Consider the following 288358-nt stretch of genomic DNA (forward strand, 5'->3'; position numbering starts at 1 on the left):
TCCCACGGGAATCTCTGAGGATTTTTTAGGGGACTCTGAAGTAATTATGGATTCATTTACTTCAACACCTTTTGAGCTCCTTGAATATATTCGCACAATATTGAAGACGTAAGACCATAAGTAAACAGCCCCTATCTGAGGAAAAACAATCAGGAACAAAAGACACTTGAAGGTCAGTTTCCCATGTTCAAGCACAATATGGCACATTTAGAGTGTTGAAGAGAAACACTTCAGTGGGTACAAAATGTCTGGTTCAATAGTTCAACAATTGCCCATACATCAGAAAACAAGATTTTATATATAAATGGTATACTTGTTTTATTATGAGCATTATATATAAGATGTAAGGAAAGATTTAAAGTTTTTCATTCAATAAACACCACAAGCATTACCAAATATGAGAAAACTAGTCAACAAAGTAATCAGTGAGGAAAAACTAAATGGTAGACACCTAAACTTTTGTTTGGTTAGTAAAACTAAATAAGAGAAGTTAGGAAGATGTAATAATTACTAAAACCGGAAAAACATCTTGCACATTATTCTAGCAGTAAGGCATCATATTACCTATATTTTATTGATTTTGATTCTTAACTGTTAGTGCCATTTCTCCAAATAATTGTTACTACATCGATATGTCCTGAGTATGAGACACGCCTTTTAAACTTTATAAGCTCATTTTACATGTTATCAAATTGGACCTCTCAAAATTTCCATGTCTGAAAAAGATGTATTTGTGCGCTAGTTGAACAGAATATGTATATTCTTTTTAGCAAAATTAGTATATTAACTTAAGAAATAGACATTCTGAACAGAAAAGAGTGAGATGTGGCCAGCTAGATAAACGAGTCACACCTGATCAACATCGACATATAACACATAATGAAAGTAATGTGTTTCCAAGAAATCATGCATTAATCCACTTTGCTTTACTATTCAATTATCAGTATATATATATATTTCGGCAAGCTATTTCAGAGAGTTTTACCGCCATAGAAAGTGAAGAATAGGCCATGCCATATTTATAGCAAACATCATTTGCTCCAAATGGACTGCCTTTCTCTCTACAGACTGCTGGAATGATGATAAGAAGCATATTTCCCAAATTCCCTGTCCACATCAACCCAAATAAAAATGCATGAGAATTGAGATGGTACATGATGCAATTGACTTTACTTCAGGACTATGTGCCTTTTCAATGTAGTGCAGCAGTACATGTCATTTATGCAATTCATACACAATTCACTGATCCATATGAAAGACATTGTACAAGGGTAAAGAAACTTTCACCTGTTGGGAAGACATTATTTGTAGCCAATCTACATGATATTGTTTACAAATTATGAGGATATACTAAGCAATATACAAGAAATTACCTGCAGAACAACAACCAAGGATAAGGCCTCTTAAATTTGAAGGAGCCTTTGTGATTTGTATAACCATCCATCCCATTGCTGAACCAATGATAAATGTGAGAAGAATATTGAATGGCATGAACCACCTAAACATATAACCAAAATTTACTCAGAATACCAAGAAAATAAATGGCAAAGCAACTAGAAGTCAATACAATATAATTTGTATGAACTGAAGTAGTAATCAGGAATAAAAATACTTTGTAATTTGTGCAAACTCAAATAGTAATCAGGATCAAAGATACTCACAACATAACCATGCTTTCAAATGTTATTGTTTTAGCTAGGTTGATAGCCACAAGTGCTGGATTGAACACAAAGAAAACAACCTGTTCGTGAGTAAAAATTTTCTTGTTAGTTTTAAAGAAGGAATGAAGAGGAACTCCATAGTAGAACTGGAAATAATGGCACGTGAATGTCTTCCCATGTGACACCTAAAATCTCAGACTAACATGCAATCACACATCCAAGAAGCCTGGATTAATTCCCCAAGCACTAACTAACAAAGTGCTATTGTCCTCTCCATAACACTTTAAGTTTAAACCAATGAAGACAAATTATAGGTATAAGATGAAGGCAACTAAAAACAACTTACACGATTCAAATGCTTCCTTGCATCTTCCCCCAAAATATCCATGCGATCTATTGCAAGAAAAGATCCTACACCAGTCACTATAAGAACTTTGAGGACTGGTATTGTTGCAACAACAAAAAGATCCAGGAGCTCCATATTTTGATTCTTTAAAGTACTCGTCCCCTCCTATACAGAGAGAAAACTAAAAAACTTCAATATAGGCTTTCTGCACAAAATATGCTTTTTATCATTATGTTAACACACATTCGAAAATGCAAGAGAAGAACAAAGGGATGTCAGTTGGCGGACTCCAAATAGTTGGGATTAAGGTTGAGATGAGTTTAGGATAAGAGAAGAGGATACCAAGGCACTGCTCTAATTTGAAGGCATTTTGAATTGAAATTAACTAAGACACTCAACTTACTCGAGAAAATCCGGTAATTTTAGGAGGAGAGATGGAGAGATTTATGCTCAGTGAAACAAAAGGTGTTTGCCACTAGAGATAGAATCAAATCTCGAGGTTAAGAACTATAGCAGTATTCCACTATTCCTTGCTCCCCTGAGCATTGAACTTCCAAACAACCTCGACCTACCTACAATCTTGGCTGAAGAAACGCAATCGCATCATTAACATAGTCCCAAAAAAATAAAAAAATAAAAAAATACAATAAAATGGTTATATTTAAAAAATGGAAACAGGGGCTACCCTTAAGTTGAACGGTTTACATTTTCTTTTCTATTTCTTTGTCTTCTTTTTTTTCCTTTTCCATTACAGGTTCCTGAAAGAAAAATATTAAGACTGTTGCAGAAGAAGGATTGGAAAATATTGATCATACCAGAAACTTAGTACAAAGATTTACCACAGAAGAAAATTAAGAAAAAAAAACATTTCCAGTAAGGCAGTGAGGTTTATTTTCATGTAAGAATTCAAAGAAGTAATATGAAGTTTTCAGCACATCAAACAGGAATTCCGCAAAAGATATCTGCTTAAAACTTACGTAGAAAGAGAAATTCACCAGTCTTAACAGAATAAGGAAAGCAAAACTCGAAGAAACAAAAGCTCTCTTCCTTGTCTCTTTGCCGTCTTTCTATATTTCTGCATTAAGAAGAATAATAAAAAAACAAGGCAACTAGAAACCCGATGCAAAACTTCAAGTGTGAACTCAAAATGAAGAAATGGATATCTACATCGATCAAGTACCAGCTAGACGTAATTTGCAGACTGAACAGAACGAAAGAGAGGAATACAAAATTGTCCACCATAAAGATAAATAATATTCTAGGACGAGCTGAAGCAACTGGGCCTCTAGGAATGAAAGTAAAATTATAAACTCAGAGTGGGTCATGGGTGAGACAAAATTTACATGAAACCGATATTGAAATACCTACCACGTCGGTGTTATTATCATCTCTGTATTTTCATCATCTCATCTCGGAAGAAAATTAAGAGAGAGAGAGAGAGAGAGAGAGAGAGAGAGAGTGAGGAGCATTGTATTGAGGAAGGAAAAGCAGAGTAGTTGCGGGTAAGATCATCCAACCAACCAGTCAACAAGACGGTGAGGCAGGCAGGTGCAGGTGCAGGTGCGAGGAGGGCAGCTTGAGTGCGAAGGTTCGCGCCTTGCGCGTATACTGAGTAACGACAGGGGACTACTATTGCATTGTCCGTCCGTCCGCCGTGGTTTATTCTAAACGGTTATCAACATCATTAACTAAAAAGCCGGTGCACACGTCACGGTGGGTCCCTTGTTTTGATAGCATGCAGCCACCTGGGGAGTGGGGACCGATTCCATGGTTTTTTACACATTTCATTGGATTAACTGAATCCTCCTATTATACTATTATGCATGTGGGAACTGGGAACTGGGGACTGTCCGACCGGCGACTGGAAGGTGGGGACAGGATAAGATGCACGTGACATCCACCTTCCTTATAGCTTAGCCTAGCCCTTGCCCCTTGGGTACTTACTGATTACTACTTACTACAGCTTAGTTAGCCTAGCACGGAGAGCCTCTGCCTCTGCCTCTGTCCACACACTTAGAAACGAACAACTTTTGACTCACCAAAAACACATGCAGACACACACTGTCTAGGAAGATTACTAGAAGAATAAGAGTTTAAAAGATGGTATGATTACTTAATTTTCTTTCTTTTTTTTTTGGGTCATGGGTGGTAAAACTCGAAAAGCTTAGGAAAAAATAAACCACATAATAATGAGCTGTCGGAGCACATGAAACAGATGAAAGCCTAGGCCTAGGCAAGTTTTTATACGGCAAGCAATCTTGCAATTTGTATGATCATCGTGGGTCCCACTGTGAGAAGCTGGAGGTTGGAGCTTCAGGGTTTTTTTCCTTTTCAGACCGTGGAATTTCCAACAGTGTTCTCTTTGAATTGATGGAGTTCGGGATGAGAGATTGAAAGACAATAAAGAGATTCAAGGGAGGTTTTTTTTTTCGAGTTTTAAATAAGGTTATTTTTGTAAAATTGTATGTTTTAAATAAGGTTTTTTGTCGAGTTTTTAAATAAGGTTATTTTTGTAAAATTGTATATTTTAAATAAGGTATTTTTTTTTTTGTAAAATTGTATATTCTAAATAAGGTTTTTTCTTTTTGTAAAATTGTATATTCTAAATAAGGTTTTTTATCGAATTTGAAATCAAAGTTTAAATAATGGGTATTTGGGAAAAAAAAACTAATGCATTAACCAAACGTTTTTCATCTGAGTCAGTGATGGAAGAGAGGTTTTTGTCAAATTTTTAAAAAATTCAAAGGAGATATTTATTAAAATAAAACTAAAATATATATTTTTATTATTGTCAGAAACTTTAGAGAATTTTTTCTTATATATTTTATTCAATAAATTAAAGAAATTTTTACTATTCAGTCCACCTCTAGGTGGAATTAGGAATTTTCCTTGGTGGATTGAATACTAAATTTGTAGGCAGGATGTGGTTTATAAGAGGAGCTGCAAAAAAAAAAAAATCTGAGGGGGTTCGACAATCCCTAAATAAAAATCGCCTGGCACCGTAACACAGGACAGTACTCAAAACCCCATGAAAGGAGGAGGATCGCTTCTCCTGGACGCAAGTAAAAGCAGATTTGCAAACTCATAATGATTAATGAAGAGCCATCATTCATACATGTTGAATTTGGATTTATTACATTCAATTCAATTGTACGTTTCTGGCTGTCATTTAGAATTCATGTAGAAAATTCCTGAATGGTCCTAGAATATTCATTCCGGCTGCGATTGGATTCGGTATAAATACAAAATTATACCAATGTAAATTAAAAACGGTCAGATATATCAGCGCAAAAAGTGTTTATTTTTAAACTATCGTATGTTTAAAAGATAAGTGTACGTAAATCATGAAAATATTTTCTAGGTGTGTTTGGAACTAACATTAGCATGGTGTAAAACTATACCCAGAATTGATAAGTTTATGTTGGGTGTGGATCCAGCCCATATGGAGGGCCCATCCCACCTTTATTTGTTTCCAAAAAGAAGGCAAATAGTGGAAGAAAAATTCCCACCTTTTAGTTTTGAATTTGGCATCAAATTTGTAACCACCGAACAAAGAAGAACAAAGAAAAAAAAACACAGAACCAAAAGGTTTTTTTGGTTCTTTGAGTTTTGTGAAGAATAAGAAAAAACTGGCTCTTGTTCCATTCAAGATCAAGTTCAGAGGTGCCTTTCAAGCCCGTTCTTGATGATATTAAGTGTTGGAGTTAAGAATCCCACTCAGTTCAGATTTGGTGATTCTTCCTCATTTTCTCTACTTCTCAGTTCAGATTTACAGCAACTTGGTGAGATCTAAACTTATGTTTGTTTTGTATCCACCTTGCATTTGGTGATATTAATGTTGTTTTTGTGAGCCAAGGATTATTTCCTTGATATTTGTAAATCTCTAGTTGCAACTAGAGAAGACTATTGTACCCATTAATTTCCAAATTAGTGGAAGACTTTTACAGACCATAGGTCCCGTGGTTTTTCCTCGATTTTGGGGTTTTTCACATAAAAATTCAAGTATGTTATTGTGTGGTGATTGTTATCTGTTTTTTTGTTACTTGCCTGAATTGTTTACTTGTTATTATTGTTGTTGGTAAACCCATTTTGACACACAAATTTGGGGGAAAGGTTCTTATTGTCCTGGGATTGGTTTTACATTCATTTATGCTACTATAGTGTAACTTGCCCAATAGTGGTATCAGAGCCAGGTTGGCTAAAATTAATTATTTTTGTAAATACAAATTGAGCAGTTCTCGGGTGTTATGATAAAATTGATTTCATCGAATTATGCCATTTGGAAACCCAGAATGGAGGACATTCTTTATTGCAATGATTTGTACCTACCCATAAGAGGTGATGGAGTAAAGCCAAGTGACAAGTCAAGTGATGAATGGGGAATCATGCATAGAAAATCTATAGGCCAAATCCAACAGTGGATCGACCACAGTATTTTTCACCATGTTGCACAAGAAACTAGGGCTGATGTTTTATAGAAAAAATTAGAGTCTATGTATGAAAGGAAAACGGGTTTAAACAAGGCTGCATTGATTAGAAAATTAGCACACTTGAGATATAAAGATGAGACTAATATGTTTGAACATTTGAGTGATTTTCAAGCTTTGATAAATCAATTAACTACTATGAGATTGAATCTGGATGATGAAGTGTAGGCCTTGTTGTTATTTAGTTCTTTGCCTAACAGTTGGGAAACCTTGGTGGTTTCAGTCAGTAATTCAGCCCCTAATGGTATAGTAACCATTAACACAGTCAAAGATGTTTTATTGAATGAAGAGTCCAGGAGGAAAGAACAAGGGACTTACTTAGAATCTCAAACTCTTGTAACAGAAGAGAAAGAAAGACAGGGAAGAAGTAAGAGCAGAAGTCCCCGTAACAAATATGATAAAACTAGAGGAAGGTCCAGGTCCAAGAAAAATATCATTTGTCATCACTGTAATAAATTGGGTCATTACAAAAATGAATGCAGAGTCTGGAAAAGAGAACAAGCCAAAGGGAAAGGTGAAAGCAAGAAAGAAGAAAAAGATATTACAACTGTTGCAGCCGAGGGTGATGTTGTTATTGTTTGTGATGATAATTATGTCAACTTTGCATGCCCAAACAGTGATTGGGTCATAGATTCGGGTGCTTCTTTTCATGTTACTCCTCATGGTGAATTTTTCACAACTTACACTATAGGTGATCTTGGACATGTTTGTATGGGGAATGCTGGTACATCCAAGATTGTTGGCATGGGAGACATTTGTCTAGATAGTAATACTGGTTGCAAATTAATTTTGAAGAATGTTAGACATGTTCCTGATATCTGCCTAAATCTGATTTCCACTGATAGGTTAGATGATGAAGGTTATGCAAATACCTTCAGTGATGGAAAATGGAAGTTCAGTCGAAGATCACTCATTGTGGCAAAGGGAAAGAAGCACAATACCCTTTATGTGATACAAGCAAGGTTGAGCAAATGAGAGGTGAATGTAGTTCATGATTCATCCATTGAGCTTTGGCACCAGAGGCTTGGACATTTGAGTGAAAATGGCTTTAAATACTTTACAGAGAAAATCTTTTTCCTAATGTGAAAGGTATGCCTCTTGAAACATGTGTACATTGCTTAGCTGGCAAACAGAGTATAATTGCATTTCATAAATTTCCTCCATCTAGAAAGCCTCATGTTTTAGATTTGGTTCACACTGGTATTTGTTACATGAAAGATAGATCTCTTGGTGGTGCATTATATTTTGTGACATTTATTGATGATCACTCTAGAAAAGTGTGGACATTTGCCTTGAAATCTAAGGATCAGGTGTTGGATGTTTTCAAGTATTTTCATGCCAAGGTTGAAAGAGAAACAGGGAATAAGTTGAAGTGCATCCGAGCTGATAATGGTGGTGAATATAAAGGTCCTTTTGAAGAATATTGTAGGATCCATGGTATCAGGCTTGAGAAAAATGATCCTAAGACTTCTCAACACAAGGGAGTAGCAGAGAAAATGAACAGAACAATTACTGGTAGAATCAGATGCATGTTCTCTCATGCTAAGTTATCTAAATCCTTTTGGAGTGAGCAGTTGACCTCACCAACCGTTCTCCTTCAATTCCTTTGAATAGAGATACTCCTGAAAGAATTTGGACAGGGAAAACCATATCATACAGTCATTTGAAAGTGTTTGGCTGTAGGGCATTTGTTCATATTCCTAAAGATGAAAGATCCAAACTTGATGACAAGGGTGAACAGTGCATCTTCTTAGGCTATGGGCACGAAGAGTTTGGTACATGTTTTGGGATCTAGTGGACAAGAAAGTGATCAAAAGCAGAGATGTTGTATTTCTTGAGTATCAATGAATTGAAAATATAGAGAAAATTGAGAAGCCAAAATTCTCTGTTGATGTTCCAATTAACTTGGATCTAGTTTTTCCACCTACAGTTGATGGTGATCACGGGGGAACTATACCAAATGAACATGATGATATAGTTAGTGATGAAACTCCTGTAAATGAAAATACAGAGGAAGTACAGAATGAACATGTATCTCCAGTTCCTTTACCACAAGTTCAGCTTAGAAGATCAACTAGAGAGAGAAGACATTCCACTAGGTGTCATCCACATGAGTATGTGATGTTGACAGATGGGGGAGAGCCAAAGACTTATCAAGAGGTTGTGTCACATGACAAGAAAGATGAGTGGCTGAAAGCAATGCAAGAGGAATTAAAATCTTTGCATGAGAATCACACCTATGATTTGGTGAAATTACCAAAGGGGAAAAGAGCACTAAAAAATAAATGGGTTTATAAATTGAAATCTGATGAGAGTGGCTCACAAGTAAAATACAAGGCAATGCTGGTTGTGAAGGGTTTCAATCAGAAAAAGGGTGTCGATTTTGAAGAAATATTCTCTCTTGTGGTGAAAATGTTTTCTATTCGAGTTGTGCTTGGACTAGTTGCAAGTCTAAATTTGGAAGTTGAACAACTTGATGTGAAGACTACATTCCTTCATGGTGATTTGGTAGAAGAAATCTATATGGAGCAACCATAGGGATTCAAATAAAAAGGAAAACAACATTTGATGTGTAGATTAAAGCAAGCTTGTATGGGTTGAAACAAGCACCAACACAGTGGTACAACAAATTTGACTCCTTCATGGTTGATCATGGGTACACTAGGACCACTTTAGATCATTGTGTATTTGTAAAGAAATTTTCTGATGGTGATTTCATTATTCTCTTGTTTTATGTTGATGATATGTTGATAGTTGGACATGATTCTAACAAGATTGACAAGTTGAAAAATGAATTTAGCAAGTCTTTTGCAATGGACTTGGGACCAGTTAGATAGATTTTTGGTATGAAGATCTCTTGGGATAGACAGAATGGGAAGTTATAATTATCTCAAGAAAAATATATTGAGAAGGCTCTTGAAAGATTCAACATGAGCAATGCAAAACCAGTGACTACTCCACTTGCAGGTCATTTCAAGCTCAACACTAAATAATGTCCTACAAGTGAGAAAGACAAGGCTGAAATGAAGTAAGTGTCTTATGCTTCGGCAGTTGGCAGTTTAATGTATGCTATGGTGTGCACGAGGCCAAATATTGTTCATGTTGTTGGTATAGTTAGTCGATTTCTCTCCAACACTGGCAAAGAACATTAGACAACAGTAAAATGGATATTTATGTATCTCAGAGGTATTTCTTAGATATGCTTATGCTTCGGGAATGGTAAAGTCATGTTGGATGGGTACACTGACGCAGACATGGCTGGTGATGTTGATTCCCGAAAGTTCACTTCGGGATATTTAATGACTTTTGCAGGGGAGCAATTTCATGGCAATCCAAACTTCAAAAATGTGTTGCATTGTCTACTATAAAGGCTGAAAACATTGTAGCTACAAAAGCTGTAAGGAGATCCTATGGTTGAAGAAGTTCTTACAAGAATTGGGCATGAAGCAAGAAAGATATGCTATCTATTGTAACAATCAAAGTGCTATCCAACTCTCTAAAAATCCAACTTTTCACTCAAGATCCAAACACATTGATGTAAGGTACCACTGGATTCGGGATGTGTTGGATATGAAGTTGTTGAACATTGAGAAGATTCATACTGATGAGAATGGTGCAGACATGTTAACAAAGTCCTTACCTAGAAACAAATTTGAATTCTACAAAGAAGTTGCGGGCTTGGTGAAGCCCCCCATATGAGCTAGAGGGGGAGAATTGTTGGGTGTGGGTCCAGCCCATATGGAGGGGCACACCCCACCTTTATTTGCTCCCAAAAAGGAGCTGGATAGTGGAAGAAAGGTTTCCACATTTCAGTTTTGAATTTGGCATCAAATTTGTAACCATCGAATAGAGAAGAATGAAGAAAAAAAAAAAACATAGAACCAAAAGATTTTTCTAGTTCTTTGAGTTTTGTGAAGAAGAAGAAAAAGCTGGCTCTTGTTCCATTCAAGATCAAGTTCGGAGGTGCCTTTCAAGCCTGTTCTTGATGATATTAAGTGCTAGAGTTAAGAATCCCACTCAGTTCAGATTTGGTGATTCTTCTTCCTTTTCTCTACTTCTCAGTTCAGATTTACAACAACTTGGTGAGATCTAAACTTATGTTTGTTTTGTATCCACCTTGCATTTGGTGATGTTAATGCTGTTTTTGTGAGCCAATGATTATTTCCTTGATATTTGTAAATCTCTAGTTGCAATTAGAGAAGACTATTGTACCCATTAATTTCTGAATTAGTGGAATACTTTTACGGACCATAAGTCCCATGGTTTTTCCCTGATTTTGGGGTTTTCCACGTAAAAATTCTAGTATGCTATTGTGTGGTGATTGTTATCTATTTTTTTGTTACTTGGCTGAATTGCTTATTATTATTGTTGTTGGCAAACTCATTTTGACACACAAATTTGGGGGAAAGGTTCTTGCTGTCATGGGATTGGTTTTACATTCATTTCTGCTAGTGGTACTGTAGTGTAACTTATCCAACACTTTATTGGTGCCAAGAAAATCAACACATCAATACCCTTATTTTTCCAAGAAATCAACACATGGGTATTGGTATTGCCTTCTCTTAAATAATAACGAGAGAATGAGAGACACATGGCAGCACTCATCTTATTCACATTCCATAGAATGTAAGTTAAAGAAAAGGGAGAATGGCCGATAACCCAGGGTGAGAATTTGTAGGTTCAAATTGGAATTGATGCTAATTTTGCAGTGAGAATAAAAAATCTGCATAAAACCTCTATGTACTTTTCCGTTAAAAAAATGCCAATAATGTAGGATTTTTTCAAGGACAATATCAATCATACACTGACCATCATTCCCATAAGTAATTCTTCGTTATTGTATTCATTATACTTGGGATGTGAAATAAGTGGATCATGCCGATGCATAAAGCATTATACATGATTTTTGTACGGTGGTTGTAATTCTAGAATTACATATATTTATGTTTATGATGGACATGCAATGATGAATTCGTATGCGATGACCATAGAGACTATTTTATGTTATAATTAATAATTACATTTGGATGACGTACAATAGTTTGTATATAATGATACACAACAACGGATTTATTTATATGTGATGGTTTGATGGACTGTTTTGTGGTCAGAAATTTGTATTTGTGGCTTGGCTGTGTGTTTTATTTTTGCTTGATATATATATATATATAAATATATTTTGGATAAACTATTAATTAATTTTAGCATAAAAAAGTGATATAATTAATAATGCATGGCATGAGGCTAAGTGTAGGTAGCATTAGAAATAGAAGCTTGGAATAGTTGTTTCATAGCATGATAATTGGTGACCAAAAGAGCATTGGCCGGTTATTATAGTCCTAATAACCAAATCTATGGAAAGCCTTGTATCAACAGTAGTTGTTGAGAAATTAATTATGTGGTTTAATGTCCTGGGGCAATATTTACAGCTTAGAAATCATAAAAGTGACTAGTTGCTTTTTATACATTATTTAAGTCAGCTTAAGTGCTAGGCGTCACGTAGACTAATAAATAAATATTATATTATAAGAAGCTTCATTTTGAGTTTTCTTTTTGCAATGATAAATTTTAGGCATTTAAAGTTCTTTTGAAACACTTGAACCAAATAAGAAAAATAAGTGGTGAATCACCACACATATCTTATCTTAGGGATGCAAATGTATCACATTACATTCTTAATTCCATTTTGAATTTCTTTTTTGAATCCATAGGGGTGATTTGAATGCGATATAATTTTGAAATGGATCCTATTTTTGCGATCCAATGGACAAAATCAGATATATGGCACTAATGTGGTACACTTATAAAAAGTAAAAACCTACGTATACCCATTGAGACAAAACAAAATGTTTTAAACACAAGACACTCCTACCTATATCCTATATTAAACCATTATAAGGTTAAGTGTCAAAACAAGAGGGCAGAAGAGGGACTTCCGCCTGAAGAAAATGGTTTTAAGGGCGCAGTGTCAAAACAAGAGGCATTGGTGACAGGCTGGCAGCAGTAGAGTATCATATTAATAAGGAGGGTTCAAACTGGTCATTTCCTGTGGACAGACAAGTGGCTGTCGGTGATGAATCGGGAACTGAGGAGGAGCAAGCTGCGTTCATGAAGGAACTTGAGAATTTCTTCAGGGAGAGGAATGTGGAGTTCAAGCCTCCAAAGTTTTATGGAGAAGGACTGAACTGCCTCAAGTTAGTTCTCATTTTTCTTTTTTTTTTTTTTCAAGTAATGCTTTTTCAATGAGCTCTTTTCAGTCTGGGTTAATTCTCTTCTGCTTGTTTCGGATTAAGATTATGGAGAGCTGTGAACAGATTGGGTGGTTACGACCAGGTATGCATGGTCTTGTAAGAACCGCTTTTATATGTTTGTGGTTCATGTCAAGTTTCTAAAACTCGATCCTGAAGTCTATCTGTCCTTGGGACTTGGTTGTTGAGCTTTTTGTAGGCAAACCCCCTCATAAACTAATACAAGTTTTTGAGGTACCCGATCAAATTTTCTAATGTACTCTACCCGGTTCTCACCACTTAACCAAGTTCGATAATGCCTGGATGAGTTCTCTGCATTACATTTTGGGCTGCTGCAAATAAGGATGCATAACCAGCATTATTTTCTTATGTACCCTATCGGGCGGGTTCTTACCACTCAATTAACTTCTTTAATTTGTGGATGGAATTTATGTATATACCTTGGGCTCCTGAAAATAAGGATGCATAACCAGCATCATTTTTGCCTGTGTAGGTTACTACATGCAAATTGTGGCGGCAAGTGGGAGAGTCCTTCAAGCCCCCTAAGTAAGGAAAATGTGACTCCTTTTGGATTGATGAGTTGCCCCTAAAGAAATGTAGATTGAGTCTTGTAGACTTGTAGTGCACCAAGTTCCTCAGACCTATGGTATTTGCCAAAGGATTGGTAATATTAACCTTCCAAATTGTACAGAGTGACAAGCTCAGGTCTATGAATTTAGAAACCCATGTTAGTTAGCTGTCTAGGTAATAAGGACCACATGAGGCTGATGAAGTCTTGTCAGATATGTTCGGGAAAATGCTTATTATAGTTGGTTGTATTTCTCATTTGTAAGTAGCAACCTCTCATACATTCTGTTGATTTCATTTGGCTCTGCAGATTGTTTACTCAAATGTATTACTCTGCAGGACATGCACTACTGTCTCTTGGTCATTTCGATTCTTTTATGAAAAGGTGATTTTGGGAGGGACCAAGGCTGAAATTTTGATTTTGACCTGATTGTAGGTTCTGTTTGCATTGAAGTGAACCTTTAGATCTCAAATGTCCCTTGCAGATATTTTTCTTCTTTCCAGATATTGAAAATTTTGAATGAGACTTGATAATTAGCAGCTAGCAAGTTTGAAATGTTGATATTTTTGAGGTGCTCAAAGTAGAAACAAATTACAGAATTCTCAAGGTTTAGTTGATATTTAAGCATTGTTAATGAACTCTCTTTTAGAGCTTTACTGTTCTGTCAGTAGGGGTGCCCTTTGTGGTTCTTCGTTATTCATCATTTTAAACAATTTGTTGGTCTGTTTGTGATAACAACCTTGGTTTGGGCAAGTTACACTAGGAGGATGCTTGGTCCTATCTGGATATCAGGCTGGTATTTATTTTGTGCTATATCATGGACAATATCATTATTTTAATAGTTGGGTTTGCCTATTTTTCTATTACTATCTGGAGACTGTTCAGTGAAATGGGTGGTTCAGCATACCCTAGTAGGGATTTTTGTGTCAGGATTGACTTCTTATGCCTTGTGTCCTAATGAGCCACTGGGGTTAATTAAACCTGAAGAAAGTAAATACTCTAGATGATGACTGGTGGAAGGTGATTATTGGTTGGATTCTCTCGGTTTCACATGGCTGTTGGAACATTCTGCACCATATAAGAGAGGAAAGATTATTGTCTTAACAAACAGCTAATTTAGATGGATCTCATGGTTGGCACTTTGAAAGGCAGAGCAAGAGAGAGTGTGGGGAGTGCTTAATCGTAATTGGGGGAGCACACGCATTTTCCTTTTCCCCCCCTCTTTTTTGGTTGTTGTGATATGCTTTCTTACTTTATGGGCTTGTGGTGTTGCACCCTTTTCCCTTTATCTGCTTATCCGGGTGAAAAGGGGTGTACTTTTTTTCTTATCTGAACATAATCTCTTTGACCATGGCTGATAAAAATGGTAATTGGACAATGAATTGCCTATCTGGGTAAGATTAGGGGCCTCTTTGATGAAAGTTGTGAAATCCAATTCATTGGCAATGGGTCAAGTTAGGCGTAGGAGATGGTGTTGGTGTAAAGTATCAAGCGGGGATGCATGTACATCACCATGTCTTTGGCAGTGGTATCTGGGCAACAATTGACTACCATGTTTGGTGCAATGTCCATTGATCCATTCTTCCATCAATGTCATTGGCCTTCTCCATATCCATTCTGAATCTATCTGCATATTTCTGCCAAAATAAGGTTTTCTGTCTTCCTATAGCTGTGTATGCGTCTGTACACACATATATGTGCATTTCTAAATGCATGATTAATTTGCACCAGACTTGTCCATGCCTTTGTTTCCTGACTTTCAATTTCTGCAGGCACTTCTTGACTATGAAAGGCATAAAATGCACGGTGGTGAGCTCCATGTTCCTGTTGTTTCAATTGAGCCTAGTGAAAATCAGGTCATAATCTTTTCTATTTTAAATTTTAATTGCTTGAGCAATATATTAATTTTTCAACATTATAAGTTATGCCTGGTATACATAGAATAAGTAATCTTTTGCAAGTTGAAGGGGCTAGAAGGGCTAGGGGCCAACCAAAAGGGACATGGGTGAGAAATGATTTAACAATAGATATGGCACTGAACAGAATGGAATGGTGAAACAGCATTCATGTAGTTGACCTAGTTGTAACAAGGCTTAGACAATGATGATGATGATATGGTATGCCTGTTATGGTTACTTGGGTGCTATGGCTTGAATTTTTGGAGAGCTGACCATTTGGGAAAAAAATGCCAAAGGTTAGGTATGAATCCAGTCCACCCCTCCCAATTACCTGAATAGCTGGGACGGTGAGACCAATAAGCCTTTATTTACATTCTTGAGCTCAGCTAGAAATGATGTCCAGTGAAAACCAAATCAGGTTTTGCCCTATAGAATTCCTTCCTCCAAGGGCCATTTCTACTATGAAAGTTACGTGCATATGTTCCTTCTTCATAACCTAACAAATAGCACATGGGGTTGATTGCTAAGACAGAATTATATCAGGAGAACTTGTGGGAGAATAGGTAGTTACTGTAAGTAGTGTTTTAAAACTCAAGTTTGGACTAGATGAATGAAAGCATTAAAACGAATTGGATGGGATATTCTGATGTTCTTAAAGGCATGCTTTAGACACACTTAGGCACATAAGCGAGACTTATTTTGTGGAGTGTGTTTTCCCTGAACCTAGATGCACCTCAACTAGATTGTTGCCGTGTTTTTTTTTTACCCCAAACTATATCTCGGATTTGGGGCGGCCACCATGGAATCTTTTTAGATCAACCAACTAGGAAGGGGGGGGGGGGGAGTATAACTTACCCCTTGAAAAAAAGCTCTACAAAGCTTGTTTTGATGTGTAACCTTGAATTTGAAGTTCGAATATGTATTCAGCATTTTGTAGGTTGTAGTCTATGTAGCACTTCATCCTACAAGGCTATAGTCTTTGTGTTAATAAAATGATGCTCTAGCCAATTGAGCTAACACGATTTTATTTCATTTAGAGCTTAGATGTGGATATGGTTGTAGAGTCAAAATGTTGGAATTTTTACATGTGTTGATTCTTATGAATTTTCTGTCTGCAGGGGGGTGATAATCAAGCACCAGGATCAGGTAGGGCACGGAGAGATGCTGCAGCTCGTGCCATACAAGGCTGGCATTCCCGGCGTCTTCTTGGTAATGGTGAAGTTGGTGACCCAATTATTAAGGTGTGTAGCCTAATTATTTATTGAAAGGCTGTTTTTGAAGTATTGAACTAATTTATGCATCCATTCTTTGTTGCGTGTGATTCTCTTTTTTTGTGATATTCATTCTCTATAGCGTTATTTTTTGGCAGGACAAGAGCTCCATTGCTATGCAAAAGCGTGAAAAACAGCTTAAAAGTGTTGGTATGATTGATTCTCAGGATTTGCCTTCTTAACAGTAGTGACCTATGTCATAACATCTCAGCCTTTTTACTGTAATTATTTACTTATTTTTAATTGACTCAGGTCTACTCAAACGTAAAAAACCATCTAGCCTGGAGCGTGTGGTCAAGGCTGTTCGAACTAAAACTACGAAGCCACAGTTATGATTCTAAACTACCTTTTTAAAAAAAAAAAATTGTTTGCCTTTTTCATTCAGAGATAATTGGTGGTACCTTGACATGAATATGTATTTGACGAATATTTTAAAAGCGCAAGGGTTGTTTTGTGCCCAAAGCGCAAGGCAAGGTGTGCACCTTTTTGAAGCAAGGTATAAAGTTAAAAAAAAATGTAAAAATTCATCAGTTGTTGCAAATTCACAATTCTTTAGTACATAATACTGACCCAATGAGTAGTTTTTGTTGGAAAGGGATGACGAGGATTATTCCTTGTGGAATCTGAGTCAGAATCTTTCCTAATTTTTTTTAGTTATTTATTTTCTTATTTAGGCTGTGATTATTTTCCTTTTTTAGGCTGTGATTTAGTTTCCTTTTTTTCTTTAGGCTAAATTAGTGGGTTAGTTTCCCAGAATAGCTCCTAGATTGATTCTTAGAAGTTGTATATATTTGTACAGATCTTCTCAATGAAATTAGAACATAAATCTTCAACCATTTGTTTCTGTTTTCATGGTATCAGAGCCTGCGACGATGTCTGGAACAAGCCATTCTTCATCAACAGTGGACTCGACATCAGTAGATTCAACCATGAATGCATCGAGATCCCTTGGAACCTCCTTCGCCACCTTTGACATAAGCCATTCTTTGTAGATTACCCAACACAAATTAAATGGGTCCAATTTTCGTGAATGGTTTCAATCCGTTTTGTTAGTGATTCGAGGAAAAGGAAAAGTGGGTTACCTTACTGGTGAAATCCCTCCTCCAGCGAGCAGTGATGCGAGTTACAAGACATGGGAAGCTGAAAATTCCATTGTCATGGTGTGGTTAATCAATTCCATGAAGCCGCAGATAGGATGCACGTATCTGTTTTACAAGAATGCTCACGAAATATGGAAGGCTGTTCAGGAGATGTACTCAGATCTTGGAAACACATCTCAGTGTTTTGAAATTCATTCTCTCCTGCGGAACATAAGGCAGGGTCAATGTTAGTAACAGAGTACTACAACAGGCTGATTGATCTATGGCAAAAAATGGATTTGTTTTATACAATTCCATGGAAGTGTACTGATGATGGAGTACTATACAATCAAGTCTTTGAGAAAGATCGAGTATTTGATTTTCTTCAAGGACTCAATAAAGACCTGGATGAAGTACGAGGTCGTATTCTTGGAATCAAACCCTTTCCTTCACTTCGTGAGGTGTTTTCTGAGGTTCGACGAGAAGAAAGCAGGAGGAAAGTCATGCTGAACCCATCCTCACATGGAATCCTAGAGGAACAATCTCAAGGATCTGCACTTACATCTACTCGGTTTCAACCTCAGAAGAAAAAAGAAAACCACCAGTGGTGTGAACACTACAAAAAGCCGTATCACTCAAAGGAGACTTGCTGGAACATTCATGGAAAACCTCCAGATTGGAAACCACGGGAATCAGAGGAAAGGCAACCCTTCAGCTCATGTAGCCGAATCTGCTGAGACAAAGAAGCCTAACACAACAACTTTCACACCGGAACAAATGGAGATTTTAAGGTCTCTTCTTCACCAGCAACAGATTTCTGAGGCATCAGGTTCTACACCTACAACAGCAGTTGCACAACGAGGTAATATCTCATCATCTCTATTATCACGAAAAGATGATCTCAATGACTGGATTGTTGACACCGGTGCATCAGATCATATGACAGGACATCATACAACTTTTTTGAATTATAAAAAAATGTGATGGTGAGATAAAAAACTCGGTGGCAAATGGGAATACAATAATTGTGGCTGGAGTTGGAGATGTTTTTTACCAAGGACTTTATTTGAAATTTGTTCTTTATGTTTCGAGTTTAAGATATAATCTCCTTTCTGTTAGTAAGTTAACTAAGGATCAAAATTGTAAAGTAACATTTCTTTGTGATCGTTGTATTTTTCAGGATCCGTCTTCGGGGAAGATGATTGGCAATGCTGAAGAACGACATGGTCTCTACTATCTCACTGATTCTTCTCCAAGGCCAAAACCACATCTATCTCTTTCTGCGTCTAGTTCGTTGAATTCAGATGTAATTCTATGGCACAAACGCTTAGGACATCCTAGTTTTCAATATTTGAAACATTTGTATCCAAACTTATTTCTCAATAAAGATCCGTCTTCTTTCCATTGTGAGTCATGTATTCTTGCAAAACAGTCCAGAAAAAATTATCCTATTCACAATTACAAACATTCGAAACCGTTCCATCTTGTTCACAGTGATATTTGGGGAGCATCATGGGTTGTGGATTTAACAGGAAAGAGATGGTTTATCACCTTCATAGATGACCATACTCGTGCTTGCTGGGTCTATCTCTTGAAGAACAAATCTGATGTTGGGTATGTGTTTCAACAGTTCCATAAAATGATAAAGAATGTGTTCCAATGCAACATTCACATACTCCGCACAAATAATGGAGGAGAGTACTTTGCATAGATTCTTGGAGATTACCTCATTCAGAATGACATATTTCATCAAAGCTCATGTACATCTACCCCACAACAAAATGGGGTTGCAGAACGAAAAAATCGTCATTGGTTGGAGGTAGCTCGATCACTCATGTTTGCTAGTGCTGTTCCACATCATTTTTGGGGAGAATCTATATTAACTGCTGCCTATTTAATCAATAGACTTCCATCAAAACCCCTCGAATTCCGTACACCAGTCAATTGTCTCCAAAAAGAATTCCCTCATATTTGTTTACTCAACTCTCCCACCAAAAATATTCGGGTGTTTTATGTTTGTTCATAATACTAGTCCTACTCGGGGAAAACTTGATCCAAAGGCCATCAAATGTATCTTCATAGGATACTCTTCCACTATAAAAGGATATAAATGTTACAATCCTATCACAAAAAAATTCTATGTATCCTATGATGTTACATTCCTGGAAGATCAATCCTTCTATTCCCATGATTCTCTTCAGGGGGAGAACTTAATTGAAGATAATCATTGGGATCCTTCGATATCTCTTCCTGTGTCTTTGCCCCAGTCTCCATCAGTGTCCACTTTACCATCCTTTGAGTATCCACCATTACCCCTACCAGATACCCACAGGTCTCAGTCAAGGGGGAGAATCATTCCAACAACAAAGTGAACTAATTGTTTACTCAAGGAGGCCCGGCGTTACTCAGCAAAACCAATCAGCGGAACCTATGGCGGATTCACCACAAGATTCACAAAGAGGTGCTGTTACAATTGATGATCTGGATGTTCCCATTGCTATAAGAAAGGGGGTAAGATCTTGTCCTCAACATTCGATTTCAAATCATTTGTCATATTGCTATTTATCTAACACTCACAGGGCATTTGTATCTCAACTTGATAATGTAACAATTCCTGCAAATATATATGATGCCTTGAGAGATTCAAAATGGAAGGCTTCTGTTTTGGAAGAGATGAAGGCACTAAATGACAATAATACATGGGAAGTTGTAAACATGCCTGAAGGGAAGAAGTTAGTGGGTTGTAAGTGGATTTTTACGGTGAAAATAGGCTTGGAAGGGAAAATAGAGGGATACAAAGCGCGTTTGGTTGCTCAAGGGTATACGCAAACATACAGGCTTGACTACGAAGAAACTTTTGCACCAGTTGCAAAATTGAACTCTATACGGGTTCTCTTGTCTATGGCAACCAACTTGGATTGGGAATTGCACCAAATGGATGTTTCAAATGCTTTCCTGAATGGAACTCTTGATGAAGAAGTCTACATGAAACTGACTCCTAGCTTCGAAGACAAAGAAAAACCAGGATCAGTGTGTAAATTGAAGAAGTCTCTATATGGGTTAAAACAATCTCCTAGGGCATGGTTCATTCGATTCGGCACAATTATGAAAAGATTTGGATACACACAAGGACAAACATATCACACCCTATTCATAAAACAGTCAATGGATGGAAAAAAATCAATCTTGATTGTGTATGTTGATGATATGGTAATCACGGGTGATGACAATGATGAGATTACGAATCTCAAGGGCCTACTACAATCTGAGTTCAAAGTTAAGGATCTTGGAAAACTTCAGTATTTCCTTGGGATGGAAATTGCTAGAAGCAAAACTGGTATTTTCATTTCTCAAAGAAAATACATCCTAGATCTGTTGAAGGAAACCGGGAAGCTTGGTTGTCGTCTAGCTAGCACTCCACTAGAGAAGAATTGGAAGCATAAGATCTCTGAGAATGATCCTCTAGCTAACAAAGAGAGATATCAACGTCTTGTGGGAAAACTAATCTATCTATCACTTACTAGGCCCGATATTGCCTATAGTGTTAGCATAGTTAGTCAGTTTATGCATGCTCCAACCGAGAGACATCAGTGTGCTGTTGATCAAATCCTTAGATATTTGAAAGGAACTCTTGGCAAGGGTATATTGTTCAAGAAAAGTGATAACCGGTTAGTTGAGGGATGCAGATGCGGATTGGGCTGGTTCGGTTGAGGACAGTAAGTCTACTATAGGATATTGTACAAAGGTTTGGGGGAATGTTGTTACATGGCGAAGTAAGAAGCAAACTGTTGTGTCCAGAAGTAGTGCAAAAGCAGAATATAGGGCAATTGCACAAGGGATTTGTGAGTTAATATGGCTTGAACGACTACTGTCAGACTTAAATGTTCCACTTGATAGTCCAATGAAACTGTATAGTGACAGTAAGTCAGCAATAGCTGAAAACAGAAACAAATGGTTGAAGATTTCTGTTCTAATTTCATTGAGAAGATCTGTACAAATATATAAAACTTCTAAGAATCAATCTAGGAGCTATTCTAGGAAACTAACCCACTAATTTAGCCTAAAGAAGAAAAAGGAAACTAAATCACAACCTAAATAAGAAAATAAATAACTAAAAAAATAGGAAAGATTCTGACTCGGATTCCACAAGGAATAATCCTTGTCATCCTTTTCCAACAATTGTACACAACCCTATTCAACATGATCGAATGAAGCATGTTCGCATTGACAGAAATTTCATCAAATCAGAGATCAAAAATGGAAAAATTTGTCTATCCTATGTGCCATCTGGATCACAGGAAGCAGACATCCTCACTAAACCATTACTTAGGGTCGGGTTTGAGACAAATGTATCCAAACTGGGAATGATTGATATACATTCACCAGCTTGAGGGGGAGTGTTGGAAAGGGATGACAGGATTATTCCTTGTGGAATACGAGTCAGAATCTTTCCTTTTTTTTAGTTATTTATTTTCTTATTTAGGCTGTGATTTAGTTTCCTTTTTTTCTTTAGGCTAAATTAGTGGGTTAGTTTCCTAGAATAGCTCGTAGATTGATTCTTAGTAGTTTTATATATTTGTACAGATCTTCTCAATGAAATTAGAACAGAAATCTTCAACCATTTGTTTCTGTTTTCAGTTTTGTGCTGATGTTGGTGTATGTTTTTGTACCTCTGGTGTGGTGCCTAGACATGGTGCAACAAGATGTTTAAAGCGCATCTTTGTTGTTTAGGTGTTACCTTGATAAACTGCTGAAAGAAAAAAAAAGCCTTTGATGCTTGAGTTCCCAGTAAATGGTTTCACTGTTCTTGAAGCTGGGATTAATTTGGGTTTTTCCTGCCAGTATGGACACAATGGTTGTCGATGTTGGACCCTCAGCTGATTGGGTGAAGATCAATGTGCGGAAAACTGTAAGCTAATCTGGCTCCCTTTACTCGATGGATTATAGCATCTGCCAACTGTAATTTTATTGATTGATGGCTAACTATGCATTTTTGCAGAAAGATTGTTTTGAGGTCTATGCTTTAGTTCCTGGGCTCTTGCGTGAGGAGGTAAGTGCAGTCCTCTCCTCTTCATCCAGATCTTATTTTTACCAGTACATTCTGCCTTGTTTGCTGCTGTGATTGGCTTCAATCTGTACTATGAGTATTATAGACTATAGAGGATAATTAGTGGCATTGTGATGGAATATCGAGGAACATGGTATCAGATCCCATGGGCAGTTACTGATTTTTTTTTTTTTTTTTTTTTTCATTTTGTTTTGATGAATGCGTGGGAAGTTACTGTATAACAAAAATAAACTACTTTTTTTTTATGCCTCTGATGTTCATATGAGACCTCAGATGGCATCCTGTGGTTTTCTGGCTGTGCATGTGCAACACAATCATGGTGGTTAAAGTTGTTGAAATTTATACTGTATTTTTAATTCCGAAAAATAAAAGAACATATAGTCTCTTGCTGCAGTCCATGCAATCAAATTCTATTTCAATTGTACAACAGTAAAATTTTGTAGAATTGTAGAGACATTATGACATGCTACTGAGATGAGTGAAGTTAGAATGGTTGTTTTTGTCGCTGTATAGTTTTTCAGTAAACATGTTTTGATCCCTTCTATCATTCTCCAACCCACAGAATCATTGAAACCATTATTGATAAAAAAGGAATCATTGAAACCATACTTTTTCATGTTTGAGTGAATAGTATGATTGTCCGATGGAAATTATCTTTTTTTTTTCTTTTTCAATTTCAACTTCGCTTTTAGTTACATACTTACATTTTAGATATTTTATGGCAGTTAACTTTGATCATCAGAATCTTAAGTTGATTGTGTTTAAAATAATGTTTTAAGTCAAATACTTATCTGTAAAAAGAGCATTAAGTGGATTCAAAATATTACCAGTCAAAAAAGTGGATTGAAAATATTAGATAACTTTGTGCTACTTCATTAATAGTTTGGTGAAGATAAAATTTATGAGATTGACCTTCGGCATCTTTAGGTACATGTTCAGTCAGATCCAGCTGGACGTTTGGTTATATCTGGTGAGTCAGAGCAGCCTTGGGGTGTCACACCATTCAAAAAGGTTTGTTTTTATCTTTTTTAAGGGTATTGAGGAAATTAAGTGTCAACAGGATATGCCAAATGATTAATGTAGATGGTAAACATCAAGTCAAAGGTGTGTTTTATGGTTTTCTTTGTTAACACCATCTGGTTCTAGGATGAGAAATCTTATTTTGTATGTTTGGCCATGTTGGTGGTGGTTTTGGGACCACCAATCATGGTTCCAGGACCAGCAGAGTACCTTAATTTTTGAACATGCTAATTTATCATGTTCAAACCCAGACAAAATGGTTTACTGCTGAAAGCATGACATGGCAGTTTAGTGGTGTATCCTGCACTCCTATAAAGCTCTTATCATGTTTCTTTTGATCAATAGTGACCATACAATCAAAAGTGGTTAGAGTACATGCACATGCAAGTCACACAATCAATACTCACTTGATAGTCCAAAAAAGAACCATAGAGACAGCAGCCTCTATTGCATTGGTTTAAAGAAACGCATTGTCATTTTCTGAACCACAGCCAATTTTTAGAACTATAAACTGAAACAGCCAAGTCATAGGTGGTTCATCTACATTGGAGTGGCATTCCATTCTTGTGTACCTTGGTCTGAGTAGGCTGATTATCACTGCCACAAAGTTCTCTTTGAAATGTATAATGTTGTGATTTATGAACTTGTTTGCTATTTACCTATCCATCCTTATCGTAAAATTGGTGAACATTGTGGGCTGTTTAGTTTTCATCGGTGATGCATCACACTAGAAATGGGATCTTGTTTTCAGGTTATAACCCTACCATCAAGAATTGATCCGCATCAAACATCTTCTGTAGTTACTCTGCATGGCCAGCTGTTTGTACGTGTGCCTTATGAGCAGTTGGATTCATAAGCTGCTGTGGAGATGTTTGTCCATTTCCGCATGACCATAGATTAGCGTTTCGTGATTAATTTAGGAGAAAGGAAACATGAAATTACGGAAGAATTCCAGAAAGAAGATCAACTGTGCATACAAGTTTTCTTGTTAATTGGCCCAGAGGCTTATAAGTGCCAAACTACACGTGCCCAAGTGGTATGACCATATCTACGTTTAAGTTCCAACTCCGGGTGATTAGTATGGCTAGACAGTGATGAAGCTTTCTTGTTTTGTTCTTTGATCATGTGAAAATGTACATGCTTTCTGGTTGGTAGCCTACTGGCTGTTGTGTGTTTGTATTTTTTTTTTTTTTAATTTTTTCAGGACTTGGTGGACTGCTAGCCCTAGGACGACTTATTGGGTCTCTATCTAACAAGTCTGACCTGTAGTAGGTTGGCTTGTTCTCAGAAACAATGACAACTTCCATTAGAAGTTTGTAACTTTGTATATAAAAGCCATGGATGGGAGACATCTTGTTTAATCAGCTTCTTTTAAGGGATTGGTTTTTAGATTAGCTATCGTAACAAATTGTATCTTTGTAGATGTGCAACCCAGGATTGAGTGTTTGCGTGCTTAAAATTTTATTCCGTCTATAATCTATTTGCTTGTAGTGGTTTCAAGTTTCAACTGTATTTTTATTTTGAACTGCACATCTTCTTACCATCCCCACCCGAAACACCCAAAAAAAAAAAAAAAGCAACTGATATATCATATATTTACAAAGAAATAGCTTTTGCTCGAGAGGCAGAGAGCAATGAAAATGGTTTGGGTGGCTGATGGGGTAACTTTGAAAATTTATTAATCTTGTAGGACTTGAAAGTCGAGTTTTTCTAGGGCGGAAGTAAAATGAAACAAAAAGCACAAATAGTATCTTTTATATGATACCCAACCTTTGATCTGGGCCAATATTGTGACAAACCTAAGCAAAACCCAACTTTCGAAGTTTTTAACCGACATTTTAATCCAAACTCAGAATTTTACCTTTAACTTCAGCTTTCTGAGCAAGCAAAAGGATGTAAATGGATCTCTTTTATTGGTAAATCGTAAATGTAAATGAATTTCTAAGCTAAAAAAAAGGCAGTAATGATTTATGGTGCCTGAAACTGAATAACTGAATTGAGAGGCCAATCTAGGCTTCAAGGTTGGGGCGATGGAGGTGGAAGTGGAAATTAGGTCATCAATCTCTTCTTGACTTCACGTTTCGTATGGTTATGGTATCTATGTGGCTATTCCTGTGCCTCTCCTCTCATCTGTCATGTTGTCACTTTGGACTTTTGGAGCCTACCCACCTCCAAGTGGTGCTCCAAAGTCCTAAGTCAGTAAGTCCTCTGCCATCACCATTTTGACCTTAATACCAATACAACATATGCGTGGTTAGAGTGTTGAATCGGACCCATAATCAACGGGCCATGTCTCTACAATTTATGTTTTAATCCTGTAGGTGTGGGATGGTGAAAGCGTAGGAGTCACTTGTATCATCATGAGTCCCAATTGCCAAATGACAAACCATAATAAACCAGAAACGCAGGAGGACAATGTTGGATGGACGATGATAAGGCATAGGCCTATTAGGCCATATCATAATTCATATGCGTGGGCGTGGCAACACTCAACAGTACACCATGAACAAATGAAACATACGAGTTCCACTCCACGAGCGATCCACTAAACGCTACTTACTTTCCCAGTAGCAACTGTCACCTTTTATTTATGATTTATCTAATCTAATCTAATTAATAATAAAAATGGCAAACAAGACAACACAGGGACAAGGGGGCTTAGACGATGGACAACCTAGCTGACTTTAGAGCATTTATTTTTCGTTATTTGTGGGCCCGCCTATGATCCTTTGTATCTGTGGACAACATTCAAACCACTCGATTGGGTCACCTACACTTACATTAGTACATTAGTCGTAACTCATAAAATAGGGTGTGTGGGGGTTGGGGACACTATTTTCAATCTAACTAATAGGAAAACTTAATATAATGCCAAGATACTAGTCAGCTTTGTTTAACTAAATGGTATTAGGTCCGTAATGTCCCTATCCTGTTTCATGAACAACTCTTGTTAACGTGTTCCCCCACCTTTCGCATAGAACTCGGAACTCGGAAGGAACTAACCAATTAATCTGTTTTTGTTTGTATTCCTGAAAATATCCCTATCTATTGCTTACAAAATAAAAAGCCTTTTGGGTGCAGGCCCCAACGCTTTATATGATTTTCTCTCGCGCCCTCTCTCTCTCTCTCTCTCTCTCTATATATATATATATATAAATATATTATATCAATAAATACTGAAACAGGAAGTCAGGAAGTCTGGAAGCTGGCCCTTGACCAACCATATCGAACCCGTCTGATTTGACCACCCACTACACTAGTACAATATTTAGAATCGCCTAGGCCTAAGGGGTACTTTAGTCTTCACACTTCACATGGAATTGGAATGGAACTGCCAAAAAGAGAAATACCTATTTTATGTTTTTCTGTACTACAAAACTCTTTTTTGCTTTACTCCTTTCCTTTGTCGTCTATTTTATTTGTTTTCTCGAGTAACTTCAAGACAAATTAGGCTCAATCCATTTCTTTAATAATAATCCGGTCATATCCACGTTGTAAAATTCCTTTAATCTTTCTGCGGCATAATAATTAATAATTTTTAATGCAGGCCAAGGCCCCTCCTCAGTCCTCCCCCCATCTTCCATGTTCCTTCCACGGTTCCACCCCTAGAAAAAATAAAAATAAATAAATAATCTGACCTTTCCCTAAAAAGTCCTTCTTCACTCGCCCTTATTTATATACACCTCCAAGGCTCCAATCCAATAATCCATTTCCATTACAGAGCTCGCTCGCTTGCGGCTTGGCGTTTGGCATTGTCTGTCTATCGCTCTCTTGCTAGCTCGTTGATTGATCGAAAGGAACAATAATAATATATGGGGCACCTCATGAGCTACAACAGGGTTGGCAGGAGATGGCATCACCGGATGAAAGGTTTCCGATTAAACGCTCGACGGTTTTCTGTATGCCGACTGCGCACAAGGCTCTGGTATTTGTTTGGGGTGTTAAGTAGGTGGAAGTCTTCATATGGGCAAGCTCTAGAATCACTGAAGAAAGGTATCAGTACTAGTAGTAGTAGTAGTAGAAGAGGGCTAGCAATGGGGGGAGAGAACCTTATTAGTCGTCATCGGGACTGTAAATTGAGATCATTTGGACGTTCGAATTCCTTCTATTCCGAAGCTATCGCGGATTGCTTGGAGTTTATCAAGAGGACATCCATTTCGGTGGATGAGAAACCAGTTCCAGTTGGCCGGAGATAGGAATAGGACGACCGGGGGATTCATGTTTATGGAATACATGCTTAAAGCTTAATTGCGGTAGGTGTTGACTGTTGACGGTTGATGGCCTTCTTTCTGTTTCTGTTTGTGTTTGTGATTATTGACTGCTTCTCCTTCCTTGCTGTTTAGTTTAAACTTGAGAATAGAGATATAAAGCATAATTAAAGCTGCATGAGGTTGCATTGAAGCCTCACCACCCCTGATATCAAGGTTGCGACCGGCTGCTGGAGTTACCAACTTCTGTCCACCTTATTTTTCTTGCTTCTGTTTATAGGGGGAAATGCAATGAATGAATCGATTTGTCCATCGGTGTTTGTATTTTGTTTGCCTGTGCGGTGTTTCTTATCTCCTTCCTTCCTCTTCCTCTTCCTCTGTCTATTTTTTTTTTTTTTTTCATTGGAATCAAAATGGATCTTCTGTATATTGAGTGAAACATTATAAATTATGACATTTTATTAGAAGGTAATGTTCTTCCAGATCTAAAGTCCAAACATAAATATATAAATAAATAAATAAAATGATGATAGGAATTGAATATGTGGATGGATCTTGCGAAGGTTCCAGTACCGTGTAATTGAATTTTATATTCAAAACCAAAACCGTGTTTACTAAATAAAATTAAGGGCATTAATCTCCCCTGGTTTTCCTTCTTTTTGCCGTTACACGAAATGAATTTGACATTTTGACTGAAAAAAAAGGGTAAAATAATTAAACTTCCCCTGAGTTTTCTTGTAAATACTGAAACATCCCCTCTTTTTTTAAATTGAAGTAAGACCTCCCCTATGAGAATTATATCTAACGGAATCATTAAAAAGTCTTTTTTATCCTTACTACTTCTTCACATTTTCATTTTCAAGACGGGAATCTCTCTTGCTGTTTCTTTTTTGTCTTGTCTTGACCCGGCCAAGAACTTTTCCAACCAATATTTCAAAGAGCTTGAGCTTGGAATAAAAAAAAATATATATATATATATATATATATATATATATATATATATATATATTAAAATAAAGGATTCGTACAGAACAAAAAGAAAAATTGTTCAACTTTAAAACCAATAAATGCGATCAAGTATGGGATTTTCCTTGGGGAGGTTTGAAAATGGAACAATATTTCTCGGGGCGTTGTTTTTGCTTAGTATCGATCCAGAAGAAGCCATTTTGCAACTGAAAATAGGGGAGTTAAGAAAACAGAAGTTTAAATTAGAAAGATAGAAGGGATTGGTTTATTTACATAGAATTTATTATACACATCTCCACAACGTTAGGGGGTGCTCATTTTCTAATGCTTAATCCTTGCTCAAATAACATAAATAATTATTCAAAACAAAACCAAAAACCTGAACCGATTCAAACCCATCATCTCATTGAACCTAAGCACATCGTAGTCCCTTTTATCAAACCTGATATCATTGAGACCTCCAAAAGACGTCAATTCCCCGCCTATTCTTCTCACCTAGCACAACCAACTTTCCCTTGCCTTTGCATGCTTATAACTTAAAACCATTTGTCAAATCGAACCCAAATACTAACAATTTTAAGGCCCTGATCTCAATTGGTTCCTCCATTACTATCCCAACTATGAAAATAAGCCCAGAGGCCAGAACCTTGAATTCAATCTTGCAAAGAACGGCTTTGAGCAAGGTGCCCTTATTATTTGTGATGAAAGCAGAGAAACAGACCCAAAGTCATTGTACAAGTCTTGGAGATGAAACTTGTGCTTGTTGTGGAGTTAAACAACATCATAGAAAGTGATGAGAGAGAGAGAGATTTGAATTGATAAAAGGGAACATAAAGGGCAAAATTGGGTTTTTATTTCAAAAAGTTAACTCACATGTAACGTCACATTTTAGCAGCCAATTTGAAAAAGGATGAGATATTTCAGTATTTATGATAAAATTTAGGGGAGTTTAAGTATTGGTATTTTCGAAAAGCCAAGTGGTGCCATCATGAGCCGGAACTTGCGCTGTATGCACTCCAAAAGTTGGAGCAGGGGAAAAGAGTAAAGGGTTAATTTTGTATTTTGAAAAGATCGTTGTTGGAACTTGGAAGGTGTCATTCTTTCATTTAGCCACGTAGAGGCATGACGCCACATTTGAGAGTGAGTATGAAGGTGCTGGGCGGAACTTTTGTGAGCCCCCTTCCCCTTGCAATTGCATTTCCATTTACGTACATAGACGATGCAAGAATTCAGATTGGTGAGTGGTGGCAACTGGCAAGGCACCCGTAGCCGTAATTTGAAAAGTTAACAACCCATGATCCATCAGTCGGGGCCTCCGTGGACCGTGGATTGTGGTGGGTGTCACCACTCACCTCACCAGGAGACTTCCATGTATATATATACATGTGATAATACATGCATACAAAAAGAAAAGGGGAGGTTTTTAATTTCAGAGCATGTTTGGCCCATAGACGGTTACAAAGTCTAATGACATCCCAATTCCCAAGAGGGTTTTTAATTTAAGTGTACCAGTTGTTAGAACTTAAAAAGAAATGTTGATTTGCCCAATCTTACTTCGTATCTTCTATCTGAAATTGTCTTTTTAATTTTCACATTTATATTTGAACAAGTTGAACAATCAAATGGTCAGAGGTCAGACACTTTTAATTGGTTTCACAAATACAATCATCCATCCATCGGCTCGTATGATTTTATGGTTTAACATAAATAAATAAATATATATGGACCCGTGGGTTTCCAAAGCTAGATGGAATGTAGGTTGAGTAAGGTGACATGAAGAAAAAGAACATATATTCTTCTTCTATCCCTACAATCCAGCTTTTACTTGATTCGTTATGCTCACATTAAAAACACATTAACCTCCATGACTGGATCAAGTAAAGAATTAAACCTTACTTGTTTGCAACCACGCTCATTCAAGCATATATAGTTGGCATTTAATTTTCTCATTTATTATTCTATATAAATTTTATTTTCTTTGTAATTAATCCTTTTTTCTCTTCATATAAAACCCAAATTTCTTTAAATGTAATTAATCCTTACATGTCATCATCATCATCATCAAACAAATCCCATTAATCGTCCTGCTCAAACAAATAAAACAGATATACACAGAAGCAAAAGCTGTATGTATTGACCTTGTCTACTTGTCTTCTACCATTTATTAGTTATTACAATGGGCTATATATGTTCTATTGGTATTTGACCCATGCATGTATGTTATATATATATATATAACTCCTTTTTTTTATGGGATTTGGACTTTTGAGATTGATCTTAATAAATTGAAAGCCCATAATCTATTCCCTTTATTTTTTGGGAATGCAAGTGAAAAATATCATACCAAATGACGTGGATAAGAGTATTACCTTATATTTGTATGGACGTGACGTGGCTAAATTAAACAAAGAGTTCAAATCAGCCCCTCACTATGGGGCGCCCCACAACATCTGTTTGTCACATATGGGCGTCTCACGACACATTCATCATGTATTTTATTAGGAATATCTCTCATGAATAATAACTTATAAATATGGTTGATGTTTCCATGCATGATAGGATATGCGTGTAAGGTCAGTATGCCCCACAACATCTGCTCTCTCTCATTCCCGCCTCGGGAGGAGATGTTCCCGATACACGGCACGGCATGAATGTGCAGTGAGACGTTGTGGGGTGTTGATCTCACTCTCTTCTCCAAACCAAGATCCATTTATTTATAGTAATAAGACGAAACGTCCGCTGGAAGCGTCATAGTGATAGGCATAAATCCAGAGTCCAGAGTCCAGACCAGACAACAGAGCCAGAGATCCAACAAAGTCCAGGCTCTCTTTCTCAAGAGTCAAGTCTCAACTCAATCAAACTGCTCAAACAAACGGAACCGAACCTCAGTCAAAGTGACTCAACTCTCGCATTTTTGGCGCCCATAGAGCGCAAACTGCAAAGCTATCAAGTATTACAATTAGCCGAGAATGTGCCCTCCCTCAAACAAGTGCTCAAAGTTCTTGACGCTTCTCAGAGCATTTCGAAACTTTGCCGGAACCACGCCCAAATCCGCCGATTCTCTCTCTTCTACTCCGGATAAAGTCTCCTGCCCCATGGATAATCTCGAAACCCTTAGAACCCGCGTTTGCATCATCGGCAGTGGTCCCGCGGCTCACACTGCCGCCATCTACGCCTCTCGGGCCGAGCTCAAACCCATCCTCTTCGAAGGATGGATGGCCAACGGCATTGCACCAGGAGGTCAGCTCACTACCACCTCCGATGTCGAGAACTTCCCCGGTTTCCCTCAAGGGATTCTTGGAATGGAGCTCATGGATCGCTGTCGAAACCAATCCCTCCGATTCGGCACCGAAATCTTCACCGAAACTGTCAACAAGGTTGATTTCTCTACTACTCCTTTCAAGGTTTTCACTGACGCCAAGGCCGTCTTGGCTGATTCCGTTATCGTCGCCACCGGTGCAGTCGCTAAGCGATTGAAGTTTCCCGGTTCCGGTGATGGAGAAGGAGGGTTTTGGAATCGTGGGATATCAGCTTGTGCGGTTTGCGATGGTGCCGCGCCGATTTTTAGGAACAAGCCGTTGGCGGTCATTGGAGGTGGAGATTCGGCTATGGAGGAGGCAAATTTCTTGACCAAGTACGGTTCTAAGGTTCACATCATTCATAGGAGGGATGCGTTCAGAGCTTCCAAAATTATGCAGAACCGGGCATTAAGCAACCCCAAAATTGAGGTTTTGTGGAATTCTGTGGTCGTTGAAGCCTATGGGGACGGGGAGAGAGGTGTCTTGGGAGGGCTCAAGGTAAAGAATGTGGTAACCGGGGAGGTTTCGGACTTGAAGGTATCAGGCTTGTTCTTTGCTATTGGCCATGAACCGGCTACAAAGTTCCTAGATGGGCAACTGGAGCTTGATTCCGATGGGTATATTTTGACGAATCCAGGAACAACAAAAACGAGCGTACGAGGTGTTTTTGCGGCTGGTGATGTGCAGGACAATAAGTATCGACAAGCCGTTACGGCCTCTGGTACAGGTAAGTCGAATCTCCTTTCTTTCTGTTGCCTGTTATCTCCTTTCCTTTCTGTTCTGTTGAGTGCCATTGGCTACATGAATCCTATTTCTATTTCTTGCTACTTTCATGGTCTTCTATGCACTTGACTAGACCTTCTCAATCAAATTCTTCTTATTTTATCACTTATGGGAGCTACTCCTAGCTTCCTTTGTACTACTTCATTTCTTGCCCGGTCCTTTTTAGTTTTACCACTCGTCCATTTAAGCGCTCATGTTTCATATTTCTGTCATGCTCTTTTTTTTTTTTTTCACATGTTGTTTCTTAACTGCCCAACACTCTCCACCATATAACATAGCTAGCCTTACAATTGTTATATAGAATTTTCCTTTTAGATAGAATTGGTATTCACCTATTACATAAAGACTCAGGGATGCATCTTTTCATTTTTCCCATTCTACTCTAAGTCTATGGGTGGCATCCTCCTTAACCTATCCTTCGTTATGAATTATTGAACCAAGGCAACGAATGAGATCAAATTGAGTGATTGAATTCAAGGTTCAAAGTATGGACACGTATCAGTCCGTATCAACCGATATGTATAGTGCTGATGGCTTCCCGATATGCCCCTCCAGGGGTTGTATCAGGTCAGACCATGGTTCAGAGCGTAGCTGGGACTTAAACCGACCCTTATGAACCGGTTTTGAAAAAAATAAATAAAACTTAAGAAAAAGCACCGATTACGTAATTGCCTGTGTCGATACTTTGAACCTTGATTGAATTATATCCTAGTCTCCAATCTGAAGTGTACCTTGATATGCACTCCTCATAGTTTTCAAGGCGCCAAGGTGAGGCTAGGCAACCATGGGGCGCCCAGGTGCCTAGGCCTCGCCTAGGTGATGAAATTAGAAAATAGGAAGCCTACATGTTTCTACCCCTCACGAGCTAGTTACTTGGTTTTATACATTAACCTACAAACCTCTAAGCTAAATTTTCTGTTTATGATTCTTGCAGTCATGCTTAAAGTATGCAACACATAATATTAGAAATAGAAATTTGGACCTAAAACAAGAACTGAAGGGGGCGTAACCCCTGTGTGCGACCAAGAAAAGAAAAAGAATTTAAGGAGAAAACAAGGAAGCGAAGGTCCTGTTTTAGACCAAAAAAAGAAAAAAAAAAAAAAACAAGGGGTTCCACTGCTGTTTTAGACCAAGAAACTAGGGAAACACATAAAAAAAGGAAATGAAAAGAAGGGGGCAGAGTCCCTGTTTCAGACCACCAATGAAGAGGGAAAAATGATGAAAAAGCTCAGAGAAATGAAGAAGAAAAGGGGGCAGAACCCCTGTTCCAGATCACCTTCGAGGAGGAAAAAAGTGCAGATAAATGAATAAGATCAAAAGGGTGAAAAGATTGCAGGAAAATGAAGAAGAAAACAAGGGGGCGGAGTTGCTGTTTTATACCAAAAAAATCATGCAAAAAATGCAGGGAAAAGACAAAAAAAAGAAAAGAAAAGGAAAAAACCAACAAAAAGGAAGAAAAAAGGCTGAAAGCGAAGAGGGTAAGAAGAAAAATAAGTGGTCCAAGGCGAACTGAAAAATGAGAAGAAGAACGTACTTGGCATATTTGAAATGGTTTAGATTTCCTTTTTGGTTATGCAGCATTGCAGCAACAATATAAAAATATTAAATAATCAATGTATTAAGGGATGTATTAATGTGTCTTGCAGTTGCATCTGGGTGCCCGCCTAGTCGCCTAGGCGTGTGCCTAATTGACTGGGCGTGCGCCTTATTCAAATTTACATGGCATTTGCATGAGGAAAAGTTTGAAAACCGCCTAGGCGTCGCCTTGACAATTGTGGCACTCTTATTATTTTTAAATTTACATTGCATATATTCTGTTTAGTCCTACTTATTTTAAAACCCCTTGTTTTTAATTCGGTTGTCTATAAACCTAATTTTGCATTTAATCTTTTGTTAGTTTCATCAATTAATACTGTCATTAGCAAACATAATGTACCATTGGACCTCCTCTTTAATATGTTTAGTCAATTGATTTATGATTAGTGCAAATAAATAAGGATTAAGTGCTGAATCTTGGTGAAGACCCATAATAATTGTAAAATCTGTTGTATTTCCCACAGGTTTTCTTACGTTAGTTTTTGAACCCTTTTACGTATCCTTAATTAGGTTCATGTACCTATCTGGGAATCCTTTTTTTCCAAAACTTATCACATTACCTTGTTAGGGACTCTATCATATGCTTTCTATAGATCAATGAAAACCATATGTAGATCTCTCTCGGTCTCTCCTTCTTTGAACTTTTCTATCAATCATCTTAAGAAAAAGATGGCTTCCATGGTTGATCTCCCTGGCATAAACCAAAATTGGTTTTCTATGATATTTGTTTCATGTTGTAATCTTTGCTCAATTATTCTCTCCAAATGTCCCAGAATGTGGCTCATTATTTTAATTCCATGATAATTATTATGACTGTGTATCACCCTTGTTTTAAACATAGGGACCATAATGCTCTTTCTCTATTTGTCTGGCTTTTTCTTTGTTTTCATTATCATATTAAATAATTTAGTTAGCAATAATTAGCCTACCTCTCCCATACTTTTTAAACTTTTATCGGGATGCCATCAGGTCCTAATGATTTTTTTCTTCTTCATCTTGTCTAGTCTCTCTCACTTAGGTAATTCCAATTTTAGGAAGGTATATTTTACTTTCAGTACTATTAGAGCCACTAATCCCTCCTCCACTAGCACCCTCTACATGTTCTTCATTTAATATATTTTCAAAATAATTTTTCAATTTTTGTTTAATTTCTTGATCTTTTGTCAAGAATCTTTGATCTTCCTCTTTAATGCATTTAACTTGCATCTAACTTCGTTCACTTTTAACTTCCTTTCTTGTGGTTTTATATTGTTGTGACTTTTCTACATTTTCAGTCTTTTTCCAATCTTTATAGCATGCTTGTTTTAACGAGGCAATTAGGTTTAAATGCATGGATAGGAGAAAGTTCAAGATATATGTGGCAGAGAAAATAGGGAATGTTCTGACAATTAATTTGTTTATGGATAATAATAATTCAACAACTATGGTCCCACAAATACCTAATATGCACAGGCGGGTCCCAGTGGTGCATTATGGGCTCTACCAGTGACATCTCCAGAATCCAAATCATGCAAATCTCCCTTTTGGCCTTATACAACTCATTTTAGTTCCACTTTTCAGTTGTTCATTCATGCCTTTTTCATCCATGCCTTTATGTCTTTACTTGGTTTAGCGGTAAAAATACAATTTCAGGATGGCAAGAGTGAGAATGCAGGTTCAAGTTTGAGAGTTGCCACTTTGCACGAAAAAGAAATACCAAAGGTTAGAACTGTATCCAGTCTACCCCTCCCAAACCCTTGGTACCTGGGACCGACATTGGATAATGGCCTTTAACCTATATATGCCTTTAGTCATGAAAGAGAAACTTGAAAATATTTGAAACATAAGATCCTTCTTCATGATGTCCCTTGAAAATATTTGAAACTCCTGCATTGGAGCTGCAAAGCCCTACCGGCCAAACCTTTTATTAGTATATTCCCCAAGTAACATCAACCATGACCATTTGGCAAGGGTTTTTGGGCTAAAATTTGCTCAATTAATAGGGATAGCAAAGGAACTTGTTGAGCAATTTTGGACCTCAAACTAAATTGCCTCATGGAAGATTCCTTGATACCAATTATTTTCGTAAGTCAATAAAAAAAGACTCCTTGGTCATTCAACCTTCTTTGTTGAAGGACTTGACTAGCAAATTTGAGCCCCAAAATCAGAGTCCCTGTAATTGCATGTTCACTATCCATTATTTTGCTTTCTCTATAGGGTTCTATTCCTGCTTTACGGATTTAATTTACTGAATATGATGCAGGTTGCATGGCAGCATTAGAAGCAGAGCATTACCTGCAAGAGATTGAATCTCAGCCTCAGGAGAGAAAGGGTGATTGACTATTTGTAAGCACTAGAGAAAGGAACGAAAAGACTCATCACAAAAGGTCAAGTCCTATCTATAAATGAAGAAACTGGATTTTTCTTCACAAAATACTTGTGTACAACAATCTAATATTTTATTCCTTCCCTTATTGTCATTGTTAATGTCATTTGTATTACACATCAATTTATACCTTCTCTTGCATTACACATCAATTTGTCCACTTTTAACAGAATGGTAAAACAGGATTCATGTAGTTGACCCAACACAGTTTGGACAAGGCTTAGATGATGATGATGATGATAATGAAGTGGTTGCCCACTTTTACGTGTCTTGCTACTTTTGACGAGTGTATGTATTAAGGAATCATGGGTTATTTCCTTCCTGCGAAGAAAAAAAAAAGAAATTATGGGTTGAAGGGAACTATAAATAACGGTTCACCTTGATGATTCCTTGGTGATTGAATTCACCAAGCCAAGACAGGCAACTGTCCATCCTCTTAAGCATATTACAATAAACTTGAGCTTGGTTGGGGACCATTAGTGATAAGAGGATAAGAGAAATGCCAAAATTGAAAAATATTCTATGATTTGTATCTATCATTTAAATAAAAAAAACTCAATTTAGTATAATACAAGTGAATGTTGTATCAACTAATGATACCATACTATTATTGTGTAGCTTGTGATTTCAGTACAATTTGTTTATACTACAGGGGCCATATCCTTTCTGACATAAAAATGCTCTAATTAATGATTAAATAATTTCACTGTGTGGGGTGTGATTTGGGTATACTTTCTTTATACCCTTTGTGACAAAAACTCTTATTTTTGAAATTTAAAAACAGTGTTAAGTTATACTTATCTTTAGAGAGCTTTTAGCTGATGCTTAGGAGGTAGCTCAAATCACTACCTTTATTATAGTATTCATCATATTAATGTAGTTAAAAGTAATAGTCCTCAAAAGGCAGAAAGAAGTGAGGCTTTATTATAGTATTCATCATATTAATGTAGTTAAAAGTAATAGCAAGGTTCAAAATATTGATATGCCGATAGGGGCGTATCGGGCCATATTGGTACTTTATTTTATTTTAATTTTCAAAAAAAGGTTCAGGGGGGGCCTGTTTAAGGCTCCTCCACCCCTTGAATCGGTCAGAACCCTGATACACCCTCTGTAGGGGCATATTAGGGAGCTCCCGAAACAATACATCGGCCAATACGTGTCAATACTTTGAACCTTGATCTATAATACAGACCAAGATCCATCTTTATCACCTTTATTTTTTTGGTGACGGGTGGGGTGGGGAGCCAAATTTGGACTGACCCTTTTAAGGGGGCACTTTGTCCGTAGTTTATAGTCTGTGAGGATCTGTAGGAAAAGTTATTGCAGTGGTGTGCAGAAAGGCCAACTGCAGCCACCATTGGGGGCTTTTGGAATGAGATTTGTGCTACCTGAAGCTCTCTCTCTGTGCAGTAACGAAAATTTGGAAAGTTAAATCAGACTCTTTAGTGATTTGGGCTAGCTGAGGCTCCCCCACTGAAGTTCCAATTCTTGGGCCTGCAAACTAATAACACGGGTTCAAGTCTGAAAGCAGCCACTTTATATGTAAGAAAAAGTGCCGAAGGTTAGGTGTATCCAGTCCACCCCTTCCAAGACCCCAGATGGTTGGTCCAACATTGGGTGATGGCTTTTTTATAGACTACAGGCAGACTCTTCCAAGCTCATTGCTGGGATTTGGAACCTTAACAATGATGGCCTATCAGAGATTTCTGTAATTTGATGGGTTTGGAACTTCAACAAGGACAACCTATCATTTATATCTATTGTTTGTGATATAGTGAACTTGGCTTCCAAGGTTCCATAAGCTATCAGGCGTTCAGCAAAGGTGAGTGGCTCATGGTATGGCTTATAAAATGATTAGAGTGGTTTAACTGTATTAGAAATTTATAGAATGAATGGAATACTTCCATAGTTTGGTTGACACTTGAAAATCTTGGCAAATCCATACATTTATACCGTGTCAAAAGTGATATAAAAAAAAATGAATACTGGTTCTTATCTTCCTTTATTTGGTTTGTTAAACTTAAACCAATATAAAACAAAACCCCTTCTTCCTAACTTCGACCCCTTCTCATTTGAGCCACTTCTTTCCTCATTCTGGCCTCTATTGACCAACCCAACCAAAGTTCTACTCTTGTTTCTTGGGATGTACCAGTAAACGAGATCCAACATGCCCTGCAGTTGATAGGGTAAACAAACCTGTAGGAACAAAATACTTAAAACCCAATTGGCAATGAAAGATCTCTGTTTTTAAGAATAGGGTTAAATGGTTAGTTCCTCTGTTATAATGTTCTCGGAATGTTGACAGGCGTAAGTATCAAGAACTGCTGTTTTACAGGTTTGTTTATTACATACTTGTCAGCTCATAGTTTCTTCTTTGATTAAATATTATTTCAAATTAGAATTGAGGAATGCTTTGCCTTCCTTTTACATGTTTTCTTTCTTGTTATCAAGTTCATTCTTCTCTTCCTTGCTCCATGTGTTGGTGCTAATTTAGTTAAGTTTAGGAGATGGTGGGAAATTCTCTGTTATTGTTTTCTTTGTAATGACTTATGTTTCTTTCTGAAAAACGGTTTGCATTTCTCTGTCCTATATTACAGGAATGTACGAAGTTTTATTTCCTTTCTCTCATTCATTTCTTGAGCTTTGACGAGAACTTTGTTTGCCTTACTTATGTTTATTTGTTTTTATTGGTTTAACAAATAAAAGGAAAGAAGTAATACAATGTTTTAAAAACCAACTTGGAGGCCAAACTGTTTTTGCCTCTGGGTTGCAGGTCATTGGTTTGACCATCCGGGTTGAATGGGTCAGACCGTGTTATTGTCATCTCTCTCTCTCTCTCCAGGGGTGTCAATTGGACTGGATTTGGTCCAATCCGGTCCAGTCCAATGTAAGTCCATTACAAATGGACCAGGTCCAATCCAATCCAATCAATATTTTGGACCAGTCCAATTCAATGCCTGGACCATCCAATCTATTCAAATTTGTTTTAATTTAGATTGATTTCAACCCAAAACTGGTCCATTGACACCCTTATCACTCTCTATGTATGTATGTATGTGTGTATCAGTGTATGTGTGCTATAAACACATTTTATCAATAAATAATGCATAACTATATTCTATATATAATGTGTGTATTATTTTATATTAATTAATATTTTTTAATTCAATTTTTATTTTTTTTATTTGTAAAAATATTAACAATTATGATTTTTAGTCCGAAAAAAGGGTTTTATGCAAAAATAACTGAGCATTAAGGTTATAGCCTTTGAAAGTTTTAGTGTATAACCTGTGACCTGATCACCGGGTTGAACAGGTCAACCTCCCATTGACCCGAATGTCAATGCAAAACCCAGTCTCACCCTGTCCCATTGACATTCCTGGGTGCAAGGAGTTTTCTGTATTATCCTTAATCCTTAATTGGCATAGGGTATATCACGGCTTTTTGGGATTTTTTTTAAATAAATTTGATATATCATGGTGAAATCTAATAAGAACATCCCCCTCGGAAGAAGTATAATATCGTATAGATTGACGTCGTCTAATGGTATGCATTTGCTGATTAGATCCGGTGGAAATGTCAACAATTTCGATTTGTTTGCCAGGGATCTGGAATTGCTACAAACATTGAATGGCGATGAGCTAATATGTCTACCAACGTTACAAATTGTGTGCAACCTGCTTTTTGTGCTGCTACTTAATGCACTTAATTGTACTTTGCGAGTTTCATTGATTCTTTGAATGAAGATGTTTGCATAAAGTGCAATCTGTAGCATGTATTGAAAAATGGCACATAGGGCTATAAATGGACCAATACCGCTCCAATCCAATTCGAATCCAATCTAATTAAAGTGTTTTTGATAACTGAAGCAACATAATGGACTGTTTGATAACTGAAGTTGAATTGAGAAGGACTTACTGTCTTTGTCTTTTTAAGGTCTGTTTGGTTCATAGTCGGAATGAGAATCAGAACCCTTCGGAGTTGAAATGGTCTATTCTCTTCATCTGTTTGATTCAATCTAGAATTAGAACAGATTAAAGTGGATTTTCATTCTCAAGGGAGGAGGGAATGTAATTCTGGTTCCACCCAACCAAATGGTTGGAATTGGAATGAGAATGGATGAACCCTTATTCCTGCAAACCAAATGGACCCTTAATTGATAAAATTGTTAAATAATAAAATTTTCAAGGGTTTAGTGATCTATCCAGTTTCATTTTTAGATGTTCACAAATAAGTTTATTTATTAAAAGACAAAATAATAAACTTTTCAACTCAGCATCTTCAGCTGTTATCAAATGGCCCCTAAGTTAATTGGACTGAATTTGGATTTAAATTTTAATCCATATTAATTATTGGATTGGATTGGATATCCACCATAGATTCAATACCGATCAATCACTTTGAATAATTCATTCTCCCTACAACGTGCGATCAAAATTAGTCTTCCATTAATTGATGGTAAGTTGCCTGAATGGTTCAGATCGAACTGCAAGCAGTACAAGCACTATCTATCTATATATTGTTCATCAGCTAAGGTTTGTGGGTTCTACCACAATAGAATTAAAAGTGTTTTCACCATGTAACAATTTCCATTCATCACTTTTAGCCAGCAGTTGCTACTAGCTACAGCAGGACTATCTACCTAGATTGGCGAACAATAAAGTAAATATTTATGTAGCAATTCCAAATTTCCAATGGGGTAACTCGGAGGTACGGTAAGTCAATGTTATAGGAATTCACATCTGCACTCCACAAGGGGGCACCCCACAATGTCCCACAGCATATCCCTGTCATGTATTGGGAACATCTCCCGGAGATTTTTCCAATACAAGGCGGGGATGTTGTGGGACATTGTGGGGCGCAAATTTGAACTCATGTTATAGCTACTTAAAGCTGAGAATTGAGAAGCTGCTCTAACTAAGTTGAAACATATATTTCTGATGTGTAACTTTAACATGCATGTAACGTTGAGGTAGAAATATAGATAACATTAGGGTTTTCTGATGTGTAACTTTAACATGCATGTAACGTTGAGGTAGAAATATAGATAACATTAGGGTTTTCTAATGGGTATTCTTAGCGTGTTGGAATAGGTAGAAGTTGATGAAGTAATAAAATGCATGCCTTTGCATTCACTTAATTTCTTATTAGCATGAGTTAGGCTTGTACTATCCCCCACACTAGGACCTGTTCATTTAATCAGGTTATTTTGAATTTTTGATGTTGTATGAAGATGAAAATCATATGATGCATTCCAAGCTTTGTTCTCTTTTTCTTTTCCTGACGATAAGATAAATGGTTTATTCTTGGTTTCCTTCTTCCTTTTTCCTCTAAAAATCCTAGCTCACATGAAATAATAGACTTTTGAATGCTTGTGCAATATATACTCTGTCTGTCTGTAGATCTGTCAAGGCAGGCATGCCTTAAGATTTCAAGCAAATAGGAGCATGCAAGCGAATAAAGCTGCCCAACATTCATTCTTAAACAAGAAAAAAAGCTTACTCAACATGTGATCTCATCATAGAGGCTTGAAACCACAGGATACAATGCCTAGAACCTACCCACCGAAAAACAGTATGCCCAACTGGCAATTTAATTTGGAGCTTAGTTTTAACTGAAACCTTCAGAAGCAAATGTTCTCCATCTTACAGGTTGAAAAGAATCGAAAGGTTTCTTGGAGTATGGGATTTTAGATAAAGGTAAATTAAGTAGGGTGCAATTTAGAGGAGCTTATATCGTACATTCATGTATGTATCTTCCAAAAAGAAAAACAAAGGACTGAACTCAAGGAACTAATTAAGTAACGCACCAAGTTGAAGCTCCCATATGTACTTTATTCCCCAAATTTCAATGTTTGGGGAATTGGATTTTCTTCTTTTCTTTTTCTACCAAGTGTACACAGAAGCACTTCAAAGAAATAAATTCCATTTTTGTCTAGTTATTAAGTGATGAAACAGGTGGTCTAATCTATTAATCTTGGAGGGTGTTTTAATAATATTTATCCATATGATGTTTTATTTGCAGCTGACAAGACAACTTCCCTTTTCTATTTCTGTAACGCTTGGTCAGAAAAGTTTGGAGTGTGCCTGTCGATAGAGAAAGACTTGGTGTAGTTCTCCAGTTATCAGAAGTAACAAATTAAGGTTTTTGCACCGGTGAAGATAACAAGAGGCTTTATTTTTATTTTTTTATTTTTATGGAAAAGAGGCTTTTTTTAGTTGGGTAACCAGAAATATGAATTAAAGGAAAAAGAATTGGAACCCCACCAAATAGTTAAAGGGATTGTGAGTGAATGCACCTTAATATTTGAACCAGTACAAGGTTTTCGTAGATCTTTTCCTTTGTAGGTTATTCACTTCTTTTTCAGTAAAACAATCTGGACCTCAACCTTGGAAAAGAAGCAAGCAACCCTTAAAAATATTATTATTATTATTTTTTTTTTCATATTTTTTTGTTTCTGTGTAATGTGGAAAGATTCACAAGCTGCAAACATGTTGTCATATTAATTTTATGGGAAGAAAAGGTACACAAGATGGAACAATTTAGAAGGAGACCCAAGGAGTGTGTGCATATAAACAATTATATATAGAAATCAGTAAACCAGGAGGAGAACAAAAAGGAGAAATCCCAAAGGAAAAAAAGAATCTAATGTCTACTAATTGTACATGAATTTGCATTTACGGACCTTAAGAAGTCTCTTTTGCTTCACCGGTTCTTACACACTACTGGATCTTATCTGTCAGCTCCTGGATAGGCTTCATCTCTTTCTGCCCTCCTGCAAATACAAGCCTTTTCTTTATTCTACTGCTACCATCTCTTGTATGGCTCTTAATTTGCATTGCTAAATATGAAATGAAATGGGTGAGGCAGGCTGTACGTGGTTTTTGCCTTTATCAATGTCTCTTGTCGTGTGTCATTGTTGAATTCAAAGCATAATCAACCCAAAAGAAATAAAACTTAGGGAATTACCTGCCACCCAGAAAACGATCGAGACTTGAAATATCTAACCATGTCAGAATCATCACCACTACTATAATGTACGCCTTGAAGCATTACCAGTACTCCAACCAAAACCATCTCCTGGAAACTGATAATTCACCATGTTCACTCCCAAATTATACGAACCACCACCACCACCTGCAGGAGCAGGGCCACAGCCAGTTGTAACACCGGATGATTGCGATGCTGTAGGCTTGACCTGCACCGGTGACTCCTCTTCCCCCAAGGGTAATCTTTCAAACATGGCATTTGCGAATGATGTAGCCATTAGCATCACTGGACCTGAAGCGATCAAAGACCCCACAACGCTGCCCCCAACTACCTGTCCCTGCCCTCCTGCTAAAAATATTGTCAATCCACCGGCTCCAGGTTCTGCCGGCGGTGGAAGCACTGTTCCCGACAGCGAAAGTATCTCGAATCGACCGTGCATCGTCACTACACTCCCTGGTGGCGCTGCAGGCTGACGCAACGTCACATTGGCGACTGCTCCTCCGCCGCTAAGGATGCAAACACCTCGACCTCGCCGCCTTGCGTAATCTGATAGACACTCGACCACATCAGCGCCAGTCGAGACTTCAAGTACATGTGACCGGAGTGCGCTGGGGCTGTCACGTGTGACGATAATCGGTGGCGTCGGCTTATTTTTGGAGCCCGGAGGTCGGCCCCGAGGCCGACGGGTGGGAATGGCTGCTGCACCAGAACTTGTTGTGGCTGCGCTTGGGTCGGCTTTTTTATCCTTCTCTGGTGAGTGCTTCAAAACCGATATTTGGCTTGTCTGTTGTTGAGACTGCGATGTTCTTTGTGTGTGCATATCCGGTCGGAGTAGACGGTGGACATAGCCAGAACCTGGGCCTGGTTCCAATCCCTCCATCGCCACATCAATTCTCTCCCACCACTTACTTGCCAGCTTTTACCGGTGTCTTCGATCTGGTCTTCTCTTTCTATATATGTCACCGATCGAATAAATGCTATTTAGATCTTAAAAACTATTTCTAATAAGTTCCAATCCTCTTATTGTTCTCTACCCTTACAACTAGGAACTAGCTAGTCGTCAAGCTAAGACTCAAGAACAGCCATATCATCTCTTGACCAATTCAACTGAATACCATACAAGCACGGAATCATCAACCTTAAGTTTGAAATCCAAACATACAAGATATATAGGACTCAGGGGCTCTTATTACATTAAAAAATTCCTTCATTTTTATTTTTCCTTCTCTCTCTAATTTTTCAATGAACAGCATGAATTCTTATTCTCAACCCAGTTTCGAGTGCTGTTTCAATTATCAAAAAAAAAAAAAAAAAAAGTGATATCTCAAACAAATACAAACTCTCAAATCGGAACCCGGAAATTAGAATAACAGAAGGAAAAGCTGACAAGAAGCTCCAAGTGTGTAATACCAACTTGATGCAGTGATTCACTCAGTCCATAAAATTCAAAACCCCAAAATTAAAACAAAGCCACAACTCCAAAGCCCATCATGGTGTTTACCTGTTGCTCAAACCAGCAGTAATTCTTCCCTACCTAGATGGATCTTTTGGCTGCAGCAAATTATCAATATACGTTCAACTCAACTCATATAAGCAACAATTCTGTCTGATCGATCATCTGAAAAAGAAAATAGAAAGAAAGGAAAAATAATTTTTATGTGTGAAATCGATGGGTTTTGAGTGTGTGGAGTGGAGCTCTGAATGAAAGAGAAAGAGGTAAGTTAGGTTTTTGCGGAAGGAATAGTTCAGTGGAAGGCGTGTGTGGAGTGGGAGGAGAGGAGGGGGTAAAAGCAGAAGCAATTACAAGGGCAGAGAGGCCTTAATCTTAAGCACATGGGAATTGGGATTTGGGAAGGATAAAAAGCAAGCCAACTACATAAAATAAAATAATATTGTATTAGTTAGTACTTAATTACTTTTGAGCTAGTAAATTAATAATATATAAAAATTAAACAATAGTAAATGTTCATGAAAACTATACTAAAATTAAAAGACATTAAAGTGGAACTTTGGTCAGTAACATTTTTGAGGAGTGGTGATGCTTAAAGCTTAATTATTAGTTATTGCATTTTCATGTGTCGTCCATTTATGTGCAAGTGCCAAGTGCAACGCCAACCCTACGCTGGTTGGTTGAGCTAACCCTAACCCTAACCCGGCCGAGAGTTAAATACTTAAATTACAAAGGTCATTTGGTCAAGGATATCTTTGTCATTGACCAAAGAGATGGAAGGTCATTTAGGGCATTTTCTAAGATACGGTAGGCGCTAGCAGCTATATTGCTAAAATTAAAGAAATTTCCCTGCCCACAGCTGCAGAAGCGAATGAGTGATTGCTTGCTCGGTTGCTCCAACTCCAAGTTTATATCGTCTAATAATTAAACCCACCCACCCCCAAGTCGTATTAATAAAGAAAACATGCAAAGTGCAAACCAAAGTTCTACCTACTACACTCTGCACTCTGCACTTGCAACCCGGATCCAAATTAAATATATAGGATCAGGAGGTGATGGTGATCGCTGATCACTGATCAGAAAGAAAGAAATTAGCTAGATTAGATGTAATCAATCAAACATGAGATGAGGCAAGGCGTCTGCTCCGGTGCTCCCTCCCAGTCCCAGGAAGATTAATTTTGGATTCTGACATTGTAGCCACGTGGAGGCTGGAGAGTTTCTTCCCGGTGGGGGTTGGGGTGGTATCACAATTTTTGTAAAGGAATGCACGTGCAAATGCTAAAAAACTTTGTGGAGGTCCATCTGGCATCTGTCGTCACCGAGTGTGGGATAAGCCCAGCTGTCAGACACGTGGAACGTGTCGTGTCGGAACATCGGTACTTGCTCGAGTCAGCCTTATCCCCCTTCCTCCTCCTCCCACCCCTCTCTCCTTTATTAGATCGATGCATCTTCTGATGCTGGTGGTAGTGGTGGCCTGTGCAAATTAAACAGCCGGGGGCCCACATGTCAGCATGATTGTTTATGTCACCTTCGTCAATTGTCATTGCGATAGGTTCGACGTCTATTCCTCGAGCTAAGGGATCCATGGCCATGGGGGCCATCGGGCCATGGCAGCCCCGGCCCCAGGACCTTGCTACCTCATCTTCATCACACATGTACATGACATCCTCTTAACCCTAAAGTTTGCCAACGTGTCCATCATCTGTTGATTTCAGAATGGCGTACGTATGCCACCAGTTCCTTTTCTCAGGATGCATATGTGATAGGTCACATCGACGGGGTGGTGGTAATGGTAACGCACCTGCTCTAGCTGTTTGTCTGTAATGTGTGCTTAGGTGGCAAACTTGTTTCGCCTTGGCTAGCTTGCAGTAATCTATGACTGTGAGGAGCAGATCCCAGCAATTCAGTTTGGAGAGTCTCGACCTTAGTCTGGCCTGGCGGCCAATTTGATTTGATGATGTATATACTTGTGGGATGCCACATCACCACTTGCATTTCATGGGTCATACTCACACACAAGTTAGGTGAGTTAAGTGGTGATCCAACGAGTGGTGTGAGCTCGTCCTGATGATGAGTCGTGACTCCTGCCCATAAGATGGAAGTTCCTGCCAACCCTAACTTTGTTTTCTTTTCAATTTCAGCACCATCCTAGATCCTATTGCATAGCCTTTGTTGGTACGTAGCAAAATTTGTTTTACTTGTTGATCTAGAATGCATATTATGTTATAATATATACCTCGGGGCTTGGGTTCCTACTTCTTACTACCCATGTCATCTAGAAATTTAGAATTAATTATTAGTTGGTTAGGATAGGGTCAGTCATACAATAGCTAACTTTGCCACATCATCAGCAAACTGCCAGGTTGGAGGAAACACTCTCATCTCATTCATTAAGCTATGCCTATGACTATGAGAACTGAGAAGTGAGAGCACCTTCCACAGATTTATACACCATTTCCATTTGACTTGACTTCTGAGCCCCACCTTAAGTGTAGCAAGCAATTAAAGGCTCTTTCACGTGGTGAAGGTATGGCAGCAGGTGACGATATGGATCATACACATACAAACCCTGCAGTAGTAGTCTTGTCTCTCTCTTTCAAATAATTTAGAACAATGCATGATGGGACATCAAGTTAAGATTCAAGAACCGAGGTTATTATAGGTTATTAGTTATTACTTATTAGTACGGCAAGAGGCTTATGCCTCAAGTTGACGACAATTCTATGCCTTTATTTATGCAAACCAAGCATTAAAATTAAAAATATATCAATGTGTAAAACCTTCCAAAATTGAAAAAGAAAAAAAAAAAGCACTTGCTTAATTAATTATTTGATTGGCTACCAATAAAATAAAATAATTTATAATAAAACATCTTTTAAAAAACATATCATTAATTACCTCCTGCTAAGTATAATAATCATTATTTGCTATTTTATGTTTTAATGCAATACATATGAAAACATCATGTGATAGTATGACCCACCAACCTTAGAACTAAAATTGAATTATTACCAAAAACAAAATAAAAAGAAAACTGAAAACGATGGTAATGATTTTTTTTAAATAATAAATAAAATATAAATGATGAATTAATTTAATAAAAATTTTGAATAAATTAAAGTATACACGGTGTGGCAGCAGGAGGTAAAAAGACATACAACTAGTGGGTAATCTGGCTAGAAGGAGCTTTTCTTTTGATGTCCGAAATTAAACCTGAATCCATTAGACCAAGAGAGAAGCAAAAAGCCTTTAATTTCCACTCAGGACATAGGATGAGGCATCTACAAACTTATATTTCCTCTACAAATTAATCCAAAAGGTTAAAATTTAGGGGTATTCTTTATTTGGATTTTGAGAGGAGTGAAAGTTGGTCAATGGGATTTTGATTTTTATCGACCAAAAATCATATATATATATATATATATATATTTAGATTTATGTATGGTCAGAAAAAGTCTATTTTTTTAGGTATCACTTATCTATATCCTAAATAGGTAAATAGCTTTCCCACCTTAAAAAAAAGTTGTCAACACTTGAAATGAACAAAAATGTCCCATATAATAATAAATTTTTATGATTAAAATGATCATTACCTTACTTACATGAAAAATAAAAAAACATGAATAAATACACTTATCCAAATACATCTTTCCTTAAAAAACAATTACCTGAATAAATGAATTTACTCATATAAATAACTAATCGAAATACAAACGAGACCTTAAAATAAAAATATTTAAACTTGGCAATGCCTTTACGTGACTTAATCACAGTCATGAACCTACTGACAATCGACTTTATAAAAACAAATAGAGAGAGAGAGAGCATGCACATTGGTCAGCAGCTGCGAAAGCCGTATATGATGGATCACACCAACTTTGGTATTGAGCCGGACAAGATACCTCTAAATTCTAAAATCTAAATGGATGCATGAAAAGAAAGTAACAGATGTCGCTAGCTTGCACACTCCAGCTGTACGTGTATGCTTACCATGATACCATCTAAAATAGTAAAATGCTTTCACCATAGCCATAAACCCCCAATAATATTATATATTAATCTTTATTTATTCTATAATCATTATATGCTTTTTCATATATAGAATAAATAATCATTATATGATTCTCCTTTCTCTTCTCCCTCTTTATGCTTTTCTCTTAACTTTTTCACTTTCCTTCATTCTTCCTTCCTATCCCTCTTATTAAGTTAAGTTGGTACCCTTTTTTTCCTCCTTCACTACTACTACAGCCCTACCCATTTAAGAATGATAATGGGGCGGAGACCATACTCCCTGTCCCCTCCCTTCACTTTTAAATTAATCTCCATCCTGGACCCTCAATAGACATGGAATCCCCATTGAAGACTCAAATCTCCAAATTTTTAATTAAACATACATTTACACTCTTAGGTCATGTTTGAGAGTGTTTATGCTAAAAATAAGTGTTTAAAAATAAGTATTTATTTCAATAAGCACTTATTTGTATTTGGCACCCAACTTCTTTAAGTGTTTATTTTTTATTTTATTTTGGGCATTTAGTAATCTTTTTCTCCAATAAGCATTTGTGATCATATTGTCCTTTATTTGCTTTCAAATTTTCAAAATATACCCTTATGTAAGTACTTTTATTAAAATACTTACGAAAACACTTTTATAAAAGTAATTTTATGAAAAATACTTTTACACAAAAGCACTTTTATGAAAGTAATTTTATAAAAGTATTTTTGTGAAAGCACCTTTATGACGATAATTTTATGAAAAGTATTTTTACACGAAAGCACTTTTATGAAAGTAGTTTTACTAAATCACTTTTATGAAAGCACTTTTACAGAATTACTTTTATAAAATTCAACTAGGAATAATTTTATAAGTCATATTTTAAAATTCAACTATGGATAATTTTGGAAGGAAAAATTGAATAAATGCTTATTGTATAAGCACTTAAAAAAGCTAGAAATTTGGGCTTAAAAAATAAGCCATTATTATTTTTAAATAAGCACCTATTTTGGGCTTATTTCCCAAACACCAATAAGTGCTTAATAGTGTGATCTTGGCCCAAATAAGCACTCCCAAACATGGCCATAATTTTGAAACTTTTAATTTATCTCCGACTCTAGTCCTTTGTTCTCTCCCCAACTTCCCATAAAAATCAGGCTATTTTTTGCTTTTTTAATTGTAAAAAAAAAAAAAAAACTCCTCCCTAGCTTCTAAATAAGGCATACAGACTAAGATGGAGACAGCTACATACTCTAGAACTTGACAAGATGAAGAAAGAGATTAATCGATCTCGCTCCGAGTTCAGATCTACTCCTCACAGAGCATGCCTCACACTGATCTCACAACATGTTTCAGCAGTGCACCTAGAACATTTTATACTTGTAAATTTTTAATTCATGAGGAGATATTCCATATGCACAGCTGAAATATACTGTGAGGTCGGTGTGAGGCACACTCTGTAAGGATGTGATCCGATCTCTCTAGAGCAATGGCAACTGACAAGGTGTGGTAGACTATATATGCTTAGGCCCCGTTTGGCATCACTTCCCAAGAGTGATTCTATCAATTCTGATGTTTTTCAGGATGAGGTTGAAACCAATTGACGATCCTCAATGGGGATGAAAAAAATCTCTCCAGAAACGCAATTCGGCGGAGTGAAAAAAAGTCACTATACAGAAATGCGATTCTGGCACCAGTCCAATTCTTGCCACGTTCTTTCAAATTAACCAACACGTGAACGGGTATCACACATGAAAGTCAGGGTAGTTCAGTAATTTTCCCATTCTTCTAATACCAACCGAAAAACTCTACCCCATCTTCCTCCTTCCTTCGACATTTCTACGTTCAATAGATAAGGAATAGGTATACAATAACCCATACAGGGGTAAAATAGGTCTTTTGAAAAAAAATTATCATCGGTTTTATGTTTTCCGTCTTAGATATTGATAGAAGGGAGGTTTTTGTATTTTACCTTAATATTAAGAGAGCATATCCCAATTTCATTTAGCTAGCCCCTTTGCCACGTAGGATAGACCTATTAAGGATAACAATTCTATTTTAAAATTTAATTAAGGTTTAGGAGAAAAAAAAGAAAGAAAAAACGAAGGAAAGAATTCTATATACGGATTAATGAATTTTCCATCACAAATAATGCTCAGCCGGTAGAGCGCGTGGCTTTTAATCACGTGGTCGTGGGTTCGATTCCCACAGACGGCGTTTGTTTCTTGTGAAAAATAGCTTTTAGCCTCAAATGGGTTCGCGTATGCACGGGCCACGCCATCGCCAATTCGCCATGGATGTTTATTTCATGCATACTTAATTTTTCAATGGCATTCATTTCATGCATGCTTAATTTTTTCGAAATAAGCTTCTTTTTTTTTTTATCTCCAAATGACTTTAAAACTCTAAACTTCATTTTTAGAGTGCTAGATTTATAAAACTTTGCAATAAATAAATATGAATTGTTAATAATTTTTTAAAGATTTTTCAATTTTTGAAAACATATGGCAAAAATATATAAAATTTTACATTTTTTTATAATATCTTATGATTTCTTTTTTTTTTTCTTGGATTTTAAATTTATGTTGATCTACATTTCTTACATTCAAAATCATAATTTTTTTTTTTGTTTTATTAGTAGATTTATGAAAAATTCATGAAGATATTTGGGGAAAACATAAATTAACAAGAAATTTTAAAACGTAATTTTTTATCCGCCTATAAAGGCTAAATATGTTTTAGATCTATGAATTTATTTATCATATCCATAAAGTAATTGAAATTTCTTTTTTAATATTTTTTTTTATTTTTTATATTTTTAGAATTAAAAAAATAAATAATGATTAATTATATTTTATCATTTGATCACAAAAATTGAATATATTATAATTCTATGGATGATCTATCAAAACTACAAACCAATTGAAATTTCTTCTTTAATAATTATTTTTTATTTTTTTATTTTTAGAATTAAAAAGTAAATAAATAAATAATTATATTTTATTATTTGATTGCAACGATTGAATATATTATAATTCTATGATGATCTATTATATCCACAAAGCAATTGAAATTTATTCTTTAATAACTATTTTTGAATATATTATATAATGTTTATTTATTTTTTATAATTTTTAAAATAATACATAATAATTATTTAAATAACAAAAAATTATTAATTATATTTTCACATAGAAGTTGTGCTAATGCATGTTTTATGATTGGATAGGAGAGTTGGATTTTTCCCATCCCATAAAACATTAAAACTTAAGAATTATTATTTATAAATTATAGCTAATCATAGGATTTTTAATGAAGTTATAATTGGCTACAATATATTTATTCATAAAACCATTAAAATATATTAATTTAATGCATATGCACCTCATTGAGGTCTTATATTTAATGTTGTTAATGTCTTTTTATGATTTAGTAAAGAATTTATAGTGTTTCCAAGCATATCTTAATTTTTCTCCAATACGCATGTACATTCAAAGTGTATCTCAATACATCTATTAAAACTGCCTTTTCAATACACTTAGCGTTTCTGATACTTTGAACCTTGATTTCATGAATTCATAGCCTCATACTATAATATAGTCAGTCTCTTATCTCTTAGGAGACATCCGATAGCCGAACAGGCAAACGCAAAAAAGATTCATTACAAAAGTCGGCATCATATGACTAGTCTCGATGGGATGGGGACGTGCCTGAAACTGCAGGCATTATTAGATAAAAACAGATTTTGAAATGGCTTTTGCTTCACGTACTGACTGACCTGGCCTGAGGGGGTTGGGTTGGGCACTTGGGCTGGACTGGACCGGAGTGGAGGGCATCTGTTTTTATCTAGTTTCTACTTTCTCTACTTTCTTGCATCCGAGTAGTGTTACTGTTGGTGTTGGAGAGTGCATTGCCTGCGCCTCGCAACCCGGCTCCGTCTAGGATGGGGAAACCAAACCATGGCAATATATAATACGATTCCGCTCTTACTCTGTAGCAAATCTACATGAAATTTGAAAACCATGGCAACACTCATCCACTACATTTTTTAACAATTCATTAATAAAAACCTTTACTCACCACCTATACAATAATCCATAATATGAATTAAGAATTAAAATCAAACAAACAAACAACCAAAAACATAATTGGGATTTTAGAATAGATGAGAAATTGGATTTTCCGATGCTTCACACCAACCTCACAACACATCACAGCCATGCATTGAAAACATATAAGACGTTCCCAAATCCCAATGTATGACAGAAAACACTGTGAGGTTGATGAGAGACATGTTTTGTGAAGAGTAAATCCAGATTTGATGGATGAGACTAAGTCATTCAATGGTTACAATTAGACCAAGTCATGGATCAGCCTTGGGCTTGATTTTTACCAAAATTTGAAAGGGCCCGGCCCAGAGACTGAGCACAAAATGGTATGAAGTTGGGCCCAAAGCCTGGTCCATGAACAACACTAGTCACACCTGTAAACCAAAGAATACCATGTGATGGGCTACTGGTCCCAGCTGAGCATTTAGATCATTGATCATTGGCTCGCATGAGACCGGATCTGTTCCTCACACCTAGCGCTTCACAAGTACCTTACATGCACATCGTACCATGCATTGGGAACATCTCCCGTGAGAGATGTTTCCAATGCACTGTGAATGTGCATGTGAGGCACCTATTTGTGAAAAGCAGATCCCGTCTCGGCTCGCATGGCCCACTTTTGCAGGCTGCCTGTACTTAACTGATCGCGCCAGGCTGGAATGTGAGTCTAGGTGGGTCGTGCCTGTCTGGCCCATAACCCCTCAAAAGAGAACCCTGGAATGGGCCCTCTCTTGCCACGTCAGGTCATGGGTGACATGATTTTTTAGAAAATTTGAAAAAAATGAAAAGGTTAAAATAAATTAATAAGATAAACAAGAAAATAAAAAATCTTAAAATTTTGTCTTATATGAATTTTAATGTATATAATTGTTTATATATAAAATAATAAAATGAAATTGAAAAAATTATAAGAAATTTGAAATAAAATAGATAGATAAATAGATAGAGTGACGTGCAATGTCGGCCCACAAACAGCATCACCCACTTAACAGCTCTAATCAGAGGAGGGTTTGTACAATGACCAATACATTGCCCTATGTACATTAGGTGCCCATTTGGGAGGGCTGAAGGGCAGCGGCTTTTATATAAGGGTGTCAATGGACCGATTTTGGATAGACCCTGTCCAGTTCAAAATCAATTTGAATGGATTGGACGGACCAGCAATACATATTGGATTGAATCAATCCAGTCCAAAATATTTATTAGATTGGATTGGACCTGGTCCGTCCGTAACAAATTTATATTGGGTTAGGTTGGATTAAGCCAATATCTGGTCCATTGATACAATATAAGAATATATGTGTTAATGGGCCAGGTTTGGGCTAAAACCAATCCAAATCAAAATGAATTCGAACAGATTGGATGGTCCAAATATTGAATTGGACCAATCCAAATTAATCCAAAACATTCATTGGATTGGATTGGACCTGATCCATTTATAATGGACTCACAGTCGACCAAATCGGACTGGACCAAATCCAGTCCAATTGACACCCCTACTTCTATAGATAGCCTTCAAGTTGTATTTGGTGATATATCTGCAGACCCCAAATCGGGCACTAGGATACTTGTAGGCTGCTCATTTTACAACCTCCTTCATTAACCTTGAGTGCAGCCCTAAGCTCCGGCAGGGATGCAAGTCCAACTAAATTTCCCTCCGTTCAACCTATATCAAGTCTGGACTTGTCCCTCAGCATAATGGATACATCCCGAACAGAGAGAGAAAAAGTAGAGTTTTTATTTGTTTACATCTTTTGATAAATTTCTGAAACCTCACCTTAAATTTCTAACTGAAACCTCCCCTCCATTTCGTTAATGGCGATTAATTTTCTGACAGTTGCCGAAACCTTGCTTTTTGCTAATGGCAGTCAATTCGCGCAAAGTTTTTGAATGACACCGTTGCATCTGCATCGCTTTTATTAAATAGACAATAAAAACATTGTTGATATCATGTTCTTAACATTTTTAAATGTCAAATTTACCCTTACAAATGGCCCCAGACACATTATTGACAAGAAAGACGTCTTCTTTGAGGGTGAAAGCGTCCAGCGTAAGTCCATTTAGGGGTGTCAATTGGACTGGATCGGATATCCAGTCCAATGTGAGTCCATTGCAAATGGACCAGCTCCAATGCAATCCAATAAATATTTTGGACCATTTTGGGCCGGTCCAATTCAATGTTTAGACTGTCCGATCTGTTCAAATTTGTTTTAATTTAGATTTATTCTAACCTGAACCTAGACAATTGATACCTATATTCCTATCTTTTATCAATGGACCAGATATTGGCTCAAATCAACCCAATCCAATATAAATTCATTACGGATGGACCAGGTCCAATCCAATCCAATAAATACTTTGGACCATTAAGTCTGGACTAATCCAATTCAATATGCCTTGTTAGTCCATCCAACTTGTCCAAATTGATTTTGATTTAGATGGGGCCCAATCTAAAACCGGTCCATTGACACCCCTCTGTCCACCATCATCACCACTTGTTTTCTCATCATTTTTGTTCTTCTTCACTTCTCAGTTTGGAATGAGTATAAATACAAGTATTTAGAGTGCAAAACCTTGTATTTTGTATTATTTTATATGTATTTGTACGGTACATATTTGTATTTATACTCTTTCCAAACTAAGCCTTAGTATTTTGAAAGTTTGCGTTTAATATTATTCCCACGAGAAAACTTCCAATATTGGGAATAAAATACTTCTAAACGGATTCTATCTGTAGGTCCAATTCGATAATTTTTAGGTTTTCAGTTTTTTTGTTATTTCATTTCTGCTGCATTCTACCAACAATTAGGGCGTTTAGTGAATCAGATATTGGTCCAACCCAATCTGGTCCAATATGAATCCATTACAGGTGGACCATGTGCATTCCAATCCAATCAATATTTTGGATTGGACAATTGATGTCTTATTGGAATGTCCAACCTGTTCACATTGGTTTTAAATCAGAATGCATCCAAGTCCATTGATACCACTACTCTTTATCTTCTGTCAATGGACCGGATATTGATTCAACCTAATCCAATCCAATATAAATCCACTATAAATGGACTAGATTCAATTCAATCCAATAAAATCTTTTGGCCATTAGGCCTGGACTGATCCAATTCAATGTCTTATTGGACCACCCAACCCATTCAAATTAGTTTTGATTCGGACAGGATTGATACAACCCAAGCTCAGTCCATTGACACCCCTACCAACAATCGAGTAACTTTAATCAATCCAAAAGGAATATAAATTAGATGCCCCAATTGAGAAGTAATGTGTATAATTAATTATTCATCATCTGAGCAGATTGTGCTGCAGAGGGCTTGGATATTCTTGATACCTTGTAAAAAATATAATGTAACCAGGGAGAAAGAAAAGATAGTTACCGCCAATGCCCCACTTTAGTTCAAAGGTGGGAAACTATGAATAGTGTCTTGGAGCCATTTACAATGGCGTTTGTCATTTAAAGATGTTAAGAGCATGACATCATTGTTTTATATTCTGTTTTATAGAAAGGGCAGCATGACATCAGTGCTTTATATTGTCTGTTTTATAGAAAGGGTGTAGCAAAAAGTAGTGGAGGTTTCAGCAACTGTCAGAAACTTCATGGGAGATTTTAGCAATTTACCTTTTTTTTTTTGGGTTATAGTAGCCTATAAAAGTCATAGGGTATAAAAAACCTCACCCTCTCTTTTCATGAAAGTTGAGATCATAGGTGGGACCCGTGGTCATAAAGTGGCATGATAACTAAAAAGCTATCATAATGTGGTTTACAATACATTCTCATAGCATCAAATCTACAGCCTCTTTTGATACAGAAGATCAAGTATTTTATTAGAATACATACTTTCATAGTGTAATGTATACTTACAAGATCATTAGATGATAATCATAGTAGTAGTATAATCAGTTATGATCAAAAGAACGAATTCCCAATCATCATACCGGCAGTCCCATGGACTGTAAAAATACCTACAGCTGCAGCAAACCATAATTATGTTCCATGCAGTAACCGGAAATTTTAAAAATTGCATAAAAGAATCAGATGGTATACCGCCTGATAACTAAAAAGCTGAATAGGAAAGTGCCATATAAACAATGAGTTGGCTTGCTTTTGATTTTAAGGGGGCAAGCTATTAGCGCTATACAAAAAATTCCTATCCACCCCAGATTTAGCCAAAAGATCCACAATTGAGTTCAGCTCCATTGGAATCCATCTAAAGCCGCAATGCAGAAAAGAGGTTATTTCTCAGATCTTGTTGAGGAAATGACCCAACCTCAAAGGGCCCTTTTTTGGGTGGGAGGCCCAATTAATAACATTTCTGGAGTCCCCCTCAATGAGAACAGAATTCAACTACAGAGATCTAACAGTTCTCAGAGTCTCAGACCCATCACCAAAGCTCTGATTTCAGCTACTGAAGCATCTATAGCACCAACTGGGCAATTGTAAGCGCAAACCACAGAACCCTCTCTGTTTAAAATAACTCCCCCGATGCCAGCCACCAGTGGTTGGTTGGGAGATGATCTACAGCTTCCATCAAACCTCAGTAAGAAATCCAGATCTGGTCTTGGAGTGCTGGAGTGTCCAGGCTGATTGTCAAAGTGGAAGGAATGCACAATCTCTAATAAATTTCTTTCAAGATTAGAATAGCTGAAACCTTTGAACTAATCAGAAGAGAAAAGTCGGGAGAAAATGGAAGAAAAGATTCTTTCTCTAATGACCTCCATCCTAGCAAACTTGATGTCAAAAATGTTCTTGTTACGTTCATCCCAGATACACCACATAATAGAATGAGTTAAGGCTCTCCAAAAGGTTTTACCTTTTGAACCCATATTTCAAGAAGGCCACTGATTAAAGAAGCTTGCCACGCTATTGGGAGGAGCCCAATAGTATCATATCAAGGAAGTATTGCCAAAGAGAACGAGCCACCTCACAATTAATTAGTAAGTGACTACTGACTAGTCGACTCACCATCCTTCATGCACATGACACAAATGTGGGGAGAGAGGTACTGAGATCCTAATATTCTTCTTTGTATCATGTCACAAGTGTTGATATGCTCCCAGACCACCTCCCAAATAAAAAAAAAAAAAAGAGACTTTGAGAGGTACTACACGAGGCCAAATTCTGTTGACAAAGAAGGCTCCGGGTCCCAGAAGTAAGGTGGGTGAGAAAGGATTTAGTGGAGAAAATGCTGTTGGGCGATAAAGACCAGGTATGTTTATCAGGGAGGTAAGAAGAGAGAAAGACTCCATTAATGAGAGAAGGGACAAGACTTCTTGGGCTTCAATGTCCGTCAGGGCTCTACGAAAGTTGAAATTACAGGACAAACCTTCGCTATCTCTAACTAGGACATCAGAAGCTAGAGTGTCTTTATCCAAGGTTAGGCTGAAAAGATTAGGATAGGTTACCAACAGAGATTGAGGACCCCACCAAGTATCAGCCCAAAATCTGATACATTTTCCAGTTCCAATCCTAAGTCTTGCTAAGGGGAAAAAAAGAGGAAAGACCTGCATAATACCTTTCCAAGGATTGGCTAGAGAAAATCTGTTTGTCACATTGTTTCTGTCCCACCTGTTATTATTCCTTCCGTATTTACTTCTTATTACTGAAGCCCAGAGACTATCTTGCTCCAAGGGGAATCACCATAGCCATTTCCCTAGAAGGGTGGCATTTCTTTCTACCAAATGACCAAGACCCAAACCTCCAACCCTCTTCGATTTGCATACAACCTTTTTTTTTTTTTTTTGAGAAAATTTAACCAGAATTTATTAAGAAAAAGAGGGGGAACAAGGGGAGATATACAAAGCAGGGGGAGAACCCCTACAAGTTACGAAGGAGGATGCTTGCCACTATACAAATGCTCCAAGTACACACCAAATTTAGCTAGGCCATCTGCAGTATGATTGTGTTCCCTAGGAATCAAAACTAAATTAACATTGAAACAATCCAAAGAATCCCAAGCTTCAGTCAGATAATGATTCAGTCTCCAAGGGCCCCCCTCTTTGTCCCTTAACCATTTTATCGTATTTGCTGAATCACCTGCAATGATCACATTCTGAATTCCCAAATTTTTATTATCCTGATTCCGGTGAAGCCATCACTTCAGCCTTTGTGGAGTCAGCCCAGCCGATTGGACCACTATAAGTCCAGCATAAATTGCCCCTTTCGTCCCTTACTGTACCTCCAATACCAGCAAGGCCAAGGTTACCTAAGGCACACCCGTCAAAATTAAGGGTTATCACTCCTTTACTGATGGGTACGGGATGCCTCAAGGATGTTTGCTGGGGATGAGGGAGAAACAGAAAGGGGTGAACATCTCTGATAAGATCATTGACTGAAAGTCCTTTGAACAGAGCTAAATTCACTGTCCAAAGGATGCAAAGGTAGGTAATATCTGAGATTAATTCCTCCAAGGTTCTGCTTTTATTGTCAAAGAGGTGGTTGTTTCTTTCATCCCAAACACCCCACAACACTGCATGTAGCACTGATTGCCAAAATACTTTACCCCTTTTGCTTAGCCCTGTTCCTTGCCATTGATTCAATATATGCTCCTCCTTTTCTCCCCCTCCCTCTCAAAGGAAATCACGCTGCAGCTTTTCAAGACTAGATCTCACTTTAGCTGGCATCTTAAAAACAGAAAGAAAATAACTGGCAAGCTGAGGAAAGAGGATTTGATGAGAATGAGTCTGCCTCCTTTTGAGAGGTAGTTCCTTATCCAAGAATTCAATCTTTTTTCGCAATTTTCAATTACAGGATCCCAGAAAGCAAGAAAAGAGGGGTTTCCCCCCAAAGGCAAGCCAAGATAGTGTAAAGGCCACTTCTCAACCTTGCACCCCAGAATTTCTTTAAAAGTAGTCATCTTTCTTAGGGTAACATGAATGCCTACAATGCTACTCTTAGCTAAGTTGGCTCTTAAGCCCGTAACAGCCTCAAAACAATTGAGAAATTTCTTCAAATTTCTGAAATACCTCACCTTCTAGAAAAAGAATTATGTCATTGGCATAGAATAAGTGGGAAATCTGAATCCTCTCTACCTACTGTTAAACCTTTTATTAAGTTGCTATTTGTGGCAAATTTACGCAGAAAATTTAGTAAATTTGCTACCAAAGTAAACAGAAGTAGGGAAAGAGGGCAACCTTGTCTCAGCCCTCTAGAAGTCTTAAATAAGCCTTGGGCCATTGATGAGGATTGAGAGCCAGGTAGATTGAACACAGCATTTCATCCATCTAATCCATTTATCCCCAAACCCTTGAAGTCTTAAGATATTCCAAAGACATTGCCAATTCACTCTGCCATATCCTTTTCTAGATCAACTTTGCAAACCACCCCCTCTTTTCTTTTTTGTTTTCTATCTGCTACTACTTCATTGGCAACCAGGATCCCATCCACAATTTGTCTACCTTTAATGAAAGCACTTTGAGAGAAGTCCACTACATCTCCAATTACTATATTCAGACGATTAGCGAAGGCTTTAGCCAGAATTTTATATAAGCTGCTGAGAAGGCTGATTGGTCTATAATCTTTAATCTCAATTGCACCAGCTTTTTTAGGAATCAGCTTAATGAAAGTGGAGTTATTGCTTCAATTTATCTTGGCAGATCTATGAAAGTCAGCAAATACCTCCACCGAATCAGACTTGATGATATCCCAGTACTCCTGATAAAAGATCGAAGAAAATCCATCAGGGCCAGGGGCCTTATCTTCATCAAGGCTAAAAACTGCCTCTTTAATCTCCTCTTCACTAAAGTCTCTCTCAAGCCAAGACTTTTTAGCTTCCGAGATCTTTGGATCAGTCCCTTCTGATAACGAAGGTCTCCATATTTTGTCCGATGAATAAAGCTTTTCAAAGAAATCTACCATTTCTTCCTTAATAATTTGGGGTTCCTCTGTCTCCCAGTCGTCCACCATCAGCTTAGAGATGAAATTCTTTCTGTTCCTACCATTAGCAAAGTTGTGAAAGAATCGGGTGTTACAATCTCCATCTTTTAACCAGTTCACACTGGCTCTTTGTCTCCATTTAACCTCCTCCCTCCACACTAATTGTTCTAGAACAGCTCGAATCTCATTTCTTCTATTCAAATCCTCTCTCTCTCTCTCTCTCTCTCTCTAATTGCCCATTACCCTCTTTGGCATCCAGATTTGTAATACCCGCTAACAACTTGTCTTTTTCTTCTGAAATCTTTTTGAATTTCAGCTTACTCCATTCCTTCAATTTCTTCTTGATATATTTTAACTTTTCCCCAAACCTCAAGCCTGCCCAACCTTCAGAATTACATTCTTCCCACCATCTGGTCACTTCATCTTTGAAGTCAGGATGAAAAATCCAAAATTTTTCAAACCTGAAAGGACTCTTAGCCACTTATAATTTTTCTGTATCCAAAATTACTGGCCAATGGTCTGAAGTACAGCGGTGTCTGGTTGTCTGAACCATCTTGGGGAAGTGATTCTCCCAATCAGAAGAGTAAAGAAATCTGTCCAACCTACTACAAATTGCTTCAGCTTGCAAATTCGACCAAGTATACCTGGCATTAGACAGGGAGGGGTCCACTAAAAAAAGATCTCTGATAAAATGGGAGAACCTTCGCATACTTGAAGTCAGCCGTCCTCCATTGGATTTCTCTAGGACAGATCTGCTGACATTAAAGTCACCTCCTACACACCAGGGGAGCTGACAATAAGATCCAACACTTTCCAGCTCATCCAATAAGTTCTCTATTAACCTAGGGGAGTTTGGAGCATAGAAACCTGTGAAGATCCAGGTGAAATCATCAGACTTATTAGTGAAGAGGATGGAAAGAGATTGATTGCCTCTGTCAACTTCCTGTACAGAAACTTGATTCTCATCCCAAATAATCACTAACCCACCCAATGCCCTGGAGGAGGCAATCGAAGCCCAACGTTTACCATTAACATTCCAAAAAGCCTTAATTAGCCTCCTATCAACAGACTCTTTTTTAGTTTCTTGCAGAACTACTATATACGGGTTTAGCTTCTTAAGAGTGCCTTTCACTAAAGCTCTTTTTTTTATTGGAAACAGTAACTTTCACTAAAGCTCTTTTACCATCTCCACCTAGTCCTCGCACATTCCAAGAGACAACCCTCATGGTTATCTGCCATAAAAATCCCTGCTGCCTTCTTTCTACCAGCCATACACTGAAATCCATTCTTCCATTTCAAATTGCTCTGAAGCTTCTTCAATTCTCTAACTGATCTAGGTTTTTAGAGAGTTGACATCCTCTACCAAAGAAATTCCCAAAACCTTTGCTACCTTATCTGTATCCATTTCTGAACCATCCTTGCCATTAACTTTATCACCCTCCAAAGTCTGCACTCTGGACTTCCTATAATGGCATCAATGTAGAAGAGGGAGGAACAATACCAGGAGGGCCAGAACATGTGACAAGATTGGGGAGACTGCCAGAAGACAAGTCACAAGGCATGCATTCAAGAGGAGAAAATAAAGCAAAGTGACTAGGGGGACAGGGGAGATGGTACCTGGGTGTTGAGATTGGAGGTTCAGAGAAGAACTGGGTTCTTGGGGGACAGTTCCTGCCTTGACGGTCAAAGAAGGTGGCTCATTCATCTTACTTCTGGTGCTTGCTGAAACATCTGAGTACAGCTCTTTGATTCTGTAGCTTCCGGAAAGGTTGGCTTCAACTTCCATTCTGTAAGGCTCTGATGAGTCATTGGAGTCGGATGACAAAGAACCTTGTGGTGCTCATCATACTCTAAAGGGGGTGCTTCAGCCGAAACACCTAGGGGGTACAGAGGGGTAGTGGGAGAATCTTCACTCCCCGGGTATGTCCCCCCAACTGTTCCAGGCTAGCAAATCTGTTGTGAGAGACTCTATTCCCGATCTTCCAAGTAGCCGCTTGAGTAGAACCAGAGAGCTGTAGGATTTGAGGTAGCATGGGTTTTTGAGTAGAAGGAATCTTTGAATAACTTGTCTTCTCCTTCTCATTTAACCTCTTTCCACCAAAGGGCTAGAATTCAAACTGGGGTGTTCTTCAGCATCTTTGAGAGTGCCAATTGCCTGGGCCAAAGAAGGCCGAGTTCCTGAGCTTTGGTGACTTTTGCGTTCGATTCTGAGTTGACTCAGTCGTCTTCCCCACTGAAATTGTTATGTGCCTTAGGAGGCATAGTGTAGGCTCTAATACCATCTGTTATGTGCCTTAGGAGAACTCACCCCTAAAAGCTAGCTGTTAGAGGGAGGGAACCCAGACATATATACACCCCACAATGGCATCCCATACTACCGATGTGGAACTAATGAATCGTAACAGAAATTCTAATGCTAAACCAGATATTTCTCTCATGAATAGGGATCAATCTAGGCACTAAGCAGGCTTTTCATGCTCTGACTCGAATCCTCACACAAGACAAATCCTTCAAGGACCTAGTATTTCTATGAATAAGTTTGAGTCCCACAGAGGTTACTGATAAGTTCAAAGATTGGCCAAGACCACAAGTGGAATGGAAGACTCCAGATTTCTAACCAGCCATCAAAGTTTGGGTCTTCTTCTTGGGTATTCACCAATGGCTACCATCTTGAGATAAGACCTTCTTACTACAAATAATTAGGGATCCAAGGTGGAGCCACTCCGGAAGCTGGGAATCAGAGTTTGCAAAGCCAACAGCAAAGTTTTCTGCAAAGGGTTTGAGAGGAAGGTTGGAGACATGGATTGTTGATACTTGGTATTTGGCTGAAATTTTAAAACTTTTTGGCTGAAATTCACTTGATTGTTAAGAAAGTTGATCTCCCCTTCCTTGTAATTAATTTTGTTTCATTTTAATGAAAAGCTGTTGTTATTGATAAAAAAAAAAAAAAAATCACTTGATTGTTGATACTTGGTATTTGGTGATTATGCAATGGTGTATTGGATGTGTACATGAATTTTCTCTCCTCATCTTTGTGTTGCTCATACAATGAAAGTCTAAAGCAAATTTTTGAGCATTTGGTTACGTGAGATCAAGTAATGTCAATTCAGAACTTGGTTACATTATTCCTAATCAACATATAGGAAGGTTGACTTTAATTAATGGTTAAGAAGGATCTGGTTTTAGTTGGCAGTTGTGCTTTGGTGATTTAACCAAACTCAAAGGATGTCTAGCATGCCACCTTGGTTAGACAATGGATTTGAAGGGGTCAAGTAGGTGGTTTGTTGTAAATTGGAATTCCATGCCATTACATATTGTGCATATGTCATGTAGCCAATCTCAGCCTTGAAATGTTCACTAACTTTTCTGTCCTTTTGTATTGGCAGTTTTATGCCCATTCATACATGGGATATGTGTTCTCTAAATTTGTGAATCACTTAATTGGAGTGTCAATAGAGTTTAGTGATGTTTCAAGTACCATAAGTTGTATATTGACTATATAACTGGAGTGGTGGCTTTATCTTAGTTCCTAGTTCATAATTTCATTATAACAGTATACACTGTAGAATTGCCAAATTTTATCTATATTTATATGTTTTCTCTACTAACTTGCAGAATTTTTCTGGCCTGAAATGCAGTGCACAGAAAAAAGTGAGGGGGGATAAACTATTGAACTTTTTTCATTTTTTTCCTTGTTTATTTATTCTGTATAAGATTTCGTATACCATATATATAAGCAAAAGAAGTTGATACAAATTTCTACAATAATGTATGAAGGCATTCAATTATAATCATATATAATATAAGATTCTGTATACCATATGTATGAAGGCATTCGGCCAATATACATGGTTCAGAGATTCAGAGGTCTAGAAAACTTGAGGAATTTGGAAAAATTAAAAATCATTAGTTATAGGTTAGTGTTGATTGATCAACTTAGAAGTGAGCAAATGGTATTTACTAGGTTTACAATTTATTTTCACTATCTTTTATCATTAGGATTTCATTTGTGATCCTATTGGTGCTTGAGATATTTGGGCCTCTCTTATGACCAAAACATTTGATATCTGGTCCCTTAGTTGCATATCCGATGAACTATGCTCTGGTAATATAAAATATTATTTTTTATTTTTATATTGCACTTGTCCTGTATTAAGGGATTATTTGTTTTGTTTTTTACTTCATATCCAGAATCCACAGAGTTTTTGAATTTTCTATTGTAATTTCTTTCTTTGGCTTTCTGATTGTCAATTCCCCATTTATCTTGTGAATACAAATCCACTCAATTATTCTTCATTCTGTACTATCCCCTGCAATCTCTCCTAAATCTTGTCAAAGTCACTTTCTTTATTCTGTACATCCATCATAACAATACCATGAAACTTTCAGGAAAAAATATGTTCAAGTTATGTTTTTCATACAACCAATCCTCCTAAATTTTCTGAATAGGAATGTAATAACAAAAAAAAAAAAAAAAAAGAAACAAATCCCAACTCACTGTGCAATTTTGGTAACTAATCCTCCAATTTCTTCGTCGTGTTCTTCTTCCCATATATCAAACCAGTTTCCTGGCAAAAACCATCTAAATTTCACTTAATTTTAAAAAAAAAGAAAAGGTAAAACAAAGAAAACCTAATGTTTTCACATAAGAACCAACCTTTTTTATCAAAGAAAACAATGAAATTACCTGGGGATCAGGGATAGGTTTTCTTTTCTCTACGTAACGATAACGATCCGAAGCTGCAGCTAGAGCTGCCCTTTCCTGAAGTCCAAAGGAAGATGCGAAAATTGTAAAGGCCACATGGAACACAAGAAGAAGAAGAAGAAGAAGAAGAAGAAGAAGAAGAAGAAGAAGAACCTCTTGTTCTCTCTTAAGGTCTTGCGAGGGTTTGACCCAGAGAAAATATGCTAACGTTCCCGCGACAACCCATGCAGCAAGATTACTTCCTCCTGTCAGACCTCCCATCGAGTTCCCAACGAAGGATCTCACATTTCCCACCGTTCTTCTCCAACCGCTCCCCATTGCGGCGAAACTCACTCAGAACGGAATTCTTTCTACGATTTTGTTCTATGACTATTCTCACCGAGTAAAGTCTGTAATTTTGTGTTTACTTTTTATCTTTTGTCAGTTCGAATTTGGGAAGAGATTGGTGGGGAGAGTTTAACGAATATAATCTAATCTGAAGTCTTAAACTGGCGGTGTGTGCGAGTCTGGGAGTTGGGAGCAAGAGCCAAACATAGGGGCCGTTTGACAAGTCTATTTTTAAAGATTAAAATGAGTTTTTGCATAAAAATCTTAATAGTTTAAAGATTGTTTGATTAAGATTTTGTTTGTATGTATTTTCACATGAAAATGATTAAAAAAAAAGGTAAAAAGCTTCATTTAGAGTTTCTTGAAAATAGTCAGAAATGGATTTTTCGTGTCTTTTCAGGGCTATGCCTTTTGACGATTAGATCTTTTCTCAACCAAACGGGAAAATACCAAAACGCGAGTTGTCAAGCTTCTAAAAAGTTGATAGCCTGTGCAAAAAGATGCACCAAATGGGGCCTATAGTCTAACTGTGTTGTAATTGGGTATAGGGGTGCAACTTGGGTGGGCCTAGCTTGAGCCCAAACCAACCCAGCCTGAAATTTTATATGGATTGGGCTTGGATTTTCGGTCCCCGAGTTGGGTTTGGGGCAAAGAAGTTGTTTTTTTCTAGGGGGGGGGGGTCAATTCTGGGCCTAGCCCATAATAGCTCGAACGACTCAGGTTCATTAACCAACCTGAATTCGGCCCATGCTTGAGACCAACCTAAGTGCATCAAATTATAGAGCAGGTTGGGCTCGAACTTAGAAGACCGAGTTTGACCTCAAACTTAAGCCTTAAGTCCAAATTTTAGGATCGGGCCTGAGTTCACCATAACCCCGACCCAACCTACCCAACTTGCACCCCTAGATGGGTGAACTTGGAAAGAGTTGGACAATGACACATGATATCCATCAAAATTCATGGGAATTGTTATTCGTCAAACCTTCATAATTCGTGGGAATTGTTATTTATCAAACCTCATGGCCAAATAGTACGCCAAGCATTTAAACATTTCAGTCGATTGACACATGTTATTATTAGTACATGTAAACTACCTAATTTAAGGGAAAATTCATTATTAGTACCTTGTACTTTGGGCCTAGTGTCATTTTGTTCCCTTGAACTAAGTGATATTTCAATGGTTTACCATTAACCAGCCATTAAGTGACATTTGAAAAGATATAAATGCCCTTGGAATGCTATCTAATTTTCTTTATCAATCATCTAAACATTGACAAAAAATGAATAGTCTAAAATCATTTTGTCTTCTATTCAAGAAAATTGAAGTCACCACATGATTAATAAAAAAAAATTAGATAACACTCGAAGGGCATTTATGTCTTTTCAAATACCACTTAACGTTTAATTAACAACAAGTATTGGATTGGTAGATTTTGAAAGTTTGAATGCTGAATTATCACGTTTTAAAATTTGAGAAATAAAATGAAACTAGGCCCGAAGTACAGGAGACTAATCGAGAATTTCCCCTAATTTAATTAATTAGCAAATTAACCAATTTACTAATATATCAGCAACTGCAAATAATTAAGTAGCCTGACAATCCATTGACATATATGTGGGTGTTTTGCACCAATCCGGTTCGTGAGATTTCTTGAATAGAACTTAGAAGATCATATTCCTTTGTAATGGAAGGATCCAAAAAAACAACCATATATTCCTCGCATTGGTAATAATGATTTATCATGTCATTTATTCATGCAAAAGTAAAGAAAATTTGTATTATTTAAGAAAAATAATGTCAAAATTGCCTTGTTAATGAGTTACTTTTACACTTCCAACAACAATTGTGGCAATTTTTTTTGTTCTCATCTTCTCAAATCTGCAAATGAATACTGGCTATAAAATAAGTAAATTTCTATAACATATTTATTATAATTAAAAAGCTTCAATATTCTTAATAGTATGTATAATAACAATGAGATGTACATCTACTTGATAATAATCGACCAAGTTTAGAAGTCAAGTCTAGCCAAATAAATTAGAAGTTGCATGGCCGAACCCCCTTTTGTCAAGTGGCATTTGTCTTTAAATGGGAGGGGAATAAATTCAATTCCTTTTTTAATAATCCTTTAAATCAGATCATAAATTGATTATTAAAATCTTATGGGTCCCCCAAATTAAATGCTTGATTCCCAATCAGATCTGAATTGGCCAAGCTTCTTCACTATAAAAGGGGATGGGAGTCTTCTTGTTCGGAGGGTCTTTCTCCCATTCGGCTCCCCCTTCTTCAACCATTAATTTTGTCTCCAATCGCTTCCATTCGTCTCCCAACACTTCCATTGCTTTTGAAAAAGGAGAGGAAACAGGTTACATTAAGATCAAGGAAGAAAGAAGAAAGACTCCAATTCTTCAACTGCTGAAGTATCGAAATTGTTACAACTTCATACCACATCAACCCGTGAAATCCCGATCTTCAAATTCCTGTGATCCAAAAGACTTTTGTCAATTCTACAAGCGATGACATTGCTTTCAACTGTTCGCGTTTTAATCATTGTTTGAGCGTGAGTAAATTTTTGTTCACACAAGGTTGGGTGTTTCTTGCTTTTCATAATTGCAAGCTCTAGTTGTGGTTTCGGATTTCATCCAAGACAAGAGAATCAGAGAATTTTTTTTGCCAAGAAAAAGAAAAAGAGAGTTTGTATCCCACTTAAATTTCTGTAAAAAAAATCCTTTAAATTTATTCGCATTAATTTTTGTGCTCCAACAATACCCTTTTGCAAGGGTAGTAGAAAGAGTTGTTGAGTGAAGATGGAGGAAGATGAAAAACGATGGTTAGGGCTTTTTTTCAAACTGGGCTTATGTTTTGTGGAGAAACGATTGAAAAATCCGTACTCTCACCGTCTCACGTGTTAATATAGCACACATGTTTGTAACTTTAATAGAGGCGTAGCAAGAATCATCTCCACCAAGAATCCATCCATGTTAGAAGTGAATTTTTTCATGGCCAAAAAAAACTTATGATTCTATTATGGATAGAATCTATTTTGGAGAACTAACTCAATCAAATGGCATTCCCATCCGAAGAATTGTCAGAATCGATTCTCCGAATGGATACTGGTGTGGTTTAACTTGGCCCAGTCCACTAACATCTGCTAACGTCAGTGACAGTAGGAGAAAATCCTGTTGCCTTTTACGAAGCCAATTACATAATTATCTGGCGTACTGCTAGGGTCTATAGCTTGACCTCGTACGGCTCTCATCTGAGGCGTTCATCTTCACCTACCACCAGTATGCTCAAGTATAAATAAAGAGGTAATTGCCCCTTAAAAGGGGCGAGAATGGAGTAACTCACACATCATGCACTCATTTACTTATTGCACCTACGTTATCTACCTAGCATTAATTCAGGGAGATCTGGTGCATCTGAGGACTCTCTTCAGGAGCACTTTTGTACTGCCCCCTGCTTCACACCTCATATTAACTTGAGCGTCGGAGCCTCCGCCTCGGATATCCACCCCGAGGTCTCTGACACTCCTTGTCTTGCAGCGCCTCAGGTCACCAGGGACCTTGCCTCAACTAGCAATCCTTGCCTACCATAGTCCTTGGAAGGAGTACTTTGCCTCATTTTGTTGTCTTTAACTTCAGTCAACCTTTCCTTAGGCTTCGAGGTCTTCGGCTAATGCACGGAAATTGAAGTGAATTTACCTTGTTGCTCTAACATGCACGGCAACAGATACCAAATAGGGCTTCATAGTCTAAATTCTCCTAATTTCTTTTTTTTTTTGGTAAAAATTCCCCTCATTTCTTAAGATACCATCAAAACAAGTTTTTACACGAGAATGGCATTGTAACACAATGTGTGTTAGAAGCAATTTTTGTTATGGGCCTTCGTTTGGAGATTTTCATAGAGGTTATTAAATTAAAACATATTTTTCTACATGTATGTATTTATATATAATAAGAAGTATATTTTTCTTATTTCCAATTTAATTATTCTCTGACCTCATGGGGTAACCAAAAGCCCTCAATATTTTTGTCCTCTTGGTTTAAGGTTTGAATTTCATTTCGCCCTTTCTAATGTGCAGTTTGCTATCGTAGCTTACAACCGAAGTAAATTGAAAGGACTTCAACCAAAAAAAAATTAAGTGGGGAGAGAGGGAGAGAACCAGTTATACAATAAGTTGGGATCACCGGCCTCCTGTGTGTGATCTCGTCTTTGCCAATTTGTTTCTCATAAGAAAAAACTCCTAGTTTCTATCTAAAAAAAGAAAGAAAAAACTTATAGGTTGATATCAAATAGTCTTGGCATTTATTATTTTAACGACTTATCTATTAAAAACTCAGTATTCATATGTGCATTTTAATTTTAATTTTTAAGCACAAAAAAGGAAAAAAAGCCCTTAAAATAAGGAATGCCGAATGCTACATTAATCCCATAATTAAAATTAAAAAAAAAAAAAAAAAAGCAGAAACAACATAAACGTCAGATCACATGAAAACTTGAAACATTCATTTAAATCTCATTTGAGATGGTTTTTTCCCGACTTGCTAATTTCCAGAGTTGATAGTTCATACAGGGTAAACAAAATACTAAAAGTGATAACAGAAGATAAGAGTCATAAAAAACAGAGATGGGCCACAACAAGATACACAAGTGAGTCAGACCAAAGGTTACATGCTCTTCACGCTGACTAGTGGCAGAGGAGGTTGGGAAAAACTAACCTAACCTAAATACACAGCCATCTACATAGTTAACCGCCGCCCCCCCCACCCCACCCACCCACCCACCCACCCAAAGGCTCAAACTCTCTTTGCATAATTGCAAACTTTCCAGCCATGAAGAAGTGCAATTTCACATGGTTTGAGAGTTACAGTTCAATAAAAGAGTACAAAACATGTTTGCTGGCTCCTCACTCTATCTCTCTCGTTTTCTTCTTCTTACCCCACCTTCACCTTGTCATTTTTCTCTCTCTCAGCTTCATTGAAGTTTTATTTCTAATTTTTATTTTGTTTTAAAGTTGTTGCTGGGGGTTCTGTTATCTGAAGGAAGGCCCTCTCTATCTTTTGCCTGGCTTTAAGAAACAACTTTGGAGACATCCTTGCTCGATCTATTGTATTTCATGTGGCTCTTCACAAGCTGCCCTGCTGCAAGGGCAGACATGAGTGAAAGCTCCCCTGCAAGTACGGAGCCAGCTACAATGGTGGCCAAGAGCCTTGAATTTGATCCTGGTGATTCTTTGCTCGCGCCCTTTACGCCAAGTAGGTTCAGACAAGCTGACTGAGACGCAAGCTGGGTTCCCCCACCAACCGTACCCACCTGCAACAATACACCAAAATATTCATTCATTCTAGAAGTCCCAAGGATAACGACACCAGGGGAGCGGGTCTGCAAAAATGAATTGCATCAGGGGCACCGACTCATTCACCGTAAATGCTTCGTTTGTGAAAGTAAACTGGCCAGAAAAAATTTCCAGGATGAAAAATATCCATTAACTATACTTTTCTGTCAAAGAAGCGGAAACACAACAAACACAGCCTAGGTTGAGATCAAGTTGTTACAATTGAGAAAGCTTCAAAAAAACTTTCATCTCCTATCTTATGGTTGTTGTGAAGCCGTCAATCAAGATTGAAATAGTTACAGTAGAGGAGAATCAATAGAGGGGTTAATTAGTTACCTCAATGGATGGCATGGACACAGAGATGTGCAGGTCCTTTCCATCATTAACAGCTTCCATCATGGTGATGCAGTGAGAACTCTCCACATTCTGCGCGGGATCTTGGCCAGTCGCTATGAAGATGGCAGAAACGATGTTGCTTGCGTGGGCGTTAAAACCACCAAGTGCACCGGCCACTGCCGACCCAGTAAGATTTTTGAGCATGTTAAGCTCAACAAGCGCAGAGACACTGGTCTTCAGCACCTTCCTCACCACTTCGTCCTTAATGATAGCCTCACATACTACAGACTTGCCTCTCCCTTCAATCCAGTTCACAGCAGCTGGCTTTTTGTCTGAGCAGAAATTTCCTGTTAAATTGCCAGACATGGAACAAACAAAAATCAATTCAAATTGCCAAACAAACTAGAATAGAAAAAGATCATCAACTCAGAAATCACAACCAGAAATATGTTCTTTTTGACAACGAAATTAACTGACATAATTCAAAAGATCTACTGAAAAGGGTTTTAACTGATATGTTTAAGTGGAGGAAAAAGAGAAACAAAACGAGGAAGTTGTTAAGAAAAAACATGCAATAAGATCACGAAGGAAAACAAAAATTATAGTGGATACTAAATTACTAATGCAGAACGACAAGTGGTGGGGCAAGGCAGGAATAAGGAACTAACCAGAGATGCCGATGATGTCCATGTCGGGGAAATCGTTCTGGAGGAAATCCAGGACGTTCTGTACACCTTTGGAGACCATGTTCATCCCCATAGCGTCGCCAGTACTGCAACTAAATCTCATATAGAGATTCTTTCCGGCTATTGCACATTGGATGCCTTGCAGCCTCGCAAATCTACTCGATCTGCAACCAAAATAATATATATATATATATATATATATATACCAGATATAATACACGCTGAGCATAAGAATCGTTTCTAACTAGATATAATATACACACGCTGAACATGATAATCTCCAAGTTACAAGTTGAAACGCATGACAACGTAAACACCAAGTTGGTTAGCGGAAATCTGACGTAAAGCACCCCATCAACATCCAAACAATGTAAAAAAGAAAATGACAGCATAGTCAAAATACAAGAAAAATAATGACAATTCTTGAAAAATCACATTTTTTACAAAAATGAAGAGTAAAGATCGACGAAATGCACCAAACTTCCGAATGGAAAAATGGAAATTGAAAAGGTATTGGGGAAAAAATGGAACTTACTTGTTAAAGACAAGCGCCAATGTATCGAAATTGGTCGGATCCTCCACGAAGAACTTCAATTCTGCAGCTCTCTTGGCCGTATCAAACCTCACGACCGGCGCCCTAGTCATCACGTCTCTCATTAACACACTCGTCGCCCCACCAGAGGCATAAATCGCCTTACAACCCCTGTTGGTACTTGCCACCAAGCACCCTTCGGTGGTGGCCATCGGCACAACGAACTCCCTTCCATCAAGCAACAATGGCCCAGCAATTCCCACTGGAATCTGGACGTACCCAACAGGCATCTCACAGCATTGGCCCAAAATAGAATCGTAGTCGAAACCCTCCAAAGGTAAACCAGCAAGAGAACTCCCCGTCATTCTTTGCAGGGCCTCACGGCGGATTGCCGCGGCACGCTTGCAATCTCCTAACTTGGATTCGAGCGAGTACGAGGGAATGGTACCGGCGACAACGGATTTGATGATGTCCTCATCTTCTTCCGCCGAAGGGGTGACGAGGGGGACGGTATGCACCATCTTGGGAGGAAGAACAGCAGGGGGAGACGGAGGAAGTGGGGATTTGTGAGGAGGGATGGGAGGACATTGACCAACGACGCCGGAAGCGCATGGACCACATCGACGGTCATCTTCGATGAGGAACTGTTCATGTTCGTTCTCATCGTCGACGTCCCAGGCATCGTGGGACGCACGGGTGATGAAGGATTGGACAAAATCGATGCCGAAGAAGCCGAGGAGGTAAATGAAGGAAGCAATGAGAGAGACAATAGCGGCGATCTCGGATAGAGTCACGACGTGGAGAGGGGTAGACGTCCGGATCTTGTCACGCCAACGGTGGAGGAGGAAGTAGGCGACGGAGAAGAAGAGAGTGAAGAAGATGCCGTTGGTGAGGTAAAGAGGGAGAGGGAGGGCATCTGAGGCCTGTGGGTGTGGGGTCGGGGGAGCAGCATGATCAACGGCCTTCGAATGCTTGTGATGCTGCTGCTGCTGCTGTCGATGGGGCCCGCTGGGTGCAGTGATGGCCGGACGTGGGGGTTTAGTATGCCTCCGGCGAACGTCCATTTGAATTCCAACAGAGAGAGAGAGAGAGAGAGAGGAAGACGGGAGTATTGTTGTATAGGAGTGCTTTACTCCTATCCTTCTATAGAGGGGTTATAAGGGCGCGCGAGATGAGAGGGCCACACGTACAGCGTGCATCAAGGCTTAGGAAAACCCATACAAGAAGGCTCTATCTATCGCATCAAGACACGAACTTCTACTAAACTTAAACGTTCTCTTCTCACGTGCGTAAGTAGAAGTATAAAACTGTGGTCAGTCTGTGGAGGTTTTTTGTTTTAGAAGAGAAAGCATGTGTTTGATTCCGTTTATATGCATTGAATAAGCGTTTGTATTTTATTTGTTTGTAAAATCGAGAAATGCAATAATTATAATTTTTATTATAATTATGTGCCATTAAATTTTACGTGAAAAAATGCTTAACCGTTTATAAAAATTTTAAAAAAGAAATTCCACGTGCAGTTAGTATGCACATAAACCAAATAAATTCTATACATATAAAGGAATAAGAGAGAGAGAAAATGCTGAAGTAATGCCTATTTGACACCTTCAATAAACGTTTATTGAATAAATATAAACAGAATCAAACATCCTAAAAGAGACGAGATCCATGACAAAATCTATGATTTACTTCCTAAAGAGAAAATCTATGATACAGAAAAGGATGATTGATCAATTGTTTTTTTCTTTAATATGGTATCTTTTTTCTACTTTCTCGTCGTGGTTGGTTGGCTGAAATCCTACAATATCTTACAAATCATAATTGATTAAATAGCAGATAATTTACAATAAATAGTAAATGCAACGTGTCTGGTTAATGGAAAATTAGATTGTATATCTTATCACTATCTCATGTACTCTTTTCACCTCTTTCTTCTTTGTTTTTTTAATAACAGGGCCCCATGCGATGTACCGGTCCTGTTAGGCAAATTTGATGTAGAAATATCCTCATTACATTTTTAATGGAGCCATTCAATCCAAGTCATGCATTATATTTTGGGAGAATGGCCGTTCAGCCCAAGTTCAGAATTTGTACGTTCAAAATACTGTTGGGTAGGTGTCAGCTCGGGATTTATGTTAATGTATGGATGGGCGTTGGTGCATAAAGTAAGGGTATTTGAGATTTTAAATGTTTATAAATCTGCACTAGGATTTAGAAATATGCATTAGGTTTGTTTGTACTTTTCTATTATATTTTTGAGTTATATTTAATTTTCTATTTATAATATAAATTATATTTTTAGTGAAAGTGATTAATCTCGAATAAAGATGTAAATGAATCAAGTTAAATGATAAATTCGATTTTAATTCACTCCTAAATGGTTAGGGTCTGGCTTATGGCTTATTAACGATGTAGGGCCAAGTTAGAGTTTTGATTATTTGACCCAAATTAGGTATAGATCTGACTAATTAACTTAGCCCATCAGGGCATAATACCCCTGCATATATAAAGGGTATATTCTTTTAGTTTGGTCTGGACTTATAACCTCTAACCTTTTAAAGCTTATGATTTCTTTCAATATTTGCTTTAACCCAAATAGGGTGTAGGGTTAAGTTAGAGTTTCGATTATTTAATTCAAATCAAATTTATGTTTGGCTAACCCTAGCCATTATGTCATAATACCCCTACATATATAAAGGGTACTCTTTTATTTATTTTTCTTTAACTTTAAATTAATGGCTCTTGAGTTTTCAAAATGTATCACAAAAAATACAATTAAAAGTCTAGAGGATAGGAGGGCTGGGTTAGGGTTGAGTAAAACCCATTTTGTAGTCTTTTAATATACATGGTGTTTGGCACCAAAGCATTTCACAAGTGGGCCCCAATTCACAAGTGTTTTGTTTTCATCTATTTATTTATTTTTGAAAAACACAAAAAATGAGATATAAGTTTACTAAGCATTTTAAGTTATTTGGTTTAATATTATAATATATTTATAATGATAACTATGTGACATCTTAAAAAATATAGTCAGCCATGTCACTAAGACTATTTAGGATCATCAAGACAATTCAAGAAATGTCAAATTGATATTTCAAGAAACCCCTCCTTTCCTGAATCCTGAAGCTACTCATTGCAAAATTATTTCTTTTTTCTTGAGAAACAACATTGCCAAATGCGATTTTCTTGTCGATTCCGTGTAATTTATGGTGTGGTGCATATGATACATCAATAGAAACGGTATGTCGGTATACTTGTGAAATGCTCTAGTGTCAAAAACACACTTAGTGTTATTGATTCAAAAGTTTGTCAAAATTCTACTTAATGATGGTTTCGTAGATACACCTTAATTGATAAGTCCAATTTTCTTTTTTTCTTTTACTTTTCTAACCTAGCTTGTCGTAGTGGTCTTCTACTTTATTTTTACAATTAAATTATTTTTCTCTAAAATTTCACTTGATTTCTTATAATCAAATTATTCTCTCTTAAATTTTAAATTTTCATCCTCATTTGTTATTAGTAGTATGTACACTTCCAACGACTTTTAATTTTATTATTTAATTAATTATAACATCACATGTTGACACTTTTAACTTACCACCCACAACCCAACCCATTTAAGTTGATATAATGGGCAACCAAACCCGCTAGGCAAATTGATCAAGCCTGGGTGGGTTGAATGGGTTCAACGGTTTTGAACCCCAGCCCTCAACATGGAGGAACAATAATTTAGGGGCCAGTCCTATCTCACCCTCGTGAAAGGGTATTCTTCATCTGTCCACGGGCACACCCACTTCATAAAGGGATAAATAGATTGCACTCCACCTCAGAAAAACTGAAATTATACTCCCCTCTTAGTCTACTAGTAGCCCCCCCCCCCTATAAAATGCATCTTATCCATAGATTTGGCATTGATCCACAGTCAGTATTCACCACACTTGTAGAATGGAGCTAAGATTTCTAGAGGTGGACTGAACAGTAAAGACCCCCTTCATAAATGGGTATCCAAAATTACCACCCCTAACCAGGTTAATATGGCCAACCCAAATTTTTAGTGAAGTTGTAAAGAGGTTATTCCCTCCCCAATGATCTTATTTGCTAGGCTCTTGCCGGTAAGATCACTTTATTACATACTAGTCATGACTTATGTGATGTACAAGGTTTATTAAAGTTAGTTTGTTTGGGGTGGAAAATAGAACTGGGGTAAATTTTACATAAGATATCGGTGTAAAATTCCATTTTAAATTTTATTTACATCGATAATTAATGTAATAAATACATCTAAATTATCAATGTAAAAGATAACCACTCTTTCTTCTTCTCTCTCTCTCTTCTCCTTCTCTCTTCTTCTTCCTCCTTTTTTCTCTTTCCGTCACTGCTGCTACAACCAGTTGCAGCGGTAGATCTGAACCCACCTCCCATCTGTCTCTCTTTCGTTCTCTCTCTCTCTTTTCCTCCTCATTTTTCTTCTTCTTCTTCCTCTGCTTCCCTCCTCCTCTGTTGGGATTTTTCATCCGGTTTTCGCCCTTTGTTTTGGTGTCTCATCAAATCCAACGTTGCTGGGTACATCTGGTGAGCCAGCAATTCCAAAACGGATGCTCAAATCCGGAGATGTCAATGAAAATCCCAATAGTAAGCAACCTGGAAAACAAAGGTCCAAATAAACAAATGTTTAGAAAGAAAACACAGATAGAAATGTAAGTTCTGATCGTTTCTCACAAGAAGACTGGAAAGATCGCAATCGAATCGAGTGCAAAGAAATGAGACTGGATGTAAGAGAATATGAGCATAGTGTTCGCTTTTTCTGCTTTATTTGTCGAAGACTGGATGTAAGAGAACAAGTTTCGGAAGTTGAATCAAGTCCAGAAAAACACTTTTTCTACAACTCAGGTTTTCCCTCTTTTTTCTAACCTAGGAACAAAAGAAACACTTTTGTCGACTTCTCAAAGTTCAGACTTCTGAGTTCTGAGTCGTCTCATCTTTGAGAGGAGAGAGAGTTGGGACTTAGAGGGGTGGAGATTTACATTATGGGTATTCTCCAAACACAGACAAAAGTCTAACGTTACTTTACTTTTACACGGATCATCCAAATGTAGTAGTGTAAATGGGTATAAAAGTCGGTTCAAGTTCTACACTCAAAAAATTTGACAGTTGTTAAACTCCTCGGTGCAATTTTATATTTACACCACAAACAAACACAACCTAAGTGAAATTGAAGCAAAATGACTTTTATGACATTCTCAATTGAGCTAAGCAAGTCTAAATCCAATTCAATCATTTTTTTTATGTCTAACTGGTCTTATGACATTACTAATTAGTCAATAAACAAAATAAATAAATTATAATTATAGTATAATTTAATGAATATTTAAATTTAAAAATAAAAGGCAAGATGAACCAATAGGGATGAGCATGGGTTGATTCGACTCTGATTTTAAGTTTTTGGAACCAGAACCTACCTTGTCAAAATTGGATCCTGTGGCCCGTAGGGTCTGTTCTAGGGTTTACCTATAAAATCTTTTCTTTCTTTACATTCTCCAAAAAAATGGAATATGTTTTTTAAAATTTTGATTTTCAATAATAATAATAATAATAATAAATTATATCAATTTTATTAATTAAATTGAATAATTTAATTTATAAATTATCATTATATATGTATATATATATATATATTTCAGGAAGCACTTACATTTGGGTAATCTTCGGCCCAAGTCAGAACGAGTCTGATGATCTCCTAAAGTAAGGGTTTTGAGCTGCACACTAATAATCAATGAGAATTCATGGAGATTCAGAGGGAGTGGTTATGACATTTGATTGGACGTACTAGGCTTTTCATTTGGCGAGCACAGCCAATGAACCAATTACTTCTCCATGCATGCATACATCGCCCATTTATTTAGACCGATGACCACCTTGGAGTCTTATACATCAAACCTCTTTGGCTATTAAACTCTAGTATGCATCTTTAACACCTTACTTTGTAAAACCTTCCTCGATCATGGGGCTAATCTCTTTTTGTTCTTACAATTATGAAATCAGATTGAGTCGCATGCAAGTATGGATCGACTGAGTGGTAAGGAATGACCCACAACCACAACCTATATATATATATATATATATATATATATATATATATATATATATATATGGATCGAGCGAATCAATTGTTCTGAAACAAAAGGAGTACTACTGTAACGTAGCTATCCAAGTTTGGTAATTAACTGGGAAACAACCACACAACACAAATTTTGGTTTAGAATTGAATGTCATAGATCCGGGATTTTTGTTCCAAGTCAGCATTCTTCTCCTTTTCCCTTATTTCCTTAAACCTTTCTCCTTTCTTCCTTACCCCTTCCCAGCCCTTCTATGTAGCCACGTGGCAACTCTTTCTTCTTTACTAGAAGATTGGCTTCCATCAGGGCAAACCTATGCCCACACCATTCTAACAGTCTTTCCCAATCTTGTATTGGGGATATCTCCCCATGAAATAAAGCATATAAGTACGAAGATATTCTCAATACAAGGTAGTAAAGGCTGCTCGAATAGGCTTTGCCCTAATTGAAGCCGAACTCCTTTACAAGAGTCCCACTCTCTCTCTCTCTCTCTCTCTCTTATGTTTCTAAACACTTAGCAAATCCCTCCTAAAATTTCTCCTAAGATATCTCTCCCACCTAAAATTCCTCCTAATAACATACCTCTTAATCGAGAACGAATCAGCCCCCCACAACGTCCCACACCACATCCCCGTTATGTATTGAGAACATCTCCCGATGATGACATCATCATTCTTGGTATTATCATTGGGAGATGTTCCCAATACATGGCGGGGATGTGGTGTGGGACGTTATGGGGGGCTGATTTGAACTCCTCTTAATCTATTCTATATACCCAATCTAGCCAAGTGGCACCACTATCCCTTATTTTCTCCAAAATTATCTCTAATTCCTATTTATCCTCTCCCCCACTTTTCATCTATGTATATTTAAAGAAAGTTTGAATTAAAATGTTTAGTAATTATTTAAATATTATAACAAAATTATGTAATAACTTTAATATATTTATTAAAAACAAAAAATAATTATAATAGATTTAATAATGTTTAGATTATTAACAATATACATTATAATTTTATGGATTAAAAATTTAATAACTTTCAAATAAATAAAATTTAAGTAATAAAAAAGTTTGAATATTTTATTGTATTTATTTTTCAATTATTGTATTTTTTGTAATTTTATTATTTATTATATTTTTGTTATAAATTTGTATTCAATAATTGTGTATTTTTGCTATAAACTATCAATAGTTATCGGAGATTAAAGTATTGTTATGTATTTGAGATTTAACTATTAATTTAGTTGAAATTATTAATGTTCACAAGTCAGTTCGGTTGTATATCGTTTGGCCAACTAAATTGACTTGGTCGGGTTGGGGAGTTGGTAACCCAAAACCGATCGACCATTAGTGAAAACTAGCCAATTCGAGTTGTATCAATTTAGGTTGGTTTTCGGTTTGGTTGGTCAATTCAAAAGATTTAAACTAAAAAAAAAATTAAATTTAAAAAATTGTAGTAGTACTATTCAAAAAATAAATTAAAAAAATAAAATTACAATATAAAATATTTTAGACTAAAAAATATGGGAATTTCTCACTTTCCCATATTAGAAAAATTATATTTAAAATATAAAATATTTATATATCTATGGTCTGGTCGGTTCGGTTTTGGTCAATTTACAAATGGCCAAATCAAAATTGATCCAAGCTAATCGAGTTAGAAAATTACTAAACCAAAGCCGATTGGAAATATTAGAAAGCTAACCAACTCGGGTCGAGTTGGATCAAGTTGGCCAATTTCATCGATTTGATGAACAACCCTATCTGAAATTAATTATCATTATTTTTGTATTGAAAAAAAATATTAAAATTACTATATAAAATATAAATAAGTATTAATTCTTTAAAAAATTACAATATAAAACAATTGTGTGCTCTTATATGTTTCTATTGCTTAATTTTTGCTTAACAAAGCCCATGCATCACACGAGTCCCCGCTAGTAGATGCATTGTTTTAGATGCATTCTTCACCTAAACTATCTATGTAGCTAATTTTAAATGGACCACCCATGCAACATTATAATTAAACAAGAACTAGGAATGACCCCATACTAAGTCGAGCCACTAATCTGAACTATTTCAAAATTTTAAATTATTTATATTAGACAATTATGTTAGGTTTTTTATTTGATTTAAGAGACTTACCATGTTTTATCTAGATGATGACCCATACTAAGTAAGGGGCAACTACACTATCATTTAGTTTGAAATTTGCTATTTAACTATAAAAAATTAAATTAGAAAAAATAATATGGGTCTTACATCTTTGTAATTGACAATCTATTCTGACATATTTTGTTTGAAAATCACTATTAATTTATGTTGTTTTTAATACGATTTAAGAGATTAAATTAGGTCTTATTTGTAAACAGTAACCCCGCTTTAATTGGTATTTACTATTTATCTTTAAAAGCTAAATTAAGTTATGCTTCCAAAAAAGGTTAAATCAAGTTTGCAATTAATAAACTATCTAAAAGAATGGAACTCACACCATTAGAAGTCTTTATAATTAATAATTTTTTATTTGAATTAAGAATGGGATCCACTTCATTTTGTCTGAGACTGACTGTTTATCTGCTATATCTGATTTGGGTTCCTTAGTTAATTTTAAAGAAATTAAATCACGTTTGTTTTGTAATTGATTTATAACATACTACATTAAATTTGTTAGTGAATTAAGCTTCTCTAGCCAAAAAATAGCTATGTTAATTAAACTGAAAATGTTACAAAGCTAATTGGATTTAATTAATGTTCATTAAGTAAACTTAATTAAATAAGTTTAGTCGTTGAATTTAACTAATTATAAGCTAAGTTATCTTATTGATCTAAATTATTTATTATAATTTAATAATTTTAGTATTTTAGTAACTATTTAATCATTTTATATTGTTGAATTAATTTTTGCCCTTTAAATCCATTTTAATTGTTATTTCTCATTAGCATTTTTTATTTTAACAATTTTTATTCAATTAACTTTTACTTTTAAATATTTTATGTTTTTTATTATTTAAACATTTTGCTATTTATTTAATCACCTAGTATTTAATTAATCATTTTGAAATTTGTAAACCCATTCATTTAACTAGTTTTTAATCATTCTATGTTTTTCTAATAATTTCCTATTATTTAATGAAATAACAATTTTTAGATTAGTTAATTAATAATATAATAATTATCTTTCCTAGTACATATTTAGAATAAAAAAATAAAAATGAAATTCAAAGAAATTATTTACAAAAAAAAAAAAGAGAAAAAAAGGCAAATGTATAGGAGAGGTCGAACAGAGTTATTTCGTAGGATGCTGAGTCAAAAAGGAAAAGTAAATGAGGTAGAGGTCGCTTGCTTTCTCTCTCTCCCTCTCTCTTCATGAATAGAGGAGAATGAGATGGAAGCCATTTCATAACAGTTCCTTCGATATATATAGAAACTGACATAATCGTTAGAAATATTTACTTGAAATAATAGAAAGTTAATCTAAATGAAATCCATAGTGGCCATAAGAGTTGCGAGGCTCATATGCAGGTTTGTTGATTGAGAAAATGATTGATGGATAACAAAATGACAAAGCTCAATGAAGAACCTATACCTACAGTTAATGAGAAGAATAAACAAACAATACAAGGAGAATGGCCACTATGGAGGAAGAATAAACAAACAATGGAAAATAAAACAAAATGACAATCCTTATGAGTTATGAGAATGGCCATGCCGAGTGTATATGGAGGAAGAAGAAAACAGAAAGTTGTAACGATGCATGAAAAATAAAATCTTCCGAATCGAGATGTATTGGATGAGTTAACGAAAAAATTGGAATGTTGATGTACACGTTTAGACATGTATTCTCAAAAATAAAAAATAAAAAAAACCAAACAATTTGACAAATTAGAATAACTACCAAGAAGCCAGTGTATGTGGCTGGCTATGAGACATTTGTAAACCAGCTCACTTTTATGTATGAAAATTTGATTCCCAACATTTGTTTTAATTGTTTAGTCATTTTTATGAATTTTATTTTTATATACTTAATATTTTAAATCATTTTTAAGTTAAATTAATTGTTTAATCATTTCTTTTGAAATGATTGTTTTTGAATAAAATTTAGTAGGGGTGTTCAAATTCGGTTGATAAATCAAAAACCGAATCAAACCAAACCATATAAGCTAATTTGGTTCGGTTAATTAGGGTATTGGTTCAGTTCGTTTTTTATTTTCTAAAAAAAAAAAATCAGTTTTCAGTTTTGGTTCGGTTTGACTGAGATTTTCAACCAAACCGAATTAGTTGTTGTATTTAATTAAGTATATTAAATATATAATATTCTATTCAATACTTTATACTCATTAATTAATAATTATTATATTTTCTAATAGGCAATGGTCAATTCACATCTCTCAACTGTGCCTTGGGCGGTTGGGTCTATTTCAACTTTTAATTAATAATAGTTAATTAAATAGTCTAGAGACTCTAAACAACTATAGTATTAAAATCTGGACTAATTATTAATTATTCATTGTTTGTGAAGAATGAGTGTAGTTGATTTAATAATTAGTCATTTAACTGTTAATTAAATGACTGTAGTTGTGTTAATTGTTAATTAAAACCTAAACTAAAGATTAATAGCTAATCGTTCATTAATTCTTAAAACCGAACAAAAAACGAAATCAAACTGAACTGAATTCGATTATGATCAATTTGGTTCTAAATTGTATTCTGGTTCAATTTGGTTCGGTCGGGAGAGATGATCAAACTGAATAGTCGGATAGGTTTAGTTGGGAAGGAGTAGAAATACAAATTTGTAATGCAAAACCTTATATTTTGTGTTATTTTATATGTATTTGTACTCTGCATATTTGTATTTGTATTCCTTCCACACTGAGTCTTAGGTCTTTGTTTCTAATCAAATCGACCAATTGTACACTCCTATTTGAGAGTGGAGTTTGTCACTTTTTTATGAGTGGATAGACCTTTTTTAAGAGTGAGATATTAACCTCTTATAAGATTTTATCTACTAAAATTTTACAATGCCATGTGTATGAAGGGTGGGGGGGTGGGGGGGTGGGGGGGCTGTTGCCTGACCATGTTCCTTTAATATATTATATTAGATATTAGATAGTGGCAACCCCAACCTAGTTCAACGAAGGTGACGTGTGTGCCAACATCGTCTATAGAGTTAATCAAATTGAGTTGGTCGTGGTGGCCAGGTGAAACCAGACACAAAATAGTAGTTGTAAATTATGATATGCATATATTCCAAATTGAAGGTGATGATGTGCTATGTGGTGCTCCCTATTGGCGGACAACTTGGACGTTGGACTGAGTAGGTCGCCCGGTCGAGCTACAAGAGAAAGAGTGGGCATTCCGATGCTTAAATTAGTAAACTGGAGATGTGATTGCAAAAGTGCAAGAGAGCTAGAGTGCTTGAGAGCTAAATTGTGCGCACCTTCTGAGGTTGGAGGTGAATCCCTTATATAGGCAAGCTGCCATAAGTCTCACGAAATATGTCCGAAATCTTTGGCCCGTCTGGTTCGGAGGTGGTTTCACGCCTAGAGGTGGACTCCATGTAAGCCGGTAGTGCTTATCTAGTCGAGCCCAAAGCGGGTGGGGTGATAACTGACTCTTCTGACATGACATCGTGATCCCGAGGAAATCGAAGATGATAACCCACTTAAGGAGGAGGTCGCCTGACAAGTAGCTATCTGAACTCAAATCAGGTCAGCAAAAGCGGATCGCCTCTCATGCCGGGATGATGTCTTGTTGGGGCCATGGCAGTTTGATGAAAACAGGTCACCTCTTACACCGACCTGAGGTCCCACCTAATTGTTCGCAATTCAGTTTATTGGGGTGGTGTTGAGGTTGCTGATGCAATTGTGAAGTGTTCGAAGACTAAATTAGCTACCATCATAAGGGAAAATACATGAAACCAGACAAATAATTAGTGAAGCTTTGAATTGATAGATATATAATCCGATGAAGAAAGGAGTTTTGGGAACATCGGGACTTGAAGGATGCAACTAACAAGAAGCTAACAACGAGGGATCGATCAACGATCATATCCTTGATGGCTTGATAATGGAGAAAAGATGTTATAAGCCTGAAGTCGTAGCGTCGCTGTATTACAGTGATTCATCGATCCTCTTTTCTTCCCTTGCTAGTAGTTAGTAAGTCATTCGTCAAAACAGAACATTTCCTTAGTTGTTGGTTTTCTATTTTCATGTATGCATATTCCTGGCATACTTCAAATATCAGTCGATTCTATGACATATGGGCCAGGACCGTGGGTATGACATTTTCGCTACTAGACATGCAATTGGAATCAAATTAGGGTCCAACAAATCAATTCAACCAGTTAGACATATTGAACCAAGCAACTCTATAAATAAAATAAAACGTGTCTTGTTTTGTGAGTTGCATTGCAGTGTATATACGCTGGGTTTAAGATATTATTACTCCTCTTGTCTCTTGTCATTTCATTTCACGGTGGATTTTCAATTTTGTAGTGTTACCGACCCAATCCCACCACATTGGCCATGGCCGCGTTCATTTTTTGACCTTAAACAAATATTTTCCTACTAACTAACATGAGTCTACGCCAAGTAATTAATATCAAATGTATCGTTCCTCTTATTTCAATATGAATGTTTCAGCGGGATGGGATGGATATTGGTACTTGTTTAATTAAATTCAATCTCTCACAATTCACAAAAAATAGACAAATTTAACCTTCAAAAAGTTCGAATTATGAAAAGCAGGTTTGGATCTGAATTTGACAATTTCTATCCATGAGACATTATAGCCGTGCATAGGGAATATATCTCACTTGTCTGTCATTCATCATTCATAGGAGATATTCCCAGTACACGGTCCCGAGTGGTGGGATGCTAATCTATTAATTCACCAACCCAGTACATCCTACAATCCAGATTCCAAATGACAACCAGTCAGTCACCAGCGGCAGCGGGGGTGTGGATGTGAAATTAGGAAGCCAGAGTGCACTACAGCCGGTACGTCTCAATCCAATGTTCCATCCAACGACTTTTCTACCCAGATATTCTCATGTATCACCATCAATTAATTAAGGTAAGTAGATGTTGCTCTTCCGAGTTCCGACGGGGGCGCCCGGAGCCACTTTCTTTTACCCTAATTAATTGTGATATTGTGAGTTTCTTAGTAAATTAAGACCTAAATACATGGTCGACCTATATACTCTTACTATATAAGTGATAGTATAATTTCAGTCTTGACATTTCAACTTTGATCTGATGTATGCACGTACTGAGTAATTTCATTTATTGCAGATATATATAGCTAGGTAACGGTCTTCTACAGCCACCCAACGTTATTACATCATGTATATGTATATGTTTTCTTCTCTTTCAATTCCAACTTCAGTCCTCCTCTTGCTCCTGCTGCAGCATGAATAGCTAGGATTAAGTTTTTGGTATATATATCCATCCAAATATCCCAATAACTTTGATGAGGGCAGATTTGGCCCTCCAGTGAAATTGTGACATGTGGTACCTCGTGACAATTAGGTAAACATCCAGCCAACAAACTATGAAGTTGGTGACCCACCCGGGCACCAGTCTGGCCAGCCTAGTGTGACTTGCGCGACTGCGCGTGGCCTGGCCGACCTGGACCAGCCTAGCACATGATCCGGCCAAGCTGCCCATAAGACACCCACCGACAAACTCGGCGGCGTACATCCCCCCGAGCTCGGTAGCTCGCCAAAGAGCCAGGCAGCTCGGCAGAGCTCGCCATAAACAGTTCGACATAGCTCGCCATAGGCAGCTCGCCACTTGTAGAGAAGTTCGGTACAGGAGTAGTTTGGCGTATCGCATAAAGATCTCCTGTCTGACGACCTGGCCTAGACACTGACCCGCCGACTGACACAGGCGCCAACCTGACGACCTGGCCAAGACACTGACCCGTCGACTGACGCAGGCGCCCCCTGACAACTCGACCCAGGCGCCGACCCGGTTCTGACAGGATGTGATGAGTCTTACTGTTTGGAGGCTTTTCACCCACCTAACTCGCAAGGACTCTGGTATATAAAGACCTCACCCCCCAAAGGGGAGGAGGATGAAAAAAGGGAAGTAACCCCCGCTCTCTAGCTCTCTCATATTATCTTCAAAGCTCTCTACAATAAGAGTGCTAACTTAAGCGTCGGAGAGCCCCCGCCGGGAAAATACCCCTGGGACCTCTGATTTAGTTCTCGCAGGTCCCTCAGCTCCTACCGCTTACAAAGAGGAGGAAAAGATGGAGTTCTCACAGGTCCCTCAGCTCCCGCCACCTACAAAGAGGAGGAAAAGATGGAGTTCTCGCAGGTCCCTCAGCTCCCACTACCTACAAAGGAAAGAAGACCACATCATGCTGAGAGCAGTCGAATTGCGCCGCACCAGGGAGCTCCACCATTCTTTAAGTCATCGGCCACCTAGTAGGGAGTTCGCCACCAGGCAGTTCGCCACCGAGCAGTTCGCCACCGGGCAGTTCGCCACCGAGCAGTTCGCCACCAGGCAGTTCACCACCGGGTAGTTCGCCACCAGGCAGTTCGCCACCGAGCAGCTTGCCACCGGGCAGTTCGCCACCAGGCAGTTCGCCACCAGGCAGTTCGCCACTAGGCAGTTCGCCACCGGGCAGTTCGCCACCAGGCAGTTTGCCACCAAGCAGTTCGCCACCAGGCAGTTCGCCACTAGGGAGCTCGTCACCAGACAGTTCGCCACCGGGCAGTTTGCCACCAGGCAGTTCGCCCCAGACAGTTCTCCACCAAGCAGTTCGCCAGTAGGCAGTTCACCACCAAGTAGCTCATCACTAAGGCACGCCACCACCGGGTCAAATGACGAGGTACTTAGCCAAAAAATTTTACATCACAAGACATTGGTACATGACTGAAAACGGTTACACCAAACTTCATGATATATCCCAAGATAAAATCCAAGTGCACCAAGGTCGTTGCGGCTGCAGTGTTAATTATTCACAATTTTATTTGACCGACCTACTTATATCAAACTGTTGACAAGTTAGCTGGCTTCAAATCCAATCCAATCCCTTTAATTTTGGTGATCAAAGGTTGATCAATATTGATATATTTTTGTATATCTTGACTTTGAAGTTTGAAAATCAAACACTATTAAACACAATAATTCATTGAATGATCACTTGTTCTAACCGGAGTGAAGAAGAGTGTGGTACCTCTGTAACTGGAGATGGTAGTGGCAGGCGGCGGTGGTAGGTGGCCGTTGGAGTGCGGCTATCAAGCATCAGGTCCCAAGTCAGTCAGGTGCGCCGCCTCTAGATATGGACTCCTTCGGTGTCAGGTAGGGTGCGGTTGTTCAGTTCGGCGTCCCGGAGATGAAGTGCTGGAGTGGTGTGCGAGGTGAAGTCTTGAGTTCGGATAGAGATGTGGCTCGAACTGCCAAGGGGCGGGCCAGTTCAGGTTGTTGCCTTTTGTGCTTGTAAGGCTCGAGGTCCAAGGGAGAGCTCGGGTTCCTTGTGGGGAGTTCGAACCGCGGGTTCCTCTTTTCGGAGCTCGCGCCTTGGGCGTACTATTGTGTCGAGCTGCTACCTTTCCACGTGTTGAGTGGTTACGAGGTCGGGCCAAATCTTCCTTCATCAATTGCCCCCCATTCCTCGCGCAAAGGGACTTGCCCTGGCACGGGGAGTTTGCGAGGTGGCGGGTGGATTTGACTCATACTTCGGACTGGTTTGACTGATGGCGCGGAGTACGCATTCGTAGGGTTCTTCGAGGTTTCTTGAGCGCCAAAAAGTTGGGAAACGCGTCGATCCGTCTATAAATGCTGACAGACGTGACAACGCACGTTTATTTCAAAATTTAAAAAATGCGCCACTGGAAGACGTGACAACGGGCGTTATTTCAAAATTTAAAAAACATGTCGCTGCTATCTTTAACACGGGGAGACATGTGCCGGTGTTCTTTCAGTTTTGAATGACGTGCGGCCAATCACGTCTCAGTCTCAGGAGACGTGCAGTCAGCGCGACTACGGGCTGTTGGATTGGCCTTGATCAGAGCCGTTGATTTTCGGCTACTGTGGGTATAAATAGTGGGGGACCCCAGTCGCTTTTCATTGCCATTCTCCCATGTTTTGCTTCTTGAGCTCGCGTCCAAGTTTTTTAGCTCACGTCCAAGTTTCCGTAGTTCGTTTGCCTTTTCCAGGTGAGTCTTCTTTCTTCCTAGTATCCTTTTTCCTCCTAATGTCTAACTCGAATAGCTCAGACGATTCTTCGAGGGGTTCAGATGCAAGTTCTACGAATCGAGCTGCACCCCCCGACAACCTTAGTGAACCCGAGGTAGAGCTCGAGGAGGAGCTTGAACCTGTAGGCCAAGTCGCCTCTGGTAGTTTGGCGTCCTCCTCCCGTCGAGGTTGGACGTTAGACAAGTTTGGGCCCTCGACCATGACGCCTGAGGGGCTTCAGTCCCTTATTACCCAGTTCAACTTGCCTAGGTAGTACACCTACTTCATACCCTCGGGTTGTTTCCCTTGGGAACATGGTCCTGATGAGATCGTTATATTCTGGGAGCAGCTCGTTGCTGGGTTGCGCTTGCCTTTCCACCCCCTCGTTGTCGAGGTTATGAACCACTTCGGCGTTACTGTCGGCCAGCTTCACCCGAATTCTATTCGTAACTTGGTGGGGACAATCTCCCTATTTTGGAGCAGGTCTTGCCTTTAGACCTAGAGATCTTTTCTTCCATTCTGATGCTTAAGAAGCAAGCGGGTCCCCTTCCCGGGCGTAGGCGGGCGTATTACCTGTCTCCTCGCCCAGGGTTTAAGCTTTTACAAGATCTTCCCAACAAGGTCCCGGCGTGGAAATGGGACTACTTCGGGGTGCGAAGTGCATTGGGGTGGCCGTTCCAAACCGGGTGGAGGATGGCTGCCTCTGATGCCGATGTTACGCTTGATAGGAGACGGCAAAGGGCCTCCGGGAATGGGCACGGTTTGGGCTAAAATGCCACCATTATTCAACGGAGGCCAAGCTCATCGAGGCCAGTTTGAGTTCAGGTAGGTTCCTTACCCAGAGGCTTGCCTTTTGTTATGCTCTGTTCTTTCGTTTTCCTGATGCCGAGCTCTTTTTGTAGGTGTGATGGACTCAGAGAAAACTCGTGGTGGGAACTTGTTTCACGCCATGAAGAGGAGGAAGCGAGTCGCCAAACGAACTCGTTCCGAACTGCCCCGAGATGTGAAGCCCGAGGTACCAGACTAACCGTTAGTGGATCTGCCCAGGGAGCCCGAGACCGCCCCTCCAGTGCAAGAAGCGGCAGGGGTCCCTTATGCTGAGGCTACTTACACGGGGGCTCCCGCTTACTTTGAGTTTGCTTATACGCGAGCTAGGCCTTCAGGATCAGGAGCCCAAGGCGAGTTCAGGAGCGTGCTGTCGCCGAACCACGCTCTTCAGAAGAGTAGGGAGGCCATTTATCCTGAGGAGGTTGCAGCATGGACCGAGCTCCCTTTGAACCAGGTAGCTTGTCGTGTTGCCACTCATGCCATGGTGGTAAGTCAGCGATTTCTTGTCGAGCTCTTTGCTTTTATCTTTCTTGCTATCGTTCTTATGATCATTTGTTATTTTTCCCTTTGGTAGGTGAATTCTTCTATCCATGCATTGGCGGCCCAAGTGGAAAGGAGCTCGAAGCAGGCGCGAGCTGCCAAAGAGGCTTCCCACGTTGTCAAGGCGGCTTCCCGAGCTGCTGAGGCGGCTTCTCGCGCTGCACAGGCTAGGCTGGCAAGGTCTTGGAGAGATACCGAGGCCATGGGAGTTGTGGTGAAGCACATGGTGGACCCGAGGCTGGACTTGTAGCATCAGGTTGAATACCTTCAAGAGGATATTAGGGAGAGGACGGAGATCTTTTCTCAGGGCATCAAGGATGCCAAGAAGAAGGTCGTCGATGAATATATCGCCTCGCCGCGCTTTGACGACCTGATGGTGGGCTCGTACAAAAGGGACTTTAAACTGAGCTGGTGAATTATCCGGATTACGTACCCCGAGCTCGATATTAGCGCCATAACCACTTCACGCATTACTCAAGAGATGGCCAATGCTGTTGACGATGAGCTGGATTCTGAGGACGAGGCAGGACCTTCGGGTGTCGTTGAAGTGCCTTCTGATGGTGAAGAAGTACCTCCAGGCCTGTTAGCTCGCCTTTTTTTTTCTTTTTTGGAATGTAAACAAAGTATCTTGCAATGGAATGTTCTTCTTTTGGTTAAGTGTTGTCACTCTTTCTTCCGAACTGACCATATGCCGATGCCCCTATTAGTTCATTGTTGGCACTTTGCCTAAGCTTTTAGTTGGCATTTTTTGCTTTTGCTTGCCCATGCCGAGGTCATTGTTAGCTCGGCATCCTAGCCCTTAGGCTCTGGTAGCGACTTGGTCTACTTCGCTTGGTGATCTATAGGTAGTATCGTCTCAAGTTAACGACGTTCCAAGCTCAGGGTACTTGTTTGCCCTCTAAGGTTTTGAGCTCGTATGCCCCCACGAGCGCTCTCTTTACTCGGTAAAGCCCTTCCCAATTTGATCCAATTTGCCCATGCCAGGCTCGGGTGCCATGATCTTACGGAGGACCAGGTCGCCGACGCGGAAGTTTCACTTTTTACTCTGGCGTTATAGTACCGAGCTACTCTTTGCTGGTAAGTTGTGGTCCGGATGTATGCAAGGTCTCTTACCTCGTCCAGTAGGTCGAGGTTGGTATGCAACTCATCTCCGTTTGACTGATCGTCGTATGCTTCTAGTCGCAGTATAGGTATTTCGATCTCCGCCGGGTTTACCACTTCGGTGCCGTAGGTGAGGTTAAATGGGGTTTCTCCCGTGGCGGTTTTTTTCATAGTTTGGTGAGCCCATAGAATACTTGGTAGATCGTCCGCCCACAACCCTTTAGCTCGGTCTAGTCGCGCTTTCAGCCCGCGGAGGATAGCTCTGTTCATAACTTCTGTTTGACCGTTTGCCTGCGGGTGCGCAACCGATGTGAAGTTCTGTCGAATCCCCATATCTTGGCACCATTCCTAAAACTTGATATCTTCCTACTGCTTGCCATTGTCGGAGATCAGTACCCGAGGTAACCTGAAGCGACATACTATGTTCTTCCAAAAGAAGTTCTGTATATTTCGAGCTGTAACTATTGCGAGAGGTTCAACTTCTACCCACTTTGTGAAGTAATCTACTGCCACCACTAGGAACTTCCTCCCACCTATTGCTGGTGGGAATGGCCCCAGGAGGTCGATGCCCCATTGCGTAAAGGGCCATGGACTGGTGAGGTACTTGAGGTTGGCGGTAGGCTGATGGTGGATATTGGCATGCTTCTGACACTTATCGCATTTTTTGACGAGCTCGACAGCCTCTGCCTTCATCGTTGGCCAGTAGTATCCTTGTCAAAGTGCCTTTTGGGCGAGGACCCTGCCTCCCAAGTGTCCGCCGCACAAACCTTCATGAGTGTCACGGAGTACGAGCTTGACCTCGGCAGGTCGCAAGCAACGTAGGTAGGGGAGCGTGTAGGACCGTTGGTACAGCCGTTCGTTTATTATGACGTATTTGGCTGCCTGGCACTGCACCCTTCTGGCTGCATTGAGATCTGTAGGGAGGGCCCCGTCAAGCAAGAAGCTCACAAGTGGGTCGATCCAGCTCGGCTCTGCTTCAAGGACGGGAGCGACCTCCTCTGCCCCCCCTGAGAATGCTAGGCCGATGTAAGTCCTCTATGTACACGGTTCTCATGGCATTGTGACTCATGTTGGCTAACCGGGACAGGGCATCGGCCTCAGTGTTCTCTGACCTCGGGATTTGCATGATGAAGTGTGACTGGAAGTTGAGCAGAGCCTCCTTTACTTTTGCTAGGTAGGCGATCATAGTTAGCTCGCGTGCTTCGTATTCGCCCGTAACCTGGTTGACCACAAGTTGGGAATCGCTACAGATGACTATGTGTTTTGCTCCTACCTTTTGCGCTAGGTTCAGCCCGGCTATCAATGCCTCATACTCTGCCTCGTTGTTGGATGCCGCAAACTCAAAGCGTAGTGCGTATTCCAATTTCGTTTCACCCGGGCCATGTAGCACTATTCCAGCCCCGCTGCCCTACTGGTTCGAGGAGCCATCTATGTGAATGATCTAGGGCTCCTCATCCCAGTTCGCGTTTGGCCTAACTAGGAGAGATGCCACCCTGGCTACTACTTCATAGGGTTCAGACTCTATTGACTTGGGATCTCTGGGCTCACCTGAACTAGGGATCTCGGGCTCAACCGGCCTAGGGACTTTAAGGCTGAACGTGCACTCGGCGATAAAATCTGCCAAGGCTTGGGCCTTAATAGCAGTTCGTGGCTTATACTAGAGGTCGTACTCACTGAGCTCGATGGCCCACTTCGCCAGCCGACCGGAAACCTCGGGCTTGAGTAAGACATGCCTCAGAGGTTTGTCCGTCAAGACGATGATAGTGTGAGCCTAAAAATATGGGCAGAGTTTCCGAGCTGCAATTATCAATGCGTATGCCAGCTTTTCTATCTGCGGGTATCTCGTCTCTACTCCCTGCAGAATTTTACTAACATAATAGATGGGTCGTTGGACCCGATCTACTTCTTTTATTAGTTCTGAACTGACCACCTCGTCGCTTATCAAGAGGTACAGTTCTAAGACCTCGCCCTACTCGGGCCTGGTTAAGATTGGCACACTAGCGAGGTAGTTTTTTAGCTTGTCGAACGCGAGCTGGCAGTCTCAGGTCCATTCGAACCCTTTGCCTTTGATTGCTTTACAGAAAGGCAGACAGCGGTCTGCCGATTTGGACATGAAGCGGCTCAGAGCGGTTATGCGGCCGTTTAGCCTCTGAACCTCTTTTACTTTTCGGGGTGGTCTCATATCTAGGATGGCCTTTATCTTGTCCGGGTTGGCCTCAATGCCACGCTGGTTGACAATGTACCCTAGAAACTTACTCGAGGTGACACCGAAGACATATTTGTTTGGGTTCAGTTTCATGCTAAATTGACGTAGAATTTGGAAGACAGAATCTAAGTCTTGTATTAATTCCTGTGAAAACTGTGTTTTGACGATCACGTCGTCTACATTACATTCTATTTTCGTGCCAATTAAGGGCCAAAACAGCTTATTCACAAGTCTTTGGAAGGTTGCCCCAGCATTATTCAGTCCAAAGGGCATGACCTTGTAGTAGTACAGGCCAAACTCAGTTATGAAGGTGGTATTTTCTTCATCAAACTGGTTCATCCTGATTTGGTTGTAGCCCGAGTAGGCATCCAAGAAGCTTAGCAACTCATGTCCCGAGGTCGCGTCTACTAGGCGGTCAATTCTGGGGAGGGGGAAGCAATCTTTCGAGCAGGCTCAGTTCAGGTTGGTGTAGTCGATGCACATGCGCCACTTGCCGTTTGCCTTTTTTACCAGCACTGGGTTGGCTACCCAGCTCGGGTAGTGAACTTCCCTTATGAAGTATGCTGCGAGTAGCTTTTCGACCTCCTTGTCTACCGCCCTCCAACGTTCTGGGGCTAAGTTGCATTTCTTTTGTCTAATGGGTCTGACTACAGGGTAAGTATTAAGTTTGTGAGTTATAAGGCTAGGGTCAATGCCGGACATATCGGAAGCAGACCATGCAAAAATATCTAAATTTTGAAGTAAGAAACTCACTAGTTCGGTTCGTAGAGGTTCTTGGACGGAAGCACCGATCTATAGCGTCCGAGCTAGGTCCACAGCTAAAGTTGGGATTGCGACCATTTCTTCTATGGGTGCAGCTCGTTCCTCACCTATCTCCGTAGGTTGCTCCAGTTCGAGGTCGTCAACCACCTTGGTTTTTCCCTTCAGGGCGGCAACATAGCACTTGTGGGGCTCGAGCTGGTTGCCCCGCGCTACCCCCACACCGAAGTCTGTAGGAAACTTCATTGCCAAGTAATAGGTGGAGACCACTGCCCATAGAACATGAGTGATTGGCCGCCCTATTATGGCATTGTATGGGGAGGGGGTCGCAACCACCAAGAAATCGTGGTTGAGTCTGACCACACAAGGCCATGTGCCGACTTCCACCGGTACTGTTATTTTCCCGAGGGGCCTGACTTCCTCTCCGCTGAAACCCACCAGAGGAGTGTTTGCGGGTTTCAGCTCGCTTATCTGCAACTGAAGCAAGTCAAATGCTGACTTGAAGAGAATGTTCGCCGAGCTGCCTGAATCAACAAGCACGCGCCTGACTTCGAAGTTACTGATCCTTAGTTTGATGACAAGCGCATCATCGTGGGGGTAGTGGACCCCTCGCGCATCATCTTCCGTGAAGAAAATTGGTTCCTCCGTCTTTGGCCTCTTTGGAGGGTTCCGCTCTTCTTGGGCAGCTTCACGAACTGATGCCCAAGCTGCTGCTGAAGTGCAACCCGCGACTATCGAACCTCCCACTATTACGTGGATGGTTCCCCGAATTGGCCTCTCCTCCGGAGGCTGTTTTTGTGGCGGTTCAGCCGGCCTGCCGTTGGACTCGGTAGCATCCTTATGTTGTGAAAAATTTCTCAAGTAACCGCGAAGGATGAGTCCCTCTATCTCGTCCCGGAGATTATTACACTGTTCGGTACTATGACCGTGATCTCTATGGAAACTGCAATACAAGTTTTTATTTCTCTCGTTTGGGTTCCCTTTTTGGCGAGGTGGCCATTTCACGTATGGGGCGTCTTTCATCGTCATCAAGATCTCAGTCCGCCTCGCGTTTAAGGGTGTGTAGTCCATCCGAGCTGCTAAGGGAGCTCGGAACGGCTGGCTCGGCTTCATCTCTCGGGCCGGGTTTTTTCTTCTGTCAACTGGGTTGGAGGGCTCGCCTTCCCTCTTCCTTTTCTCGATCTCGCTTTTGGTTCTTTGGTTGATCTCTTCCTTTGTTCTCGTGAACTTATCCGTGAGCTTGAGGAATTCGGCTACGGTCGCGGGCTGGTTAGCTACCATGTGCCATTTGAACTCCTTGTGCGTTACTCCTCTCTTGACCGTCGCAAGCTGCACCGTGGGGTCCAGTCGCAATATTTGCAAGCACACGTCATTGAACCGCTTGATGTAGCTCCGGATGGATTCTCCTTCCCTCTGGACAACTCCGTAGATGCTTTCCTCGGTTCTAGGGCACCGCTTGCTAGTAACGAAGTGTGCGGTGAAGACCTGCATGAACTGGGTCCAGCTTCTTATCGACCCGGGGGCCAGGTTCCTGTACCAAGTGCGGGCCACCCTACTAAAGGTGGTGGTGAAGGCCACACACATGCACGATTCACTGGCCCTTGCTAGGTGCATCTAGGACTGGAAGGCGTCGACGTGGTCGTTGGGGTCGAAGGACCCATACTTGTCTAAAGGGGGGAGTTTGAAGTCTCTGGGCATGGGGACTGCAAGGAGTTCTAATGAGAGAGGGAAAGGAACTGAGAGAATAGGGGCAGCTTTTACCTCGTCCGAGCTTGTCTCTTCTTTACCTCTGAGCTCAAGCAGGACACGGGTGGCAGTTCGGCGACTTCGTCGACGTCTTCGTTGCTGAGTGGGCCTAATACTGGCACTGCTGGCCTCTGTGTTGCCGAGCTCGATGGGCCTGGAATGTTGGTAGTCTGCCGCTAGGACGCTGAATCGATTCTCTGTGGGCGGGAGCTCAGGCTTGGAGTGCCGAGGTGCTGACTTGGCGGGCGAGGTTCTCGATCCACCGGTGAGCTGCGAAGCGGAGGAGATCCTTCTTTCCCTCTGGCCCAGGGATGAGGCCTGGCTCTTGGAGGGGTTCTGAAGTTGGGAGGCTTCTCCTCGGTGAAGGCGTCCGCCCTGAGGAGACGGCTTAACCGGCTTTGGAGCAGGGTGTCGAGGTGGAAGTTGGGGTTGGTTCAGAGGAGGCAGTTGGGGGAACTGCTGCTGATAGTGAAATTGAGAGAGGTGGTGCAGTACTTGGTGCTGCTGGAGCTGATGTTGCTGGAACTGCTGCATTTTGGCTTGCATTGCCCACATGCACTTCATTAGGTTGTCAAACAGGCTCTGGCTAGTCGCCAGGGGGACAACAGTTGGTTCGGTAGAGGTTGTCTAGACAGAGAGAGAAAGGGGGACGTTCACGGCGGGTAGGTTCACTGGTGCCACTGTTCATGGCGCATTCAGGCTGGGGATCCCATCCACCGGGTGGGGGATGGTAAATTGTCCGATGCACACCACGGGGACTTGAAGTTGTTCCCCGGGGGCATTCATCTCCGTGCTACATCCGGTATTGCTAGAAGAAGCCAGTGTTTGGGTTTCTTGGAAAAATGAGGTTATAAGGGTTTTAGAGGGAGGCTTTTGGAAGCGTATCCCATAGATGGCGCCAATTGATGGTGTGCAATCCAGCCAGTCCTATCTGTCAACGATCTTGCCTCTGGGTGGAGCAGAAAGTGCCTGAAATGGGGAAGAAAGCGAGTATCTCCGGGGAGGGATCCGGTGAGAGTGCTCGAAGCTCAAGTTAGTATCATCAAAGGCAAGATGAGCGCAAAGTTCACATACCTCGTTCTTGGGGGGTAGAGAGCCTTTTATAACCACTTCGTGCACTCACTCCTAAGCTTCTGTCAGGTCGGGTATGATTACCTGCGCTTCTGCCAGTTTGGGTGTCCTCACCTTTACTAGGGAAAAATCACCACTGCTCTCTTTGTCGGTGCCATCTCTGTAACTGGAGATGGCGGTGGCAGGTGACGGTGGTAGGTGGCCATTGGAGTGCGGCTGTCAAGCGTCAGGTCCCAAGTCAATCAGGTGCACTGCCTCTAGATACAGACTCCTTCGGTGTCAAGTACGGTGCGGTTGTTCAGTTCGACGTCCTGGAGGCGAACTGGAGTGGTGTGCGAGGTGAAGTCTTGAGTTCGGATAGAGATGTGGCCCGAACTGCCATAGAGCAGGCTAGTTCGGGTTGTTGCCTTTTGTGCTTGTAAGGCTCGGGGTCCAAGGGAGAGCTCAGGTTCCTTGTGGGGAGTTCAAACCACGGGTTCCTCTTTTCGGAGCTCGCGACTTGTACGTACTGTTTTGCCGAGCTGCTGCCTTTCCACATGTTGAATGATTACGAGGTCGGGCCAAATCTTCCTTCATCACCTACAAATTACAGACATGCACATGAATGGGCTCTACCCGTACTCTACGCACTTTAATTTCATCAGGCTCCGCAGGTTGGGGTCGATCTTAAACATCCCTTACGTACTTTGGGCAAAAGCTCTCTCTCTCTCTATCTCTCTCTCCCTCCTTTTGATGATCACTGATGTGTTTGCAACTTTTACACATCTGTTTTATTAAAATGGGGATGGGATCCAACTCTACCCATAAAAATATAAAATAATAGTACTGACTTACTCCTACAGATACAGATCTGTACTTGTAATTAATTTCTTTTCCTCTTAAACGTGGCAAGTGGCAACTGCTAGTCTGGCATATTTCTAGAAATTACATATATATACTTGATGATAATTCTGTATTACCTTTCAACTAATTCCATAAGTTGGAATATGATGTGGTGGGTTTTCTCTTCTCCAAAGTCTGCTCTACTTTACATGTTCTTCACCAACTTCAATTCAGGCCTGATCGACCTTGCAGGATTAAAGTGACATGCGCTAGCTGCCACTGGTTGTCAAAATTCCTTATATATGCATGCTTCCATATCCTTTTCTAAATTAAATCCCTTGAATCTTCCAAACTCGACATGTCATTTGCATTCCAATGAGCGTATTGTTATTCTTGATGAGGCCCATTCGTGTATTAATCTAATCTCGAACCATCACGTCTCGGGTCAAACCCGATAGTTGTCTCCCAAGTCCCAATTGAATTACAACTCCTTGATGAGTGTGGCACCTCACTTCCTCTATAAATAGGTAAAACATTTATAAAAAAACTATGCTCACTACAACACTCTCTCAGCTTCTACCTCGTCCTTTTGCTTTCCTTGTTGATTTGGCCTGATGCCTCTTCGTTCATTTACTAACTTGAGTATCGAAGAATTCTCCTTAGAGCTAGAGCTAGAGACACAACTCGGGGCTCCCTGCCTTTATCGTATCTCAATTCATCCATCCTCTCTCTATGGCAGCTTCCTTTTCTATCTCATCATCTGTTGCATGATTTTGGATTACAACAGACTGACACCGTCTATAGGAACCAAACAAAAAAATCCTAACAACCAATGCATCCCAAGACTCACACCATGCAACAAGGATTCACAAAACCTATGACACTCATAACATGTCTCCACAGTTTGTAAAACCAACGACAACTTAAAACCCACAATAAGAGAACCGTCCCGTCATGTAGGAACTATTCTAGAACCTCTAGCTTTAGGCCAAAGGTTTCTTTGCCCTATTAACTTGTGGTGGTAGAGCGCTCCAATAGCAAGGTTGGAACCTAGAGCCCATGACTAATAGAACAGTCACCTTAGCGGTCGAGCCGCCCCAAAAAAAACAGCATCTTCGGTCTTCAAGGGAAGGGACCAAGCCCATCGTCCAGATGCCCAAAACAAGCAACAACACCAGTAGCCACAAGGCGATGCTCAGGGCCCATTCAATTGGAGACCAACCAATAAGAACCCCTTTGTGATGACCTTCAAGACCAAGACCAACTTGGTGGTGGCAGACGAGCATAGCCACTTCCAAAATTGGGTTGGAAATCAAACCTCGACCAGGAGCTCAAGAACATGTAAGCTCAGTTTTCAATTTCAACGACTGAGGAAGGAAGTTAGTTGTAGCTCAACCTCGAACAACAGTTATTGAAGGGCCCTCCTCTCGATCCTGTCCAATTTCAAGATGATACTGCATACGGTGGTACAGGAGACCCCATGGATCATTTGGAAAATTTTAGGGCCCTCATGCTCCTCCACGGCTACAATGAGTTGATCTCATCACCTGTATGTTCTTTCAAATAACATTCATAGACACACCTCAACAATGGTTTTATGAATTACTAGGACTAGTTTGCCAATATACTCATGAACCAGTACTTTCAGCAGTAATAAGAAGTTTACAAGGACCTCAGCGTTGTTGATGCATGGCAGTTTGGTACAAGTGAGATGACCTCAATCATATGGAAGTCCAAAGGTCCTAGGTGATAACCACCACACCCCCTAAAAGTCCAATCGCAGCAAACCCTTCCTCAGGTGGTTAGACAAACAAAACAACTACTTTAGGTTCCACTGAGGTCATGGACATGACACTAAGGATTATTGAGATTTCAAGAACGAGATTGAATACTTCACTTGACGAGGTTGGAGGCTAAGGGTGTCAATGCACCGTTTTTGGAGTGGATCCCATACAGTCCAAGATTAATTTGGACAGACCAACAAGATATATTGGATTGGACCAATCTGGTCCACAATATGTATTAGATTGGATTGGACTTGGTCCGTCCATAACAAAATTATATTGGATTGGGTTGGATTAAGTCAATATCTGATCCATTGATATAAGATAAGAATATATGTGTCAATGGGCCGGATTTGGATTGGAACCAATCTAAATCAAAATGAATTTGAACAAATTGAATGGTCCAGACATTAAATTGGACCTGATCCATTTATGATGGACTCACATTGGACTGGATCGGATTGGACTAAATCCAATCCAATTGACACCGCGGTTGGAGGCTACATCTCGCATGAGCGATATAAAGGAGACAAACATTAGGAGTGGGAACCTAAGTCGGATAACCAGCCGATAGTGATAGTCATAGTCGTCATGTCGAGGGGTAGACCTTAGAAGCCTCAACTAGCAAAAGTAAGAAATGAGGTGTTCTTGCCCAAGTTTCAGTTCTAGCATGGTTGGCCACATTAATTGATAGGTCATTAGCGTACTTTGATACGTTCATTATAGCCTTAACCTACCAGGTAAGTCTAATTAGCTTTACCCTAAGTGGCCCTAACAATAATTCCATAAATTATATATCACTAGCCATTATTTTATAATGTTGAATTAATTTTGCATAGATGGTTATTTTTTACAAGTGTCCTTTGCATCCCTAGGTCCGGTTTGGACCTCCATGAGACTTTTAGGTTTTCTCATTTCACCCCATTCACCAATATAGTTAGTATAATCTGATTGATAAATATGTGATTTATATGATATTTTAAGTTGGATGACTATAGCATTCTAGCTATTTTATTTTGGTTTGTGATGGAGGGAGGAAACTATACGCTCTTCTATAAGGACTTCACCTCGCAATTGGTTAAGTAGGCAGTAGACTTATTACCTTGGCTCGGTTTGGAAGGAGTATAAAGAGTGTAAAACGTTGTATAGATAGTGATGAATTAATGATGGGGTATTTTTATGGCAAGCACAGCGAAGGTGCATTTCTCTTATTTTGAAGATCTAGCAATAAAATAAATCCAACTAATAGATGACCGACAAATCTGAAGTGGTAGAAAGAGAGAGAGGGGGGGTGGGGAATGACCGATCACAACTGCTCTAGTTTTGTTTTTGAATGGGAAAGATGGTGAATAATAACTCTCTGAAAGTCTTGTTTGAGAGTTGACACATGCAACATATTTGCTCATTAATGGGATAAGTGGTGTGCTGGGGTTTTGTTGGGACAATTGTTGGGAGTAGGACTCAAATTAAGAAACCAACCTTTTACGGAAGGACTCATCTTTGGTAGTTAAGCTTTGCTTTGAGACAAGACCACCCCCTTGAACTTCATGGAATATTCCATTAGCATTTTTTAGAACCCCGAACTTATGTTTTTGCCCTTTCACCAACTTAACTTTGCTAAAATCCTAACTTTCATGTGTTTCTCTCAACATTCTTTCCTATAAAGTTAACGTATCTTGAGAATGATTACTTATTCATTTTGGTATTTGTTGCTATGAATGCATAGAATCTTAAATAGACAATTTATTAGTTTTACTTTCATTGCCAATCCTTGTAATAGGTCAGGGATAGGGGCAAAGTGTTTGAATCTAGAAGCTGGAGGGGTCTTTACCCTAAGAAGGCCCTATTTAATTTTACTTCTTTTAAGTACTTATTTCAAGAAGTGTTTAAGCTTAAAAGAAGTGCTGGGACCACACATTAAATGGAAAATAAACACTTATTCTTGTTTGGCAAATAAGTCAAGAATAAGTGCTTATTTTAAAAAGAAGCACTAAAAAAAAAAGTAACTTGGGAATAGTTTTTTTAAGCACTTGCTCTCCATTCATATCCAACAAGTGCTTATTCGAAATTTGTGGGACGGTTCAGTGCCTGAATATTTTTTATAATACTCAAAATGCCCCCACGATGGAGAAAACCCTTCTTCTCCATTCGCACAAACCTAGACAAGCGGCATTGACACCTAGCTTCAGCACAACCGACGACCACCAAAATGGCAAAAAATTGATCAACGATCAATTCATTTTCCACTTTCAATAATTCTTCTTGGTTCTAGACTCGATTATTTTTTGTTTTTGGAGGGATTTAATGCTTGGAATTTTTTTGGCAGTTTTTTATCAAATTTGGTTTTAAGGACCAAGAACTCACCATAGAGTTGCCCATGACCAAAGGTAAGGCATGCCAATCGTATAACTTCAACCATTTTTGGTATATTATTATTCATCATATTTGGTATATTATTAATATTATTTATTATTATTATTACATTATTATTGTTGTTGTTGTTATTATTATTGTTGTTGTTGTTGTTATTATTAACTTTTTCTATTAATGCCACGTGTGAGTCTACGTGGCACTTAATGTGTGTTACACATGGATTCTCATGTGTCTCAACGTGGTGATGTGGCAAGTTTATTTCAAATATATAATATAATATGTGAAAACCATTGTTTATATGTCTGTGTGAAATAAGGACTAAAAATGTCATTTATGCTAAAATAAATACTTATTGGGAAAGTGGTTCACCAAACATCCCCACCCTAATAAGTAATTAAAATAATTACAAGCGGTTTAGTTTTGGCAAATGGGCCACCAAACAACATTAAATACTTGTTCAATTAAATATTTAGAATAAGCACTTGTTGTACAAGTACTTATTTCTCAAACCACTTAATCACCAAACATAGCCTAAATTGTAAATATCATAGTTTGTGGTCTCATGAATAAACATATCATAATTAACATATGAGAACACATGAATATTTTTTAACAATGTTACAACTACAAGGCTAATAATTTTTTTTTTATCAAACTTGTATCTTAAGTTTTCAAACTGATAAATCTTTTAATATTAAAATAATTATAAACCATAAATTATTCAAAAATATTAAGTTTTTAACATAAATTTTTGATGGATTTATGGAAATGATAGATCATCCATAGATCCACGCTATAATTATTCTCCATCATCACATTATGTTAAAAATATAATTTTTCTTTTTATGTAATTTTATTTATTTTCCAAATTTTCATTAAAATAATCTTATAGCTAATTATAACTTCTAAGGGAGAAGATTCCAATTATCTTATCCAACCATCTGTGATGCATTGATAAATAGAACTTTTAAGTGAATATGTAATTAATAATTTTTTTGTTATTAAAATAATTATTTTTATATTTTTATTCAAAAAATACAAAATTTCAAAAAATAATTTTAACTTTTAATGGGTCTATGGATATTATATATTATATGATATATTATCCATAGATACACAATAAAATCACTTTTTATTATTAGACCATAACAAAAATATAATTTTTATTGTTTTATATTTTCTCGAAGACCATACCATACATGTATTTACTTATAGCACCAAAATACATTGGATTTTCAACACAAAAAAGAAAATAATATATCAATGTATATTCAATTGTTCAAGTAAAAAAAGCCACAAAAGAATATAAATAATATGAAGAAATTGAAAAATTGAAAAAACCATAAATATTTTGCATCTTTTGCCCGAGGCATGTTTAGGTTTAAAATTGTTGAATTTGATCAATTTTTTTCTTTATTTCTTTCTTTTTTTTTTTTTTTTGCAAATTTAATGATCTAGAGTGAATTTGAAACATTGGGAGTGAAAGAAAAAGGGTCAGAAACCTTCTTTAGTTGTTTTCTGTGCTCCTATTTTTCTTGTACCTATCAATTGATACAACCCGATACAACCAACCTATACAACATATTGATACACATCTAATATGTATTGGATGATATGTGGGCTGTACATACGAAATTTCAACAGAGAAGTAGGGACATGTCCAATGCAAATTTTTGATTTCCACTGCAAAGCTATAAACATTTAAAATATCAAAAATCCCCACTCTAGATAGCAATGCGCATCGGTGAAATGGCATCAATTCCAAACTGGCACCCATCCCAACTATACTTTGAACCTAAAACCATTGACCCTGGGCTGAACCGTCATTCTCCCAAATTTTAAACCTTTGTGACAGGCAGTATTCAACAAGCGTGGCCTCAACGCCAGGTATAGTAGGACCTAATTGGATTGAAACCCTAACCAATGGCCAGAAAATGACTCAACAGTATTACCGCTTACGTACTGAGTTTGACTCTTTTGTATTCTTTAATTTAAGAATTAAGATGGCTAAAATAAACACACAACTTTTGAGAGGAAGAAAACAGCAATTCTCATATCACAACGCACAACTTCCATCATCCTTCACGAAGGTCCCTTTCTAGACAAAGAGTGTTTAGAAAGTGAGCGAGTTCAAGTAAGTTGTCTTTTTACTTTAGTGCCCTCATTCAGGGCCTTTATTCAATTAACTCTCTCATCATCCCTAAGTATATTACGCTTACGTGATAATGATGCTTACCCCTTTGGTCATGGATGGGATTTGTCAAACCTTAAATCTTACCAAAAAGTGTCTGAATCTGTTACTGGTACAGTATGTCCTGGCTGTATATTTAGAATATTTGTTGTATATATTTATTAGTTATTAGAAGATATTCTAAATACACGAGAAAGATATAATTATAAGGTTGATGTGAAAAAGTGTAATTCCCGGTTCTTTCAAAAGAAAAAAAAAAAAGAAAAAAACAAGAGCTTTAGGTTATGTTTGGTTTGAAGGAAAAAGTAAGGTAAGAAAACAAAGGATAAGAAAACCTTTACAAACTTTGTATAGATTTTTTTACCTTTTCCTTCAAACCAAATTAACCTTAATGTCATGTCAAACTTGTACCATTACTCAATCTTTTACTGCCTTGGTGCCAATAATTTCTTTTGTTTTTACGTTCAATTACTCACATCCATCTCATCATACTTCTCAAATCTGGATTTATCCAAATACATACCTGATGAAGGAAGATTTGGCCCGACCTCACAGTTATGCGACACGTGGCAAAAGCAACAGCTCGACACAAAAGCAAGTCTAAGGCGCAAGCACCAAGGGGAGAAACCAGCGGTCCGAACTCCCTACTAGGGGCCCGAACTCACCTTTGCCCCAAACCAGAAAGTAATCCGAACTGGCCTGCCTTGTAACAGCTCGGGATACCCCTCGCCGAACTGGCCTGCCTTGTAACAGCTCGGGATGCACCTCGCCGAACTGGCCTGCCTTGTAACAGTTTGGGATGCACCTCGCCGAACTGACCTGCCCTATACATACCTCCAAACTCAAGACTTCACCTCGCTCACCACTCCACCACATCACCTTCAGGGCACCAAAACCAAACAAACCGTACTATGTCTGACACGGAGGAAGTCTTTACCCGAGGACGCCGCACCTGACTAACTTGGGATCTGACGCCTGACGGCCGCACTCTAAACGGCCACCTGCCACCGCCTCCTGACACCGCCATTTCCAATTGGAGAGACGGTTAGGCAGTGGCGGTTCCGTCCCAACAGAAAGGACGACGACCGAATTGACAGACGCAAAGATAACTATACCCGACCTGACAAGGGCCTCGGAGCAAGTGCGCAAAGTGATTATAAAAGCCCCCTGCCCCCAACAAACAAGGTATGTGAACTTTGCGCTATCTGGTCTACACTTCGCCTTTGAGAGATTACTAACTTGAGCTTCGGATATATCCCACCGGGTTCCCTCCAGAGTTTTCCCATCTTTCCCGTTTCAGGCTCCCCGACGCTGCAGCCCAGAGGCGAGTTCGTTGACAGCTAAGACCAGCCGGATTGCGCTCCATCAATTGGCGCCGTCTGTGGGAAAGCTTCCAAAAGCCTCCCTCTTCTTTCAAAAACTCCAACACCCACTCCAACACCAAAATGGCCTCCTCCAGCAGTGCCAGACGTGGAACCGAAACAATTGCCAACTCGCGTTCGACGAGCTAAAAACTTACCTCGCCACCTTTGATTGCCTTGAAGAAAGGCAGGCAACGGTCTGCCGACTTGGACATGAAGCGGCTCAGAGCGGCTATGCGGCCGTTTAGCCTTTGAATTTCTTTTACTTTCCGAGGTGGTCTCATATCAAGGATGGCCTTTATTTTGTCCGGGTTGGCCTCGATATCGTGCCGGTTGACAATGTATCCTAGAAACTTACCCGAGGTGACACCGAAGACACACTTGTTTGGGTTTAGTCTCATGTTATATTGACGCAGGATTTGGAAGACAGAATCCAAGTCTTTTATTAATTCTTGCGAAAACTGTTTTTTGACGACCATGTCGTCTACATAACATTTGATTTTCGTGCCAATCAAAGGCTGAAAAAGTTTATTTACAAGTCTTTGAAAGGTCGCACCAGCATTCTTTAGCCCGAAGGGCATGACCTTGTAACAGTACAGGCCGAACTCAGTAATGAAGCTGGTTTTTTCTTGGTCGGACTGGTCCATCTTGATCTGGTTGTAGCCTGAGTAGGCATCCAGGAAGCTTAGCAGCTCGTGCCCCGAGGTTGCGTCCACCAGGCGGTCAATTCGGGGCAGGGGGAAGCAGTCTTTTGGGCAAGCTCGGTTCAGGTCGGTGTAGTCGACGCACATGTGCCACTTGCCGTTGGCTTTTTTCACCAGCACTGGGTTGGCTACCCAGCTTGGGTAATGAACTTCCCTTATGAAGTCCACTGCGAGGAGCTTTTCGACTTCTTCGTCGACCGCCCTCCAGTGCTCCGGGGCTAAGTTGCGTTTCTTCTGTCTAATGGGTCTGACTACAGGGTCAGTGTTAAACTTGTGAGTTATAAGGCCATGGTCAATACCGGGCATATCTGCCACGGACCATGCAAAATTATCTATATTTTGGAGTAAGAAACTCACTAGTTCAGTTCGCAAAGGCTCGTTAACGGAGGCACCGATCTGTAGTGTTCGGGTCAGATCTGTAGCCGAGGCCGGGACTGCGACTGTTTCCTCAGTGGGTGAAGCTCGTTCCTCGCCCTGCTCCGCAGGTCGCTCTTGTTCGAGATCGTCGGCTGCCTTGGTTTTTCCCTTTAGGGCGGCAACATAGCACTTGCGGGACTCAAGTTGGTCGCCCCGCGCTACCCCCACACCGAAGTCCGTGGGGAACTTCATTGCCAGGTAATAGGTGGAGACCACCGCACGCAGAATATGCGTAATTGGTCACCATATTATGGCGTTGTATGGGGAAGGGGTCGCGACCACCAGGAAATCATGGTTGAGTCTTACCGCGCACGGCCATGTGCCGACTTCCACAGGTACTGTTATTTTTCCCAAGGGCCTGACTTCCTCTCCGCTGAAGCCTACAAGAGGAGTGTGAGCGGGTTTCAAATCGCTATTTTGCAACTGCAATTAGTCGAACGCCAATTTGAATAGGATGTCTGCCGAACTGCCTGAGTCCACCAGTACGCGCCGGACTTCGAAGTCGCTGATCCTTAGCTTTATGACGAGCGCGTCGTCGTGGGGGTAGTGGACACCTCGCACGTCGTCTTCTATAAAAAAGATCAGTTCTTCCTTCTTCGGCCTCTTGGGAGGGTTCTGCTCCTCTCGGGCTGCTTCGCGAACTAACGTCCTTGCTGCTGCCGAAGTGCATCCTGCCACCACCGAACCGCCCACTATCACGTGGATGGTACCCCGGACTGGCCTTTCTGGGGGAGGTCGCTGCAAGGCTTCGGCCGGTCTGTTGCTCGGCTCGGGGACATCCTTCCCATGTTCCCCTTGCCGACCTGCTTTATTACTATTGTCATAATGTACAAAATTTCTTAAGTACCCGCGACGGATGAATCATTCTATCTCGTCACGGAGACTATTACATTGCTCGGTGCTATGACTGTGATCTTTATGAAAACTACAATATAAATTTTGGTTCCTCTCATTGGGGTTGCTCTTTAGGCGAGGAGGCCACTTTACATAAGGGGCGTCCTTGATCGTAATCAGGATCTCTGTCCGCCTTGCGTTCAATGGCGTGTAATCCGTCCGAACTGCTAAGGGAGCTCGGGACGGTTGGCTTGGCTTCGCCTCTCGGTTCTGGCCTCTTCTGTCGGTGGGGTTGGAGGGCTCGCCTTCTCTTTTTCTTTTTTCAACCCCGCCTTCATTTCTCTGGTTTATCTCTTCCTCTGTTCTCATAAACTTGTCTGCAAGCTTGAGGAAGTAGGCCACGGTTGCTGGCTGGCTGGCCACCATGTGCCACTTGAACTCTTTGTGCGTCACCCCTCTTTTGGCCGCGGCGAGCTGTACCGCGGGGTCTAACCGAGGGATCTGCAAACATGCCTCATTGAACCATTTGATGTAGCTCCGGATGGGTTCTCCCTCTCTTCGGATTACCCCGAAGATACTTTCCTTGGTTCTGGAACACCTTTTGTTGGTAATAAAGTGCGCAGTGAAGATCTGCACGAACTGGGGCCAGCTTCTTATTGACCCGGAAACTAGGTTCCAGTACCAGGTGCGGACCACCCCTCTGAAGGTGGTGGTGAAGGCCACGCACATGCACGACTCGCTTGCCCTAGCAAGGTGCATTTGCGACTGAAACGCGTCGACGTGGTCGTTGGGGTCAAAGGACCCATCATACTTGTCCAGAGAAGGGAGTTTGAAATCTCTAGGCAAGGGGATTGTCAAAAGTTCTGCTGAAAGGGGAGAAGGAACTGAGAGAATGGGGACGGTTTTTACCTCGCCCGAGCTCGTTTCTTCCTTGCCTCTGAGCTCGGGTAGCACGCGGGTAGCAGTTCGGCGACTTTATCGACGCCTTCTTTGAGTGGGTCTGGTGCTGGCGTTGCTTGCCTTCGTGTTGCCGAGCTCGATGGGCCCGGAATGCTGGCCTGCTGCTAAGGCGCTGAAGCAGTTCTCTGTGAGTGGGAACTTGAGCTTAGAGGGCCGAGGTGAATTTGTTGGCGAGGTTCTTGACCCACCCGCGAGCTGCGAGGCGGGGGTGATCTTTCTTTGCTTTCGGCCCGGGGATGAGGCCTGACTATTAGCGGAGTTCTGTGGTCGGGAAGCCTCTCATTGGTGAGGTCGTCCACTTTGAGGGGAGGCCTTGACCGGCTTTGAAACGGGGTGCCGGGGTGGAAGTAGTGGTTGGTTCAAGGGTAGCTGAGGGAATTGTTGTTGATAATGGTGTTGGGAGAGGTGGTGCAACACCTGGTGTTGGTGCTGCTGGAATTGCTGCATTTGGGCCTGCATTGCCCGCATGCATTGCATGAGGTCATCTAGCTGGTTTTGGCGGGCTGCTAGTGGGACAACAGTTGGTTCCGCGAAGTTCGTTTCGATGGGGGGTGGAAGGGGAATGTTTAGCGAGGGAGTGTTCAGAGGTGTCACCGCCTGTGGCACATTCAGACTTGGGATCCCATCCACTGAAAGGGGGATGGTGAACTACCCAATGCACACCGCCGGAACATGAAGTTGTTCTCCGGTGCGAGGTCTTAGAATTGTACCTCTCGGCGAGCGACAAAGTGATCAGTTTGGTATTAGTAAAACAAGTAGATCGGGTCCAGCGGCCTGTCTATTATGTTAGTAAAATTCTGCAAGGAGTAGAAACAAGGCACCCGCAGATAGAAAAAATTGTCTACGCACTGGTGATATCAGCTCGGAAACTCCGCCCGTACTTCCAAGCTCACACTGTCGTCGTCTTAACCGACAAACGCCTAAGACAAGTCTTGCTGAAGCCCGAGGTCTCCGGTAGGCTGACAAAGTGGGCCATCGAACTCAGCGAGTACGATCTCCAGTACAAACCACGGACCGCAATTAAGGCCCAAGCTTTGGCAGATTTTATCGTCGAGTGCACTTTCAACCACGAAGCCCTGCAGGTTGAGCCCGAGGTCCCCAGTTCGGGCGAACCTGGAGCTCCCGAGCCAAAGGAGTCTAAACCCCGTGAAGTAGCAGCCAGTGTAGCATCTCTCCTGGTCAGGCGAAACGCGAACTGGGATGAGGAGCCCTGGATCCTTCACGTGGATGGTTCCTCGAACAAGCAAGGCAGCGAGGCTGGAATAGTCTTATGCGGCCCGGGCGGCACAAAATTAGAATACGCACTACGCTTCGAGTTCGTGGCATCCAACAACAAGGCAGAGTACGAAGCACTGATAGTCGGGTTGAACCTAGCGCAAAAGGTAAAGGCAAAGCACTTAGTCACACTTTGGCGAAAGTAAAAGAGGCCCTGCTCAACTTCCAGTCACACTTCATCAGGCAAATCCCGAGGTCAGAGAACACTGAGGCCGACACTCTATCCCGGTTAGCCAGCACAAGTCACAACAACATGAGAACCGTGTACATAGAGCATTTACCTCGGCCTAGTATTCTCGGGGGGGCAGAGGAGGTCTCTCCCATCCTCGAAGCAGCTGAGCTGGATCGACCCACTCGCGAGCTTCTTGATAGACGGAACCCTCCCTACAGAATGCAATGTGGCCAAGAGGGTGCAGCGCCAGGCAGCCAAATACGTCATAATAGACGAACGGTTATACCGACAGTCCTACACGCTCCCCTAATTACGTTGCCTGCGACCTGCCGAAGCCGAGTTCATACTCTACGACACTCATGAAGGCCTGTGTGGTGGACACTTGGGGGGCAGAGCACTCGCCCAAAAAGCACTTCGACAAGGATATTACTGGCCAACGATGAGGGCAGAAGCTGTCAAGCTCGTCAGAAAATGCGACAAGTGTCAGAAGCACGCCAATATCCACTATCAGCCTGCTTCCGACCTCAAATACCTCGCCAGCCCGTAGCCCTTTGCACAATGGGGCATCGACTTCCTGGGGTCATTCCCGCCAGCAACAGGTGGAAGAAAATTCCTAGTTGTTGCAGTAGATTACTTCACAAAGTGGATAGAAGTCGAACCCCTAGCAACTGTTACGGCCCAAAACATACAAAACTTCTTTTGGAAGAACATAGTATGTCATTTCGGGTTACCTCGGGTATTAATTTTTTACAACGACAAGCAGTTCGAGGATATCAAGTTCCAAGAATGGTGCTAGGACATGGGGATTCGGCAAAACTTCACATCAGTCGCGTACTCGCAGGCAAATGGTCAAACGGAAGTAATGAACAGAGCTATCCTGCGCGGACTGAAAGCACGTCTAGATCGAGCTAAGGGATTGTGGGCCGAAGAGCTACCAAGTGTCTTATGGGCTCACCGAACTACAAAAAAAACCACCACGGGAGAAACCCCCTTCAACCTCACCTACGGCACTGAAGTAGTGATCCCGACGGAAATCGAAGTACCAACATTGCGACTTGAAACATACAACGATCGAACAAACGGAGAGGAGTTATGTACCAACCTTGACCTACTTGACGAGGTAAGGGACCTCGCGCACATCCGGACAGCGGCCTACCAGCAGCAGGTAGCTCGCTACTACAATGTCAGAGTAAAGCAACGAAGCTTCCGAGTTGGCAACCTGGTCCTTCGTAAGATTATGGTGCCCGAACCCAGCGTAGGCAAACTTGGACCAAACTGGGAAGGGCCCTACAAAGTAAAGAGAACGCTCAGGGGAGCATACGAGCTCGAAACCTTAGAAGACAAACAAGTACCTCGAGCATGGAACATCATGAATTTAAGGTGATACTACCTATAAACCGCCAAGCGAAGTGGACGAAATCGCTATAACGTCCTATGGGCCACGATGCAAAGCCAAGAGGAACCTCGGCGTAAACAAGCAAAGAAAAGTCGGGCATATTATCAGCTCGGCAAAAAATCAGTTCGCTTCAAAAGCCTTAGCGGCAAAACAGGTCGCGAAAGTATAATAACCCGGACAAGAAACAGTGGCATATTATCAGTTCGACAAAGAATCAGTTCGAAAAAAGGAAAACTTGGGCAAAAAGATTATCTATTCCGTTGCAAGAAACAGGAGTACATTGGCCATCAGAAGGCACTTCAACAACACCCGAAGGCCCTGCCTCTCCTTCAAAATCCGGATCGCCATCGGCAGCATTGGCCATCTCCTGAGTTATACGCGAAGTGGATATGGCACTAACATCGAGGTCGGGGTACGTGTTCCGGATCATCCACCGGCTCAGCTTGAACCCCCTTCTGTAAGAATCCACCATCAGATCGTCAAAACGCAAAGAGGCAATATAGTCTTCAACAGCCTTCTTCTTGGCGTCTTCAATGCCTTGGGAAAAAATCTGCGTTTTCTCCCTGATGTCCTCCTGAAGATATTCGACTTGATGCTGCAAGTCCAACTTCAAATCCGCCATGTGTTTGACGACTACCCTCATGGCCTCAGCATCACGCTGAGACATCGCCTGCCTGGCCATGGCGACGCGAGCAGCTTCTTCGGCAGCATAAGCGGCCGCCTCAGCGGCTCGGGTATTCGCCTCGACGGCACGGAAAGCCTCTTCAGCAGCATGGGCTGCAGCCTCAGCAGCTCGCGCCTGTCGCGAGCTCCTCTCCACTTGGGCTGCTAAGGCGTGAATTGAAGAATTCACCTACCAAAAGAAACAAGTGAGCAACAACAGCAAAAGCGATAGAAAATGAAGGCAGACAAAATCTGACTTACCACCATAGCGTGTGTTACGGCGCGACAGGCGACCTGATTCGAAGGAAGATCGGTCCACGCTGTGATCTCCTCGGGGAAAGTAGCCTCCCTACTCTTCTGAAGAGCATAGTTCGGCGTCAACACACTCCTGAACTCCCCTTGAGCTCCCGAGCCCGAGGGCCCAGCTCGCGTATGAGCTGACCCAGAGTGAGCAGGAGCACTGGAGTATGCAGGAGCACCCATATGAGTGGTCTCAGCGTAAGGCACCCCGGTAGTTTCATACATCGGCAGAGTCACCTCGGGCTCCCTCGGTAGATCCTCCAGCGTGTGGCCTGGAACTTGAGGCTCCTCATCCGGGGGCAGCTCGGTACGAGTTCACTTGGCGACCCGCTTCCTCCTCTTCATGCCCTGGAACAGGCGCCCCCCACGAGTTCTCTCTGCATCCATCACAACTGTAGAAACGAGTTCGACATCAGAAAAAATGAAGGAAAAAGCAAGCAAGAAATCGCAGAACTAGAAACCTACCCGAACTCAGGTCGGCCGCAATAAGCTTGGCCTCCGTCAAGTACTCATGACACGTTAAACCTTGTCGTGCCCATTGCCAGAGGCCCTTCACCGTCTCTTTGTCGAGAGTGACACCAGAATCAGGAGCGGCCTCACCCCACCCAGTCTGAAAGGGCCATCCTTGCGCATTTCGCACGCCGAAGTAGTCCCGCTTCCATGCCGGGACCTTATTAGGAAGATCATGCAGAAGCTTAAAGCCCGGGCGAGGAGAAAGGTAATACGCCCGTCTTCCCCCAGGAAGAGAACCCGCTTGTCTCTTAAGCATCAAGATGGAGGAGAATATCTCCAAGTCTAAAGGGAAATTTTGCTCGCAGAAAAGGGAGACTGTCCCCACTAGGTTCCGAATAGAGTTCGGGTGAAGCTGGCCAATGGTAATGCCAAAGTGGTTTATGACTTCAACTTAAAGGGAGTGGAAAGGCAGTCGCATCCCCGCGACGAGCTACTCTCAAAAAATCACGATCTCGTCAGGACCGTGTTCCCAAGGAAAACTACCCGAGGGAATGAAATATGTATACCCCCCAGGCAGATTGTAAGACATGAGTATAGATTGGAGTCCCTCGGGCGTCATGGTTGAGGGACCAAACCTATCTAGCATCCGACCTCGACGAGAGGTAGACGCCAAACTGCCCGAAGCGGCTCGGCCTACGGGTTCATAGTCATCCTCAAGTTCCACCTCGGGATCACTAAGGCAGTCGGGGGATACGGTTCAGTTTGTAGAACCTACATCAGTCCTACTTGAAGAGTCGTATGAGCTATCAAAGCTAGACATCGAGGAAAATATGTGGATTCAGGAAGGTCGTCACCGGAAGAAAGTTTTGAAGTCTCCGGAGACGGGAACAAGCCAAAAAACATTGGAGGCTAAATAACCAGCCTAGACGTGAGCTGAAAAAACTTGGACGCGAGCTCAATAGGCAAACCGCAAAAGTGACAAATCGACTGGGGTCCCCCACTATTTATAGCTACAGTAACCAAGAACCGACTGTGCAGATCAAAGACGATCTGATGGCCCACATTCGCATTGATTGCACGTCCCCTAAGGTCGAGACGTGATTGGCGCACGTCTTTCCGAAAAGAGTGAAACGTCAGTGCACGTCTTTTGAAACCGACGTCGCGTCGGCACACGTTTTTCTGAAATTGACCGCGCCGCACGTCTCCCTGCAACTAACAAAAACCGCCAGCGCACGTCCCTTCAGAACGGCAGTGGTGCGCTTTTTTCAATTTTAAATGACCCGCTGTCACGTCCAAGCGGCACGAATTTTTGAAATTTAAACACGCGCTGTCACGACCGTCAACATTTATGAGAAATAGGCACGTTTCCCGCCTTCTCGGAACCAAAGAACCCTGGCAAAAGCAACCTACGCAGTCAAGATTTGAAGAACGGGACAAATCCACCTACCACCTCGCAAAACTCCCCACACCAGTGCAAGACCCTTGGCGCGAGGAGTGGGGGGCAATTGATGAAGGAAGATTTGGCCTGACCTCATAGTTATGCAACATGTAGCAAAAGCAACAGCTCGGCACAAAAGCAAGCCTAAGGCGCAAGCACCAAGGGGAGAAACCAGCGGTCCAAACTCCCTACTAGGGGCCCAAACTCACCTTTGCCCCAAACCAGAAAGTAATCCGAACTGGCTTGCCTTGTAACAGCTCGGGATACCCCTCGCCGAACTGGCCTGCCTTGTAACAGCTCGAGATGCATCTCGCCGAACTGACCTGCCCTATACATACCTCCGAACTCAAGACTTCACCTCGCTCACCACTCCACCACATCACCTTCAAGGCACCAAAACCAAACAAACCGTACTATGTCTGACACGGAGGAAGTCTTTACCCGAGGACGCCGCACCTGACTAACTTGGGATTTGACGCCTGACAGCCGCACTCTAAACGGCCACCTGCCACCGCCTCCTGACACCGCCATTTCCAATTGGAGAGACGGTTTGGCAGTGGCGGTTCCGTCCCAACAGAAAGGACGACGACCGAATTGACAGACGCAAAGATAACTATACCCGACCTGACAAGGGCCTCGGAGCAAGTGCGCAAAGTGATTATAAAAGCCCCCTGCCCCCAACAAACAAGGTATGTGAACTTTGCGCTATCTAATCTACACTTCGCCTTTGAGAGATTACTGACTTGAGCTTCGGAGCTATCCCACTGGGTTCCCTCCGGAATTTTTCCATCTTTCCCGTTTCAGACTCCCCGACGCTCCAGCCCAGAGGCGAATTTGTTGAAAGCTAAGACCGGTCGGATTGCGCTCCATCATTACCCATACAAATAATTTCATACATCTATTTTCCTCTTTCCTACCGATTCTTTGTAGCTTTTGCAACCCATATTGATTCAGCCGGTTGGACTATTAATTATTCAACTTGTTATCCACATAAGAAAACGAGGAAGAGTAATTAATATTACCAATCATATAGAACAGATGTTTGTATTAATTTGTTTATGGGTTCAATTATATGAATGATACCCGACCAATCAGGTGGTGTTTCAGGATGGCTTTTCTGGTACCTTGACCTTGAGTAATAAATCCTAATTACACGTACCCCAACCCCCACCCATCAGCAATTGAGCTGAACTACTTCTTTCCTTTTTATTTTGTTGCATTGGTGATAACTAAGTAATAATAATTACTATGCTCAGCTCAGTTCATAAATTCCTTCTTTTAGGCCCGTGTTCTTCCATTATTCCCATAATGATTACAACATTAACATTATAGATTATATTATATTAGATTAGAGTATACACATATATTAACAAATGAATCCAAAATAAAAACAGATCTAATTTTAATGCTGGTCAGGAAAACGGCCATGAAAAAAAGGGTTAAATCCGAATTCCGAATGAATTGAATAACTAGACATGGAATGGAAGAAAAGGTTTAAATCAAACCGAAGAAGCAATTAACCTCATGTCCAGAAATAGTAGAACAGGTCAAATCATTATCCATCAGAAGCCAAAAAAAAACACAAGAAAGATATATAAAGGTAATAATAGGGTTTAATAATAATCCCAAGTTGAGCTCATCGACTGGAGAGACAAGGTGAGAAAAGGTTTGGAAACAGGGCCCGCAATCCTCTTCCGACCTTGTGTGCCAATGCCTTTGCCTTTGCCTTGTACAAGAATCCCTCAAGCGTTAATTTTAGTTTCTCTTTCCTTCTTCGATCAACTATTCTCTGAAAATGATCACTCTCTTCTGTTTCTTATTCACTGAAACCAAAAATAAATAAAAAGAATTTCCTCCTTTTTCGTTGTTAATTTCCCCAAGATTTTCTTATACAGCTAGCTCTCCATGATCAGCTTTTCTCCATGTCAGGTTCCAGCCATTTGCATCGGACCCATCTCCCCTTTTGACCCATTTCTTCTCCATACCTTCTCAAATATAGGGTTTTTATGGGGTTTATGAACCCTTGGATTTAACAGGTGCACAACAGCTTCACCCGATCCCTTCCAATTCCATTACGTTTACGCGGATACTACTTTCTGGCTTTTCACAATTACGCTCCCTTTTCCTTCTATTGTTACGAAATTTGGAATCAAGGCATTCTAGGGTTTCTTGCTCTTTGATAAGTCTCAGTGCTAACTGGGTGCACTGCCCATCGCTTGATCTCCTTCAATTAGATCAAGCCGAGAATCTACTTTCCGGGATTTTTGAATTAGGTTCTATTTTGTTTGAATTTCATGGCTTATGCGACGATTCCCGGTACCGGTTCGGGATCAGTATCAAGTTCGAATTCCGGGTTTCAGTTTTTGAATTCCCCTTTTGGAGATACCACCTATACCAAGGTCTTTGTTGGCGGATTGGCATGGGAGACGCAAAGCGAGACCATGCGTCGTTACTTCGAGCAGTTCGGAGAGATTCTCGAAGCAGTCGTGATCACTGACAAGAATACAGGCAGATCGAAAGGCTACGGTTTTGTGAGTATTTCTTGTTTTGCTTCGCTAATCTCCTGCAAATTGATATCACAAAAAGATAAAGATGCATAAACTTCCAAAGGGGCAGATATGATCAAATGTAAACATTATTTTCTTGGCCTTAGGTAACTAGAAGTTCGGTGGGAAAAGGATTTGTAAGTATAATTCTGATACTTAACCAAGAAGTTAAATAAATTTCGTATTTAAAAATAAGGGCGTGAACTTATTTCTGATTAAGGTCACCAGGCCTTACTCGAGTAATGACTTTTCCAAATGAAACCAAAAAGAAATATTTCTCCATTTCACTGTAATTTCTGACATTGGCGAAGAGCTGAATGATACTATATTTTGGTGCTATTCTTTTATATTGACCTAAGAGATGACTTTTGTTTTTCTTTGGGTTGTTTTGTATGGAGGATTTAGGTAACTTTCCGTGATCCAGAATCTGCAAGGAGGGCCTGTGCTGATCCAAGCCCAGTTATTGATGGTAGGAGGGCAAATTGTAATTTGGCTTCACTTGGGCGGCCTAGGCCATTTTTGCCTTACGGTATGAGTCTATGACTATCTTACTTTGTTCCTTTTGTTTATTTGAACATGCATTTGATATGTAGTGATTGCATTATTTCTCCTTTCCTCAGTTTTATTTTCACAAAATTCCTTGATCATCCACATAAAGTCATCTTCTAAGAAATGCCAACACTGCTTTATAAAATTAAAATTAAACCCATCTTGCCCCGGAACTTTATCTCCATTAATCCTCTTCAAGGTCTCCTTAAGTTCACCCACTTCAACCTCCCTCTCTAGCCACTCAACTGCTCTCTCACTCAGTTTTTTTTTTTTTCAACATCTCCTGAAGACATCCAATACCATTGCCTCCCTGAATAAAGCCTCTTGTAAAAGTCCACCACTATCCTTTGAAAGTTTTTTTTCCTTTATGCTAATCTTAGACCCTGCAGCAAAGCCATCAGTTCAGCTTTCAAAGAGTTTCTCATTCCAATAGGCCCTAAATACAATGCTAGTATCCTGCTTTGAGAGTCCCTAAATACACCTCCTATTCTTGCCATACCCGAATTTCCAAAAGAGTTTCCATCAAAAGTTCAGTTTTACTCTGTTGCCTTTTGGAGGTTTCACTACTAATAGATGGGAGAGAATTTCACTACTATCCTTGCATAAAAAAGCACATATGAGGAGAAAGGCAAAAGTTAGGCCTTCTTCTATGCAACGTATCACAAGTATTAATCTTTCCAAGGACAATTTCCTAGTAGAAAGCTTGAATCTTAGGTGGAATAGGCTTGCTTCAAATCTCTTTCACTGGGAAGTCAAATCCTGAAGAAATAGGCAGGGTAAAGTTTCTGAAAAAAGAGAAACAAGTGAAAAGACCTTCAGGAGAGGCTAACCAAGTCCTAGTGTCCTCCATGTTTTGATCCAAGATTACTTCCAAAAGACAATCAAGTGAATAATTTACCCCTTGGGGAGATGGTGTTCCCAATCTAAGAACAGTTTCACCTTTATGGTCCATTTGGTTTCCGAGAAAGGATGAGATGAGAAAGGATGGGATGAGAAAGATTGGGATGGGAAGGAATATATTTTTTTTCTCAGTTTTGCATCCCATATTTGTTTCCCGAGAAACGATATGCTCAAGATTCATTTTCCTGCATTTGTTTTCTGAGAAAATTTACCAATTTTGCATTGTGATGTTTCCAATTGCTTGGCATTGTTCACACCAACACATGCAATAACATGATATGTTTGCTGACATGGACATGTGTTTTGCCATGTGGCATACAAGTAATATGGTACGTATTCCATCCATTGCCACGTGACAATCAAATTTGACAAAACAGTTCTTGGGAAATGGGTTAAACAATCTTCTCTTCATTTCAGACAATATAATATAATCATGGCTACTAGGCTGGCCATGAGGCAACTAATTATCAAAATGAATCTCACAAACAACATCGTTTCAACCTAATATATTAGAACTGAACTCATCAAGATAAAGGAAGACGGCCCAAGACATCCTGTCATGTATCACAAAAAAAAAAACCCTAGGAAAATGGCCGAATATGCAATATTCACAAGAAATTGCAAGTTATCCTGTTATTTATCACGTAAATGGCCATAGATAGAATAATATTTATCAAAAACAACCATCACAAAACATCTATAGAACCATCATCAGAAACAATCATCCCAGAAATTGGGCCATGTCTACCCTGTTATTTATCAACAACAATCATCCCAAAATGGTCTGTAGATGCCCTTCTATTAATCACAGAAATCATCACAAAAGTTATCCTTAAACACACCAATATTCAGAGTAAACGATCATAACCAATAATCTGTCGAAGACAAGCTGTTATTCATAAAAAAAAAAAGAAAAAAAAAACACAAAGCAATGGCCATGTATACCCTGTTATCCATCACATACAAACTTCATAAAAAAGGCTGAAGATAATATCTATTTATTGTAAACAATGTTCAAAAAATAGACCGCATATACCACGTCATTTGTCACAAAAAATTGGTCCTATTTATCATGAAAACCATTCCTATTACCCATCGCAAAAAATGGCCAAATGAAACAAAATATTTAACAAAATAATAACATACAATAAATCCCAAAAAAATGATATAGATAAATCGATCTTACAATTGAATCGCATGCCTTTGGAAAAATTGAACAAAATCAAACAAATATCTTAACCTTACGGTAGATCTATAGATTAAACCCACTTTCATCGTTTTCTATAAGTAGGATCTCTTACTTTGGTGCAATTTATCAACAATATTTGAACCATACAAGTAAAAAATCGCAGAAATTTGTTAGTTCTAAAAACTTACAGAAAAAGAGACCCTCACTTTGTCTTTCCCCAAATTGGTGTTCCTTGTGTAAGGCCGAGAATGAGGACTATGTCCATTTGCTAATCTCTTGTTCCTTTGCTACAACTATATGGAGGTAGAGCCTTTGTCTATTTGGAGGTAGGTGGTCTCTGCCTTTTGATTTAAGCTTGTTATTCAACCCATCTATCTTTGTTTGGCACACTAGAAGAGGTAAGGTCATGTGGAGATGTGTCGGGGCAGCCACTCTGTGGACTCTTTGGGAGGAAAGGAATGCAAGAATTTTTTTAGAGGAGGAAAGAGGATTAGATGAAATGAAGGATTGCATCCTGACAAGTGCAATCCTTTGGCTGAAAACTGTGAATATCTTTGATGATTTGTGGAGAAATTGGCTAGTAATAGCCAACACTTCAACAAAGAATGATAGAATTCTGTCAGAATGGGTTCCGCCTTTGGAAGGTGTCATTAAGCTGAACTTTGATGGAAGCAGCCAAGGCAATCCCAGGCCTTCAGGTATAGGGGGTATCCTGAGAAATAAGGATAGCAACATAATTTCCCTATTCTCAGGACCGGTGGGAGTGGGGGATTCCACAAGGGCAGAAATACTTGCTGCAGTACAAGGAATTCAGATCGCCAACCAGCTTGGGGTGGAGCATCTCCTAGTTGAAGGGGACTCTCTCAGGTGGTAATCAAGTGGCTCCTAAACTTGGATACCACCATTTAGGGCTACAAAGATCTCATAAAAAAAGTAAAGTGGTTAACCAACAATATGAGAGTTGAGGTAAAATGGGTTAGTAGATCTGCTAATTCTTTGGCTGATGCTCTAGCCAAACAAGGGGTTTCTAGGGAAGATCTTTTTTGTGCTTCTATGTAAGTTGTTATTAATTCGGAAATTTGTACTTAACCTGCCTGGAGAGGTTGCAACTCGTACCTTTCCAGGAGGACTTTGTACTATTTTGATTGCTGATTTATAAAATCATTTCAATTATAAAAAAAAAATTGTTAGTTCTACAAGATACAAGTGTAGATCTATAAAAAAAATCAAGCTAAACTGCCAGAAAGAATGACTTCTAGCTGGCGAACGACCATTTCTTCCCACCGGCACAAGGAGACCGACGACTTCAGAAAATGGTATGAAAATAATCGTCGGTCGTCAGTGGTCATGTTTATGGTTGTACCTTAGCCGGAGATCGACAGGAACAATGCTTGCAACTCGACTGTTGTAGAAATAGGTAGGCGGTGAGGGTCGGCTACACAAGGTTGAGAGGAAGAATCCGATATTTTTTCTCATAGTTTTCTTTTCTCATCGGGGTTGCACCATTTCAGTGCAACCCCACTTTATTGCTTTTGGGAACCTGCATCCCATGGTTTTCCTTCCCATCCATTCGAACAAATGCTAGAAAAAGGGGATATAATGGGAATATTCCCATCCCCATAGCAAGAAACAAACACACCATTAATATTTGAAAGGGCATAAAGCTCGGGGAACTATGTTTTGAGTGGTGTTTCCTCTAGCCAAAGGTCCTCCCAAAACCGAATTTTGTCACCCCATCCCCCACATCAAAGCGGATGGAATTGAGAAAAGTTGGGTATACCTCATTAGTTGCTTTCCAAGGAGAAGTTGAGGTTGAATGGGAGGATAGCTTTGCATCCCAACCATTTTCTTTCCAGCCCATGAATGCTTTCAATTACCTTGTGCCATAGCTTGCCTCTTTCAAAGGGAAATTTCCACAACCATTTGCCTAGTGCTAGTAGTGCAATATTTCAAAGTACAATGTTCCCTGTCCTCAGACCCCCTTTTTTCTTAGGTTTGGTAATCTGTTTCCATTTGACTACATGATCCTTCTTTTCCTCTCCCAGTTCCCATGGGAAATCCCTCGTATATTTCTCTAATTGCCAATGTTGGGATACGAAAGGTGGAAAGGAAGTAAATAGGAAGATTTTCCAATGTTGCTCTAGTCAAAGTTATTTTGCCTCCCTGAAAGGATGTAATTCCTTTTCGATAAGGCTAACTTTTTTGCAAATCTTCTTGACCACTGGCTTCCAAAAAGCATTTAGTCAAATGACAACTGAACTATTGAACCATAAATTAAATTAATAAATAATCAAATGACAACTGATCTATTGAACCATGTCAATAGATCACTATCACCAAAACAAGTTAAACTCCCTCATGTCAATATAAGGGGACATAATTAGTTACTTGTCCCCACTAAAATATTCATATGTATATGGCCTGCCTGGTTGGTTTCATTATATTGCACTACGCAAGATAAACATATTTTTTGTGTTTTTGTTTTAAGAAAGTTTTCTGAATTAGTTTTGGGGCCCAGTTTTCTTGAGATCCCAACAAACACAACAATTGAAATTGGTGAATGCTCCATAGATTTCTTGTTAGATATCCTAGCTTTTGACCCTGGACCCTATAATCCAAGTATGTAATCTTGATTCCTTTGTAGAATAGTGATAGTTGTTCTCTACGTTTTCTAAATTGATGATGCGTTGCATGAACCCTATAATCCATGTGTTGCATGGACTAATGGATGATGAGTCCAACATGCACAGATTCATGAGGACACTTCTATATAACATTTATTTTTTATCTCCAAGTTTATTTGACATAAATGAACAGCTAATGTACAAGATGGATTCCATTTTTCTTTTCAAATGTCACTTATTAAGGGAGGCAACATTTTTGCAGATATATAATATTAGAATTAAAAAAATATGAACTATTTTAATACTATATACTTTTCTATAGGCATGTCTGTGAGTGCATGTTTGCTCACCTTGCTGAGTCAGACTCCTAGACACAAGTTGGATTCTGACTCCTTTATGTTGTGTCCGTGCAATACTGATACAAGGCCCATTTAGGAAATCTGAAGCCAAAGACCAGACTGATTTGATGAGTCCTGTACTGCCTATCTACTTTTTTTCCTTGATTATTCACCGTTTATTGTTTCCATCCAAAATAATGTAGTAATCTAATTCAGTAGGGTTGGGTGAATAACGAGATCCGTAGCTAGAGTATTTATCAGAGAGAGAGAGATTCCCTGATTGAGAGAATGCCAATGGACTCTTGTTCTCTCCTTCGTTCTCAAGATGGCCTAAGAAAAGAGGGAAGGTCATGTGGAGAAGCATTAGGGCGGCAGTGTGTTCGTTCATATGGGAAGAGAGAAACTCATGAATTTTTTCAGACAAGGAAAGAACCATGGAAAACTTAATTGAACTGATACACTAAAGGGTAGCTCACTGGCTGAAATCTATGGAGCTATTCTCAGATTTTTCCATGGATGACATTGAGAAAGTGGAAAGAAAAAGCTACCTCTGCCCCAATGTAAGAGGACCTCTAGACCTTCTTGGTCCCCCCCTCCTGGATTCATAAAACTGAATTTTGATGGTAGTAGCTTAAGGAATCCTGGGCCTTCTGGGATTGAGGGAGTGTTCAGGAATGAGGCTGGGATTATTAACACTATTTTCTCAGGCCCAATTGGAGAGGGTGACTCTCTTAGGGCTGAGATTCTAGCAGTGCTGAAAGGAATCCAAAGAGCAAGGTAATTAAACATACGATGCCTGGTCAGTGAAGAGGACTTGGAGGTGGTGATTAGGTGGCTGAAGGAAGACAATAATGGCTTATGGAGCTACAGAAATGAAAAGAAAAAATTTAAATGGCTGAGTAGGGATGTTGAGGTGAAGTACAGTTGGGTGAAGAGAAGCGCCAACTCAATGGCTGATGGGTTAGCCAAGCAAGGGGCGCTTAAGGAATCTATGTTTTGGGCTAATTTTTAGCTTTCTTCTGAGTTCCTTGGTGTGTGGGAGTTAAGATAGTTTACCTCCCCTTTCTTGTACTTAAAGTTTCACAAATATTATTATTTAATAAAGCATCTTGTTACTGATAAAAAAAAAAAAAGAATGCCAATAGACTGTCATCCTATTGGTACTTTGACTCTTCCTTCTTTCTATGTCTGTTACAAGTCAGCTTAATTTGTGCCAGGATTGTTGATTTTGCGGTTCAAGCCATGAGAAAATTAGACCATCATGACATGTATTCTATTTCCATTTTCTTTATCTTCTTATATGTCCTTTTTGTATGGATTGGATTCTAGTAACAAAAGAATGATTTGCAGATTTCACTCTGTGATACTTATGCAGTGTGCTATTTTCTTTCTTTTCATTTAGGGCGTCTGAGATCAGTAACCCCTTACTTTGGAAGTGTACAGACCTCCCGAGGGGCTTATGTTGGAAGCCCCAGTTACCACCAGCCAGTTTCTTACAGCTACCAACAAGGATTTGCTTATTCTCCATATGGGTGAGTTGTCCTTCCTCAAGTAGATGGTCTCGTTTAATGATCTAAAATTCACCAACTGACTTGGAGCCTACCTGAGCCACCTTTGTTTGGCTGGGTCACAAGTAATGGGTATGAAGTCCTATTTCTGAATTTGTAAGGAGCTGTCCAATTCAGTGGTTCTCATTGTCTTTTTCTAGCATGTCATCTCACTTGGACAGACCAGCCAGTTTTGTGTAAAATTTAACCTGGCCTGTTTTTCGTTAATTATTATATGGGGCCATGGGGGAGCAATCCATGAATGATGTACTTGAAATCTTGAAGGACCTGTTCGTTTCTTTCTGAGTATGACATGCACACACATATAATATGACATTGTATGAGATTCTCATTCTCTAGGTGCAGTCTTTGGTATGTTATATTACTACTTTTACACATTTGTTGACTATTATACAAATGGAGTTATAGCCCTATAATCATTACTTGTGAGACATGCTTATTCATCTAAGCTTTCACCCACCAAACCGGCTCTTGGATTTGATTACCATTACAAAGTTATTGATAATTGATGATTATCCAATTTAGCTCTTGGATTGGCCGTGCCCAATTATTAAGAGAAAAGGCCCATCTAGCAGGTATCTGGTGGTTAGGATCACCTGGCAAAACATAGTTATCAGCTACATAGTACAGGAGATGGTATATTGATTAAATGAGAGCGACTTGAAAGCTAATACACATACTTTTTTCTTATAATATTTGTTTAAGTTTCACAGATATGCCTCATCCAAATAGGTAAATAATTATGCTCAAAAAACCATTAAAAGATCTCATCACCTAATATTCTTGCGGATGCGGTGTTTTTCTTTTTGTGTAGGTATACGACATATGGACCCGAATACATCTACCCACAGGTTGAGAACTATGGAATTACTACCATCATTTAGAATCACTATTAGAACGGAAAGAAACAGGACTGACTTTAAACTTTTGCATGTATTCTTATTTTTCTTTGTTTATAGGGGGGATACAATCCCTATGTTGGTCAGCAGTACCTTCAGATATATGGTGTACCAGACACAGTTAACAGCGCTATCTATCCAGTTGGGCAATTGGGTCAGCCTCTTCCTGGCGGTCATGGATACACCACTGTTCAAGGGTATACGATGCCAGGTCATCACATTGTGCAATTTAGTGGACCGAATGTCAATGGAGTAACCACAACACCTATCTCTACAATTCAAGCACCATATCCTACAGGTAGAACTTTTTTCTTCGTTTCCATTAACCAAGCAACAACAGTGCATGGGTACATCCAAGCCCAGTATATCTTATATAGGGACAACCCTGTATAATTATGATCTTTTATGAATCAGAGGTAATAATATACTCAGTTTGGGTTTTCTCCCTTCAAGAGTTCGAGCAGTTCAGTTTTTCAGATTTTACAGAGAATTTCTGGAATGTTCTTGAGATTCAAGCCTGCAATATGCATCAGTTTAATCTTGTATGAAGTGGTTCTGTTTGTTTGATTGTAGATGGGTACTATGGAAGTCTGATTGTAATGGGGTGTCATCTTGACAAGTGACGACCAGCAACCTGTATCTGTTTTTTATTTTAATAAAATTTTCTATCTCACCTTTCTAAAAAAATATATATACTTAGCTCATGCTTTTTGATGAACCCTTGGTCTGTGGGCCAACCTTGTATTCAAAAGTTGGCAATTGGACCACATGGATAGGGGTTTATCCAGCAGGAGCACTTGCAGATGATTAGCAGTTGAAGAGGACTCCTTTCTTTTTGGATAATGTATTATGGGCATTAGAGAATATAAGTTTGGATAATATTGATAATTCATGCAAATGAAATGGTGTATTAGAGAATATAAGTTTGGACAATATTGATAAAAAAAAATAGTTTGGAAAATGTATTATGGGCAAAATCTGTATAAATAGTGATGAAAACAGAAGGCCAAAAAAAGCATCCTTTTTCTAATCTGGTACATCTGAAGTTGCTGATCAAGCATGCTTCTTGTGCTGTTAGGTGTTGCAGCGCAAGTTCCAGCACAGCCACAGTTCATAGTTCCTGCTCATTCTCCTCAGTTCATGCAGGGGAGTGGTTCAGACCAAGCAGCAGGTTGAGGGGTTGATCGAGATGAGTACATCTGAGGTATAATATTTTGTCCATCTATCCTTTCTAAGTTGTGTCAATGGTATTAATTTTCATTGGAGAGGGTCACCCATGCTATTTTCAGGTATCCTTAGATTGCAGCAGGACTAAGAGCAGCAGTACTGCTACTTGAGTGGCGGGCTTCAAATCTAGCCTTGCAAGTTATCATCTTTGCATTCTAAAGGTAAAATATGATCCCTTAAAAGTGGATTTACAGCTAAAGCTTGATTGATTTGGTTATGTGTGTGTGTGTATAACTGGGTCATTTAATGTGCTTCTCTAAACAACATAGACATCTTTTTTTTTTTTTTTTTGATCAGCAACAGAAAGGATTTTATTAAATTAGGAAAGAAACATTACAATTCTTGGGTAGCCTTGGCTACCCCCAAACAACTTAACCAAAAACAAAACAGAACTTTTACTTGTTGACAACTACAATTGAGCCCAAAAACACTGCTCTCATTTAGCCCCTTGCTTTGCTAAACGATCAGCTTATGCTGTTAGCCCTTGGAGCCCATTGAGAACCTTCTGAGTTTTTTTTTTTTTTAATTTCATTTCTGAAAAACCATGGGGCCTTTTCCTCTTGTTTCTGCCATCTGATGTTTACTTTTGATTCTCCTTCAATGATCAGCTTCCTTACCCCTATCTCCATAGCTTTTTGCACCCCCAAAAACTACTGCATTCATTTCATCTGTTGTGGAGTCCCCTACCCCAAGAAGTCCTGAATACAGACCCAAATTTACTCCTTTCTCATTCCTTTAGCACTCCTATTTCAGATGGACCCAGATTACCATAACTACTGCCATCAAAGTTCAGCTTAAGAAACCCAGACATAGGTGGATCCCAAAGCCTGAAAAGTCTCTAGAGAGGATGAAGCTGCAACTATCCCTCACTTTCTTATTACATCATCAAAGGTAAAGTCCAAGAATAAATTTAATGGAATATGATTCTTCACATTGGGTGAAGCCATAGAATCCCCTTAGAGGGGCATGAGGTGCTGCTTCTCCATACAGAAAACACATAAACTACATCAAAGAGTACATGGCTGTTAAAAACACAAATTACAGCAAGACATCAGCAAATGCATTAGCTGATCTCCCAACCCACTGTACTGTTACAGACATATTCCTTGTCAGCCATTTGAATTTTCTTAGCTCTTTTTTGTAGTCCCACGTGTCCTCCGGATTATTTAACCAGTTCACCACTGTCTTGGAGTCCCCTTCAACCAGAAGCTGCTCCACACCCATTTCTTTTGCAAGAATTATTCCTTGTATTGCAGCTAACAGCTCTGCCTAAATAGAGTTCCCAACACCTAAAGGACCAGAGTATAGTAAGACAGCCTCTCCAGCCTCATTCCTCAGTACACCCCCAACCTAGAGGGACCTGAGTTGCCCTGGCTATTCCCATCAAGATTCATAGGTTTCTTTCCTCCCAAATTGTCAATAATACAACTGCCCTTGTGCATCTCCATAATAATCTCCCCCTATTCTTTGGCCACCTGAAAGTATAAGAATCAAAAACCCTGTCCAAACAGGTTAGGAGTATTCCACCTGCAACCAAAATGAGAGAAAAAGCAATCTCAAATGCAACAAGCAAGGGGATAGGAAATTAGAATAAGATAAGCAGTTCTACCATTAGATTTACACAAAGTACACCAATTTTGAGAAAGGCACCAACCGGGTCTCTTCTTTTGCAATAAGTCACAAGTACTGATAGAACCATGGAAAACCTCCCAACAAAAAGCACCCACCTTGGGGGGGATAGGTCGACACCAAATTTCTTTGATTAGGAAAGGTATAAGAGCTTTGGTAAGAACCAACAAAACTTTAAAGAAAGAAGCACAACTGAGCTTCGGAGGGATGACTAGTCCAAAGATAGCCATCTCCTTTTTACTAATATTAAGGAAAATCCCATCAAGGACTTGTAAAATGTTCTTCCTAAAATCTACTTTTATTACCCGAGTTGAGAACAAACCTCGTGTGATTGACATGACAATTGAGAAATGAACTCAGAAGATTTAAATGGTTTTCAAAGGACATGTTAACAGACTTTCCCCACCCACAGAACTTCCTAGAATATAATTTAATTACCTGAGTTGAGAACAAACCTTGTGTTATTAACATGGCAGTTGAGAAATGAACTCAGAAGATTTAAATGGTTTTCAAAGGACATGTCAATTTGAGGAGATGGGTGAGGAGAACTGCCAACAGCTTGACATATAGATTAGCTAAGCAAGGGATGCAAAGAACATATCTATTTTGGGCTCATCTGTAATTTTGGTTTGGGTCAGCTTTCAAAACTAGGTTTTTTCACAACTTTTTGTTCTAACCAATTTTTTCTTTTAATCAATGAAACCTTTTCTGTGTTGCTGATCAAAAGAAAAAAAAAAAAATCTGGTGTGATTAAGGAAGAGTGGAAGAATCTTACAAATAGCTTTTAAACCTTGTTAAAAACTCCAACGTCCCAACCATTCTCAGAGAGCCCATGAATGCTAGCCACCACCTTATGCCACAATTTGTCTATTTCTCGCAGGAATCTCCAAAGCCATTTACCTACCAGCGTCAGATTCTTTTCTTTCATTCTTCCTAGTACCAAACCACCAAATTCCTTTCTTCTCCTCACCACTTCCCACCTGACTAGATGGTTCTCTTCCTCCCTTGGTTCCCACAAATAATCCTTCATAATTTTCTCAATCCTTTTTACAACGGCTTGGGGCATACAAAACATTGAGAGGAAATAAACCAGAAGGTTTGCTAAAGTGGATTTAATAAGTGTTATTCTACCCCCCCCCCCCCCCCCAGTGATATATAATTCCTCTTCCATACTACTAATTTCTTTTCAAACCTCTCCGCAACCAAATTCCAGAAAGTCAAATTTCTAGGTTTGCACCAAGAGGAAGTCCTAAATATTTTAAAGGCCAATCACTTAACGTGCACCCTAATTCCCTTGCCCACCAACCTTAAATCTTCCTGCCCCTTATTAACCTCAATAACCACACTCTTAAATTCACCTTAAGGTTTGTGAGCTTCTCAAATAGATTCACCATTAGCCTCAAATTCCTACCCTTTGATCACCTTCATCCTTTTTTTTTGAGAAAAGTTGACTGATTTCATTTAACAAAAAGAGGGGTACACAAGAGGGTGTAAAAAGACCCGTGCTTGTCATCCCAAGGATTTTAGACCTTAATTTTTGTTGTCAAATTTTGGAGCTTCCTATAGAACCTAACCCCTTCCCAATTAGCCTCTGGAACATCTTCCCCCCACCAATCTCTAATTTTCTGCACAAACTCCAGGGAAGTAAGCCATACATTTTCAAACCTAAAAGGGGTCAGCCCTCCTCCATCTCTCTCTCTCTCTCTTTCTGACAGATTAGCTAATGATCCAAGATTAGCCTGGAGAGGGTTCTACTAATCAATTTGTCCTAGCTCCTCCCAATCTGAAGATACATGAAATCTATCCAATTTTGAACAGATAGGAATTCGCTGGCAATTAGTCCAAGTAAATTTATCTGGCCAGTCACAATTTCTGTAAGCTCCAAATTCTCTGTCAGACGATTGAATCTCCTCATACTGGTGGTTACTTGTTGTCTAGGATTATTAGACTCATTCGTGTATCTAATAACATTGAAATCACCTCCTAGGCACCACAGACCCTGCCACAAACCTCTAATATCTGCCAACTTCTTCCACGTCAAATTCCTCTTCCTATATGAATTTGGCCAGCCCATTTAACTCCTCCAAACATTCCACTGAATCCTCCTTCCAAAGGGTGACAATACCCTCAGAAGCACCCTAAGACGGAACCTGACCCCAATCTCCCTCCCCAAATGCTCCTTATCTAACTTTTATCAATTTCCTGTATGTTTCGACTCCTGGGTCAGCAACAAATCTGGCTTATTTATCAAAAAAAAAAAAATCTGGCTTTTCCCTCCTAACCAATTCCCTAATAGTCCTACACTTACTTGAACCACCCAAACCTCTCACATTTCAGCTAATTATTTTCATTTCACCTCCAAAAACTAAAATCCCTTTGTCCTTTAGACCCTTTCTACCTATTTCCTTTCCTTCTCTCACCAACTCCCTTGCTCTTGTCCCAACTGTCCTCAAAAGAACAGATCTAAACTCAAGTACATGGGGCTTATATGCACAGAATTACTAACACAATGATGGCCGACTTAAAGCAGACCCCCAAAACCAGACATCAATAATAATAAAAAAGAAGTTCAAAAAACAGAAAATAAACTGGGTACCAGCACAACTGCCTGGTCTGGTGGAGGGATCCTGTGGCCAACCCTTTTGATAAAAAAAAAAATCCTGTGGCCAACCCTGACCATCAATCAGACAGAGGAACTACTTTATTGGCCACATGTTCAACCTCACTGTCCATGTCACTCCTATACTTGACCTTGTATTGGGCCCAATTGAACCAAGTTGTTGTATGGAAGGTCCCTAGGTGGTTTAATGAGTCTCACTGAATGAACCAGTGTATGCAAACAGACAGAATTTCCATATTTTGGTGCCTTTTTTGCTAACCAATGAATAAACCATCATTAAAATCTTCAAGCCTGCACAGTTCTTTTGTGCTGTCAACGGGTCAGGTCTGGTCAAGTGATGGGTGACCCTGACGCAACTGAATAAGCAAATGTGCAGAACCAGTTCCAAACTAGATCCTTATGGTCTGTAATTGGGACCATCAGGTCTCACCTAATAAGACTCACATCTATACTTTTAACCCATAAATTGACACATTTGGGCATCGTAATATGATAATATTACAAGTATATCATGAAAATAGGTATTAGACTGGGGGTATCTTTGTAATATGGCAATATATATATAAATATGTACGTCTATAATTATATATAGCCAGTTTAGGTCTTAATCGGTTCAAAGCAACCAAAACCAAACCCAACCGAATTATAATCGGGACGCAAAATACAGATCAAGACCCCATAATTTGGTTGTTAATTCGGGTTTCTTTGGGTCTACCCGATCCATTGACAGCTTGACATTTCTTATAGACTGTGACATTGAACCAAGCTACTATCAGGTTTTCTTTAGGGAAAAAGCTGTCATCACTTTTATGTGGTTTAATTCTTGGTCTGTTTTTATCCATTTAATGCCTGACTAGACAGTAACTTTGTGTTATGGCAGGTCATCCATAGTCAAGGTCACCAGAGATCCCACAGTTCGATGTTGAGTCGCTCCTACTGCTAGAACAACGAACAGTGGGGAGTGTGGATTGTTCTTCCGTTACATTAGTTTCTAAACCCTCAATATCCTGCCGGAGTTTGAGGTCAAGGGCAGAGTTTTAATGGATGCTGGAATTGGTTTCTGGCAGCCATGTAGGAACCAACGGTGTATTGACATGTAGAATCAAAATATGATTCTTTCATCGTCTAAACCCAGTCAGGATATATCGAGTCCTAAATGGTTGTGTATGGTGGTTGTGCATCGTGTTCAATATCAAGAGTGCATAAAACTTTTTGTGTTGGAGGAATATGTTCTGTAATTGGTTTTCCATTGTCGGCAATTATGTTATTTCGAGTCCAGGAAGGACTTTGAAAACTCCAAGAATTAACAAAGGAAAATAGTCTTTTGAGTGTATATTTTCTCGCTAGTGATGATTTTCTTTCCTCTCCCATTTGCTTAGTGAATCAAATTACCTTAAAGCAAAAATCATGCAAACAAGCTGAGAATAACATTCAGCCGTACATTGGAACATCTGCCCATTGAATCTAACATATAAGTACGGGAGATATTTCTGGTGCCTGCTGGTTTATGAGCTCCTAGGGTGCTTGTATGATGCTTTTGCTTTCAGGAGATCTGAGCTCAGAAAGAAAAGGACAATGCTACAACTTTCTAAGCGTTTGTTTCCACTTAAAGGGACTGGAAACACGTCTTATTTAGATAGGATTGGAATGGTAGGCCCTTGGGAACCTGGGAGAAGTGATTTGCATGTGATCAGATGGATCTTGAAGAAAATTGGGATTTCCTGAAACAAAAATCTCCGCTAACACCATGCCCATCCAGCCGCACATTGGAAACGTACCCCCATGAATTTAACAGACATTTACGGGTACAGCTGAGTGCCTTTTTCTGAGTTCCTGTTTTCTGGAGATCCATGAATTGGGAGAAGTGTTTTCTGGAGATTTTTCAGGTGGATTCCTAAATATGTCTGAGCTTGTAAATGCTCTTGCAAGGGATGGAGCTATAAGCACTATTTTCAAATTTCAACCGTCATTCGAAACTTTCCATCCAATCAGCTCGACAGTAAAAAGTATGTCTCATGTTCTCATTACTATTGGAAACATCTCAAATTGGCTTATGCAATTTTCGACGAATTCAGGTTAAATTTTCATTTTGATACCGAAGAAAGGTAAAATTTTCATTTGAGACATGTTGAATGGTGGTTCTTGGAGGGTTCCCGGTCTGTCAAGAACCATGATCTAATCCAATCCTGAAAAAGATGATTTTAAAAATTGCCAAGTGGTCTGGCAAGTCGGGATGCACAATTCGAAGAATTTCAACCATATCAGATTCGGGGTTAGGGTTTGGGTCCATTGGAAATTTAACAAATTCCCTCGTGAAGATGGATGAATATTCATTATATTTTAGCACAATTTCCTGTACACTCAGAAGACTGAGATCAGCCTCTGCATACTTTACAAAGAAAACATAAAAGGTCTCCCGCTACAGATAGCTGAAGATATAAAATAGCTAAGGGAACATGATAACACGAAATTAATTCTATATCACAAATCCATTAAAATAGGGCCGATATTTAATTGGAATATGTCACTTACAACACGTTGAACTTCTCCAGAGCTGTGCTCACATCGTACGAGATCTACCAGTAAAGGGAAGAAGTGCGCTACATATCTCCTAAACGAATTCCTCTCCAAGCCACTCAATACCCGCAAAGCTAACACGACAAATGAAGTCCGAGCTGCCAACTCTTCCTTCTTCGCAGAACCCAATGGAAGTATCCAGTGTAGTACTGGCTGGTTACATTTCTGCTCGGTCAGACATCCTGCACAGTTCAGATATATCTGCAATATTTTTTCACATACCGCCACAAGTTTGGCTTCAACGTTCATCTCTTCACACAGTGATGGCTTGTCCATCAAAAGAGTCTGCAAAAAATTGAGATAGTTCTGGTAGGACTCGTTTTCAAAGTGTACCACAGGTGGATCTGGGATCTCCAAGATGGAGCAGGCTCTCTGCAACTTCACTTGTAGGGCGGTTTTGGAGCTAAGCTCATTGGCATGAGATGCAATAGATGAGAACATCTCAAAAAGGATCATAATGTTGGCTGTTGACAAGTATTGTTGATGCACCTTGTAGAGATCATTTATGACCTATAACAAGTAAAAAAACAAGTATATATATCAAAATAAGCAATAAAGGAAAGAAAAAAATTGAGATATCATTTGCTTATTTTGAAGACTTTACAATCCTGTGGTCCTGGATGCTTGGATTATTTTAGGCAATTTATATGACCTAAAACACTTTAACCAATCAAAATCTCACAAGAATTTAGATGAAAATACCAACTGATTGATTATCAGTATGTTAGGAACCAGAAAAGGACTCTTGGTTTCAACATAAATTATTAAGTGCATTATGTCTGTACAACTCAAGAAATATGAAATAGAACCATAACCAGTTCTCTGTTTCATGATTACTGCCTGTACTTATTCAGAGAGAGCAAGAGAGAGAGAGAGAGAAAGAGAGAGAGAGAGAGAGAGAGCAACCTGTATTACAACAAGTAGCATAGCTATATGACCTTTTATTCTAGAAACCACATACGCGGCAGTTTGAAGGCTATCATCCTCAAAATCATCAGTGGTGGAACCCTGGTCATAAAAGAATTCATCTCTATCTCTATAGGATTGAGAAACATCAGGTACTTCAATGTTATCCATGGTTCCAAGGACCTTCCAAAATCCAGGCAGAGTTGAAGCAGCTGTCTCTGTCAAGGCCATAAAGATCTCTTTCCATTCATTTTCTGAAAGTCTGTGTCCCAAATCACCTGCTAAACGCAGCAATGCGGCTACTCCAATGCTACGATTCAAATTAGGATTGGTAATAAAACCCATGAATACTGATACAACACTTGGAAGCTGAGACCGCACCACATCAAAGAAACTAACAAACAGGTCAACTAGACAGTGTGCTGCCACTGTAGAAGTTTCAGAAGTCCACATGCTTCCCATTCTAGGTCGTTGAAATCTGGAATTTGGTGAAGACTGGTCATCATTCATACTTTGAGTTTCTATTTTGTCCTGAAAGCTACTGAATATGGGGAAAATAATAGATTTGTAAACACCCATCCAGAAGGAGCGTGAGAAAATGTGACCATGGTCCTTTAGAATGTTAAAAAGCACTTCCAAAGAACTCTTTCTGATAGCTGGTCGGGGATCAGAAGTCAGTTTAGACAAACCTGGGGAAAAAACCATTTGCAGGAGAGAATTAAAATTTGGACCAGAACACTTCATTAAATTTTTTTTTTTTTTTTTTGCAACACTCTTAAAAATATCCAAAGTAGGTTTTCAGTGGATAAAAGGACTAGCAATAAAATATCTGTATACAAAAGGATTAAGGGAGGGTTGGCAGGAAGAGACACCACTTCATATATTAAAAAAAAACAAACAGAAAAAATAAGATGCCAGATCGTTTCACCAGGTATTTGCCTGTACTGCAATTCAACCAAGCAGCAACATAAATACTATTTACTTGGATGCTACATGCAAACCAAAATTACCTGTAAGCAAAGGAACCCAAAAGTACACCTGATCATCTTTATCTGTGAAAGGGTGTCCATCTGAAGCATCTTCATCTACTACTGGAATGGATGTATCACCTTCCTTGGTCTTCTCATAGCAAACCAGTCCGCCATCAGCAAGTTTGACAGCACAGAACCGGAGAAATGCAATGGCATTAAGGCTAACATCACTGTTAAATCTGCTACTTGTAAAGGTGATAAGACATCTAACACAATCAGTGAAGGTTGTAGTTTCTGTCTCAGTTATGTAGGGAAAATAATCTCGGACTATTTTCTCCATGGTCTCAAAAGCCAATAGAACAATATTCTTGCGTTCATCTGCTGCTGCAGTTGTAAAAACCTGCAAATAAGACTACATGAGGGACAAGAAGTCTCAAAGAATTGAATTGTTCTTCAACAATAACAAAAGGGAGAAAGCCCACTTAGAGTTGGATTCAGTTCAACAATAATAAAACTACTACTACTATTAAAAGTATGAATGATGTTGAACATTTGATTACTTTTTTTATCAGTAATAGAAGCAAATTTTATTATTTAATGAACTTAGAACATGTATGAATCATGGGTAGCCTCGGCTAGGGTAAACTCAAGACTGTCAAAAAAACTTAAACCTTTAGTTCTTTAATCTTACAATTGAGCCCAAAAACAGTGTGCCCTGTTAACCCCTTGTTTTGCTAACTGGTCTGCTTGACTGTTAGCCAATCTTGGAGTCCACTGAATTACCAAATGCATATTCCTTGAAAATCTCCTAAATTTTTTAATTTCATTTCTGAAGTACCAAGGAGTCTTTTCATTCTGTTTCAACCAACCTATCACTATTTTGGAATCTCCTTCAACTACCAACTTATCACCCCCAACTACAAAGCCTTTTGCATTCCAAAAATCACTGCAGCCAGTTCCACTGTTATGGAGTCCACCCATTGCAATAGGGCCTGAATACAAACCCACAATATCTTCACTTTCATTTCTTAACACCCCTCCAATTCCAGACAGACCTGGATTCCAAAAACTGCTCCCATCGAAGTTTAGCTTAAGGAAGCCTAACTCAGGTGGATCCCAATCCCTTAAATTTTTCTTCTTGGATGAGGATAAGGCTGCAATTGTTCCCCGCTTCTTTATTATATCATTAAATGTAAAGTCTGAAAACAAACTTAATGACTTTACCCAGAGAGCCACTTTTTCCAATAACCCCTTCCATTAAAACTTCCTTCTCAAATATTTGCAGGTTTCTTTCTTCCCACATTGTCCAAACCACTGCTTTCCTCGTACATCTCCACAATAATCTTCCCCTTCTTTTTGGCCACCTGAAAGTAGAAGTGTCAAACAACCTATCCAAACTGTCAGGTGTTCCACCTGCATCCAAAAAGAGAGAAAAACCACTCCCCAATACAGCAAGCAAAGGAGCAGGAAATGAGAATGTAATGAACAGTTTCACCATTAGACACAAATAGCAACTGTTTGGGGAAAGGCATCAGCCAGGTCTTTCTCTGCAACACATCACATGTATTAATTGCACCACGGAGACCACTCCCTATGACTGAGGTTGAAGAGTGGTTGCAGTGGAATTAGGCATAACAATTTAAAGGCAGGTAAAGGCATTGGCATGAATTTTTTGCACTTCAAGAGAAGAAAGAGAAAGAGGGATTTTCACAGGACCGGCAAGGTGGAGGATTGGGTTTGGGCTATTGATAACTATGACAGCTCTGGCAGGAAAACGATGGTCCTGAAGAACAAGGAGAGTCGAGCTGTGGAGGAGTGACATCTTTTGTGTGCAGTGAAGCTGCTGCAGCTCCAGGGGAGAAAACTGATGGAAAATTGGAGGAGCAGATAAAGGCTATATGGCTTAAAGGTGGGACTATTTGTTTCAGTTCTTTTGTGGTGGATATTCTTGCTGATTCGCCTCATGTGGGGCAAGGAGGTGGATTTAGAGAAAGGAGGGGAGGAGGGTGTAAGGGGGCAAGAAAGTTTTCAAAAGGGGTGGAAAGAAGGGGAGGAGATCGAAGGAGGGGGAAGACAAGAGGTTGAAAACAAGCAGTTAGTCTGAGGAAGCCAGCAAAAGAGAGGAGAGTAGTGGGTCAGAAGTTCGAGAAGAGTGCTTACATTTTGAAGTCCCAGTTGGAAGTCTTGGAGTTGATTTAGGTAGAAGAAGGAATTCCGAAATTAAGGAAAGATATGCCCTCGATTCAGAGACATTGAAGAAAATTAGAGAGCCAAGCAAGTTCGAGCTTGTTCACATGTCAAAAGTTTTTTCACTTTTGAAAGATGGTTTGGTTGGTGCTGGTCCCACTAATAAATTCAAGAAAGTTTATAAGAAAAAAGGCTCAAAAGACAAGGTTGTGAAGATGAAAATTGCTGAGACCCAGGGAGCAAAATGCCAAGTTTCTAAAGGAGATGAGCAGGCAGCAACAGACGGTGGATTCTAAGGAAGGTTTGGGGTTGAGGTCAGAGGTTGGGGACAAGGAGGAGGGAGGTGCTCAAGACAACAAGGAGGGCTTAATTGCGACTTCATCAGTCAGTGCGGATGAGAAGGGGGGTGGAGATTGAATGTTTAGTTGATAGGGATGTCAGGGTGGGTAAGAGCTTAGGTCTGTCTTTTTTTGGGGGGTGGAGAGGAGTTCACAAAAAAGGCTTTTGAAGCATTTGAAAGAAGCAAGAGGGAAGAGAGCTTCAAGAAGATCGCAATTGGGGAAGGAGGAGAGGCATGGAACAAGGAGACAGACATGCTGAAATGATTAATAACTTTGCTCTTGTTTGGGGGTGGTTGTCTTTGGTTTCCCTCGCTTTTAAGATCTTGATGCATTTTGTTCTTTTGTGATGTTGGTGGTTGGGTGTTTTCTTAACACCTTGGTGTTACTTGTACCTGATAATCACTTTTCTTTTTACCTTTAAAAAAAAAAATCCTTGAACCCATTTGCACCACTTATCTCCAAACCCATAGATTCTCATCACTTACAATAAGAATGACCAGTCCACCAGTTCATAGGCCTTCACCAGATCCAATCCTCTGAGAAGCACCTTAGTGATGATTTTGTACAAATTATTAACCAAGCTGATGGGTTTAAACACTCTTAGGTAACTTGCATCCAATTTATTTAGGATCAAAGCAATGAAAGTGGAATTCAGTCCTGGATTTATTATTGCTCTACCATAAAACTCATTAAAAACCCTTAGTTATATCATCTTTTAGAATGCCCCAACAATCTTGATAAAAAGCCATTGTAAATCCATCCGAACTTGGTGCTTGGGCTCTATCCATCGAAAACACACTTCCCTTATTTCCTCTAGATCAAAGCTTCTTTCTAGCCAATCCTTGTGGTCTCCTGATAACCTTGGCCAATCCAACCCTTCAAATCTTAACCTGTCATTCAGGGGTCTTCTAAACATAGATTTGAAATGATCCACAAAGCCTCTGGCAATTTCACTTTCTTGGGTAACTGTTACACCCTCCAACTCTTTTTTCCTCCTACCATTTGCCAGAGCATGAAAGAATTTTGTGTTTCTATCCCCTTTACCCATTTGTGCCTGGACTTTTGTCTCCAAATTATTTCTTCTTTGAACAAAATATCCTCCAATTCTTTCCTTAATGCCCATCTCTGCTCCTTACCACTTTCCCCAAAAGTACCCTCAGCTTCTTTAGCATCCAAAACCTCAGTTTGGTTAATGATGATTTTTATCCAAAAAATATAACAAATATAGATGAATGTGTGCAAAAACTAAAACAATCCAGTTGACTACTCCCAACCAGATGGCCTGGATACAGCAAGGACATGACCGGATACAGTATCAGGTAGGAAATTTACACTACATATTCAAGTATCACAATGCAGCACCCTTGTACAGGTACTCAAGTATCATGGTAAACGGTTATACTGGTTATGTAATCAATACTTTAAGGTACATTGATGGTTGTTTCTACAATTTTTTAGAGATTTATCCCGAATTTCCAGCATGTGCGAAATGTTTCCACTTTCCATAACTCAATGCATGAAAAACCAAGTCAAGCAATTTAATAGCCTTTTTTTCAGCAAGGAAAATTTTAATAACTGAAAATTGAGATCAATACAATATGATGGGAAAACCAACAACCAAAGAACAAAAAGCTTAAAATGATGCCCCAAATAGCAACTTTATCATGCCCAAAATAGCTGCATTCTTGACTAGTCTATGTTAAGATGTTTGGTTCATTACTCCATTCATGTTTCATTGTATGAAAGGAAAAAAAAAATGAAACTCGACTTTGAAGAGGAAAGGTCTCCTAATTAAATTTCAAAGGAGCAATGTTTTCAAAGGCATGTGAGGCAATTGCACATCCAGGCAAGGCGCACTCAAAATGCACTGAAGCATATGCTAGAGGCATGTGCCTTTTGCGTGCCTCTTAAAATATGCCTCAAATGCCCTTTGCATGAGGCATGTGCCTTTGGTATGTTCTATACATACCTCATAAAGAAAGAAAGGAAAGTCTAGGCTAGGGGTATTGCCCCCCACCCCATGCATCCCTCAAATTTGCCCATCCACATTAAAAAACAAAAAAGACAAAAAAAAAAATTCTCCTAATCATTTCATTTCAATTCCATCTCAAGGTATTCAATACTTAGAACCCATGACCTGGTTCATGCTGCTTGACCTAGGCAGGTCTAGTGATTTAAAAAGGCAAACCTAGGTGCATAGACAATGCACCTCGCCTAGGCCCTAGGCGTAGCATTTTAAAAAGGTGCACACTTGGAGTGCCTTGCACTTCAGCATAGGATTGCGCCTTTTCAAAATCTGTGCCTTTTGCTCCTTTTTAAGCCTAATGGATAGGCTAGGGGTTCTACTCCACTCTGGTTCACTCACTTCACTTGTTCACCAAAACTCTGAGGACCCCCTATTTGCTATTATTGATCATCCATTCATCCTAATTAAAGATATTTTAAAAGATAATTAAAATTATAAATCATTTTTGTAGGAATGAGAATTTAAGACCCTAACATGGACTTGTTTGGGCTTGCCTCGTGGGGCTTCGTACAAAGGTGGCTCGTAGAATCAAGAATGCAAAATAGTTAACATCACATTAGCTATTTGGAGTAATGCAATTGGGGAAAAATAAAGAGATTGGGAGTTTTACATGGTTCAATACGTTTTATATGTTATGTTTGATTTAATTTTTAAATTTTCATTTTGAATGTGTTTTACATGTTATGTTTATGTATTTTAATTTGAAATAATAGGTTTTATAAAACATTTATTTTAAAATTATGTTTATATCAAATAACAACTTCAGCAATTTTAAGTTTATATTTTTCATCAATATTATTTTTAATATTTTAATTTTTTTAGTTTCTTTTGTATTTTTTTGGTTTTTTTGTTGCATTTTTTCACCTCGCCTTGGGAGCAATAAATAGAAAATTGGTAAACCAAATGGCTGTCTTAATCAATTAGCAAATCTTTATAACCCAGCAACTATTTTTAAACACTAATAGTACAGCAAAGCCTTTGTTCCTGGATCATCTTGGTACTTGAACCACTCTTAGTATCCTTCAATTGTGAATTATGAAGATATAATTACTTTTAACCATGAAGCATGTGTATCTGAAACATGACATGATATATAGTGGACAGTACTATAGAGCATAGTTGTCAAGGCATTCACCTAGGCAACTAGGCACCCTTGGCAGGGCACCTTTCCTAAACGCCTTGACTTATGGTAGCTAGACGCCCACCTAGGTGACAAAAATGGCAAGGTGACGCCTATAATATCATTCATATTGCTAAATGTTACTAATATGTGTGCCAATAGCCTAATACATTCTATTATATACTATATATATCATTTATATGTTGTTTTAAAGCTCTACTATTCAAATTTAAAAGATTCAAGAGTTTCAAGAAGAGAAAAGAAAATAAAGAATAGAAGTATAAGGAGGTTTCCTTTTTTGCTCTCTCTCTCTCTCTACCCTTGTCAGTTTTTCAATTTTACTTTATATCTTAAGTTTTATCATATAAAACTATAGCCTTCTTTAGTTGCTAGTTTGATATGAAATTGCTCTATTAAATGCTTATTATATAAGTATCATTTTTCAAAATGTTTGAAATTAATATATTTGCAATGCTATTGTCCTAGATATGATGGTTTTGCCATGTCTCGAGGGGGCATATTATGTTCATAACAAAGAGATTTTTTTTTTTTGAGAAGGTAAGGTAAATTTATTAAAAAGAGAACCAAAGTACAAAAGCAGTCAACCCAAGAAAGGCTGAAACATCAGCCATCACAGACACCAGACTGTTCTCAGAAAAAACTCGAAAGTAAAATTTAGTCTTTTTATTTTACAACATTCTCATCGCCTAGGTTACTAGGTGACTAGGCACCCCACTGTTGCCCGAGACTCACCTAGACACGTTGACAACTATGCTATAGAGTTGTAGAACTAGAAACCAATTCACGTACAATTAGTAACTCAACCAGGAGCAAGAGATCAGAGAGAAAATAACTGCAACGGCAAAACAAAGTGACAGAACTAATTTAGTTCAAATCGGTTGACCAAATTCCTTAATTATGACATCACTAGGACAATCCTGGTTGATCAAAATCCAGCTTATTTGAACTAACTCAGACTCTGACATCAAGCACCAGGCTGGCTCTTAAAAGTATGATCCAGAGTTAATTCAGTCACAAACCTTCCAATTCTAGAAAATAAAACAGCCAGCAAACATACCATAAAAACACTTTTCCAGCCAGACTTCACATTGTTGACACGGATTAGTACCATCTGTGAGATGCAACGAACTATTAATTCCCTAATTTCTGCAGAGCTGCTTTTCTGCATTACTATCACAAAGGGTCTTAGAAATTCATTCTGGAAGTTGTAGTTTGCCAGCTCCTCACGCTCTAAGAATTTCATAGCCAGCTGTCTAAGTGAATCCATCACAAATATTGCAACAGAAAGATTTTCTGACAATCCAACTGAAACAAAGAAATCTGAAAGCACATTCCATATCCGTGACCACACCAATCTGATGCGGTTCATATTGTAGTGCCTGCACAAACAAATAGAAACATTATTTTTATTACTGCATTCACCATCCAAATTTGAGATTACGTGACACTTTCTCTAGGGGGAAGAAAACGTACGCAATTTCAACTATTTTTGTAAGGCTGAAAACACGAGGATCTGATGGAGACTGCAACTCTGCCATGGAAACTTTACAGAGGGCTTTTACAAAAGCTACTATTGCTTCACTGTTCAGCCTCTGGCTATGGGCAAATATGTGGTTTAGCTCAAAACTTCCAATTTGGTCAAGCAGGTTCAAGTTGGAAATAAAATTACTGATTTGTTCTGGTGACACAAGCCCTGAGGTATTAACCCCAAGAGTAGCGCTATCATAAGAACCTCCTCGAACAACAGCCATTACAGCTGGATTCTGCATAGAACTTCCTTTCCGCTTTAAGTGTGGAAATCCAATTGGCTTTTGTGTCTTTTCTTCTGTTTCAGATTGAGGTACTGTGAAAAAAGAAGCATCAGGTGGTGCACCTTCTCCTAACAGTTGTAGATGCTCAAATCGGGAGAGGCATGTTAATATGTGTTCCCAGGCTTCCTGAAGGTAATTGCCATCTTCAATGGCAATTGACATAATTGCCTGTTAAAAGAAATTATATAATAAGAAAGTTACAGAAATAAGAATTTTAGCCCTCGATCTTGCAGATCCACCAACCTGTGGTCCAGAGGCTTGCACATAGCAAAGAAAATGAGTAGAAGAAAAACACACGTCCCACCTACTCCTGGTTAAATTAACCTGATAAGGAAATCCTACCCCTAAGATCTATGACATTTTTAGGATGGGGTCCATAAAATATTGATAACAGTTAGGAAAAGAATCAGGAGATTTGATGAAGGATTTTCCAATCAGGTCCATTTGTATGGTATGGGTGGATAATAAATGAACATTCTGAAGTACTGTTAAATTTGCTCCAACCAGGGAACATTCTCTGTTTTAAAAGTGCAAGGGCCTTATAGAGCCCAAGGTGCAATATGGATAACATTTGTATGGCAAGGCACAAACTTTTGTTTTCAAAGAAACTAAAGGTTTTAAAAAGACTGTTGGTATTTCAATAAAAGCTTGCCATCTATCAAAGGAAAAATCCTAATAGTTCAAATTACTTAATTACACAAAACATAGCCAAAGTAAAAATGTGGAAGTAAAAGCAAACATATGTCGATCTTACCAAAGTGCTTCAAGCATGTGAAACTTTTAATGTGTTAATTTATCCCCTATTGGAATTACTTCAAGTAGTTACATCTTGCTATCCTAATCCTGAGACATTGCCTCTCCACCTCTGTAAAGGTCCCTTGAAGCAAGCACAAACAAGTTCATCCAGGGGTTGGGCGGCACCCCCCAAGCCAAATTTTTGGCCCAAGTAGCTTGTGATTTTAGTTGCATACCATTATATTTTAGGGTTAGGGCTCAGCTATTAGTTGCAATATTGTTGCTTATTTAGTGGAAGATCTAAGGTTTCAGGTATTTAAAAAGTTTTTTCTGCTTATTTTAAAAGTTGATAAAGCATTATTTTAGAAGTTGATAGGTCTTTTTTCTGCTTATTTTAGAAGTCAATAAAGCATTACAAAGGTGTAAAACACACAAGAATCTACCAAAATTATTAACAAAAGAGACATTTAAAAAAGGCACATATCTGGGCTAAGGCACAAGTTGCACCAGGGGCACCAGGTGCATGCTTTTTGAAAGAGGTTGTGCCTAGGTTCAGGCGAGGCACATCCCTCAAAATGTGCCTTGCCTTGCCTGTGAGCCTACAAATGACTGTTAAAAGACTGGGAGTATTTGTATCAGAAAAATGCAAAAAGATATTTTCCTCAAATACATGATACAATCAATTGCATACCTTCACAGCATCAACATTCTTTTGCTTCATATCTGCAGCACAATGAAGGTATGTAAACTTAGCTACAGATGTAACAAAAGCATCTCTCTGTGTCTGCATGCCCATCACTGCAGTGACATGAACAGCATGCCTAAAGCCCTGTAAGCATTGAGATGTGGCAACCTTATCATCACTCTGATCAAGGGTCACACTGAGTGCAGCTAGCATTGGAGCCCAGCAAACCTCCACCATAAACCTCAATATTGCAGTATCCGTGACAGCATAGTAGACAGACCTGTAATACAATGGGAATGAAGTTCCAATTCAAGGCTGAAAAGAAAGTACAACAATCAGGTGCCCATTATATCAACCAGAAGGCCAAATAGTGACATCATGGCACATGTGTAAAAGCAAAGGGATTTTTACAAAGGGATGGATGGGAGTGATAGGATTGCTATTCAATGGGTTACAAGGAGATCACATGAAAAAGACAATTGGTCAGATTAACATAACCAATTTATTGCATGCCCAATTTATGGCATACTCTGGTGGAAAGCTATAATGGCTGACTGGTTATGCTTACAGGATCTTCTAGATGACACTTTGAAGTATGCTCTACTCCAACTTCTGTCCCACTATAACACATCCCATTATGCAAATGCTAGCTTCACTTACCAAAAAAAATAGCACAAATAAAAATGATAACCAATTCTTACTCTGATTTGCCTGTCTTCGCTCTAAACTGCTCCTGAATATGTCTTATGAGAGCCCCATTTGCACCTAATGGTTTTTCTTCTGTCTTGTTCCCAGTGACTAGATTGAGTATACCATCCAAGCCCAATAACTTATTAAAGCTATTTGCCTGCTTGCTTTGTGGGGCAGAAGAATCAGCATTCATTTTTATTTCATTTTTCACAATCTGATCATATAAAGCCCCCAGATACTCTTCCGGTAAGTCCTTCCCATCATCTATCCCACGGTTATTGCGAATGAAATCAGCTTTAGACATCTTCAGAGACAACATAAGACAAACATGAAGTCAGAATACAAATCAAATCGATTCAATACAAGTTCCATTTCTGTTTCTTTACATCATCTGTGACAAATATCTCTAATGTTTTCTATGAATTTTATGACATTCCTCAAGCATTTACAGAAATTACACATTTTTACAATCTAAATTAAAAACTTTCTTACAAATTTTTGGAAGGAAAACAAAAAGAATATGATGGAAAAAACCAAAGGGCAGTATCAGACTTTTTTGCAACATAAAATATATATTCTTTTATCCTAAAAAGAATACCTGAAAACCAAAACAAATAGATCTCTAGGGAACATTTTGCATGTGAAGATAAGTGACAACAAGATCTTAGAGATAGGAAACAAAGTTGAAATATTACACTGCATGAGATATACGTCCAAAAATGATGCTTGCAACTACATAATCGAAATCCAATAAGAGTTCCATCAAGCTTACCTTGTCTTTTACCATGCTATTATGAGCATCAGTGTTGAGCATTATCACAGAGTAAGCCAGAACATAAGCAGTATCAGCACGACTAAAAGAAGTCGGGTTACATTTACAATATCTCTCAGCAAACTTCTCCATTATGCGGTCAATCTTTTGTGCCTCCCCGGGCAATCTGAAGCCCCGTAAGAAGAACCTAATTGCTTCCCCGAAATCCATTGCTTCAAAATTAAATGAATCCACATAAGCATGCATGACTTTCAAAGAGAACTCCTCTCTTTCGCCCAAATAGTCTCCAATCATGGTTTCATTCAAGCCAGAAGTATTTTTCAGAAATGAAGCTACATCTTCTGGAGAACCACCAATTTTGTTGGCATTTATTAGAAACTCAATGCCTTTGGAAGGTTTCCTATTGAATAATGAAATACCTTTCTGCATTTAATCCAATACACTCATCATTACAAATGGAAATAAGTAGTTTGCAGGAATAAATAAATATAAAACATAAATAAATTCAAAGAGAAGAGCATGATAGCTCTGGCTCCATTAAAGAGAAGCAAGGTGAGTTTCAAATAGAATGCAAATAACACTGGGCATGGACTCTCCTCAATTGATGAAATCTCTATGTTGGACACAATGGATTCTGACACTCCATCGATTCTTGAGGGATGCTCCCATGTAACATTTTCCTCTCAACCTTCTTATTTAACATAAATGAATAACCATTGTACACAAAAAATGCCATCTTTCCTATAAAAAAATTACCATGTAGAAAAGATAATTATTTAAATATATATAATGCTAACATTTTTGCCTTGTTGAGTCAGCTTCCAGTATACATGTCAGATTCTGTTTCCTCCATCGGTCCATGTAATCTTACCAAGTGGTTGAACCTCAAAAATTGGAAACCAGACAAAATTCCTTTTTCCTAGTTTTGGAACCATTTTGATAGTCAGAAAGATCAAACTGCAAACTAGTCAAGAAAACTGGAAGCAGATTGGGCATGAAACTAGAAGCAGACAGCTATCTGGTTTCATGCCCATCTGGTTTTGAACAATTGGTGCAAAATCATGTGCAGCCAGCTATAACAAGTTCATGTTTCTTATTGTAAGATAATACTAGACCTGAAATTCTATCTTATATGCTCGGCGTTGCTCAAGTGTAGCAGCCTTTGATAATTCAGAGCTTGATTCAGAGAGCAACTCATAGTCAACAGCAGCTCCTTCTTCACCAAGTATGTTAATGCTCTCTATTGATGCATCATTTTCAGGGCCTTTCAATGGATAGAAATCTGTAACTCGCAGCTGCTGGTCCATCCAGACTCCCATTGATTTGATGATTCCAGCCAAGCACTTGACTGATTCAAGACGGAAAGCAATATCCTGGGCCTGAGACAAAGTTGTGGTAGAACCAGGAGGTGGACCTAAAGCCGTCTTCAGAAGGCCATTGACAGTCCTGCAAATATCTGATGGAATTAAAAGGGTTTTAATACATTACATTAAAGAATGCTCAAGAAATGAAAGTAAAAATAACCAATTAAAAGACAGAACGCATGTACACAGAAAAAGAAATATGTGGATAAATGCATATGCATTGTATCTATCAGTTTAGAAGCAACAGTACTAAATTGCTCTTGGGACATGCTTTTTCTTCTAATATGACACTTGTTACATGGTTGGAGAGAGCTTCATATGTTCCAGTGCCCCATCACCACTTTTTCTTTTTTTATTGGTAATAAATCTCTCTTTGTTAGTAATCGTGAAAAGAAGAAAAACAACAAAGAGAAAGAGGGCATAAAATTCAAAAAACTGGTCAACCCCAGTTTTCATGGAAGATTACCCCAACATCAACTAATCAGTCCCATAGTTTCAAGGTCCCAAATATTCAATGAAAGTGTCCAATTCCTCTTCTTCCAAAGCAATCCATGCTAAATGACTTTTTTTATAGTAAATAGAAAAAATGTTGAAAAGAAAAAAGAAAAAAAAAATGTCTTGGTGATAAGCAATCACCAAGACAAAATGAAGTAAAAAAACACACCTTACCACATCCCAACAGCACAATAACTCAGACTAAAAACAAGCACCCCTCCCACTTACACAATTATAGTCCACACCACAATACCAATAACAACCCAACCAACCATACAAGCTCCAAACCAATGAGCAACACCACTGGGTAAGCCTTAAGAAATCAATTCTCCCCTCGGCATCTGAACAAAATCTCCCAGAATTAATTTTTTTTGGAAAAGGTAAAGTAATATTTATTGAGAAGGAAATACACACACGAGGCTGAAATCAGTCCCAGAACAGGCTGACTGATCTAATCAGCAATTACTCAAAATCTCCCAGAATTAAAACCATCCCAGCATTTTAAAAAATCAACACCACCTTAAACGACTTTTGATCTAGCTGACTTTCAGAGCTTGATAAAATCCATTTGCTTTATTGATACCTTCCATCCCTCTGTTTCACAAAAAGAAATAACAAAAAATGCAACCATCTGCAAATGGAAGATGAGAAAAATGCACTCCTTTTATTGATAATCATTTGCTTTATCAAGCTATGTAAAAATGAATGTGTAAACTGTAAAAATCAGTTCAAGCACCTAATTAAATTGAACCCTGCTAAGCCCAGCTACCATCCCATTTAGACCCATTTTATCTAAACAAGCTAGGAATCTAGGTCTTCTTAGTCAACCCCCACCTCCCCCCCCCCCCAAAAAAAAAAAGTCTGAACCCTCTTAACCCCTTGTTTGGCTAAAGCATTTGACAAACTGTTTGCGTCCCTTTGCGTACATTGAACTCGAGCTCTTAATTCCCCCAACCATTTTCTCATAAATAATTCATGGGCCCGGAAGTATTAAGTATTTTAAAATGAGAAAAAAACCACTTCATCTCTATCCACTCTGAAACCTTCCAGAAATCACATACTAGATGTCCTACACATCAAATCTGCTAAGAACACAAGGCCCCATTTGGCATCAATTCTCCTGTTTCTCATCCTCAAAATCCATCCAGAAAAGAACGGATTCTGGATTTTTTTTTATTCTAAGAAACTGTATAGGTGTTTGGTATAAGCTCTAATTCTCATTTCTCGGAATTAGAATGTTGATTCTCATTTCTCTAATAGTCTAACTGGCAATGAATAAACTTGTCTTTTTATAAGAGTAAACTTTGGGGCTTTCTCTTATCCTGTTGCAGCTAGTACCTATTTGTCATTAAAGCTCCAAATTTCTTCATCTCCCTTCCATGTAAACCTGTCAATGGATTGGTATGGAGCTGAAAGTTGAATGAGGAACTCACATTTGAAGACAAAACTGTGATTGGAGAAGAACCGGTTAGCAGCAAAAACCCTTATTAGCTGCAATGGAGTTTCGATATACTCAAGTCTCAACAAATGGTGATCCTATGCAGCGGCAGCAACACCTTATTCTCCAGTCACTTGACAGAAATGGGAATAGTAACATTATACAGTTTCTGTATGCTATGAATCCAACAATACCTCTCCGATAAAAATCAGAAAAATACCCAAACTCATATTTATTTGTTTCAGCCTTCCTATTGTATTTCCCCTTCTTTCAAGAAATTGGCCTTTTAGAGAGAGAAGCCGAAGTTCTCTTCCACAAAAATCCACTTTTCAGGTCTGCATCTTTGGAATTCCTTCGCACCCAACTTCTTTCCCTGTGTTCCGTTGGGATTGATGGCTTTTCTCTCTATCGCTTGATTACCAAACATCCTGATGTACGAACAGCAGAAGAAATTGGTCCGCTGCTCTGCTTTGTTCAGGATGAGTTGGAAGGTCAGATCAAACCCTTAAAGCTCAAACGTCTTTTAACTGTTATAGATCCCCAATTCTTCATTGGTTTTCTCAGGAAGGTTACTTTGTTGCTTGATTATGGAATTCCCCGTCAAGAGCTAGCTCATGTTCTCAACAATGTCAATCTCACCAAGGTGTTCTGCCATAAATTACTCAAAGAGATCGAAAGAACTATCCTTTTCCTGGAGCAGTTTTGGTGGTGTCGATTTGATCATTCGACAGCCTGGGCTTCTTTATTTGGACTTGCAGCAAACTGATACTCTGCATACCCATTAACAGATTTGTGCATTGTGCACTAGAGCTTAATAAAAAGGCCATTTGTAGATAGAAACAGATGGTTGGAGCTTGGTGATGCCAATTTGTGCATTGTGCACGAAAACGAAAACACCATTTTCAAATGGTTGGAGCTTGGTGTCGAGAGTGCAGGAGAACCTAAACCCCACAATGATAAGTTGTCCAAAGCTTGGTGGTAGAAAGTTGAATGGTCACCAAAGAACAGAACAAACATGGTTTGAGCCACTGAGGAAGAAGGAGAATAGTAGAAGAGAAATGTTTGGATGATAGGGATTAGGCTTTCCTTCTCCTTCGAATGTTCTGATTTCATGTGAAATTACAACAATACACCTCTTCTCACATGGAACATGTAAATATGTGTTTGTTATTTTAAAGGGGATGTAGTGAGAACTGTTTTTCCAAAAATCCTCATTCTCAGAAGTGAAATTTTTTCACTTCTGAGAAGTACGCTCCAGGCCCAATTTTCCCATCCAGAATTGCATGAGATTTTGATAAATGGAACCACCAAACACCATTCTCATCCAGAGGATCGTGAGAATCAAAAGAATCAATCCTTTGGAGTAAATGGGGCCTAAGCTTCCAATATAGAAAGGAAAGGGGAGAAAGGGTCACCCTGCCTATAACTTCATTTTGCTGCAAAGAAACCATTGATTGAAGCATTTAATAGATAAAAAATGAACACCATTCCAATAACCCATCTAGGTCCAAATTGTCAAGTTATGTCTTATTTTGACTGACTAACATGTCAGTTAATAGTTCCTCCATAGGAATGAGAAACTAGTTAAATTTATTTTTTTATCAATAACTGAGCATTTTGTTAATGCAAATTAAAAGGTATATATTAAGAGCATCAGTGGGAGAGATGACAAGTTTGTATCTCCCAAAACAGCTTTCCTTACAACTGTGCCCAAAAGATTTTCTCCCTCCCCACCCCTTGCTTGGCTAGTCCATCAGCCATTCTGTTGGCTGTCCTTTGAACCCATTGAAATCACACCTCCATCACTCTAGTCAGACATAGGAACATTTTTAGATCATTTCTATACTGCCATAGACCTCCCCCCCCCCAACTCTTCAATCACTCCATCACCAATTTAGAGTCTCCCTCAATAATGAGGTTATTTACATTCATCATTCTTGCTCTTTGTACCCCTTCCATAACAGCCATAACCTCCACCCTTAAAGAATCTCCTACTCCAATAGGTGTTGAAAATAGTGCCACTAAAAGATCCCCATCACATTCCTAAAAATGCCTCTAATCCCTGAAGGTCCTGGATTTCCCCTACTGCTGGCATTAAAGTTGAGCTTGATGAAACCTTCGATTGGGGGAGTCCAGAATTTGCAAGTCAAATTCTTTTTTGTAGAAGTGCCCACCACATCTCACCATTTTCTCATAATGTCCTCTACCAAAACAGTTGAGTAACTCTCCAAGGACTTGGCCCAATGAGCTACTGTAACAGTGATGTACTCTATTATTGCTGCTTCTAGAGCTCTTTCTTTTTCTTTGAAAATTCGAGCATTCCTTTCCTCCCTAACTGCCCATAATATTGCTGCTCTAGTACATTTCCACAAGATCCCCTCCCCCTCTTTGACCATCTGAAAATAGAATGTGCGAAGAGATCTGACAAGCCAGAAAGATTTGACCACCTACAACCAAATAGAGACAAAAACAAATCCCAAATACCTTTGCAAAGAAAACACCAAGAATGAGAAAGGAAAAAAATAGGTATCCTTTTCTGTAGAAGGTCACAATTGTTAATTTTCTCATGGAAAGCCTCCCAACAAAAAGCCCCGATTCTTTGACGATCGGTCTACACCAAATCTCGCTCACAAGGAAAGGATATGCAATTACAGACAGGTGTAAGAGGACCTCAAAGAAGCAAGTATAAGAGAAAGAGCCAAAGGAAGATGGAGTCCAAATCCTAGAGTCATGTTTAAGGAAACTCAAAAACACCCCTTCAAGAATTTGAAGAACTCTAAGTACATTTGGTACATCAGAGTCCCTTACACCTCATCGAAAACCCAAGTCGCAATCAAAATTAGAATGTGAGTTCGAAGGTGTAATGAATTTTGACACAAATTCCCCCTGGAAAGAAGATAAAGCATATAATGATGGAAATTGATCTTTCAAAGGTGACTGTACAATCCAAATACGTTCTCAAATTTTTACTTGATTACCAAAACAAACATCGTACTTGATACAAGAGAGGAAACTCAAAAGAATGGCATGGATAGCCTTGAGTTGCCTTGGCAGACACTCCAACATCCCATCCTTTGTCCCCGTACCCATGAATGCTTAAAATTACCTTATGCCACAACTTATCCCTATCGATCAAAATCTCTATAACCATTTCCCAAGCAAGGCCAAGTTCCTCTTGTCTAAGCTACCTATCCCTAGGACTCCCTATATTTTACTCTTGTAGACCACCTTCCAATTTACCAAATAATCTTTTCTCTCCTCCCTTGATTCCCACAGAAAGTTTCACATTATCTTTTCGACCTCTTTTCCCACCCTCCTAGGAATCCTGAAGACCAAGAGGAAGTAAATTGGAAGGTTGTCTAGAGTGAACTTTATTAAAGTGATTCTTCCTCCTAGGGAAATGTAATCTATCCTCCACAATACCAACTTCTTAGAAAAGCTTTCTATAACCGGGGCCCAAAACCTACACTCTCTTGCATTAGCACCTAAAGCAAGAATCTAGAATTTTAGTGCCCAAGAAGATACCTCACACCTAGCAAATTCTTCTACCTTCCCCTTCTCCAAGTTCACCCCGACTAAACAACTATTTTCAAAATTGACCTTGAGATTAGATTTTTTTCAAAAAGTTGTACAACTAACCTCGAGTTCTTAATCTAATGTAGATCACTCCCATCACAAAAAAAGAGTTATATAATTTGCAAGCTATAAATGGGTGATTATTATAATTCCCCTCCCAACTTCCCAACCTTTTATCAATTGTCTTCTCTCTACTCTTAAGATTAACCTATTGAACACATCTACTAAGAATGTAAAAGGGGGATAAGAGGTTACCTTGCCTGAGTCCTTTACAAGTTGAGAAGAAATCCACCATTGTTCCATCACTAACACCACCAATCCCCAAATCCGCATCTCCTCAGAAGCTCCACCAAAAAAGACCAATCCACCAAATCATAAGCCTTCTCTACATCTAGCTTACAAATCACATCCTTGGTTCTCGATTTTCTCGTCTTCCACACATTCATTTGCCATAAGTGTTTGGTTTGTAATCTACCTACCTTGAACAAAGGCTCCTTGATTACGCATAGTAATGGAAGGAAGGACCTTTTTAATCCTCAATGACAAGAATTTGGTAATGATTTTATAGAGGCTATGCACCAAGTTGATGGGTCTAAAGTCTTTAGATTGATTACCTCTAGGCCTTTTAGGAACCAAAATTAAGAAGGTAGCATTTAGTCCTAAATTTATGATCCCCTGTCAAAAATTCAATGAAAGCATCCATTAGTTCCCCTTTCAATACATCCCATCAATCTTGATAAAACACCACTATAAAACCATCTAGCCTAGGGGCCTTCAACCAATAAGTAGAAAAAGAAGCTTCTTTAATCTCCTCCAATTCTAATTTTCTTTCCAGTTCTTCTTTAGACTCCATACTCAAATTGGGCAAGTACAGCCCTTCCACCAAAGGCCTTTCAGCCAAGGACCTTCTATAAATAGGTTTGATATGACCCACAAAGGCCTTGGCAATATCTTCCTGCCTATTCATGGCAACTCCATCTACCTCCAAACTAGCCACAAAGTTCTTATGCCTTCCATTAGCCACTGCATGAAAGAATTTTGTATCAGCATCACCTTTTTGATCCACTTATACCTCAATTTCTGTCTCCAAGATATTTCCTCCTCGTGTAAGAATCGTTTCCTCAGTTCCCTCCTTTCCCTATCCTCTTCCTAAAAATCATTTTGAGATTATTTCAAGTTTAACTTCTCAATTTGGTCGATTAATTCCCTTTTTTTGCATCAATACACTCAAAATTCACTAAGTTCCACTCCTTTACCTTTTCTTTTAGCCTTTGCAATTTCTTAAGAAAATTCAAACCCTTCCAACATGCCATAGAATGACAATCTTCCTATCATTCCTTTATTTTATGGACATAACCTAGGTGAAAAAGCCACATATTCTCAAGCCTAAAAAAGGGGTTGGACCTCCCTGCCTCAATCCCTCCTAATGTACGCCAATCGCCAATGGTCAAACATGAAGCAAAGGAAAGTTATACAATCTAACCCTCCCCAATGTTCCTTCCAATCAGTGTAAACAGAAGCCTATCAATTTTGGAGCAAATTGGGTTAGTTTGGGGATTGCACCAAGTGTACTTAGCTTTGTAGGAGGGGAGACTCCTTCAATTCAATCGTTTATGAATTGGTTGAATTTCTCATGCTGGTAGTTATCTATTGCCTAGGGTTGTTTGCTTCATGGGTGAACCTTATCACATTGAAGTCTCTCCCCAAACACTAGGGACCTTCCCACAACCTATAGCATAAAGTTCCTCCCACATTTTATTCCATTCTCTATACTTGTCAGGGCCATACATATTGGTCAACACCCTTGTAAACCCATCCACCACTTGCTTGAATTTTATCAAGATAGAGAACGTCCTTACCAATTCCTCCAAGCTTTCTAGGTATACATTCTTCCACAACATTACTAGGCCTCCAGAAGCCCCCCATTATGGAGCCAAAGCCTAACTAATCCCCCAAGCCCTCCAGACATTTCTTGCCCATCTTCTATCAAACTCAAGTAGTTTTGTTTCTTAAAGCATAACAATATTTTGTTCCATTCTCTATACTTGTTAGGGACATACACATTGGTCAACACCCATGTAAATCCATTCTCCACCTGCTTGAATTTTATCATGATAGAGAACATCCCCACCAATTCCTCCAAGCTTTCTAGGTATACATTCTTCCACAAAATTACTAGGCCTCCAGAAGCCCCCCATGATGGAAGTGAATCCCAACTAATCCCCTAGAGCCTAGACCTCTAGATACATCCTGTCCATCTTCTATCAAACTCAGGCAGTTTTGTTTCTTGAAGCATAACCACATCAATCACAACAACCATAAATAGTGGAAGCTAATAAAAAAACCATTTAATGGTGGATGACCTCACTCATCTTAGTGAACAAGATGATAAACCTGGGTTTTGGTTTATAATCTCTCGATTCTCCGCCAAGGTCATGTGAGTTTTTAAGTGACCATGCCAAGATAAAGGAGCCCCAATCCAAGTTCAAACCAATAGGTTTATAAACTGGTTCATGTCACCCAAAAATTTGTTTGCTTCTCAAGCTATTCAGGGTAAAAGACTCATCATCATCCATGTTGTATCCTAACTATATGGGGCCAGCTACATGAATCCTATTTCGGCAGCCCGTTCTACTAAAAGCCATATCCACTGTTAAATTATTAGTGCTTAAGTCATGTCTACCTTGAGCTCTTCAAGCCCCTTCAATGTATAAGAAATCGCTTCTTCTAACTGGTGCAGTTGGTGGTCTTTTATGCACGTGCCCAAACAATCTTAGTCTAGCCTCTCTCATTTTATCACCTATTGGAGCTACTCCTAGGTTCCTACAGATAACTTCATTCCTAATCCTATCCTTCCTAGTTTTCCACTCATCCGTCTTAGCATTCACTTCTCTTGCACATTCATTTTCTGGACATGTTTCTTAACTGCCCAACGCTTCCGCTCCATACAACATAGTTGGCCTTACAATTGTTTTGAATTTTTCTCTTAATCAAAGTGGTATTCACCTATCACATAAAAGTCCAGATGCACCCCTCCATTTTACACGTCTTGCTCTAATCCTTTGGGTGACATCCTCCTCAATCTCTCCTTTGTTATGAATTATTGAAGCAAGGTACCAGAAATGGTGACATTGAGTTATCTCTCAATCCCAATCCTAAGTGTATCTTGATTTACACTCCTATTATTACTAAATTTACATGTCATATACTCTACTTTAGTCCTACTTAATTTATAGACCTCTTATTTCTAAAGCATTTGTCCATAAGCTTAATTTTGCATTTAGGGTAAAAGACTATAAGACTAAAATTTGTCAAGTTTTTTTGTTCTTTTCTTTGCTCAAATCCTAGGGGAATAGTACTACATTTTGCTCAAGGGAGAGGAGTGCCTAATATCTTCCCTCTATCCCCTAAAAGTACCTAAAAAAGCCTTGCAATGGGCTAGGGAGTCAACTATTGGTTTCTTTAACACAGGAGGCCCATCACTCCCTTGTCCCTTCTTTTGATGGGTGGCAGGTCCTCCAATTTCAGCCATGAAGTGAGCCCCAAAAATTTGGGTGTTCTCGAGCTATTTAGGGTAGAAGACTTAAACCTCCCTTGACATTCCTCATAAACACTAAAACCCCTCCTCTTACAACTTCCCCTGCGATATTTATGCCTAACAGAATCATCAAAAAGTTTCTTTTACCCTTACTAGTTCTTCAAATTATCAAAATAAGTGGAACCCAATGGAAGCAAAGAATGTCAAATGCAAGAGTCCTTGATTACAGAAATAGAATGAAACAAAGAACATTATATTAGAGAAAAAAAGACAAGAATGTCAAATGCAGAGAAGAGGGTTTGATAACGGTTAGAAATGTGAATGACCATCTAGTGAGGTCATTCTTCTAATGGGGGTCTGGGTTTGACAGCTTGTTTTGCAGTTTTTTCTTGGCTCAAGGGAACCAATCAATCAGGGCCAAATGCAAAGATGAAGCATATTTTCATACCATGCAGTTCTTCTGTCAAAGTTTACTTCTCTTTGGGTGATCCTCTTTTTCTTGTTTTCTGATAAAATTTCAGAATATGTTTTTGGAAAATCCAGCGAAATCTCAAAGAGCATGATGCTAATTAACAATTCAGTGGAAGCTTAAACAAAATCCAGAAAGATTAGATGGAAAAATCCAAAAAAAAAAAAAAAAAACAAACTTGAGACATCATGCCATGCAAAGACACCTAGGTGCATGATGTCACTAGACATGACTGAAGATGGAACATTACTCTGTTGTCTCATGGCACATGTCACCCTTACTCAAAGTTCCCCAATTTACAACTCTCGAAAAAATAAAAGCATCTCCTGCAACAAGCCCTCTGGAGCTAACAAAGAAGCTCCAACCACCTTGAAACAAGTGCCTCCTTGTCTGATCATGAAATATATGGCAGAAGCGCCACTCAATTCCATGCAGATCCTTTTTTTCTCTCAAAAGAAATTCCATGCAGATCCTTCACTACCAATTCCTGAGTAGGTGGTTGGTGGTACATGTCCAGTGGGGGGAGGCATTCATTTGTATGCCATCACAAGACTGAAAAACCATCATGAGTGCTTGTATTTGAGGGAGTCAAGGTTTTACAGAAGGAATATACATCATGGCACAGAGGGAGAGGTGGCAGTTTCTCCTTGTTGACCAAGTTCTCATCTTGGTGCTGCTCAGGAAGTAGAGTAATTTGAGTAATTACTTCATTGGTATCTTGTTCGGCTTTTGATTGGACATTCATCACACAGCAGCTTGATATGTCCTTGAGGAAAACTTTAATTGATATATCGGAAGAAGCCACTGGGATAAACTTCAGCAAATATCTCTCATCCACAACTTGCAAATCAATAATCAAAATATGGAGGCACTAGCAATCATTTGTTTTGGAATTGCCACATCAGAAAAAAACCAAAACCATGTTCTTAAACTCTGTTTTTGTTTTCAAAGGGAAAAGCAAGTTGATTTTGTTTCAAAAAAACAATACATGTTTTTGAAACCAACAAAATATTGGTTTATAAAACAAAAAACAAATCTTCTAGTATAGAAATTATAACCTTTTTTGGGCACCACTTACGGATGATTATTTGAAGATGAATTTTGATGGAAGTAATGAAGGCAATCCAACACCCTCTGGAATTGGAGGGGTAGCGAGAGACAAGGATGAAAACATTGTGACTGTTTTTTGGACCAGAAGGGAAAGGAATTTCTATTAGGGTTGAATTGCTTGCTACACTACAAGGAATCCAGATTGCAAATCAGCTTGGGTTGGAAAACCTAATAACTGGAGGAGATTCTAACGTGGTAGGATGGCTGCAAGATCCTCAATCATATGGTGCTTTAGGGATGAAAATAAGAAATTCTGTGGTTTACAAGGAATATAAATGTAGGATTAAAGTGGGCCAGAAGATCAGAAAATATGATGGCTGATTTTTTACCCAAACAAGGGACAAATGGGGGTATGTTGTACTGGGCTAAAGTGCAATCTGATTCCTTTTAGTTTGCATTTACCTATGTTATGGGAGAGGTCGCAACTCACGCCTCTCCAAGGGTTTCTTGTACTGGTTTTAATTTCTGGATAATAATAAATTAATCATTTATCAAAAACAAGCAACCCATTTATATTACAACTGAACCCAATACGATTTCTCCCTAGTGACCCCCTGCTTAGCTACAACCTATTAGCAGACCTTTGGACCCACTGTATCCTTTGACACCATATATTGCTAGTTAGCCATTGGAATTTTTAACTTTCATCTCTATGAGCCCATACCACATCCTCCAGGTTTCTTAACCAACCCGCCATCAGCTTAGATTGCAGCCCTTGTATGTACACAGAATTTGTATGCCACAAAAAAAAAATAATGTTATATTTTGCAAAAAAAAAAATGATTTACAAGAACCTAAATCACTGGAATGGAGATCAGAAAATTTGATCATTAAACCATAGACAATACACACATTAAAGCATATACAATATATTATATATTTATATAGACATCACAGGCCACTAGGTCAAACCAATGGTTGGACCACTTGACCCATGACCTAGTGGCCTTTCTGGTTTGGCAAATGGTTCAAGTCTTACAATACTAGTTGAATTTTTTTTTTTTGATAAATGTACAATACTAGTTGAAATTTCATATAACCCTTCCACACACACACCCATATGTTGATGATATCTCTTTTAAATCCCATTCAAATCTGACCAAAGAAGATGAAGGATAACAACTAGAAAGATATTGAGTTGAGGTGTATAGGGACCACTGTTGCATGGATTTCCCTAATCTGACACTTCATGGATTCTTAAAAAAACACTTCAACATAGCATTTCCCTTTTGACTCCTAGCTTCATCATCATCATCATCATCATCATCCCTTATCCCAACTATATGGGGTCAACTACATGAATCCTGTTTCGCCAATCCATTCTATTTAAAGCCATATCCATTGTTAAATTATTAGTGCTTATGTCATTTCTTTACTATTTCCGCCCAAGTCCTTTTTGGTTTACCTAGGGCCCTTCTAGCCCCTTCAACTTGTAATAAATCCCTACTTCTAACTCGTGCTGTTGAAGGTCTTCTATGCATGACCAAACCAATCCTTTATCTCCTAGTTTGTTCAACATAAATGAATAGAGTCAATGGCATTTTTGTATCAAATGTTAGTAACAAAGATAACTTCTTTTGCATTTATGTAATGTTAAATGCAAAAAAAAAAAAAAAAATAGATGTGTCCATGAGTCCATGCATTAAATTTCAACTCTTGTGTCCATGTCCATGCAACACTGGTCAGAACAATTCAACTCTACCTAGCTGCTAACATCTGTAGTATATACTTAGATATGTCATGTGGAGAGATCAATCTCTTGGTCTATATAATAGTGTTCTAACAATCAGATGACAGGATCAACTTATGGCTTGGCCAGATCTAAATACCTGACTATGGAACTAATTTGTCAGATAATTGGTGTTTAGGACTAATTTGTCATAAGAAGGCAATTGTTAAATTTTAATAAGCTTGCCGCCCCCTCCTGATTTTTTATCAAATAATAATAATAATAATAAGCTTGCTGCAGAAGCATGTTTTACATAGTGAACAAGAAAATTTGAGAAAAAAATAAGTGTAGTACCTTTCAAAAATATTTGGTGCATCCACATCACAATCATAGTTCACAAAAATGTCAATGATGACCTGTGAATCATGAGAAATCTTTTCCAACAAGTTGAGAACTGTCATTTTCTGCAAAAAACTAGGCTGAAGGACATTTTCAAGCACTCGAAGGACAAGCATTGGAAAGAAAATCCCAATTTCTGCCTTCAATCCTGATCTGAACTTCGATAACATACTCATGAAAATAGAACACAAAAGTTGGAAAATACTCATGACTGACAACGCACTATTCTTTAACAAAGACAAGCAAAGATACTGCTTGAGAGCATTGAGAAACCTGCACAAGGAGCAACCAAATGTGAGATCCTTTCCATGATTAAAGAAGACAAAAGAAAATTGCTCAATGACAGTTATTTTGGTTCACAAGGAAAACTTTAGCGTGAAGCCAAGCTAGGTAGACTCAGTTCATTTGGATATAAAAGAAAGAAATCAGTATCTAATTACATGTATAGTATCATTAATTACCTTATTGCATGGATGCCTCATTGCTTGATAAGGGAAACTATTGTTATTAATTACTTTCTTTCTGGGAAAAAAATAAGTTCATGGCAAGTGATAGAACAATTAAAACACCTTTTAAAAAAGTAGAGATGGAACCTTAAATTCGCCCACTTGTCCCCTTCATTTACATGGCTTCTCCCTTTCTTCTCTTTCTAGATAACTTATGATTTCACTAAACTTCAAGCCCCCATCAGATCCCCTCTTCTCCCTCTTTCTCTCGCATATTCATCCCATTTTGTTGGTTCAAGAGATAAGTGGGAAAAAAACAAGAAACAAAATTATCAAGGAAAGCAAATTTTAAAGATCAAAACCCCATTTTGGGCTTCCTGCTGCATCAAAACTTTCTCTTTTTTCAGTTTGATTTTAGTTATGGTCTGGAGAACAGCATTGAAAATTATATCGTCTATTTAGGGGATTTTAAGTTTAACTTTTAAGATTTTGTTTAAATCTCATAATAATCCTGCATGTATTATGTACAAAGATATTTTGCTTTAATTGTATATGAAGATCTACAACTCAGTTCCGATTATATAATTTGTTCAATACTTGTAGTTTTTTCTGTTTTTTTATTGGTAATAGTTGACTTTATTGATTATGAACAAAAGAATTCTGTGCATGCATAAGTACACCTAACCTCTTTGCTGCTACCAGTTGCCACCCACCCATTGTTTTTGTTTCTAAAACAACACCCAATCCACCTTATCAATTTGCCTAAAATCTGGAAGAACCAACACCCAATTAGGGATGGCAACTTCTACCCTACATGGTGGGAACCCGGCCTTACCCTCCCCGACGAGGCGGGTTTTTTTAGTTGAAGAATGGTTTTGGGACGGGGACAGGTTTTGAGATTCTACAACCCGTACGGGTACGGGTAGGGTACAGTATTGGGCTAAACCCAACCCGCACATTGTTGGAAAGCATATAAACTTTATGTACTGGGTCTTGAATTTAATAATATTTTTAAATTTTACATGAAGGATAGTTGATAGTTTTTTACATGTTTTAATCAAATTATTGGAAATTTTGTTGTTTATTTGTGTTATTTTTCTTATTTATTACTTATGTATGACAAGAAATAAAAGGAAATTAAATGTGGGTTCTAAGCCCAACCCACCCCTACCCTTGAATGCGGGGAGGGTAGGGTCGGGAAGGGTTTTGTGTTTTCATGTACGGGTAAGGTTTGGATTCTTAAAATACAACCCACTACGGGTTTTGGGGCGGGTACGGGTTGAGAGGTTTAGGGAGACGAGTAGGGTCTAGGATTTACAAAATCCTCCCCAAACCCGCCCCTTTCATGTACGGGTAAGGTTTGGATTCTTAAAATACAACCCACTACGGGTTTTGGGGCGGGTACGGGTTGAGAGGTTTAGGGAGACGAGTAGGGTCTAGAATTTACAAAATCCTCCCCAAACCCGCCCCTTTGCCATCCCTACACCCAATCTACCACCCAATTGGGTCAATATCTAACTTACTATGTTACAGAAAACCATTGGCTCAGTCAATCACCTATCATCTTGGACAATCAAACCATTAACCTATATGATCCATTTAACAGGTTTTCAGTTTTTGTATTATTTTATTTGTAATTTTTTTACTGATGTCGTCACAAGTTTACCCATTTACTCAAAAGGAAAAGTAATTGAAACTCCGGCCCAAGTTTTAAGACACCAGGTGATGTGTCACTTTATAGCTTGCTCTAAAAAATCCCTAATTTTAGGTGGCACAAAATCCACTCTAAACAACCTCTATATGGCAATAGAGAAGAGGATGACAAGGATGTGAAAAACGAGGCACAAGTAAAGACACCAAAGTAATGGTCCAAATTCTACTATCTGGCAACAAGTTGCCAAATAAACACCCTCCAAGAATTGGAAGGAAGAAGAAACTAAATACATTTCCAAGCCTATGGACTCTTATCATATGCTTTCTCTATACCAATGAATATCATATGAAGACCTTCTCTAAACTTTTCTCTCAATAGAAAGATGGCTTTCAATAGTTGACTTCCCTAAGTACAAACCAAAGATAGATAATTGTAGTATGTTCCTTCCCCACTTGCCAACCTCTAAAATCCTTTCTTACCCCATTTAATAAGATTAAGTAATAACAAGATGCTAGGCACCCTCTAATCCATTACCTCCATGACTCATCAAAACCACAATTAACTAACACTAGATCAAATGGGAAAAATACCTGGCTGAGGCTCCTACCCATTAAGAGGACACGCATCCTATTATGCAAGAGATAAGAATGGAAGAAGAGAGAAAAGAGAGAGTGAAGAAGAGAGAAAAGAGAGAGTGAAGAAGAGAGAAGAGAGAACTGAGAGCAAAAGATATTGTTGGCAGCATAGCTTTTTTAATATATATATACTAGGGCGATAGCAACTAAAATAAAAGAGTAAAAGTACAATAGTACCCCTACGGTAATAGGAAAATAACAGCTGTTAACACTCCCTCTCAAGTTGGGACAAAGATGTCAATCATCCCAACTTGTCACATAAATCATGATGTCGTGAGTGGTGTAGTCCTTTTGTAAAGATGTCTGCAAGTTGATCCTCAGAGTTGACATAAGGAGTACACACTTCCCCTATGATAACCTTCTCTTTGATAAAATGCTTGTCGACTTCGATGTGTTTAGTTATATCATGTAGCACAGAGTTAGCAGCAATGTTTATGGCTGCTTTGTTATCACAGAATAGGGTCATAGGTCTGTCCACTGTAAAACCCAACTCACTCAACAGATTCTTTATCCACATAATTTCAGCCACTCCATGAGCCATTGCTCGACATTCAGCTTCAGCACTGGATCTAGCCACCACACTTTGCTTTTTGCTTCTCCAGGTAACTAGATTTCCTCCTATGAAAGTACAGTAGCCACTAGTTGACTTTCTGCCATTTAGGGATCCTGCCCAATCTGCATCAATATACACTTCAACTTTCAAATGTCCATGCCTTTGAAACAACAAGCCAGCACCTAGAAACCTTTTAAGGTATCAGAAGATTCTTTCTACTACTTCAAGATGAGTGGTCATAGGGGCATGCATGAACTGGCTAAGGACACCAACTGCAAAAGCAATGTCTGGGCAGGTCATAAAAAGATATAACAATCTCCCTATAAGTCTCTGAAACTGTTTCATATCCTTGATAGGTTCACCTTGGTTGTCACCTAATTTATGGTTAGGATCAATAGGGGAATCAATTGGCTTCACTCCCATTTTTCCTATATCCTGGAGTAAATCTAGGACATACTTCCTATGGGAAATGAAGATACCCCTTTTTGAGCGGGCAACTTCAATTCCTAGGAAGTATCTTAGAGGACCTAGACCCTTTACTTCAAACTGTGTGGCATGAAACTCTTCAACTTTTGGATTTCATCCTTTCGGTCGCCAGTGATAATTATATCATCAACATATACTATCAAAGCAGCAATTTTACCCTCTCCTCTTTTCACAAACAATGTGTGATCAAACTGACATTGCTTGTATCCTTTTTGTTGAACTGATGCATGGAATCTGTTGAACCAGGCTCTCTCAGTGATTGTTTCAACCCGTATAAAGACTTCTTCAACCTGCACACTTTTTGTTCATTGCCTTGAGCCTGAAAACCAAGGGGTTGTATCATGTAAACTTCCTCTTCAAGGTCACCATTCAAGAATGCATTCTTGATATCAAGCTAATGTAAATCCCAGTCAAAATTAACAGCAAGAGAGAATAGAACTCTAATGGAGTTCATCTTGGCAACGGGTGCAAAAGCCTCTACATAATCAACTCCGTACACTTGTGTAAACCCTTTTGCCACTAAACGAGCTTTATACCTCTCCATCGTGCCATCATCCCTATGTTTGACTGTAAACGCCCATTTACATCCAACTGGATCCTCTCCCTTAGGAAGATCTACAAGTTCCCATTTGCCATTTTTATGAAGGGCATTAATTTCTTCCTTCATAGCATCTGTCCATTCAGGTACTGAAAGATTTTCTGCCACATTCTTAGGGATAAGGACACTGTCAATGGATGTGAGAAAGGCTCAAAAAGAGGGTGAAATGTTTTCATAGGAAACAAAGTGAGAAATGGGGTGTTTAGTGGTGCACGATCTAACACCTTTCCTATGAGCAATAGGAAGGTCAAGGTCATTAGCAACATAGGTATCAATTGCAATGGGGTCAGGGACATCAATGGGAACCAAGATACCTGAGTAAGTATGATCCGCCCCCGAAGAGTTTAATGGCATTAGAGGTACATCTTCTGAATTCTCCACAGCTCTTGAATTTGGTTGGCCTTTGTGACGACGGAAGAAGACACGAAAAGGAGGATGATCAAGAAGAGGAGGGAGTTGAACCAGTTTCTCCTCATTCCTACTCTCCCCTTGAAGAGAAGCAGGGAAAAAAGGCTCACTCTCAAAGAAAGAGAGATCCATGGAAACATAGAATTTTCGAGAAACGGGATCAAAACAACGATATCCCTTCTGAGTGAAGGAGTACCCCAGGAATATGCAAGGAATAGCACGAGGATCCAATTTTCCACAAGTGGGTGACAAATTTTGGACAAAGCAACGACAACCAAACACACGAGGAGGAATGGGAAGAAGGGGGCCTTAGGAAAGAGAAGCCGATGTGGGGCTTTGCACTCTAACCAACGAGAGGGCATACGGTTGATGAGGTAGGTAGCACGAAGGACAGCCTCATGCCAAAAGCGTTTTGGGACGTTCATATAAAGTAGTAAACCTCGGGCCACTTCAAGGAAGTGTCGGTTCTTTCTTTCAGTGACCCCATTCTGCTGTAGTGTTTGGGCACAAGAGCTACGGTGAAGTGAACCATGTGAAAAAAAAAATTCCATGAGATCACTATGAAAATACTATTTGGCATTATCTGACTGAAAAATATGGATTTCAGCTTGAAATTGAGTTAAGACCATCCGCTAAAAATCTTGGATAATTTTTTGTACTTCTTCCCTGGTCCGCATGGGATATACCCGTGTATATCTAAAATAATCATCAATAATGGTAATAAAATACTTGTAGCCACTCTCAGATGATAAAGTAAGAGGGCCCCACACATCAAAATGAACAATGTGAAAAGGAAATTCAGATTTATTATTTTTTGAAAGAAAATGACCTCTACATTGCTTACTCAATTGATAAGTTTGACAAAAGAAATCTGAAACAAACACTGACTTAAACAATTCTGGAAACACCACTTTCAAAGACTCAAAAGATAAATGACCAAGACGACAATGCCATAAATAAACTTGACTCTTACAGGACTGACTCTTAGACTCTATGACTTGAAGACCAGCCTTATTCTCCAGCATGTAAAGTCCATCAACCATACATCCTCTACAAATCATCCTCCCCAAAGCCAGATCCTGGATCACACAGTAAGAAGGGAAAAAGGTCACTGAGCTGTTTAAGGAATTAGTAATACTACTAATAGAGAACAAATTAATGGAAAATTTTGGAACATGTAAAACATCAGAGAAGGTAAGGCCGAGAGGGAGAGAAATGGTTCCTTGACCAACTATGGTAGTGCATGATCCATCAACTAGTCTCACCTTGTCTCTTCTAGAAAGAAGGTGATAGGTTTGAAAGTAAGAGAACGTACCAGTCATGTGTTTTGACGCTCCAGAATCGATGATCCAGGGAGTGTCAAGGTTATGAGAAGCAACATGGAAAGTTGTGGTAGAGTTACCTAATGTAGACACAAATGAAGTTGAGAGGGGAGCATCCATCTTACGAATTGCTCTACCATAGAGCTCTAAATGGTCACAGAAGGAATTCATAATATCCTCCCTTGGGTCAGATCCAGATGGATGCGTCTGAGTCACAGTATGAATGGGGGGCTAATTCTCCTAAGTAGCCATGTTTACCATAGTGTGTTTTCTTGTACCTTGTTGTCCTGACTTTTATTCATATCTGAACATTGCTTCTTATTCAGATCTTTAGCCCATTTCAGCTTCCCATGAAGATCCCAGCATGTGTCTTGGGTGTGTCGGGGTTTCGGGCAATGAGTACACCACAATTAATCCTTGTCATCCATCTTTTTCTGAAGATCCCCCTTCTTAAAAGTATTTCCCCCACTAGTAGTGACACTCCCTTTCGCTGCCAACACAATTGCATCTCCTCCAGAACTATTCATCAAATTCCTTCTGCTTTCTTCTGATTGTACAAGAGCATAAACTTCCTGAACTAATGGAAGATCCTTGCTACCTAGGATTTGGACTCAGATAGATTCATATGTAGGGTTCAAACCATGTAAGAAAGCAAACACTCTGTTGGGAGACAAGTTTTTTTGTACAGTTTTGCATCTTCATCACACTTCCAGTCCACACTTTGATAATGATCTAACTCCTTCCAAACAAAGGTCAAGTCTGAGTAATACACAGATAGACACCTCTCCCCCTGTTTACAAGTAAACGATTCTGCCTGTGACTGGTAGATTTTTGCATAGTGTCGCAGTTCCGAATATGTTTATTTTGCTTGTTCCCAGATCTCATTTGTCGTTTCAACCCACATGAAATTCCTTCTTATTTGAGGTTGCATAGAAACTAAAAGCCAAGACATGACCATGTTGTTTTCCTGGTTCCATCTGTCATATTCAGCACTCCCAGAATGTGATTCTTTAATCCTCCCATTAATATAACCTATCTTCCCCTTGCAGTGATGTACAGCTTGATCCCTCTTGACTACTCTAAATAATTTAAACCATCAAGAGGAATAACAGCCATGGGAAAGGATAGGTCCACACCCCCACTCATTCCATTCAGCATTGAGGAAACATCGGATGTAGCAGAATCTTCACCACTCATGATTTCATATTCAAAAACAATTCTTAAATGGGGTACACAGCCTTAAAGAAATTCAACACTGAGGGAGAACGAAAAAGAAAATTTTTCTTCAGAAACACACCTCCTTTTGTAAAAACATAGGTGCTATTACAGCACTAACAGGTCATCCCTTGACTTACAAGCTCAACACAAGTGTTGCCATAGTGCATACAGGTCATCTCTTGACCTATGCATCAACAGGACTATTGTTACAGCAAGTACTGGTCACTCTCTGACCTTCAGTTCACCATAAAAGCTGTTGTTGCATGCAGCACACAAAAAGGTCCTCACGACCTACAATTTCACAGGGATCAATCAACCCCACAAAAAAGGAAAGAAAGAGGTGTTGATCACCTCACATCCAATCGGCAAACCTAGTACAAGTTCTGCCCTGGCACACAACCAAAAAAAAAGTTAAGAGAGAGAGAGAAAAGGAAAAAAAACTATTCACTCGACTTCTCCTTTCAGATCTGATAGTCCCACTCTGATACCATGTTATGTAGGAGAGAAGAATGGAAGAAGAGAGAAAAGAGAGAGAGAAGAAGAGAGAAGAGAGAACTGAGAGCAAAAGATACTACTGGTGGCGCAGCTTTTTTAATATATATACTAGGGCGACAGCAACTAAAATAAGAAAGAGTAAAAGTACAATAGTACCCCTGTGGTACTATACATAGGAAAAATAACAGCTGTTTACACATCCAACCAAAGCCATTTTACACACTAATCTACCCGGTAGGAAGGCATGCATCCAACTAAAGCCATTTTACAAACTAGTTTTAGGATTTATGATTAGGGTTTAGAGGTTTACAGGTTTAGAGGATTAAGGTTTAGAGTTTAAATTTTAGGGTTTAGGGTTTAGATCTGAAAATCAAGAGGTGGCCAAACACTTTTGTCTGACCATGAGGAGCCAAGTATTGTACAGCCAAATGAAGGAACAATCACCAAATCATAGGTTTTTCCAAATCTAATTTGCACATTCATCCTTTCCAAACTTTTTTTTTTATTTCGTGCATACATTCATTTGCTATCTAGCTTCGATCTAGAATTTGTCTTCCACAATAAAAGCACCTTGAAAATAATCTGCACAAACCTTTCACTTTTTGAAAATCTTTGAATTTTCCTTTCAATACTTGGATTAGTTATCAACTCAAGTGAACCACTTGTGCTCCAATTTGCGAACCCCATGCACCATTCCACTTTGTATAGGAACAATTCTCAGGTAAATCAAACCTCTTTATATCATTTCTAGCTACCTCAATATATGCTCTTTTATGCCTCTTACTTGTCCTTTTGCAATCTTTGCAACATGCCAATTCCAAAGACCCATGATACTTATCAAAGACGATTTAACTTGTACTAAATCCTACCGTTTGTTTTACAAGCAAAATCAATTGCAAACCATACCGCATAGAATCCAAGCTAAACTGGACAGGCTTTTCAACTATTTAAGATAAGGAATGCTAGCATTTCCACTTGACAGCTGTGCAACAACATCCCTTGCCGGCATGTCACTGATATACTTGCCATTACTCTAGGATTTTCCGTGGTTTGTTCACCTAAGAGGAAGTTTGTTGGCATTTAGACTCAAGTTAAAAACTTCACACAAGGGTATAACTATTTACCAAGGGCATTTAAATTTTTCAATCGAGAACTGAAATCCTGTTGTGTTCATAATTATTAGAATATTCTTAAAAACATCTGAAATGGATAGTCCAAATATTCAAAAATAATAATTAAAAAAAAAAACATCCGAAGCCTATAAATCAACAATCAGCATAACAGCACTTGCCTCTCATTTGTCCGCCAAAAAGTTGGGCTTCCGTGTTCCATGACAATCTTTAGTAACTCCAGGGACAAAATCTTTCCCCTCAAGAGAAGATGATCCTCAGGATTTTCCTGCGCTGAGAATTTCATCGAAAACTTGCACAAGTTCTTGAATAGGTGAAATCCATCTTCCCTGATCTTGCTGCCACCATTTGATTCGGCCCCATCATTCAATTCCCCGTCACCTAATTTACAGTTTCCCTCCTCTGCAGACCCCGAATCATCACCATTTCGTAATTCAAGTTGTGCAGACGGAAAAGCTTTCAAGTCAGAGACCACTTCACTGCCTTCTATGATCTCGTTAATGAAGTTCTGAGCAAACTGAATCAAGTTCGAATCGTTTAAGTTCTTATCAGAAAGCTCCAGCAGTTCACTAACAGAAACAGTGTGAACCATAACCTCCATCGAGTCCTCCTCAACCCTGGCAAAAATGATCAACAAAATCTGTGCAAGAACGGCCTTGGCACAGATCTGATTAGTGGCGCTAAGGCTGCCAAGGTACACGTTGTAGCAGGTTTTAACAATCTGAACCAGATAATCAGCCCGGAGCAACACGAATGGAGACCGAACGGCACAAAACAAGACCTTAAGCACAGAGAGCTCGATCCCATCATCCCCGAGACCGCCACACTTGCAGATAGAATCAATCAGCCGAGCTGTAACGGAAGGACTATCATTACCCTCTTGGCGGTCGATCTCACCATGGATCAGGCCTTGAGAGAACAGCTTGAGTACGCATTCAAGAGCGGGCTCAACGACTTTGACGGAAGCCGAATCAATAGCTATGATTAGGGGAAGGAGGACGGATTCAGCATCCACAGGAGCAAATCCGAGGATGGGCGAATTCGGAATAGGATCGGAGGAGTCTTTAAGCGTTTCTAGCCTGTCGATGGCGGATTTGCAGGCGGATACTAGTTGGGAATGTTTTCTCCATGCTACATTCTTGATGATCTTGTCGAGTGAAGGGCCGAGAATGCGACCCGGACGGGAAGTACCGCCTAAGGATTGAGAAGAGAACATGGACGACGATAAAAAGATGAGTATCTTCAGATAATTAATTAATAGGTTCCCAGATCACCCTTTCGTTGTCGGGTGGGGCGAGACGCAAATGCGGCCACGGGATCACATGCAGGGAGCATGGCAGATCAGGAAATGATTGGGATTAGGGTTTCGTTCCGGTTTTTCTGAGTTGGGAGAAGAAGGAAGTCGACGAGAGGCATCAAGATGGGCAGAAGACAGAGAGCGGAGGATGAGGGTTGCTTTGGCTTGTCCATCTCTGAAACTCTGACTTCGTCGTCCGCAGCGATGAGGTGGGCTTTTGTTGCCTGAGAACTTGCCACTCTTTTCTTATACTACGGATACGGAACGAGTGGAGTATTGTTTCGATTCATCGATCAATCAAAACCGTCCAAATTGAAGTCCCATATATCTGATTTACTCCTCACACAGCGCGTCTCACACCACATCGAAGCCGTGAATTGGGAGCATCTTCCCATCAATCACAGCATTACATACAGGAGATGTTCTCAAATCAAAATACACGCATGTGGTGTGAGGCGCGGACGCAGGCGCGCTACGTATTCGGATTCAGACAACAATTTCTGGCCCGCCCGGTCCTTAAGACTTTGGATTTGGGGCCGTCCTCGGGTCTTAGCCGGGCTTATACTCCGAATTAGACTGTGGTCTGTGGCCCCTGGGTGTAAACCCGGAGAGCCCTCTAAATCTGGCGTTTAAGTCCATTCAAATACAAATGGGATCTTCAACTTAGGATTGATCATGGGCTAGAGCCTTGTATACCATTTAGGATCTGGCTGTGCCCGATCTGACCTATACATCTTGACGCTAATTATATATGTATATGTTTGGCATCAATGCTTCAGTTGCACCGTTTTCTAAGAAAATGGTATTATTGATGTGTGGCTTGGAGCACCATTTTCTCCTTTATTTTTGTTTGGAATCATTGCTATCAGGTAGGACATTTCCTGAAGCAATAACAACTTTTTCTATTTGATACCATTGCTCCATGAAACGTTTTCAGCACTGGTACCCATTATCCAGTGCCACATCACTACCATGTTGGCAACAACGAGCTGCAGCTTTAGGATACGCCAAATTTGATGTTGCTCCAAGCCATGGTTTCCCGATATCCGAGGCGTGGCTTGGAGCACCGTTTTTTATGAAAAAATTGTTCCAAACAAATGCATGTTTCCTGGAGCACCGTTTTTTTCGATGTGGCACTGATGTGGCATCGTTGCTCTAAGAAACGATAACGATGCCAAACAGCCCCTATGTTATAGCCTAGAGCTGAGCATCCAATTCCAAGTCTGCCCGTATAAATTAATACAGCCAATTTTTAAATTTAATTTAAATTTATAATCAAAATTATAGAATATTTATATATCTTAATATATTAAAAAAATTCCTAACCATAATGGGCCTAAAAAAATCTGTCTTTCAAATTTTTTGATTTTTTTTTAGGTTCAATTGGTAATTTCATGGGATGCTTTCTGATTCAAAGCTGTGCATCTCATGGATCCCAGCTTTAGGCCTCAAGGCCCATTTGTTTTTTAGATAAGTGATACTCATCTCTTGGATAGGTAAATTGTCAACATTTGGATGGGATAAAATTCCCTTTTATTAATGTTTCTATAGCTAAAATGGTCATTGTCTTATTTACTTGGGAAATAACATGGGTAAATAACTTCAAGAAAAATGAACGGGGCCTCAAAAAAATAAATAAAAAACATTTGCCTATGCCCAAAATTTTCCAAGATAAGTTTGGGAGGGCAATGCAATCCCTGTACATAAATGATGAACCTTCTTTAAATTTAGCTCTTGTGCCTTGTATATTTAGAACTTGTTTCCATTTGTAAATAAGCATATATATATATATATATATATATATATATACATGTAGGTACTAACTAAATTGGTTGGGAAAGAGTGAATTTAGTTTTCACCAGCTTGGAACCAATCCTTTCCTTCATTTTATTATCATACTGTTTTGATGGCAAGAAAAGTCTAAACAAGTTACCATATAGTGATTATAGCTTGGTTGGCCTCTCTATATTCTATGTATGTGATAGTATTCATTTTGAACTAATTGTTCTTGCACTTTTCTTTTAAATTATGCTAAGAAGTTGGCTATGTTCCATGCAAGGATAAAAAATTTACAACTTATTGGAGTGTATCAAGCATATCATATTCTTCCAGTTACACCCTGATACACTAGATACTCTGTTTTTAGGGGCGGAAACAAAATGTGCTTTTCACGAGTTATTCGAGTTTGGCTTATGAAAAACTTGATTCGGGTTGGTCTAAACCGAGCTTCGAGCCAAGCTCAAACCCAATGAAGTTCGGCTTGTGAGGCATTTGAGCCTAATCAAACCTAATACATATATACATACATACATACATATTAATAAACAATTTTTTATTATATGTACACTAATATTTTTATGTATAATAATCAATATTTTTATATATAAAATAAAAAAATTTTGTAAGTATAATGATAATAAATAATTGTTATAACTATTATTTGTTGTATGTAAAATAAAAAATCAAATTTATATGCATAATTTTTGTTTTTTTATAGGAAGCTTGGCTCACAATCAAGCTCAAGCCGAGTCAAGCTCGAATGCACGAGCTTTTGAGCCGAGCCGAGTTCAAGCTTAAGTCTCTAGTTCGAGCCTAACATTATTTTAATGAACCGGACTCAAAGAACTAGATATTTGGCAAGCCTAAGATCGACCTACTCTAAAAAAAATAGAGTACATGAGAAATGCCCAATACGCACATATCAAGCTATCTCTATACTTCGAACCTTAATTCCATGAGGGTCATATTTTACCTTGAAAATTGCCAATTATTATATCAGAGATTTCAAAGTATCAAGCATAAATGTAGTGAGGGGCTCAACTAGGGGTGAGCAACAAAAGAAAAAAAATGAAGACTAAACCAGTCGAAAAAAATCGATCAAAACCGAACCGAAAAATCAATTAACCAAACCAATCGGTTTAGTGTTTTAAAATAAGCCAAAGGTACCGGTTTGGTTTCGGTTAACCAATATAAAAAACTGGTAATTAACCAAACTGACAAGTATATATATTTTTATATATTTTATATAAATTTATGTATATTATATATTTATACATTTATATATTATAAATTAATAAATATACATTATAAATATATATATTTTTTATAATATATATTATAAAAAAATCAAAAATAAAAAAACGACAAACCAAACCAACGATTAACCCAACCAGTCAACCAATTAACCGATTGGATTAAAAAAAGTTAAGTAGGGCACCCCTAGGCTCAACTACATTGACAGATATAAGTATTATCTTCTCCCTTGATCTCTGCACCTTAAATAAAGCTTTTCAATTTACCCCCCCCCTCCCTCTAAATCATCAAAGTTAGTGAAGGTGGAATTTATGACAATGCTATTCGGAAATATGGTTATTTTAGATAAAATGCAGTTTTCGGAGTTATGGGATCCATCACCGACAGTGGTTCCCCTATGAATTCAACGGATTCTTTACCCATTGGTTGAGAGGGGAATTTGTGATGGTTATTGGTTGCATCTAAAAGGAATGACGCAACTGAAGTCCTGAGCTACATATGCAACAATTTTCAGTCGCAAAAGCCATATTCTCATTGCAATGGTCAGCGTGGTGGAAGCAAAAGAGATATTTGATCAAATGTGGATCATGGAGAAGGATTTCAACAATTCATTGGTTGCATCTAAATGAGAGTAATAAATTGAATTTCAATGCATTATAGAGTATGAGAAAGAAGAAGAATAAGAAGTGCGGAGCAGATTTTGAATTTTAGTGAAATATAAGACGCCCCAAAACATTTTAATTACAAAGGGCCTTTTGTGTCAAGTGGGTCCCATAGGATATACTTAGATAGCTTTGGAAACCATAGGGTATATTTGAGTAATTAACCCTAAGAGCAGGTGCATAACCGGATTACAATTAATTATTAATCTTATATTTATGATATTTGGATTCAGCTTTTATGACCTAGGTATCCAAGGGATAGCTTTATGTAATCATGACCTTCTAACTAAAAACGCATGACATCGAACTCATCAAACTTTCTAGAAAATCCAAGTGATGTATAGATGCTTGATGCTTCATGGCTCTAGAAAAACGCATGACCTTCTAACCAATGATTTCAAGTAATTTAGGTCATTGAAGTGATATAGATGATGCATCTTAACGCATCTCATAAACATGGATTTTAATACGAATCCGATTGCATTTTTTCAATTATTTTAATATATATATATATATATATATATATACATTTTTTATAAAAAAATAAAGAATATAACAATTTTACAAAAATGCAAAATAAATAATACATTTATAGAAAGATAAATGAATAACATATATAGGATCATATTGGGAGTGATCCAAATTCGATTTATGATTGGACCATATTATTCGGCCCAATCCAATCTGAATATCCATACTAGGATATTCGAATTTGACAAAAAATGATTGAAAGGTGTAAAGTGGACTATGCCCGTGGGCGGCCCATGCAAAAGGCGGGTCGTGCCGCCCTCCCCGGTGGAAATTTTGGGAGTCGGCCCGGTACGACCTACGGCCCAAGCCCATATGGGCCCGTGTCATGTCGGGCTGGGCTGCAAGCCATACTATGGGCTTGGGCGGTGTCGGGTTGGGCTACAGGGCAGGCCTTAGGCCTAGGCCAAACGGGGCAGACTTTTTTTTTACTTTTTGATTTATTTTCTAAGTAAAAGTGTAAAACTAAAATATTTAACTTTTCTTTAAACTTTGGCCTTGGGAAATATTTAAAAATTAAGAAATGAAAAATCTAAGTTATCTAACACATAAATGAAAAAAAAAAAAAACTTAACCAAATTGAAATAAGAATGATGGAATAACGAATTGGAAGAAAAATAAGAATTTTATTTTATTTAAATTTGAATGATACAAATTACAATTACAATGACTGGATCATTGGATACTTGGATGAATAAAATATGAAAATATAATAAATTAATAAAATATAAAAAATACAATATAGTTACAAATTGAAAATACAAAATTACGTTGTTAAAAATAAAAAAAATCAAATAAATTAAATAAAATTAAAAAGTTTACAATAATTTGAAAAAATAAAAAATTTTATACAATTGGTCAACGTCATGAATCATGACTTTCATCATCTACTTCAGGCGAAATATTCGGTGTACTATCATGCCCTCCTTTTGTTTTGTAATCTATCTTCTACATCTAGCTAATCCTTGAAGCAGATGCACATCTCTATGCTTTCATAGTTCATGCAGCTTCTTTTGTTGCCTAGCACCTTGGTACCTGCACTAAAACAAGACTCCAATGGAACCGTAGACATCGGAGGGGTTAGTAGATCACGTGCAATGGTGACGAGAACTGGATAGTTTTTCGAATGTTCACTCCACCATGTTAAAATATCAAAATTATTTAATCATTACTTAAATTAGAAAAATTTGCTTGTAAATAAAAATTAAGTTCAATAAATAAACTTGCTCTAGAAATAAAATATTTATGCCTTCTACTTATTAACTAAAAAAGTTTTTCTCTTCTATGCTCAATGTCAAAAGTAGAAGATGTTGTATAAGTTGTAGGAATTCCTACAACTTTAGATTCATATAAACTGTACATTTCAAATAACAAATTATTAATTTATTCTTTTTTATTTCCTATATAATTATTCATATTTTCACAATATGATTTAAATAAAATATCTAAACCATCTTTCATAATCCTAGGGTCTAATATTGTAGCTAAACAATAAAGGGGAGAAATGTTCTCCCAATATTTTTTTAATTTATTTTCCATTATTTCAATAATACATTGAAATTGTGGATTATTTTTATATTTTGTAAAACAATCACTAATTACCATTAATTGGTAAGGTAAATTACAACTAGTTGGGTAATAAATTTTTGATAATTCATTAGTTGCATCATAAAAATGTTTTAAAGAATTTCTTATACAGACTAACATTTCTCAGTCTTCTTAAAATATTATATCATTAGGCATTTTTGAATTATAAAAATCAATAAGAATTTGTTTATGAGAAATACAACTTTCTAACATAGCATAGGTAGAATTCCACCTATGTTTTACATTTAATATAAAATATTTATATTTTAAACCATAATTTTGACATAAATATTTAAATTATTGTTTTCTTGCCCCTGAACTTTTAATATATATAATACAATTTTTAATTTTAAAAATATGAGTAAAAATAATATTTAAGGCATATTGAATATATAAATTTAAAATGTGACATGCACATCTAATATGAAATAATTTACCATTTAAACATGGTCTTAATTCAGATTTTAAAATATTTATTGCAAAATCATTATTGCTGGCATTATCAAAACTAACATAAACATGCAAAGTATTTAAAATACTTGCATCAATAGATGGGCCAGTATGTGGCCAGTCAAGGCTAGTAAAACTTAAAATTATTTTATTCAAAAGTCAATTTTCATCAATGAAATGGTCGATAACACAAATATAATTTATATTAAATTTAGATGTCCAAACATCCGAAGTAATTGCAACATTAGAATTAAGATTTGATAACGAAGAAATTAAATTTTGTTTATATGAATAAAATTTTTTAAAGCATCCAACCTAATAGTATTCCTAAAAACTTTTTTATATTGTAGGTTTGTAGAATTACGCAACCATTTTCAAGCTTTAGATCTTTAGCTAATATAAATGGTTGTTCTGCATGTACAATATACTTAGCTAATTCTTGTCTCATTTTTTCTTGTGAATATTTAAACATACCAAAACTACTCTCCCTCCTTCTCATGTATGAGCCGATGTCTGCTCAAATGACCCGTACCACCATTGCTACAATAACTAAAGTCATTCCTACTTTTTTGGCAAACTGCCCTTTTTCCTTTTCCCTCAATATCCTATACTTTGAAAATTTTCCAAATCGGACTACTCAACTTAGAGGCCCTCCTTTTTCCCCTAGTAAAGTTCCACTTTCATCGATATCAATCGCATCAGTGGTAATACTATCATGATGCGATTGAATATCATCAATGGTGAACATGTTGGGGAATCGGTTTTTGGAAGAGCCAGCTATTTTTTTTAATTCTAAAAAGATAAAAATTAATATAATTCGAGTTACCCGGATTTCCGATTCAAAATCCCAGCTTTATTTCAACGATTGAAGCCTTTCAATGTCCAAGCCTCCCAAATTGAGATACTTGAGCTGGTTGAGCAAGCCTTATTCTTGTTGAAAGTTGAAAATTCAATAAAGTTAAGAATTGAAGAATGGAAAATCAGACAATCAGCTAGTCAAAATTACTTAGATTGCAGAGAATTGAGAATGTATGAGAGAGAGAGAGAGAGAGAGAGAAGATTAAGGCAATTGTTGAATTGGTTTGATGAGATTGGTGGAGGATAGGGCTATTTATAGGAACTGAACATAATTAAATTGCCCAAAATACCCAAAAAACTAATTATTATTTAGTTGTTGGGAGGGGTATTTTGGTAATTGTAAAGTTATTTATAACTTTACCCAAAAAGCCCCCTAAACTAGTTGTTATATAACTATTGGGGGGCATTTATGCCATTTTTTCTCCCCCGTAAGCAAAATACATAAATACCCCCTAATATGACTGTTTATAACTGTTGGGGAGGGGGTATTTCTGTAAACCCCCCCAAAAGCTAAAACTAGCTGTTGGGGGGAGGGGCAACAGCTATATTTCGGACGGGTCGTACTTGGCCGCTACGGGCCTCGTGGGCCGTTTACACCTAGTCGGATCATGATCTGATCCATTCGCACCCCTAATGCTTGGCTAGACTCTTCATTTTGTAATGTTTTATTTTTTTGTGTATCTTTTTACTATCCATTTATACAAAAAAAAAGTAAGATTTAAATAAAGTGAATTGAATGTGATAAAAAGTAGTAGTTCAATTTACAATTTAAACATTACAATTAAATCGGGATTAAATTAAAAAAAATGAGTATTTTATTCAAAATAAAATTCCATAATGTTATTCATATTTTTAATAGTAGTGTAAATATAGAATTATATATGTGTTCAATTTTTACTATAGTTTTTTTTTCTTTTTTGCATTTTTGTGTGTAAAACTACATTTGATATTTTACACTTACTTTTTGTTTAATAGGATAAATATATGATATTATACATGTGTCTGAATGTTTTTTTTTTTTTTTGCAAAATATGTGTTTTCTATTTTTCTATTTTTACTATTTATTTATGATGTTAAAGTTTGATACATTTAGTCCAAAAGTTGAACTATTTATTATTAATTTTTATATTTCACTTTTAGCCAATTCTAAATTATGTATTTCATTCTTATTATCAATAAATAATTATTGTTTATTACACTTATTTTTTAATTTGATTATATAAACGTGTCTAATTTTTCTACATTTTCTTGTAATTTTCTATATTTATTTCTATTTTAAAAATGTTATTACCTAATTATGACTTCGTAGATTGATCAATTTGATTCTGATGGTTGGATTGCTTAACCACCACTTGATAATGAATGGTTTTGTTTTTCAGTCAATTTTAAAATATATGGATTTATACTGTTAAAAATATTGACATAAATATAGTTAGTAACATTTTTTAGTGAAAAATAACTTAAAAATATAAGATTTAATAAAATAAAGTGGGATTTAATACCTCACGTGTAAGATTTAATGAGAGGGGATCAGGGGATTAAATGATGTTGAAAGTAATAATTGAAGTTATATTTTCAATCCTTTTAATTAGAGATGGATTAAATACATAAATATGGCCATTATAGTAGCTATTAAGGCTAGCCTATAATAAAGTGACTTTTATACCCTTATTCAAACAAATAAATAGAAGATAATTTTAGTTCAAAAAAGTACTTCAGGTTTTCTAACAATTGACTAACTTTACCCCTACTGTTAACGTCCATTAATGTTTCATCACAATCCATACACATATAACACCACCTAGCATAAAACTTTTTCAAAATCCAAAATTACCCTCTGTCCCAATTAAACCATACAACTTAACCCAATACACCAGTCGACTAAATAGTAAATACAATCTCCACGACCCAAATTGTTTCAATAGAAATCCCATCATAAAGAGTGGAGAATCTAAAAAGGCATCTCTGACAAAAAAATGGGAGATCGTTATGGGTTTTCAATTCAAACTTCAGAGAGAGCCAATTAGACCAGAGTGTCACGGGGCTATGTGTTGGGGCCCGGTGCGGCACTCGTTAGTCAACGAGTAAGCCTACGAAGCAAATAAGAAAGCAACAAAGCAACAACAAATGCACACAGATTAGACAAAAGGCTCTTTGTATTGCATAAATTGGTGGCAAGCACAAGCACACAGTTTAGTGTCGAGGGATCTCGTGCTTAACCTTTACATGCTAATGACTCACTCAACTACCTACCTCATCTCAAGGAATACGTTAAGCTTTTGGAGAAGTGATAGAATGATACATCAAAATACTGAATATTCATACTACTATTTACACAATTGCCATTGGCATACTCTCTTTACAAAAAGAGTATAATGACCCAAACCAAGACACAAGAAGACACTTAGATGGCGTGCTAGTGGTGATGATGGTGGCTGATCCATCACAGTCTCCCCCACTCAATTCAATCTTTGTCCTTGAAGATTCTTCCTCAAGTACTCGTCCAACTTCACTGCGAACAGAAGGAGGTCTTCAGCAAGCTCCCAGGTGACTTCTTCTATAGGTCCCTTCCACTTCACCAAGTACTCCCATTTTGGTGTTTGGGAGGATTGGGACAACCTATGGTTGAGGATGGAGTCAAGGAATCGGTTCTTGGGTGGTTGGTAAGTTGGATGTGCGCGTTGGCTTTGGTTTCAGGAGGTATCTTGGTTGTCAGCATGGTAGGGTTTAAGTTGGTTTACATGAAAGACATGATGGACTTTTAGCCAAGGGGTAGTTTGAGTTTATAGGCTGATGTACTACTTTGGATAGGATCTCACAGGGTCCCTCATTTTTCTCACAAGCCCAGGGTGTACTCTTCAAAAAAACCTAAGGCAATGGGTATAGAGTTTTACTAAGGCCAGGTCACCTAATTGGAAGTTCTCGGGTTGTCTACCTAAATCGGTCCATTTCTTCATTCTTTTGGAGGCTTTCTCTAGTGAGGCTCTTGTAATGTCAAGGCATTTTTTCCATTCATTGGTGAAAGTGAAGGTTTGAGGGCTTCTTCCTTGATGGTTGTCGACGATGCTGTGCGGACATCTTGGTAGTTGGTCGGTGATGACTTCAAAAGGACTCTGATTGGTGGAGGAGCTCTTTTGTGTGTTGACAGAGAACTGTGCAATGTCTAGTAATCGAACCCAATTCTTATGTGTAGCTGATACAAAATGGCGGAGGTACTCTTCAAGGAGGGAGTTCATTCGCTTTGTCTGCCCATCTAACTCTGGATGGTTGCTGCTGGAGAAGTTCAAGTTTGAACCAAGAAGCTTGAATAGCTCTGTCCAGAAAGCACTAGTAAATCGGGGATCCCGATCACTAACAATGTTATGTGGGATTCCCCAATATTTCACAACATGCTTGAAGAAAAGATGTCGTGTCTTCAGCTAAAAGGTGCTTTGGTGCTGGGATGAAAGTGGTATACTTGGAAAATCTATCAACAACAACAATTGATGCATAGTCTCCCACCTTAGGAAGACCGCTGATGAAGTCCATGGAAACACTCTCCCAAGGTTGTGAGGGCGTTGGAAGAGGTTGTAGGAGTCCAAGTGGCTTGGCGCGCTCAGGCTTGTCTTGCTGGCAAATCAGGCACATCCTCGTGTATTCCCAAACATCTTCCTCCATATGAGACCAATAATAGGCATGTTGTAGAAGGGTCAAGGTACGCTACCACCCAGGGTGCCTTGCCCATAAGCTGTCATGACATTCACGTAGGAGAGTCTTCCTCAAGTCTTCAACTCTCGGTACAAACATTCGCCTTCCCTTTGTCAAAAGAAGGCCTTTATCAACCCAAAATCGCCTAGTCTTCCCTTCACGAGCCGCTGTCAATAAACTCTGAGCAATGGGGTCTTTCTGGAGTACTTCCTTGATGCGCTCAATGAGATCCAGTCTGATTTTGCTTCTAGAGGGAAGTAACTAGTAGCTATGTTGTCAGTCTTAACCACGAATTTGGAGCCAAGCAGGTAGTGTCACCATGTGCGGAGGCAATGGACGATGGTTGTCATCTCCTTCTCTTGCACAGTGTACCTCCTCTCTGTGTCATTCAATTTGCGGCTCTCATAGGCGATGGGATGCCCTTCTTGCATCAAGACCCCACCAATGGCGAAGTCAGAAGCATCTGTATGTAGCTCATATGGCTTGCTAGGGTCTGGCAAGCCGAGGATAGGTTCTGCCGAGACAGCTCTCTTCAAATCATCAAAAGCTGTTTGGCAAACTTCATTCCAGGTCCAAGTGCTAGTCTTCTTCATCAAAAGCTCGGTGACCCTGGTGGGAGGTGCCCAATCTTGAATGGCCTTGACTTTAGCTTAATCCATGCTGATTGTGCCTGCTCGAATCACATGGTTGAGGAAGGCCACCTCTTCTGTGGTGAAAGAGCATTTCTCCTTCTTAACAAACAAGTTGTTGTCTCACAAACCCTGGAAAACAGTACGGAGGTGGTCAACATGTACATCCCAGGTTCTACTATAAATTACAATATCATCAATATACACAACAACAAATTGGTCTAGGTAGGGATGAAATATCCTATTCATCAATGTACAAAAGGTGGCTGGAGCATTAGTGAGCCCAAAGGGCATGACAAGAAACTCAAAGGACCCATATCGGGTAACACAAGTTGTTTTGTGTTCATCACCTTCGGCTATACGCACTTGATAGTACCCTGACCTCAGGTCTAGCTTGGTGAAGTACTTGGCCTGGCTGAGCTGGTCAAAGAGGTCGGCCAACAAAGGTATGGGGTACTTGGTACTTATTCTTGATGATGAGCTTGTTGAGAGCTTGGTAGTCAATACAAAGCCGAAGAGATCCATCATGTTTCTTCTAAAATAGGACCGATGCTCCAAAAGGGGCCTTAGAAGGTTGAATCAACCCAACATCCAACAACTCACTCAACTACTTTCAGAGCTCATCCAGCTCAGGAGGAGACATTCTATATGGCGGGCGTGCCAGTGGTTTGGTTCTAGGCTCCAACTCAATCTTGTGATCAACTTCTCTCCTTGGGGGAAGATTCTTCGGCAATGTGGGAGGCATGACATCCTTGAATTATTCTAGCACTATTGTACTTGTTGCAGGATATGCCCAGTTGGTTGGCTAGGCGGGTCGGAGTCCACCAATGTGGCAAAGTAAGTGGTTTCTCTTTTCCACACTCCATCTTTGAGTTGTAATGCTGAGAGCATCTTGGGGGTGGACTTGGTCTCTAGCACAACCGGAACCATGCAAGGAGCCTGATTTTCGAATATGCACATTGAATTGAGGAAGGGCATGGGCATCACCTTTACTTGAGTTAAGAATTCCATGCTGAGAGCATCTTCCCTTCCTAGTCACCAAGTTGCAGGACCACCCCACGAGCTACACCTTGTATGGGCTTGGCATTAGAGTTCACAACCTTCAATCATCCAATTTCCTTGGTAGGTGCAAGTTCTACTCTGGATGCCTCCTCCATAGAGATAAAGTTGTGTGTAGCACCTGTATCCACCATGGCTCTTGTGGGTTTACCATTCAAGCGGATGTCTACATACATCAGTCCCTTCGGCTTGAACTTCGGTGCTTTTTGCGGGCTCACCTTCTTCTTCATTGCATTGAGTCTTCATAGAGCCCCCATTCTTGTCTCCTCTGGTTCTTTCTCCCCCTCGCTGTGCTCATCATCACTAAGCTTTGCAAGCAAGGCATTGAGCTTCCCCCGACTAGGACAATCCTTGGTCCAATGTTTTCCCTCACAGATGAAGCATGGTGAGGGAGGTGTCCTCTTCCCAAATTGGCCACCCCTGTAGCCAGGTGTCCTCAGGTTTCTTGTAAAACTTAAAAGTGTTGGATTTACTTGGCCCGGAGTCTTCCTTGGGCCCATAGTAAGGTTTCTTATCACCTCCTATATTCCCTTGGCCTTGTTATGAGTTGGATTTAGGGCCGTCCTTGCTTGGTCGCTTGTTGTCTACCAATTGTTCAGCAACGGCCATGGATGTGGCGAGGTCCTTCACACCTCGTCGTTGGAGTTCAAGCTCGGCCCATTGTTGTAGGCCATCCATAAAGTTGAAGAGCAAATCCTTATCTGACATGTCCATGATCTCGAGTGATAGTGCGAAGAACTCCTTCACGTACTCATGCAATGAGCCCGTGTGCTTTAGGTTCTTGAGCTTCCGACGGGCTTGGTGCTCCACGTTCTATAGATAGAACTAGCGCTTTATCTCGCTCTTGAACACAGACCAGGTATCAATGGAGCATAATCCTCGCTCTGCATCGGCACATCTTTTGCGCCACCATAGCATAGCAACATCAGTAAGATACATAACAATAGTACGCACCTTGGTCGCCTCCTCAACAAGTTCGACGGCGGTGAAGTATTGTTCCATTTGCCACAAGAAGTTGTCAAGTTCCTGGGCATCTCGGGTCCCTGCATACGGGGTAGGCTCACGGACTTTGATCTTTCGAGAGGCTGGAGCAGCAGGGGCATTGGTTGTACTAGCCATCAGTCTCTTCAAAAGGGTCCATTCGCCCTTCAAGTCGTCGAGCTGGATCTGTAGGTACTTCACCAAGTCTTCTAGTGGGTTGCCTGGCCTGTTGGAGTTGTCGACAGACTAGTCCTCCAATCTTCCAACGACCACTGCCACAGTCTCAAGGTTGAGCTAAAGCTTGTCTACACGATCACGAGTTTCACCAACCAATGCTTCATAGCGCATGATGCGCTTGTCCATGGTCGCAAGCTTGTCAACCGACTTGTCACGCTTGCTAGGCCTTGAGCTGGCGCCTTTGTCCTTGGGAGAGCTACCTCTAGGCTCATCCTCATCATAAACATGTGAGATACCTTCTTGGATCTCCTCTAGCATATCTCGCTTCTTCGTCGGGCTGGTGTTGTTGCGAGGCATGACAGGGACTCATTGGGCCTGTCACAGGGCTACGTGTTGGGGCCCCATGCGCACTTGTTAGTCGACGAGTAAGCCTATGAAGCCAATAAGAAAGCAACAAAGCAACAACAAATGCACACAGATTAGACAAAAGGCTCTTTGTATTGCATAAATTGGTGGCAAGCACAAGCTCACAGTTTAGTGTCAAGGGGATCTCATGCTTAACCTTTACACGCTAATGACTCACTCGACTACTTACCTCCCCTCAAAGAGTACGTTAAGCTTTTGGGAAAGTGATAGAATGATACATCAAAATACTGAATATTCATACTACTATTTACATAATTGTCATTGGCATACCCCCTTTACAAAAAGAGTACAATGACCCAACCCAAGACACAAGAAGACACTTAGATGGCGTGCTAGTGGTGATGATGGTGGCTGATCCGTCACAAGAGGGCAGCACAATAGGTTGTTGCTTTGAACGACAATGCATCCAATTTGAGCTCCATGTGTCATTGCTCCATATATTAGGGACATGGGTGTGTTTGTTGGAGTTGGGCTAAAAACCCATGTTTCAATTTTTTTTCTCCCACCATGCACCACTCACTATAATTTACTTATACTGTTCAAGGACTGAGGTCTAAATACTAATTAGAAGCCTCTAGATTGTCTCTTTAAACTGTGTTTTTTTTTCTTACCATCTTCAATGCATCCCCTAAACAGGGTTTAAGTCCCTTCGAATCTTCATTGTCTATTGGCATGAAGGTGTTTGGGTTATGGTTGAACTGGCCACGGATGCCACGTGGTAGCCTCTACGGTCATCTTATCTCTTCAACCACGTTAGCACCACGCAAGATGGATAAGCATGACCAAGAAGGAGAGTCCCGTACGAACAAGGAAGGCAATTCCACTAGGAAAGATGACTTATCCCGTAGATCTCGACGGGTAACCTCATCCCGACAACCTCAAAAGTCTCATCCAAATTGGACATAGATCTTTGGCTATAAATAGGTAACCTCCTCTTAGGGTAAGGGACTTTTGGACTTTCAGACTTTTATCTTGCCTCTTTTGCTTAAACAAGCATTGTTCTCATCTGCACGGCCTGACCATTTACCTTTCGTTCCACTGACTTGAGCGTCGGAGTGTCTACTTGGGGAACAACTCCTCGGGCCTCTAACCTTTTTCTTGATTTCAGATCTTGATGCCCGGCTTCATCCTTCCACCTCGGCTTCGCCATTTGATACGATCATCTAACTACGATTTTGGTTCAAGAAACCTCGAATTGGACAACATCAATTGTCTATTGGCATGAGAGAAATTGAACTCAAACGCCTACTAGCTTGATTTCTTGAGCAAACAAGAGAAATGTGAACATTTTTGCTGTTAGAGATGCACCAGAAAATTGGCTTCAGAGTCTTTTCTTTCACAACTACAATATGGATAGAACCAAAAATACTCAACACCAAAAATTACTATGAATCAATTAGTCGTCCGAGATTCGAAAACCTATAATAATAATCAATCAAGTCGTGCCTGTGGCATGTTGGTCCTTGCTTTTAGAACTAATTTCTAAATAATTAACTTTCTAATTTTGAACATTGATCAATCAATCTACACCTGTCTAAAACACAAAAAACCATGGAATATATTGGTGTCTAAGGAAAACTAGAGCCACCCCCTAGACGACTCCCCAATACCCTTTCATGGAAACACCCCAGCTCGCTTGGACATTTTTTCAATATTGTAGTTGCGAACAAAAAACAGCTTAGGGAAAGATGACAGCCCTTGATAGGTTTATTCCAGCTCTTGAAAATTTTCATAAGTTGGGTTTTATTTTGAAATTTTGATGAATAGTGGAGGGCAAATGTGCTATTTTGTTTTTTGTTTTTATTTTTTTTTCCGTAATGATGCCAATTGTTAGAAAACTTGGGGGTACTTTAAGACAATAGATAAACAGTAAGGATAGAGTTAGTTAATTAGCTAAACCATAAGGGTAATTTAAGAAATTTGCCCTTATTTTTATTGATGATGAAAATGAAATACATAATCTAAAATTAACCGAAAAACGAAATTATTTTCATGTTTGACGGAGATCAATAGTACAACTTTTGGGCCAAATGTGTCAACCTTTAATGTCGTAATTAAATAATAAAAATTAATAAAATATAAATACACAAAAATGAAAAATACATAAATTTTACAAAAAAACATTTGGCACAAATACAATATTGCATATTTATTATATTAAACAAAAAATATTTTCACACATAGAAACAAAAAAACATTATAGAAAAATCGAACACATATATAATTTTATATTTACACTATTATTAAAATATGAAGAAGATTGTGAAACTTCCTTTTGACTAAAATATTTTTTATTTTAATCCCCATTTAATTTTGAGGTTTAAAATGTAATTTGAACTATTACTAATTTTGACAAAAATCCACCGCTAGGTGTTTTGGTATTTTTGAAATATGTACAAAAACATTCAACAATTTTGTGTTTCTACTTATAGATGAACTAGTAGTGGCTTGTGCAATGCACGGACTGCTGTTTAAAAATGTATTTTTAAAGGAAAAATTAAGTATTAGTGATTCATTAAAGTCTTTATACATATCTAGTTCTTTACATATGAAAATAGTAGAAAAAATAATTTCCTTTTCTTTTTTAGTTATTGAGGTTCAAACTTATTTCTTTTTATATAGCTTATATATTATGAGAAATAACTGCTTAGCATGAAAATCACCTAATGAGTGGCTCATTTGATAGGTTCTCATTCAGTTGTGGTGGCGACATTAGATCAAATCCTATTGTCCCTAGGGTTGGGGGTTAAGGGTTTGGAGGATAGGCTCCCCTTTTGTGTAGCCCTATAAAGCCAAGATATGTGCTTATTGCTTAGCATGAGATCAAAAACCAATTTGAAAAAAAAAAAATTTCAAAACTGAACTGATGATAACCAAATGATCATGTTAAGTGCTTTCTTATTGCATTTTATTATATAACCAGAATAAGAGGGTTGGTTCACCCCATGTACTAGGTGGGCAATTTTGGGTTTTGACATTAGTGTAAGTGCAATCTAGGGTTCATATTTAAATTGGCCCTTAACTTACCCAATCCGTCACACCCCTACCTAAGAGATCCAAAAGGGATTAAGAGAGATTTAAGAGAAAATGAGGAATTTAATGGAGAGGGGAGATGTTACAAACATTGACTCTTAATTATATGTGTGAGAGAGAGAGTAGGAGTGAGCAAAGGGTTTGTTCGGTTTAAAACTGAATAGAATAAATTGAATTTTTCAAAACCGAAATGGAAAATTGGCAACTGAACCGAAACGGAAGTTGGGTTAAACCGAATAAACCAAACCAAAGTTTTTTCCTATTAATTCGATTGTTTCGATTAAAACCAAAATGGAATAATGCACAAGTTACTGTCGAGACCTTCCTTCACTGAGTTCACTCAAATTCTCGGACTCTCAGAGTCTAAACTTGCCGCCGTCTATCTTCACTTGCCACTGGAGTTTGCTGCTTCAGAGATTCAGAGATTCACTTGTCCGTTGCCGCCGGAGCTTTAGAGATTCACTTGCTGGTTGCCGCCGTCCACTTGCTGCCTTCTGTCGGAAGTCAGTGCTGGAGTTTGCTGCTTTAGATATTCAGAATGTCAAAAGGGAATGACCGAATGAGAGAAGAAGAAGAGAAAGAAAAAAAAAATGATAAATATTAAATACCCGAGAGGCTGAGACTTCACTTGCCGATTTTCGTCGTCTGTTGGTGCCGCGTCGGAAGATGGTCAGACGAAGAATTGGAGATGGAGAGGAAGACTCGAGTACTCAATAGTCGACGGATCAAACTGCAAAGGTTTGAGCGTTGGAGGGTTTTGGGTTAAAGGCTTTACCCTTATATGTTCGGTTCTTTCGATTAACCGAACCTCTAAATGCCACACTCGAAACCGAAACCCGAAGATTATAAAACCGAAATAAAAACCGAATCCGAACTGGATACCCGATCAAACCGAACGGAATGGACCAAAACCAAAATTTCAATTCGGTTATTCGGTTTAAACAGAACTACGCTCACCCCAGAGAGAGATTTAAGAATAACCTTATTAGAGAGTAAGGTGGCGTTCAGTAAATCTGAACTATGAAGTCTGAAAAGCAAAAATACCTCTGGGAAAGCTATGAAAAAAGAAGAAAGGACCCAGAGGTTGCCAAGGGCAATTCTTTCCATTCATCCAGTTAGAACCAACCTTGCATTTCAATGATTTGATGAAGCTTTTGACCCACCTTCGCAAAATGGCATGGCCTTCTTCAATTGCACCAAGGAGTTCTCCACTATCATAGGCTGGCTGTAATCTCAGAAAGCTTGTCTTCCAAAACAGATTTACCTTCAATACTGCCAAAATAAGCAGAAACTATTGATGTTGTACTACTCCTCCTAAAGCGAAGTGGTTTGCTTTGTGTGGTCAGTCTTTTTTCGTGTTAATGAATTAGAGAACCAACTCAGTGAACCACAAACAAGGAAAATGAAGTTTGTTTTCTGCCTCCTTTATAGCGAAAATTTGTTTTTCCAGCCATTCTAATTTGTTTTGATGTAAATGGCAAAGAAAACAAAGTTTTATTGTACAAAGGGAGAAAATATAGATCAAACATTTCAGCCTGGAAACTTTCTGTCCATTTTATGCTGAGACAAATGCAGCCTTAGTGCATAAATTTCCAAAAACAAAAGTGGCCATCCAAGTGCCTTGCATAGGAGGGATTAACTAGTTATCTAAAAACTAGAAAAAAAACTTGGTGATCGTTTAATGATGAAGAAGAAAATCAAGCTTTGCACCATCTGCAATAAGCACACACAAGTTTTAATTCACTCAAGGGCTGTTTGATGATGGCTGGAGTGCCAGAACTGAATGATTTGTTGCTTTGACTTTTAGTGAATAAGATGATTAAATGATAGTATATTTGATGGTACAGTAATCAACCCAACTTCAGCTTACCATTAAGGAGCTCACAACCTCCTTAATAACTTATTAGATAAAAGGCAAGGCATTAAGTCATTCTTCAACCGCTCCAGCTGTTATCAAATAGCCCCCTAGGCTGAGTTTTTAAGGAGTACAAATACAAATATGTAGAGTGCAAAGGCTTGTATTTTGTATTATTTTGTATGTATTTACACGTACATATTTGCATTTGTACTCCTTCCAAACTCAGCCTTAGGTACTTAAACGTGAACAGATTTTCAAGCCTATAAATTTTGACTAGAATAATATGACTAAATGTTAAAAAAAGAAGGTCAAATGCCACACCTTGCCAAAGTAACATAAAGAGGATAAGACGGCAAGTTTGAGAGCACCTTATCCGAATCACTTAGTAAGTCAATCCCAACCTTGAGCAGCTCAACAGCTTCCTATTTTTAAGGATCTCAATGCATGGATTAGCAAATAAGTGAAACGAACAAAATAATATGATGAAATTGTTATTGATAATGAACTCTAAATCGTAATTTGACAAGTACTACATTTGTATACCATCAAGTTGAGTCAGAAGAAGTAAACCTGTTCAAGGACTGGGTAGCCCGATGGCCCGGCCCGGCCTAGCCTGCACCCCGGTCGGGCTTGGTCATGTAATTAGGCCCGGGGGCCTGACCTCGGGCCTAACACAATAAGCCCGACTGTGTTACAGGCTGGGCTCGGGATTTGTCAAAAAAGCCCGGCCTGACCCGATTCAGCATTATATATTTTATAAAATACATAATGTGTATTTTTATATATTATATAAAATATATAAATAATATAATATTTATTGAAATATATATATTTATAATTTAATATATACATTTTTTTATTTTTTTTCTTTATAATTTCTCTCTCTCTCTCTCTCTCTCTCTCTCTCTATTCAGTCGCTTCAGCATTAGTAACAGCATGGGCTAAATTTCGGGCTCGGGCCAGGCCCGGGCCCAAGTTGTAGGCCCGATGGTTGGGCCGGGCTCGGGCCTTAGAAAAATCTGTTAATACAGAGTGAAAGCCTAGCCCGAGCCTGGCCCGGCCCGACCCATGAACAGGTCTAGTCAGAAGACAATAATCCTACTTCCTACACAAGGATCGGAAATGGAAAAGAATTTCTAAGATCCACCCAAGATTTTTCAAATAACTACCTCCAAAGGGATCTGAAAATCCCCCCTAGCATGGTGGGTTTCACGCTTTCAGGATCCCCTAGAATTTGGATTTTGTATCCCATTTAAAAGGGAAAAACAAAAGAAAAAAAATTCCATTTCTTGGTGGGTTTCATGTTTTGTGAAGCTCAAATCTAGAGGGTAAGAACTTGTTTATTTGACTTGATTTTAATGTTAAAAGACAGGTTTTCTTGTTACCTGTTCAATAAGGCCAAAATTTGGAAAATCATGTCATTAGAGAAAATTATGTCTATTTTACTAAAAGGGACCATTTCTTGATGCAATGGTAAAACCTTAGGCTGACAAGCATGAGAGCGTGGATTTGAGTCTGAGAGTGGCCACTTTATGATGTGGGACATGAATGAATGAATGGCTTTTGATGAGAATTTTGTGGTTGTTGATGACTGTATTGGCTTGTTGAAGGATTAAGAAAGAAAATAGAGAGAGGAAATCTGGAATCACTCACCATAGTTAGCATAAGCTGTAAGAACTCGAATAAACTTCATTGATCCTTGCATAAAACATCCATGCACATAGATTGTAGACTTTTAACAATCCTAGTAAGACTCACAAACATAAACTTAATTGCCACTATCCTATTTCAATTCAACACAGACTTGATAACTTTTAAACTACTTACTTAATGACTCTAAAACTTTGAATTAATTATAACTAGACAAATCAAATCAATATACTGGATCCCACAGAAACATGTTAAAATGACCAAACTACCCCTACTATCCGAAGAATACAAAAAAACATAAAATTCAGAAAATCCAAAATTTGACTCTTCAGTTCCTTCATCATTGTCCCTGGTTCAAAAGAAAAAGTCCTTGAGGTTTAAAGAAGTTGAAGATGAAATACCGATCTGCTTCAATGACAAAGCAAGTAGGAATTCCCAAGGTTACTACAACACACTTGGACTGTAGAACATGTGTCATGCACATGACCAAAAATGAATCTTCAAAGCAATGCATGTATGAAGCATCTTTGTCTATAACCTTCTTAGCTAAGTTGTCATCACCTTCTTTCTTACTCTTGTATCACTCATCAGCTTAGTTTTTGTTGAATCTTCCATGTACTCTTCAACATAAACCTTCAAGCTTGAAATTCCAATTGCAACATAGGAAACTTTGCCTTCAACCTCTAGAATAGGAATTGCCATCCCAATATGTTGAATCAGATTTGGTTCTTCAACAAACTCCAAGGTTGGTTTCAATATTGGTGTTGCTTGAACTTCTCCTATCAGATCAACTTAAAACTTTTGACTGGGTTAACTTCTATGGAAATCTCCTGCTATTTCCAATTCAACTACGGTATATTCCTTAATGGAATCAACTGGTTGTAAATTAGAATCTTCAAGTTGAATATTTGAGGCTGAGCTCTTATTTTTAGCATCAACACAAACATTTTGAGTGGGGGATTATTGTCTTGCAGCCAGTGCATCAACATCTTGTACCTTAAATTCTTCAAAATTCTTGAACACTGCATTGTCTTGAACAAGAATCTCAAGCTGATTATGAATGTTGGGACATTCTTCTTCAGCAATTTAAACACAGACCTGATCATCATCTTGAATTTCAATATATGAAATATCTCTAGAATGATGCTTTGGTTCATTGGCTTTATTCACATATTTAAGATCCAGCATATGCATGCTGAAAATACAAGGAATCATCCAAAATCTCCGAAGTCATCATCTATTACATCTTCAAATTGCTTCAAATTCCTTTATACCTTAAGAGCTAGTTGAAAAGTATCTTCCAGATCATATATTATCAAAGTTTCCGATTCCCTTTTAATGTCTGCTCTTAGGCCATTCTTAAAACAAACCAACCTGCATTGCATTTTCAACTATATCACATTGAACGACAAACTTTTTAAATATTTTCATATACTCAATTAGGCAATCAAAAGATATATATTTTCTAGTAACTTTCTTTTCATCTCTTTCCATGTAACAATATGTTGCTGACTTTTGCATCCAAAATGATCCTCCATGGTTATCCAGCAGAAATTATCAGTTCACTAATTTATTACATGGAATTCTAACTCTTCGACCATTAGGCATTCCATATTGATCACAATATTCTTCCAAAGCAACTAACCAATCAAAGAATATTTCTAGGTGGTGATCTCCCATAAAAATCTAATATTCCCTTCCTTGTGCTTTTGGAAATATTTCTCATGTATGTAGACATTATGTTATCTGAATTTTTTCACAATCTTCTCAAACAACTCAATTGCCATTGATTCCAAATCCATAATATGAATTCATATCCATAAAATTGGTTACAATATATCTTAGTCCCCCCCCCCCGGAAAAGACCCCAGATATTTCATATCAGGTACTCATCAGTCATCATTGGGTAATGACTTTCTATGGCTGTTTTACTAATGAGGTGTCAATCAAGTTGTGACAGGATTTGAGTATTTCTTTTCTCCTTCTATCTTGGAAGTGCAATCATTTATTTAGCTATAGTAGGATTTGTAGTGGGTTGTTATAATTATTTTAGAAATACTTTGACTTTCCTGGTGCAATTTGGAGTTATTTTTTAATCACTTTTTTTTTTTAAGTTTTGAGCCTAAATTAGAGTTTGTAAATGGATGTCTGAATTGTTTTTTTATGGTGAGTTTAAGTAACTGAACTTCTTACAGAGAATTAATAGTTCTGGTAAAATCTTGGAAATTTTATTACATCTTCTCATCTCTTTTGGTGAAATCTTTGCTTATACAAGCTTTATCCCAACCATATGGGGTTGCCTACAAGAATCCTGTTTTGTGTCTGTTCTGTTTCTGTTTAATGCCATATTCATTGTTAAATTATTGGTGACTTAAATCTTTGCTTTCTTGCTGATTTATTGTATTTTTCTGCATTCTGTTTCTCTTTCTCATTTCCTGCATTCTTGAATCCTCAGTGGTTCTTCATTGATTTTTCATTTGCCATGATAATGCTTGATTCCTTCTTGTGTTCTTGTTCTCTTCTCAAAATTTCTTCATTCTTTCATATTTTCCTCATTCTCCAGATGCATGCAACTCACCCTAAAGGAAGATTTTTTTTTTTTTTCGTTCTTAGAAGAAAACTATCCATTCCTTAAAACCCTAACTACAGTGTGAAGCTAACCTAAACAGCATAAATTTGCAAGTTTCATTAATTTAGGCTCTTCTCACAATATTATCATCATCTAAGTTGTGTGCCAACATTATGCGGTTGGCTATACGAATCCTGTTTCACCATTCCATTCTGTTCAATGCCATATCCATTGTTAAATTATGTGCTCAAATCATTTATTAGTACTTCTACCCAACTCCTTTTCAGTCTACCCCTAGCTCCTCTAGCCCTTCAACTTGTAACAGATCACTTTTTCGAGCAGGCGCTTAGATGGTCTTCAAGCACAATTCTAGAAAAAAAACCATAAATCATCCATAGACCTCATAATTAATTTATGAACCCCAACATCTTTTGGTGTGGTGTCACCACCCTCCGAAGCCCTTCCCATCCCTGATCATAGTTGACAAGGTGTCTAGGTAATTTTGGGCAACAGTTGGGCACCTAGTTTTTGTGTCACCTAGGCAATAAGAATTTTAAAATAAAAAAAACTAAATTTTGGTTAGTTTTCTCACTTTGCCTACCAATCAGCAAGCATTTAATTGAAAAGATAGCAAATCTCTTTATTAAGAACATTAAATTTTCTTTCAAAACATGGAAAATCATCACAACTAAAAGACTAAAGTATTTTAATAAATATTAATTTCAATATTTTTAAAAATAAAACTAATACAATACATATTTAATAGAGAAATTTCATATCAAATCAGTAAGTAAAGAAAATGATAATCTAAGAGGGGAGGGGGGGGGGGAGAATAGAAAAAAATAAAAGAAACCTTTTTGATGAGGGCAGATTTGGTCCTCTAGTGAAATTGCGACACATGGCACCTCGTGACAACTAGGTGACACCTAGGCAACAACTTACCAAGTTGGTGTCCCACCCGAGCACCGGCCTGCGCGACCTGGCCGACCTGGATCAGCCTGGCACATGATCCGACCTAGATCAGCCCGACACATGATCCGACCTGGCCAACCTAGCCATCCTGGATCAGCCTGGCACACGACCCGACCTGGCCGACCTAGCAACCCATAAGACGCCCACTGATAAACTCGGCATGCATACCCCACGAGCTCGGTGGCTCACCAAGGAGCTCGCCAAGCAGCTCGGTATCTCACCAAAGAGCTCACCAAGGAGCTAGGCAGCTCTCCAAGGAGCTCGTCACCAAGGAGCCAGGCAGCTCGGCATAGCCCAAGGAGCTCGACATAGCTCCCCCGGGCAGCTCGCCACTTTTAGGGTAGCTCGATACAGAAGAGTAGTTTGGCGTATCGCAGGAAGATCTCCTGCCTGACAACTGTACCTAACAGATCTGGTGGCAGCGCCCACATCTCTTGCCAGGCGGCGTTGTGCCTGCCGTCTCTGAAAAGCATGGCATGCCTGACGAGTCCGTACCCTGCAGCAGCAGCCTGCACCTGTCACCTTAGTCCTGGCAGTAATGGCTTGGGTAGTGGCAGTTACGCCTGATGTGACTGGGCACCACTATATAAGGACTCCGACCCCCCAAGCCAAAGGGGGGAGGGAATGGAAAAATGGAGGTAATCCCTGCTCTCTAGCTCTCTCATTTCTCTCCAAGCTCTCTGCAATCAGAATGCTAACTTAGGCATCGGAGAGTCCCCACCGGGTAAAAACCCCCGGGTTCTCTGATTCAGTTCTCGCAGGTTCCTTAGCTCCCGCCGCCTACAAAGAGGAGGAAAGGATGGAGTTCTCGCAGGTCCCTCAGCTCCCGCCGCCTACAAAGGAGAGGAGATCACCTCATGCATAGGGCAGTTGGGTTGCGCTACACCAGGGAGCTCCACCACCCTCTGAGTTATAGGCCGCCTAGGAGCAGGTCAAATGACGAGTCCACCAAGGTAGCTCACCATTAGGGAGCTCGGCATAGCTCTCCCCCAGGCAGTCCGCCATCAGGGAGCTTGACATAGTTCCCCCCAACTCGGCATAGCTCGGGCAACTCGGCATAGCTCTCCCCCAGGCAGTTCACCACTAGGGAGCTCCACCATCCTCTCCTGGGAGCAGGTCAAATGACGAGGTACTTAGCAAAAAAAATTGGTACGTGACCAGAAACGGTTACATCAATTGGTGCCGTCTGTGGGAACACGCTATAAAAAGCTAAGTTCTCATCCTACAAAAGCTAAGTTCTCATCTTACAAAACCTAAGTCTTCTTTTCCCAGAAAGCTAAGTCCTCACTTTTTAGAAATTGAAGCTCTCGCTTTATAGTTTACATTTTTTATGAATTCAAAGACTACGCAGGTAGCTAATAGACTAAGTTTACTTTCAATTCAGTTAAAGCCTCATCAGTCCTCTTCGCAAGGTCCCCCCTACAAAGATGAGCTCTTCGTGGCTTCCGCGGGAGTTGGCGGCCAACAGACTACATAGGCGCCCTTACTGGTTGAGCCTTCCAAGGCTCCCGTGTGAGCTAGCGACCTAAAGTTAGTAGTGCTGCCTCCGAAGGTCGAGCTCCTAGAAGCTTCTTGTAGGAGTGGGTGACAGGCATTACGAAGCTGATGTAGCGCAATCATAGCTCCGAGGCACCCACCTGATCGGCTCGACACCTTACAGGTAGCTCAACACCTGGTTAGCTCGACACCTTACTGGTAGCTCGGCACCTGGTCAGCTCGGCACCTCACTGGTAGCTCAGCACCTTGCAGGTAGCTCGGCACCTCGCAGGCAGCTCAACACCTGGTCAGCTCGGCACCTCACAGGTAGCTCGACACCCGGTCAGCCCGACACCTCAGGTAGCTCGGCACCTGGTCATCTCGGCACCTCATAGGTAGCTCGGCACCTGGTCAGCCCGACACCTCATAGGTAGCTCGACACCTCACAGGCAAAGCCTACGAGCCACATTACTGCTTAAGACCCGATCGCCTCTTCGGCATGGGCAAAGTCAAGAAGAGTGGACTACAAGTCGCTCCCAAAGCCTACATGCCACATTATTGCTAAATACATCACAAAAATTGGTACGTGACCAGAAACGGTTACATCAATTGGCACCGTCTGTGGGAACACGGTATAAAAAGCTAAGTTCTCATCTTACAAAACCTAAGTCTTCTTTTCCCAGAAAGCTAAGTCCTCACTTTTTAGAAATTGAAGCTCTCGCTTTATAGTTTACATTTTTTATGAATTCAAAGACTATGCAGGTAGCTAACAGACTAAGTTTACTTTCAATTCAGTTAAAGCCTCATCAGTCCTCTTCGCAAGGTCCCCCCTACAAAGATGAGCTCTTCGTGGCTTCCGCGGGATTTGGCGGCCAACAAACTACATAGGCGCCCTTACTGGTCGAGCCTTCCAAGGCTCCCGTGTGAGTTGGCGACCTGAAGTTAGTAGTGCTGCCCCCGAAGGTCGAGCTCCTAGTAGCTTCTTGTAGGAGTGGGTGACAGGCATTACGAAGCTGATGCAGCGCAATCATAGCTCTGAGGCACCCACTTGATCGGCTCGACACCTTACAGGTAGCTCGGCACCTGGTTAGCTCGACACCTCACTGGTAGCTCGGCACCTTGCAGGTAGCTCGGCACCTCACTGGTAACTTGGCACCTGGTCAGCTCGGCACCTCACTGGTAGCTCGGCACCTTGCAGGTAGCTCGGCACCTCGCAGGTAGCTCGACACCTGGTCAACTCAGCACCTCACAGGTAGCTCGGCACCCGGTCAGCCCGACACCTCAGGTAGCTCGGCACCTGGTCATCTCGGCACCTCATAGGTAGCTCGGCACCTGGTCATCTCGGCACCTCATAGGTAGCTCGACACCTGGTCAGCCCGACACCTCATAGGTAGCTCGACACCTCACAAGCAAAGCCTATGAGCCACATTACTGCTTAAGACCCGATCGCCTCTTCAGCATGGGCAAAGTCAAGAAGAGTGGACTACAAGTCACTCCCAAAGCCTACGGGCCACATTATTGCTAAATACCCTGTTGCTTCCTCAGTATGGGCAAAATCAGCAAAAAGTGAACTATAAGTTGCCCCTAGAGCCTAAGGGCTACACTACTGAACTAGCGGAGACCTCCTCACCTTATAGGCAACTCGCTACTTGCAGACATCTCGCCACATACAAACGACTCCCAAGGCCTAAGGAATTGGATCGGCACTTACTAGCTCGTCGACTTTGATGAACCTACAATTTATCTATAATTTTTGAGGACTTTAGCATGGATTTTTATGCCGGTTTTATTAATTTTTGCCTTAATTTAGTTTAATGCTAAGAATAAGTTTCAGGGGTAATTAATCCAAGAAAATGAAGGAAAAAGGCAAGAAAGAAGGTTCAAAAAGACCAAATTCGGCCCAGCCCGGTTGTGGAAGCAAGAGAGAGCACTTCGGCCCAAGAAGAGCAAGTGGATTCCTTGAAAAAAACCCAAGAAAAGAAAGCCTAGCTAAGAATAGAATTCGGCCCAACAAGGAAGGCCCATTCTCAACCCAAAAGAGCAACTCAATGTATAGCTATCATGTGCTAAGAGAGAGCCTAAGTGCAGCCCAAATAGTAGCCCTTAGGAGGCTTTCAAGAGAGCTCTAGAAAGTTCAAGAAAGGGGTGTAATACACCCCATTCTAGAGGCTTCAAGAAGGGGCAAGAGCCCCCTTGAAAAACTATATAAGGAGGCCTCTAGGAAGTGAGAGAGGTTAATTACTGGAGAGGAAGGCTCTCCCACTCTTAGAGGTTCGGCCACCTTGAGAGAAGAGAAGAGAAGAATGTTAGGTGCAAGGAAGAAGAAGAAGAAGAAGGGCTGAAGGAAGTTCAAGGCAAGCAAGCTAGAAGAGAAGGTGAGTTCGAAATTGGGGGTTTGTGATTCAAAGATCATTTATAATAACTCAATTGTAGTTTCATTCTCCTTTAATTTGAATTATGTTTCTTTGTTATATTTTCTTTCTTCTTTCTCCTTCTTTCATTCTTCCTTGATGTATTTTAGCTTGTAAAATTTCAGTTCAGCAATCTAATTCTTTTTTATTCATTCGAATGGTCAAGAATTGTATTTGGAGTTTCTTGAATAAGGGTGTTATTGTAGATTAATTCGGCCAACTAACCTTCAAAACTCAGATCTGAGATTGCAAGATCTGAATTGCTTGAAAGAGAATCCAGATCTGCAATTTTGAGATTGGCCGAATAGATCTAAAGCTTGGAATTCCTAGAGTGCTTGAGAGAGACTCTAGGAATTCAGATCTACTATTCAAGAACTGAATTGGATGCAAGATTAGAGATAACTTGCACAATTCAGTTTTGAATTGATGCCTTAGAAGTGTTTGAAGAAATGCATGCATGGGGATTAGATTCTTGTTAGAGATAGAAGAATTGTCACTCATGCATAGGATGAACATGCGCTTGAGAGAGGCTATTCATGACCTTGGGGTTTCACCAAACCAAGGCTCAATTATGATTTATTCGAATGATCCAAATTGATAGATTGCTGAATTCTGAGATTGACATTTACTGCTTACTCTTCTAACCTGATTTGAAGGCAATTGGACCAATGGTTTAGATAGATTTTAATTTAGGATTTTTTTAGCTTTCATTAAAGTTTTGATTTATTTGTTAATCAGATAAGAAGTACTCAATTTAGTATTGATACTTGTTTCCTAAATCCTCGTGGGAATGATACTTCACTCACTACTTTATTACTTGAACGGCTAGTGCACATGCTAGTGTCACAATGAGCCACACATCAGACTTACAGGCCAAAAGAAGAATACTCCCTTCACTGAGTTACTCTCAGCTCGGGAGTGGGGGGCAAATGATGAGGGCAGATTTGGCCCACCAGTGAAATTGCGACACGTGGCACCTCATGACAACTAGGAGACACCCAGACAACAACTTACCAAGTTGGTGTCCCACTCGAGCACCGGCCTGCGTGCTGCCAGGAGCGCGATCTACACGCGGCCTGCATGCGGCCTGCGCGACCTGCACGCGGCCTGTGCACTGCCTGGCGTGGCTTGCGCGCGACCTGGCCGACCTAGCTAACCTGGATCAGCTCGACACATGATTGACCTGGCCAACCTAGCTGACCTGGATCAGCCTGGCACAGGACCCGACCTGGCCGACCTGGCAACCCATAAGACGCCCACCGATAAACTCGGCATGCATACCCCACGAGCTCGGTAGCTCACCAAGGAGCTCGGTAGCTCACCAAAGAGCTCGCCAAGGAGCTAGGCAGCTCTCCAAGGAGCTCGCCACCAAGGAGCTAGGCAGCTCGGCAGAGCTCGCCACAAGCAGCTCGGCATAGCCCAAAGAGCTCGGCATAGCTCCCTTGGGCAGCTCCCCACTTTTAGGGTAGCTCGATACAGAAGAGTAGTTTGGCGTATCGCAGGAAGATCTCCTGCCTGACAACCGTACCTAACAGATCTGGTGGCAGCGCCCACATCTCTTGCCAGGCGGCGTCGTGCCTGCCGTCTCTGAAAAGCATGGCACGCCTGACGAGTCTGTACCCTGCAGCAGCAGCCTGCACCTGTCACCTCAGTCCTGGCAGTAATGGCTTGGGTAGTGGCAGTTACGCCTGATGTGACTGGGCACCACTATATAAGGACTCCGACCCCCCAAGCCAAAGGGGGGAGGGAATGGAAAAATGGAGGTAATCCCTGCTCTCTAGCTCTCTCATTTCTCTCCAAGCTCTCTGCAATCAGAATGCTAACTTAGGCATCGGAGAGTCCCCGCCGGGTAAAAACCCCCGGGTCCTCTGATTCAGTTCTCGCAGGTTCCTCAGCTCCCGCCGCCTACAAAGAGGAGGAAAGAATGGAGTTCTCGTGGGTCCCTCAGCTCCCGCCGCCTACAAAGGAGAGGAGATCACCTCATGCATAGGGTAGTCGGGTTGCGCTATACCAGGGAGCTCCACCATCCTCTAAGTTACAGGCTGCCTAGGAGCAGGTCAAATGACGAGTCCACCAAGGTAGCTCACCATCAGGGAGCTCAGCATAGCTCTCCCCCAGGCAGTCTGCCATCAGGGAGCTCGGCATAGTTTCCCCCAGCTCGGCATAGCTCGGGCAGCTCGGCATAGCTCTCCCCAGCTCGGCATAGCTCTCCCCAGCTCGGCATAGCTCTCCCCCAGGCAATTCACCACCAGGGAGCTCCACCATCCTCTCCTGGGAGCAGGTCAAATGACGAGGTACTTAGCCAAAAAAAATTGGCACGTGACCAGAAACGGTTACATCTTTTTATCCTCCCTCTTCTTTTCTCAAAACCCTTGGATCTTTTAAATTTCAATGATTAAACTTTAAAACAAAGTACACATGATATAAATGATGTATAATATTCAATATCTTAGATATTTGTAGTCTTCTCATTAGCCTCCTCTTTTTCATCCAAATTCCAGACCATTCACTAAGTTCACTAGAGGTGTAGAGTTACATTATTTGTTGGTTGTCTTGTAAAACTGTATGATTTTCATTTGGGAGATAATAGTCTAAACTATAACTCAACAAAAATTGGAAAGGTGATCCTAACACTTATGAAAAGAAAAAAAAATGCTTAAGTTTATGAAGAGTCCTGACTCAGTGAGGATACCAGCACTCTTCCAGCATTCACCTAAAAGCTTCGTCAACTATTCTGATGGAAGAATTCTTAAATGTTGACCATTCATCAACCTTTAATTTCTAGGAAATAGATAGTGGAAAATCACTGTCCCAGAAACCTAATAAATTAAACATTTCTTTGCTGCCAAGGTCCAATAACACAGCAGAGGAATAATATTTATGCTGTATAGAAGCAACCTCATTAGTGCAGTCAATGAACCAAATATAGATCAAACACATGGAACCTGTTTCCTGACACATGCTACATTTATCAGAGGGAACGCTAATCTTCCTGCTCTCAAAGGATTAGCACTGGTCCCACTTTATATAACAGTAATTATGGAAAAAGAAGGGTTAGTTTAACCTTTTTACTTATATGCGCCTTCCTTCCCTACCTCCTCCAATGAGCGGTCCACCGATTATCCTGGTCATCAAAATATCTGGAATATCATTTTAGTCACCAAGGATCATATTCTATACAAATAACTATAAGAGAATAGCATGATAAAGGGTGCTGGAAGCCTGGTGGTTGCTTATATTCTTGACATGATTAATGGAAAGCTTTTCCACTGTAAATCACAGCAGCTAATTTTTGTTAAAAAACTTTAGCTTTAAAAAAGTTGCATTTTAACAACCACAATGATAAAAGTGCAGAGTTTTCTTAGGGAGAAAGTTAGGGCAAAACACTAACCAAGCTGTTAAAGGGTAAAAAATTCATTTTCAGTACCAACACCCAACCTAGGAGTGCTAGGTAGTTCACCAAGGCCCGAGGCAGATAATCCTCCCTGAACTGTCAAAATAATACATATGTTATTGAGGAGTTAACAGACTGAGTACATTTATTAACACTGAGTTGTACCATGATGTTTCGATGGTTTTCTTTTATCAGGAGCGAGAATTAGAGAAACATGCACAAAGTGATGCATGGGAAATCTTAGAGCCTCTAAAATGATAAAACATTTGATTACCAATTTCCCTGCATTAACTGAAAGATAAGAGCCACTAATAGTAGGTAGGGGTGCAACTCGGGTTGGCCCAAATTAGCATTTTACATGGTTTCAGACTTGGGCCTTCAGGCCAAGTCCATTCAAAATTTGACAAGAATCCAACCCGAGCCCGCCCAAGTTGCAACCCTGATAGTAGGGAGAATCAGGCAGAAAATTAAAGAAAAATAATTACTTTATAATTTATATATCAATGTCTGCCTTAAAGTAATGCTCTTCTTCCCTGAAATGCAAAGAATGTGAAAATAGTAAGAAACAATCTAGAAAAAAGAAATGTTGGCACAAAGCCACAAACATTATTATCATGGTAGCAGGGTGGCACTATACTTCAATAAATTTACCTTATAACATGTGAAATGGCCATGGTAGAATCATCAACTGTGACACAGAAGTTGTAATCTGGTTGGCCATTGCTTCTCATAATTGCAAAGTCTCCAAGTGTGTCTAAGTTCCAACTGACCTTAAAAGAAACAAAATTAACAGGATATACAAAATAGAAATATATAACTGTATGCAAAAGGGGCTATTGATTGATGCAATAGTAACATTTCAGGCTAACAAGTGTGAAAATGCGGGTTTGAGCCTGAGAGAGGCCACTTCATGCTGAAGGTTAGGTCTATATCCACTCCACCCCTCTCAAGACCCCTGCAATCCACATTCTCATGCTTATCAGTCCAGGATTTTATAACAACTGCAAGTGGTAGTGAAAACTGCTCAGCAAGTACAACTACTAACTAGTGTAAAAAGAGGGCCAACAGGCATCAGATGAGCATGTAAAATATATTAATGACACAATGTCCATCATTATTCCATCACAAGGGCAAGAACCATCAATAATGAAAATAGAGAACTGTTGTAATCAAACTTGTTTCAATGAAGTAAGTTTAATATTTACTTCACCATGAATAAGGTCATCAGTTTTCAAAGTCCCTTCTTTTGGAACATGAAAACGGTAAGTGTATGGTGTTTCCTTTGCAGGCTCTTATTGTACTTCTTCATCCATTGCTATTGCTTGCTTTCCTGTATGCTGGTGGCAATTGTTTTAACTTAGGCTGTGTTTGGTTTGAAGGATAGACAAGTGTGCACCATATGTGCATGTGCATATAATAAACTCTATATACATTGAAAGAAGAATAGAAAAGCATACTCTCCCAAAGTTCTTCCAATTCACCTATTTAACATACCAGTTGAAGAATTTTCCTTTTTGTATACATAGGGCCTCTTTCAACTGTTAGAAAAATATTTTATGCCAAAAATGAAGGGATTTGGGAGACTTTTCATATAGCCAGCCAACTGCTTGTCTATAATGATGGAACACAATGCAAATCAATCACTATAAGGTAAACCAATACTTTTGGAGGGTCCACACTTGAACAAATATGCTGATTTGAGCATATGCTACATGTTGAATAGAGAAATACTGCGTTATTTGAAGCATATGCGGAACTTTAAATATGCATGAAAACATATAAGAAAATTATCAAGTCAGGCAGAAATAGTGAATTAACATCTTACAAGTGAAGCTAACAGATAAGTCACACATTACCACTCCAAGCATGCCCTCCTACTACCATCAATTGATTCTCATATTTAATTCCTAACCATCACTTCTTTTATTCCAAATGGTTGACAAAAATCCCAAGCCAATATACTAATGGACAACAAAGTTGCATGGAAACTGAGAAGAGTTGAAATCAGATTTTTCCAGCTCAAAAATCAAATACTATTTTCATCTTCCAGAACCATAGTTAAGTTGCTAGTAGGACCGTTACCTTCATCCCAGTTAAGACCAAGCCAGGATAGATCTTGTAGCATCACTTCCTCAGATTCTTTAGTAGATATCTCCAGGCCTGTGTCCTCTATTCTAAGTATAAACTTGCCACCCTTGGACCTAAAAATGACAAGCCCTCTGATATAAATCAATACTAAGACCAAAACGCTGAAAATTTTGGTGCTCAACCAAACCTGGGACATGTGAAGGAACTTTTCAGTGTTAAGCCCAACCTATACAAGTCTTTATTGTAGTAGTGCAAAACCAACCTTTTTTTTTTTCTCTCTAGAAGTTGTTTTATTAGAAGTCCCCACTTGTTACCAGAAATTCAAGCCACTACTAATGCCAATATATGCTTTTCCTTTTCTAAGAACTTCCTCCTGTCAACCCTTTTCCTAACTTCTCCACTAAACAAAACAGAGAAGGAAATACTTGCAGCAAAAGTCCTTTAATAAACTACAAATCTTCAATAAAGATATCAACTTCACGGACTAATCGGTTGATCGACAAAATGCCAAAAAGAAAGATCACGGACTAATCCAAGGTGATCCTACCAGAGTCACCGTCTTTTTCTCTGCAGAGCTTCTACTCTTCAGCAACAAATGGATGCAAAGGAAGCCTATGATTATGATTCTGAGCAGTCAATAGCAGTAACATTGAATATCGATAATAGTGGCTGCCTCATCATTATAGCGCAAAATAACAGCATTGAAGTTTCCTCTTCAGACTTCAATGAGTATATCCTTGTCCATTGAAGTGGAAGACTGGAAGTTAATGAGATTGGAAAGTCATGACTCATGTAGTATAGTAGTGTGAAGCAACGAGACGGAAGTCCAATGGACCAAGCCCTTCTAAAGTTCTAATGAATTGCTATATGAACAGTTTTCTTATTTGATCAAGGCTGGTGGACTCTGGGCTCGATCTCCAACATTATAGAAACTTCCCGTGTGACCGATCACGACCGTTGTAAGATATTCCATTGAGTTTGAGGTTTTAAATTTTAATTTCCTCCTCTGATCTTCACTAAAAACAGAGAGGAGGCGAGACCATTACTATTAGGCTCATTACTACTTGAATTTTGAGTAATATGCTATCTTCTTGTATGGAATTGGAAAATGGAAGTCGTCCTCTTTTTTTTTTTCTAATTCTAGGGTTGGACTTGGACGTTCACCGTCTGTATTCAACAACAAACATATGCTTCTATTGGAGTTTGAGTGATAATACCTACCACTTAGCACAGTTTATGTAATACCTTCTAATGAAGAAAGATTTGGCCCGACCTCACAGTTCCGCAACACGTGGCAAAGGCAATAGCTCGGCGCAAAAGCACGCCTAAGGCGCGAGCACCAAGGGGAGAAACCGGCTGACCGAACTCCCCTACCAGCATTCTGAACTCCCTACTAGGGGCCCGAACTCACCCTTGGCCCCAAACCAGACAGTAATCCGAATTGGCCTGCATGTAACAATTCGGGACATACCTTGCCGAACTGGCCTGCCTTGTAACAGTTCGGGATACACTTCGCCGAACTGGCCTGCTTTATAACAGTTCGGGATACACCTCGCCGAACTGACCTGCCCTATAGCAATATAGGACATACCTCCGAACTCAAGACTTCGCCTCGCTCACCACTCCACATCGCCCTCAGGACACCAAAACCAAACAAATCGTACTATGCCTGACTCCGTGGAAGTCCATACCCAAGGGCGGCGCACCTGACGCTTGACGGTCACACTCCAAACAGCCACCTGCCACCGCCTCCTAACACCACCATCTCCAGTTACAGAGACAGTTCTGACAAAAGGTAGTGACGGTTCTATCCCAGCAGAAAAGGACGACACCCGAACTGACATATGCAAGGGTAATCATACCCGACTTGACAAGGGCTTCGGAGCGAGTGCGCGAAGTGGTTATAAAAGGCCCCCTACCCCCAACAACAAAGGTATGTGAACTTTGCACCATCTGGTCTATATTTTGCCTTTGAGAGAATACTAACTTGAGCTTCGGAGTTACCTCACTAGGTTCCCCCCGGAGTTCCCTCATTTTTCCCGTTTCAGGCTCCCTGTCGCTCCAGCTCAGAGGCAAAACTGTTGATAGCTAAGACCGGCCGGATTGCGCTCCATCAATTGGCGTCGTCTGTGGGAAACGATTCTAAAAGCCTCCCTCTAAATCTCTCTTACCTACCCTTCTTTCAAAAACTCCAATACCCATGGCCTCCTCCAATAGTGCCAGACGTGGAACAGAAACGGCCACCACCGGAGAACAACTCCATGTTCCCGCGGTGTGCATTGGACAGTTCACCATCCCTCTTTCAGTGGATGGGATCCCCAGTTTGAATGTGCCACAAGCAGTGGCGCCCCTGAACCCTCCTTCGTTGAACATCCCTCTTCCACTCCCCATTGAAACGAACTTCGCTGAACCAACTGCTATCCCACTGGCAACCCGCCAGAACTAGCTGGATGATCTAATGCAATGCATGCGGGCAATGCAAGCCCAAATGCAGCAATTCCAGCAGCACCAACTCCAGCAACACTAGGTACTGCACCACCTCTCCCAACACCATTATCAGCAACAGTTCCCTCAGCTACCCTTGAACCAGTCACTGCTCCCCCCCTGACACCCTGTTTCGAAGCCAGTCAAGGCCACCCCTCATGGTGGACGACCTCACAAAGGAGAAGCTACCCGACCCTAGAACCCCCTAATAGTCAGGCCTCATCCCCAGGCCGAAAGAAAAGAAAGATCACCCCCGCCTCGCAGCTCACGGGTGGGTCAGGAACCTCGCTCGCAAAGTCACATCGGCGCTCCAGGCCCGAGTTCCCACTCACGGAGAACCGGTTCAACACCCTAGCAGCAGGCCAGCAGTCCGGGCCCATCGAGCTCGGCAATACGGAGGCCAGCAGCGCCAGCACCAGGCCCGCTCAAAGAAGGCGCCGGTGAAGTCACCAAACTGCTACCCGTGTCCTACCCGAGCTCAGAGGCAAGGAAGAGACGAGCTCGAACGAGGTAAAAACCGTCCCAATTCTCTCAGTTCCTTCCCCCCTTTCATCTGAACTTCTGGCAGTCCCCCTGCCCCGAGACTTCAAACTTCCATCTCTGGACAAGTATGATGGGTCCTTTGACCCCAACGACCACGTCGACGCATTCCAATCACAAATGCACCTCGCTAGGGCCAGCGAGTCATGCATGTGCATGGCCTTCACTACCACCTTCAGAGGGGTGGTCCGCACCGGGTACCGGAACCTAGCTTCCGAGTTAATAAGAAGCTGAGCCCAGTTCGTGCAGATCTTCACTGCACACTTTGTTACCAGCAAGAGGTGCCCCAAAATCGAGGAAAATATCTTCGGGGTAATCCAAAGAGAGGGAGAACCCATCCGGAGCTACATCAAGCGGTTCAATGAAGCATGCTTGCAGATCCCTCAGTTAGACCCTACAGTACAACTCGCTGCGGTCAAAAGAGGGGTGACGCACAAAGAATTCAAATGGCACATGGTGGCCAACCAATCAGCAACCATGGCTGACTTCCTCAAGCTCGCGGACAAGTTTATGAGAACAGAGGAAGAGATCAACCAGAGAACCGAATGCGGGGTTGAAAAAAGAAAAAAGATAAGGTCAGCCCTCCAACCCCGGCGACAGAAGAAGCCAGACTTGAGAGGCGAAGCCAAGCCAGCCGTCCTGAGCTCCCTTAGCAGTTCGGATGGATTACACGCCGTTGAACACTAGGCAGACCGAGATCTTGATGATGATCAAGGACGCCCCCTACGTAAAGTGGCCACCTCGCCTAAAGAGCAACCCAAACGAAAGGAACAAAAATCTATACTGTAGTTTTCATAAAGATCACGATCATAGTACCGAGCAATGTAATAATCTCCGCGACGAGATAGAGGGACTCATCCGTCGCGTGTACTTGAGAAATTTTGTAGATTATGACAATAGTAATAAAGCAGGTCGGCAAGGGGAACACGGGAAGGATGTCCCCGAGTCAAGCAGCAGACCGGCCGAAGCCTTGCAGCGACCCCCCCGAAGAGATGCTAGTCTGGGGAACCATCCACGTGATAGTGGGCGGTTCGGTGGTGGCAGGATGCACTTCGGTAGCAGCACAGACGTCAGTTCGCGAAGCAACCCGAGAGGAGTAGAACCCTCCCAAGAGGCTGAAGACAAAAGAACCGATCTTTTTTACAGAAGACGATGCGTGAGGTGTTCACTACCCCCACGACGAAGCGGTCGTCATAAAGCTAAGGATCAACGACTTCAAAGTCCGGCGCATACTGGTGGACTCAGGCAGTTCAGCGGACATTCTATTCAAATCGGCGTTCGACCAATTATAGTTGCAGAAAAGCGAGTTGAAACCCGCGCACACTCCTCTGGTGGGCTTCAATGGAGAGGAAGTTAGGCCCCTGGGGAAAATAACAGTACCTGTGGAAGTTGGCACATGGCCGTGCGCACTAAGACTCAACCACGATTTCCTGGTGGTCGCGACCTCCTCCCCATACAATGCCATAATAGGACGACCAATTACGCATATTCTGTGTGTAGTGGTCTCCACCTATTATCTGGCAATGAAGTTCCTCGCGGACTTCGGTGTGGGGATAGCGCGGGGCAACACACTTGAGTCTTGCAAATGCTATGTTGCCGCCCTAAAGGGAAAAACCAAGGCAACCGACGACCTCAAACTAAAGCGGCCTGCGGAGTAGGGCGAGGAACGAGCTTCGCCCATTGAGGAAACAGTCGCAGTCCCGACCTCGGCTACAGATCCGACGTGAACACTACAGATCGGTGCTTCCGTCAAGGAGCCTTTGTGGACTGAACTGGTGAGTTTCTTACTCCAAAATTTAGATATTTTTGCATGGTCCGCGGCGGATATGCCCGGTATTGACCCTGGCCTTATAACTCACAAGCTTAACACTGACTCTGTAGTTAGACCCATTAGACAGAAGAAATGCAACTTAGCCCCGGAGCACTGGAGGGCGATCGACGAAGAAGTCGAAAAGCTCCTCGCAGCGGACTTCATAAGGGAAGTTCATTACACGAGCTGGGTAGCCAAACCAGTGCTGGTGAAAAAAGCAAATGGCAAGTGGCACATGTGCGTTGACTACACTGACCTGAACCGAGCTTGCCCAAAAGACTGCTTCCCCCTGCCCCGAATTGACCGCCTAGTGGACGCGACCTCAGGATATGAGCTGTTAAGCTTCCTGGACGCATACTCAGGCTACAACCAAATCAAGATGAACCAGTCCGACGAAGAAAAAACCAGCTTCATTACCAAGTTCGGCCTGTATTGTTACAAGGTCATGCCCTTTGGGCTAAAGAATGCTGGGGCGACCTTCCAAACACTTGTAAATAAGCTTTTTCAGCCCTTAATCGGCACGGAAATAGAATGTTATGTAGGCGACATGGTCGTCAAAACACAGTTTTCACAGGAATTAATAAAAGACTTGGATTTTGTCTTCCAAATTTTGCATCAGTATAAAATGAGACTAAACCCAAACAAATGTGTCTTCGGTGTCACCTCGGGTAAGTTTGTAGTGTACATTGTCAACCGGCGCGGTATTGAGGCCAACCCGGACAAAATAAAGGCCATCCTTGATATGAGACCACCCCGAAAAGTAAAAGAAGTTCAAAGGCTAAACGGTCGCATAGCCGCTTTGAGCCACTTCATGTCCAAATCGGCAGACCGCTGCCTGCCTCTTTAAGGCAATCAAAGGCAAAGAGTTCGAATGCACCCGAGATTGCCAGCTCGCGTTCAACGAGCTAAAAACCTACCTCGCCACTGTGCCAACCTTAGCTAGACCCGAGGAGGGCAAGGTCTTAGAACTATACCTTTGGCGAGCGACGAGGTGGTCAGTTCGGTACTAGTAAAGGAAGTAGATCGGGTCCAACGACCCGTCTATTACGTTAGTAAAATTCTGTAGGGAGCAGAGACGAGATACCCGCAGATAGAAAAATAGCATACGCACTGGTAATTTCAGCTCGAAAACTCCGCCCGTACTTCCAAGCTCACACCGTCGTCGTCTTAATCGACAAACCCCCAAGTCTTGCTGAAGCCCGAGGTCTCCGATCGACTGACAAAGTGGGCCATCGAGCTCAGCGAGTACGATCTTCAGTACAAACCATGGACCGCAATTAAGGCGCAAGCCTTAGTAGATTTTATCACCGAGTGCACTTTTAGCCTCGAAGCGCCTCAACAGGTTGAGCCCGAGGTCCCCAGTTCAGGCGAAACCGGAGCTCCCAGGCCAATAGAGTCTGAACCCCGTGAAGTAGCAACCAGTGTAGCTTCTCTCCTTGTCAGGCCAATCGCGAATTGGGATGAAGAGCCCTAGATCCTTCACGCAGATGGTTCCTCGAACCAGCAAGGCAGTGGGGTTGGAATAGTCTTATGCGGCCCGGGTGGCACAAAATTGGACCACGCACTACGCTTTGAGTTCGCGACATCTAACAACGAGGCAGAATACGAAGCACTGATAGCCGGGCTGAACCTAGCGCAAAAGGTAAGAGCAAAGCACTTAGTCATCTGTAGCGATTCCCAGCTCGTGGTCAACCAGGTTATGGGCGAGTACGAAGCATGCGAGCTCTCCATGATCGCATACTTGACGAAAGTAAAAGAGGCCCTACTCAACTTCTAGTCACACTTCATCAGGCAAATCCCGAGGTCAGAGAACACTGAGGCCGACACTCTGTCCCAGTTAGCCAGCACAAGTCACAACATGAGAACCGTGTACATAGAGGACTTACCTCGGCCTAGTATTCTTGCTAGATGGAACTCTCCCTGCATATCGCAATGCAGCTAAGAGGGTGCAGCGCCAGGCAGCCAAATACGTCATAATTGACGAACGGTTGTATCGACGGTCCTACACGCTCCCCTACTTGCGTTGCCTGCGACCTGTTGAAGCCGAGTTCGTACTTCGCGACACTCATAAAGGTCTGTGCGGCGGACACCTGGGGGCAGAGCACTCGCCCAAAAAGCACTTCGACAAGGATACTACTGGCCAATGATGAAGGCAGAAGTCGTCGAGCTTGTCAGAAAATGCGACAAGTGTCAGAAGCACGCCAATATCCACCATCAGTCTGCTTCCGACCTCAAATACCTCGCCAGCCCATGGCCCTTTGCACAATGGGGCATCGACCTCCTGGGGCCATTCCTGCCAGCAACAGGTGGGAGAAAATTCCTAGTGGTGGCAGTAGATTACTTCACAAAGTGGATAGAAGCCGAACCTCTGGCAATAGTTATGGCCCGAAACATATAGAACTTCTTTTGGAAGAACATAGTATGTCGTTTCGGGTTACCTCGGGTACTGATCTTCAACAACGGCAAACAGTTCGAGGATATCAAGTTCCAAGAGTGGTGCTAGAACATGGGGATTCGGCAGAACTTCACATCAGTCGCACACCCGCAGGCAAACGGTCAGACAAAAGTAATGAATAGAGCCATCCTGCGCGGACTGAAAGCACGTCTAGATCGAGCTAAGGGATTGTGGGCGGAAGAGCTACCAAGTGTTTTATGGGCTCACCGAACTACAGAAAAAACCGCCATGGGAGAAACCCCCTTCAACCTCACCTACGACACTAAAATAGTAATCCCGGCGGAAATCGAAGTACCAACATTGCGACTAGAAACATATGACGATTAGACGAACGGAGATGAGTTACGCACCAACCTTGACCTACTGGACGAGGCAAGGGACCTCGCACACATCCGGACAACGGCCTACCAGCAGCAGGTAGCTCGGTACTACAATGCCAGAGTAAAGCAGTGAAGCTTCTGGGTCAGCGACCTGGTCCTTCGTAAGATTATGGCGCCCGAACCCGACGTGGGCAAACTTGGACCAAATTGGGAAAGGCCCTATAAAGTAAAGAGAGTGCTCGGGGGGGCATACGAGCTCGAAACCTTAGAAGGTAAGCAAGTACCCCGAGCATGGAACATTGTTAACTTAAGGCGGTACTACCTATAAACCGCCAAGCGAAGTGGACGAAATCGCTACAAGAGCCTTAGCGATTACAATTACCCGGGCATATTATTAGCTCGGCAAAAAATCAATTCGCTACAAGAGCCTTAGGGCTAAAACAAGTCGAGCGAGTACAATAACCTGGGCAAGAAACAGATTGGCATATTATCAGTTCGACAAAAAATCAGTTCGAAAAAAAGAGCAACATTTTAACTGAGAAGATTGTCTATTCCATTGCAAAAAAAATTTACATGCCCGGAGCTACTTCTTCCCCATCAGAAGGCACTTCAACAACACCCGAAGGCCCTGCCTCGCCTTCAGAGTCCGGCTCACCATCGGCAGCATTGGCCATCTCCTGAGTTATACGCAAAGTGGATATGGCGCTAATGTCAAGGTCGGGGTACGTGTTCCGGATCATCCATCGACTCAGCTTGAATCCCCTTCTGTAAGAATCCACCATTAGGTCGTCAAAACGCGAAGCAATGTAGTCTTCAACGGCCTTCTTCTTGGCATCTTCAATACCTTGGGAAAAAATCTGCGTTTTCTCCCTGATGTCCTCCTGAAGATATTCGACCTGATGCTGCAGGTCCAACCTCAAGTCCGCCATGTGCTTGACGACTACCCCCATGGCCTCGGCATCCCGTTGAGACATCGCCTGCCTAGCCATAGCGATGCGAGCAGCCTCTTTTGCAGCATAAGCGGCCGTCTCAGCAGCTCGGGTATTTGCCTCGGTGGCACGGAAAGCCTCTTCGGCAGCATGAGTGGCCGCCTCAGCAGCTCGCGCCTGCCACAAGCTCCTCTCCACCTGGGCTGCTAAGGTGTGAATAGAATAATTCACCTACCAAAAGAAACAAGTGAGCGACAACAGCAAGAAGGATAGAAAGTGAAGTAGGCAGACGAAATCGGACTTACCACCATAGCATGAGTTACGGCACGGCAGGCGACCTGATTCAAAGGAAGATCGGTCCATGCCGCGATCTCCTCGGGGAAAGTAGCCTCCCTACTCTTCTGAAGAGCGTAGTTCGGCGACAACACACTCCTGAACTCCCCTTGAGCTCCCGAACCCGAGGGCCCAGCCCGCGTATGAGCAGTCCTAGAGTGAGCAGGAGCACTGGAGTAGGCGGGAGCACCCGTATGAGTGGTCTCAGCGTAAGGCGCCCCGACCGCTTCATGCATCAGTGGAGTCACCTCGGGCTCCCTGGGCAGATCCTCCAGCGTGTGGCTTGGAACTTGAGGCTCCTCATCCTGGGGCAGTTTGGCATGAGTTCACTTGGCGACCCGTTTCCTCCTCTTCATGCCTTGGAACAGGCGCCCCCGCGGGTCCTCTCTGCATCCATCACACATGCAGAAAAGAGTTTGGCATCAGAAAAAAAAGGAAGGAACAAAGCAAACAAAAAACCTGAGCTAAGAAACCTACTCGAACTCAGGCCGACTGCAATAAGCTTGGCCTTCGTTAAGTACTGATGGCACTTTAAACCTTGTTGTGCCCATTGCTGGAGGCCCTTCACCGTCTCTTTATCGAGAGTGACACCAGAATCGGGAGCGGCCTCACCCCACCCAGTCTGAAAAGGCCACCCTTGTGCACTTCGCACCCCGAAGTAGTCCCACTTCCACGTCGGGACCTTGTTAGGAAGATTGTGGAGAAGCTTAAAGCCCGGGCAAGGAGACAGGTAATACGCCTGTCTTCCCTCAGGAAGAGAACTCGCTTGTTTTTTGAGCATTAAGATGGAGGAGAATATCTCAAAGTCTAAAGGGAAGTTCTGTTCGCAAAAAAGGGAGACTGTCCCCACCAGGTTCCGAATGGAGTTCGGGTGAAGCTGGCCAATGGTAATGCTGAAGTGGTTTATGACATCGACGAGAAGTGGGTGGAAAGGCAGTCGCGGGCCCGCAGCGAGCTGCTCTCGAAAAATCACGATCTCATCAAGACCGTGTTCCCAAGGAAAACTACCCGAAGGAATGAAATACGTATACCCCCCAGGCAAATTGTAAGAAATAAGTAGAGATTGGAGCCCCTTGGGCATCATGGTCGAATGACCAAACCTGTCTAGCATCCGACCTCGACGAGAGGTAGACGCCAAACTGCCCGAAGCGGCTCGGCCTACGGGTTTGAAGTCATCCTCAAGTTCCACCTCAGGATCACTAAAGCAGTTGGGGGATACGGCTCTGTTCGTAGAACCTACATCGGTCCTACTTGAAGAATCGTCTGAGCTGTCAAAGCTAGACATCGAGGAGAAGAGGTGGATTCAAGTACTCACCGGAAGAAAGTTTTGAAGATTACGGAGACTGGAACAAGCCAAAAACCTTGAAGGCGAAGTAACAAGCCTAGACGCGAACTGAAAAGTTGGACACGATCTCAAGAAGCAAATTGCAGAAGTGACAAATCAACTAGGGTCCCCTACTATTTATAGCTACAGTAACCAAGAAACACAGTGCAGATCAAAGCCAAATCTGACGGCCCGCATTCGCGCCGACAGCACGTCCCTAAGATCGAGACGTCATTGGCGCACGTCTTTCTGAAAAGAGCGAAATGTCAGCTTACGTCTTTTTGAAATCGACGACGCGTCGGCGCACGTCTTTCGAAAACTGACAGCACACCGCACAAGTCTTTGCAACTGACAACTGCTAGTGCACGTCTCCTCAAAACGGCAGTGACGCGCTTTTTTTAAAAATTAAAAGACTCGTTGTCACGTCCCAGCGGCGCGATTTTTTGAAATTTAAAATAAACGCACGCTGCCACATCCGTCAACATTCATAAGCAGTAGGCACGTCTCCCGCCTTTTCGGACGCTCCAGAAAAACCGGAGAACCCTGGCAAAGCACCTCGCGCAGTCAAGATTCGAAGAACGAGACAAATCCACCTACCACCTTGCAAAACTTCCTGCGCCAGGGCAAGACCCTTGGTGCTAGGAGTGGGGGGCAATTGATGAAGGAAGATTTGGCCCGACCTCACAGTTTCGCAACACGTGGCAAAGGCAACAGCTCGGCGCAAAAGCACGCCTAAGGCGCGAGCACCAAGGGGAGAAACCGACTGACTGAACTCCCCTACCAGTAGTCCGAACTCCCTACTAGGGGCCCGAACTCACCATTGGCCCCAAACCAGACAGTAATCCGAATTGGCCTGCATGTAACAGTTCGGGACATACCTCGCCGAACTGGCTTGCCTTGTAACAGTTCGGAACACACCTTGCCGAACTGGCGTGCCTTGTAACAGTTCGGGATACACTTCACCGAACTAGCCTGCTTTATAACAGTTCAGGATACACCTCGCCAAACTGACCTGCCCTATAGCAATATAGGACATACCTCCGAACTCAAGACTTCGCCTCGCTCACCACTCCATATCGCCCTCAGGACACCAAAACCAAACAAACCATGCTATGCCTAACTCTGCGGAAGTCCGTACCCAAGGGCGGCGCACCTGACTGACTTGGGATCTAACGCTTGACGGTCGCACTCCAAACGGCCACCTGCCACTGCCTCCTGACACCGCCATCTCCAGTTACGGAGACAGTTTCGACGAAAGGCAGTGACGGTTCTATCCCAACAGAAAGGACGACACCCAAATTGATAGATGCAAGGGTAATCATACCCGACTTGACAAGGGCTTCGGAGTGAGTGCGCGAAGTGGTTATAAAAGACCCCCTACCTCCAACAACAAAGGTATGTGAACTTTGCGCCATCTGGTCTATACTTTGCCTTTGAGAAAATACTAACTTGAGCTTCAGAGTTATCTCATCGGATTCCCCCGGAGTTCCCTCATTTTTCCCATTTCAGACTTCCTGTCGCTCTATCTTAAAGCGAAACCATTAACAGCTAAGACGGGCCGGATTGCGCTCCATCACCTTCCACTTCCATAGTGATTGGGAGTGTTAGAAAATTATGTGAATTAGTTGAATTTCATCTGTATAAAACCTCGTCAACGGAAAACCCAACTAAAGAGACTACAGGTTGATTGAGAAGATCCTTGAAAGTTATCGGTTAGTTGAAGTTGAATGATTTCCTTCTTTTATTTTTCGTTCAATTGAAGGAAATGAAAATCAGTCAAATATGATTTTCTTCTTTTATTTTTCGTTCAATGGGGTCCACCATCAGCTCTACATACACACTCGACAGAGAGGCTGGCTCGTGAGTCGTGACTTGTGAGGAGAGAAGAGAGAGATGCATGGGTCAGGCGAGTGGAGTGGTGTGGTGTGGGTGATTTGTCTTTATCCTAAACGAAGATCAGTCAAATATGAAAATGCATTTGTATTTGGGAGAAGGAAGGCCCGGCATCTGATAAAATACGCCTAACACACACCTGAAACCATTGGGCATTTGGGCTGGGGCCTGGCCGCCTGGGGGTTAAAAAAAGCTTTTTAATTTGTTTTTGGATTTGGTGGAGGGACGGGATTTTCATTAAGCTTTGAAGGTCCGTACCCATACTGATACGGTGCCCTCAATTATTTATTTTATTTTCTACATGAAGAAATGTTTGAATACTAATTCAACTAATCTGTTCCAGCTGTAAAAAGAAAGAATGAAAAAAAAAAAAAAAACAAACAAAGATAAAGCCGCCCATTACTCTCGTCTTTTTCCTCATTGCCGAAAAGATTCTCTGAAAAAACTTAAAAAACCCCTGAAAAATGCCAGAGATTTTGGCGGTTGTCCAAGTGTGGTCCTGTTTCAATTAATTAGGGTTAAGAGATATGTTTGGTTAGAGCAAACTATCATCTCCACTCAAACAAAAAAGTCATCTGCACATCACCCGCCCCCCCAAACCAATTGAAGATTCGATTGGAGAATGGAGGCCTCCCCAAGTCTTACGGTGGGATCTCCAATATTCAACAAAGAAAAAAAAAAAAAAAAAGAAGCACAAGTGACCGACTTCACGCGAATGCTCTTTGCAATAAAATTTGAATAATCAACTTAATTTAAAAACCGGTAACTTCGAGAAGTTTATTAAATAAAATAAAATAAAATATTACTTCTTTTTTTCATCTAACGCTTCCTTCATTAATTATGATTATTGTAATGCCACGCCAAGAAAGTATTAGAATTAATTTCTTCTGTTGAAAATGATAAAGCATTATTGCAGTGATCCGGCGCTAATAATGGATCCCATATCTCCCCCAAGAAAAGTCTCATGAACCGGAGCTCTATCCAACGAATATGACTTCAGCAGGACCATTTTTAAATGATCCAACGGTCCTGACTAACCCTACCAATGATTAATTTTGGCCTGCTATGTCCAAATCAGTTGTAGATGGTGCCGTCGTTTTATCTCATTTTGGACTGCACCAATTAATCGCTTATTCTTTTCTTGAATCTTTTGAAATCTCTTTAATCATCGCCGATTTATAGAGAAGTTGAAATCTCTGTCTTCTTTTTTGCCGAAAAAAAACGGGGAAAAAAGAAAAGATAGAAGACATAAAAATCTATTTATTTATCGGAATACGAGAGAACGAAAAAAGCAAAGGAAAATAAATATTAGTAAAAAAGGGTAGGTTAAAAAAAAAAGGCTGAAAAGGGAGAAGGCCGCAGCAAGGGCCGAGGGGGAGGGCGTTGGAGTTAATGCATTTATTTATTTTAACATTTTTGTACGAAAGCAATTTCGGCCTGCTTTAACCCTGCTTTTTTATTAAAGCCCCAAAGAGAGAGAAGGCATGAAAAAAAAAGGAGAAAATAAAAAAAATTAAAATATAACGAAATACTCTTGAATTCCTAACATTTCTAATACAGTGCTCTCAACCTCTTTCTCAGTTTTCCCTCACAAACTATAAAAATCTTTTCCTTCTTTCTTCCTTCGATCTCTGTATTTCTGTAACAGGTTCTCAGTATTTTTTTCTTTTTTTAAGGTAAGAAAATAGCGAATTTCTGCTTCATTTTCGAATTTCCGGATTTTTGCTATTTTTTGGGTGATTTTTTTGATATTTTAATTCCATAAAACCCGAAAAAAGAGAGAATTTTTGTTGGTAATTTCTGAGGGGAAGACGTATTTTGTGATGAGAATATGAATTTCGTTTGCTTTTTTGTAGGATCTTGCCTTGGATTTCGAAAAAATCAAAATTTTCTGCCTCTGTAAATTAGGGTTCGTAACTTCCAGGCTCATTCTTCTCTAGGTTCCTGTTAGGATTTTGTATTTCTTGTTTTCTGTACTAGATTTTTGTTCGGGTTTCTGTTGCAGAGTCCTCTGATTCTTCTTCTACTTCTCAGTGAAAGGACAAGTTTTTTCCTGTACTAGGGTTTAGGGATTGTTTATAGTGTGCTTAGGGTTTAATAAATATCGGGTTTTGGGTTCTTCGATGTTTCGTGTTTTGAGTTATCTGCGGTTAAGTTTTTTAGTACAGTCACTGTTTGTAGAGGTTTTGTAACAATTTCTTACAACAGTCAGAGTCTAAAGGGATTTTTCTCAACTTGGCAGCTAACATTAGTAGCAGAGAAGCATCTGAGCATTTGGTTCTTGAAGGCAATATCAGGAAAGTTTGTTCTTTCGAGTTTACCGAAACAACCGCAGAAGAAACCCGAGTAGTAGGAATTCTGGGTTTGTTCATGGTCCAATTTTCACATTTATCAAGTTCTTGTGATATCTAGGGGGTTTGTATGGTGTATAGGAATCTCCTATTCCATGCATGATGTCCGGATCTGAACCGGGAATCATGTCGGGTAGAGAATCGTTCGGTGTCAGCATTCAAAAAAGCCCAGTCCCTTCTCAGCCGTCGGGGATACCGAACATGAGATTAGCTTTCAGTTCCGACGGGACGGCAGTGTACAAACCTGTTACAAGCAGCACTCCTTCCTACCAAACCAGCGGTGGAGGTTCTGGTGGTGATGGCTCTGCCGGCGCGATCGTCCAGCACGGCCTTAGCATGAACATGGGGGAACCCATGAAGCGGAAACGAGGAAGGCCCAGGAAGTATGGCCCCGACGGAACCATGGCTCTCGCATTGACACCTACATCACCCGGTGGCGGTGTCCCTGCCAGCGGCGGGTTTTCTTCCTCTTCGGCGGCCTCGCCATCGTCGTCCATAAAGAGAAATAGGGGTCGACCACCAGGCTCGGGCAAGAAGCAGCAAATGGCTGCACTGGGTAGCTTTTCTCTTTCCTTCAAATACGCGTGGTTTTTCTTTTTTTTGTATTGTTTCTACTTTCTATTCTATGGTTCAGTTTGATTGTGTTTGACGTTCTCTCGTTATCTTTGTCTGTCACGTGGTGGTGGATGATATTTGGATGGAGAGATGGGGGAATATTTGATTTTGTTGAGATGAAATCTTATTAATCTTACTATACTGCAACAGGCCTTCTGACTTAAATGTTTGGTTGAGATGAGATCTGAATTTTGCTTGTTATCCGCTGGAGTGGGGGTGGTTATTTAGTTTAGGTTCTGACGGGGAAGTGGGGTTGATAGATACGGGGGAGATGAATGGATGACTCTGTAAAACAGGAAAACAAAGGCAATTGAGAGTTTTGCTGGAAATTGGGATGTGTTGGATCCGACTTGATAAAATTACATATATGCCCTTTCTTGTTATTTTTTTATTTTTTATTTTTTTGATTATTGACTCTGTTGGTTGTTGAATTTCCTTTTTTTTTATGCCACGCTGCTACTTTTATGTCTTTCCTTAACGCAGCAGTCCATAAATCTTGTTTAAGTATGGATTTTCTCTTTTCTTCCTGGAGGTTCTTTTTTAATTTTTATTTTTATTTTTTTTGGGTAGAAATTTGTCATTAGATCTTATTCTGTTTCTGAGTAATTTGTTTTCTTCTTCTTCTTCTTCTTCTTCTTCTCTCTCTCTCCCTCTTTTAATTTTAACTGGGATATGTATAGTAAACACTAAACACTAAACACTAAACACTGCTGGTTCTGTTTGTTTCCCTTTAATAACTTTATCATACAAAATACATTATCTGGTACTAATGCTATGATCATTTATAGGGGCCCAATCTTGCTAAGAGACAGTAAAAATAAGAATATGGTAAAAAAGGGAAAATTTTATTTTATAAAGTTCTGTGGGATGAAATGATTTAATTTTAAAATACCACCCAGTTGGAACTGTTGCTTTTAATTAATTTCAGAACATTAATGCTTTGTTTCTCTTTCTTATTTTGTTTTGGCTAATAAAAAGGAAAGATTATTCTTCTTTCATTTCCGCTCCTCTATTGCTTTAATTATTATACAGTTTCTTTTTCCTCAAATTCCTTATCAAGGTCTTGGGTTGCAGGATCAGCTGGTATTGGATTTACACCTCATGTTATCACGGTTAAAGCTGGAGAGGTACTTGTCTGTTGCTGTTGTTGTCATTGTTATAATTTTTCTTGTTGTCACTGTCATAGAAACTATAATAATCATTTTCATTGTTATTGTTTTATCATTATTAATACCATTAACTTGTAGCTGTTGTGATGGTGGCTATGATTTGTTATCAAGGGATTGACTTACAGGAGCAATTGTTTAACTGTAAATGTTTCTGTTGCTTTTGTGCTACCTAGACATGAATTTATTATGTAGTTACTCTTATGGTTGAAAATGTACTGATTGGGAACAACAGATATTCATCTGAAGGGTAAAATGGATTGGGTTCTATACTAGATTTCTCTGTCTATATAAGCATGATATTTCAGCTATATGGAGGCACAATCTAGCCAATCAAAACCAATGTTGTCAGACATGGATCATATTGGACAGTTAAACTGATCAACTGGTGACAGTGAAACCATGTGTTCGCTTCTAGACCTTGGATTTTGTACCCCACACCTTGTTGCAACTTCTGCTGGCTGTTGAATTCAATTGAAATGATTTGAAGATTAGGGTGTATTTGGCTGCAAGAACATGGTAGGCACCTGATCACTTGAGGGGTGGGCCTTGACGCAACAGTTAGGTTGCTCCATTGCAACTTCTGTGATCAGGGTTCAAATCTTGGAGACAACCTGCAGGGGTAAGACTGTACATCTGTCCCTCTCCAGAACCCGCATTGGCGGGAGCATCGTGCACTTGGCTGCCCTTTTAACATGGTAGGACCCTCCTTGAATTGTTTCCTCCAAGGCATACCATTCTGCATAGTAGGCGCTTTAATAGCCCCATTTTGTAGACATCATCTATTATTATCTTCCCCTGATGAACTGAAACAGGCATCCTTCTACTCTTATTATATTTATATTGAGGTAGCAATATAACCAAACAGTTGGGTTCGTTATGTTGATAATCATGATCTGTTTGTAATTTTTTATTCTACCCTTGATGAATCATGCACAGGTTTTACATGGTAGTATCAGTGTTAAAAATGCTAGTCACTCTTGTATACTTGTGGGGAAGTTGATAAAATTTTAATTTACTCTGCTCATAGCGTGTAGGTTTTACCTGGTGGCATTTTGTAGACTAGTGTCTTTCTGTAAATATTCTAGTTCTCCACTGAAAAATCTTTTATCTGTTTCCAGGATGTGTCGTCAAAAATAATGTCATTTTCACAAAATGGTCCACGGGCTGTGTGCATTCTTTCAGCAAATGGTGCTATATCTAATGTAACACTGCGTCAAGCAGCAACATCTGGTGGAACTGTAACTTATGAGGTTCGCTATTAATATATGTGACACTTGCCTTTGTCTTAGATTATCCATTTATTATTACTATTATTATTATTATTATTATTATTGTTATTATTATTGTTTTGTTTTGTTTGGATCTAACATCAGCCATTTCTTTGGCATGGTTCAGTGGCCTATCAAAATATGTTAATAAAGAAAAAAACAGTTGGGAGGGTTCAGTATGGGGGTGGGCTAACCCACCCCTGTTGTATGGCCCATGAATCTAGAGAGAGATTTTGTACAGTTGCGAGTTTGCGACTGGTGTGGCCTTGGTTCTTGCACTCCTAGATTAAAACTATGAATTGGTTTGACATGTATTTGCTTGTTTGAAAATGTTTTCCTGGTAGATACCTCTGGATATATGCTTGCAAACTTTGAATGGTATTAGATTCATGATAGTTGAATAGGAAAATGATATTATAATGGGTTATTTGTTTGCCAAACAGGGTTAGGACATGAACAATGTCCATGATTCTTAAATTATTGCTTTTTGCAAAATTTCATTTTTTGAGGGGGGAGAGGTGGCAGCTGTGGATGGAGAAGCTACTTCTTACATGCTAATGCTTGTTGTATATTAATTAATATTGTACCCATCTGAAGCTGATTTGTTCATTCAAATGCAGGGGCGATTTGAAATCCTGTCACTCTCTGGTTCTTTCCTTCTGTCAGAGAGTGGTGGTCAACGCAGCAGAACTGGTGGATTGAGTGTTTCCCTTGCTGGTCCAGATGGGCGTGTGTTAGGTGGTGGTGTGGCTGGGCTCTTGACTGCAGCATCCCCTGTCCAGGTTCCTAGCTCTAATTTAGGACCCTGTTCCCTTCCCAACAGTTTTTTTCCTACTGTTTCTATGGTCAATTATGAATTAATTTTAATGTTTCATTGAGCAGAATATAGGGCAATAAGAAATGTGTTTACAGAATGAATGTGGTAAAGCATGCATAGGGTATTGTTGCAGCATATAATTTGTTATACCATACAGCATATAAATGTGACGTGAATAGGGTAATGCTGCTGCTGCAGGTGGTGGTTGGAAGTTTTATTGCAGAAGGGCGGAAAGAGTCAAAGGCAATGAACCCATCGGAACCACCAAAGATTGGAGCGGGGGGTGGTGGGCCAACAGGAACAGGGGCTGGGAGTCCACCATCCCGGGGCACCCTCAGTGAGTCCTCAGGTGGACCAGGAAGCCCCCTTAACCAGCAGAGTACAGGGGCATGCAATAATAACAATACACAGGGAATGGCGAACATGCCGTGGAAGTGAGAAGTATAAAAAAACATCAGCTTGTTTCCCACTTTTGTGTAATAGGAATGTGAAATGTGATCCTCCATTGTATGTCATAGCTTACTTCCACTGTTCCCCCCCAATTTGTAATTTAATCCCATTCTCTCTCTCTCTCTACTAACTTATATGTTATGTAGCCCTGTAGCCGTGTAGCCATGTAGCCTGTAGCCTGTAGGCTGTAGGTGGCGCTGAGTTTAATGGGGAAGGATCGCTGGTGGCGACTGGCGAGCTTGTGTGTGATGATTCTGTCCTTCCCCCATGGAATGGAACGTTGTGTTGTTTCAGATATATTAGAATAAATGTGGTGATTCAGATTCTGTTTCGGTTATCTGCCAATTGTGCTTTAGCCTTTATATGCTGCGGTTCACGCAAACATGGTGCCACCCATGAACCAAAATCATGATTTCTCATTTATCAAGGACGAGGACAGGAGGAAGTCATGAATAGGGGTGTCAACGGTATTTGAAAATCCGATATTTGATGTAATTGAAGAATTTGGATAATTCGATTATCTAATCGGTTGAATATAGATATTCTAGTAAATCGAATTCAAATTTGGATGGCCTAATTCCATTTAATAAATATTCGAATTTGATCGATTATTTAATTTATATATATAATAATTAAGTTATATAAATAATTCATATATTTATATATTTTATATCAATAAAATATTTATTTTATATTTTTATTAATTATTTAAAATACTTAATTAATCGAATTTGAATCGAATTGGATATTCAAATGTTTAATCAGATTTGAATTCTGATATTAATTTTTAACATTGGTCGGATATAAAATCAAATTTAAATCAGATTTTCTAATTAAATTCGAATTCAAATATTGCCTTGTCCAATTTGGTCCGCTGATTACAGTGAATTTGATTCCTTAACCTAAATCCTAATGATCGTGGGGCCATGTCATGTCCAAGGAGAGAACAAGGCGATGGACGACGTTACAGCCTGGGTGGGCAATGCCAAATTTGTTTTCTTGGTATTGAAAGGTGTCCTGGCCTGGGCCTTAAATCCTTAATCTTCATAACCAATTTAATGAACTGGCTAAATGCACCCTACAGTCCTACACCAAAGAGTCAGGAATCAAGGACGGGGCTTTACTTCCTCCCATATCACATATCACCTTAACCCTAACCCTTGGTTTTTTCGTGGCAGAGGCTTTCTGGACAATATCCTCCTTCAGTATAAATCCCCATTTACATATGCATAGTTGCTTAAGTTAAAAAGAAGTAGATAAAAAGCCTTGCACACCTACACTGAAGAGTGAAGACTCTCTTGAAATCTTTCTCCTCTACCGCGTGTGCTATTAGTCTACTGATTGGTGCCCTTAGTCTATGCTTTTAATTTTAAGTGGAGGTAGAGCATTGCTTTTAGCTTTTACTACAAATTACAACAGTAGAAAAAACACATTTAGAGCCCAAATTCAGAAGAAAGAAAAAGTCATTGGTAAGGTTAAGACACAACACTTTTTCCTCCCTGATATCAATCATGATTTGCCATCATTCCTCAGTATCTCTCTAATCTGCATTCTTCAAAAGGAGATTACATTAATGGGACCATAAGATCTAATATCGGTTTCCTTTTTTTCTTTCTTTAAGTTGTCCCCTCTGGACTCTGGTTTCTTCTTCCCTTTCTTACCAACTTGCCTGGTCGGTACTCTGGGTTTGAAGTTTTTCCTAGTTTCAGAGCTGTTTTCCTTCAAACGTCTGACCGAACTGCCAATTTGGTGGAGCAACATTGTAAGATGCAACAGTCTTCCCGCTGCTGCTTGTGACCTCAAAAGATAGAGGTTGTCCTTTAAGGTTGATATTGCACTGCCAGATTTGACCCCAGTTCCTTCCCATGGGTATCCACCCCGTTTTTGATCCCTTCACCTTCACTGCCACCACTTCGCCATCCAACCCAACATTAGCGATCAGGACTTGGTAGAAGTAAGAACTCCCGCTCAATGTAAATCTCAACCCTCCATTTCTGGTGCACTTCACCCTACACCCACACACGAAATTGAGCTATCTTTTATTATAACACCGAAATCTTAACAAAAGGATTCCTAATTAAATAAATGGATCCACACAATACACAATTACACAGAATAATGGCCCTGCCTTACATTTTATGTTTTACAAGGTTAGGACCATTGAATCATCAGGATTTCCACACAATACACAATTACACAGAATAATGGCCCATGCAAGAGGTTGCTGATTGATGGTTTGCTTTTTCTTTTTTTCCTTCGTGAACTACAGTATAGTTGAATGAATGGCTATACCTATACGGTCTCTGTTTGTTTTTATAAACTTCTACCGTTTCTATTTTCTACTCGTAGGGACTTAAGATTTCATTTATCTATTGATAAAGGTGGAGCTGAAACAATCATCTAATCCATGGGTTTGGAGTTTGGAATCTCTCACCTCCTGTACTGAACCGGCACAATATCAGCTCTTCTCTCTGCTATTTCAGCAAAAGCCGCCTCAGATAACTCGAAGTGCTCTCGTGGGAAATTGCACCAGCCACCATAATCGGCCGGCAGCCCATAATTTGGGGGACAAAAGTCCGTGGCAGTAATGATGACAGATGGGCTTCCCTGCAGACACCAGAGGATGTGATCCACACACCTAAGCTCGAAACACCCTCCGCAGGTACGCCCTCTGTTGAATAGCAAACTACTAAGACCAGCACTGTATTTTCCATAGGTTGCCTTGTGAAGGTCCCCATAACCACAAGCTCCTTCTGCAACACCGAACAATGACGGGATTGACAATGGTGACAATGCCTTTTAATCAATGTTTAATAGAATCGAACATTGCTTTATAGAAGCTACCATTATGCAGAAACCTTGTAAAAAGAAGTTTAAAAAGCAAAGCAAGTACCGGTGATAATCGACCCATCTGTTTCTGTAGAATATGTTGCAGTGGCGGACTTCCATTCAGATTCTTGGGCAGTTGTTATGCTTAGGTTTAATAATATAAAGGAGAAAACGGCGGTTCGGAAAATAACCATCTCATCTATGAACTATGAATGATTATGAGAAAGGAGGACTCTTGACTCTTGAGAAGCAGTAGATTTATAAACTGTGATGCTAATAAGCTCCTTCATGTCATTTCTAGGAAATGACCTTAAATTTCCTTAGAAATTGGGCTGACTTGAATTATTTGATGCTTGATAAAAAACTCCGTTAGCACTTGATGAGGAGGTTCTGGGTCTGGCCCTGAAAATTATTTGACGCTCAGCCTCAGTTCACATTATGACATCTGATCTCAAAGCCTGGCCATAGGAGTGACTGGTGAGGTGAGAGCACAAGTATATCGATCTCTAGACTCTAGCAAAGGCCTTTTCTGGAAAAAAGATGGACAGTCAAAAAGGATTGGCGCCTGTATTCGGCATTTCGGCTCCGTTTTGATGGCGGACATTGCCGTGTCTGTGTAGTATCAAGGTTCAAGAGGAAAGAGATAGAATTAGAATCCAAAGGGATTGAATTATTGTTTGGGTTAGGGTTTCTTTTGCTTGTTTAGTTGTTGGGCTCTTCTTTTGAGACGGTGGGGAAACAGGAAAGAGGGAAGATGCATTGACAAGATCAAAAGTTAAACGGGAAATGCACATATTGCTCACTTTTTTTTTTCACAAAATTACGGGGCACTACTGACCACTTTCATTGAGATTTTAGGTCTGGGTTACTATAGCTTTTATGGGATTTGGATTTTAGGTCTAGCCCACTCTTTAGTTTCTTTCTGAAATCGGAAGCCCGCATTCTCTGTCCCTGATTTTTGTAATTGTAAGTTGTAACTTCACCCATAAATATAATAACTATCTACTCAAAATGTTCACCATGTGTGCTTACCTCATCCGGACTGGTATAAAACTATAAATTCAAAACCTAACTGGGTTGTATTTGTATAATTTGTATTGTATGGTTTTGAACGGTGGGTTCCGAATCAAAAACTTTTCCGTCGTCCAAGCTAAAATGGTTTATTGGAGGTGATAATTGGATGGGATTTGGTGTGGGCCGAGTAAAAACCAACCAAATTTTAAGTTATTTGCCTAGAGTAGTGGGTGAAACCCAACCCACAAACCATTGAGAATCGAGAAAAGTGTAAAATGTAATCCGATCAATAAAGAGAGACGGAATGGTTTGTGGGTCCCATAACTCATCCTAGCCCCTCAACCCGTTTTTGACTTTCAACCTGTAAGCACACCCACATTATTGATTTTGTTCTCCGTTAGTCTGTTCTCATAGATCGAAATCACTGGAGGACAGTAGATCCTCCCTAATTCGCGTTTTGGTTGTCAAGTTTGGTAATCTGCCCATGGAATCTTCTAAATATATATTCTTTATTTTTTAAGGGTTAAATGCAAAAACCTTCCCTAAAGCATAAAAACCTCCCTTATAGTTTCAAATGATTTAATGAATAAAGATTGAATTGCACAAGAGAACATGAGATGATGAGAACTTCGCAGATGGGACCACTAGACGGAAACGCAAAACAAATGGATAATGAGATTACTATGTCCCCTACAGATCCCAAAATCGGATATAATGGAGATATGATTAAGGTTAAAAGCTCCGCAGTTATCAGGATTCTGTTTTGGAACCATATTGTTCCAATCCAAAATACAGCCTAAATTCAGACCATGTTATTATCACATTCATTAAGCTATTTAGAGCACCATCTGTTCCAGCTATACAAAATCAGTATTGCTTCGGTTTTTTCAGACCAGCATTCCCCCATGTGACTTGGCTCAGGAAAAGAAAATGCATACAGCTATGTGTATTGTACTTCATTTCTCACTCAAATCTAATACATGTATTATTAGCTAAATACATACCACTAACAATTCACAAAGGGAAAACTCATCTTAGTTTCTTCATCCTTGCCCTCTTAAGCAGGAAACGCAGTGAAAACATTCCAAGGACAAATGTCTGCCAAAACCATCCACTTACATTTGCAGGGTCCACCATCTTTGCCAAGTACCATGCATATGTTGCTTCACCTACATGAACCATGGCAGCCAAAAGGAACACCAAGCGTACCATCAACATTGACCGAAAGAAGAAAAGGGAAATGGATCTTATGAATCCCACAGGTCCAAAGTCTGGCAACCAAGCAGCAGAGAACAATGCAGACATTCCTATCACACAGAAGAGCCAGGCATATATGGTAGGCCCATCTAGATCTTTCCTCTTCTTCTCTTGCCAGTATGAGATGGTTATGGCCATTCCCTCTTGGGGACTCACCATAGGAATGTACCCAAGCTCCTCTTTTGCTTTTAGGAAAGAGAAGAAATGGGTGATTCCAACCTGTTGGGCAGCAGCTTAAAAGGATAAATGGTTCATCAATGTCCACAAGAATGAATGATAGTAAAAGGCATGAACTTTTCATATCCACAAGATTGAATGATAATATTTCGTAGGAATATGCCCAAAACAGGCAGGGAAGTCCTAAAACAGATAATGATGTGCAATTCCCTCTAAAGAAACAAAGGCAGTCCTAGTCCTACATCTACCAAGGGCATTATTGAAAACTGTGAAAACTCTAAAAAATAAACCAATTCATGATTTTGCAAAGGCAATTTCCAGATCTTGAACTCTGCTTTTCTAAATTGAAGAGCCAAGGTAATCTGACATCCTTGGCCCACCATGAAGTGCAGAGCTTACAGATTAGTTGCATATGCAAGGGCGTAAGGCTGAAGATTTGGTCTCTGATAGGTTCTTGTAGTTTCCATTTTTTAAATGACTCACAATAATATACAATATTCATTACTTGCATCTTCTTATTCATCTAAGATGACAAATGCATGCAGATGTGGAACTAATATGTCTAGAAGGCCATTATCCAATGCTGGTTCCAGTGATCTGGGGCTGGATAAGATTATAAAGATCATAACCTTTAGCATTTTTTCGTGCACAAAGCAGCCAGTGTCTCAGACTTGAACACGTTTCCCATGATTGCCAGCCTGAGATTTTACCATTACACCAAGTAATGGTCCCTTGTGGAACTAATATGTCTATAGTTGTATAAACTAAAGGAAGTTCAAAGAAATGAACCTTGTATACTTCAGCAGGAAGGATTAATGGCTGTGGAAGCCAGGACCAGTTCAACCATGGATATAAGAAAGTATAGATAGCAGAAAAAAGACGTCCAATGAAAAGAGCATGCCGAACATCTAGTGTAGCTTTTGGCAAGTCATACCCCAGGCTTCTAAGAAGTGGATAGATAAATTCAAATGTGTTGACAGGAGAACCTGTAAGATTAAAGATAGCCATGAATGTCTAATGACGAGAAAAGCATTATTATTGATAAAAAGCAACAAAAGTTGGTACCGAAAAGTCAAAACCAAAGAGAAAACATATCAAGTTCATCATCATGCAACCTAGCTTTGAGGTGTCAAAAATTGCTTTGGCATAATTTTAGTATCATTAGGAAGTTTATTTCAACCAGTCCAACAAGCCAGGATTACACCAATGGCACATGAATTGAATAAGTTATAGTCGTTATACAAATTCATATTGTCTGCAACGGGATTTCTACATCTCGGTTTTTTTAGTTTAAAACTATAGCTCTGGTAGCTTTAAGATTTATCTTGGAAGGTATTTATTCAAAGTTATTTCCTCTTTAGAAATCCATATGAGACTTATAATAGGTCAAAAAACAAATTTTGAAAGACATTTGAATTGGAGAGTTATTATGAATATTCAGATTGGGAAACAAGTTTATATAATGTCCACGTTATTGCTCTAAAAGAGGACTACAAGAATTGAAATGAAATTTCACCTTTGGCTTTGTTTTATTGGTGTTGATGCCAAATTTTGTAAACGTTACTAAGTCCTTCAGAAAGCTATTAGGTGTTGAATCCTAAGGCTATGTTTGTTTGGTTTAAAGGAAAAAAGTAGGGAAAGGAAGAGAAAGGTAGGGAAACCTTTCAAACCTTGTATGGGTTTCCCTACCTTTCCCTACTTTTTCCTTTAAACCAAACACAGCCTAATAGTTCCTCTAGGTGTTGGTTCCTTTGCAAGCATGGGCCATGGCAATCCAGTTTTGTATATTATAACAAATTAACAATTGTAATAATGATAGTTACTAAATCAGGAAAAAATAAAGCAGTTGCAAAGACTAAATCAAACATTACCATCAGAAATGAAGTATGGTTGTCCAGCAGCTATAGGGTGTCCTTTCCCAGGGATGTCATCCAAGAGTCCCATGCTAGCTAATATAAGAGCAAGAACAAGATTGTCCACATAAACCCAGTCGGTCTTCACATTTGATTCACCAATTTTGAATGTCAAAAGACCCAACTTTGCAAGAGAAATTATCCTGGGAAGGTGCCTCTCTTCACCCGGTCCATAGATAGCAGCAGGACGAATTGCACAAGTGTAAAGATGGGTTCCATTCTTCTTCCTATTCAACATGAAAACATAAGCCACCTGGATTCAGCAACTTGCATGAGTATAAAAATAAGTCCCATTATTCAGCCTTCAGATTTTTTTCTTGGATCAGTAACAAATCAGACTTCCATTGCTGTAAAATTAAAAGAATTTAAATAAAATCAGAAATGTGCCACGGCCCCCCCTTTATTTTGGGCTAGCCCCTGCAACCCACCCTACCAGCTCCACATTTCCTCCTTTTTTTTAATGTGTAATCAGGAAGGATAAGTAACACCAAACGAGGGGTACCACTAACTCCAAATTTCTGCTAATTGATTTCCCATCCTGGGAAACAATACCCCAAGCCCTTGGCTTTTTTTCTACTGACCCCCTTTTATTACAATTTCTTTGGAAAGCAGGGGTGTTCCTTTTTTCTATATTCAATAAGGTTTCTCTTTGCTGTTGCTGATAAAGAAAAAAAAGGCAATTGGTATTTTATCAAGACAGCTGAGATAATTTACCTTATTGGAGTCTTGACATTTTGGCAAACCAACACATCTACATGGTTGATATTAGAGATCATTCTTTTATTAAATGAGAGAACTTGTATGGTTCTGGACTCTAGAGGTGCAAGAGGTGCAAATTATATCACTGTTCAAGAGGTGCAAATTAGGACCTCACTTGTAAGACTCAGCGTGGTCTAATAGTTTCATGGTAGCAGAATCTAATTTTCTTTGTTCTTTTTTTAAAGCATTGTCTACTCAATTGCAGCAAGCACGCAGTACAAAAGATCCATGGTTTGGATTATGATGACCAACTAACTATTCAATAGTAGTCCTTTATGGCATTAGAGATCTCCTAGATAGAATACTCAAGGTTCCTTCATTAGATAGAATCTACCAAGATTAAGAATTCTTTTGGAGAAATATACAAAAACATGTGATTAATACTGAAGTTAATAAGACAGATAGAAGCCAATGAACCAAAAAAAAAAAAAAGAAAAACAAAAAACAAAAAAAGGTATGTCAAAATAAATGAGGCACCCCTTGTTGCAACATAACGTCCCTGTCAAATAATGTTATTTGACTTCCATGTACAAGCCAAATTTGATTGTTCAGGCCTTTCGCTTGTAATTTTTGGGTAAATTACAAATACCCTATTTGGGGTTTCCAATAATAACAAACACCCACCCTGGGTTTCTAAAATACTCTGCACCAAGTTATTTGATAATTGAAAATACCCTCACTTTGTCATATAGCATGCTGCCACATGATATATTCGGACTTTCATGATGACTGTTTTAACCTCGCCCCATCATATGGTACCTTCAAACTTTTTAATTGTCTAGGACATCTAGCTAAAGTAAAATTACATTGAAACCAAGTAGATTGAAGATGATAGTGTTCTTTTGGTTTTTTGTAACCATATATTAAACATGAAAGAGTGAGGGCATTATTGATAATATAATAATTGGGGCACAGTTGAAAATTTTGAATAAGGATTCTGGAGAATGATAGGGGTACTTTTGTCCTGCATTTGTCTTTTGAGTTCTGACCAGAGGGATAATTATAATTTCAGAAACATGAGGTGGGTATCTGTTATTGTTGGAAACCCATTTTAAGGCATTTGTGTTTCAAAATTTTCTTTTTTGGATGGAAGCATTTTCAATTGCATGGCCAGAATATAAAAATGGTCCTGAAGAAATTCAACAAGGAAGATGCTTAATATCATCCGATTATTCCAATTCTAATAGAAACATAAGGCATGTTGCAACCCATCTGTACGCCAGGCACACAAGTAAAAGTAAGGTAGATCAGAAAAAGGGAGAATGCCCTAACAGTGAAATTCCTAGAGCAAAATCACCTACTTGGAAGGACGACCGTTGCTCTTCAATACCAACTGTTCAGTAACTGTTTTACTACGGCCATATGGATCAACATGATCATCAATGGGCAAATAAGGCAAGGCTTCATTGCCATTAAGAATCTCCTTTCCCCCAAACACAACATTGTAAGTGCTCACATAGACAAGTCTCCTGATTCCAAACTCAAGGCATGCATCCAATACATGGCATGTTCCATTTATATTCACCTCATCAACACGTCCAACTTGAAGCATTTCTTTTCCTGACATGCCATAAGAGGCAAGGTGAAAAACACAATCTGCTCCACGTAAGGCTCTTTCAACATCTTTTTTCTGGCTAACATCCCCTGCAAAAGTATAAAATTGAAGGGAAATTAGAATAGTTACACACACACACACACAAAGGAAAAGGTTTAATCACTGAATGCCACAGCGTGGTCCAACTTTTGGTCCCATGAAGATCATGCCTGAGTGCTCAAGAGCCATTTTGAATATCCGTAGCAGTACACTGTACATCCAAGGTTCTTACTTTCTACCACTAATTATTGGTCTTATGGTATTAGACCACAAAAAATGTTAATGCAAATTACAGAGGGCTCCAAATTCTCCATGTGAAAATCCCAAGCATTTCAGCAGGAGTATATTTAAAAATGTATTTTATTGCTTGAGCAATTCCAAAATATGTAATGGTTTAACAAATAAAAAAATAAAAAGTTTGTGTCAGAAAACATACAACCCCATATAGTTGGAACAAGGTTATGATGATGATGTAAGTATTGAGAAAAACATATACAGTTCAATAAGCAGCAAGCTAAACAGAAAAGAATGGCATCAGCTACTAAATGGGATACATGCATCCATATCTGTCCTGGATCCCAGGAAATTTCTATTAGGGAAAGGGGCAGTATACAAAACCTTTAGATTTGGTTGGCCCACCTTATTTATTGCAACATTTCGCAACTTCATTAATACTAACCACTAACCAATAAACCAGGAACTATCCCATCCAAATGATGGATTTAAATATGCTAATCTTGGATAACCTAAAAAGAAAGACTTCCATGGTTCCATTTTTTTTGGTTATTGACAACAACAAAAATTGTTGTCCTCTACAGTAGCCATTGTGTAGAAGTGGGACTGGGTGTATTTGTCACCAGTTAGGAAAGCAGTAACACTACAATTGGCTAATTGATTTAGCCACATAATTGGCCTCCCTACATACAGATGGGCATAGGTGACAAATGACTTCCATGAGACATGACCCTGCAAGTCTTGGATTATAAATACAATAATGATCAAAGTGGCTGTCTTAATACATTTATGTAAATTGTACATACAATATTTGTAAGAATTTGTGAAAAAAATATAAGCGTACACCCTATAATATTTATTTTTGTAAGCTTATCTTGTTATAATTTTGTTTAAATGATAATTTAGAACCATTTTCAACTTTTTTTTCTGTTCAGGTTTTTATTTGATATTTGAATGAATCAAACCGTTAGAACCAAATTGATCAAACCGTTCCATCTTTCACCCAATCACCAAAATAGTTGTCCGTCTGACCGGAATCTGATAACAGGTTTCCCTACCTTTGTTTTCAAACAAACACAGACTAACGGAAAAAGGAAAGGTGGCATCTACTATTAACTCTCCCATTAAGATAACATCTAGACTTGCAATGCCAGGGAATTTTGGATTTATGAAAAATTTATAAAGGTCATTTATCAAAAAAAATATAAAGGTCGTGTGACATGAGAGTTGACATTGGCGCCCCACAGTCGTCTCACAGGACATCCCAACTGTGTATTGGAAACATCTCCGGAGATGTTCCCAGATGTGCACACGTAGAGCGCAGATGTGAACTCGTGACGTGAGGGACGTATAGACATTTTTTAAGCCTATTTCATTTCTGAAAAGAAGGGGAAGCTAACCCGGATCTGTTAGCAACAACACAACGCTACCAATATAGCTTCCAACAACATCTATAGTCGCACATCTCAGATATATTTAACATGTGTTGACATTGATGGGTTATACCTTATACGGCAATCATGTTTGAGATGTGCGGCTATGGATAATGTTGGAAGCTGCGTTGGAAGCGTCCAGTTGCGATATAGATCACGTTTAATTTAAGTAATTTTCTTTTTTTTTTCTTTTTTTTTTGGTAAGGATGTTTAAGTAATTTTCTTTTATTTTTTTTAATTTTTGGTAAGAATGTATAAGTAATTTTCCCTTTATTTATGGTGAGTGGACGACAGGACGGTTGTTCCTTTTATTTTTATTTTAATGAGGGTGGTTGGGGTTGACTGTTTAGTGTTTTCCTACCGATTGGAGAAGCACACTTGAATTTTTAATTTTAATTTCATTGACGATAACAACAATTTTTATGAAACAACTAAATTAAAAAGAAAACAAAGGAACAGAAACCCAAACAGTTCAATTGGAGAGCAGTTTTCAAAACCCTAAAATCGTCAAAGGGAAGTCGACGGAGTAAGGGATCAGAAGCAGAAGGCAGAAGCCACCAAGATTCAATCCTTAAATGAAAAAGAGAAGGAATGGATGAAAGAGATATAGGTGAAGTACCTTGGATGCAGTGAACTCCAATCTTGTTGAGATCGTCAGACCAGGGAGAAGTTAGTCGAGGATCAAGAGATCGAACCTGTTGAGCTCCCCTCCTTATAAGCTCTGAGCAGAGAGCAGAGCCCACGAATCCGAGCCCGCCCGTTACCACGAACGTATTTCCCTCTATGCCTTCGTTCTCGCTCAAGTGCATCTTCTTCTACTTTGTATGCTCCTTCGACTTCTTTGGTTCGCGTGGAAGACTAAATGCAAGTAGTAGAGAAGAGCGAACGGTGACCACCGGGTTTGTTTGTTTGTTGTGGCGCCAGCTCCTTTTATTAATTGTCTGTCATCAGCATTGGGAAATGGCAACTTGGAAATCTGGGAAGGGAATATAGTATGTACTCACACTTTACTTGTGTCTTCAGAATCAGATCAGATGGGAACTTAATAAACAATGACACGGATGGATGATCCTCATTTCAGATACCGCGTTGTAATTGGGCAGTGGTAATTAGTTACTCCAACTCGAGTTTTTTGGGACAATTTATAGATTAGTATCGTTGTATCGTGACCCTGTACTTGATAATTACTCATAAACTCCCATTCGCAATAATACCCTCTAAACTTTTATATTGATTAGTATCGTTGTATCAAGATCAAAGTATCTTATATTCGATTCGGCCGAGGGAATCTATCTATAATTTACACCACATGTATATCATTATGTTAATTTTTTAATAGGAAGAGGTAGGTTTAAACACCATTTGATGCATCTCAGGTATGTGCGATTACTTGCATCCAAGTTTTTTAGCACTCAGATTCTATCTCGTAATCACAACATAATACTAATTTAAGCATCGGAGCGATCTCAGCGGGTTAACTACCTCGGGTGCTCTAATCTTTTGTCTTGCAGATTGGTCAAGCTCACTACACGACTAAGGTACAAATCATCCTCCGGCTTGGAACTTCCCGACTGTGTACCATTATTAATATTTGAAACAATTAGTTTTGGAATTGAATTATCGAAAGATAACTTATATTGAAGCATACTTTGTTGATACTTTAAACCTTTTTTTTATAAAAAAGGGGTAAAATACAAAAGTCTCCTTCAAAATTTCTGACAATCATAAAAATCTCTTATATTTTCATTTAAAAAAATACCTCCTCTGAACTTTTGAGAAATTTGACAAAAACCTCCCTTTTGTTACCTTTTCGATAAAAAATGTTATACTAATGCATCGGTTTTTTCTAAATACCCATTCTACCCTTTTATAAATCATTTTACATACAAAACTACTGAAATAACCCTATTTTAACTTGACAACAACATTAGAAGATGACCGTTAAAGGAGGTTTTTGTCAAGTTAAAACAATGTTATTTCAATAATTTTGTATGTAAAATAATTTATAAAAGGGTAGAATGGGTATTTAGAAAAAAATGATGCATAAGTCTAATGGTTTCTGTATGAGAAAGTGACAAAAGGAAGGTTTTTTTGTTGAGTTTCCCAAAAGTTTATAGGAAGTATTTGTTAAAATGAAACTATAGGGGAGGTTTTTGTATTTTACCCAAAAAATTACTTTGAGCCTTTCATGCGATTTTTTTTTTATTTCTAAATTATTTTTTTCTAAAGATTTTCTAGAAACAAATGTTTAGGCTAATTTTAGTGATTTTTTGTTTCCGTTAATTATTAGTTTAGTTGATATGAATTGGAGGCTGCATTATTGCAATTACAGGTTTTCAAACAGTCATACTAAATGCAATTCCAAGTGATATTAATTGCATGTATAATTTACCCTCTTCTTTTAATTTCTACTAAATGCATGTCACGTAAGAAATTGCATGTATAATTTACCCTCTTCTATAATTTACACCACATGTATATCATTATGTGAGAAGTGCTATTACTAATTTTGGTATTTTTTTGAAGGCTTAAAGCATATTTCATTCATTTAAGAAATTGATACAGTTATAGAGAATTGCCAACAAGGCCAATAAGAACCCATATACAATTTCTCAATAAGAATAAAAATATATAAATGGATGAAGGAGAACATAATGAACTTCTGCAATCAAATAAATGTGAATTTAAAATCATCAACAAAAGTATATAAGCACAACTCCAATCCACCACAAACGATGAGAGAAATGACAGGAGAGGCTCCCAAAAGTGACTATAAAGAGCCAGTAATAATATGGGTGGGGTAGATCTGCAAAAAACGGCAAAGGCCCAAACATTACAACCACTACTAGAGACTGTAATTGCCTTCCAGAACTGCATCCATAGGAGAGTTGCGAACGGAATTGGCCATGAGTTGCATCTATCGGAGAATTGCGGACGGATTTAACCATGGATAGCAAAACGTCAAACAACATCCACTGGTATCAAAAGCCCAATACATGATCCAAGAGAAAGTAACCCACTTGTCAAAACGCTTGTAGAAAGAAGAAAAAACACAAAAATAGGCAAATAATGGAGAGAACCAGATGGGAAAGGTGAGGGAAATAGATGGGAGGAAGAACAATGTGAAGAATGGAGAGAATCGGATGGGAGGAAAAATGAAGAATGAAAGCAGGGGAGGAGGGAAGAAAAGAAACAACAGAAAGAGAAACTTGAGAGAGCCACCCCAAAAGAGAGATGGATAAAAACCTTGAGAAACTCGAGAGAAAAGCTCTCTCTAAACACACACACACACACACACACACACACACACACACACACATAGAACGGTGTCACAACTTGCAGAGAGGGAGCGGTTTCACGACTTGCAATAATTTTGGTAATTAAATTTAGTGAAAGTTAAATCATAAAATTCCTAATTATTAAACAAATAATTGGAAAATTTTAATAATTTCCAAAATTATAAAATTCTACATTTGTAATTACCATGATTATTAGAATTATATCTATGGGTTCAGGGGATGGCCCCCCTATAGGAATGGCAATGAGTGGGTTCAAGGAAGGAATCATAGTTCCATCCTTGACCCCAAGTTTTAAATTAATACCCCATCCCCGAGCTTGATTGATGTTGGGGAAAAATTTTAGCCTCCACCCTTGGTCTTCAATGGAGACGGGTTCCCCATTAGGAACCCAAATCCCCAAATTTTTTATTAAAAGTTTGTTTCTAGAAAAATATTTATTTAAAATATAGGAAAAAGTTAAAATGCAAATAATATTTTAATATATAACATAAACAATATTATATATTTAATATAACACACATGTAAATATAATTAGGGTTGGGGTAGGGTGTGGACTTCACTCCCTGTCCCTGCCTAGTCAGGGAGGTCGGGTACCTAACGAGGATGGGGAAAATTTCCATCCCTACCCCTAGGTTGTATAGCCCCATAAAACAATAAGTTTTAAGCCCTGTAAGTCCTAACATATTTTTTCCGAGCACCACACGGGGATCTGCTAGTTTTCTTAATATAGGGGGTCTAATTTTTTGTGTTTTATATTATATAATGTTACAATAAGTTTGGGTAAATTAAAAAGACCCCCTTGTAATGTGGGATCAGTACCAAGTACCCCTAAATTTTCATTTGCAACAATGACCCTTGAATTTTTACTTTGCAATACATACCCATTTCTGTCAGAGTTCCCTCAAATATCTTCTCATTAAATAGTTTAAGTTTTTTTTTTTTTTTAAATCTCTAAACTACCTTTTCCTTATTCATTTTAATGATTTGTGATTTGGTTAATTTTCTAAATATAATATTAAATTATTCTCGATTACTTTAATAAATCCTTTCAATTTTTGGGCTAGCTTCAATGTTCAAATGAAATGGAAGAGGTTTATTTCTAACAGATAGAAATTGATGGTTTCATTTGTGATGGTACACGATCTGGAAGTTCCTAGATGGAGGATGATTTGGACCTTAGTCGTGTAGCGAGCTGGACCAAGCTGCAAGGCAGAGGATTAGAGCACTCGGGGTGGTTAACCTGGTGAGGTCACTCCGACACGATCTGGAAGTTCCTAGATGGAGGATGATCTGGACCTTAGTCGTGTAGCGAGCTGGACCAAGCTGCAAGGCAGAGGATTGGAGCACTCGGGGTGGTTAACTTGGTGAGGTCACTCCGATGCTTAAGTCAGTACTATATTGTGATTGCGAGCTAGAATCTGAGTGCTAGAGAGCTTGGATGCAAGTAATCGCGCGTACCTGAACCATGGAGGGGTTAATGCCTTTATATAGCTGAGTTATTGTAGGTTTCCCAAAACAGTTTTGAGATCTGCAGCCTGAATGGGTGAGATCCGTTCCCGCTTTAGTCGGGGAGTAACGTATTAGTCAATGAACTTCATTATTGCCGCCCGATTCAGACGAGGAGAAGATAAGGCTTGCCGTTATGCGGTATGATCCCCCAATATCTAAAGTCTGGTAGGAAGCTACTAGGATTTGTTACATGTCAGTTCGGTTACTGGGCCCCGAACTTGATTAGCAGCTGAGGTGGCATTACGCCAAGGTGAGCTGTTGTCAAAGTGACTTTACGCCGAGCTTCGTATAGCGCTAACTAGGCTCCCCTTGCTGAGTTATCATCCCATGTGCAGATTGTGTCCACGTGACTTTTATTTACCAGGTCGTGCCAAATTACTCCTCATCAATTGCCCCCCACTCCTCGTGGCAGGGGTCCTAACCCGGAGGGGAGTTCACGACAAGCTTAGGTGGATTTGGCATGAAATCTAGGTGATGTGGAGGGGGATCCGTTGGTCGGACCCGTTCAACTGTTCGGTTCAACCAGGAAGTAACCCAAATCGCGTACCTGGTACGCGCGAACATCAAGCTGTTTATAGACTCCGCGGACGTCAAAACATGTGCTAAATCGATTTTAACCTCGAGGGGCGTGCAACCGGTTTTCCTAGGAGTCGTCAGACAGTGTTGATCTTGACCGTTGATTCCCAGATATACTGGCTATAAATAGGGGCCAAAGGGCCCATTTTCTTCACCACAAGTCCGCAAATCCGCAATCTTTGAGGTCGCACTCAAGTCTTCTAGTTCGGTATCGGCCTTTTCTAGGTCTGAGGTCGCCTCCTTTTCTTTGGTCTTCCTTTTGGTGAGTCCACCTTCATTTGCTTTTTCCTTTTGATTCCGTTGTCATTTCTTTTAATATGTCTAGCCTTAGCTTAAATAGTCATTTAGACAAGAGTGGTGAGTCTGCTGGGGCCAAGGTGGGTACCTCGGCTCAGATCGTGGATCCTCATCCTACCGAGGTGGTCACTTCAGGACAGGACACGGTCCTCAATCCGCTCGGGGTGAACTCACCTCAGCGAGAGTGAGAGGCCTCCGATAAATCAGGTTCCACCTCACACCGAGGTCGGTTGCCAGACAACTTCGGCCCGTCGATAATGAGGCGGACAAGCTCCTAGCCTTAGTAGCCCAGTACAGACTCCCTGACGACCTTGTATATAGCATCCCCTTAGGCAACATTCCTTGGGATCATGATCACAACGACATTGTGATCTTCGAGAAGCAGCTCGTAGCCAGTCTGCATCTTCCACTTCACCCTTTATAATTGAGATCATTAAATTCTTTAACATTATCATAGACCAGCTACACCCGAACTCTATCCGTAATATCGTAGGGACCATTTCTCTTTTTCATGATTACAACCGTCTCCTTGACTTCGAGCACAGGCGAACTTACTACTTGTCACCTCGTCCTGGATACAAACTGTTGTATGAGCTCCCTAATAAGGTCCCGGCCTGGAAGAGGCGTTACTTCGTGGTCCGCAACACCGAGGGGTGACCCTTCCCGACTCATTGGAGGGCAGCCATCTAGGACCCTGACGTTAGACTAGACCTGAAGACAAGGGAGGAGGTCCGATCTTGGGTGGGGCTCGACCCAAAGTTTGAAAACTTCGTGATCGAGGAGAAGCTCATTCAGGCCGGCCTAAGTCCTCTTGGTAGGTTGCTATTTGCTGTACTTTTCCTATTCATTTTACTTTGGTATTGTATATGACTTAGCTCATTTTATTGCAGCTACCATGGACAACATCCCTGCCAATGAGCTCTTCGAGAGCATGAAGAAGGGGAAGAAAAAGAAGAGAACCTCCAAAAAGGCTCGCGTCGAGACTGAAGCATCCACAACTGAGGCTGCCATTCCTGAGCCTGAGCACCCACCAATTGCTGAGCAGCCTCCCGTAATCGATCTGGTCGAGGAGGACTTGGTCAAGGCCACCCCACCCCACATGCTCGAGGAGGCTACGTCTTTAGATCCTGTCCTAGCAACCACCACTTCTTCGGGCAACGACGCTCCAATTAGGAGCATTTTGACTCTAAAGTTCGACCTTCTCAAGAGCAAGGATGCAGTGTTCACTGAGGAGATCGCTCGTTTGGCTAACTTACCAATTGTTCAGCTCGAATCCGAGGAGTCTTCCCGAATTGGCCACGCTAAACTAAACTTAGATCACAACGAAATCAACCGACTGAAGAGTGACACTCGAGCTAAGGAGTTGCTAACTCTACTGATTTTAGAGAAGAAGGAGCTCAAAGAACACAAAACGGCATTGAAGAAGGAGGTTGAGAACCTCGAGGCCCACATAAAGGAACGAACCGAACTATTGCTTCAGGTGATGGAGGAGGCCAAGGTTAAGGCAGTTGAGGAGTACAAGTCCTCAGTGGAGTTTCGAGAAAGGTTGGTCGAGATAGGGATAGCGGGTTATTGCAAGGGGTTCAAACTCAACAAGTGGTTGACCTGGCGTGAATTTCCCCACCTCGACCTTAATGCCATAACCATGTCGAAGATCACCATGGAGATGGTCATCGAAGCTGCTAAAGATCCGGACTCCAAAGCAGAGAGTGATGACGACCTGCTTGATGACGAGGAAGAGGAGACCAGTACTGGTGAGGACCGTATGGAGATAGATCCTCCTGCCAAAGTCTCCAATAAGGATGAAGAGCCCTAAACAGATTGAAGCCTCTTTTCTTGGACCCCCCTCCTTTTGTAACGCTCAATGTTCTGAGCCTTCGAGATCGACCAATTGTAATCTTTTTCTTTTTTTTTTTTGTACTTGAAGTCCTTTATCAATGAAATACAAGTGTTTTGCAATCTTTGCATGCAAATTTTTCTAAGTGTAGATTACTCCTGAACTGGCGATCTAAACCAAATAGGAGTGAACTTTTTTCCAAGTATAGAATACTCCCGAGCTGGTGAGCTCGACACTAGTAGGAATAATATAATCGCCATTGTATGCTAGGGCAAATAGACACTGTAGGGTACATACCCAACCTGTCTGTGCTTGGGTTACTTTGCTTTGCCCATGCCAAAGCGGCTGAGTTTTAAGTTGCCTGTGCCGAAGAGGCGACTAAGACTTTTATTGTGCCGAGGTTTGTTATCAGCTTAGCACCATAGCCCTTAGACTTCTGGGAGTGACTTATGGTCCTCTCTCTCCAGCTCGTCGTCTATTTGACCAATTTGGTGATTTCATGAGTGACTTATACTTGGAGTTGTGGATTCATACATAGTATATTCTTAAGTTGTTGATGTTCCATGTTCGAGGTACTAGCTTTCCTTCCAAAGGCTCGAGCTCATATGTGCCTTCCCTATACACCCGTCTTATACGGACCTTCCCAATTCAGTCCAAGCTTACCCACACTGGGCTCAGGTACCATAACTTTCCGTAGGACTAGATCGCCAGCACGAAACTGTCGCTTTTTGACCCGGGCGTTATAGTACTGAGCTACTTTCTGCTGGTATGCCCAATCCGGATGTAGGCCAGGTCTCGTACCTCTTTTACAAGGTCCAGGTTGGTACAGAGCTCATCATTATTTGTTTCCTCATCATAAGCCTCAAGTCTCAACGTGGACACTTCGATTTCTGCCGGGATCACCGCTTCTATACCATATGTGAGGTTAAAGGGGGTCTCACCCGTCACTGTCTTGATGGTAGTCTGGTAGGCCCAAAGAACACTAGGTAGCTCGTCCACCCACAACCCTTTAGCTCATGCAAGACGAGCTTTCAACCCGTGAAGGATGGCTCTGTTTGTTACTTTGGCTTGTCCGTTTGCTTATGGGTGTGCTACCGAGGTGAAGCTCTGCTAAGTTCCCATCTCAATACATCGGTTTTGGAATTTAATATATTCAAATTGCTTTATGTTATCCAAAATCAAGATTTTGGGGAGTCCAAAATGGCATACGATGTTTTTCCAAAAGAAAATTTTCACGTTCCGAGTTGTAATGCTTTCTAACGATTCGGCTTCCACCCACTTCGTGAAGTAGTCTACCGCCACGACTAAGAACTTCCTCTGTCCGGTTGTTGGCGGAAATGGACCAAGGATGTCGATTCCCCACTGTGCGAAAGGCCATGGGCTAGTAAGATACTTTAAGTCGGTAGCAGGTTGATGGAGGATGTTGACATGCCTCTGACATATGCTACATTTCTTGATGAGTTCGAGTGCGTCTGCTTTCATTGTGGGCTAATAGTAGTCCTGCCTTAATGCCTTTTGGGCAAGGGCCCTACCCCCCAGGTGTCCTCCGCGTAGACTTTCATGGATATCATGAAATACAGGCTCAGCTTCTGTGGGTCGTAGGCAACATAGGTAGGGGAGCGTGAATGATCTCCTATACAACCCTTTATCTATGAGGACGTACTTGGCCAATTGTCGCTCTACCCTCCGAGCTGCATTGCATTCTGTAGGTAGGGTCTTGTGGAGCAGATAATCAATGAGCAGGTTAATCCAGCTCGGTTCCACTTGCAACATGGGAGCGGCCTCTTCTGCCCCTTGAGAATGCTGGGTCGAGGTAGGTCCTCTATGTACACAGTCCGCATAGTTTTGTCACTCGTACTTGCTAGTCGTGACAGGGCATCGGCCTCAGCATTCTCAAACCTCGGGATTTGTTTGATAAAGCAGGAATGGAAGCTCGGTAGGATCTCTTTGACTCTGGTTAAGTAGGCTGCCATGGTCGAGTCATGAGTTCCGTAGTCGCCATTGACTTGGTTAACTACCAGTTGAGAGTCACTATAGACGATGAAGTGCTTCATTTCCGTCTCCTTTGCTAAGTTGAGCCCGGCAATTAGCGCCTCATACTCCGCCTCGTTGTTCGATGCCTCAAAACTGTGAACTGGCCGATTGTCACCGAGGGTCCTTGGGGTGTGACTATATGTTGCTCTTGCCCCCCTGTGATGTTCATGTTACCCTTACCGTTGTGGTTGGAAGATGCCATTGAGGTTGAGACTAAGTTTGAAACTATAAAGAGATTGAGATGACGTTTCTATCGTGTTCCCATTGATGGCGCCAATTGATGGTGCGCGATCCATTCCCAAAACAGTTTCGAGATCTGCAGCCTGAATGGGCGAGATCCGTTCCCGCTTTAGTCGGGGTGTAACGTATCAGTCAATGAACTTCATTATCGCCGCCCGATTCGGACGGGGATAAGATAAGGCTTGTCATTATGCAGTATGATCCCGCAATATTCCAAGTCTGTTGGGAAGCTACTGGGATTTATTACGTGTCAGTTCGATTCCTGGGCCATGAACTCGATTAGCAGCCGAGGTGGCATTACACCAAGGTGAGTTGTTGCCGAAATGACTTTACGCCGAGCTTCGCATAGAGGCTCCCCTTGCTGATGAGATCATGTCCACGTGACTTTTATTTACCAGGTCGTGCCAAATTACTCCTCATCAATTTGATTTTTCTTGATTTATTCGAGAAAGGAGTGGATATTTCCATATTTTAATAAAAAGAGATATTCATTTGGAGTTTTAAGTAAATTATTTTTTTTCTAAACTTTTAAATTATGATTGACTCCAGAGAAAATTACTATTTACATGAACTTTTAAACTATGATGAACTTCATATTGAAATTACTATTGCAATTTCATGAAATGAACTTGAGTTTCTAAGGGTTGTAGTGGATGAACATATTTAAAGTGCATTTTTCTCATATTGTGAGATTCTTTTAGTACTTTTCTCCATAGTTCTAAAAATAAAATTTCCTTATGAAAATAAAGATTCTATCTATTGAAAAGCAAAGTATTAATGAAGGATGACAAATGCGTGAAGATGCTTGTAACATTTGCTCGGTTGTCCAATTTTCTTTTATCCAATATCTATGGTTTTAGTTTTTACTTTTTTTTTTCATTGATTGAGTTTTATGTGATAAAGGAAAAATATCTCAAGTAAGGATGCCAATGGGTTGGGTTAAATGGTAAAATCGGTTTGAGGGTTGGGTTCGGATCAGAATATTTGGCTTTAGGGTTGGGTTGGGATTTTGACTGGCTCACCCGCCAAGTCATGTTATCCTATATATACAAAGTATTCTTATAACTTATTGAATTCTAGCTCTATAACCTTAAAGTTTAAGATTTATTTGCATGTTGATTTTGGTTTAGTTCCTTTTTTTTAAAAAAAAAAGGAAAAATGGTACTTTAGAATCTATACAAGAATTTCCAACTTAAATTAATGGACTATGAGTCTTCAAAACGTGTTTAAAAAAAAGTATAGTTGAAATGCTGCAGATCGGGTTGAGTTGGTATCGAGTTATACCCTATAGGGTCGAGTCGGGTTAAAAAATTATGCATTTTAAACTAGGTCAGGTCAGGTTTGGGGTGGGCCACTAGAGGGTCGTGTTAGGGTTGAGGCAAAGCTGTGCCAAACCTAAACTATTGACATCCCTAGTCTCAACCTAAAGAAAATGGATGAGAATTAGAAAATAAGAAAAGTTCATATAGGTTGTGTTTGGTTGCAATGCAAATAAATTTGCACTGATGCAAAATTATGATAGTACAAATTATTTAAGTGTAAAATTTGACTTTATTTCAAATTTTAGCTTATTTTGTTGGGAAAAGTATAGATAAGCCCATTTCAGATTTCTGAAATCGAGGCTAGCCCATACAGAACCCAAAATGGCATTTAAACTCAAGTTTTTTCAATCTTAGGACAGATTCCCTTGCCAAATCAGAGCGCTACATAATTTACAGAACTTGCCATCACCTCCTCGTTCATTTCCCCGCCCGCTTCGACGATACGGGAGGAGGCAGAGATGTTTGTCTCAATGCCCTTTTAGGTGGACGTCCAACACTTTTCTTTGTCTGACTCCTCTGTTGTGTAACATGTTTTCTGCTGGACCTTGTTGGGTAGCCTGATCTTTCCATCTATCACTCTTTTTGTTGCTTTGCTTTTCTTTTGTTCAACTCCTTTGTTATTGTTTGAACCATTTACTGAACTCTTCAACGTCTCTTACAATGTTTTGTTGGACGAAGAGTTCCATTTCATCCTACTCAAGAAATTCACCGTGCTAGGCTTCTTGGCAACAGACGTTGTGTCATTGTTCTTTTTCTCCACCTTGGGTTCATGATTGTCTTCAGGAGCTGCACCACCTTTGCCCGATGGATGGCTCGAGCTATGTCCTGGTTTTTTGCTAGAATTCACATTTAAATTCTTGCTAGTAGTAGAGGTTTCCCTCAGCTTGCTTCGTATCCATAACAAGCTTCTCATCAATCATTGCCGTGTTCCTATTGTTGACGACTTTTGATCTCCTTTCTTCATGATAGCTGCCGTGGATGCCTTAGCTGATATGGAGCTGCGTTTTCGGCAAGCAATGATGGGATCGGTTGATTTAGGTTCTACAAACAACAAATCTGTCAGCTCGAAACTCAATTTAGATGGAAGAAGAATGGGTGGTTCATCAACTGATCTATCTGGTTTTCTAGTATGTTTTCTCACCATCTCTTTAGTGGTGAGCTCTCTTAATGCAATGGCAGCGACAGATTCTGGGGAGTTATTGGCGAAGAAGACGTTGGCTTTATTGAACAGAAGTAGTAGATCGCGGAAGAACTTGCTGCTGCAACTGTTGTACCACCCTTCTTCTAACCGGTCTGCACCAGTTGAGGTCTACGTGTTGTCGCACTAAGCTCGTATACTTGGCCATATGCTGCAAAGTCAGAAAGCAGCTTACCAGCGATTACAAAGTGGTTTCCATGCATTCTAAGCAATATTCTAGGGTTTCTGAAATCCAGACCAGCTCATACAGAACCCAAAATGGCATTTAAACTCAACTTTTTCAATTTAAGAAGGAGAGCGAAAGTGAAACATCATAGGCAGAGAGAGGGAGGAGGAGGGAGGAAAGAATGAGAATGCAAAAGAGGGTTCGAATTTCCTGCACCTGGTTTTGTGTGTGCAAGGGTGCACTCCCAATCAAATAGGGACACGCTAGAATTTGGATAGCACTCCAACTCAAATCAAACCAGCTCTAACCTGGTGCCGATGCATTAATAAACGATTGCAGACCAAATAAGGTTGGAAGTCATTTGCAAGAAATTGTTTCAGGTGCCCATCGTTTCTTATTCACTTGAGTACTCTGCTTTTTCAAAACACTTGCAACCCATTATGAACTGGATTCGGTAATGACTCCCTTTTTAAGTCAAATTTATAAAATGTCAACTTTATTTTCTAATGATGGTATTGAGAAAAAAATCATGAACATGGAGACTTCACAAATTAGGAAGCATGTTACAGAGTAATTAACATCTACTAATTTTGCTTTTTAACTCATCTCAACTTGAAGATTTCTGAATCTTTACCTCAATCAATTGGATAGAGTATACACTATAAAGTCATCAAAACAACAACATTTGCCGGTTTGTTGCTTCAGTTCTCATTTGCAGAATAAGAAACACTGAACATTGACTTAGAGAAAGCAAGTTTACCATGGAGGAGCTTTGCTAGCACTTTAGTATAAACAAATCAACTCCAGAAAATTTTCCCCTACAATCGTTCGTTAATGGCATCCACTCCATGGAAGGGCTAGGTTTGAACAGTTTTCTCTATATTCTTTCTTTTAAATTTTTAGTTAGAAAAAATTGAGATATTAAAAAAATGCGAACGGTGCCGTTAAATGACTCGCACATGTGACTTGGGATACCATGCGAAGTTTGACGTGTTTCAATGTAATTGGGAGTATACCACAGCGCACACATAACCAAGTGCAGGAAATCCTGACTCTGTAAGAGTAAAGAGGCGTTCTGGGTTTGGGAGGAGGAACGTTGCGGGAAGAGGAGAGTTGAGAGTGGGCACGACCTGCTCCCTGATGAAAAATTTGGGGGTTGGCCCGGCCTGGCCCACGGTGGGCCCATGTCGTGCCATGCCACGGGCCGCCGAGCCTTGGGCCAAGTCGGGCCGTGTATCGGGCCAAATCTATTTATTTAGAAAAATTGACAAAAAAAACTTAAAATTTTAATTTTATATGAATTTTGTATATAAAATTGCTTATATATGCAATAATTAAATAAATTAGTATAATAAAATTTAAAATATATTTATTTTATTAATATATTATATGTTATATCTTATTATATAATTATAGTATATATAAAATATATATATGGGCCATGGGCAACATGGCCCGCTCGATCATGCCATGCCGTATCGGCCCGTGGACTTAAAATCCTAAGCCCAGCATGGCCCGCATGGTCGTGCAAGACCTGAATACCGTTGTGCGGCCCGGCATGGCCCGATTTATACTTCAAAGTGGGAGGGACAACGAAAGAGGAGGGACTAGAGAGATCAAAACAGTGGGCCTCAATTAGGTATAATCAGTAACTTTCAAATTAAAAAAAATAAGGGAAATTGTGATGGAGAATCAAAGTTGGATTGCCACTTCATACACAAAACAATCAAGTAGAAATGGCTTGGGATTCTATGCGATTGAAAAAGTTGAGTTTAAATGCCATTTTGGGTTCTGTATGAGTATTTTGGGTTAAGTTGAAACAAGGGTGTGTACGTGTATCCGGCACCAGTCAGTTTCGGTTATCCATTGCCTTGTCTTCTCCTTTGCCGTCGATTCCTTCATTTCTCCCAGAGACTAGAGAGAGATAGAGGAAGGCGGAGAGACAAAGGCAGAGATGGGGAAGCCGAGTATGCAGTCAGAGAGGTTTTCCGCGGATTTTGTAATGGCAGGAGTCGCTGCATCGATATCGAAGAGCGCGGTGGCACCGATCGAAAGGGTGAAGCTTTTATTACAGAACCAAGGAGAGATGTTGAAGAGAGGAAATCTACAGAGGCCTTATCTTGGTATTGGAGACTGCTTTAAGAGAGTGCTCAGGGAGGAGGGTGTGTTGTCTTTTTGGAGAGGAAATCAGGCTAATGTCATCCGTTATTTCCCTACCCAGGTATTTTCTTTTCTTTTTGTCTGCCTATGCATACTTCTCTGATGCGATTTAATCGAATTGATCGGACCTTTTGATTCCCTTTTAGGTTTTTTTTTTTTTAGGTAAAATTTCTCTTTTAAAGATTTTAATACCAGTCTGGTAATGCTTCGTTTCCATTCCCTTTTTACCTATTTGTATTTTTTTTCTTGAAATTTCCCGTGTTGATTTTTTAATTGAAAAATTGCCTCATTTTGCTGGTTTAATGGTCTTTAGTTTTGAGTGCGGATTGGGAGTTCGGTCTTTAATTTCTCCGATTTTTTGATATGTGAATCATTTTCTTCATATTTTCCGGAGATTATGAGGGGACTATAGGAGAAGTCAGTCGACTCGGGATCTCCTGCCCACTAGAATCCTACACACGTCTGCCCACATGATACTACAGCTTGCTGTACATTGGGAACATCTCCGTGCTCCAGTCAGTCACCCTCCAAGAGGCCAAATCTCAGTTACCTATTACTTAAAGTTGTACGTTACACTTTACAGCCTAAAGCCTAAATTCTATTGCCATGAAAGAAGTTAAATCAATTCATTATTATTATTATTATTATTTTACTTTGGAAAAAAGTGACATTTTGTTTCAGAATTTCCAACAACATTTTAATTTTGACCTGAAAAGAATATATGCTTATCCAACTAAAATTAAAACTTCCTATAGATTGAAAAACACAAAGAAAAGGAGGGGGAAAACACCACCTTTTATTTCTTGCATTTTTTTTTTCTGTTGTTTTGTTGTTTTTCCTTGAGTTTTACAAGTCAATGTATAGGCACCAACCTTTAATGTCACAATCCATGTGTTTCTGGTCTTTGTAATTTATATAATGAACCATATATTGGACATGAGGGATCTATCAAAAAAAAAAAATTGGATATAAGGGAAGTCAAGCAAGGTTTGATAAGGAAGAATGAAATAACATCTTGTGCAAGAATGATTTTCTCGAGCTCTGGCTGCACTTTTTCAACATGGATTACCTCCCTTCTTAGCGTTTTTCTGAAATGTAGCCGGACTTACTACACATCTTATAGCCTTTCATTCTGGAGAGGGAAATTACTTTTGCCCCATTATACCATTTCCTTCAGTGTGTTATGGGCCCGCGCGTAGGATCTCGTCAGAGGTCGGTCCACCGGGAGAGACTCCTGTCTTCCCTTGCCCTTACCTTTGCGTACAGACCCTATTGTGGCAATCGCATGGGTGATTTGTCCAAGAGATCACCCGAACTCTCCTAACACCTTTCTTGGTTGAAAACTGAATGCCTTTACTTAAATTCTTAGCTCCTTAAATAGAAGATTACAGAAGGAAACTCCTTGTTGGATTCGGATAGGCTAGGTAATCCAACTTAACTCAAACTCGTGGTACTGCCGGGCGGTGCGTGCTACTGTGCGGCCTGTTGTGTGTGCCGCTGCCTATGACTGCGCCGCAGTGTGCTGCCGGGAGGTGTATCCATAACAAAGGGACTTACTACACATCTTATAGACTTTCATTCTGGAGTAGGAAATTAATTCTGCTCCATTATAACATTTCCTTCAGTTAATACTGCACTGAGGCTGTTTATCCATAGCAATATGGGTGTAGTCTATGATTCTTGGTTTATGGTTCATAATTCGTAAATTAGTAACTATTACTCATGCCTGGCATCAGGTGCTAGCCAAATTTTACCCAGTAGATCTTCTTGACCAACAACTTAGCTAAAATATGTTAAAGAAAAATGAGGTTTCTTCCGATGGTTAATGAGATGGACACATGCAACATCATGTATGCCAGATGCCACCAAAAGTTTCTGATCTCTCATGTATATTGATACATCAAAAATTAGGTTTTAATTTGATCTATATATTAAAAGTTAAAACTACCCCGTAATTAACATAACCAAATAGACATTGTTGTATTGCCTACAGGCCTTCAACTTTGCGTTCAAGGGGTACTTCCAGAGTCTGTTTGGATGTTCGAAAGAGAAAGATGGATATGCAAAACGGTTAGCTGGAAATGTAGCATCTGGCAGTGCTGCTGGAGCAACCACTTCCTTGTTTCTATATCACTTGGACTATGCACGTACTCGACTAGGAACTGATGCAAAGGAATGCTCAATTAATGGTCAGCGCTCAATTAATGGTCAGCGCCAGTTTAAAGGGCTATTAGATGTTTATAGGAAGACACTGTCAAGTGATGGAGTTGTAGGCCTGTATCGGGGATTTGGTGTTTCAATCTTGGGGATTACCCTCTACCGTGGAATGTACTTTGGGATCTATGACACAATGAAGCCAATTGTTCTGGTGGGGCCATTTGAGGTAACAACTATTCTTGTTATGGAAATAAATCTAGTTAATATATCTGAATAGTTAAGAATCACGGGAGTTCCGTTGATGTACTTAGGCAACAATTTTGAAGTCTGTTTGGTTTTGTCTTTGATATATTTGATTCTGGGGGAAGCTTGGAGTTGATGGTCATTGAGCATTCACATATGTGAAGGTTGATGTAATTGCTATCTGCTTCATTTATTAGTCACTCAGGAGCTAGAGCCATAGAATCAAGTAACTATATATATATATACATATATTTTCCTTCGAGTATTATAGATTATGATGATTGCAGAAGTTTCCTATTTTGATGAAAATATCTTGTTGGGTGATGATATTTCAATATTTTCGTTTTTGACAGAGTACATTTTCATATTGTTTGGGTTTTGGCCACTGATTTATTCTCAAGTCATTGTTTGTCGCTTGTCATAAAAGAAGTTGCTTTTGATTTTCACAGGGAAATTTCCTTGCCAGTTTCCTTTTAGGTTGGAGTATTACAACAGTTTCTGGATTCTGTGCATACCCCTTTGATACCATGAGGCGAAGAATGATGCTGACCTCTGGACAATCCTCCAAATATCGTAATGCATTTCATGCCTTCCAACAGATTGTTCGCCAGGAGGGTTTTGCTGCTCTATTCCGAGGAGTAACTGCAAACATGCTTCTAGGTATGGCAGGGGCTGGAGTCCTTGCAGGTTATGATCAGCTGCACCGCTTTGCATACAAACATGGTTATGGCTTTGAGCCACGGAGGAGAACCTTGAAGTGAAGTATCCCGTGATACATAGGCTATGATTATTTATTAGGGATTGAGCTTTCTCAGTAAATGCATATAGACGACAAGGGAAAGCCTTCCATGTATATAATTTGTACAGCACAATCAATTAAATTGATTCTTTGGGCTATGAAAAAAATATTATATAAGGTTGTTTTGGTTTGCGGTGCAAATCTTGACCTGGTGCAAAATTTATACAATTTTTGACTCTATACCCATTCTATGAAGTGTCTGCAGACTTGTCACTTGGAGCATGCATAGGACTTTTTTCGTCATTCAGGTTCATTTGACTCACTTGATAGATTTGAGCTTTTTACTATCAGTTAGTCAAACCATTGGAGCACACCATTAAAGCTGAGCTTGATGCCACTGGTGAAGGTTATCAAATGTGTAATCTTGTAGCTGTACCGTCAGGAGGTTTCCCTTCCTGATTTTTTGGACTTTTAATTTGTACTCACAGATTCATGGGCGGCTTTAATTTTAAGCTCCCACAACCGATAGTAGTTCTTGCAGGTGCATTTTCTTGTGGTCTGGACGTGAAGCAGCACTTGTTCTTGCTAGAACTCTTGTTTATAATCTTTCTTTTTTCCTCATCTTTTTTACAGTCTTTAATTCCCATGTTTGATGTATCTCTTATTTGAAATCTGCAGACTTAAGGATTAAAGTCTCTTATTCGATCCAAGTCTTTGAGATTTCTAGATAAATAGAAAAATATGCTTGCTTTGAACACAAAAATGTTATGGTTCATGGGCATTTGATTGTGCGTGTGGATTGTGGGAGGGAATGCTAATATTGAAACCCAAGTTCTTTTCCCCTGCAATGCCCCTCTCCTCCCAATGGTCCAACACTCCAACATTTATGTAGATCTGGCTTCGAATATTCCCTTCCAATTTTAAGGAGAATGAGAATCCACTATATAAAATTTTCCAAGTGGTTCCCATATCATATAAATAAGTACTTTGACCCACTACTACCTTCTCCCTAGAGGAAATATACTTGCTAATACCTCGCACTAGCAGATATTTCGTAAGAAATCCTTCTTATTGGTGGTTCCCCCATTATTTGTTATTGCTATTTGTTACCTTTTAGGGGGCGTTTTTTTTTGGATTTTGAGAGGGAGAAAGTTGTTTCATGGGATTTTGGTTCCCCTTGACCAAGAATCTCTTGTTCTTTTTTTAGATTTATGTGGGGATCAGGGAAAGTTTATTTTCCTAGGTACCACTTACCTGGGTAAGTGATACCAATCTCCTATGTGGGAAATAACTTTCTCACCTAGGGGAAAAATTGCCAAAACTTGAATGGGACAAAAATACCCCTTTTCATAATAGATTTTTATGGCTAAAATAATCATTGCCTTATTTACATGAAAAATAAAAGAACATGGATAAATACACTTACCCGGGTAAGTGCTTCTTAAGAAAAACTTACCAAGATAACTGCATTTAACCGGGTAAATAATTTACTAAAAAACGAACAGGGCCTAAAAGTCCTCTCGTAGATGAGCCCACCTTCTTCCTTACCATTTTTCTCATGTTTTCACATACCAAGTAGTGGTACCATGCTGAGAGAGAGAGAGAGACCACCCTCCTCGATCCACAGAAATACAACACACTGATACACATGGCCAGGTGTGAAAATTGGAATGCCTGTGCTCAATGATAGAATGGGTTGGGCTATCTCAAGACCGTAGTAGAAGCCCAGTGTTTTTTTCTCAATTATAATGCCGTTTGCTTTTTCTTGTTTTTAATTTTAAATTTGAAAACCCCCAGGTAAGGTTGTGCTTGCAAACTGGGCCAGCTCTGGATGGGTCCAAAACCTTTTTCTTTTATGTGGTGCAGAAGTGCATGGTGCAGACTGCAATGCAGTTGGCTATCCTGGGCCCTGGGCCCTGGCCGGCGTGTTTAATTGCCGTCTGGAAGTTCAACAACGTTTGCTGTTTGCACCGATCAACCATCTGCTAAGGAAAGGATATTGCTTGGATGGGACCCATTGAGTGGTGGAAAGATTCTTTGTGGGGCAGGGTAATGGGGGGACCCAACTCAACAAAACAAGGCATGGGGACCCGGGGTCCACACCAATATCCAGTCCAAATGTGTTAAAGCTAGCCATACGGTTACGTGTTGGTCAAACAAAATGGTGGTGGTGCACCTTAAAAAAAAATAATAATGTTTAGCCCACAAAAAGACATTCTATAAATGAAGAAACTAGGGACTCTTCACTGCATTCTATGCAAGGAACAATTGACGTGACGATTTCTTTGTAAAAGAACAGGAAGGGAACCGCAAAGAGAAAATAAATAAATAAAACCACAAATATTAGGCTGTCTTTGGTTCATGAAAATACAAGTGAGAAAGGCAAATTGTGCCGAAGTAGTTAACAATTTTACAAAATGTCTTTCCCACAATTCCCCTTTTTCTTCACTAATTTCCTGATAAACCAAACACAGCCTCTTAATTAGCAATCGGTGAAAACAAAAGACGACGCCCCCCACCCAAAAGAAAAAAAAAAAGAAAAAACAGAAAAACTAGAAGAAGCTGAAATTATTAAATCTCAGGCATCCATAACTGGCACAGGCGTAAGCAGTAAGGAACTCATTTTGCGCAGACCAAAACTCAGCTTTCAGACCAGCTCTCCTTAGAGTTTTGAGTATCTTGTTCCGATGCGTGTATCCTGTTACCGTAACCTTCTGACTGCTAGCATCCACTTCAACCTTCTCAATCCCTGTGCAGATCAACCCATAAATTAGACATTCACCTCGACTGCCTTATCAGCTTAGTTACATCAGATTTCAACAAAATTTAGGTGTTCGATCCATTAATGGTTCTGTCGGTTCAGTAGAAGAAGATGATGTTCTGTAGGTGGAAGCAGAATACTTTGGTAAATGGAGTTGAGACAAAGATGTTGGTGTTAAGTAAAGTGATATTGTTTATTTTGAGTTTGGGCAAAGCATAAAAAGAAGTGTAACTTAGCTTGTATAAAGTGTAATGATAAATGGTGAAGACTTCAAAAAGAAATAATAAATAGAAAAAAATATATTATACCCTTTATTTTTGACAAACATTTTCTAAGTCTCTTCTCATGTATGCCGACCATCTCCACCTTCAAGTCGACAGCCTGCAGTGCAAGTATGAAGTTGTTTAGATGGAAATGCAAATGAGTTCAGATCCAGATTGATCAATGTTATTCTTCTTTGTGTTGTGTAAGTGTAACTATGGAGAAAACTTAAAAAAAAAAAAACAAAAGTTTGGAGCATATCTCACTCAAAAACTCAAATAAAGAAAAACCACGACAGTAACCCATGAGGAAAGAAATGGAAATTATACCTCCATGAAGATCTCAAGATTGAGAAATGATGAATCTGATGATGATGAAGATGTTATGAACTGATAGGAAAAGAAGAATAAAGAAGGGGACAGAGGACAAAATGATGAAAACAATTGGAATGGGGAGAGGGAGTGAACAGAGGAGGGGAAGGTTGGTATATATAGTAGAGGGGGACATCCGGACATGAGAATCAAAGGATGGAATAAACACTAGAAAAGTGCGTTGGTCTAGGTCTGGGGACTGGCGACTGGGGTCTTCTATCAAAACTAGATTTGATCTTCTTTTGTTTTCTTTTTCAAAGAGAAACAAAACGAAACATGAAAACAAGAAAACGGTTATATCGAGGGATGGGATTATGACATGAGCTCAAGCTTCAAAGCTCCTCTCTCTCAGTCACTACTCACTACTCACTCTGAAGTCTGAAGGCTGAGGAAAGCAATGCGAGAGTTTCAAGTCTCAACTATTCGAAATGATGGGCTTTGACGGGTCCAACTTAGCTTTTCCGGAACAAGATCGAATGATCGCAACCACTAATCTACTCCAAATAAGACAAAACATCTTCTGTTCAGATGGATGCGATCGCCCATCTGCAGAGGCAGAGGACCCACCAAAAAAGCCTCTCAGCTCTTCTTTCATGATTCATGATTCACCATGTACGGTATGTGTGATGTGTGATTTCACTGAATCATAGGATCCTCTTGTCCTAATCACACCGGACACCAGGGAGAAAAGGGCAAAAGAGTGAAAAAGAAAAAGAAAATTTGTTTCTACAAATAAACCATGGCACAAGTTTGGTATTTCTTTTCCTTTTTTTTTTTTTGGCTTTGGTTCTTCTTTTTGATTTCCTATCGCTTAGTATGTTTTATAGGCTTATAGCATATGTCATGCTTTCACGTTCTGTGGGCAATTTACAGCTTTTGACGAAGATAATAAAATAGGGCCGTTTAAGAAAGTGGGGGTTTGCTCCATCTACAAATGTTAGGAAACCAAATTGCCACGTGTCAAAACCAAGTATTCTATCGATCTAGTTTGTTATTGATTTGCAAGGAAGAGGATGCAAAAAAAACTGAACAAGAGAAAGGTGTCAGCTGAGTCCACTTGCACCAAGAATCCAAGACCAAGAGGCATTTCACGCCGGCCCACAAATAAGATGAAGAGCCCACCTCCAGTCCAGTCCAGTCCATGTTTCACATGGATCTAGGCTCATAATATGATGGCCCAATAATAAGAAGAGAAAAATGGGAAAAGCGACCGTACGGATATTCATCCATCTGCTTTGGAAATTGGAAGCATCTATGAGCCGAGGTGAGGTGAGAGAACAGACTACAGAGGAAGCAAAAACATGAAGAACCTTCGAGAAGATTCCAAGCCCAAGTAACTTGGGATAACAGAATTTTCACTTTCTAGCCATAATTTCCTGGGAATTGCGTCAATTAAGGATATGGGATTCTGGTCACGACTTGGAAGCTTCGACCTCAACACGATCAATAAATTGAAACTGAAAGAAATCTTCCTATTTATTTGGTGTTTAATTAAAAAAAAAATAAATTTTGGGTCTAGAAAGCCCCTCGATTTGAAAGAGAAGCCCTCTGGTTTGAGGGCTTTGTTTGAATTCAATTAATGGCTTAATGTAAAATAAGCTAAGTTAGTGGTTTCTTTTTTTTGTTCCAATAAGCTAAGTTCGTAGTTGTTTCCCATTTTCATTCCTTTTTATCAATTTGTGAATTATTATTGGTTAATCATTTTATATTATTAATTAGTCATTTATTAATTTTACAATAATGTTATTATTTAATTAATTATGTTAATTTAATCAGTTTTCTTTTAATAATTCAATCATTATTATTCATTAATGATAAATGTTATTTATCATTTACATTCATTAGTTTTAGCCATTTTATTTCTATAAATTTATTAATTCTTAAATTTGTTTATCATACTTGTTATGCTTTTTTTATTTATTTATTTGGCCATTTTTATTTAACCATTTTATGGTTTATTTTAGTAAATTTCGTTATTTACTGAAATAAAATTAAATGTCTTTCCACCACACACACCTTTCATTTAAAATTAGTAGTTGTTTAATTATAAATGAGTGAAAGAGCAGATTCTATATATCACTTGGCCCTAAGGATGGTTTCTTCTTAATGTGACCGCATCATGGATATTGGATAAACCACCTCCCAATCTCCTGCCAACAAAAGTCCCTATTCTATTGTTTTAATCAAGAAACTATAATTAGATAGGCTTAGTGTGGGTGCCACATTACTTGTACTTATTTTTATTCGAATTAGGAAATTGTAACCGTTTTTCAAGAAATTTAGTTAACCACTTACACATTTTTTTTTAAGAGTAGAAGCATCTTTGTATTTTCATGAAAGTTGAGTTAACTACCATTACTTTATAAGAGAGTGGTAGGCTAAGTGTTTAAGCCAGTAAATTTGTATTTGATAATGGCATGATAGATTTGATTTGAGAGTGGGAGCATCCAATTCTGAGATGGGCTATGGTCTAAGGGCTATTTTTTTTTTTTTAATTTATATAATAGAGAATGATTCCATACCAAGTATATATGGGCAACTTCACCTATATATGATTTTCTGTTTGAAATTTATTATTTATATGATATATTTAATTTGAGTTTCTTATTTAAAAAAATTAAATTAGCTTGAATCTGTAATTTACAACCGTGTTTCATTTAAAAATAATGAGACTCACACGTTGAAAGTTTTATACTTTATATTTTATTTGAATTAAAATTAAATTGATAGAAACACATTAATTAATATGAGTGTCAACGTCTTTGCAGGTGGGTTTGTTTTCATAGTTGGCCACACGTTGAGAGAATTTAGCACTTTTTTTTTTTATGAAAGTAGACTTGACTAAGTTGTATTATTGGGTATTTGTTTTGTTTACTAAAAAAAATCAATGGTGGGGAGGGAAGTAAGGGAATCAAGTTGTGTAGTGTGGCGCCCGGAGTGAATATTTGTTTCAACTTTGAAGGAATTGTGGGAGTTAACGTAGTGGAAGGAGGGAGTTACGACGACAAATAAGGAAATCCAAAACTTCCACCTTGCCTTTATAAGATCAACCACACAACCGACGAGAGAGGCACCACTGAGTTACAGTCAGCAACCATCTACAGACAGAATTGTTATTATTGATATTAATTGAGAAAACAGAAGAAGAACATGAGGGTTAAGATCAAGTTTTGTTTGTTGTTGTTGTGTTTGTTTGTGTTGAATGAAATCGTTTCAGGAGGAAAAGTATCGCCACCCCGTACAAGAAGAACCAAATCATCTGACGGAAACGGCCGCCCAGTCCGCACCTTGAATGCGAATGAGAGCTCCAGCGGCACCTTCAATGTGATAAGCTATGGCGCCAAAGGAGACGGAAAACATGACGATAGTCAGGTTATGGGATATAGCTGTTTTAGTTATTTATTTGTGTTGGAAGTTGGAACTTGGAAGAGAATGAGTTAGAATTAAATAAACGATGATCATCTTAATTACTCGTTATCCGTGGATCTGGCGTTTGTGAATTGTGATTGCAGGCATTCGCAGAAGCATGGAAGGCAGCCTGCGGAGCCTCAGGTACGGTGACGCTTGAGATCCCCAAAGCGACGTACCTGGTCGGTCCTGTTAAGTTTTCGGGGCCCTGCACTAATGTAAAATCCATCACCGTCGACATGAAGGTGAGAAAAGAGAATTAATAAGGAATTGAATTCTTCTATAAATAGAATAAAAAGTGTTTTTATTTTTGATGAATAATGATGCATCATCTCCATCTCTGATCTCTCTGCATATAGGGTTATTTGAAGGCCACAACGGACCTGAAAATGTATGGAAAAACGGATGATTGGATAGAATTTGGATGGGTGGATGGGTTAACTTTGACGGGAGATGGGACTTTTGATGGCCAAGGAGCTGAATCATGGTCCTTCAATAAATGCCCCGTCACCAAAAATTGCCAAGTTCTTCCTACGGTATGTGAATAATGCGTACAGTTTGATTTGATTTGATTTGACGAATGAAAAAGGCAAAGAAGCGATGGATGTTGATGTTGGTGTTTTCTTTTTTTTTTTTTTTTGGGCGGGGGGTGGGGAATTTGCAGAATGTGAAATTTGTTGCGATGACGAACACGGTTGTGAGAGGCATAACGTCATTGAATAGCAAGTTCTTCCACATGGGATTGATTGATTGCAAGAACTTCGTGGGGAGTGAGATCAGGATCTCGGCCCCAGAAAACAGTCCCAACACTGATGGGATTCACATTGAGCGTTGCACCGGTGTCGAAATATATCATTCATCCATCGGAACCGGAGACGATTGCATCTCCATCGGACATGGCAATTCTCAGGTCACTATCAGTGGTGTGACTTGCGGCCCTGGTCATGGCATCAGGTAAATTGCTGGTTTAATTATATTACTGAATGAATCCATTTTTAGTAGTTAATCTCTACAATAGCTATTCCGAGATATCCTAATTGCAAATGGCCGAACTGATGTGATGATGTTGTGTATAATTTAATTAGTATTGGAAGCTTGGGAAGATACCAGAACGAAGGAGACGTAACAGGAGTTACAGTGAGAGACTGCACCATCAGCGGCACAACGAATGGCGTCAGAATCAAGACATGGGAAAATTCACCCAGTTCAACCGTTGCCTCCAACATGACGTTCCAAGACATTGTGGTTAATAATGTGGCCAACCCCATCATAATCGATCAGACATATTGTCCCTATGTTTCTTGTTCTTCCACGGTAATTAATTAATTAATTAAGCAGCAGCAGCTGCTGCACAGCAGGCTAGATGCATAATATAGGCCATAGGGATTTCAAACTTTCAATTCACACACACACACACATATCTGTTTCTTGCGGGTTTGATCTTTTGGATATTGCAGGCACCATCTCGGGTGAAGCTGCAGGACTTGCATTTCAAGAACATCAGAGGAACGTCGTCGTCTCCTGTGGCAGTGATGCTGGAATGCAGCAGAGGTGTACCGTGCCAGAATGTGAACCTTCACGACGTTCACATAGAGCTCATGACGGGTGGAACAGCCAAATCCAGCTGCCAAAACATCAAAGCAACATACAGTGGCACCCAGATTCCTGCGCCATGCTCTGTTTAGGCTTCTTCAATTCACATGCACACTGCACTAGTTGCTACTTTTAACCAATAAACTTTGGTAACCAGTGTCTGTGTGTTCTTACTTCTTGGCCCCCGGCCCCCCCCCCACCCCATTCACATTTTGGGTTGGCCCGACGGATAGTCTTGTAGTAACTTTAGCCTTACCATTGACATTTAATTCTTCAGAAGGATTAATTTAGTATTGAGCTGCCTCCTTTTTTGTTTTTTTGTGGTTCTACGTACTTTCTACACTACTTCATTTGTTTTTTTTTTTTAATTTTTTTAACCATGGTATGGATATAATGTGCTATTAAACTTATCAACGATTCAACTGGAATCATAAAAGTGATAAATTAATTATTAATCAGCTTCGATTTTCATCAAAATTGATGTGATGGGAGAGAGTCAAAGTTCTTCCTTTCAATATCACACTTATACTTTTCCGCCATCATACATATACATATTTCCATAAAAATGTAAAACAGAAGGCTATGAAGATTGAAGAAAATAAAATGACCCACTCACCTATCCCATCCGTCATCGGTACTGTGCGTCACTACATGCAGCCGCGCGTACATTAATGAGAACATATCCTGTATTTTGCATGTTATCATTAATTCAGGGAAAGATGTTCCCATTCTACGGCTGTAATGTTTTGTAAGCAGGAGATCTGGCCGGATATTGTGTAAGAGTTAGGATCACCCGCCAACAAAAAACATTTGAAGAGCCTGACACCACACATCTCATACATGGCGGGTGTTAATTACATTAAATTGTGTTTTGTTGGCCAAGTGAGGTAGGGGTGGTAATGTGTCATGCTGAGTAAGAAGATTGATACTCATACGTTGTTTTACATTTTTTGTTTGATAATTTGTAAATAAGAACATACATATATAGAGTATATTATTTTTATTATTATTATTAGGTAAGAGACTTTAAATATATATCCTAAGGTTCTTAAAATAGACTTAAAAAAATACTTTTTGGAGAAAGCTTTGAAGGAAAGAGAAGAGAAGAATAAACCCTTAGCTCTCTCAAAAAGACAGAAACCCTTAAAGCTTACTTGCTATCTTCAGTTCTCCAAATTCTAAAGAGGACTGCAAGTGAAATTGCACATTTCGAAAGCCTCGATCCACACCTAACTTTGAAACGGGAGATGGAACAAGAATGAAATGTTCTTCTATTAATATTGTACATGGATTCACATATTCACCATTTTTCTGTTGCCATCATCATCTTAAAGCTTTAATAGTAACATCTGCTTCCATATATGTATAACGCGTGAATTACGATCGAGCTTTATATGAAAGATATGTCAATGAAGTACCAATAAAAGTTATTATATCTAACTTCTCACCGAGAAATTTGCACTTTGTCCACTATAATATTATTCATACTTCCCAGCTCTTTTTGTCCAGACTGTGTTAAAGCAATTGCAACCATGCATTTACCTACACCATTAACAGAAGTGGAAGCAAGAAATTAAAGAAAAATCAAATAGGTACGTACGTACGTAACTTCCATCAATATTACTGAAACTGCTTGCAGAATTATATTAATGGATTAGAATCATAAGAATAAAGAGAAAGAAGAGATTGTTGTATACTGAGCCAAAGAAAAATGATCATTTTAGTTCGTGTGTTCCATCTGAAAGTTCAAAATAGACTGTAACAAAAATATATACCAGCTGAAGGACAGACTCTTCGTTTAAGCTTTCTATATCAGTTTTGCTTGTATGCCCATCTTATCCTACAAGATACACGGTTTGGAAAGTTCAGCCCAAACCAGGCACAGATTCTAAAACAGACTCACAATGTTCTGAGCAAACAAAAAGGCTTGAATCCACTTAAGCTAATTGCCATGAATACAATTCCAAACTTCCAAATTAATAGAAGAGACCCCAGAAGTTATATCAGCTCTTGTTTTATCTAATTAAGACGTTGAAACAACCTACAACCTGGTATTCAACTTTAGAAAAAAAAGATCCACCATTTCAAACTCTAGAAACAGAGATATAATGAAAGCATAGACACGTACCAGAGAGCCATAGATGGAAAATCAATGAATAGATAACTGCATGGAATGCCTTTTAATTTCTTCAATTTAGATGCACCTTCAAGCTTTAAATTCAACATGTATCTCCAACTAAAGTAATGAAGAGAGAAATTTAAGTGACAATTAATGCTAAACATTAACATTATCATTAACGTAGGATGGTGATGTAACCGTTTTCGGCCACGTATCAATATTTTGTGGTGTAAAATTTTTTGGCTAAGTACCTCGTTATTTGACCCGGTGGTGGCGTGCCTTAGTGATGAGCTACTTGGTGGTGAACAGCCTACTGGCGCATTGCTCGGTGGAGAACTGCCTGGGGGCGAACTTCCCGGTGGCGAACTGTCTGGTGGCGAGCTCCCTGGTGGCGAACTGCTAGGTGGCAAACTGCTTGGTGGAGAACTGCCCGGTGGTGAGCTGCTCGGTGGCGAACTGCCTGGTGGTGAACTGCCTGGTGGCAAACAGCTTGGTGGCGAATTGCCTGGTGGCGAACTGCCTGGTAGCGAACTGCCTACTAGGCGGCCGGTGACTTAGAGGATGCTGGAGCTCCCTGGTGCGGCGCAATCCGACTGCCCTCAACATGAGGTGGTCTTCTTTCCTTTGTAGGCAGCGGGAGTTGAGGGACCTGCGAGAACTTCATCTTTTCCTCCTCTTTGTAGGTGGCGGAAGCTGAGAGACCTGCGAGAACTTCATCTTTTCCTCCTCTTTGTAGGTGGCGGAAGCTGAGGGACCTGCGAGAACTCCATCTTTTCCTCCTCTTTGTAGGTGGCGGGAGCTGAGGGACCTGCGAGAACTCCATCTTTTCCTCCTCTTCGTAGGCGGCGGGAGTTGAAGGACCTACGAGAACTGAATCAGAGGTCCCGGGGGCATTTTCCCGGTGGGGGCTCTCCGACGCTTAAGTTAACACTCTTATTGTAGAGAGCTTTGAAGATAATATGAGAGAGCTAGAAAGCAGGGTTACTTCCCTTTTTTCATCCCCCTCCCCTTTGGGGGGTGAGGTCTTTATATATCGGAGTCCTCACGGGTTAGGTGGGTGAAAAGCCTCCAAACGGTAAGACTCGTCGCATCCTGTTAGAACCGGGGTACGGTGGTGAACTCCTCGAGGTCGTCAGGCTGGCGCTTGTGTCAGGCGGCCAGGTCGGCGCCTGGGCCGGGTTGTCAAGGGGGCGCTTGCGTCAGTCGGCGGGTCAGTGTCTAGGCCAGGTCGTCAGGTCGGCGCCTGTGTCAGTCGGCGGGTGAGTGTCTAGACCAGGTCGTCAAGCTGGTGCCTGTGTCAGTCGGCGGGTCAGTGTCTAGACCAGGTCGTCAAGCTGGCGCCTGTGTCAGTCGGCGGGTCAATGTCTAGGCCAGGTTTGTCGGTGGGTGCCTTATGGGCGGCTTTGCCGGTTCATGCGCTAGGCTGGTCCATGTTGGCCAGGTCGCGCAGGCCGCACGCCGCACGCAGCTTGCGCAGGCCGTGCACAGTTCGCGCAGCCCGCACGCCAGGCCGGCCAGACTGGTGCCTGGGTGGGTCACCAACTTCGTAAGTTTGTTGGCTGGGTGTTTTCCTAGTTGTCACGAGGTGCCACGTGTCACAATTTCTCTGGAGGGCCAAATATGCCCTCATCAATAACCCCCCACTCTCGAGCTAATAGTAACTCAGCGAAGGGAGTAGATTTCTTTTGGCCCGTAAGTCGATGAGCTAGTAAGTGCTGATCCAATTACTAGTGTGGCCCGTAGGCTTTGGGAGCGACTCGTAGTCTACTCTTCTTTGACTTTTGCCCGTGCCGGAGAGGCGACTGGGTCTTTAGTAGTAATGTGGCCCGTAGGCTTTGGGAGTGACCAGTGGTCTACTCTTTTCTAACTTTGCCCGTGCCGGAGAGGCGACCGTGTCTTAAGTTGTAATGTGGCCCGTAGGCTTGGCTTGCATAAGCTTTGTAATGCCGGTCACCTACTCTTACAAGAAGCTATTAGGGGCTCGACCTTCGGGGGCAGCACTACTAACTTTAGGTTGCCAGCTCACACGGGAGCCTTGGAAGGCTCGACCAATAAGGGCGCCTATGTAGTCAGTTGGCCGCCAACTCCCGCGGAAGCCACGAGAAGCTCATCTTTGTAGGGGGGACCTTGCGGAGAGGACTGATGTGGCATTATCTGAATTGAAAGTAAGGTTGGTAGAGCTACTTAGTCTGGTAGCTCCCTACATAGTCTCTGAATTCATAAAAAATGTAAACTATAAAGCGATAACTTCAATTTCTAAAAAGTGAGGACTTAGTTTTGGCAAGATGAGAACTTAGCTTTTGAAGGTTGAGAACTTAGCTTTTGAAGGTGGCGAACTGCCTGGTGGCGAATTGCCTAGTGGCAAACTGCCTGGTGGCGAACTGCTTGGTGGCGAACTGCCCGGTGGCGAGTTGTTTGGTGGCGAACTGCCTGGTGGTGAATTGCCTGGTGGCGAATTGCCTGGTGGCGAATTGCCTGGTGGTGAACTGCTTGGTGGTGAACTGCTTGGTGGCGAATTGCCTGGTGGCGAACTGCCTGGTAGCGAACTGCCTACTAGTCGGCCTGTGACTTAGAGAATGTTGGAGCTCCCTGGTGCGGCGCAATCCGACTGCCCTCAGCATGAGGTGGTCTTCTTTCCTTTGTAGGCAGCGAGAGCTAAGGGACCAGTGAGAACTTCATCTTTTCCTCCTCTTTGTAGGGGGCGGGAGTTGAGGGACCTGCGAGAACTCCATCTTTTCCTCCTCTTTGTAGGTGGCGGGAGATGAGGGACCTCCGAGAACTCCATCTTTTCCTCCTCTTCGTAGGCGGCGGGAGCTGAAGGACCTGCGAGAACTGAATCAGAGGTCTCGGGGATATTTTCCTAGTGGGGGCTCTCCGACGCTTAAGTTAGCACTCTTATTGTAGAGAGCTTTGAAGATAATATGAGAGAGCTAGAGAGTAGGGTTGCTTCCCTTTTTTCATCCCCCTCCCCTTTGGGGGGTGAGGTCTTTATATACCGGAGTCCTTGCGGGTTAGGTGGGTGAAAAGCCTCCAAACGGTAAGACTCGTCGCATCCTGTCAGAACCGGGGTACGGTGGTGAACTCCTCGAGGTCGTCAGGCTGGCGCTTGTGTAAGGCGTCAGGTCGGTGCCTAGGCCGGGTTGTCAGGGGGGCGCTTGCGTCAGTCGTCGGGTCAGTGTCTAGGCCAGGTCGTCAGGTCGGCACCTGTGTCAGTCGGCCGGTCAGTGTCCAGACCAGGTCATCAAGCTGGCGCCTGTGTCAGTCGACAGGTCAGTGTCTAGGCTAGGTTTGCTGGTGGGCGCCTTATGGGCGGCTTGGCCGGATCATATGCTACGCTGGTCCAGGTCGGCCAGGTAGCGCAGGCCGCACGCCGCACGCAACTCGCGCAGGCCGTGCACAGTTTGTGTAGGCCCCGCGCGGGCGCCGCGCAAGTCGCGTGTTCTGTGCACAGGTCGCGCCAGGCCGGCCAAACTGGTGCTCGGGTGGGTCACCAACTTCGTAAGTTTGTTGGTTGGGTGTTTTCCTAGTTTTCACGAGGTGCCACGTGTCACAATTTCACTAGAGGGCCAAATCTGCCCTCATTAGATGGGACTAAAGGAAACCGGATTCATAATGAAGGATTATTTAGAAATGCAATGCCTATAATTAGGGGTGGATTCGAGTCGAGCCGAGCTGAATAGTATTAGGCTTGAGCTCGGCTCGAGTAAAAAAATTCATAAACTCGAGCTCGAATTTGAGAAAAAGTATTTTATAAAATTAAAAATAATTTATATATAAATATTTTTATTTGATATTTAAAAGATTAAGAATTATAATAATTAATAATTATAATATTTTTATTATATATATTATTTTCTATAATATTATTATATATATTAAATGACTCGCAAGTCTCAAGAGCCGAGATTAGCTCGTTTGATAATCGAAACCGAGCCAAACCAAGTTTGAACCGCTCGTGAAAAGCTCACCTAGTTGTCATCCCTACCTATGCTCGAGCAAACTGCATGACCAGGATTAAATTGAAACTAGTATAGGGAATTCACACAAAAGTTTATTTCTTAAATTACCCCTATCAGACTAATTATATTTTATTGTTTGAAAATTGACTGACGCTACTTCTACCATTTTCAACAATTGTATGGTTTAACTTCCATCAAAATTCGTGCGAAATGCCTAAATTACCCTTTATAATCCAAAATATTCGGTTTTGCAATGGCGTCCAGAGCCTTGCGGCTTAAAAAATGCAGAGCTCAAAGACAGTCTTCAATCTTGCGGAATCTGTCAAGTCATTTTCCGATCTCGGGCCCCTAACAATCGAACATAGGTGGCCTCCTCCGTTGACTGGTCAACGACAAAATCTAGAGCTGCCGCTGCAACTTGGATGGTCGGTTTCAATTGGAAAGGGGAGACGAAACATAGGAGTCGGGTCATCCCGCCGCTGGGTGGAGTTAGAAAGCGGTGCCGTCACCAAGAGGAAAAAGAGAGAGAAAAATCAACCACCGTATCCACTGTTAAAAGATCTAACCTTCTCTGCCGCAGTGGTCATTTGCGAGGAAGGAAATCAGCCACTGTATCCACTGCTAATATTTCAGCAATATATCCCCTGTTGAAGCTGAATTTCCCTTCAAACTCTCCTATTTTGGATTATTCACTTCCCAAGGCAAAGCTGTCATCAACTGAGCCACCAACAACAGCAACTAGACACGATCTCCTACAACCATTGGGAATAGAGAACCCAGATAGCTTTGCCGCCAGCCTGTCAACCCTCAGTACCAAATCCAATGGAAAAGAGTAGTTGGGGAAGAAGGAACTACAATGCGTCTCAGCTACTTCCCAACAATCCTCCAACCGCACCTCCCGAACAACAATCTCAGGACTGGCTCTGCAACTTCCTACACACCAAAACTTTGGTAAATTCACCAGAGAACCCGAGTGAATGCCAGGCAGACCGACCAAAAGTTTGTTTTCCCCCCTCAACTCTAACCATAAAATACACGGACCCAACTAGTAAAGAACCAGGATTTGGATGCCAGTCTGAATTTGTCCCAAGCAAACGAACCCATGATAGTTTTCAGAATTGTTCGATGCCACAGTTTAACAGAGAACTGCGCTGCAACTTCTAGCAGCGGCAACTTAGACATTTTCCATGTCCTCCGATCGCTTCAAGCACGATGTCGCTCAGAGTCAGGGAAACAAGCTTAAGCCTTGAAAGGTTGGGCAAGCTTGAAATGATCAAAATAACCCTAGTAGCGTTGATTAGGGGACACTAGGACACAGAGAGACACGCAATCTTGGAAGAATATCTTGCAAAAGCTTCAAGGGACGTGTCTCCGACAAGTGGGCATGAGTCTATAGCCAAACAAGATATACTGGGGCAGTTATTTGCAATGGCGAGGAGACATCCATCATCGACAATTCCCTTGTTTCCAACCTTGGTGCAGTTCCAGAGTGACAGTGTTTTCAGGCCTGGGCACGCCTGAGCGATGATTCCGATGCTGATATCAGTGATCCCTTGAGTACTAGGAGAGCTTCCATCGACGCAAAGCTCACGGGGCGCTGAGAGAACTCGGTAAGATCAAAGGCGAAGGTTTAAGGTTTTCGGATTCTAAGGTTTCGAAACTTTGGTTATAGCGGAATTACAGAAAGAAGGAGAGGGAAGGAGAGAGACCAGAGGCGGAGGGGGAGGTCTGAGAATGGAGAGAGAGAAAGTGGGTTCAGAGGATGAGGATAATATTGGGTTTTGAAAAAAATTTATAAGTGACGTGGGGTCACATGTGCATAGATGAATGGTGCTCTAACGGAATTAGTCAATTGTCACAATAGGAATAGCATTAGATAATAGTCAAATAAGGGTATATTATGCCAATTTCACAAATTGTAAGAATAGTTTAAGAAACTTACCCAATTAAAAACTATGGAATCCTTGCCTTTTCCAGAAACATGAAGTAATCTCATGGTTAAGATAAGTTTCATCGGTGAAGTTTCAACCTGACCTAAACAAGCCCCAAAGACAGCTTTCTCTGTAAAACAACGAATAAAGGCCTGAACTAGATAAGTAAACAGGTTGATCGTTCTTCATGTATGGTTCTAATACGATACACCGTAGGACTGTTAATGGACCGGATATTGATTCAATCCAACTATATCCAATATGAGTCCATTATAGATGGATCAGGTCCAATCCAATGCATTGAATATTTTGGATCATTTTACACTGTTCCAATTATGTTTAATGTCTGGACTGGACTGTCCAGTCTGTTCAAATTAGTTTTAATTTAGAACGGATCCAGTCCAAACCTGATCCATTGACACCCATACTCTTATCTTTGAACAGATATTGGTTCAATCCAATCCAATCCAATATAAATCTATAATAGTTCTAATCCAATCTCATGAATACTTTAGACCATTAAGTTTGGATTAGTCCAATTCAATATGTCTTATCTGTCTGTATAACCCATTCAAATTGATTTTGATTCAGATGGACCCAACCCAAACCAGGCTGGTCCATAGACACCCCTATCCGTCCAAAAGTAAAGTAGAGAAGAATGCATTAGAGAACCATGGGCGAAGGAGATGGAGATTCCAAAGAACTTTGATTTAAGCCATCCAGATGCAGAGCTTAATAATCATCACCGTAGTAAATAGCAGCAACAGCAACACGAACGGATCCTGGAAAGAGGACTCGGGAGTACCAGGTAGATGAAGAACGAATCCATCCTTTTGCAGCACTAACAAACCCATCACTTGTCCCTCTCTCTTTCTTTCCGTGTCGGAATAAGTTGCCGGTGAAGTTGGAAGCCGAGTACCCGTTTGAATGAAGAACATGGCTCTGTCGAGAAGAAGCGTAAGATTTCCTCTCCCGTCATGTGGTTTGATTGTCTCGGCATTTTCTTTGCTTCTTTTTCTATTTGAAATTGTCCTTGAGGTTTTATGGCTTTCGTGGCTGCATAGCTTTTTTTTTTTTTTTTAAGCCATCCTGGTTTTTTGGTGGACAAGAAATTCCATTAAACAAGAGAAACCAAGCAGGAACCACAGAATGATCAACGGATTAAACTAACTTAACTAAAAATACCAAAACTTCAACACTCAACAGAAAAAACGGACTTAACATAGCGAAATTAAAACAAATTAAACAAGGAAATCACCAACTTGGGTAAGTAAGTCTAAAACACCCATATAGGGATAAAGGAAGCAATGGTTCTTAAAGATGGTCGCCCTCTTTCGGACACCATGGGTAGCTTTGTTTTGCTCCCTAGACTGACTAGAGATGAGGGAAGTTGATGTTGCCATCTTGGAGTCACGCGATCAACTTCTTTAACTTTTGGGGAACAAAAAAATCTAGGTAGGGAAGGGAAGGCACCTTCTTTCCTAGCTTGGTTAATATGAAAAAAAATTCCGTTAAGGATAAGAGGGTTTGTCTCTAATTTTTGCTCAAGCCCAGGCCTGCACCAGGCCCAAAATTTTGTGGGCTACGATCAGGCCCAATACTTATAGGATTAGGCATGTGTATATCTCTCTCTCACTACCAATAATAATATAATAATACCATATGCAATGCATGCGTCATTACTATGCAAAGTGTTTATTTCTCTGTTCTTTTTTTTTTGGGTAAAAGAGCCAGAGGGTGCCTTCAGTGAGAAAAAAAAATGGCTCATGCCTAATATAAATCAAATAACAGCTCAACATGAAGCCAAAGGAGGCAAAGGGGAAATGTAAAGAGCCAAAAACTGAAATGCAAGGTACAAAATGAAAAAAAAAACACTTTGTTTTACACATCGATCTACTGCACCAATGTTGTAAGGCTTGACTAGTTTATCTTCTTTACAGAATCTCTTTGGTGTTGATCATCTTTAAAGTTGCTTTCATAACAAAAAGCTTTGATCTCGGAGAGAATGGACTAGAAATATGCCGATATCCCAATCCATGTCCCCAACCGAGAAGGTATGTGGGTCTAAAATGAACTTGTGCTTACGTCTCCAAATCAAATAAAGCTTAGGGAACGAAGGTCTATTCAATAAGGGTTTCGAATCGGAATGGGAATGGGATATTCCAGTTTTGACTGTCTAGTTGGGCGGAATCTGAATCTCATTCCTATTTCTGTTGGAAGGCATTCCCCCATTTGAGGAAATGGCTATTTTTTGACCTTTTCTTGGGAATTGATGAAGAGTAATTTGGCACAACCTGGTAAATAAAATTCACGTGGACGCAATTTGCACATAGGATGACAACTCAGCAAGGGGAGCCTAGTCAGTGCTATGCGGAGCTTGGCATTTCGGCAACAACTCACCTCGGCGTAATGCCACCTCGGCTGTTAATCGAGTTCGGGGCCCAGAAACTGAAGTGACACGTAATAAATCCCAGTAGCTTCCCAGTAGACTCCGGATATCGCGGGATCATACTGCATAATGGCAAGCTTTATCTTCTCTCTGTCCGAATCAGGCGGCGATAATGAAGTTCATTGACTGATACGTTACTCCCTGATTAAAGCGGGAATGGATCTCGCCCATTCAGGTCGTAGATCTCGGAACTATTCCGAGAAATCCGCAAAAACTCAGCTATATAAAGGTATCAACCCCTCCATGGTCCTGGTACGCGCGATTACTTGCATCCAAGCTCTCTACCACTCAGATTCTAGCTCACAATCACAACATAGTACTGACTTAAGCATTAGAGCAACCTCGTTGGGTTAACCGCCATGGGTGCTATAATCCTCTGTCTTGTAGCTTGGTCCAGCTCGCTACACGACTAAGGTTTAGATCATCCTCCAGTTAGGAGCTTCCAAATCGCGCACCATCAGGAATGAAATTTCATACTTGCTGATTCTAATTCTCATTCCCATTCCTGTCTGAATCAGATTGACTTTGGGAATAAACCATTCTGATGCCAAATTTGAAGGATTTTGATTCAGATTTTCATTGCAAATCAAACAGACCCTTAAATTTTGATAAAATTTTTAATTTAAAGAATATTCATTAGTTGAGTCTAAAATGAAACTATTTGGGCAACTACCATATATAAGTATAACCTTATATATGTGTAGGTGTAAGACGGTTGGGCCAGCCCAGCCCAGCCCAGCCCGTGCTATAGTGTCTGTCATGCCAAGCCCCGCTGCTCTCTCTGTCATGCCGTGCTAACACAGCCCGCTACAGTGCGAACAGCATAACAAAATCGTTCTTTGTTAGTCCGATGCAGCCCACATTATATCTATATAAGTATATGATACTTTAATTAAATTTTTATGACTTACATACATAAATAGTTAAATACCAAAGCAAGTAGGACTCGGATTTCAACGTGCTCCCAATAAGTCCACAACATGATGAAAAACACCTCTTCCTCTTAGATCCCATTTTCCATTGTTCTCCGATTGTTTCACTGGTGTTTTGTCACTGTTCTCACCAGTGCCAGTGGTATATAGCGTATGAACTCACCAGCGTTTTTCCATTGTTTCATCACCAGCAAAATTCCAACTGGCCTTTCACACGGTGGTGAATTATGCATCAGGCCAACAGGCTACATATGTGGCTCTTGGTTGGTAAATGCTAAATGGTAATAGATTGAACAAAGTGCAGTGGGTGACTACTTCATCTATGTATGTATTGGCTTCAGGTAGGCCGGATTGAATCGGTTGGATAATAAGTATTTATTGGATTGGATCGGATCGGATCTAATCCATCCGTAATAAATTTATATTAAATTGGGCCAATATCTGCTCCATTGATATAGTATCAAAGATAAGAATAGAGATCATATCAATGGATTCGGGTTTGGGTTAGAATATAATTAATCTAAATTAAAACAAATTAGATAGGCCAGTCAGTCCAAAATATTCATTGGATTGGACCATTTGTAATGGTCTTACATTGGACCGGATCGAATCCACCTGGCACCCCTAACGACAAGTGCAGGGTCAGATGGAAATCATGGACAGGGAATGTTTGAATTGTATTGTTGGGCTCCTAATGGGAGCACAATCTTCCCTGTGCATTGTGATTTGTGAGCGTGGACGTGGATATTGGGAGCTGATACATGGGATTCTGCGGGAGTTCTGGTGGGAAAATGTTATCCCAGCCAGAGAAGCTTTTATTGCTTGGGAGGGAGGAGGATGCAGTGGCTACAAGCCGGCATCTACACAGTCAGATAGGATTAGTTATAGTCAAGACTCAAGAGCATGAAATTAGCTGCTGAGGCAAAGTTTGTGTGTAGGGAGACTGCAGGTCACGTAGAGTTCTTACAGATGCTGGGTGTTCAGTGGAATTGTGACCAACATTTTCATCATTTTGGTATTCTAATTCAGGGTTCGATAAGCTCTGCCTTTACAACAGCATGTATTATTTGTCCTCATTGTACATTGATGATTTAATTCGGACTGGTTTCAAGTGAAAAGAGAATTCATCTTTTTCATAATTCATCATCTCTGAATTCTAATTCAATTTGTGTGTTCCGGTTCTTAAAAGTTCAAACTCCATGGATTATGCATCTATAGTTGTGATGGAGCGCAATCCAGCCGGTCTTAGCTGTCAACGACTTCGCCTCTGATTGGAGCGATGGGGAGCCTGAAACGGGAAAGATGAGGGAACTTCGGGGGGAACACGACGAGATAACTCTGAAGCTCAAGTTAGTATTCTCTCAAAGGCAAAGTATAAACCAGATGGTGCAAAGTTCACATACCTCGTTGTTTGGGGGTAGGGGGCCTTTTATAACCACTTCGTGCACTCGCTTCGAAGCCCTTGTCAGGTCGGGTATGATTACCTTTGCATCTGTCAGTTCGGGTGTCGTCATTTCTACTGGGACAAAACCATCACTGCTTTTTGTCGGAACCGTCTCTGTAACTGGAGATGGCGGTGTCAGGAGGCGGTGGCAGGTGGCCGTTTGGAGTACGACCGTCAAGCATCAGATCCCAAGTCAGTCAGGTGCGTCGCCCTTGGGTACAGACTTCCTCGGAGTCAGGCATGATACGGTTTTTTTTTTTTTTTTTTTTTTTGTTTTGGTGTCTTGAGGGCGATGGGGTGGAGTGGTGAACGAGGCGAAGTCTTGAGTTCGGAGGTATGTCCTATATTGCTATAGGGCAGGCCAGTTTGGCGAGGTGTGTCCCAAATTGCTATAAGGCAGGCCAGTTCGACGAGGTATGTCCCGAACTGTTATAAGACAGGCCAGTTTAGCGAGGTATGTCCCGAACTATTACATGCAGGCCAGTTCGGATTATTGTCTTGTTTGGAGCCGCAGGGTGAGTTCGGGCTCCTAGTAGGGAGTTCGGACCGCTAGTAGGGGAGTTCGGTTAGCCGGTTTCTCCCCTTGGTGCTCGTGCCTTAGCATGCTTTCGTGCCGAGCTGTTGCCTTTGCCACGTGTTGCATAATTGTGAGATCGGGCCAAATCTTCCTTCATCAAGTTGCTCCCCCATTAAAGCTTCTCCCACAAACTGGACACAGGTGCTACCCACTGATTTATTGCAACGACAATAGTTTCAGTAATCTAATTAAACCAACATCTCCCGACGGTGTGACCTCTGGTGATTATCATCGACACCGGAGAAGGAAGTGGATTCTGAAGTCGAAAGGAGAGTGTACAAGGGTACTCCGAACTCCGAAGTAGAGTCGAGAGAGGATCGAGCGGGAATGGGGGGATTTTGGCCTTTTGGGTTTTTTTTTGGGGGCTAATGGAATGGACAAGTTAGCGTAGTCTGTCCCGTTAGCTCCGCACGCTTTAAGGATGAAACTCATGCGTGAGGACACTTGTCGATATTTGGTTGTGGGGGCGCCTGTGGGCCACTGATGCGAACTCTGTCTCGTGTAGCGGGAACGTATGATTCCCAAACGTTTTCTTGAAGTGTGTTGAGAGTAGATTCGAACTCTTGTCTCTAGTTTATGAATGTACGTGTATTGGTCTTCCGATGATAGTATGAAATTGATGATGTCATCATGGGGAGATGTTCTCAATACACGGCGGAGAGATGTATTGTGGGACTTTATGGGGTGGAGACGTGAACTTCATAATATTACACATTTTTTGGACAGTTGTTCATGGGGATATCTTCCCAATTCACGACTGTAACATCTTGTGAGATTGGTGTAAATAATACTCTGTGAGGAGAGATGTATTGTGGGACTTTATGGGGTGGAGACGTGAACTTCATGATATTACACATTTTTTGGACAGTTATTCATGGGGATATCTTCCCAATTCACGACTGTAACATCTTGTGAGATTGGTGTAAATAATACTCTGTGAGGTCTCCAACCCCACAGCCCCCACCTTACTGACAGTCAAATTTGATCCTAAGTCTATGTTACAATCAATTAGAAACCCTTAGTAAGTGGAATTGGGATTTATTCCTCATAACGTGCACCTCACATTGACCTCACAGGCATATCTTATGTGAGGAGCAGATATGGACTCTATAGGAAGTGGGCCTATTAGTTCCATCAACCACTCTATATAATCTCAGATCACAATCTGTTATCATTTTCAAAACGGTTCATCCAGCTGTTTGAGTGGTTTTGTTTTTAGGACTGAGTTTGTTTTTGGTGTAAATGTGAATCGATGTAAAGTTCTACCATTGGTTCACATTTACCTGTATTTGTTTTTAGTATAAATAGAGATTGGTGTAAAACTCCACCCCCCGGTCTGTATTTTTATGAGTTTGTTTTCAGTGTAAGATTTGTAATGAAAACCTCCCCATCGGCTGAGTTTTGTATTGATAATTGATGTAAATAATACAACGATTTTATGGATGTACTTTTATATTGATTTATAATGTTTAAAAATGTTTCAACGGTTCATAAAAATTTAAATCCATTGGCATTGAACTCCATCGATTGAGTTTACGGCGAAAACAGACATAGCCTAAGTCCCTTTTTATTGATTTCATGGGAGGTTTGGGCATGAAATATCGTAATACTTGTTGGGTTTTACCATTCCCATGAAACAGACACATGAGTAATTTTTCCTTTTTTTCATAACACGATTTTCCATGAAACCACCACTTCATAACATTGGAAAAGATATATAGACACACAGATGAAAACCAACTAACTCTCTCTGTCTCTCCTCCAAGATGCTTTCATGTTACATGTTTGATGAACTCTGCAAGTGGGACACCATATTTGTTTCTTCTTCGCTCCCACCATGTATAAAACCTCACAGGGTGTCGTTATCGTCCATCGTTGTTAATTACCAACCTGCCAAGGATTTCCACCACTAAAATGAATAAAAAATAGCAACACACAGAGTTACCTAAATATTGGCCAGGGTTGAGGTGGATCAAGCGAATAATGAGTGAGTTTAACCAATATACAGACAAGACATATATACATGGCTAGTAACTCGTGGTGAGATATAGTTTGAAACAAGACATTATTAATTCTACAGGCATACATGGAAATTAAATCCAACTTGATAATGATATATGTAAACTCCGACAAATCCAACTTGAATACGTCCTCCACGGCTCCAAGTAGAACTGAATTATTGAATCAAGTGTTGTGATGCAGGGGTGCATTGAAAGGAACTTGTCGTTTATGATGTGCATGGGGCATGGACCATGTGTGCATGTTGTCATGTGGGTTGCAATCTTGCAACAAAAAAGGACCCATTAATTCTTGAATGAATGATGAATGAATGGACTTTTCTTCTCTCTCTCTTGGTGTTTTTAGCAAGGAAGAAAGCAATGTCCACTGCATTCCATCACAATAGCTGCCTACTTAGGTATAAGGAAAGAATTTGACTCTTGTTTCCTAGATGTGCAATCATCTTTAAATTAAACTAAATTAAATTAAATTATATTAAATCTTTTAGTTGATCTGATCTGGGTCCCCCTTAGAAAATAAAAACACTGTAGACTAAAAGTGAGGAAAAAGAAAAACACTGTAGTCAATTGTCTAGTCTAGTGTATTGGGGTTTATCAATCAACAACATGTTGGCTAGGAATCTCATATATTATAAAGTTATTTTGGATTTGAAAGGGGACCAGAACTCTGAAAATGCAATATATATATATATATATATATATATATAAAAGCAAAAGCCAGAAAGGCGGGTCTCTTATTTCGACAAACCATTAATTAAGGATATATTCTAGATAGGGTCGTAAGCTCAGATAAAAGACCTGCCTTTAATTGGCAATCTGCAAGCAAATGGGTTCTAGGCTTCTAGAATCTAGAGTTCTAGGTTCTAGCAGCTAGCTATCCTTTATTGTAACAAGGAATTTGAATGCTTAATAAAGGATATGAAAATGTATAACAGGAGATCTACCTAATAATTGCTAAGACCCCATTAATTATTCCTAAATCCCATTGGCAGAAATGTTAGGGAGTTGTTTCTTTGCTTTTGTGTTTTCATGAAAAAACTGCAACGATTTCTACCCCTTTCGTTGTAAGTAGGTCTAGTCTAACACACTAGAAAGTAGAAACTACTGTTGCATTAATTAATTAATTAGCTGGGGAAAATTAAAAAAGATTAATTTGAATTAACGTGATGGGTTCAGGCTATATGTAGTGTTGCACAACTACGTATAACAGTCACATACATCTCGCAATTAATTAGTTATATATTGTTTTCACTTCACGTTTTAAGTACTCCCTTTCTGGGTTACCTTGATGATCCTTAGTCTTATCTCTAAGGAAGGATAGCTAGGCTAATTAATCTCTCACGGATTATCTCTGGAAGTAGTTGTTGAAGGTGAGGGGATGGATCTCTGTGAAACCGACTTGAGTTTGGTCAGCAAACTATTGTCTCCATACAAGTGTCCTACATCTCCAATAGCTTCATCAAACATTTGCCAAATGTAAATTCATCCCCACCTGCTTCAATGTGAATTAATTAATGAACAAACGGGAGTCACATTGATGATTTGATCCGGTCCATGTGATGTGATCCAACCCGGTTGGTCCCAACGCGCATGGGGAAGGAAAAAAAACAAAGTAGAATCTAGAATGAATGCGATCATTTCAGTTATTTATCTCTTCTATTTTTTATCTGGGTTATCTCAATTAACAAATCTGTCAAGAAAAAAAAAAATAAGAGAAAAGAATGAGATGGATAGACAATGTGTTTATTTGTTGGCATTCAAGGTGCCAATTTGGACAAAGAAATAGGACACGTGGCTATTTAAAAGGTAAAAAAAATGGAGAATCAAGATGCAATGATATTGAATTTTAGGTGTAGTTTGGGTAAATGGTAAATCAGTCTAATAAGTTCTAATAAGGGAAATTGTCAAAAACTCACCATGAGTTTTCAGCATTTTTTAAACTCATCACAACTTTTCAAGATGTCTAAAAATTACCATGTCACTAACTTGACGTGAAAGAGACTAACGGCTGTTAATATATTACCATTTAATCTTCATAGATAAATATAAAATATATACATATATTTAATATTTAGATATGAAAAAAAGCAAAAAATTCAAAAAATATTTTCAAATATAAAATACATAAAAACCCAGAAATCGCAAAAAATATAAAAAATTATAGAAATTGCACACAAAATATAAAAAATCATAGAAACTGCACACAAAATAAACATTATTTTCAAATTATAGAAACTATAGAAATTGAAAAACAAAATCAGAAAATAAAAATTATAGAAAAACACAGAAATTGCAAATAAATAAAAAAATATAGAAAATTTTATAGATTGTAGAAAATAGAAAAATGTAAAAAAAAATTATAAAAACATTAGAAATTATAACAAAACACTAAAATATAAAAAAATAAAAAAGAAAATTGAAAAATAAAAAAGACCCTTTTCCTCTAACTCGCCATTCAAGGTGATTTAATAGTAAAAATTGTTATTTTTACTGATATGGACACATTTATTAAAAAACATTAAGGATGTACTAACAAAAGATGAGTTTTAAAAAATAAAAACTTATTTCACCTGTTTTAAAAAGTTGTGATAAGTTAAGAAATGATGAAAACTCATGTTGAGTTTTAAACAATTTTCCTTGCAATAAATTGCATGAGGCAGGGGCACAATCGGAATGCGGAAGGAGGGAAGCAGTTGGTTAGTGTAAGTGGAAATTGGCAATGCCAGCTGGATGCGGCTGGCCGACAGTGGGATGGTTCACCTGGATGTGTCACGTGTCATATAATGAACACGTGGGACTGCTTTTAGCAATCAGGCTTTATCACTTTCCGGTTTCCACTTGTTTTTGTTCCAAAATTGAAGAGAGAGGGAAATTGATGCGGATGGAATGGATAATTCATATTATTCATAGATGGAAGGCCTACGCGTGGACCTACTTAACAGGTAAGAGGTAACACCAACCCTACGGTTAAACCGCAACGGAACAGACATACACACAAATTACAATTAATCAATTATCAAATCATGACAGGTTGGCAATAAGGTATTCTTGGCTTGGGCCTTGGGCCGTGGGTGGGGGTGGGGCAAATGGGCAATGAGCCAATGAACCAGTTATTTGCTGCGACAACTTTGCTTTTTCATGTGTGATGTCTGAATTCTGATGCGTCTTTATATATACAAAAGGTAGTTTAATTACTAAAACACCCACATACTTCACATGGACGGATGGACCACCCACACAGCGATTTATATATTGTATATATTAATGAATTAACGAGGGGGGATTTCTGATTAAACCAGACCTACAAAAGCAGGGTAGTTCTGGGAAACGGGATTCATCATCTCATCTCTTTGACAGAGAAAGAGAAAGCCAAAAATGAAGGTTCCATGTTGTTGTTTTTGTCCAAAACCAGTTCCAGTTGGGTCTTAACCGTTCTCACGGTTTTCCTTCCTATGCTATTTTTGATAAAAAATAGAAAATCTGAAACCGGCTAACAAAACTTCCTGTTCCTGGGGATTGAAATAGCTGTATTTTTATTTTATTTTATTTTATTTGTTTAATTTTGAAAAGGAGAGATGTAAAAGCACACTGGACTGGAAGTTTGGAACTGGATATATATAATATAACTAGTGTGGATTTGCAGTAGAGAGTAGTAGAGAGGAAGACAGAGACTTGGTTTCCAGCTGCGGTTTACACTTTTACCTGGCTGTATGTATACCTGTGCACTGCACATACGATAAAAAAAATACATTTGAGTGAGTTTTTTCTTTTTTTGTTATGGTTTGTTTAAAGTCTACTAGAAATTTTGGAGGATAGAGGAACCCAAAGCCAAAGCCAAAGGGGCACAATTTTCATATTAGTTAGGTAATTTCTTCAAACAAAACTAGCTTCTTTCCTTCTTGTTCTTTATAGTTGGTAATCCGTTTACAGTGTGGGTGTTTTACTTAAAGCAGTTTCTAGGAACTCAGTGGGAAGAGTTTCGATTGATTGGCTCTCTTTTGTACGTAATTTCTCCGTTTTTGATCTGGGGTTTTGTTCTTCAGCTCATAAATGCTGGATTTCGTTTCCCTATATATTTGAACCAAATTTCAAAGGAAACGTTGGATATCAGTGAACAACGTTGAATTTGTTTTATACGAATTCCTGTTTTCCGTTTGGAAGGTTCATCGGATTTCCTTAGTTTTCCTCCTCTTAGTTATTGTAGTTTAACAACATGGGCTCTACTCCGCAATCTGTGGATGAAGTTGTTGAAGAGATCATGAGAATTCACAGATCTCTGCCTATTAGACCTGGTATAGATGAGGTTGAAGCTGCCAAGGATTTGATTCGCAATGTCGACAAGGAAGAACAGGCAAGGTTCGACGTTATTTCAAAGCAGAGAAAGAGTCTAGAAGTCCCTGAAGAGTTATTCTTTGTATTGCAAGAGATGCAGAAGAATATGGTTTACTTTCAGAGCAAAGAGCAGAAAAGAGAAGCTATGAAATTGCTCCATCTCGAAAACGTCCATATTCTGTTTGATGAATTGGTCCAAAGAGCGTCAAAATGCCTTCCTTCTACTACCAATTCTAATCAAGCTGACTACTCTAATGGCTCTATTTCTACAGTTTCAAGCATTTTCTCCACAACTACAGCTTCTGCCTCAGTAACTGCTTTGGATTTTTCGGCGTCCTCATCTGTGGCTTCATCGGATTTCTTCTCTGAGAAAGAATCTGTAAGAAGTTCCGAGCTGTTTACAAGGGATGACAGTTATGTCAAAAAAGCAAAGCCCAACTTTTTTGTTGATGGGATTGGAGTTGGACAAGCTGTTTTATCTCGACCTAAAATCGTTGATTCCTCACTCAAACCTGTAAGCAATTCGGGTGAGTGTGAATTTTTGGTTAGCTTGTTCGGTTATTATGTTCTTTTATTATTTCTTTCAAGTTATTTTTACTTGGAAAACCCGTATTCTGAAAAAACAAAAAGAAAAGAAAACCTGTATGCTCTGACCTTTTTCTCCCACGAATTGTTTTGAAATGGATATCTAGAGTATTGACGTTTCAGATATTACGTCCATTTCTTTCAACTGTATAAACATTTCATATATTTTACAAATTTTGGTCCTTCAATGGTTTTCAAATAATTATTATTGTAAGCTTATTGCTTTTTAACCATGAGTTGTGTAGGTCAAGAACACGAGAAGTTGAGTCTGATAAAACTGGCCAGTTTGATCGAGGTCTCTTCAAAGAAAGGAACACGGGATCTCAACCTCCAGAACAAGTTGATAGATGAAATCGAGTGGTTACCTGACTCGATAGGGAAGTTATCAGGTCTGATCACTCTCGATTTATCCGAAAACAGGATTGTAGCACTACCAACCACAATTAGAGGCCTTTCTTCCTTAACAAGGCTAGACTTGCATTCAAACAGGATTTCGGAACTCCCTGAATCCATTGGAGATCTCTTTTGCCTGGTCTATCTAGATCTGAGAGGAAACCAGTTAACATCACTACCTGCTACGCTTGGCAAACTAGCCCGCCTTGAGGAGCTTGATCTGAGCTCAAACCGGCTATCATGGCTTCTGGAGTCAATTGGGACCCTTGTCAGTCTGAAGAAATTGAATGTGGAGACTAATGATATTGAAGAAATCCCACATACCATTGGCCAGTGCTTGTCCCTTGTTGAGCTCAGAGCAGACTACAACCGGATTAAAGCACTGCCAGAAGCTTTAGGGCGGATTGAGTCACTGGAGATTCTTTCTTTCAGGTATAATAATATCAAACAACTGCCAACCACAATGGCATCTCTGTCCAACTTGAAGGAGTTGGATCTCAGTTTCAATGAGCTTGAATCGGTGCCTGAGAGTTTGTGCCTTGCAACCACACTTGTCAAGATGAACATAGGAAATAATTTTGCTGATCTGCAGTCACTTCCACGAGCCATTGGAAACCTTGAAATGCTAGAAGAGTTGGATATCAGCAATAATCAGATAAGAGTCCTTCCTGACTCTTTTGGGATGCTATCACGGTTACGGGTGCTCCATGTGGAAGAAAATCCTCTGGAAGTTCCACCAAGGCATATAGCAGAAATGGGTGCACAGGTATTTTTTTTTTTTTTAATGTTGTACGTTTGTTTTTATTGAGGATCCATGCTTCTTTCCAAGTCTAATTATGGTCTTGTGGCTTTCAGGCAGTTGTTCAATACATGGCTGAACTTGTTGCAAAGAGGGATGTCAAGGCTCAACCACTTAAGCAAAAAAAGTCATGGGCTCAATTCTGCTTCTTTTCCAGACCTAACAAAAGGAAGCATGATGGTCTCGATTATGTGAAAGCCTGATTTTTTTGGAATTTTTAGAGAAACAAGATATGACATAGTCTTCTAGGTAGGTTTCTTTGAAATTTTATGTCCCTTTCACCACTGGATAGAACTTCTGACTTAGTGAAATCTTCCTTTTATCTTTCAATTGTGTATTAGCTTGATTTTGTGGCTCTCTTTATGTATTGATACTGGTAAGAAATGTGATCAGTAAAGAAGGTGCTTTGATAGTTTTACCAATGTGAGGCATGTTAACCTCCATGATGTTATAACCTGATTTCTCATCTGCTCATTCATTTTTTTTTAATTATCTTTGTTAAAATGTTTCTAATAAACTTATTTTTCTTGCAGATATTTTTAGCTTGTCCAGTGGAGGATTTATGAGCTGAAACTTTGAACTTCATGCCACAAGCTCCACAATCATAGAAGCTGAAGGGCCATACAGATATGGTTCTCATCTTTGCTTCTTGTAATGTAGAGTTGTAGACCACTTTTCATGATCTTTTGTTCTCCTTCTCCTGTATTTTTATTGTTCTTTAACTCAAAATGAGATGTACCATTGACTTTTAAGCGGCAAAAAAGGAAGCAAAAAGAGAATGTTACATTCTACACCCATTATTTTAAACTAAATTTGTACACCCTTTTCACCATTCTATGTGAAGATAATCGTGGTATCCAACTCAATTACATTGAATCAATTTCCATTGGTCAGTCAGGTTTCTGAATCTCTTTGAACATGTAACTTGAAAAGAGAACCTGATTTTCTGGATATTAAGTGAAACAAATTCATTCAAGACTTCAATGATAATGCAATATCAGAACGTATTAGATTTAGAAATATTTATTATTTCCGATCTTCTTGAACAAGGTTTAGTAGTTAGGATTAAGTCTTCAGTGGCATCTTTAATTCAACATCTTGCAGTTTCCAATTTAATATATTCTAGCATTCTCAGCACATTTGTTTTTTGTACCACTGATAATAAAAGTAACAAATTTCAATTTTCTTGACAACGAAATCATGTTTCTTTTATTCAGATCATGTGAATATCAGTCAACCCCCAGTTTTATACTCTTTACCCCTTTGAAGAGATGAATATGACTAATCATCTTCCAAATTTCAGATTCTAATGCTATTGCATATATATATATATATATATATATATATATATATAGATGTATTTATCCTATATTACACATTTCATGTTGATGCAATGCAGATTGAGACCAATGATTTCATGGGTCTTGTGCATGTAGGGGCCAAGGGGTATTCACTAATATGTATGATTGTGTTTTTTGAAAAAAAAAAAATTGTCACTTCAGTAAGAACAAATTGCTGTGGATGCTATTTTTGTTTTAACAAAACAAAATCATATGTACTGGCACATCACTGTAGTTGACTCATTACTCCAATCCAATTAAATATTAGTTGTCTTACAATATGAGAGGGTAAGGTAAGCTGCTACAGAAACTTAGTGGTAATATTTGTTGAAAATTCCAGCTGGGGCAGACCATGTGCACCTGAAACTGTCCTATATATGTTGCTGCAAAATGATTGTATCATGTGAACTAGTGGATAGAAGAATCTTGAGCGTACAAGAGTTTCTGCATCATGGAAGCCGCCTATCACATGTTGGTATTCCTGCTTTCAGTATTTAAGTTGTTATAAGGTACATTGAACTGGAATTGTCATCAGATTATTGTAGGCCTGACCTTTTCTTTCAGCATATGTCATTTATTTTGTTTATTTTACATTATCCTGCCATGGACAATTCACGTAAATATACCTTGAAGAACTATGGAGTCAGTTTAAATTCCAAAAGGCTTCAACCTTTTCATTGATGCAGAGGAGGTCTCTGCTTAAATAGCTCAAACCATGCACTAAATTTCACTTTTGGGGTTAATGAATCTAAAATTGCTTCTTTTTTTTTTTCATCCATTTTAATTTTTTAACTTTTTGCTGTGATTTACCAAAATAGATCTCAAGTAACATCTTTGAAACATTGCACCCAGTGTTTGCTTGAGCTTGTACTGTAGTACTGTGTCCATCCATCCATGAAAAGGGACATCAATAAAAAGCTACCCCCAGCATCAGAGATTCCTCTATTAGCTCATCAGAATAGACCAAGGCAAAGGTTGTTTGAAAAAGGGTGAGGCCAACGGTTAAGGTAAAAGTTTTGAGCACTGGATCATGCAGAAAACGACGTGACCTTTGATTTCCCTTTATTGCTGTTTTGTGTGTGTGAGACAGATGAAGATGGATGCAAGTTCCCACAATTCAATAGATCCATACCCGTGAAAAAGAAAGATGAAGATAGAAATAGTAGGGAATATGGTGATATCATGGAATCTCACCTCAATTCTCAACATACCAAATTAAAGGTGATATTATCTGCGTTCCGGATGCCAATTTTATGGAATCATTTCTAGGTGAAAAGAAAATAAGATACAAAAGCTCCAGTAAAATGATGAATGGGGTGAGATGGCCCTTTCCTTTGAGTTACCAACTAGTACAAGGCAACAAGAAGTGGGGAAGGAGTGGTAAGCATCTGGGCGCTGGGCTGACCGCTAGAATCAATTAACAACTCAAATGTCAGCTCGAGTCTGGGCAGCTGGCTGGCTTCTGTCTGACAAGTGCCCAGTGAAAGCTGGCAATTAAAAGTTTTTGGGTCCACAGATTGGAAGAAGAACGTCTGCTCATTCCACTTGAAGACTTTTTTCCTTGATATTTGAATATATTGTTCTTATTGGATCTTATAAAATTTCACTCCACTCCTTATAGGGAAATGACACTTTTTTTTTTTATGTGGCGGTGGGGGACAAAAAAATATGGAACAATAAAGTAGAGAGGAGTTGAAATAAAAACAATTTTATAAAAGGCACCTTTCCACCATTATCAATCCATCTTTATTACCAAAATAAAAAAATAAATAAATAAATCCATAGTACGAGGAAAAGATGAGACAACAATATTTATGCCAGGTAACATAAAAATGAGAAGCGACGACAAAATACAAAAAGAAAAAAAAAAAGCAATTTGTATCCATCTTATAACGTACTGGTCTGCGGGCTAGTTGGTGTTTACGCTTACTTCACAAGTCACAACCACCGTGAATAGGCACTAATTTGAGTTGCGTTGGATCCAGTGGGGTTACTTCGGAGTCGTTATGTATGTATGCATCGACATGGACTCGGTTGTTAACTGGGGATCAAATTAAAGACTGGATCCCATTCAGTTTAGAAGCTTACATAAGGAAGGAGAACGAGCTTTTTAGGTTTGATCTCTGCAGACAAACCCATTAAAGCTAAAGTGGTAAATTTGTTCTCACTCACTCAACAGTCCTACTTGCTCTTGACAGTGTGTAAGTATTGGAAGTTGGAACGGAACCGATGTCGTATATTTTCTTGTTTGAAGAAGAGATACTCTACTCATAAGTCATACCCATAACTCTTGGTTTTAAGACCATGTGGTTGAAAACTTGAAGTGGAGCAAGCCCTAGTGCTGATTATAGCTCGGGGATCATTTAGATTGTGCAGCCCAAGGTCTCTTGGACTTCCGATCCATCACACGCTTCACTGAACATAATTTTGAGGGTGTTTGGTTCTGTTTACGTTTATTCAGTAAATGTTTATTGACAGTACTAAATAGGTGCCATTTTAGCATTTTCTTTTTCTTGTTCTTTTACATGCATCGAAAATGAAAAAAAAGGAAAAATCAACTTTGGTTTATGTCCATGTCATTTATTTGTGGAAGTTATTTTTTAAAGCTTTCACAAACGGCCAAACGCTTTTTTACTGTTATGCTGATGTGGAACTTGATGCGCCTAGTGGTGTCTAATTGTCATAAACGGTTATAATTATTGCATTTATTGATTTTATCAACAAATAAAGTATAAACGTTTATTCAATAAACATAAATTGAACCAAACACACAGTATATATCAGAGAAAAGAGAGAAATTGATTGGAGACAGATGAACACATGGACATGGACTGACCTCATAAATGAATAAGTATTAGTCAAATGTAATCAGGGCCGTCCACTATAATAATTACTTTATTATTATGATCATCATTATTTAATCAACCTCAAAAGTTAAAAACCTTTAACTTCGGCTTGAATAATTTAAAAATTCACCCGACAAAAACGATATTTCAGACTTGACAATTCACTTTCACTCTTCTCCACTCACACGAGGTGTAGAGCTCACGTGCACCTTGCTCCGTAGGTGTGTTAATTAAGACTTAAAGATTCTTTTCTCTCTCTCTACTTACATTTAATAATGTATAAAGAAATAAATATAGATAAACCCAGTAGTAATCCAATTGGTAAGTAAAAGATGCTGAATTGGGTATGGATAACCCAGTTATTTGTGGAGGTGAGGTGAAAGAATATGTGAATCAGGGATTGGTGGTGTGGACTCTGGAAATATAAGAATAGTATGGATAATAATGAGATGCAATTCCTATTTGAGAAAAGTTTTCTAGCTTTGTAGTTTATATGGAAGAATAGAAATGATAAAGCATTCAACGATAATCTCTCGCCTCCTCCCATTCTAATCTAGAGAGCTTTCCACTTTTTTTCGGATCTCTCACTTCCTCCCATTCATGTTCAATGGAAGTTTCTTGGTGGGAAGTTATTAAGATAAATTTTGATGCTTCTTTGGATATTAATGGTCTACGCTCTATCGATCTCATGTATTGTTAGGAATCACTACAGGGAGCTTTTTGATTTGGAAGAGTATATCTTAGGGTGTTACAATCAATTCTGTGAAGCCTGGGCCACTTGGGAAATTCACAACCCTACGCTTAACTTTATAAATAAGCTTATCATCATTAAGGAAAATTTGAAGCTGGTCATCAATTGTCTTAGGAAGCAAGTGTTACCGCCACGGAGATTGAAGACTGTGATCGATGAATGCCTGTACGTTGGTGTTATCTTGAATTGTGGTATCTGCTATCAACATGTATTCTGTGAGGCTAACCAAGTTGCTGATTGGTTGATGCACACTGCCATCTTTTGATTTGGGTGGGGGTTGTTGGCCAATGGGATTTTGGTTCTTATTGAGCAAAAATCCTATGTTCCTTTTCAGATTTATGTGGAGATTAGGGAAAGTTTATTTTTCTGAGTATCACTTAAGCACCATCACTTGGGTGGGTAAATAACTTTTCTGCCAAGGTGGAAAGTTGCCAACACTTGAATGGGACAAAAATGCCCTTTTTAATAATGAATTTTTATGACTAAAATGGTCATTGCCTTATTTACATGAGAAATAAAAAAAACATGGATAAATGCACTTACCTGGTAAGTGTTTTCTAGAAAAAATTTACTCGGATAATTACATTTACCTGGATAAATAATTTATCGAAAAGAAAACGGGGCCTTAATATAATTTTCTTCTTTGATTCTTGGGGATGTGTTATTCCCCCCTTCTATAGCACTCTTTTCATCTTTTGAATTAATAGAAGAAAGAGATGATGGATTCCTCATCAGGCCTCAAGAGATGGCTCTTGATTAAATCACAGACATAGGGGCTGGGGTGGGGGTTAAGGGATGGTTTACCCTTAGTGTGATGAAGAAAAAAAAAAAAAAGGGATTGACAGTTTTTTCCCTTTAGATGACATGTTTTGTATATATTTTACATGCAGTACTAGCATTATCATTAGCATAAAAGTGGCAACTTAAAATTTAGGTAAGAAAGAATTGGGATATTCTCCTTACACCGACCTCATAGTCCCATCCCACCGTATATTAGGGGCATTTTCCCATATATAACAATCTAAAGTATGGAAGATGTTCCCAATGTGCGGTTGGTGTGAACAGGAATAGGTTCAGAACCGGTCGGTCGGGATGAGTATTCAGTTTATATAATTAAAAACCAAATTGAATAAATCAAAGTTTAAAAAACTGAATTATAGAAAAATCAAAATAACCAAATCTAAAATTTTTTGTTCAGTTTTCAGTTATTTCGGTTAAAACTAAATTTTAATAATACATATACTCTATTATATATATATATATATATATATATATATATATTATAACATATAATATGTATTATATATTATAAAGCATATATTATGAAATCAAATCTCATTTTATTATATTTTAATATATAATAATAAAAAGTTCAATTAATTAAATTTCTAATTCTAAAAACTAATTTATCCAAAAATAAAAAAACCAACCGGTCGAAAGGCCCTCCGCATTGTGGCCTGGCCTGGGTTGGATAGCGTGGGGCAAAGAATCAACTGAGTTGATGTAGCTGTTGGATATCCACCGTGGCACAGTCTAAGAGGCCAATAGGGTCCCAATTGAAAGATGTGTTGCACCTGTTTCAATAATTGCAACCACTATAATCGGACGTACGGCATCCAGATCTTCATCTAAACCGTTGACACTTGACAGTCATTTTGCCACACTATTGTTGTCCTACCCATGTATGTCTAATGAGAATTTTGGCTTTTCTCTCTTTTTCTTTTCCTTTATCAAAAGAAAATAAAGTGTACAAAGCCTATAATAACATTTCAACAATATTTATCTAAATACAATCCAATAAACCAAACGATTAATAATTATTATTAATGAGAATCAACCTTCCCTACTTTAATAAAAAAAACAAATTCCTTCAGTACTCGCAATTTTTAATAAACCAATCAAATATAATTGATAAATAAGCCACGGCAGCTCTTGCTGTAGATCTTGGTGTTTCAACAGTCATCATTGAGGGTGATTGTCAAAGTGTTTTGGGATTTTTAGATTACATTTTACCTCAGAATTTTGATTTGACCGTACATTTACAACAATTTAAATTTATAAATACTTC

The 288358-nt window shown here is 39.7% G+C and overlaps 13 protein-coding genes, 6 long non-coding RNA genes and 1 pseudogene across 53 annotated transcripts in view; 9 read left to right on the top strand and 11 right to left on the bottom strand.

The window, feature by feature from the left end:
- Positions 1 to 3643, bottom strand: part of LOC148849692 (protein PIN-LIKES 3-like) — an 11824-nt gene extending 8181 nt beyond the window's left edge. The window contains exons 1-10 of one of the 24 annotated variants that reach the window (XM_088945415.1): positions 3376 to 3449; positions 3188 to 3292; positions 3003 to 3082; positions 2693 to 2765; positions 2411 to 2591; positions 2008 to 2172; positions 1662 to 1741; positions 1374 to 1498; positions 986 to 1107; positions 1 to 135 (exon numbers count right to left, since the gene is read on the bottom strand). The exon at positions 1 to 135 is cut by the window's left edge and continues 102 nt beyond it. In XM_088945415.1, the coding sequence (XP_088801541.1) occupies positions 1 to 135; positions 986 to 1107; positions 1374 to 1498; positions 1662 to 1741; positions 2008 to 2142 (597 nt within the window). In that variant the 5' untranslated portion in view covers positions 2143 to 2172; positions 2411 to 2591; positions 2693 to 2765; ... (1 more) ...; positions 3188 to 3292; positions 3376 to 3449. Of the gene's footprint in view, positions 136 to 985; positions 1108 to 1373; positions 1499 to 1661; positions 1742 to 2007; positions 2173 to 2410; positions 2592 to 2692; positions 2766 to 2984; positions 3083 to 3174; positions 3293 to 3375 lie in introns of those variants that run through there. The other 23 variants (XM_088945406.1, XM_088945411.1, XM_088945414.1 and 20 more) reach the window with 23 other exon arrangements.
- Positions 3644 to 12473: 8830 nt separating this feature from the next.
- LOC148849693 (ARID/BRIGHT DNA-binding domain-containing protein) lies at positions 12474 to 25054 on the top strand. Its single transcript, XM_088947518.1, has 12 exons — positions 12474 to 12688; positions 12788 to 12827; positions 13236 to 13288; positions 13649 to 13694; positions 15083 to 15166; positions 16327 to 16449; positions 16578 to 16629; positions 16732 to 16807; positions 22401 to 22467; positions 22558 to 22608; positions 23554 to 23637; positions 24398 to 25054. The coding sequence occupies exons 1-12, from the start codon at positions 12603 to 12605 to the stop codon at positions 24500 to 24502; spliced, it is 867 nt and encodes a 288-aa protein (XP_088803644.1). The 5' UTR covers positions 12474 to 12602; the 3' UTR covers positions 24503 to 25054.
- Positions 25055 to 27352: 2298 nt separating this feature from the next.
- LOC148849694 (uncharacterized) lies at positions 27353 to 28334 on the top strand. Its single transcript, XR_016099732.1, has 2 exons — positions 27353 to 27899; positions 27990 to 28334. It is a non-coding gene; the product is annotated as an uncharacterized LOC148849694 (long non-coding RNA).
- Positions 28335 to 31379: 3045 nt separating this feature from the next.
- On the top strand, positions 31380 to 37066 carry LOC148849695 (thioredoxin reductase 1, mitochondrial-like). The gene is made up of 2 exons (XM_088946437.1): positions 31380 to 32846; positions 36741 to 37066. Exons 1-2 carry the CDS (start codon positions 31790 to 31792, stop codon positions 36815 to 36817), a joined length of 1134 nt encoding a protein of 377 aa, XP_088802563.1. The 5' UTR covers positions 31380 to 31789; the 3' UTR covers positions 36818 to 37066.
- Positions 37067 to 43427: 6361 nt separating this feature from the next.
- On the bottom strand, positions 43428 to 45680 carry LOC148849696 (AT-hook motif nuclear-localized protein 25 pseudogene; annotated as a pseudogene). The gene is made up of 2 exons (XR_016099566.1): positions 43833 to 45680; positions 43428 to 43638 (listed from the first exon to the last, which is right to left on the bottom strand). The product of XR_016099566.1 is annotated as an AT-hook motif nuclear-localized protein 25 pseudogene (transcript).
- Positions 45681 to 57219: 11539 nt separating this feature from the next.
- LOC148849697 (subtilisin-like protease) lies at positions 57220 to 66476 on the bottom strand. Its single transcript, XM_088945325.1, has 4 exons — positions 66153 to 66476; positions 65982 to 66056; positions 65793 to 65862; positions 57220 to 57390 (listed from the first exon to the last, which is right to left on the bottom strand). Exons 1-3 carry the CDS (start codon positions 66315 to 66317, stop codon positions 65809 to 65811), a joined length of 294 nt encoding a protein of 97 aa, XP_088801451.1. The 5' UTR covers positions 66318 to 66476; the 3' UTR covers positions 57220 to 57390; positions 65793 to 65808.
- A 4338-nt stretch (positions 66477 to 70814) lies between these two features.
- On the bottom strand, positions 70815 to 74654 carry LOC148849698 (3-hydroxy-3-methylglutaryl-coenzyme A reductase 1-like). The gene is made up of 4 exons (XM_088942829.1): positions 73223 to 74654; positions 72670 to 72851; positions 72002 to 72348; positions 70815 to 71643 (listed from the first exon to the last, which is right to left on the bottom strand). Exons 1-4 carry the CDS (start codon positions 74281 to 74283, stop codon positions 71401 to 71403), a joined length of 1833 nt encoding a protein of 610 aa, XP_088798955.1. The 5' UTR covers positions 74284 to 74654; the 3' UTR covers positions 70815 to 71400.
- A 2787-nt stretch (positions 74655 to 77441) lies between these two features.
- On the bottom strand, positions 77442 to 78243 carry LOC148849699 (uncharacterized). Its single transcript, XR_016098728.1, has 2 exons — positions 77939 to 78243; positions 77442 to 77860 (listed from the first exon to the last, which is right to left on the bottom strand). It is a non-coding gene; the product is annotated as an uncharacterized LOC148849699 (long non-coding RNA).
- A 38294-nt stretch (positions 78244 to 116537) lies between these two features.
- LOC148849700 (uncharacterized) lies at positions 116538 to 132339 on the top strand. Its single transcript, XM_088947579.1, has 8 exons — positions 116538 to 117448; positions 117869 to 117992; positions 124466 to 124595; positions 125446 to 125482; positions 125591 to 125828; positions 126609 to 126734; positions 126820 to 126918; positions 131887 to 132339. The coding sequence occupies exons 1-6, from the start codon at positions 117212 to 117214 to the stop codon at positions 126704 to 126706; spliced, it is 864 nt and encodes a 287-aa protein (XP_088803705.1). The 5' UTR covers positions 116538 to 117211; the 3' UTR covers positions 126707 to 126734; positions 126820 to 126918; positions 131887 to 132339.
- A 963-nt stretch (positions 132340 to 133302) lies between these two features.
- On the bottom strand, positions 133303 to 170463 carry LOC148849701 (SEC7-like guanine nucleotide exchange family protein). The gene is made up of 11 exons (XM_088946755.1): positions 169013 to 170463; positions 159862 to 160179; positions 146964 to 147294; positions 145849 to 146271; positions 145088 to 145380; positions 144393 to 144666; positions 142629 to 143134; positions 142213 to 142534; positions 135500 to 135860; positions 134490 to 135178; positions 133303 to 134093 (listed from the first exon to the last, which is right to left on the bottom strand). The coding sequence occupies exons 1-11, from the start codon at positions 170065 to 170067 to the stop codon at positions 133488 to 133490; spliced, it is 5178 nt and encodes a 1725-aa protein (XP_088802881.1). The 5' UTR covers positions 170068 to 170463; the 3' UTR covers positions 133303 to 133487.
- Positions 170464 to 187485: 17022 nt separating this feature from the next.
- On the bottom strand, positions 187486 to 204541 carry LOC148849702 (uncharacterized). 7 transcript variants are annotated; one of them, XR_016098838.1, is made up of 8 exons: positions 203939 to 204541; positions 203671 to 203863; positions 202240 to 202543; positions 202074 to 202121; positions 201259 to 201318; positions 188385 to 188530; positions 187867 to 187988; positions 187486 to 187778 (listed from the first exon to the last, which is right to left on the bottom strand). It is a non-coding gene; the product is annotated as an uncharacterized LOC148849702 (long non-coding RNA). The 7 variants fall into 7 exon arrangements; XR_016098837.1 differs by having other exon boundaries at positions 203671 to 204539; XR_016098839.1 differs by having other exon boundaries at positions 202240 to 202353; positions 203671 to 204535.
- A 12561-nt stretch (positions 204542 to 217102) lies between these two features.
- On the top strand, positions 217103 to 222771 carry LOC148849703 (AT-hook motif nuclear-localized protein 10-like). 2 transcript variants are annotated; one of them, XM_088944186.1, is made up of 7 exons: positions 217107 to 217440; positions 217621 to 217673; positions 218007 to 218671; positions 219805 to 219857; positions 221018 to 221149; positions 221788 to 221949; positions 222183 to 222771. In XM_088944186.1, exons 3-7 carry the CDS (start codon positions 218215 to 218217, stop codon positions 222420 to 222422), a joined length of 1044 nt encoding a protein of 347 aa, XP_088800312.1. In that variant the 5' UTR covers positions 217107 to 217440; positions 217621 to 217673; positions 218007 to 218214; the 3' UTR covers positions 222423 to 222771. The 2 variants fall into 2 exon arrangements, with proteins under 2 accessions (XP_088800311.1, XP_088800312.1); XM_088944185.1 differs by lacking the exon at positions 217621 to 217673 and having other exon boundaries at positions 217103 to 217440.
- Positions 222772 to 223801: 1030 nt separating this feature from the next.
- Positions 223802 to 226127, bottom strand: EXPA20 (expansin A20). The gene is made up of 3 exons (XM_088944187.1): positions 225328 to 226127; positions 224869 to 225187; positions 223802 to 224443 (listed from the first exon to the last, which is right to left on the bottom strand). The coding sequence occupies exons 1-3, from the start codon at positions 225455 to 225457 to the stop codon at positions 224140 to 224142; spliced, it is 753 nt and encodes a 250-aa protein (XP_088800313.1). The 5' UTR covers positions 225458 to 226127; the 3' UTR covers positions 223802 to 224139.
- A 951-nt stretch (positions 226128 to 227078) lies between these two features.
- On the bottom strand, positions 227079 to 234883 carry LOC148849705 (NAD(P)-binding Rossmann-fold superfamily protein). The gene is made up of 5 exons (XM_088944188.1): positions 234264 to 234883; positions 231685 to 232027; positions 229583 to 229851; positions 228501 to 228697; positions 227079 to 227753 (listed from the first exon to the last, which is right to left on the bottom strand). Exons 1-5 carry the CDS (start codon positions 234451 to 234453, stop codon positions 227307 to 227309), a joined length of 1446 nt encoding a protein of 481 aa, XP_088800314.1. The 5' UTR covers positions 234454 to 234883; the 3' UTR covers positions 227079 to 227306.
- Positions 234884 to 247718: 12835 nt separating this feature from the next.
- On the top strand, positions 247719 to 251622 carry ER-ANT1 (endoplasmic reticulum-adenine nucleotide transporter 1). 2 transcript variants are annotated; one of them, XM_088942414.1, is made up of 3 exons: positions 247719 to 248343; positions 250276 to 250665; positions 251132 to 251622. In XM_088942414.1, exons 1-3 carry the CDS (start codon positions 248077 to 248079, stop codon positions 251441 to 251443), a joined length of 969 nt encoding a protein of 322 aa, XP_088798540.1. In that variant the 5' UTR covers positions 247719 to 248076; the 3' UTR covers positions 251444 to 251622. The 2 variants fall into 2 exon arrangements, with proteins under 2 accessions (XP_088798540.1, XP_088798539.1); XM_088942413.1 differs by having other exon boundaries at positions 247855 to 248343; positions 250255 to 250665.
- Positions 251623 to 253645: 2023 nt separating this feature from the next.
- LOC148849707 (uncharacterized) lies at positions 253646 to 255225 on the bottom strand. Its single transcript, XR_016099770.1, has 3 exons — positions 254773 to 255225; positions 254491 to 254563; positions 253646 to 254170 (listed from the first exon to the last, which is right to left on the bottom strand). It is a non-coding gene; the product is annotated as an uncharacterized LOC148849707 (long non-coding RNA).
- A 2656-nt stretch (positions 255226 to 257881) lies between these two features.
- LOC148849708 (exopolygalacturonase-like) lies at positions 257882 to 260117 on the top strand. Its single transcript, XM_088946624.1, has 6 exons — positions 257882 to 258186; positions 258327 to 258467; positions 258582 to 258758; positions 258887 to 259176; positions 259308 to 259536; positions 259680 to 260117. The coding sequence occupies exons 1-6, from the start codon at positions 257965 to 257967 to the stop codon at positions 259905 to 259907; spliced, it is 1287 nt and encodes a 428-aa protein (XP_088802750.1). The 5' UTR covers positions 257882 to 257964; the 3' UTR covers positions 259908 to 260117.
- Positions 260118 to 261068: 951 nt separating this feature from the next.
- LOC148849709 (uncharacterized) lies at positions 261069 to 265269 on the bottom strand. 2 transcript variants are annotated; one of them, XR_016099743.1, is made up of 4 exons: positions 261944 to 265269; positions 261591 to 261655; positions 261264 to 261357; positions 261069 to 261164 (listed from the first exon to the last, which is right to left on the bottom strand). It is a non-coding gene; the product is annotated as an uncharacterized LOC148849709 (long non-coding RNA). The 2 variants fall into 2 exon arrangements; XR_016099742.1 differs by having other exon boundaries at positions 261090 to 261357.
- Positions 265270 to 278526: 13257 nt separating this feature from the next.
- On the top strand, positions 278527 to 282144 carry LOC148849710 (plant intracellular Ras-group-related LRR protein 4-like). Its single transcript, XM_088947589.1, has 4 exons — positions 278527 to 280103; positions 280407 to 281320; positions 281410 to 281602; positions 281887 to 282144. Exons 1-3 carry the CDS (start codon positions 279458 to 279460, stop codon positions 281554 to 281556), a joined length of 1707 nt encoding a protein of 568 aa, XP_088803715.1. The 5' UTR covers positions 278527 to 279457; the 3' UTR covers positions 281557 to 281602; positions 281887 to 282144.
- Positions 282145 to 283032: 888 nt separating this feature from the next.
- On the top strand, positions 283033 to 284319 carry LOC148849711 (uncharacterized). 2 transcript variants are annotated; one of them, XR_016099868.1, is made up of 3 exons: positions 283033 to 283202; positions 283546 to 283682; positions 283784 to 284319. It is a non-coding gene; the product is annotated as an uncharacterized LOC148849711 (long non-coding RNA). The 2 variants fall into 2 exon arrangements; XR_016099869.1 differs by having other exon boundaries at positions 283033 to 283164.
- The last annotated feature ends 4039 nt before the right edge of the window (positions 284320 to 288358 follow it).

This window comes from Nelumbo lutea, chromosome 5 (assembly GCF_056320005.1).
Source record: "Nelumbo lutea isolate HS-2025 chromosome 5, American lotus-T2T, whole genome shotgun sequence".
Classification (NCBI taxonomy): domain Eukaryota; kingdom Viridiplantae; phylum Streptophyta; class Magnoliopsida; order Proteales; family Nelumbonaceae; genus Nelumbo; species Nelumbo lutea.

What these genes read in the sequence shown, in the direction of transcription:
- LOC148849693 (XM_088947518.1), top strand. Translation starts at nt 12,603, where the DNA reads ATGAAGGAACTTGAGAATTTCTTCAGGGAGAGGAATGTGGAGTTCAAG. An exon ending in TTGAGCCTAGTGAAAATCAG is followed by an intron (nt 15,167 to 16,326) that starts GTCATAATCTTT and finishes TTCTGTCTGCAG; the next exon opens with GGGGGTGATAATCAAGCACC. An exon ending in AAAACAGCTTAAAAGTGTTG is followed by an intron (nt 16,630 to 16,731) that starts GTATGATTGATT and finishes TAATTGACTCAG; the next exon opens with GTCTACTCAAACGTAAAAAA.
- LOC148849695 (XM_088946437.1), top strand. Translation starts at nt 31,790, where the DNA reads ATGTGCCCTCCCTCAAACAAGTGCTCAAAGTTCTTGACGCTTCTCAGA. An exon ending in CGTTACGGCCTCTGGTACAG is followed by an intron (nt 32,847 to 36,740) that starts GTAAGTCGAATC and finishes AATATGATGCAG; the next exon opens with GTTGCATGGCAGCATTAGAA.
- LOC148849697 (XM_088945325.1), bottom strand. Translation starts at nt 66,317, where the DNA reads ATGGGGAGCGGTTGGAGAAGAACGGTGGGAAATGTGAGATCCTTCGTT. An exon ending in ACCTTAAGAGAGAACAAGAG is followed by an intron (nt 66,057 to 66,152) that starts GTTCTTCTTCTT and finishes TTTGGACTTCAG; the next exon opens with GAAAGGGCAGCTCTAGCTGC. An exon ending in AACCTATCCCTGATCCCCAG is followed by an intron (nt 65,863 to 65,981) that starts GTAATTTCATTG and finishes GGTTTTTGCCAG; the next exon opens with GAAACTGGTTTGATATATGG.
- LOC148849698 (XM_088942829.1), bottom strand. Translation starts at nt 74,283, where the DNA reads ATGGACGTTCGCCGGAGGCATACTAAACCCCCACGTCCGGCCATCACT. An exon ending in TTGGCGCTTGTCTTTAACAA is followed by an intron (nt 72,852 to 73,222) that starts GTAAGTTCCATT and finishes TTTTGGTTGCAG; the next exon opens with ATCGAGTAGATTTGCGAGGC. An exon ending in GGACATCATCGGCATCTCTG is followed by an intron (nt 72,349 to 72,669) that starts GTTAGTTCCTTA and finishes GCAATTTAACAG; the next exon opens with GAAATTTCTGCTCAGACAAA.
- LOC148849700 (XM_088947579.1), top strand. Translation starts at nt 117,212, where the DNA reads ATGGCTTATGCGACGATTCCCGGTACCGGTTCGGGATCAGTATCAAGT. An exon ending in GATCGAAAGGCTACGGTTTT is followed by an intron (nt 117,449 to 117,868) that starts GTGAGTATTTCT and finishes TGGAGGATTTAG; the next exon opens with GTAACTTTCCGTGATCCAGA. An exon ending in TTTGCTTATTCTCCATATGG is followed by an intron (nt 124,596 to 125,445) that starts GTGAGTTGTCCT and finishes CTTTTTGTGTAG; the next exon opens with GTATACGACATATGGACCCG.
- LOC148849701 (XM_088946755.1), bottom strand. Translation starts at nt 170,067, where the DNA reads ATGTTCTCTTCTCAATCCTTAGGCGGTACTTCCCGTCCGGGTCGCATT. An exon ending in TTTTGGCGGACAAATGAGAG is followed by an intron (nt 160,180 to 169,012) that starts GCAAGTGCTGTT and finishes CTCCTTGTGCAG; the next exon opens with GTTTCTCAATGCTCTCAAGC. An exon ending in ACAAAAATAGTTGAAATTGC is followed by an intron (nt 142,535 to 142,628) that starts GTACGTTTTCTT and finishes TTGTTTGTGCAG; the next exon opens with GCACTACAATATGAACCGCA.
- LOC148849703 (XM_088944185.1), top strand. Translation starts at nt 218,215, where the DNA reads ATGATGTCCGGATCTGAACCGGGAATCATGTCGGGTAGAGAATCGTTC. An exon ending in GCAGCAAATGGCTGCACTGG is followed by an intron (nt 218,672 to 219,804) that starts GTAGCTTTTCTC and finishes CTTGGGTTGCAG; the next exon opens with GATCAGCTGGTATTGGATTT. An exon ending in TCACGGTTAAAGCTGGAGAG is followed by an intron (nt 219,858 to 221,017) that starts GTACTTGTCTGT and finishes ATCTGTTTCCAG; the next exon opens with GATGTGTCGTCAAAAATAAT.
- EXPA20 (XM_088944187.1), bottom strand. Translation starts at nt 225,457, where the DNA reads ATGGTTATTTTCCGAACCGCCGTTTTCTCCTTTATATTATTAAACCTA. An exon ending in AGATGGGTCGATTATCACCG is followed by an intron (nt 225,188 to 225,327) that starts GTACTTGCTTTG and finishes TCGGTGTTGCAG; the next exon opens with AAGGAGCTTGTGGTTATGGG. An exon ending in GTGCCGGTTCAGTACAGGAG is followed by an intron (nt 224,444 to 224,868) that starts GTGAGAGATTCC and finishes GTGTGGGTGTAG; the next exon opens with GGTGAAGTGCACCAGAAATG.
- LOC148849705 (XM_088944188.1), bottom strand. Translation starts at nt 234,453, where the DNA reads ATGCACTTGAGCGAGAACGAAGGCATAGAGGGAAATACGTTCGTGGTA. An exon ending in AGCAACGGTCGTCCTTCCAA is followed by an intron (nt 229,852 to 231,684) that starts GTAGGTGATTTT and finishes CATGTTGAATAG; the next exon opens with GAAGAAGAATGGAACCCATC. An exon ending in TTCCTGCTGAAGTATACAAG is followed by an intron (nt 227,754 to 228,500) that starts GTTCATTTCTTT and finishes GCTGCCCAACAG; the next exon opens with GTTGGAATCACCCATTTCTT.
- ER-ANT1 (XM_088942413.1), top strand. Translation starts at nt 248,077, where the DNA reads ATGGGGAAGCCGAGTATGCAGTCAGAGAGGTTTTCCGCGGATTTTGTA. An exon ending in TCCGTTATTTCCCTACCCAG is followed by an intron (nt 248,344 to 250,254) that starts GTATTTTCTTTT and finishes ATAACCAAATAG; the next exon opens with ACATTGTTGTATTGCCTACA. An exon ending in TTCTGGTGGGGCCATTTGAG is followed by an intron (nt 250,666 to 251,131) that starts GTAACAACTATT and finishes TGATTTTCACAG; the next exon opens with GGAAATTTCCTTGCCAGTTT.
- LOC148849708 (XM_088946624.1), top strand. Translation starts at nt 257,965, where the DNA reads ATGAGGGTTAAGATCAAGTTTTGTTTGTTGTTGTTGTGTTTGTTTGTG. An exon ending in GAAAACATGACGATAGTCAG is followed by an intron (nt 258,187 to 258,326) that starts GTTATGGGATAT and finishes TTGTGATTGCAG; the next exon opens with GCATTCGCAGAAGCATGGAA. An exon ending in ATTGCCAAGTTCTTCCTACG is followed by an intron (nt 258,759 to 258,886) that starts GTATGTGAATAA and finishes GGGAATTTGCAG; the next exon opens with AATGTGAAATTTGTTGCGAT.
- LOC148849710 (XM_088947589.1), top strand. Translation starts at nt 279,458, where the DNA reads ATGGGCTCTACTCCGCAATCTGTGGATGAAGTTGTTGAAGAGATCATG. An exon ending in CAAACCTGTAAGCAATTCGG is followed by an intron (nt 280,104 to 280,406) that starts GTGAGTGTGAAT and finishes TGAGTTGTGTAG; the next exon opens with GTCAAGAACACGAGAAGTTG. An exon ending in TAGCAGAAATGGGTGCACAG is followed by an intron (nt 281,321 to 281,409) that starts GTATTTTTTTTT and finishes TGTGGCTTTCAG; the next exon opens with GCAGTTGTTCAATACATGGC.